Source organism: Dama dama, chromosome 29 (genome assembly GCF_033118175.1).
Source record: "Dama dama isolate Ldn47 chromosome 29, ASM3311817v1, whole genome shotgun sequence".
Lineage (NCBI taxonomy): Eukaryota > Metazoa > Chordata > Mammalia > Artiodactyla > Cervidae > Dama > Dama dama.
In genome coordinates, this window is record NC_083709.1 from 67980738 (window position 1) to 68184091 (window position 203354).

The following is a 203354-nucleotide window of genomic DNA, read 5'->3' on the forward strand; positions in this document are numbered from 1 at the left end:
CTCTGAGGGGTAAGGGTCCCACGTGGGGCCTCGGTTTCACAGAGACTGTGTTCCAACATGGGGCACTTCTCTGGGTCTCACCCTCCAACGCGCTCTCCCGTCCCTGTCATCCTCCCTGGGTCCTGCAAGCCAGCCTCCACCTGAGCCTGCGGACTGCGCTCGCCAGACGGAGCCGGGCGAAGTGGGAGGGCTGACGGAGGCCCAGGTGGCCAGGAGGGGCTGTGCCGGCAGTGGGAGGGTGCTGGGGGTCTGCATGGGAACTAAAGCTGGTGCGCAGCTGGAGCAGGAGACAGCAGGCCACGTGTCTGAAGAGCCGGCAGCACAGAGGCTAAAGGGCACAGGCTCTGAGGTCTGGCTGCCGGGCCCAGCCCCCAGCTCTGCCTCTTCCAAGGGTGTTACCTCAGGCTGACATGTCCCTTCTCCAAGCCTCAGTTTCTCTGTCTACAATACAGGGCTCACAAGCTAACAAAGCGCCAGGCATGGAGCCAGGCGCAAAGATGGCATGTGATAAAAGCCAGCTATTATCACCGTGCAGAGCAGAGTCCTCTGGGGCAGGGGAGTGCTGAGCCCTCAGCTCAGTGAGGCCTGGCTGCTCTCTATTTCTCAACAAGAACTGTTTCTGGACTTCACACCAAGTTCCACAAGATGTATCTGAACCACAAAAGGAGGGAATGTCCCATGATCCCATTCAGTAATCCTTGGACAATGTTACATTCTCCAGCAGTGATCTCCCTTGAGAGCTTGTCCCAGAACTTAACTCCCTTCAACCTGTCTAGTTCTTCCCTAGGGCTAACCTAACTTTTTCTTGCTGCGATTGAAGTCTATTTTCTCTTACTGTTTCCTTTCTGTAGGAAAACACTAGCTCTCTAGAGATGCAGAGCCACTGCCAAGGTTCCCCTCAAAAGTCATATAAAACAGCTGTGAAATCACCCTGGCCTTGGCATTTTTTCAGGCAGGGTGATTCTGGCCCCTTGTCCCGTTGTTAGTTAAAAGACAATCAAAGACTGAGCACTAATATATGCCAAGCACTGAGGCAGGAAGTGGGCTGAGCTACAGAGACATCTATGGCCAAGGCCTACCCCCTGAAGATCTGTGGCTACACTGGTGAGGGGAAACAGAGGCTGAAATGAACATCTTACTCCAAGAATAAACATCTATGAAACGTGAAGGGTCTGGAAATGAACAATTCTTCTGGGTCTGTAGAACAGCAGTGGAAGACCTCATCAGTCCTGAAATGTTCTAGGTCTAATTAGCAAGCAGCCTTTCAAGCTTCCAGGAAGACAGTACAATGTAATTTCAAAAGCGCTTCGGCTCAAAGGCCTGGATTTGAGGTCTAACCTAATTATCCGCTTGAGAAAGTTACTCACCATCTCTGAGCCTCAGTGTCCCTCATCAGCAAAATGGGGACACATCTCCTGTGTCCACCACAAGTTTGCTGTGAGACCACTGATGCAAGGTCACCTATATTATGATGACAGGTTTTGAACCCTAGTTCTGTCCCTTACGACATCTGAGACCCTTGCTGAGGCTCCGTTTGCTTGTCCATAAAGCCGGCTGACACTACCCATCTTAATCGTGCTGTAAGGACATGCCTGGCACCCAGTAAGTGCGTCATAAATGACCGGTGGCTTAAAGATCATTACGAACCTGACAGACAATCTGGTTGTTACTGGTAGAATAGTGGTGGTGTAGTTTTTGTTGACAAGGTACAGAATCCATGCACTGGAATCACCAGTTTCTAAGCAATGTAAAAGCTGCAGACTGTTCTGCCAGGAGCTACCAACAAGCTACCGTGTTTGTCTCTGAAAACAACTGCTCTGTTCCTAGAAGGACTATGTTGTTCTGCTATTTCCCGACTCTCTCCAGTCACTCTTGGCAAAAGCCAGACCTTCCTTGACCCTCCCCAGAATGGGGCTAATGTGCTGAAGGTCACTGGCTTGCAGAGCGTCCCCTCTTTGGCCATCTCTCTGGGAATGCTGCCTGTTACCATGCGGTATGCTCCTAGAACCTGGCTTTCCCTCCCAGCTGCTGTACCTGTGGCCCCAGTTGGTCTAGCTTGGAATAGAAGACGTACAAGGCAATTTTGACCTCCAGGGAGGGAACAAAGCAGAATGTTGATCTTTACTGATCCCCATGCCTCCTTCTCAACTGGTGTAGAACTCAGAGGACTGTGTTATAGGAATGATGACTGAACTCTCAGTTCCAACAAAAAAAGGGTTACAAACCCGCCGAGAAGAGGCCAAGACTCAGGGTCAGGCTGGGAGAGGCTGTCCGGTCAGAGGCGGACACCCACCTTAAACATGAAGGGCGAGAACCAGGCCGGCATGAAGACGAGGTTGCAGAGGCGCGTGGTGGAGCACTGCTGGTCAATGCTGGCCAGCAGGGCCACTTCGCCCAGCTTCCCGTGGCCTACAATCTCCACGGGCACCTTCAGGATGATTTCACCCTGCTCTTCATGCAGACCTGGGAACAGCAGGATGCGGTCAAACAGGCTGGACATGGCCAGGGCACTGCCGAGGCTGTGAAACTCGTGGCCTGGCCCGACACTCAGGGTCCGGCGCGTCCTCCTCCGGCGAAACAGAGAGAAGCAGACAGAGGTCTCCAAGATGGCGGCGTTCTTGGTCCAGGTCTTGGAGGCAAGGTAATGCTGCTTGAAGGCCTCCCTCCAAGACTCGGGCTCCACATCGGGCTGGTTGGGCCAGTTGGGGTGGCGGCACTCAGCACAGCCCAGATACAGCTGCCGCCAGCGAGTCCTGTCGAGACTGAGGATCAGTTCACGCCAGGCCCTGCACACCAGGCTGCAGCGGCCCAGGTCGGGCAGGGGCAGGTAGGCCAGGATCATGCGCCACAGCTCCAGGGGGAGGCCGCCAGCCTCCATGGTCACCTGGGACACAGACACAGAACAAAAGAGCTTTTTGTCTACCCTGCTCACGGTCCCCTTTCTTAAAATATCCCCTGACACCACAGAAATACAAAGGATCGTAAAAGGCTACTACACGCAACTATGCCAATAAAATGGAAAACCTAGAAAAAATGGACAAATTCATAGATAGGAACAATCTTCCAAGCCTGAACCAGGAAGAAATAGAAAAATATAAAAACAGACCAATCACAAGTACTGAAATTGAAACCATGATTAATAAACTTCCAACAAACAAAAGTCCAGGACCAGATGGCTCCACAGGTGAATATTAACAAACATCTAGAGAAGAGTTAACACCTGTCCTTCTGAAACTATTCCAAAAAATGGCAGAGGAAGGAATACTTCCAAAATCATTCTATGGGGCCACCATCACTCTGATACCAAAACCAGACAAAGATACCAAACAAAAGAAGAAAAGAAAACTACAAGGCAATATCACTGATGAACATAGATGCAAAAATCTTTAACAAAATACTAGCAAACTGAATCCAACAACATATTAAAAGGACCATACACCATGACCAAGTGGGATTTATCCCAGGGATGCAAAGACTTTTCAAAAAATGCAAAACAATCAGTGTGATACACCACATGAAAAAAATTGAAGGATAAAAACCATATGATCGGGCTTCCCTGGTGGCTCAGCTGGTGGGGAGTCTGCCTGCAATGCGGGAGACCTGGGTTCGGTCCCTGGGTTAGGAAGATCTGCTGGAGAGGGGAGGGGCTACCCACTCCAGTGTTCTGGCCTGGAGACTTCCATGGACTGTGTAGTCCATGGGGTTGCAAAGAGTTGGACACGACTGAGCGACTTTCACATACATTCACAGCAACCAATGAAAGCCCATGTGCAGCAACAAGAACTCCGTGTAACCAAAACATAACAAATTAAAAAATTAAAAAAAAAAAAACAACCATATGATCATCTCAAAAGATACAGAAAAAGCTTCTGACAAAATTCAACACCCATTTGTGATTTAAAAAAAAAATCCTCTTCAAAAAGTGGGCACAGAGGGAATATACCTCTACATAACAAAGGCCATATATGATAAACCCAAAGCTAACATTGTCCTCAACAGTGGAAAGTTGAAAGCATTTCCTCTAAGATCAGAAACAAGACAAGGATGTCCACTCTTGCCACTTTTATTCAACACAGTTCTAGCCACAGCAATCACAGAAGAAAAATAAAAGGAATCCAAATCGGAAGGGAAGTAAAACTATCATTGTTTGCAGATGCATGATATTATACTTACAAAATACTAAAGATGCTACCAGAAAAATACTAGAGTTAATCAATGAATTTGGTAAAGTTGCAGGACACAGAAATCTCTTGTATTTCTATACACTCACAACAAAAGATCAGAAAGAGAAATTAAGGAAACAGTTTGATTTACCATTGCATCAGAAAGAATAAAATACCTATTAATAAACTTACCTAAGGAGGCAAAGGGGCTTCCCTCGTGGCTCAGACAGTAAAGAATCTGCCTGCAGTGCACGAGACTTGGGTTTGATCCCTGGGTTGGGAAGATCCCCTGGAGAAGGAAATGGCAACCCACTCCAGTATTCTTGCCTAGAGAATCCCATGGACAGAGGAGCCTGGTGGGCTACAGTCCATGGGATTGCAAGAGTTGAACCTGACTGAACAACTAACTTTTAATTTTATATGCAGAGTACATCATGAGAAATGCTGGGCTGGATGAAGCACAAGCTGAAATCAAGATTGCCAGGAGCAATATCAATAACCTCAGATATGCATATGACACCACCCTTATGGCAGAAAGTGAAGAAGAACTAAAGAGCCTCTTGATGAAAGTGAAAGTGAAAGAGGATAGTGAGCTCGGAAAACTAAGATCATGGTATCCGGTCCCATCACTTCATGGAAAATAGATGGGGAAACAATGGAAACAGTGACAGACTTTATTTTTTCTGGGTTCCAAAATCACTGCAGATGGTGACTGCAACCATGAAATTAAAAGACACTTACTCCTTGGAAGCAAAGTTATGACCAATCTAGACAGCATATTAAAAAGCAGAGACATTACTTTACCAACAAAGGTCCATCTAGTCAAGGCTATGGTTTTTCCAGTGGTCATGTATGGATGTGAGAGTTGGACTGTAAAGAAAGCTGAGCGCTGAAGAATTGATGCTTTTGAGCTGTGGTGTTGGAGAAGACTCTTGAGAGTCCCTTGGACTGCAAGGAGATCCAACCAGTCCATCCTAAAGGAGATCAGTCCTGAGTGTTCATTGGAAGAACTGATGTTGAAGCTGAAACTCCAATACTTTGGCCACCTGATGCAAAGATGCTGACTCATTTGAAAAGACCCTGATTCTGGGAAAGATTGAAGGTGGGAGGAGAAAGGGATGACAGAGGATGAGATGATTGGATGGCATCACCGACTCAATGGACATGAGTTTGAGTAAACTCCGGGAATTGGTGATGGACAGGCGTGCTGCAGTACATGGAGTTGCAAAGAGTCAGACACGACTGAGTGACTGAACTGAACTGAACTGAGCAACTAACACATACGGACATACACACAGGAGGCAGAAGACCTGTGCTCTGAAAACTATATGATCCTGATGAAAGAAACTGAAGATGACACAAACAGATGAAAAGATATACCACATTCTTGAATCAGAACAATCAATACTGTCAAAATGACTATACTACCTAAGGCAATCTACAGATTCAATGCAATACCTGTCAAATGGCATTTTCCATAGAACTAGAACAAGGATTTTTTAAAATTTTCATGGAAACATAAAAGACTCCAAATAGCCAAAGCAATCCTGTGAAAGCAAAATGGGTCTGGAGGAATCAGGTGCCTTGATTTCAGACTATACTACAAAGCTACACTAATCAAAATAGTATGGTAATGGCACCCACAAAAAGAAGAAGTATAAATCAATAAATCAAACAGGACAGAAAGCCCAGAAATGAACCTACGCACCTATGGTCAATTAATCTAAGTCAAAGGAGGCAAGGATATATAAGGGAGAAAAGGCAGTCTCCTCAATAAGTGGTGCTAGGAAAACTAGACAGCTATATGTAGAAGAATGAAATCTGAACATTCTCTAACACCATACACAAACTCAAAATGGATCAGACATCTAAATGGAAGACCAGCTACTATAAAATTTTTAAGAGGAAAACACAGAACACTCTTTGATGTAAATCACAGCAGTATCTTTTTGGATCCACCTCCTAGAGTCATGAAAATAAAAACAAAAATAGACAAATGGGACCTAATTAAACATAAAAGCTTTTGCACAGCAAAGGAAACCATAAACAAAATGAAAAAAAAAAAAAACTCAAATAATAGAAGAAAATATTTGCCAGCGAGGTGATCAACATGGGATTAATCTCCAAAACACACGAATAGCTCATGCATTTCAGTATCAAAAAAACAAAGAACCCAATCAAAAATGGGCAAAGACTTTTCTCCAAAGAGAACATACAGATAGCCAAGAGGCACACGAGAATATGCTCAACATCGTTAATTGATTAATGTTAACATTGTTAATACCAGAGCAATGCAAATCAAAACCACAGTGCAGTATTACCTCACACCAGTCAGAATGGCCAATGACCATCATCAAAAAGTCAACAAACAATAAATGCCAGACAGGGTGTGCATAAAAGGAACCCCTCCTACACTGTTGGTAGGAACATAAATTGGTACAACCACTAAGGAGAACAGTATAGAAGTTCCTAAAAAAAAAAACTAAAAATAGAGCTACCATATGATCCAGCAATCCCACTCCTGGGTGTATATCCATAGCAAACTGTATTTTGAAGAAATACATGCACCCCAATGTTCATTGCAGCTGATAAGTCTCCCTTCAGGAGCTCTCTGAGCTCAGAGAGGATTTCCTTTCACGCAAATGGCACATTTGCTGTTGTTCCATTTGGCACTATTTACTATATCTTTACAACATTAACCCATGGGGATCCATGCAGCAACAGGGATTTCTATAACCAGGTAACACTTAAAAAAATATATATTCCCACAAGATCATCTCAATATACACAGAAAAAGCATTTTATAAAATCCAACATCTATTCATAATAAAAAATCTCACTAAAGTAGGTATAGAAGGACTATATCTCAGCATAGTAAAAGTTATTAATATTTATGGTAAACCCACAGCCAACAAATAAACAGTAAAAAGTTGAACAGTAAAAAGCTGAAAGCCTTCCCACTAAACTCAGGAATAAAACAAGGATACCCACTCTCACCACTTCTATTCAACATTGGTTAGAATCCCTAGGCACAGAAATCAGACAACAAAGAAAATAAAAGGTATCCAAATTGGAAAAAAGGTAAAACTGTCACTATTTGCAGATGACAAGATACTCTCTCTATACAAAATCTCCACATAAAAACTATTAGAATAAATGAATTTAGCAAGGTAGCAGGATATAAGATTAACATAGGGAAATCTGTTGCATTTCTTTACACTAACAATGAAATATCAGAAACAGAAAGTAACAACCCTATTTAAAACCATGTCAAAAGCAAACAAAAAACAACTTAGGGATAAACTTAACCAAGGAAGTGAAAGACTGACATGTTGGAAGCTATCCTACACTGATAAAGGAAAGTGAAGATGATTCAAAGAGAAGAAAAACTATCCAATGCTCTTGGGCTGGAAGAATGAATACTATTAAAATGGCCATACAACTCAAAGCAATCTACAGGTTCAATGCAATCCTTATCAAAATACCTGTGAAAAATTATATTTTTCACAGAACTAGAACAAATAATCCTAAAATTTATATGGAGCCACAAAAGATCCAAAATTGTCAAAGCAATTCTAAGTGAGTGCCAATTCTGAGGAAAAAAGAACAAAGTTGAAAGTATAACCCTTCCAGACTTCAGACTATATTACAAAGATACAGCAATCAAAACAGTACAGCACTGGCACAAAAACAGCCATATAGACCAATGGAACAGACTTGAGAGCCCAGAAACAAACTCACACACCTACAGTCAAATTAATTTATGACAAAGAAGCCAAGAATATAAAATGGGAAAAGACAGTCTCTTCAACAAGTGATGTGAGGAAAGATGGACAGTAACATGTCAGTCAATGAAACTAGAGCACTCCCTCATACTACATACAAAAATAAACTCAAAATGGTTTAAAGACCTAAAGATAAGACATGACACCACAAAACTTCCACAAGAGAACACAGGCAGAACATTCTCTGACATAAATCGTAGCAAAGTTTTCTTAGATTAGTCTCGCAAGGGAAAAGAAATAAAAGCAAAATCTAAGTTTTGCACAACAAAGGAAACTGTCAACAAAGTGAAAAGACAATCTACAAAAGGAGAAAATATGTGCAAACGATCTCACTGACAAGGGGTTAATGCCCAAAATACACAAACAACTCATACAACTCAACATTAAAATGAAAAAAAAAAACCTCAAAAAACTACCCAATCAAAAAATGGACAAAAGACCTAAATAGACATCTCTCCAAAGAAGACATGTAGATGGTCAACAGGCACATGAAAAGATGCTCAACATTGCTAATTATTAGAGAAATGCACACCAAAACCACAATGATGTTATCATGTCACACAGTCAGAATGGCCATCATCAAAAACTCTACAAATAAAGAATGCTGGAGAGGGTGTGGAAAAAACAGAATCTTCCTACGCTGTTGGTCGGAATGTAAATTGGTGCAGCCACTATGGAAAACAGCATATGGGTTCCTTAAAAAACTAAAATAGAGCTACCATATGATCCTGCAATCCCACTCCTGGGTATATATCTAGAGGAAACTTTCATTTGAAAAGATGCATGCACCCCAATGTTCATAGCAGCATTATTTACATTAGTCAAGATAAGGAAGCATTCCAAGTGCCCATCAACACATGACTGGCTTAAGATGTGGTGTATATGGAAAATTCTTGGCCATTACTACTTCCCTGGTAAGGAATCTGCCTGCAGTGCAGGAGACCCAGGTTCAGTACCTGAGTTGGGAAGATCCCCTGGAGAAGGGAATGGCTATCCTCTCCAGTATTCTTGCCTGGAAAATTCCATGGAGAGAGGAGCCTGACAGGCTATAGTCCATGGGGTTGCAAAGAGTTAGACATAACTGATTAACTATGCAATATTACTCAGCCATCTGCAGCCAGATGGATGGACCTAGAGAATATCATACTTAGTGAAGCAAGTCACACAGAGACAAATATATGATACCACTTACATGTGGAATCTACAAAATAATACAAGTAAAAATATACACACAAAACAGAAATAGACTCACATAGAAAACAAATTTATGGTTACCAAAGGGCAGGGTTGGGGGGAGTAACTTAGGAGCATGGGATTAATAAACTATCAATACTATACATAAAGTGGGCTTCCCAGGTGGTGCTAGTGGTAAAGAACCAGCCTGCCAATATGGAAGACTAAGAGACATGGGTTTGATCCCTGGGTTGGGAAGATCCTCTGGAGGAGGGCATGACAACCCTCTCCAGTATTCTTGCCTGGAGAATCCCCATGGACAGAGGAGCCTGGCAGGCTAGGTCCATAGGGTCACAAAGAGTCGGACACAACTGAAGTGACTTAGCACTCAGCACTCTTACATAAAGTACACATATATATAGCAGACAAATATATATATATGTCTATATATATACTATATATACTATAGTATATATATGTCTATATATATAGTAGACAAATATAGCACAGAGAACTATATTCAGTATCTTACAGCAACATAATGGAAAATAATCTAAAAAATAAATAACTAAATCACTCTGTACACCTGAAACTAACACAATATTGTAAACCGACTCTATTTCAATTTTAAGAAAAGGATACACGTTTTGCCCCCTCCCCCTTTTCTTTGTCATTGGGGCTTCTGAGCCACGGAATTAAAAGTAACAAATGTTCCCCAGGGCTTGTGCCTTAAAGAACTGACAACAGTGCGAATCTGTTTAGACAGGAGGGAGCAGGTCCTGAGGCAGGGTTCAAACTGTTCCTTTTTAAATCTGTTCCCAAGAGTGTGAGAACTCCAGGTTTCTGTGAGGTTCCTACCTAACCACACTGGAGGGATCCGCATGCCTCTGGGCCACCTGAGTGTCCCCAGACTCAGTGGGGAAGGCAGGGGCCATTCCCTTGGGAGATGAATCCTACGGAACCTGGCTCTCAACAAGTAGACTCTATCCCTTCCTAGCCCCTTGAGGCAAATCCTTTAACATCTGTGAGCTTGTTTCCTTATCTGTAAACAGGCTTGCGATGGCTATCTTGCTATCCTTCATGAGGATTTTGAGAATTTCCAAAGGAAAATAAATCATTTATTCAACAAATATTCATCAATTGTCTAATCTTGTGCTAGGCACTGTTCCAAGTACTGACAACCAGTAAACAAGACCTTCAGGGACAGAAAGTACATTTAAAAAAATAATAACATAAAGGCTGCAAAGACAAATAAAGCAGGCTAAGGGGTGTACATGTGTGCGCCCACGTCAAGGAAGGTCTCCGATGAAGTGACATTTGAACAGAGACCGGAGTGCCATCTAAAGCTATGGCGTGAGATCACCAGAGACGGTGAAGGTGACCAACGCCTCGCCAGCCTAACATCTAAATGGCATGAAGTGGAAAAGGACTTGATAGAGGAGAGACTGGGAGCGAACACCCTGAGAAAACCATACAGAATTCTGGTCAACATAAGGCGCCGGAATTGAGGCACTGCTGTGCCGTCCAGGCTGCCACTGCTTCCAAGAGGGTGGCGGCTGTGCATTTAGATCACTGCATATCACGACGGGTCAGCGAGCTGGGGTCAGGAGTAAAACCTCCAGTGGCATCTCTGCAGCTCACTAATGCTCTTGGGAGAGTGCAGTGTGGGGTGGGAGGAAGTACCGAGTCACAGCATAGGGACACCCCGTGCGAGGAGCGAGGCAACACATGCAGACGCAGGGTGGCCAGGGGACGCGGCATCTGAACACCGGCTGTAGAGCAGTTCACTGCAGCCAGTTAGACATTCTCTGCCCTCAAGGAGCTTATCGTTTTATTTAAGGCTTCAGTGTGCTGCCTGTCTCCCCTGAGTAAAATGTAAGCTGCTTTGTAAGATGCCTAGAACCATGCCTGGCCCACAGTGGGTGCTTAATAAACACTTACTGAATGAATGAATGATCACCATCATCAGTTATCTGGTGTACAGTATTAGAACAGCCTCAGCTATAGAACCCATACTTTGAGACAGATCCTTGTGGAATTAAAAAAAAAAAAGTACATAAAACCCAAGTATGTGGTCAACACTTGCTATGTATAAGACTGTGGTGAGCACTGTGACAGTCAGAAATAATATAAAGACCTCACCCTCAAGTCTGGCAGGAGACGAAGATAACACTACCACCAGCTTCCCCCACCCCCCAAAAACCACAGTACAAGGAAAAAAGTGCTCAGAGCCATAAAAGAGGGAAAGTCTGTGTGTAAAGAATAAAAATGTGACCCCTAGCTGGGGGAATCGGCCAGTCATAAGAGCAGGCAACAAAAACAGCAGGAGCTACTGTTTACTTAGCATGACTGTCTGAAGGGCACACCATTAAGCACGCTTCAGGCATTATTTCCTTTTATTCTCTCAGCGTCTCTTCAAAAGCCTTACAACTCAGAATGTTGTTTCTATGACCTATAAGAACTGGTTAGAAATGCCAACGCTTGGGCACCATTCCATAACTATTGGATCAGAATTGGCATTTTAACAATTTTACAGGGAATTCGTATGTACTGCATGTTTAAGAAGCACTGATTTAAAACTATTATTGTCTTTAAAGAAACTATGCGAGACAACTTAGGTGACAAATGGCTTACCCCAAATCACTCTGCTAGAGAGGCACAGAGCCCCCTTTTGAAGCCAGACCTTACCCCAGTGTTTGGGTTTTTAATCATTAAGTCTCATGGAAGAGCTGACGTCGGAGATACGAGGTGATGTTGGGGCATCCAGAGAAAAGATGAATGGGGACTGTGGACAGAGGAGAGGGTCAGCCAAGGCCCCAGGCAGGAAATGTCGGCCGGGCTTCCCTGGTGGCTCAGACAGTGAAGAATCTGCCTGCAATGTGGGAGACCTAGCTTTGATCCTTGGATTGGGAAGATCATCTGGAGGAGGGCATGGCAATCCACTCCAGGTTTCTTGCCTGGAGAATCCCATGGACAGAGGAGCCTGGTGGGCTATGTAGTCCATCAGGTCTCAAAGAATCAGACATGACTGAGCAACTAATCACAGCACAGAGGATACAGGAAGAAACTCGGTCTGGCTGAAGCTCCGGGAATCTAAAGGGGTCAGGGAGAAAGATCAGCTGGTTCAGGTAATGCAGAGTTTTTGTTCACTTGAGGGCAGTAAGGAGCTGCCGTGAGTCCCAGCACAGATGGCCCTACCCATCCTGAGAAGAGTCAGACAAAAAGGACCCAACCACCTTCTAGTTGGGGTCTGCCTCTCCCTCACTGGACAGCCTTGAGGGTGGGACTAAACAACCCTGCCTTCCTGTCCCGTGTTTGTACAATGAAGAAAACGCACTTACTTCCTACCTAGAGGAGGCCACATCAGTATATCAAAGTGGCAGGAATTTTGCTTTTAACAAAAAAGCAGGGGAAAAAAGCCAAGACAGTTCAGGATTCTAGTATTTCAAAGGAAAAATGAAGAGATTTTCCTCCCCTGTTCTGAAGCATACTAAATACAAACTGTATTAGTTAAGGAGCCATAATAGGTTAATGACTTTAGACTTTTCTTCAAATCAAGTACATTTCCTAGAGCTTTGTTGATCTTAGTTTGAAAGTACACAGAGATTAAAATACAGAGAACCACCAAAGAGCTCCCAACACATACCTACACTTACACATGTACACACTCTGTTGGAAAATGAAACAAAGCTTAAAACTTTGAAGATGACAGATCTCATTTGGGCTTTTTATCATTTCTTCAAACCTCAGTACTCTTCAGCCTGAGAAACAACCAACTGTTTCTTACTTTCTGCTTTGAAAATTTGATGACACAGACAAGAATTCTGTGTTCTGGTGCATTTACAGGGCTGAGTGCGGCTGGGAGCTATAAGGACCCGCTTTCTCTCCTTCAATGCACTGCCATTTATTCTCACCTAGGAGAGTGCACTGGGTCAGGGAAACCCAAAATCTGGATTTGAATAGGATTCTAGTTCACCAGGTGATCTTGAGGGGGCCGGGAAAGGTTGAGGCTTATTAAACCCCAGGTGCTTTTTATATGTCATCTCAGTAAGCACTTCTAACACCCGAGAGGTGGTGGTCCTCTCATACCCGATTCCAGGAATAAAGGTTATCCCATCTTTTATTCAGCAAGCAGTACAGCCATTCCCAGCCTGGACTGAGTCCAAAGCCCCTGCCTCCTAGTTTCCTTTCTGAGGTTCTGGGATTCCTAACTTGTGCCATGATGGTAAAAGACCTTCTAACCTCATCATTACACAAAACTCACAGATCATGAAATAAGCATGAATTTACTCCTGCAAATATTATGTACTAGAGTATCACACAGTGTCTGAGCAGGACTCAGTTAGGAAGCCTGGGCCAAAGATTTAGGACCTCAAGCCAGTATTTGTGAGAATCAAGGCACCTGTGCCCAGCAGCAGGCCTCTGGCCAGCAGGCGGAGGAATGAACACAGACCTTCAACTGACCCCAACCAACCCAGATGTTTTGGCGGCAGCCCTCTGGCCTCCCAGGCGGCTTGGTCTGCGGAGGAGACAGATCTTATGTTTCTTTCTCACCACCTCATCACCTCCTGCCTCTCACTTGGCCACATACAGCTTCCCAGAAATTTCTCTTCAATCACTCTCAGCTTGAGACAATTCCACACCAAGTGATTATTATTTTACACCTGAGATCACATGTTCAGTGGAGTCCGAACATCTGGGTCTCAGCTTCCTCATCTATTAAAGTGGGGCGGGGGGAATAATAAAACCCTCGGGAGTTGTTGCGAGAATACAATGAGACAATGAATGGAAATCACTGAACATTGCGCCTGACACATAGTAAACACACAATATATAGGGATGAATTGCCTCTCTGCTACTGACTCTTTCCTTTCTCTAAATTCCTTTCTCTTTCTGTACTGCCTTTGAATCAACCCTCCAACATCTTAGAAAAACAAATCATAGTAAGTGATGGTTTTCTGTAGTGAGATAAGATACAGGGACAGCAGAGACGGAGTGGCGGTCATGGTCGCCCTTCCTGGCCTACAAAGCAGACAGGCCCACCAGGCGAAGCGGCGGGTGCAGAGGATTCTTACTGCAACGGAGCTACCTGATGTCACTTGATGGCAAAGAGAATGAGGTTTCTTTTCAGGACAGCATCACTGAGAAAGAGCACAGGCAGCAATAGAAATCCACCCATGCCGGCACTGACCCTAAGTTCTGAGTGTCTGTTCTAGTGAGTCTCTTGACTCCAAGAGCTAACAACAGAGAGCTTATCACAAGGGTTTATGTGACATTTGGGGGATGGATTTTAAAGGAAACACAAGAATAGAAACAGAGTAGGTCTGGGTTTCCCAGAGTCTAGAATGGTCTGGACCAATGGCAGCCCCAAGGCCCACAGCACCTGGAGTGTGGGTCTTCACTCTTCACATGACTCTGCCCCTCTTCAAGGATCTCCTCTGGTTTGGAGTCTACAAAACATTTCTCTCCTTCATTACTTCTGCTTCGTTCTAAGATCAGCTAGCCAGGGCTCCTCAAAGGCTGGACTCCACCTCATGGCTTCTCTCTCTATGCCATTTCAGCTTCAATTTCTGTAGCTAAGTGTCCTTCTGAATCCTCAGTTTAAATGTCTAAGAGAACACACATCTTGTTTTACACTGGGTCACATCACAGGTCCACGGTGAGGCCAGCAATTGGCTGCTCTTGGATCTAATGTCCATCTCTGGTTCAGTAAGTTTTGAGCAGGGTGTAGGGGTAGAGCAAGATTTTATGGTAGAAACACAGCTGTCTGGGGCTGCCACTCCATGAACAGGAGATATGGATGTAGAAGTTTCTCTTAGGGCTGTGGGAATGGCAAGCACCACAGCTGACATGTTGAAAACATCTATACACACTAGAGCCCCACACGTCTGCTGTCAACCACCGAGATGTCCTCAACCAACAACGCCAAGGTGCCCAGAGTGAGTAAGGAATTGTTGACCAGCCCCCTCCTTCCTTGTCAGTGGGCTCGTAAATAGTGATGTCCTCCCACTCTGTTCTTGTAAAGATTAAACGCGTTAATTCCAAATGCAACCTCTCTCACCCTCTTGAGTCTCTGTGTCTGTCCGTCAGCCCTTGCTCAGTACAGTGGACTGTGGCAGCTGTAATTCCGTCTGCCCGGCACACGTTCCCTCTTCACAATTTGTATTTACTGTTGGTTGTTCTGGGTCTTCGTTGCTGCACACGGGCTTTCCCTAGTTGCGGCAGGTGGGGCTACTCTCTGTGGCGGCTTCTCGTTGCAGAGCGCGGGCTCTGAGCGCACACGCTTCGGCAGCTGTGGTGCCTGGGCTGAGCTGGCCCTCAGGATGTAGGATCTTCCTGGACCAGGGATCGAACCTGTGTCCCCTCCACAGGCAGGCGGATTCTTAACCACTGGACTACTAGGGAAGTCTGCACCTTCCTTCTTGTGGTTTTTTTTAAGAAGAACCCCCACTCCCACTTCATTTAGTCCTGAGTCCAGGGGCTGTCATGCAAAGTGCTTCAGCCCTTCATCACAGAGGATGGATCCCTGGCCCAAAGTAGATGATCAGAATAAACCATCCCCCCTTGCCAGGCATGGGGACAACTCAGATGAGTCCATCTGAGGAACGAAGCCAAACTAAGACAAACAAGGTTAAGTGACTATGAGAGATAGAGAAAGCACCCTAAGAATATTTTTGGGCCCCTGGATCCAGCTAGGCAGTTTTATAAGCCAAGAGAGTTTCTTTTTAGAGTTAAGAGTGAAAAAAAAAAAAAATAAAGTTAAGAGTGCCTAAACTGGTCACTTGCAACGAAGAGAGTCCTGACAGGTACAAACAGAGTTTTCTCAAGGAAATTCTTTGCTCTCTGACTTTTCTCTTCCCTTATCTCACTTGTTCCATCTCCCGGTCCTGAAATGACTCTAATCAAAGCTGATACACTGTATTATAACAAGTTTACCGTTAAGCGGCAAAGGAAAAGACAGTTCAAGTGGCCTAAGGTCTTGTACCATCCAAAAGAAGAGTAGAGATATTTATCATTTCCATAATTTGTCAACTTTAATTAAATTAAAATTTCAAGGGTAACCACTAAAAGAAGAGCAAGAAGAGCATAATGTCCAAACTAGAAAGAAGGGGGGAAAAGCAGTGATTAAAAATAACCTCCCCAAAAGGAAAAAGAGAGCTAAAATAAAAGGAGAACTAGCAGGACAAACACACAGTGAAAGCATAAAATATGACGACAAACTTAAACATAAATACATCTGTGGCTGTATTAAATGAATACGGAGTAAACGTTCCAGTTAAGAGACAAAAATTATAAAAAACCAAAACCCAACTATATGCTATTTATAACAGGCATCCTTAAAACACCCAGAAACAGAAAGGGTGAAACAAAAAGGACAGGAAAAGATATACCTCGCATAAATTAACCAAAAAAGATGGTATAGCTATACTGGCATCAGATAAAATAGAGTTTAAGGCTAAAAAAGCTTCTTTACTTGAAATAAAAAAGGGCAACTTCATAAACGATAAAAGGTTAGTACACCAGGAAGTATAACAACTCCATATGTGTGTGCACTTGATAATTGGGCTCAAAGATATAAACGCCAAAAATTAAAAGGTAAAACAGACAATTTCATTATCATAGTTGTATATTTTAACACATTTCTCAATAATAGCTAAGATAAGCAAAAAAATCAGTAAGGATCAAGATTTGAAAATAATTAATAAACCTGATCTAATGGCATTACACAGAACTATTACAGACAATCCAATAATTAAAGAATACAAATTATTTTCAAGCACACACATAACACTTATAAAAACTCAAAACAGAGCCCTAACAGAAATTTCAACAAATTTAAAAGATTAAGATTATACAGAACAAGCTCACTGACTACAATCAATTAATAAAAGATGACTAATAAATAACTAATAATTAACTAATAAATAAATAACTAATAATTAAAAGATAATAACTAATAAATAATTAATAAAAGATATCCTTGGAAGTGAAGAAAACATTTCTAAGATACCTATGAGTCAAAAGGGCAATCACAAAAAAAAAAAAAAAAAAAAAGGGGCAATCACAGTGGGAACTAGAAAGTGTTTGGAAATAAATGATTAAAATACTACACATCAAAACTCATGAGCTCTGGCTAAACAGTATTTGGAGAAAAATGCTTAACCTTAAATGTAAAGAATAAAAATAAAAAGTAAAGAACTTAATGAACTAAGCATCCATTTCAAAAAGTTAGAGGAAAAATAAAAAAATATACAAGAAAAGTAAAACTCTTTTTAAATAAAAGCAGAACTTCATGGAATAGAAAACCCAACCATGGAGAAAACCAATGAAGACAAAAGTTGGTTCTTCAAAACGAACCTCTAGCCCAGGTTGGATGCATGAGACAAGTGCTCAGGGCTGCTGCACTGGGAAGACCCAGAGGGATGGGATGGAAAGGGAGGTGGGGGGGGGGGGGGGGGATTGGGATGGGGAACACATGTAAATCCATGGCTAATTCATGTCAATGTATGGCAAAAACCACTACAATATTGTAAAGTAATTAGACTCCAACTAATAAAAATAAATGGGGGAAAAAAAAAAGAAAAGGAACCTCTACTGAAGCTCAAGAAGAAAAAAGAGAAGGCGTAAGAATGAAATCAGATGGAAAGAAGGTATTGCTACAGATGTTGCAGACATGAAAAGGGAAAGGAAATATTACAAACTTTATATAAATAAATTTGAAACTTTAAAAGGGACAAACTCCTGAAAACTATTACTTAAGAAAACTATTAAACTATTCTTTAAGAAGAAATTGAAAAACTTGTCCTAGAAACACTAAAAACATTGACTCTGTAGTTAAAAATAACATAACAAAATAAACTCGCAGACCCAGGTCGCTCTGTCAGAGTTCTCTCTTACCTTCAGGGGACAAAGGAGGGAAACTAATACGGATGTTGGAAGTGGAAGATTACGGGCATGATTTGATCTTTGGACCAACGGTAGTGGCAGGGATTGTAGCTTGTCCCACTAACCTTATACTTGTGAGTTTCCCCAGAAACTGTGACTGACCAGAATCCTGGAGAGGCTGTACCTGGATGGAGTGACACTGATGTAGAAGGCAAAGGTTTGACTATAGGCAATACCACTGGTGCCCCACCCAGATCCTCTTTGCTGCCTAGGGCACCCATCCCCCAGACAGAAGTGTCAGCCGCTAACAACACACTGATGTCTCTTCTCCAGAAAACTGCCACCTCACCTAGTTATCCTTCTCTTCCTCTCCTCCCTCCATCCTGCTTCCCTCATCCTCCTTTTCCTGACCACTTCTTCCAATGCATCGTTTGAGTGTTAATCCCCACGGAGGTCCTGCTTCAACAGAATAGGGTCTAAGATAAGCAGCTAGGAGGATAAAGAGAGTCACAGAGCAGGAGAAGGCACTTTTAAAACATATAACTGAGAAGGACCCACTACCCAAAATTTATACAGAACTCGGATAAATCAATAAGAAAAGCTGAAAAACAGGCAAAAGACTGAATAGGCAGCAAACAACAGATGCCATCTGATTAACCAATAAAAAAGTGCTCATCAGTAGTAACCAAGGAAAGAGAATTAAAACCACAGAGATATCAATAAAAATCACCTACAAGAATAGTTTAAAATTTTTAAATTGACAATACCAAGTCATTGCAAGGATGTGAAAAAACAGGAACTGTTATATATTGCTGGTAGCAAAGTAAATTGGTACAATCACTTGGAAAACCGTTTGGCATCATCTAGCAAAGAAATTCTACTTCAGCATATATAACCTAAAGAAACTCATTCACAGGACTTCCCTGGCTATCCAGTAGTTGGGACTCTGATTTCACTGTAGGGGGCGCGGGTTTGATCCCTGGTTAGGGAACTAAGATGCCACATGCTAAGCAGCACGGTCAAAAATTTTTAAATAAAATAAAATGGTTAAATGGTGAATTAAAAAAATAAATACAGAAAAAATTAAGAAACTCATTCACCTACACAATAGAAAATGTCTAAGGATGTTCATGGCGGCACTGTTCTTTGCATTTAGAAACTATAAGATAAGATACTTGTAAATACAAGGATGAATAACACTACTGTGACACATTCATATCATGAAACACTGCTAGCAATGAAAATGAGTACAATCATCACATGGATTCAGCTCACAAACAAGCTGAGCAAAAGAAGCAAACACAAAAAGCCCACAATATGATTCTACATGCATAAAGTTAGAAACCTAGTAAAAAAAGTAACTATCTCTGAGAATGCAAACATAGGTGACAAAACTACAAAGAAAAGCAAAGAAATGATTATCACAAAAGTCAACATAGTTTCTTCCAAGGAGGCGGTTTTGATTTGGAAGGGGGTGCTATGGGCTACTGGCAATGTTTATTTCTTGACATAGGTGGTAGTTACATGTGTATTTTCCTTAGAACTGTTAAACTATACATTTATGGATTTTACCCACATCCATTCTTGTTGTATTTCTCTCTCTCTTTTTAGGCTGTGCCTGAGACATGCAGGATCTTAGTCCCCCCGCCAAGGATTGAACCCGTGCCCCCTGCAGTGGAAGCATGGAGTCTTGACCACTGGACTTCCTGTGTCACATAGTTTTAAAAGTTTAAAACAAAGACAATAAAATAAACATACTGATTACTGTTTGACTCTTACCTATGAAAAGCGAGATGAGTGGGCACCCAAAGTCCTGGAGGAGCTATCTGGTTGAAGGTTGGCATTCCTGAGTATTCTTGGTAGGCAAAATCCTGGAGAGGAATAAGAGTGATTTGCCAAAAAGCCACGGGTTAGGGTTAGGATGAGAAAGGATTCAGCTCCCAAACCCTGAGAAAAGTTTTGAAAATACATAACTCTACTGGGTGGTCTGAGGTGACCCCGACCGAGGCTGCCTCTATGTGCTTCCCAAATAGGGGAGCGTGGGGGAACCCAGCTTAGTGACAAGCTCCACACATGGCCCAGAGTTTGGCCCTTTGGGAGAATGGCTAAGCACAGCGGCATAAATTTAAAAAGCTCCAACCTTGGAATCCAAGCACGGGATCAGCTGGCAGGGCCGTGGTCCAAGAAGGGCAGTGAGCAGCAGTGGACACACTTCCTTAGATGGCGCAGGACAGCTGTTCAACAGTAATACGACACAGCTGTGTCAGAAACCACGTGGGCAGACTATTCAGGCTACTGTCCTCTCCCGTCTGGACAGTAAGACTGACTTCTCTGGACTGTCTGAGCCCCCAGGGGGCTTGCAAGTGGGAGACTTCGTAATTCTCACTAATGGGGGCATTAAGAGACTCGGGAGATTATTCGGAAAAATAAAGAAATATGGGGCTGCTTAGAACCCAACTGGTTTTGAAATGAGATATATGGTTGAACATCCAAAATGAAAGATAAAATCTTAACCAAATGAGTCTGCTTATCTACTTTTATCTACCTTTATGAACATATCATCATATGTACAGGTAGGAACTAATACATCCCTAGGCTAAAAGAAAGACTAACGAGAGAAATAAGGAAACATTTCAAAGAAAGCCCATGATAGGTGACTTAAGAGAAGGTTCATTCATTAAGGTAAGCTGAAAGGACAAAATGCTTTTTGTACTATTATTATTATGTTACTGACACACGCAGAAGGAACTTGTTTCTTTTACATCTTCCTTGAAAAGCATCTCAGTATACATCCTCTTGGTTGCCCAGGACGCCATCCTTATCACCTCTCACTTGCTCCCAATCTCCATCTTTATCAGAGCCCCACTGATTTGCCCCTTCAGATTATCCCTCTAAAGATTCTGAGATACCTAAACCAGGGTCTATACGTGGTGTTGTTCTGTTTTTTTTTTTTTTTTTTTTCTGTTTCTACTTATTACCACTCCTCTTGGCCCTGTCACTGGTAGATGTTTGTTAAAGCAAAGAAGGAAAGAGGCTGGGAGGGAGCAAAGGATATTATGGCTGCACTGCAGCTGAAAAAAAGAGAGAACCACCATCAGAAAACAAACCGCGGGGAACTGGGGCTACCTGACCACATATCAGTTAACAGCTACTTGTGCTATCAGAAAAACACAATTCAGCTGATAACCATGGAAACCAAAATGCAGGCACCGTGGTGAGGGTGGCTCTTTTCAGAAATCTAAAAACAATAAGAGGCCTGCCTGAAACCAGAAAAAAAAATCCAAGCACTGCGCGGGCCCGAGGAGATCCTTTACTAAAAGGCCTGACAAAGCAGCGTTTTCTCCAGTCTCTAAAAGCTCACCAGGCTTCAACAAGGGCCCTGGGACCGCTGGGGCTGATCATGAAACTATTCAGGCCTCTCTCTGTGCATCGGTCCCTTGGGGCCAGCTGCTATGAGGAAGGCTCACTGGGACCTATTGTTATTTTAAAATGTACTAAGAACTGGCAGAGGAATATGTATGTGTGTATTTCTTCTCCAGATCCTATTAGGTACACAAGCACACAATAAGTGCTCCATATTTGCTTGTTGAATAAATGAAGAAATCAGGTCCAAATTCAGGGAAAGTACAGCATCTGGTAAACAGGGTGCGTTCTTTCCACCACCCAGGGCCAACATCCTGTCGGGTCCTGAGAAAATCAAAGTCCTGTCCTCAGTTCTGGGGCCAGTTTCTCCCTTTGGCCAAGGAGACACCAGAGTAGATGGTTTCCCAGGCATCTTCCAGCTCTGACAGCCAATCACTGTATTGTGATTTTTTTTGGTGGCAGCACACGCCTGGCACTTCTCCTTCCCCTCAGAGGGAATCTGATCCCCATCTGCTCCAATACATTAGTGTTCCCATCCTGACTGACTCACTTGGTAGAAACAACAGGTTCACATGCCAACTGCAAATGAGACGGCAAAGGGGGCCCAGGCAGAAATGGGGAAAGAACTCCACTTGGCCCCGTTGGTAGGAAATCACTACAGCACTCTTTTTAGGAATATATACACAGAAACGGAAGTGTGATGGTTCTAAACGTGCCTCACCTGAATGCCTCCCTAGTTTACTAATGTAATACTTGTACTAGTAGCAAATTATTGAGCATTTCTGTGCTGGACACGGTGCTAAGCCCTGTTAGACTTAAACCTCACAACAACCTCATGAGCTAATTACTGCTGTTTTCTTCTTCTAACAGATGGGGTTCTATCCGGCTCGAGGTCGCACGGTAAGTGGCAGAGCTATATGAACCCAGGTGTAACCGACACCCCGAGCTCTGGCTCTTCAAATGGCTTTTCCACCTGTCCTTCACTGTAGTCCTGTGAGCGAGGCAGGGCAGGGGTGATCCCCTTTACTTTCAAGATGGAGAAACCAGTCTCGGGAGAGGCTTTGCGATTTGCACAAAACAGAGAAAACATAAAATGTGCCCCTCGAACACTCGCTCCTGCGTTCCGAGATGAGGGTTCTCTTCCCATCTTCCGCTTCGACTTCACTCACAGACTCGCACAACCTCCAGGCTGAAGGCAAACGCAGAGATCCACCTTCCCGGCCGCGTTTCACAAGAGGGGAAACCAAGGCACAGACGTTCTCCGGTGCAGCTGAGCCTCCAGGTGCCCGCAGAGCGCGGGGCCGCGGGCGGCCTGAGGGCAGCCCTCCCGGGGCAGCCGGGGCCAAGTGGTCAGACTCCTCGGCCGGCAGCCTCGCGAAGCGCCCGAGGTCCCCGGGAGGCAGCCCCAGGGCGCCCGAGCCCCCTCCCCCGGGCCGCCCCCCGCTCCGGGGCCAGGGCATCCCGGGGTCGCGGGCTGTCTCCCCCTTACCTCGCCGGGAGCTGTCCGGGGCGCGAGCCCACAGCACCGCGGGCCTCGGGCGCCGGGGCCGCAGCCACCTGAGCGGCGAGGACCGCGGCGCGCGGCCAGGGGCGGGCGCGCCTCGAGCCCCGCCTGGGGGCGGTATTTGCGGGGCCTGGGCGGGGCGGGCGCCGTCACGTGGCGCGCGGGGCGGGGATGCCGGGAGCGGCGGGCGCGGCCGGGCTGGGCTTCCGGACCACCGCGGCGGGGAGGAACCCGGAGTCTCCGCAGGGAGGGTGGGGAAAGGGAGACGTGAGCGGGGCGGCTGAGGCTTCAGGCGCTACGAAGTCCAGCTCGCGGAAGGACGGTTAAGGCTGGTACTGCATGGCCCCGCTGCAGCAGAAATAGGGTCGGTGGGTGGAAATTGCAGGCAGACGAGTGGGGTCATCACTATGAAGAAGATTCTCCCAGTCACCAGTTACCTACCGCTGTAATGGGCTGTTCCGGGAGGTAATGAGCGACTTTGTAGGTGTGCACAGAGGGGCTGGTTCATTCATTCTACGAACTGACCGCTGGCTATGGTCCAAACAATATGCTGGGAGTGTATATTAAATAATTTTATGTTTACACACTACCGGTCACAGAGTGTTCGTTGTTGCTGCTGCTGCTGCTATGGGCACAGACGTGAACAAAGCTGATGTGGCTTCTATCTTCCTTAAGTTAATTTCTGAGTGGAGAAGGTAGACATTAATCAGATACCATTGAAATAATTTGTAGTAAGTGCGTGGAAAGAACCCAGATTTAAAACTCGGGGGCAAGGGAGGGAGGTCAGGAGTTAGCCAGACGGAAGAGAGGCTGGTAAAGCCTGTGTGAAAGCTCTTGGGTGGGGTAGGGCAGAGGAGAGAAGATTGCCCTTTGGGTAAATGGAAGATGTCCAGTTTGTCTGAAGCTTATTGTGTTGACAGAGAACAGTGTAAGTGAAATTAAAGCCGGGTAGGGATCAGATCACGGAACTTTTAGTAAGTAACAATAAGGATTTTAAAATTTTATGTAAAAGGAAGGCAAAGAAGGGGTGAAGGATATGGGTGGTTTAAGACCCCCCCCCCCTCCCTTTTTTGAAGTATGATAAGAGTCGTGGGGAAGATCCCTTGAAAAAGGAAATGGCAACCCACTCCTATTTTCTTGCCTGGAAAATTCTGTGGACATAGGAGCCTGGCAGGCTGCAGTCCATGGGTTCACAAAGAGTCAGACCAAACCTTTAAAAAAAAAAAAAAGTATGCCAGCTACTATGTGGAGAATAGACAAAAGTAAGAGTGGAAGCATGGAGATTGGTTAAAACTTGAACTGGAGTGATGGTAGTGAAGATGGAAATAGATTCAAAGGACTTTTTTGAGGTAGTCAGCCTCAGGGCTTCATGGGGGAAACTGGGGGGATTCCCCAGTCTTTTAACTTAACGTGACTGGGACCATGAAAATGCTGTTTTGTGAACTACTATCAGTATCAGTTAGGTTGCTCAGTTGTGTCTGACATTTTGCGACCCCATGAACCATAGCACGCCAGGCCTCCCTGTTCATCACCAACTCCTGGAGTCCACCCAAACCCATGTCCATTGAGTTGGTGATGCCATCCAACCATCTCATCCTCTGTCGTCCCCTTCTCCTTCCCTCAATCTTTCCCAGCATCACAGTCTTTTCAAATGAGTCAGCTCTTTGCATCACGTGGCCAAAATATTGGAGTTTCAGCTGTAGCATCAGTCCTTACAGTGAATATTCAGGACTGATCTCCTTTAGGATGGACTGGTTTGATCTCCTTGCAATCCAAGGGACTCTCAAGAGTCTTCTCCAACACTACAGTTCAAAAGCATCAATTCTTCAGCACTTAGCTTTCCTTATAGTCCAACTCTCACATCCATACACAACCACTGGAAAAACCATACCCTTGACTAGACGGACCTTTGTTGACAAAGTAATGTCTCTGCTTTTTAATATGCTATCTGGATTGGTCATAACTTTCCTTCCAAGGAGCAGGCGTCTTTTAATTTCATGGCTGCAATCACCATCTGCAGTGATTTTGGAGCCCAGAAAAATAAAGTCAGCCACTGTTTCCCCATCTATTTGCCATGAAGTGATGGGACTGGATGCCGTGATCTTAGTTTTCTGAATATTGAGCTTTAAGCCAACTTTTTCACTCTCCTCTTTCACTTTCATCAAGAGGCTCTTTGGTTCTTCTTCACTTTCTGCCATAAGGGTGGTGTCATCTGCATATCTGAGGTTATTGATATTTCTCCTGGCAATCTTGATTCCAGCTTGTGATTCCTCCAGCCCAGCGTTTCTCATGATGTACTCTGCATATAAGTTAAATAAGCAGGGTGACAATATACAGCCTTGAAATACTCCTTTTCCTATTTGGAACCAGTCTGTTGTTCCATGTCCAGTTCTAACTGTTGCTTGCTGACCTGCATACAGGTTTCTCAAGAGGCAGGTCAGGTGGTCTGGTATTCCCATCTCTTGAAGAATTTTCCATAGTTTACTGTGATCCACACAGTCAAAGGCTTTGGCATAGTCAATAAAGCAGAAATAGATGTTTTTCTGGAACTCTAGCTTTTTCGGCGATCCAGCGGATGTTGGCAATTTGACCTCTGGTTCCATTGCCTTTTCTAAAACCAGCTTGAACATCTGGAAGTTCATGGTTCACGTATTGCTGAAGCCTGGCTTAGAGAATTTTAAGCATGACTAGCGTGTGAGATGAGTGCAATTGTGTGGTAGGGTGAGCATTCTTTGGCATTACCTTTCTTTGGGATTGGAATGAAAACTGACCTTTTCCAGTCTTGTGGCCGCCGCTGAGTTTTCCAAATTTGCTGGCATATTGAGTGCAGCACTTTCACAGCATCATCTTTTAGGATTTGAAATAGCTCAGCTGGAATTCCATCACCTCCACTAGCTTTGTTCATAGTGATGCTTCCTAAAGTCCACTTGACTTCACATTCCAGGATCCAGGAACTATTATCAGGGGAACATATTGGGGGGAGGGGGGATTGTCAAGAACTCAATGTTGGACTTGTTAAATTTTAAATGCCTGTGTGTCAGCCAAATGGAGATCAAAAGATACTTTGATACAGACCTCTGGATTTTGCAAGAAAATGTCAACTATAGAAATCTAACCTAAAGAACCTTGAAGACCTATGAGACCTTCTAGAACACTAAAAAAAGATGCTTTCATCATAGGGCACTGGAATGCCAAAGCAGAAAGTCAAGAGATACCTGGAGTAACAGGCAGATTTGGCCTTGGAGTACAAAATGAGCCATGGAAAAGGCTAATAGAGTTTTGCCAAGAGAACGCATTGGTCACAGCAAATCCCCTCTTCCAACAACACAAGGGACAACTCTACACATGGACATGACCAGATGGTCAACACCGAAATCAGATTGATTATATTCCTTGCAGCCGAAGATGGAGAAGCTCTATACAGTCAGCAAAAACAAGACCAGGAGCTGCCTGTGGCTCACATCATGAACTCCTTATTGCAAAATTCAGACTTAAATTGAAGAGAGTAGGGAAAACCACTAGACCATTCAGGTCTGACCTAAGTCAAATCCCTTACGATTATACAGTAGAAGTGACAAATAGATTCAAGGGATTACATCTGATAGACAGAGTGGCTGAAGAACTATGGACAGAGGTTCATGACATTTTATAGGAGGCAGTGATCAAGACCATCCCCAAGGAAAAAAAATGCAAAAAGGCAAAATGGTTGTCTGAGGAGACCTTACAAATATCTGAGACAAGAAAAAAAAGAAAAGGCAGAGGAGAAAAAGAAAGATATATCCATCTGAATGCAGAGTTCCAAAGAATAGCAAGGAGAGAGAAGACAGCTTTCCTAAGTAATCAGTGCAAAGAAACAGAGGAAAACAAATGGGAAAGACTAGAGATCTCTTCAAGAAAATTAGAGATACCAAGGGAACATTTTATGCAAAGATGGGCACAATAAAGGACAGAAATGATATGATTCTAACAGAAGCAGGAGATATTAAGAAGAGGTGGCAAGAATACACAGAAGAACTATACAAAAAAGATCTTCATGACCCAGATAACCACGATGGTGTGATCACTCACCTAGAGCCAGACTTTCTGGAGTGGGAGGTTAAATGGGCTTTAGGAAGCACGACTACAACCAAAGCTAGTGGAGGTGGTGGAATTCCAGCTGATCTATTTCAAATCCTAAAAGATGGCACTGTGTAAGTGCTGCACTCAATATGCCAGCAAATTTGGAAAACTCAGCAGTGGGCACAGGACTGGAAAACGTCAGTTTTCATTCCAATCCCAAAGAAAGGTAATGCCAAAGAATGCTTACCCTACCACACAATTGCACTCATGTCACACGCTAGTCATGCTTAAAATTCTCCAAGCCAGGCTTCAGCAATACGTGAACCGTGAACTTCCAGATGTTCAAGCTGGTTTTAGAAAAGGCAATGGAACCAGAGATCAAATTGCCAAGATCTGTTGGATCATGGAGAGAGCAAGAGAATTCCAGGAAAACATCTATTTCTGCTTTATTGACTATGCCAAAGCCTTTGGATCACAACAAACTGTGGGAAATTCTTCAAGAGATAGGAATACCAGGCCACCTGACTTGCCTCCTGAGAAATCTGTATGCAGCTCCAGAAGCAAGAGTTAGAAACAGACATGGAACAATGGACTGGCTCCAAATTGGGAAAGGAGTACGTCAAGGCTGTATGTTATCACCTGCTTATTTAACTTATATGCAGAGTACATCATGCAAAATGCAGGGCTGAATGAAGCACAAGCTGGAATCAAGATGCCAGGGGAAATATCGATACCACCCTAATGGCAGAAAGCAAAGATGAAGTAAAGAGCCTCTTGATGAAGTTGAAAGAGGAGAGTGAAAAAGCTGACTTAAAACTCAAAATTCAAGAAACTAAGATCATGGCATCCGGTTCCATCACTTCATGGCAAATAGATGGGGAAACAATGGAAACAGTGACAGACTTTTATTTTTGGGGGCTCCAAAATCACTGCAGATCGTGACCACAGCCATCAAATTAAAAGAGACTTGCTCCTTGGAAGAAAAGCTACAACCAACCTAGACAGCATATTAAAAAGCAGAGATGTTACTTTGCCAACAAAGGTCTGTCTATTTAAAGCTATGGTTTTTCCAGTAGTCATGTATGGATGTGAGAGTTGGGCCATACCGAAAGCTGAGCACCAAAGAATTGATGCTTTTGAGCTGTGGTGTTGGAGAACTCTTGAGAGTCTGTTGGACTGCAAGGAGATCAAACCAGTCCATCTTAAAGGAGATCAGTCCTGGGTGTTCATTGGAAGGACTCATGCTGAAGCTCCAATACTTTGGCCACCTGATGAGAAGAGCTGAGTCTTTGGGAAAGACCCTGATGCTGGGAAAGATTGAGGGCAGGAGGAGAAGGGGATGACAGAGGATGAAATGGTTGGATGGCATCCCCGACTCAAAGGACATGAGTTTGAGCAAGCTCTGGGAGTTGGTGATGGACAGGGAAGCCGGTGATGCTGCAGTGCATGGGGTCACAATGAGTTGGACACAACTGAGCAACTGATCTGAACTGAACCTAAGAATGCTGTGAAAAATAAATCATTGCACCATCCTGAGGTTTGAAACAGCTGACTCTAGTGATTCCACTGACATATCTCAGTCCTTAGTTTATACAATGTATTCTCTAAAAATATATTCCATCTATTAGTACCATATGATGAATTGTTATTATTACAGATTCTCGGTGAGGCCTGTGTAACCATGCAGCTTTTCTTTTATAAATGGAAAGAAAAACATAAAAACACACGCACCCCAAGCCTACGGCCAACAATTTATTTTAAGCAAAGACAAAGTTGTACACACTCAGTTCAGTTCAGTTCAGTTCACTCAGTCGCGTCCGACTGTTTGGGACCCCATGAATCGCAGCACGCCAGGCCTCCCTGTCCATCACCAACTCCTGGAGTTTACTCAAACTCATGTCCATCGAGTCGGTGATGCCGTCCAGCCATCTCATCCTGTGTTGTCCCCTTACACTAGCTAGATACAAATAGCAGACCACTCTGACTTAGGTCCGATCAGAAAAGGGGAGGTTCAGACTACATCACACTACAATGGGCATGATGATTTATCTCATTATCTTTGGGCAAAGCTATAACATGTTTAATCCTTTGAAGGGTGTCCCATTGTGTGAAACTGGCAGTCTCGATGTCTGTCAAAAAGCAATCGAAAGCCTGAGTTTCTGGATTTGTGCCAGCCAACATTACTGTTTTGGCATTTCTATGAAACAGTTAAGCCTTTCAAAGGAATGCAACAGCTTTCTACAAGAGCATGCTGTCTCTCTCATTAGTGGTACAAACATCTCTTGCCGCATGGAAATTTTGTTTTTAAATATAAGTGCTTAAATACAAAAGCATCATTTGTAAACTGCAGTTGAGTCCCCTCTTCTTTCTGCCCTCACCTCATCTGTGCCTGCCTCCGTCCCACCACCTGATGTGTGTTGATTTTTCTCCTACGTTAGATTAGAAGGGACCTGCGCATCTTTGCGTTCTGGCACATAGGTGGCATTTATTGTAAAATGAGTAAGTATACCCACAGCATCTCCTTAATCATGTGAACATGATTTCCCTTGTGTTACAGAAAAGTGAGGCTCAGAGTGATTTGTCCAGGGTCCACATAGTAGACATCTGTCATTCCTTTTTGGCTGTCCAGTATCTGAACTCGTGCCTACATTGGGGATTTACCCATCCTATGAACTTGCTGGCAATCAGAGCATGCCTTTCACTACAGAAGCTGAAATTGGTTTTGTTTTTTTTTTTCTTTACTTTTCCACGTGACCCTGGCGCTATAAATTAAATATTCCTTGGACTTGGAATCAGAGATACAACAAAGTTGTATTTTGGAGTAATTCTCTACGGCAACCATGGCAAGTGCAGCAAGATGTTTTCTGAGCGGTGCTGGCTGCCGTGATAGTCCAGGGAACTGGGGCTTGTTAGGAAGCGGCGGCATCTGATCCGCAGCAGAGGTGGTGTCCTCACTGCTCCAGTTGCGTGGAGTGACAAAGGGGGATGTTCCAGTTGCCTAGTCTCCAGGCCTCCTGGTGATGCTACATATAATCCTTTTATAATGAATTACTTTTCTCCTTACACCTACCCAAACTGGATTTTGGTGTTTGCACGTTAAAAAATCTGACTCATAGAGTCACATAATAGCAGAACTGAGGACTTTGAACTGATTCTAGTGTTCCTTCCTAACATAAACCTGTACTCTTCAACAGCCCACATTTTCTACATTACATTTTGACGTCTCTGGATCACCCTTTATTCACCAAATTTATCTTTTAATGTCAGGGGGTTGTTGAATATTTGTTGCACAGTGAGGCAGCTGCCAAGGGAACAGTTTCAAATGTAGCAGCATCCCTGTACGGTTGTTCATGTAATATTAAAATTTGTATTCTTATCCTTTATAGGCCTAAGTGGAAAATGAAAGTACTACTCATGTGAGTGAGAAACAGGTGAAAATAATCAGAAGTGCTTAGAGCAGATCTTTAAGTTTAGCAGAATGCTTATTAGACTATAAGTCAGCTGTGTGTTTCTGAAGACCATTTAAGAACCTTTTAACTGAAAATATTTCATAAGGTACTTTGTTTAAAAGAGTGTGTAAGTGGTTGTGTAATGTTTTTACATCTCAGCAACAAGTCGATTCAGCTTTTAGATGTGTGATTTCTATGTGTTTTGCACAAAAGCAGGCAAATGGCACCACCTAAGCCTAGCTCTAATACTGAGTACACACAAGTAGCAACTGTTCACGTCTCCTGGGTGACGTCTATAATAGAGTAGGGAAGAGTCTTGGTGTTTTATTTATAATTTATTACTGTAGCCTTTAAAAAATAGGTTACTGAGCCTTTCTTGTGTTGCGTAACTTGGAATTGCAGTATATATACTAGCCAGCAGATGTCAGGATGGGATCTTTTTCTTAAGACTAAAGTATGAAAACAGGATAAACAACAGGAGTTCCTAAAACAATCAAAGGTCTTCTAGCTCTTCAGTGCTCAATCCCCTTCAGTCACACTTAACAGTCTTCCTTAACACATATACTTTGGCATTTTTTCGACCCCTCCTCCCCCCCCCCCCCCCAACACTTTTACGTGGACAGTTCCTATTCATCCAAATCAGTGACTTCCACAGGGAACCCTCCCTGAATCTTCCCCAACCCAAGAGGCCAGGGCTCCTTTATTCCATCTTCTCACAGCCATGTTAGTTTACTCTCATAGCAGTTTACATAATGACTTAATTATTGATGGATTTAGGTAATATCCAACTCCCCTGCTATTTTGTAAGCCTCTTAAGGATTGGTACAATGACTGAAATCTTCCCTTCTGTATCCGTCACCTACCACAGTGCCTGGTCCTCTGTAGTCACTGAATAAATAAATATCTGTGAATGTGAACACCTCCACCAAGGAGACTGGGGATATTTTTTGGAGGCCTAGACAATAGGCAGTGTCTGAAAGCCACTGGTTGCTTTAAAGAATAGATTTCCTAAGCTCCATCCACAGCAGTTCTGATTCAGTAGGTCTTTGTTTAAAAGCTGCTTGTGTGGTTTGCAGCCTGCTTTGGAAAAGCCCTCTGCAAATGGTGCCCGACACTGCCAGTGTTCTTTTCCCTATCATCCTTGAACCTCTCCTTTGGCAAGAGGCATCTGTGTATGAAAAGTGGCCCTAGTATGCATTCTTTGATTCCCAAGTACCTGACACCTAGCATCCACTGACTCTTAAAATTTTATGTGAAAAAAAATCAGTTACCCATAAACATGAAGACATATTTATCGTAAGAGTCCTTTTCCTACCAAGAAATGAGTATTACAAATTTGCTATTTTAGTATCTTATTTACATATGGAATTGGAGGAAGGAAGGAAGTGATAATCTGAGTCTACAGTATCTAGCACAGTTTCTAGCTTCCCCCCTGTGCCATCCCCCCACCCCGCCCCAAGTTCTTCCTCTGCTATTCACTGTAAACTCAGGAAAGGTGAAATTACTCAGAGTGGTCTAAGTTTGATATGCTTAAGAAAACAGGCTGAGGAAAATTTAGCTCAGACGGTAAAGTGTCTGCCTATAATGCGGGAGACCCAGTTTCGATCCCTGGGTCGGGAAGATCCCCTGGAGAAGGAAATGGCAACCCACTCCAGTAGTCTTGCCTGGAAAATCCCATGGACTGAGGTTTCTAGTAGGCTACAGTCCATGGGGTCGCAAATAGTCGGACATGACTTCACTTTCACTTTCTGTCAGATCTGGAATAAATAAGCACCTTGCAACTTAAGGAACAATAAAGTAAAAAATACAAATTCTTTTTATGGTGATGAACTTCTAAACAGCAGAATGCTTGCTAACAACAGTGAGGGTTTGGTTAGAGGAAAAAGTAGATGTTAAATTAAATGCCCTTCTCTTCAGCTTCTTAAACAGCATCACTGTTTCACTAAGCTAACAACAATATTTTACTAAGAATGATTTTCTCAAGATTTAATAGGTTTAAGGTTTAACTTACACTTTTATTTTTATGTTCAATAAAGAATCCATGTCTTACACTTGTGACCAATGAAAACAATGGTTATTACAAAAATTGAGTGAAATTCTATAATTGATGTGAAGGTTCAATAGTAAGCTTATTAAATTTTATTCAAAAGTATACCAAAAATATATAGCTGCTGAGTTTTACTAATGATGGTAAGATGAGCAATTCATTAGATCATTTCCTGGTTCTAATTTTCATCTAGCACATTTCTAAACATTTTTTTTGCAATATCTTTATTATTTCAAGTAATTTATATATTCTTTTTCTTCTGTCAGCTCAGATAGTCAGAGACAATGCTATTTGAATTTGGGGAAGAAGAGCATCACGTACGTTCCCACTGCTATATCACACCCAGCAGGGGTCTTCATTATGTTTCCACTGTCCCATAAAAAGTAGTCTTCAGTCTCTTGGTATCACAAACATATGTGCACTTAGCTACTTTCTTCCCTCCTAAATAAACATACAAACTGGGGGAAAGGAAACTATAGTAGGTCCACCGTGGTCCTTGTCAGATGACTATATATACCTTAGACTAAGTTATAGTAGGTCCACTGTGGTCCTTGTCAGATGACTGTATATACCTTAGCTGTGAAACCAGCAAGCTGACCCAATGGAACCAGCTTGAAAGGTCAGGTTAGTGATACACGTCTCTTTGAAAAACAAAATTAAGGAATTCTGTTTTTTAGAACAGGGACTTTTTTCTCCACTGAAAGGAAAGGAAAGGTATTCTGGGCCAAAAGATCAGATAGGAAAACCAAGAGTCAGTGCAGAATCTCTACTGTAAATACAGAGGACTGATGAGCGAAGCCTGGGACACCACCAGTGTCAGAGGTTAGAGATGAAAAACCAGCAAAAGAATCTGAGGAAGGATGGGTGAGTGGAACAGAAACGGTGGATAAGAGGAAAATCAAGAAGGTCTGCAAGGTGGTTAAAATAGTAAGGAAGTGTGTTGAATGCTGCTGAAAGGGCAAGACAGGTTAGTTAACCTTGACAAGAGCAGTTTCAAAAGATTGGTAGGGATGCAAACCTAAGTGGAATGGGTTCAGGAGATAACAGGAGGAAGGAATGAAAATAGAAACAGCCTTCTTGAAGCATTTAACTGAGAGCAGAGAAATGGGATGGAAGACGGAGAGGGGTGAGGATTCAAGAGGAATTATGGTGGGTGCTGTGCCAAACCACCCAGATTTCACCTTTGGACGCAGGAACTCAATCCGCCAGCAGCTACGAGGGTTGGCTACAGACGCCACACAGCTGCATCCCCCTTAGGAGATGCCTTCAGCTGAAGGAAGCTGCCTGCAGACAGTACACCGGCCCAGCATCCCCTGTGTGGTGGCTAGGCAATGCAAGGGCAGAAAGGCCCCGCCCTCTGGCCTTGCTCAGGATTTCTCTGAAGGGCCATTTAGCATCAGATACCTGTGGGTGACTGCAGCCATGAAATTAAAAGACGCTTACTCCTTGGAAGGAAAGTTATGACCAACCTAGATAGTATGTTGAAAGGCAGAGACATTGCTTCGCCAACAAAGGTCCGTCTGGTCAAGGCTATGGTTTTTCCAGTGGTCATGTATGGATGTGAGAGTTGGACTGTGAAGAAAGCTGAGTGCCGAAAAATTGATGCTTTTGAACTATGGTGTTGGAGAAGACTCTTGAGAGTCAATTTGGACTGCAAGGAGATCCAACCAGTCCATCCTGAAGGAGATAAGTCCTGGGTGTTCACTGGAAGGACTGATGCTGAAGCTGACACTCCAATACTTTGGCCACCTCATGCGAAGAATTGACTCGTTGGAAAAGACCCTGATGCTGGGAGGGATTGGGGGTAGGAGGAGAAGATGACAGAGGATGAGATGGCTGGATGGCATCACCGACTCGATGGGCATGGGTTTGAGTAAACTCCGGAGTTTGTGATGGACAGGGAGGCCCGGCGTGCTGCGATTCATGGGGTCGGACACGACTGAGCGACTGAACTGAACTGAATCTGTGGGACTGACTAAAGCTGCTTTCTCAACCAGGGCGACTATTCTGGCTTGCCCAGCACTGAGGTTTCCGGCTAAACTGGGATAGTCCTGCATGGTTGATCACCCTATTTGCATCTGCACCACAGTTCAACTTCTCCTCCCGCCCAGACTTGTTTCACTTGCTCTCGAAAGTGTTTCCCGGTCCCCCCAAATACTCCCCCTAAAACCTCCTGTACAAAATCTCAGCATCTCCTCCAGGGGAACAAATTTGCAACAGGGCTTTTTTTTAAAAGTCAGAGGAAATCACAGCCCTTCTGAATCCTACAGGGAATGATCCAACAAAAGGGAGGGAGAATTGATGGGTCACGATTGTTGGGTAGCTGATGTAGGTGGGATTGAGGAGTTTGGCCTTAAATAGGAGAGGGCTTTCCAACGGAATCTTCCTGACCTAGGTATCAAACCTATTTTAAAGGTGTATGCAAGAATGATTCCAACACTGGCTAGTGGAGCGAGTTGAGGCATGAAGGTGGTGAAGCAGAGACGAGGTGGCAGGATGAAAAGATCATGAGAGGGTCTAGTGGGGCTGAGCTGTTTGTATTGGGAGGAAAGAAGTCACATCTAAATCTAGGCTATGGCTGTGGGGTTGAGTGATTAAGGAAGGCTGGGGTCTGAAAATGACTTTGCAGAGAAAGCAGATCTTGGCAGGAGGAAACTTTCAACTTTTCCCCACCAAATCTAAACCTTCATTACAAGTAGTAGGCAGAATGCCCCCACCCCAAAATGACTATTGTCCTAACCTCCAAACCTGTTAATATGTATCTCATATGGCAAGAGGGGGTTTGGAGATGTGATTAAGGATTCAAGGAAGATTCCCTAATTTGTAGTTTAAGCAGCTATGTTGATGGAGCTGTTTACTGAATTTAAGCAAAAAATTTCCAGTGAAAAGTAATGGGTCCAGTTTTGGACCTGCCAAGCTGAAAATACCTGAGATGGAGATGCTAGGTGGGCAGATGGATAGCCAAACACGGCCAACAGTTCAACTTGAAATAAACATTGGGACTTTTTTCAAGATACATGGTAATTAAAGCCATGGTCACAGCTGATAAAGTTTATAAATAAAAGATAATCCAGGACCAGAAAGTACTTCAAGCCTGATCAGTGAATAAAATTCTGCCAAAGGTGGTGGAACAGATAAAGGATCTACCCTAGATCTGAAGAGGATGAGGCCACAGTAACAGGAAATGAGGAAGGAGTGCTATAAATGCATTGGTTTGCTATTGCTGCTCTAATAAATTATTCAAACTTACAACAACACAAATTACCTTACGGTTGTGAAGGTCAGAAGTTTGAAACAGGTCTTGAGGGGTTAAAGTCAAGGTGTCCGCAGCCCTGCGGTCCTTCTGGAGGTTCTAGGGGAAAATCTGTGCCCCACCCTTCCCAGCTTCTGGATCACAGAGGCGGCCCACATTCCTTGGCATGTGGCCGTATCATTCCAACCTCTGCTTCTGTTGCAACATCTTCTCTGACTCAGCTTTCTTTCTCCCTCTTATAAAACCCATGTAATGACACTGGGTCTACCCAGATAATTTAAGATACTCCCTGCACCTCCAGAGTCTTCCCTGAATTCTTTCTTTCCCCTACACTGCTGCTGCTGCTGCTAAGTCACTTCAGTCGTGGGCGACTCTGTGTGACCCCATAGGTGGCAGCCCACCAGGCTCCCCCGTCCCTGGGATTCTCCAGGCAAGAACACTGGAGTGGGTTGCCATTTCCTTCTCCAATGCATGAAAGTGAAAAGTGAAAGTGAAGTTGCTCAGTCATGTCCGACTCTTAGCGACCCCATGGACTGCAGCCCACCAGGCTCCTCCGTCCATGGGATTCTCCAGGCAACAGTACTGGAGTGGGGTGCCACTGCCGTCTCCTTCCCCTACACTACATTCCTCTGAATCAACATGTACTGGCCTGCTCATTCCATCCTCTTTGACCTTCCCTTCAAATCTAAGCCCCCCATTGCGTCTAGGTTTAAGTAAGCAATTTTGAACTCCTCTTGATCAATATGATTTGAACACCTTAATCAATTCCTACCTGGCTCCCCCTTCTCTACACTTTCCCCATAAGATAACTATAGTTTTTCCCTCAAATCTGAATCAGCAGCAAGGTGAGGTCCTTCAGATATCCATTTGTGTGGCATCCTTTGATGAATTATAGACCCCAAAATGGCAGTCTCATGATTGTCTATTCCCAGCTTCTAGCACAAGAGCGTGACATATAATAGAAACTGTAACTGATAAATATTTGCAAGAGAACAAGCATCTCACTTTAATATAATAAAACAGTTCTGTAATGTTGGAGGCTGTTTCACACTTTGCCAGATTCTGCCCTGTACTTTAGAGCAGGTGTCCCGTAAACCAAATTCAGCTTGTCCCAAATAAGCCCTTTTTCCAGGAAAAACTTAAGACAAAACAGCACCCCTCATGACACTGAACACTGAACAATTTAAATACATGGCAAAAAGTTTAGCTGATTTAGTGTGATAAGTTCAGAAAACTAAGCCTAGGAAAATCAAAAGGATATGCAGGAAAAGGCAACAACAGTGTCTGGAGTCCTAATGAAATCACACTAATAAGTACACAGAAAGGAAGCAGAAATGAGATGTGTGAGAGACGGAGGTGAGGACAGGAAAGAGACATAGTCCTCACATGCAGGAGAAGTCAGCAGGCAATGTCTAAAACAGAAAAATCATAAAGTAACAACATAATTGTTATTTATAGACAGGAAGTAAACTCAAGGTAATTCTTGAAAAAGAGGTGAATGTCATGGTATCTGGGAGGAAAGTTAAGGACTCTCCCCTTCTCCCAACAAACCTGGAGAATTGCCTGACTTTAAAAATACAGCATTTTCCCCTTTGGTGGTTTTACATATTCTCAGGCTCAAGTAGTAATGCTGCCTTTCATAAAGCCTTCTTAAGAATAGAACCATGTTGTTTTATCAGGACAAGCAAATTCTCCAGTCCCAAACAGGAGGAACTCAATTTAATGTGGTTTGTAATAGTCTCAATGTTACAGTCGTCTCACCAGTGATTGTTCATTTGCAGCAAAAATGTGGGTTAAAGAAAAATAAAATAAGAAAAATAAAAGCCCTATTTTTCTTATTAAAAATATGACATGTTTGTGTGCTGGTTTCCATGAAACAATAACTAATGGAGAGGAATTCTTCAACAAATATACTCCAAACAGAAGTAAAAAGGTACACAGAAATGACTCACAAGACAGGGCCATTGCAGACATAATTCCCTTATAATTCATACTTGCTAGAAAATGGAGTTTGACATCATGATGTACAATTACACCAACATTCATCGAGGCTGATATCACAGGTATAAGGGAACACTAGAACCGTAAAACGTCTCTTCATACTTGCCAAAAAGTTTTAGCTATAAAGGTCAGTTACCAGAGCCAAAATTGTTCTTAACAAGCAGAATTTTTATGTCCATTCAGTCGAAGAGTCTCTTCCATCTTTCTGGGCCTATTCACTTGCAGATAGGAGAAGAAACTGCAGCCAGGTTCTTCACACCATGCATTCACACGTGACACCCACTCTTCATATGCTGTCCAATTTCTTTAAGATAAAAGGAGCTGAAAGGAAAACAAACCCAGAATCTGTTCATCACAAGTTACATTATGGAATTACAGGACTGGGAGATAAATTTCACAGTTCAACACATTTTTCAAACAAATGATGGCTAAGCCTTGGCCTCTGCGCCCAGCAAAAGCTAACTGCTGTCTTTCAAGGGAGCCCATCCCACCATCGTGCAGCTACAACTATTATAAAGTTCACTCTTACACTATATAAAATCTTCTCTTCACGTAGTTCTCCTCTTAGGACATAAAGAAGAAATCTAATCCTCCTTCAAATGACAAGTTTTTACTTTGTGATGTAACTGTCAAAGGAACAAAACTCTGACAGTCCTATTTCAGTTATTATGAGTAGGGTGGTGTAGATAAAAATGTCTAGCAAACAAGGAAGTGCTGTCACAGGGATCTAAAGAAGTGATATTATTGTCTTGTGTAACAGTGCTATGGCCAAAATAAGCATGGGAAAAGATGCTCAGCATCATCAATCATTAGAGAAATGCAAAACAAAACTACAGGGACATACCAGTTCACACCCAAGAGGATGGCTACTGTCAAAAAACTTGGCAAGGATGTGGAAAAATGGTACTCTTGTACCCTGCTGCTGAGAGTGTAAAAATGGTATTGCTGCTATGGAACACAGTATAGTGGTTCCTGAAAAAAAAAAAAGATGGTGGGGTGCTGCCAGCAGCTGGGAGGGGCAGGGAATGGGGAATTACTGTTTAACAGCTATACAGTTCAGTTTTACAAAAGAAAACGTGTTCTGGAGATGGTGGTGATGATTACACAATATTATTAATGTATTTAATACATTAAATACTTAAAAAAAAACCTATTTCTTATCAGAAAAAAATAACAGTCATCAAAAGAATGGATAAAGTGTGGTATATCCATACAATGGAATATTATTTGGCAGTAAAAAGGAAATAGTGACACATGCTACAATATGGGCAAACCTTGAAAACATTATGCTAGACATGGTCACATACTGTACAGTTCCATTTATAAAAGATATCTGAAATAGGGAAACCTCTGAAGACAAAGAGTCCCTTAGTGGTTGCCAGGGGCTAGAGAAGGGGGAAAATGAGAGAATGACAGCTAATGGGCATGGTGTTTCTTTCAGAAGGGAAGAAAATGTTTTAAAATAGATTGTGGTGATGGCTGCACAACTCTTGACTATACAAAGAACCAATGAACTGTATACTTTAAATGGGTTAAGTGAATAACATGCAAATTATATCTCAATTTAAAAAGTGGTAAGGATCAGTATTCTGTTTTGTTTTGAAACTGATTCATCTCAAAGACAAAGGTCCCTGAAAAGCAGCCAATGTTTCACTGGCAACTAAGTCAACCAAAAAAAGGTAGGAGGAGGAAATTAGTCAAGTTGAGAGTTGCAAGCTGTTGAAGGAACAAGAGGACTTGGTAGTTTCCGTTTTCCAAGGGCTCCCTCTCCTGGGGAAGCAGAGTGACACCACAGACAGTCACAGGGACACGGGAAGAGAGACCCGACCTCAAGAACTCTGGCCTTAGGCCCAACAGGAGCCTTACACAGGATGACCGTCATTTATGGTATGGCCTTCATTTATCAGAATCACCTCTGCCTCTCTATCCAGACCTACCAACAACATAGAACAAGGAACAATGAAAAGGAAAACTGAACTGGAAATCGAGCAACAGGGGCAATGCACTTCTAAAATTCCTATCAGTAAAACTAGAGCACTGATCTAGAAAACTGTGTCTAGCTCTAGTACTGTGTGCCTATAATTCTACTACTTGGCGTTAAGTCCCCTCTGAACGTGCAGTTCTCATTTACAAAGAGGATATACAGAGACTCGGGCCAAGATCAGCCAATGCAAATAGTTTCTACCAAACGTAAAAAAAAAAAAAAAAAAAATGCTCAGGAATTACCATTAACCCTATCGATCCTTTCTTCTCCTTAAAAAAAAAGAAAAGAAAAAGTAATTACCTACTTCACCCTCTGTACAAATAAAAGGAACAAAATCTTCTGGATTTCAGCGGTCAGCACTAATGGAAACTTGGCAGTCAGTTAAGAACTCTGGATTCTAGGTCAAGATCATTCACTGAATCGCTGAATGACCTTGAGCCAGCTATTGCTCCACTCTAGACACCAGTTTTTCTGTTTGCAAAACGAGGGGTTGCTCCTGGGGATAAAGTTAGTTTTGTTGTTTAGTCGCCAAGTCGCATCCGACTCTGCGACCCCATATACTTTAGCTCTCTGTCCATGTGAGTTCCCAGGCAAGAATACCGGAGTGGGTTCCCATTTCCTTCTCCAGGGGATCTTCCCGATCCCAGGGATCGCACCCGCAAACCTTAAGAGGTTCTTTCAACTCAATCGTCCTTAAGACGAGGAGGGGCTGAGTGATTAACCTCAGGGTCCGGCTCGCCGCGTGCACTCGGTACCCGACGCTGACCCGCCAATCCGAAGCCTTGCCCGCCCGCGCCCGCCGCCCTCAACGTGCACAGCCCTTGCTCCCCGCAACCGCTGAGCTCTGGCTCCAAGGCCCCCACAGGGCCGGTGGGACCCGAGCCGGGAGGGCAGGGGGCGGCGAGCGCCCTGCGAGTCTCGCGGCCACAGCCTGGGAGGGTACTTACTGACTCGCAACAGGGCCACGTAGATGAGGAAGTTCCGTATGGAGGAGATCACATCCTCGCGCATCTTCCGTTTCATCTCCTCCGGGTCCAGCTTCGGCGCAAGGCCCTCGATCCGGAACATCTCAGCTCTCGCTAACGGCTTCCAGCTGCCACCCTCTCGACTCTTCTCCGCAGCCTCCCGGCGCCCGGAATTCGGCCCAACCCCATTTCCTGTTCCCGCCCCTCATTTTCACGCGTGGCGACGAGAGCCTGCGAAGGACAAACTTTCTCCTTAAATTGAGCTGTTCTGAAGGAGGACGGCCTGAAGAGGGTGCTCGCCGTCTTAGCGACGCAGGACTTGTGTTCTCCCAGGGCTTTTGTTTAACAACCTCTGCCCTGAGCCCTGTGCGCGTAGCTGCAGGGAGCCCGTTAGAAGGGGAGGTTTGCATAGGTACCATCATAAATAATAATCGTTAACACTTACGGATACTCATACAGTGCAATCCCATGAATTCGATGTTATAATCTTCATTTCCTAGATGAGAAAACTGAAGCACTGAGATCTTTAAAACAACAGCTTGCCCAAATTTGTTTTAAAATATCTCGGAGCGGGGAACGTGTTGGGGAAGAAAGGTGAACGGATATTAGCAAACTACTGAAAATTACTTAAGCTGGTGATGGTGTATCACTTTAGTTAATCCTGGTCTTCTATTTTGAGTATTTTTGAACTTTTTAATGATAAAAGATAAAGATGGTGAAACTTGCTCAAGATTACACAACTAGTAAGTTGCTGAGCAGAGTTTTATACCTAGTTAGACTGATAAGATCCCAGACACAGAGTGTTCAACATTTTTCATATTATTGTTGTCTTCTCATTTCTGGAGTTAACCGATCATCAAATTATAGTATTGGTCCAACACTATACTTTGACAATACTATCAAAGTATAGTATTGGACCAATAATACCTTATATATGAATCAAGTTTAGATCTGTTCAACATCTTACATTTTTACAGATTTACGGGAGAGGCTTAGAAACCACGACTTTAAAGTCGGTCTGCGATGGGCAGAGGCAAGGTTCTAACGCAAATAATTATAATGTCAAGTTGAATTCTCTTTCCCGTGAACCCTGTTGTTCCTCTGTTAGTCTTATTAGACATTAGCGCCTGCTTAGATGGGCATCTCTGGAGCCAGAAGGAAGGAATTTAATGCAACCAGATTTCCTGTCGAAGAATCATCAAACGGTTGTTAGAAGGCTGCTGCCCCAAATTATGCACGCCGACCAGTCATATATATAATTCTTAGACATGAACCAGATGACTGAACTGATGAACTCAAAAGCAGAACGCTCCTTCTTCAGTGTGCTATGCACTTTGCATAGTGACAGTGGATTTTAGATGAATTAGAGCAAGAATTTAACTATGGGAGGAACTGATAACTCTTAAGTGTTGCTGACCACCTTCCTGATGGACAGAATGGGTCAAGAAAGGGAACTCATCTGCCTATTCAGGCTTTAGTAACTTCTTGCATCTATAATTCATGCAGTGGAAGAGCAGAGACAGCTCTGAAATGGGAGGGGCTGACTCCCGAGGAAGAGCTCCACCTAACCTTTGAGAGCGTTTAGAAAGCCTGCAGTGATGCTCGAAAGTAGCAGGGGCTGTGGAAAGAGCTTGAACCGGAAGACTGGAGACACAGCCTTCAGATCGGCACTACGGTATCTAGCGTGTGAGGCGGGACAAGTCTCTGTTCCACCGCAGCCGTGTTTCTTCAGTTATAAAGAGAGGAGACATGATTCAATTCTCTTGAGAGTCCCTTTCGCTTCTAACAGTCTGTGCATTTGAATTCTAATTGTATCATCTAGGGCGTTCTGGTCTGGAGGGTATGGACATCGAAATATTATCAGATGTGGTGAGATATCAGAATGTGTGTGTTTTCCATGGTAGGAAGAATGTAGCATCCCACATCCATCTGAATAGTGAGGCAAAACGGATTGGAAAGGGGTGAGTTCTTAAGTGATTCCAGTAACTTGGGTCTCTAATGCTGACTGAATTTAGATAAACAGTTCTCATATGGAACTACCCGTTTTTTTCTTTGTTAAGATGCTCTTGAGTAACTTCCCTGGATTCATAGGGAACCAAAGAGGGGAGAAATTAATAGAAAATCATACTTCTTGCTGAGAAAGAACAGATGGTTAGCATTTGCATTTTGTTCATCCAATGTTTACTTGATGATATGGTAATTTGTGGCTGATCTGTTAAAGGACAGTGTTACTCTCGTAACAATTCTCTTCCAAAGGTCTAGTGCTTGCCTTGTTGTAGAGAGACAGGAAAGTAGTGGGTGGAAATATGACGTAGCTGTGTCTTGGGGTGAGGAATTGGTTCTGGTCGCAGGCTAGAAGGTGAACTGTTCCTGTCTCAGAAATGTTCATCCTGATTAACTCTCTTCCCCTTGCATGGTTCCTCTAGTTGTAATGGAGGAAACAGTAAAAGAGGTTTGGCTATTTGTCTTTTCTCTTCATGGTTTTTATTTTTTCGCTTTTTTGTTTGTTATGTTAGTGGTGGTATTGTCCAGTTATGGTTGGTGTAGGTGAGGTAAATTGAGAGACCATGCTTCAGGAAGTTAATACTGGAATTAGCTGTTTCACATCTTGGACCCCTCATTTTGTTCCTCACTGAAATGATGAGGGACTTGGGTCAAATCTTTAAAGTCACTTGCAGTTCTAAAATGCTGAAATTCTGTGTCTGTCTTTCCTGTTCTTCCTTTATAATCTTGCATTAAAGGCTAAAAGCAGAGAATTCCCTGTACTTCGCCACAGAAGGCAAAAGTAAAAAGTATGCACACGTAATTTAATATTGATATTGTATTATTTAGTCTGATCAAATGGTAGTTGATGTCACAACCTGTCTTGTTTTTCATTTCCATCCCAGGAGGGCTTTAAGAGCTGTTTCCTTTGCCTCAACTTCCCAGATGGTACTGTACACAAGCATTCACTGTGTACAGACTACCCAAAAATAATTAACCGTTTCAATGTCTATCACTGGGGAGGAATTTGTATTTGCAAAGTCAGAGACTGCGAGGTGACTCATGATTGGGGAATAATTCCAGCATATAATCACAGGAACTTTGTGGCTTCTGATTTATAGGGGATGTGTAGTTTTCACGTATTGAACCTACAGCCCCTTCAGGTGAGAAAACAGGTCCAGAGAGAAGCTAGTTAGAGGCAGAGCCAGCTGGGGCTGGGGTAGGAGTCTGTGCCCTCAGCTTGCCAGTTTTCTCAGTGTACCTTGCAGCTTTTGATATTTTGTGGATATTCTCATTGATAATCCTCCACTCAGGGGTGTGGATTGTAAGAATGGGTTGTTGTTGAACCCATTTTGGAAAGGGCAGGCTGAGGGGAGCCCTTCTTTCCATGTTTCTACGTGCATCACCAGTAATTAATCTAGGCTGTGTTATTATCTAGCTCCAAACTTCTCCTTCCTCTTTTCTTCAGGAGATGAACCTGGTTTGGTGTTCCCCAAATAAACTTGACTTTGAAGCCCACTCAGGACCCATGATGAATGAAACAAAGGTCAGCACGAGGAAAGGCCATTTGGGCCCCCTGCTCTGTGACAAAGCTAGCCAGAGTCCTCCCCCATCAGATGGGGTGACACTTCTGGGAGTTACTGCCCAGCTAGAGGCATCTTTAGAAAGAGAGGCCTTCTGAGCCTCAAAAGATGAGTAGAATTTTGATAACCTTCATCTCACTAGCATTTATTTTCTATGATATCCTGCGTGTATGTGTGTGCTCAGCCGCTCAGGACCCCCTGGACTACAGCCTGCCAGGATCCTCTGTCCATGGGATTCTCCAGGCAAGAATACTGGAGTGGCTTGCCATTTCCTCCTCCAGGGGATCTTCCTGACCCAGGGATCAAACCCATGTCTCCGGAGGCTCCTACATTGGCAGCAGGATTCTTGACCATTGAGCCCCCTGGGTACCCCATAATGCCCTGTTCTCTATCTAACTTTTATGACTTTGTTCTCCGGACTTTGTTGATCTCTTTCCAAGTAGACTGTAAGCACCTCAAGTACAAACAACATGTCCTTTAAGCCTCTAAACAATTCACAACAGGTATTTATACATGGTGAAAACTCAGCAGTGACGCCTTGAGTGATTGAATGCTAACCTAGAATTTAAAAATTGGTAGCTTTGTACATTAGGTTGAAAGGAAACTGTCCACAAAAATTTACCCAAAATTCCACATATTTTTATAGTTATTAATTTCTCATTGTTTTAGTATAACTTGTTTTTCTTTGGCTACATAAAAATTATTTAAATAATTTTAGAGTATCATTGACAAAGTTAAAGAATGAATATAAGATTTACTTGCTTTATTTTTAGCAATAGAAATATTAAACCCATATGACAAATTTGATAAATTTTTTTCCATAAAAGTACATTTATTATAAAATTTACAAAATACAGAATTAGAGAAGAAAAAAAAGTAACAGTCCCCCATGACTCAACAACCACTATGGATATTGGTGATAATCCTTTCAGGATTTGTTCTTCTATCATATACATATAGAATTCTCTCTGTCTCTATACATATGTGTGTGTGTGTGTGTGTGTGTGTATAATTTTGTGGTATTCTTTATATGCTGCTGCTGCTGCTAAGTCACTTCAGTCGTGTCTGACTCTGTGAGACCCCGTAGACGGCAGCCCCCCAGGCTCCGCCATCCCTGGGATTCTCCAGGCAAAAACACTGGAGTGGGTTGCCATTGCCTTCTCTGATTCTCTATATGAATGTACCATAATTTATGTAATTAACCTCTACCTTTGAGCATTTAGATTACTTTGATATTTTCCCTATAAATATTACTCTGAGAAACATTCTTGTAATAATCTTTGTGGACCCTTAACATGTTTTGATCATTATAATTGTTACCTTAAACTCAGAGTTCTCAACTTCTCTCAGTGACCCTTCCCACCATTTTTTTTTCCTAAGGAATAAAAGCACTCTCTGGCCAAGAGTATAGGTGTCAGATTTCCAGATCTCTGGGAATTACAAACAAGAGATGGGAAATTTTGTTTGTTTTCAGAAGAGGTTTTCCTCCTTCTGCTGTAAATTCTTATTATTTAGCAGCAGGAGAGGTAAAATATACTCCAGGGTTTACTTTACATTGACATTATTTAGAGCACATAATAATTACCAGCCATCTCCTTGGCAGAGGCTAGATGATTGATTTTGCCCCTACTCCCACCTCACCCCCATCACGCAAAACACACATAGTATATGTTGTAGGAATGTGCTTATACACAGCTGGATATAGTTTCTTGCCTGTTAGTAAAAATGTAGAACCTGTTGTATGATAAGTGCTGATTTAATATTTATCAAGTGAAAGAAAGAGCTAGAAGGAAAAAAGAATCTCTTATTGATTCATTGACAGCACATCCACTTTTGTTAGACTTGCCTTCATCCCACGTCAGGAGACCTTTGCAAAAGCTGGAAATGAGCTCCTTACTTTTAATGCCCATAGGAAAAAAAGGACGAGGCTACCGGTATGAATTCTCCACACCCTGTCCCCGGCATTTTCCAGATGACACACCTGCCTGATCAAAGCGAACAAGTAGATGCCCACAAGCATAGTTTCTCATCTTGGAAAACATAAAGCTTCCTAAAGGTAGGAATATACTTCGTTCTGCTGCTGCTGCTGCTAAGTCGCTTCAGTCGTGTCTGACTCTGTGAGACCCCACAGACGGCAGCCTACTAGGCTCCTCCATCCCTGGGATTCTCCAGGCAAGAACACTGGAGTGGGTTGCCATTGCCTTCTCCAAATATTTCGCTCTAGCATATCAAATTTGAATAGCTATATGTTGTTTGTACACATTGTGAGTGAAGGAAGTGCTGATAAAGTCCAGGCCTTAATCTGTGACTTGTTTAGTCACTCAATCATTCTGACTCTTTGCGACCCCATGGACGGCAGCACCCCAGGCTTCCCTGTCCTTCACCATCTCCTGGAGCTTGCTCAAACTCATGTCCATTGAGCTGGTGATGCCATCCAACCATCTCATCCTCTGTCGTCCCCTTCTCCTGCCTTCAATCTTTACCAGCATCAGGGTCTTTTCCAATGAATCAGTTCTTCGCATCAGGTGTCCAAAGTATTGGAGTTTCAGCTTTAGCATCAGTTCCCTCCAATGAATATTCAAGATTGATTTCCCTTAGGATTGACTGGCTGGATCTCCTGTCCAAGGGACTTTCAAGAGTCTTCTCCAACACCACAGTTCAAAAGCATCAATTCTGTGGCTCTCAGACTTCTTTATGGTCCAACTTTCACATCCATACATGACTACTGCAAAAACCACAGCTTTGACTATACGGACCTTTGTTGACAAAGTAATGTCTCTGTTTTTTTAATACACTGTCTAGGTTTGTCATAGCTTTTCTTCCAAGGAGCAAGTGTCTTAATTTCATGGCTGTAGTCACCGTCTGCAGTGATTTTGAAGCCCAAGAAAATAAAGTTTGTCACTATTCCCATTGTTTTCCCATCTATTTGCCATGAAGTGATGGGACTGGATGCCATGATCTTTGTTTTTGAATGTTGAGTTTTAAGCCAGCTTTTTCACTCTCCTCTTTCACCTTCATCAAGAGGCTCTTTAGTTCTTCTTTGCTTTCTGCCATAAGGGTGGTGTCATCTGCATATCTGAGGTTATTGATATTTCTCCCAGCAATCTTGATTCCAGCTTGTGCTTCATCCAGCCTGGAATTTCGCATGGTATACTCTGCATGTAAGTTAAGTAATCAGGGAGACAATATACAGCCTTGACCTACTCCTTTCCCAATTGGAATCAGTCTGTTGTTTCATGTCTCGTTCTAACTGTTGTTTCTTGACAGGTTTCAGATTTCACAGGAGGCACGTAAGGTAGTCTAGTATTCCCATTTCTTTAAGAATTTTCCACAGTTTGTTGTGATCCACACAGTCAAAGGCTTTAGCATAGTCAGTGAAGCAGAAGTAGATATTTTTCTGGAATTCTTTTGCTTTTTCTGTGATCCAGTGGATGTTGGCAATTTGATCTCTAGTTCCTCTGCCTTCTCTAATTCCATCTTGAACATCTGGAAGTTCTCAGTTCACGTACTATTGAAGCCTAGCATGGAGACTTTTGAGCATTACTTTCCTAGTGTGTGAAATGAGTATGATTATGTGGTAGTTTGAATATTCTTTGGCATTGCCCTTCTTTGAGATTGGAATGAAAACTGATCTTTTCCAGTCCTGTGGCCACTGCTGAGTTTTCCAAATTTGCTGACATAATGAGTCTAGCACTTTCACAGCATCATCTTTCAGGATTTGAAATAACTCACCTGAAATTCCATCAGCTCCACTAACTTTGTTTGTAGTGATGCTTCTGAAGGCCCACTTGACTTTACACTCCAAGATGTCTGGCTCTAGGTGAGTGAGCACACCATCGTAGTTATCTGGGTCATTAAGATCTTTTTCATATAGTTCTGTGTATTCTTGCCACCTCTTTTTAATATCTTCTACTTCTGTTAGGTCCATACTGTTTCTATCCTTTATTGTGCCCATCTCTGCATAAAATCTTCCCTTAGTATCTCTAATTTTCTTGAAGAGATCTCTAGTCTTTCCCATTCTATTATTTTCCTCTATTTCTTTGCACTGATCACTGAGGAAGGCTTTCTTATCTCTCCTTGCTATTCTTTGGAACGCTGCATTCAGATGGGTATATATTTCCTTTTCTCTTTTGCCTTTAGTTTGAGCAAACTCCAAGAAATTGTGAAGGACAAGGAAGCCTGGCATACTGCAGTCTGTGGGGTTGCAAAGACTTGGACACAACTTGGAAACTGAACAATGACAACAAAAGATGAAATGTAAGATCTGAAACCATAAAACTTCTAGAAGAAAACACAGGTGTTATACTCTTTAGCCTTGATCTGGGTTAATATTTTTTGGACATGTCCTCTCAGGTGAAGGAAATAAAAACAAAAATAAACAATTGGGACTACATCAAACTAAAAAGCTTTTGCACAGTGAAGGAAATTACCAACAAATGAAAAGGTCATGTACTGAATGGGAGAGGATATTTGCAAACAATATCGCTGATAAGGGGTTCATATAGAAAATGGTCAAAGAACTCATGCAATTCAACATCCCTTCCACCCAAAAAAACTCAACCTAATTAAAAAATGGGCAGACAATCTGAATAGACATATTTCCAAAAAAGACATGCTGATGACCAACAGGTACATGAGAAGATGCTCAACATCACTAATCATCAGGGAAATGAAAATCAAGACAACGAGACATCACCTCACACCTGTAAGAATGGCTATTATCAAAAAGACAACAAATAACAAGTGTTGGTAAGGGTGTGGAGGAAAGAAACCCATGTGCACTGTCGCTGGGGACAAAAAATTGGCAGAGCCACTGTGGAAAACAGTGTGGAGGGTCCTCAGAAAATTAAACATGGGACTACCATACAAGCCAGTGATTTCACTTTTGGGTGAAAAACATGAAAACACTCATTAGAAAAGATATATACACTGCCATGTTCATTACAGCATTATTTATGATAGCTGAGATACACAAGTATCCTCAGGGCCCATTGATAGATGAATGGATAGAGAAGAAGTGGTATAAATAAATATACAGTGTAATATTACTCAGCCATAAAAAGAATGAAATCTTGCCATTTCCAGCAACATGGATGGACCTAGAGGGTATTAAGTAAAGTGAAATCAGAAAGAAGGAAAAAGACAAATACCACATGGTTTCACTTATAAGTAAAATTTAAAACAAACAATAAAATAAAACAGAAACAGGGTCATAGACACTGAGAACAAATTGATGATTGTTGACGAGGAGGGGGTTTGGGAGAGAAGAGAAATAGGTAAGGGAGATTAAGAGATACAGAATTCTTGTGAAATAAATGTGTCACATGTATAAAATGTACAGTGTGGGAAATATAGTCAATAGTTATATAATATCTTTTGGCATAGAGACCACATATCACAGTGATCATTCTGAAATGTACAGAAATATTGAATCACTATTTTGTGTAACAGGAATTTATATAATCTTGTAGGTCAACTATACTTCAAAAATAAACTCATAGGAAAGGAGATAGGGTTTGTGGTTACCAGAGATGGGGTGTGGGGGTGGGGTAATTGAAAGCATTCAAAAAGTACAAACTTCCAATTATAAGATAAATAAGTTCTAGGGATGTGATATACAACATGATAAATACAACACTGCTATATGTTATATATGAAAATTGTCAAGAGAGTAAATCCTAAGAATTGTCATCACAATGAAAAAAATGTTTTTTTCTATTTCTTTAATTTTGTATCTACATGAGATGGCGAATGTTCACTAAATTTATTTTAACAAGTTCATGATGTATGCAAGTCAAATTAGTAAACTGTTTGACTGAAGCATATATAGTGCTTTATGTCAATTATATTATAGTAAAATTGGAAGAACTAAATTAAAAACAAATAAAATTAAAAATTAAGAAAAGCCTTCACTAACTCTCCTGTGCTGGCTTAGCTGAGTGTCTACATGACCTGTTCCTACTCCTGTGAGAATGTCAAAGCTCTGAGCACAATCTCTTGCCATTGTGTATGTGCTCTTCTCCGTCCTTTAAAAAGGATAGCCGTCATGTCTTACCCATTTTAAATCTCATAGTACCTAGCAGATGGGAACTGTTCAGTAAGTGTCTCCTAGGTAAATGCTTGTTGTTAAATAAGTTGATTTTGAGGAATGGTATCAAAGCTTTTGTTGTCGGGTAACCTGAAATTGTAAGCCTAGAAAAGACTTAGAAGTCTGAGACATTATAAATGACTCATAGGCTCTGCTTCCTTCTCAACCTGATGGACTCGGAAGACATGCAATGACTGATACACATGAACGTCACATGCATCCCTGCACAGTGTGTATTTCCAAGTCACATGACACTCATTCCTCTGCAGGGAAAGAGCCCCGGGCCAGCTGAGCTAGGTTCGTGCACTGTGAGTGAGCCTTCCAGGCTGCTGGCACACCTCAAGAGGGTGTGGATTTTGTGTCAAGCGTAGGAAAGCCAACTAGGGCAGAGAGTATGAGAACCAGTTGGAAGCAGGATGACACCCCAGCGAGATGAATCTCCTGTTCAGCAGTTCTAGTCTCAACTCTTTCATTCATGAGCTGTGTGATCTCGAACAAGTGTCTTCCTTTTTGTAGGCTCCAGTGTCCCTGTTTGTAAAATGAGGGCTTGGATTGGCTGGTCTCTAAAGTCCCTTCCAGGATTGATGCTCTGGGATTCTGTGAAGTGTGAAGACTGCAGACATCAGGGGAAGGAAGCAGGTAAGTGTGTATTAGGAGCATGTGGCAACCAGCCCATCTGTTCCAGGCCTTCAGCAAAAGGGAGCCAAGCTAGTATACAGATTTGCTTTAAGTCACCCTAGAAGTGGAGACATCTGAGGCACGATGGCTCACCATTGCGTCTTAAGGATCTAACTCAGATCTGTCAGAAGGAAGCATTTCCAAGGATTGGAGTGGGGGGAGGAGGGGCAGAGCTGTGTTAGTTTTCACTTCATAATAAAATGATCACATTTGGGACAAAGTTTTACGTTTTTTAGCCAGTAGTTTTGATTAATTTTTTGGCAGTGAAATTATCCCAAAAGTGAGTGTTGGAAATGATGTGAAGAGTACCGCCTGGGACTTAGCTGTGGGAGGCACGGCAGCAATCAGTGTTTGAGACCCCGTGGGCTGCAGCCCAGCAGGCCCCTCCATCTGTGGGAGTCTCCAGGCAGGAATACTGGAGTGGGCTGCCAGTCCCTTCTCCGGAAGTGTTTTTGAATGGAACTGTTAAGTGGGTGAATTGAGGTTTTTTTTTTTTTTTTTTCAGTCTCAGGCTATGAACCATCAAGTCATAGAAACTCATAGAAACTTGTCTTAGCCAAGTGAAAAAAATCCAGTTTCTTCTGGAGTCTTAAATGGGTGGTAGTGCCTTTGATAATTAAATGAAAGATTCCTTGAGAAGCATAAAGAAAAGTATATACATATGTATATATATATATATATGCCTAATTGAATAAATACTTCATAACCAACTCTTACGAGGTCTAGTACGCTGGTCTAGTGTTTAGTACACTGGTGTCAGAATCTCCGAGAGGTGTATGGAAACTCCCACCTTTGTTCCTGGAGTAACCGGAGGTTCGTAGGCACGAGGTGAGGTGTGCTCAGGAAGCCAACCTTCTGGCTCAGGATAACTCCTTTCAAGTCTGGCCCTTCCTTTGTGTTGACCAAGAGTTTCCTCATCTTCTTAGAAAAATGCCTGTGTAATGACTCGGGTTCAGAAGGATGGATGCATAATCTCTTAATTCCTGAGGGTGTTTGGGTTTGAATCCTAGGGGTCAAAGCCCAAGACAAGTGCTGGTGTGGCCAAGTCCCGTTTTTGGCCCTCAGGATTAAGTTGAGCCCGGAGCAAAGTGGAGCCTCTCCTGAGGGGACCAGCCAGATGTAGAGAGAATGAAAGGAAATGGACCTCCAGGAAGAGGAGCCAAAACACAGAAATAGTAATAGTTAAATTCACTGACTGTTTACTCTGCGCCAAGCAGGATCCCAGATCACAATGATCATAATCAGAATTACACTATTAATAGTTCTCACACCAGCCCTCTGAGGCAGCCTCTTTTATTCCATTTTCTAAATGGAAAACTCAGGTGCAGAGGGGTTAAATCGTCACCCAAGTAGAGGCGGGTGGTGATTGTAGAGCCGGGAGACAGACCCAGGTGGGGCTGTAGGATCCTTGCTGTTTACCCCCATGACCTGCTGCATCCGTAACCTTTCAAGGTCACATACACCTCTCACCATGTATCTCCTGCATCCAGCCTGGGGCTGGGGAAGTAATGGGCTTTGCGGAGTGTTCATGAACTGAATGGAACCTGACAGACCCAGCCTGTGCCCACCTGGACTCTGCGGGAGGCTCTGTGTGACTCGGCGCAATACTTGAGAGGAGCAGAATGCTAGCCGGTCCCTGGGGGCTGACAGCTGAGGCCCAGTCCGACCAGCAGATGTGGGATCATGTGCAGGGTTCCCTCTTACTGCACAGACATGGGGAGGAAAACCATGGGTATAGAAGAGTCCAGAGCTGGGGGGTGTGAGGGAGCAGCCTTCTGGTTCCATAGCTTGAACTGAGAACCCTCTGCACCAGCCCCTGCACTCAGCACTGGCCACTGTGGACAGAGTTGGACTGTCCATATTCCACGCCCCAGAGGAGCTCTATGCTAGTATTGGGAAGGGCTCCCTATCTGATGGGACCCAGGAAATTACCTTAGGACCCCTGTCCTGCTTTGCAGGGCCAGAGAAGACTAATTTGCAATCCCATTGTCTTTCTTACAGAGTTTTAAAACTCAGCTCATTCCCACTAACTGGATTCAGGAGATGGGTTATGTAACTTTCAGGCCTCTGGATGAACTTTCTGGATCAAGAATGTAGGGCTAAGATGGTGGCAAGGCCAGGTAGACAGAACTTGGAAAAGGGCTCTGCAATTAAAATGGCTAGAGAGATGGTTGGATAAGAGAAAGGAGGAAAAGAAAGATAGCTGTTCACGTGTTCATAAAACACTGCTGCTGGTTCTAAATCGCTTCAGTCGTGTCTGACTCTTTGCAACCTTATGGACTGTAGCTCGCCAGGCACCTCTGTCCATGAGATTCTCCAGGCAAGAATACTGGAGTAGGTTGCCATTTCCTCCTCCAGGGTATCTTCCTTTCCCAGGGATCAAACCCACATCTCTTAAGTCTCCTGCATTGGCAGGCAGGTTCTTTACTACTAGCGCCACCTGGGAAGCCCCACGTGAAGCCCCCCCATTGAAGTATAAACACTAGGACCTATTTACCCAGTAGGAAGGAGAGGACATTGAGTCTGTGTGTTAATTATGGAACCGTCTTTTGGGTCAAGTGTCTCAAGTGATGAAGCAATTTTGGCAGACTAGGGACTCATTTGGTGATGAGTGATGAAGGTGATGTCTGTCTGGTTTGCCTGGATAGTCGCAGTTTATGCTTGTCATACTGCTGACATTATTTATTTATATTGCCTTGTTTCACTCTAAAAAGTATCCTGGTTTGGATGGTAAATTTTATGGTCATGCTGTCCAAGGAACAAAAAACACCTGCATTTTTTTGGGGGGGCTTGAGTTCTGCATTTTAAGATCAAACAGACTGAAGTATAAACATCTCTTGCTAGATAGCCTTTTCCTCTCTTACCATCACGCCTGAATATGGTCAAAATTCGGTCCTTTCCCCCCTTAGCCTGGCTGGAAAATGTAAAACTAAAATTTACTCTAAAAATTAATAGAACCTCTCCCCACTTCCCGAAGTCTCTTTAGAAATAGAAAAACATGGGCAAGGTACAAATTCATTCAGCTTTTGCCATGTATCTCTTTGACTAGCTTCAGTTAGACTTATCAGTTCTCAAATCTTTTAGTGCTCCTCCACTTACAGTTCTGGGGCCCACCGCAGACAGAGGCTAGAGTAGGGTGCTGCTAGGCAACCACAGATGTGGAGGGGTCCTGTCAGCCTCTCACATGTCCTGCTGTTCTATAGGACCCTAGTCCTTGAGGTGTCATCTCCTGACACCTCGGGGAAGGGAGGGAGGAGAGTTATTTTCTCATGTGGAGCCACCCCTGGAGATCTGCTTGAAGCATAGTCACTGTGACTGCAGCAATTATTAGAAACTAGCAGAAGAATCAAGGGAAAGGAATGAAACTGGTGGTGTGTCATGAAATGTAATTGAGCATTGCCCTGATTATTAGCATCCCTTCACTCAGTTCATGTGGTCTCGTTTACAGATGGGAGAAAACAAGGGTTTGGGGAAGGAGCCTCTCGTGTGTGTCCTTCGCGCTCTCTCCCCTCGCTGGGACGTCTACCCTTGCCTGTGTTTTTGTGCTACTGTTGCTAAAGCCGTCAATCAATACCCGTGACTGTACCTGACCTTAGTCATCTATCTGTTACAGAAGCACTTTTGGACCGTTTGAGTGGCTTCATCACCTCATCCTTTTGGGTACAGTTGGAGATTAGGAGGAGTAGTAATAGACAATTATTGAGCATTAGGCCTGTCATAGATGTTGAAGGGAATTACAGGGTCAAGAAATTACAGTCAAAATTCAAAGGGATGCAAAAAAGAAGGAGATATCGTTTAGGTTTTGATGCTAGAAGCTCATTGTTTCAAAGATCTACAAGTATGTAATTAAACCATGCCAGCTCTTGTTTTCACCTTCTCAACGTGAATCAGCTAAAAAAAAAAAAAAATCACTGAATAATAAGAGACAGCGAACGTGTGCTTCTTCATGGAGAATACCCTGAGGAATCTAGCTGTTTCAGGGAGACATTGGTTGTGGGTTTTGTGAATCAGCTTTAAGAGGAGCTGGATGAGCTTGTGACTGGCAATAATATCGGTAGCTCCTGAAGTCGAGATGGGGTAGTCAGTCAGTTCTCATGCTTTCTTCATGTCACATTCATATCACAGGGGACACAGATGGGTTGGAAATGTTTCCCTGCAGGGTCTTTGCTGATTCTCAGTTTCCTCCGATAAACTGGCTCATTCTTCACATCAAATTCTCTTTAAAATAAAGTGAACTCTGGGTTGATGAAACAACACACTGATTATTTAAGAATTGTGACATAACCTACCTGTGAAGATTACTGAATGAGTGCAGAAGTCTTCCAAATTTTAAACTCTGGGGGACAGAAACCAATCCCAAACCACTGCCATTGCAGAAAACCTTGTTTTCCTTTGCAAACCATGCCTGAGAACTGTCGCTAATAACGACTTATCAACCTTAAAAGCAACCACACTCCTAACTTTGTAGTAATGATAGAAGTACTGAAAGTATTTAAGTTTTAACAAAAACAATAGTTAAAATGTATCAAGGGCATATTGTGTAGCAGATCCTGCCCTGAGAGCTTTACATGCATTGTCTTGTTTAATCCTCCCAATAAAAAGTGTTCTTATGTAGGCATTATTGTATTATTATCCTAATTTTGCAGATGAATATTATTACAACCCAACCTCTCTCCAGACATCATCTGTCTACTCAGCATCTTTGTTTGGATATTGAATAAGCATCTCAAGTTTAAAGTCCAAAACTTGGCTGCTAATATTCCCTTTCTCTTTCCCCTTCTTCCAGCATACCTGCATGCCTTCAGTGTTCCTCATCACAGGTAATGGCAACTCTAGCCTTCAAGTTGCTCAGGCCAAAAATCTTGGCGTGGTCTTTGACTCCTCTCTTCTCACTCACATCCCACATCCCATGTGGTTAGACGATCCTGACGCTGTACCTTCAAAGCGTGTCCGAATCTGACTGCTTCCCACTCTTCCACTGCTACTACCTGGCTCCAACTGCTATCCTCTCTCACCTGAATGACTGCAGTGATCTCCAAGTCTATGCCCTCACCCTGTTCAAGTCTATTCTCTTCATGGAGGCCAGACTGCCTCTCCTAAAAGGCAAGTTCGAAAACCTCTAGTGGTTACTCCTCTGACTCAGAGTAGAAATCAAAGCCCTTCCAAAGGCTGCAAAGCCTCAGTCAGGGCTAACTTCTTTTCTGATCTTCACCTTGAGTTCACCGACCCTGAGTTTTTTGCAATGTCTTGTGCATATATAAATCTGTGCATTCTTCTGGGAGAACCGATCTAGTGGTTACCAGATTCTTGAAAGACTCAGCACCTCCCCAAAGCTTAAGAACCACTGCTTGGAGGAAACCTCATACTTGAAAATCCAATTTAAGGAAAGCATTTATTCAGATTATAAAATGTTTTGAAAAGGATTCTTGATTTGATAAAAGGAATCACTGAAAATGTCTTGTGCATTTACAATACAAATGAAATCAATATGTTTAATCATTTTACTAGACTCTTTGTGACCCAAGTGTATCAGTTCTAAGAGGATTCAGAGTGTATCTGACTATAGTAAAATCTATGTGTAACAGATAGATGTTTAAGCCTTAGCTAACAGTTCTCTTATTCCCGTTAATATCAAACCTATATGCACAGTGTGGGGGCTGTTATATGTAAAGTGTTGTATTTGGAAATATTTTTGCCATATTTCAGTTCACAGAGCCTCATGTGAAGCTGGGCACAGACGAATGATGTCTATCTTCTATATACTCTTCCTGCCTTTACCCCTTATGCTAGAATTTGAATCGTTTCACAGATCAGCAAATTGTAAAACGAGGTTGGAGCCAAAGTGATTCTCTTGAACAGGGAGAGAGACTAGCAGTGTTTTCAGGTGGATCCGCCTGGATATGGGCTCTTGAGTCACTGAGACCCCAGAACTCAATCGTTCTCTGCATCTTGACCATTTGTAGACCAGAAACCCTGGCATATGCCAGGGGTGTTGTGTGGATTAACCAGTAAACCATAATCAGTTATGAAGTAAACGTTAATTATTGTTTTCATGGTGAGTTCTGGTCTGGGTTCCTGACCTGGAGAGAGGACCTGCTTGCACAGTAGCCTCTGTTGGAGTTGAGAGCACCCTCCAAAACCATGAGGGATGTATCCCCCTTTGCCATATGTTGGGAGCACGCCAGAGAGTTGTGGAGCACTTGATTTTGCGCTGGAGACGTGTCTTGTGTGTGACTACGGGGAACCCGGTCCCTGTCTCCAGCACAAGAAGGGCTGCTGTCGGGCAGAGGATTTGTTCTTCTTGGGCCCAGCGGGCAAAACCAGGACCAGTGGGGAGGCAGATGTTAGCCCAAGAGTGGGAAGAACTTCAACAATTGGAGCAGTTCAACGGTGGAACCAATGCCTGAAAAGGCAGGGAGTTTTTCCCAGCCATGGAAAAGTTTAAGGAAAGGCTAGATAACTTATTTTCAAATAACTTACTGATTTATTACCTACCCTATGTAGGACATTATGCTGAGTGCTGGAGGAGCCCAGATGTGAACTAGACAAATACTGTGCTCTTAGCGCAGATGTTAAGAGGGAAGATAAAATCCGTCCATCCATCCATCAATCCGGTGAATCTACAGCGGTCCCTCAGTATTCATGGGAGATTAGTTTCAGGACCTCTGCCCTCCCCACAGATACCAAAACCCCAGAATGCTCAAGTTCCTTCTGTAAGAGAACTTTCAGATACAGAGGGCCAGGTGTATACTGAGGTATCATAGCACTGGGTGCTATACTGAACTGAATAAAACAAAGAGTGTGTGTGTCTCACAGCTGGTAGATGAGTTTGACAATAACTAAAGTATGAAGTTAACGTCCGTCTTTGAGAACGAAACTAGGAAAAGTTAACATGAAACGAAAATCAACTGGCTCGTGGCAATGTAATTTTAACTGAAAAAATTTAAACAAAACAAATCATAACATACTTTGGCAACTGTGTTGACAGCGTGAAGGGAGTGGTCTGTCTGGAGCTAGAGGACAGGGAGTTAAAGGGAAAGTGTTTGTGAATTTGTTCCTAGCATGATCTGAACACGGGATCATGGACCAAGGACTGAGAACATCAGGCTAGCGCAGCTCCGTGACACTGGCCGTTGAGAGCGTATCACTCGTACTCTTTCCAAGGAGATCTCTTCTCCTGGCTGACTCCTGCTTATCTTCAGGTTTTAACATAAATGTGACTTTCCTGGAAAAGCCTCATCTGTACTCTCACAGTCCTGAGTAATATTGCTCCTATGTGGCACTTATTCCAGCTGTAATTTATTCACTGTTCCTTGGCATCTCTCTTCCCCACTAGACCATGAGAGTAGAAGCCCTGTCCGTCTTATTCACCCCTGTATCCCATTGCCTGGCACATAGAGGCACTCAGTAAATACTTGTCAAATGGCTGGATAAATAAATGAAAGATGGAATAAATCTGATTTCCCAGGAAGATTTTTTTCCTATAAGGGAAGAATTTTCTGAGCAGAGAGATAACTTTTATTTCTGGAACTCTTAGAGACCTCACTTACAGCAGGATTCTAACATAAGATAGAAATGTGAGTGGACAGGAAATGAGGTATGGGACTTCAGAGATGGAATAGCAATGGTAGAAGCGGTTTAATGTAAGAGAGGGTACCTGACCTGAGTACCGAATCAAAGATGGGATTTGGCAAGTGGAACTGAGAAGTAGATGGAAAAAGATTATTCTAGCTAGAGATAGACAGCATGAGCAAAGATACCCAGTTTGGAATTCAGAGTGTATGTAGAGGAGTGATGGAGCATAACATGGGGAACGCAGGCTGGGATCCCACTGAGGCAGGCAGGATAAAGGGTGTAAACTTATTCATCTCTTGGCAGGCTTTGCCACAGAGGGGACCCCTGCTTTGCATGGGTGTCAGTTCCTTTTGTAGCGTTTCAAAAGATATGACGTGGACAAGGACTGGGTGACTTCAGGAGCAGGCCAGCTATCTGTCTCCCTAAATGTCCTCCCAGTAGGGTGTAACTATCAGGGATCTCATGGAGTTCAGGTTCTTTCCCTTTATCTGTCAGGCTCAAAAATCTGTTTCTCCATACTCAAAGGTGGATCACAGCTCACAAGGCTACCCTATATAACCAGGATGTTAATTTAGTAATTCATAGGGAAAACTAGCATTGCTACAGGTATCATATAGTCAAGTCCTAAAATGTTCCAGCCCTGTAAGCAGATCACATAAGAGGTCATATATAATTAGGTGTTAGTTTGTTAACTCACAAGAAATACATTCCCCAGGGATGCCCAAGTCCAGTAGCTAGGTAGTCATTTCATGTCGGTAGATTTAGATGGGAAGCCAAACTACAATCAGTTGCTTGATAAACTTGGAATTTAGAACAAGGGAAACTCATTAGAAGAATGTTTCAAATGAACTTATTTACAAAATAGAAACACACTCACAGACTTAGAGAATGCATTTATGGTTACAGGGGTTGGGGGAAGGGTAGGAGGGGAGGGATAGATTGAGAGTTTGGGGTTGACATGCACACATCGCTGTGTTTAATACAGATATAACCAACAGGACCTACTATATAACACAGGGAACACTGCTTAGTATTCTGTAATAAACTAAATGGGAAAAGAATTTGAAGAAGAATAGATACATGCCTATGTGTAACTGAATAACAGAATGTTGTTAATCAACTATTTGTTGTTTAGTTGCTAAATTGTGTCCAACTCTTTTGCAACCCCATGGACTGTAGCCCACCAGACTCCTCTGTCCATGGGATTTCTCCAGGTAAGAATACTGGAGTGGGTTACCATTTCCTTCTCCAGGGGAATCTTCCTGAACCAGGGATCAAACCCTGGTCTCCTGTGCTCCAATATAAAATCAAAATTAAAAGAATGTTTCCAGACATCTGACCTCTGTAACAGGCAGGTGCTTGTCGCCAGAATTACCTGGGTCGCCTTTTTAACCAGAACCCCTCTTCTCTGGACGGCATTAGATGGACAATGCCAAAATTTGCTTCTCTCACCCCCTCTCCTTGCATTCGTATGGCTGGTCAACCTCCCTTCTGACTGATGCTTGCCTTTTCCAGCTATGTTAACACTTTCAATTCGATTTCATCAAGTTTTCCTGGTCTGAGAACCATTTTTTTTCTTTAGAGTGATTTAGCAAATCTCTCCTATAATTGATGTTGTGTTGATGTCCCAGTTTAATTCTCAGAGGACAATCTTATTTCTAATTCTTTCAGGATCACTCACTGTTGGCCCTAGTACTGACAACACTTTCCAGCCTCGAGATTCTAGGGCAACCAAAGCCTCCAAAGGTTTGGAACAATCTTATTTAACATTGTGAGATTGTTACAAACTATATGAAGCCTCAGTGATAATAACCATTTCCATTCCACTCATGTGCTTTTTTGCAATCAAAACACAGGCTCCTCTCTTTTATCATTCTAAGATGAAATTCTTTACCTCTTGAGGTAAAGAGGGCAGGGACTGAGTTGCTCATGGTCACATAATTAAAAAGAGACAGAAACAGAGCTCAAATCCCAGGCCACTTTCTAGTATATCCCACTCCTTGATCATGTAACGGAAGAGTTTTCTTTTAAATTCCATTTACGTTGAAAGGAAAAATCAAATTACACTAATGTTTAATTTATCTAACTGAAGATCATGCAGAGGAGTCAAGTCAATTCTCCATCATGAGTGATGGAGAATTCTCGTATCAGGACCAGGGCTTGATTAGCAGTAGATATGAAAATCCCATCCCTAGCTCAAGGAGGCAGAACTATGAGATTAGACAGACCCCTGAGGTCACCGCTGGCAGGAGCAGTAGGAACAAAGACCAGATCACAGACCGGAAGGCCCTTGGGTGAGCCCAGAGCTGGGAAAAGGGGGCTGGTATTCCTGAGGGATGTTGCCTCTGCGCCCCAGGGAAGATTGGGTGAATGGTGCCTCTTAGCCTTTCTGGAATCAAAACACTCTTTCATTGCTGGAAATAGGATACATTCACACTCTTTGAGTCTTTGCCCCAGACTTTATACAACCCACCTCCTTTGTGATAATGACCATTAATGAGTGGGGATATGAAGGTCAGGGCTAGGGACATTATTTTGCTCCTAACAAGGGTGAAGATTGTATTGCCTCCAACCTAAACTCAGGAAACTGTAAGCCTTAGACGTTAAGTAACTTGAGCAAGGTCACTTAACTAATACATATTGGAAATGGTTTCTAAGGTAGGTTGGTTTGGATGTAAAACGCAAACTTTCCCATTGTGACGTGCTGACCCTCAATACATTCATGTCTTTGAATGAGATCTTACAATTCAGGCCTCTTTTGTCCTCCAGGCCTGCAGGTCAGAGTGATGAGAACAAAAGACAGGAGAAAGGCAGGAAAGTGTTGCCATCAGTCCGTGCTAGAGCCATATCATCTGGGTTCAAGTTCTACCATCTGCCAGGTGCAGGACCAGGGGCAAGCCTCACCCTCTCTCTGCCTATTTCCTCACTTCTAAAACGGGGATAATAATAGTACTCACTTTAAAAAATGGTAGTACTCACTTCACAGGATTGTTGTGAGAATCGAATACCTTAATATAACTACAGTGCTTAGAAAAGGCCTTCCCTGGCGGCTCAGATGGTAAAGAATCTGCCCGTGCTTAGAAAAGTATCTGGCACATAGTACATGCTCAATAAAATTAGCCAGTAATATCTTGATTAAATTGAGGTCTTGACCTCAATCCAGTCCGACCCCTTCAGTGGCTTTGGGAGACACTGCAGGCTCATTAATTCCATAATTCTAAACTCAACATTCAGAAAACTGAGATCATGGCATCTGGTCCCGTCACTTCATGGCAAATAGATGGGGAAACAGAGGAAAAAGTGACAGGCTTTATTTTGGGGGCTCCAAAATCACTGCAGATGGTGACTGCAGCCATGAAATTAAAAGGTGCTTGCTCCTTGGAAGAAAAGTTATGACCAACCTAGATAGCATATTAAAAAGCAGAGACATTGCTTTGCCAACAAAGGTTCATCTTGTCAAAGCTATGGTTTTCCCAATAGTCATGTATAGATGTGAAAGTGGACTATAAAGAAAGCTGGGTGCCGAAGAATTGGTGGTTTTGAACTGTGGTGTTGGAGAAGAATCTTGAGAGTCCCTTGAACTGCAAGCAGATCCAACCAGTCCATCCAAAAGGAAATCAGTCCTGAATATTCATTGGAAGGACTGATGCTAAAGCTGAAACCCCAATACTTTGGCCACCTGATTTGAAGAACTGACTCATTGGAAAAGACCCTGATGCTGGGAAAGATTGAAGGTGGGAGGAGAAGGGGACGACCGAGGATGAGATGGTTGGATGGCATCACCAACTCAATGGACATGAGTTTGCATATACTCCAGGAATTGTTGATAAACAGGGAGGCCTGGCATGCTACAGTTGATGGGGTCGCAAAGAATTGGACACAACCGAGTGCCTGAGCTGAACTAAAGCCACCTGTTGGGGTAGGTTGCTTTCTAGGTGGGTCATTTGAGCTATTTTAATGGAGCATCTTAACCATTTTAACACATCCCTACTGATGTAAATACTAGACGTCATCTAGAATTCTAGGGCCACACCATGGGTAGTCCCTACAGTTTGCCTCTATTGTACCCTCTGCCCCCCTCTCCTAGAAATGCTTGTCCAAAGTGACTGATCCATTTACTGGAGATTTGCCCTGATTTGGGTGCCTGCCGGTGGCTAGCACTCCCTAGAGGGCCCATTCCTTGCATGCTTTGTAGCTTAGCAGGCTCCTGCATCTTCTCAGCTGGTGAGATTCCAGATGCCTAAGCTGGCAGGAAGGGTGAGGCCGCCCCAGTTGATTCCAGGAAGGGAATCAGCTCTGTCCACACAGACAACTGCAGGCCAATTAAAATGGTGCATAAGCTAATTAAGGACTGAATGAGGTGCCACTTCCCTGAGGTGCCACATACGTGCCAGATAATGACAGCCTTGAGCAAGAACCTCCTATGACTTGAAACTGAATGGCTTAGGTGACAAGATTAAAGCAAATAGGACCACAGACTGCAAGATATAACTTCATGCTTTCACATGGAATCTTTAATACCGTTCAATTTCATGAATATTTATGAAATGTGAACAGGGCAGGACACAGTGCTAGACATTACGGGAACACACGTGTGTGACAGTCAGTCCCTGACTCAAGGTGTCAGCTCTCCATCCCTACTCCCACACGCCATCGGAACCCACAGTTCCTCTCACACGGACCATTGTAACCTCTCTTAACTGGTCTCCCCACCTCCTGTGTTTCCTCAGCCACAATCCACACAAACAAACTTTGGTCTCATAACTCTTCACTCAAAATGGTTCCCGTTGCCTACACATTAAGTGCAAATATCTTGCCAATGTTAAAGACCCCACAGATTGGTCCAAATTAACCTTTCCAGGTTTTTCTCTAACGACACTGCCCTCCTCCGTGTCAGCCTTACTGGTCTATTACGGTTTCCTCAAACATGCGGTCTTCATCTTCTCCCCATCTTCCTGCTTTCCCAGATCTGTTACAAGGCACAACATGCCTTCCCCTTGCATCTCTGACCAGGGAGATCTTGCCTCTGGGCTTCAGGGCTCATCTCCTGTGCCACTTCTCTGAAGCACTGTCTGATGCTGGCCGCCTCTCGTGGGACGTCCGCGATCCCCGTTATCCTCTGTTGTACTTGGTTTATCCTGCTCTCATGCCTGAGTTTTCTTCCAGCAAGTCTCCTGAGGAACTGGTCCTGGGATTGGCTTTGCTATTTTCCTCTCGCACAGCTTAGCGAGCGTGGTACTCATGTGGAGTGAATTATACTGAATGGTAGGGGGCAGATAAACCCAGCCCAAAGTGACTATTGTCAGCCAAAATGATACAGGGTTCTATGCTAGAGCTCCAAAGTGGAATAGAATTCCAAGTAGGAAAGACCGGGAAAGGTTGCATTTTTTCATGTAAACCTTCCCTGATTTCTCCTCCTCTTGTGACATGTGTCCTTCTTGTATCCCCACCCCCCTCCCCACCAACCACTGTGGTATTCACAACCTGGTATTTTAATTGTTCCCTTATATTAATATATCTGATTTAGGCTTCCCTGGTGGCTTAACGGTAAAGAATATGCCTGCCAATGCAGGTGATGCAGGTTCAATCCCTGGGTTGGGAAGATCCCCTGGAGAAGGGAATGGCAACCCACTCCAGTGTTCTTGCCTGGTGAATCTCATGGACAGAGGAGCCTGGCAGGCTATGGGGTCACAAAGAGTCAGACATGACTTAGTGACTAAACAACAACAACAAATATGTCTGATTTATCTCCTGGACTAGAAAATCCTTGAGGGCAGAGACCAAACTTTAGTCCCTGTTACATTTTTGTACCAAGCCCAGTGCTTGGCACATAGTAGGTGCTCAGCAATTATTTGTAGGAGGAGGAAAAAGAGGGTGGGAGAGAGGGAAGGGAGAGTTTATTCATGTAGAGATGGAAAAAGGTGAACACTATAAAGAAATTGAATCCAAAGAGGTATAGTCATAAGTGGGGCTCTGCTAAATTGTCTTGGTGGAATAGCTTGATGTAATGAAAGTGCTCACTTCTTACATACTGCTTTTTGTAGGTGCTAACTGGCACTGAGTAAGTAAGAAAAAACCCAACTCAGTATTCCCAGATCCTTTTGTCCCCCTCTTCCTCCCATGTCCTGGAGTTAGCACGGTGATCCTTTCCTCAATACAAGATAATTAGGAGGCAGTTGGCAGCCTCAATCCATTCCTCCTTCATTACAGACAATCGTTGTGATTGCTGGAGCTTCCACCAACACAAAGACCCTTCAAATGGCCACTTAAGTTAACTCTTAAAAAAAAAACAACAACAAAGGCTTCCAGATGAGGCCGAAATTCTTTTTCCCTTGCTTCTACATAAAAGGCAAAATTAGGAGTGGAAGGGATTCCCAGGAGGCTCAGTGCATAGAGAATCTGCCTGCTGTGCAGGAGATTCAGGTTCAATTCTTGGGTTGGGAAGATCCCTGGAGGAGGACTTAGCAACCCACTCCAGTATTCTTGCCTGGAGAACCCCATGGACAGAGGAGCCTGGTAAACTACAGTCCATGGGGTCCCAAAGAGTAGGACACAACTGAAGCGACTTAGCATGCACCCATTCTCTTTTACCGGCCTGCAGTCAGAGGGCCACAGCATAGCAGAAGGAGCAGTGACTCTGGCTTTGCCCAGGCATGCCTGGCAGTTTCACCACTTACAAAGCACACGACTTAAGCCCCTTAATCACTGAAGCTTATTTCCCTCATCTGTAAAATGGGAATAAATACTATCTTCTTCACGGGACTGTTGTGAGAATTAAGTAACACGTACCTTGGTCCAGCACCCAGCATAGAGCAAGTCCTGTGTAAATGGTTAGCTATGGGTCATCATTAATTAGAGTATTGGGTTGACCAAAATGCTTGTTTGGGTTTTTCCAGTAGATGGTACGGAAATACCCAACTGAACTTTTTGGCCGACCCAATATTTGGGGTAAGGATTCAAGGGCTTAATGTTGTAGACAGCTGTTATCAATACATATTTCAGAAATCCTGTTAGTTGCTCCAGTTGTCTGGTGGGAGAGTTTTAGAGCCCTTGGTATTCCTTTCACTCCCTGTTTTTATTTTATCCCATTCCTGGGCCTGTATTTATATGCTACAGAAAGTACGGCACACTTATGTGGTTCCTTTAGCAATCATTAAATTCATTCCTGACCCCAGTTTATCCTCATCTTGTTTCCTGCTACCTCAGGCCCTACCCAGGCCTGCAGAGGATGAAACCTTCTCACCAGGGGCCCAATCAAGCAGGCCCTTTATGCCCACTTTTCCTCTCCTCCTCTCTTTCTCCAGGAGGGGTCAGAAACCCCATTTAGGAAGACAGGAGTATAACAAGAAGGAAAGAGAAGATTTAAATTCTGGTTTCCCACCCATTGAAAGCCCCCTGAATGAGATTAGAAGTTTCTGTTACTATTCCATGGATGTGGATATTTTAATTTACTGAATTGAAGTGGTTATTAACTGTGACTTAAAGCCAGGACTTGTGGCTACTTAGGAGTGGCCACTAAAACCTAGGGTCACGCTTAAATTTACATCTAGTGGCAGAGGAAGAGCAGGATAAAGCTCTTTCTTTTCTATAACATTTAAAAAAGTGCATGTTTGCAAGAATTTTGCAAAAACTTTGCAACTTGAACTTTGAAGAGCTCCAATCCAAATAGACAACATTCTAGACTTTGGGTTAGAAAAGTTATTCTGCTTTTAAGAAATTCTGACTTCCAATATTTTCATTATTGTAGTTTTTAAATTATTCTCAGTTTCCTTATCTATTTTGGTACAGAAAGTGAAAACATTTTCTCATGTGTATCTATAATGATAGCTGGAAATTTGTGGGAAGGAAGGCAGAGAAAAGTGACAGATTCATCATCGTAACTCTTGATAGCAGGAAGGTGGAAAAGAGAATCAATAAGGAGAGAAAGAAGCAGTGAACAGGAGAGTCTACACTGGGGTAGACCTTTGACAGTCGTTTGCTGGACACGTGAATGAATTGTAACTTCAGAGCATTATACTGAAAGTTCCCAGAGAGAGGTAAGACATAATAGCTATCAGATACCCAAAGCTGTGAGACAGACCACCCCGGAGAACCTACCAAAATTTTTTAGCAGAAAAATGGTTACATGACTCTTGCACTATTACCCCATCAAGGGTCCAGAGATGCCACACTCTTGGAAGCTTTTGAAGAGGATTTCCTTGGAGGAAGCGATGAGTGTAAGTGCCACTTGTGGCCCCAGGGCTTAAGGGATGGGGGTATGCACCTCATCTCACTGCAACAAGATCAATCAGAGCGTGAGCTGTGTCTCCTGCAGTTATGGGCCCTGGGGACTGGGTCTGACTTCTTTCCCTAATTTACAGGAAAAGAGCAGGACTGGCTGATGCTTTGGCAGCAAATCAAAGGAGGTTGATGCTGCTCCCAGATTCGCCAACACTCCTAGAATTGGTTCAGGCAAAGAATGTTCCAAGGAGTGGATAGAGACAGTATGGGAGACAACTTAGATCTGCTTAGAGGGAGTTCGAAGAGGCCCCAGATGAGGAGAAGTTGGGTGAGGCCTGCAGCATTTTCTAGAAACTCCTGCCTGAATAGAATGTTTTTGCTCAGGTTAAGGGACCCTCTCAAGTGAGAAACCACCAGGGCTGGGGAAGGGAGGAGATCTTTGAGGAACTTGAAATAATATTATATAGGAGAAAATCAGTTTCAGACAACTGCCAGGCCTGCAGAGGATGAAACCTTCTCACCAGGGGCCCAATCAAGCAGGCCCTTTATGCCCACTTTTCCTCTCCTCCTCTCTTTCTCCAGGAGGGGTCAGAAACCCCATTTAGGAAGACAGGAGTATAACAAGAAGGAAAGAGAAGATTTAAATTCTGGTTTCCCACCCATTGAAAGCCCCCTGAATGAGATTAGAAGTTTCTGTTACTATTCCATGGATGTGGATATTTTAATTTACTGAATTGAAATGGTTATTAACTGTGACTTAAAGCCAGGACTTGTGGCTACTTAGGAGTGGCCACTAAAACCTAGGGTCATGCTTAAATTTACATCTAGTGGCAGAGGAAGCTCTGTCCCCATTCCACCCCTGCTAAGTTTAAAGGGTGGTGGAAGATTTAAAATAGTGTTTTTGTTATATTCGCTGAATTTTGATTGTTCCACATACTGGCTACAGAATGAATAAATGAACAGATTAAAAATGAATGAAAGAGTGTTGTTTATATTAGGATGCACTACGATTCAAACGTAGGGCTTTTTATTTTTTAATTTTTTAAAAGGCATTTTTGATGTGGACCATTTTAAAAGTCTTTATTGAATTTGCTACAGTATTGCTTCTGTTTTTACGTTTTTGATGTTTTGGCCATGAGGCATGTGGGATCTTAGCTTCCCAAGCAGGGATCGAACCAGCACCCCCTGCATTGGAAGGCGAAGTCTTAACCACTGGAGAGCCAGGGAAATCCTAGGGTTTTTTAAAACTTGAATTCTTGTGACATTTTATCATCTCCAAAGATGTGTGTGGTTATAGGTAGACACTACTGTTGGCTGTTGGCTATACTAAGGTCCTGTATTGAAATTAGCACCACCCTACCTGTTTCCTGTTACCTCAAAAGCTGTAGCAAGTGAAGTGGATCACCAATGTTTGTTAAGTCCCTCACCTCCTTTTACTCTCTGATTGTGTTCATTTACTGCTGAAAACCTTAGCTAGCTCTTCTGCTGAGAAGGTGCTCAGAATACGTTCACACTCAGGCATAGAAGAGTCAAGATCTGGCTACATGCTTATTTCCAGGGACATTTTTGCTTTAATTTTGAAATGCCCGAGTTCAAAGAAGTGATGCCTTCATGGTAGGTTTGGGGCATTTGCAGCAGGCAAATGTGGACGGAGGTTTCTTTGGCTGTGGCTCCCTAGCTTCCTGGGAACCTGGTTTCTGGGCATATGGGCAGCTGCCCAGGTGCATACCCGTTCTCCAGCTTAACTTGTCTGAGATGGTAAATGGGAAAGTGTGTCGTAAACTATAACATACCCTGCAAATGTGAGCCAGCATTATCATGATTCTTTAATAGCTTCAACTACTTACAAGAGACTTGTAAGCTCTTCTTAAAAGGTCATTTAACCCACAAGATGCTTTTGCTGTCCTCACAAAATTATCTCCTTTTGGCAGGAATTTTGTGAGCATCCCAAAGGGCCTGGGACAACTCTCCTCCCTCATGACAGGCATGGTTCTGAAAACCAAAGACTTAGCCCCTTGTGGGGCATTTTTCCTTTCTTCTTGTCTGTGTCCACCTGTCTGGAAACATTTCTGCTTCTGATGCTAGCACTCCCATCTTGCAGCTGAGGCAAAACCTCCTGCCTGGCTGAGCTTCTTTTTGTGTTAGAAATGATAAGGAACAGCTGTCCTCGGATTGATGCCATCACCCCTGTTATGATTCAGCCTTTCAGCTTGTGGCAGCAATTGCGTGTTAGATGAATGTCTTTCTAAATTCAATCACCCCAAAATAAATACATTGCAGTAGCCTCATTAAACAAAATTGGATGCATGGAGAGGATGGGGCTGACTGATAGGAAATGAGAAAGAAGTAGAATATTTCAAAATTGCACGCATTCAATTGCCCTTCAGAAACCTCTTCTAGGACCTTGTTCAGCTTTAGAACACTTAAGTTTTGTTTTTTGTTTTAAAGATGCTTATGTATGTGGTACCACTTTCCGAAAGGAGATCTTTTTTTAAAATAGCATATGATAAAATAATGTATATATCCATATTAAGAGACTATCATATAAAATAGGCACCGATGTTTGGCAGAAACCAACAAAATTCCGTAAAGCAATCATCCTTCAATTAAAAATAAATTTAAAAAATAAAACAGGCAAATGTGCAGATGTTTTTATATACAGCATCTTATATAGCATATTTAGCATACCTTAGGCAGCTCGTTCAGTGATCATTCAAATATTTTAAAGTTTAGCCTCGAGTTTGCCCAGAATGTGTTAAATTGAATCCATTCATGTGTTCATCCATCCAACATGTACTTGCTGAGACCTACTGTGTGCTATGTCTTGTCTTTGTTAGTGGACCACCAGGTACTAGACAGTCTCTGCTGGGAAAGCTGCTTAGAGTAGGGTGTGGGATCGGATAGCAACCCATAACAACATTGAAAGATTCAACATGCTAAGTGCCATAAGAAAGATGCAGAAAGACCCATGGGGGTTTAGAAGACGAAGTGGCTGTTTATTAAGAAACAGAAAATCTTCAGGCCGAAGGCAGTGTTTGGGCTGACCTTGAAGTCTCTGAACAGTTTTAAAATCGAGCGTTTTTTTCAGAAAGAGAAAAACAAATATCCTATTAACATATATATATATATATATATATATATATGGGGGGTGGAAATGGTACAGATGAACCTATTTGCAGGGCAGGAATAGAGATATAGACGTAGAGAACAGACATGTGAACGCAAGTGGGGGAGGGGAGGGAGGGATGAATTGGGAGAGTGAGGTTAACATATATACACTACCATGTGAGAAATAGATAGCTAGTGGGAAGCTGCTGTATAGCACAGGGACCTCAGCTTGGTGGTCTGTGATGAACTAGATGGGTGGGATGGGGGCTGGGGTAGGAGGCAGGCTCAAGAGGGAGGGGAAATGTGCACATACATCGCTGATTCACTTTGCTGTACAGGAGAAGCAAACACAACATTGTAAAGCAATTATACTCCAATAAAACATTGTAAAAAATAAATTAAAAAATTGAGGCCTTCCCTTCGAGGCTAAGGGAACGGTGCAGACAAAAATGAAGATCATACATTTGGGTGAGGGGTTGGAGCCTGGAGGGTATAGACTCACAGGGGAGAGTACCGAGTGCTGGGCTAGAGGGTTTAAACCTTTTGCCGTAGACACTTGGGAACCACAGTAGGAATGATATGATCAGACTTGTGCACAGGGAAATTTAATCCAGTCGCAGGCTCTGGTTAGCATTGACTGGAGGTGGGAGGCTTTAGAGACCATCGCAAAAGTTCGGACCAGGAATAAAGAGGAGCCCAAGGTAGGATGATGGCAAATAAGCACTGGAGACACAAACATTAATTATTAAAAAGGAAAAATCGATGAGTTTGTGACTGTGGATGTTTTAGGCTCAGTCTGTTCCTCTGGGCATTAGATTTATTTGTACAGGTTAGGGCTATGCGGGAGAGAGGTTTGTAGCATTCAGGGTCCTGGGGGAAACTGAGTCGAGATTTTAATGACAGCCCTACTCGCAGAGGGGTGAGTGGGGTTAAGGGAACCAGCAAGAGATGGTGAGGCACCCAGAGATTAGCACGAGTGGGAAGCTTTAGCACACCTCCGGAGCAAGGGGAAGAAACAGTATTCCCAGTGTCCAGTGAGAGCTGGAGCCGTGGAGGTGCTGTGGTCTAGGAGAGAAAAGCAAGAGAGTGGAAAAGAAATACCCTCGCCTCTCTCTCCATTACTGCCGTTTGAGCTGCTGGTTCCTTTCATTGGCCAAACTCAGCTGAAAAGGTGTCGAGGTAATGCAGTTACAGGGGTGGGCCTCTCAGGGCACAGAGCAGGGGAAAGATGGGCAGAAATAATGATGGGGAGAGAGTAGGGAGAACAAATGGAGAATAACCAAGATACAGTGCCAAATTGTGCTGAATGTGAGGTGCTGTTTAGTGTCCTGGAGATTCTTGAATCCTACAGATTTCAGACAGAGGGGTTTCACCATGAATCCTGATTCTAATAAAATCATCACTACACTCCTGAAAATAAAAGCAAGTAATCAAATATACATAATGAAAGGTGAGAGCCAGGCTTAGGCGCATAATTTAACTATTGAGTCTCAGTTTATCTGTAGAACAATGACAATTCCTCCTGAGCCTACTCTGTAAGGTGATTATGAAAATAAAGTGAGATGAAGGTTGTAAAAGTGTCTTTTATTTTAAGAAAATATTTCTTTATTTATGGCTGTGTTGGGTCTCAGCTGTAGCACTCTGGCTTCTCTCTAGTCGTGGACGTGACACATTAGCTGCTCTGCAGCATGTGGGATCTTAGTTCCCAGACCAGGCATAGAACCCACATCCCCCGAATTGGAAGGTGGATTCTTAACCACTGGACCACCAGGGACATCCTGGCAAAGTGTTTTTAAAATTAACTTTTTTGCAAGCTTCCCTGGTGGCTCAGGGGTAAAGAAGCCACCTGTAACTGCAAGAGACGCGAGTTCGATACCTGTTCTGGGACGATCCCACGTGCCGCGGAGCAGCTAAGCCCGTGTCACAGCTGTTGAGCCTGTGCTCTGGAGCCGGGGAACCACAGGTGTTGGAGCCTGTGAGCGCTAGAGCTCATGCTTCGCAACCAGAGAAGCTAGTGCAGGAAGAAGCCCGCACATGGCAACAAAGAGTAGCAAGCATACCCTCTCCACAACTAGAGAGATGCCCGCGCAACAGTGAGACCCAACACAGCCAAAAAGAAATGAATTTTTAAAATTATTAAAAAATTAATTTGGGGCATAAATCATTTGCAAGATGTGAAGGGTTTTTCTTATCACCTGGATCATCCCGTTTTCGCTTTGGTGCTCTCCACCCTACCAGCACCGTGCCTGGCCCCGGGGGCTGCTGCTCTATCCACATTTACAGCATTGAATTAACTTGAATTCTGAACACATTTCTCCTTTCTCCCATGATTCCTGCACAATCTCTTTCAATCAGCTTGTGCTACTGTGGGACTTTTCACCTTTTTCAATATATTCTATCCCTGTAATAGGCTGTCAAGAAAAAATGAAGACCGCCCAAAGTTAAAATGATCAGAAAATATTTGACTTCATCAAGGCAAAGCTCCTTCCTGTGTTCTTAGAGTAAGATATTGTGAATAACTTTTGACCAAGGATCCCAGGTTCTGGACTTAGGATTCCTTCTCTGAATTTACTAGTCTCCTTTCGCAGCCTAAAACTGCTGCACACACTGCGATCTGGAGGAGGTACAGTTGGAAAGATGAAAAGCCCTTCAAAGCAGCATGAAATCTCTGAACCCCATGTGTGAAATGACTCAGTGCTTGGGCCGTAATTGCTTTTCTCAATCTGGCCCTCAGGGACAGGCCCTCGATGAGATGTTAGGCTGGTTCCATCTCCAGTACTTGTGATTTTGCCTTCAGAGCTCTGATTTTGCTGAAGTCTGTACAATGAAATGCAGGTAGGGAGCTCCCTGCCGGGAAGTCATTTGAGGAAAGGCCTGTGACTGCTGGCCCTGCGAGGGTAGGGAGACTCCCGCGCTCTCGGGAGTGTTCCCCTCCGCTGGTTCCCTGAAACGTCAGCACCAGTAACCTCTCCTGAACTCTGGGAACCTCTGAATATTTAGGGGGTCTCCTGGCCACAGACCTGTCCCAGGGCCTGTTGATATCCTTGCTTCCAGAGCTGAAGGACCTGGAGAAAATGTGGAAGTCGCGAAAAGAACTGCAAGTGTGGAGCATGAAGATGAGACAGCTGGGGCGGGAGACTTGAAGTGGCTTTCACCCTGCAGCCATCTCTGGCAGTGAGGGGGCTGTCCTCTCCAAAGCGGACACCCCTCTTGTGCCCACAGCTTTGCCCCTCCACGCCCAGGATTCTCCAGCCCCACGAAACTGGCTGTGTGAACGGAGCTACTCAAAATGTGGTCCATCCATCGCACCATCAGCGTCAACTTGGAGCTTGTTAAAAATGCAAATTCCAGGCCTCACTGCAGACTTATTGAATCAGAATCCCTGGGGGAAAGGGCCCCCAGGGATTCTGTGTTTCAGCAGGGACTCTAGAGGTTTTGTGTGTACTTTAAAGTTTGAGAAGCACTGGTTGAGGGTGTAGAGGTTGCTTTGCCCAAGAGTGTGAAGATCTTGAAGGTAAAATCATATGCAGTGAGGTGATTGTGTTTGCCTTCATTCCCTTTAGCATAACAGAGATTCAGACCAAATTGGGGTTTTGTTTTTTTTTTTTTTTTGGTCACAGTCAGTTCTTTCAGGCCATCTTTGCTATTCCAATTTTCCTTACATGTGCCTGAAATTGTTTATTTCAGCTCTGATGGTCCCAAAGAGGTAAATTCTTTTACTTTCCACTCTTTCAACCCCAGTTTGAAACTACGATCTCACAGTCTTCTGAATTCCAGCCTGATCCCTCTATCTCAAACCCCCGAGTTTCAGAATTTCCCTGGTCTTTCTCCTTCCCTCCCGGCTTAAGAGCTGCTTTAGATCCCTGAGACTCTTTGCTCCCCCTCTTTTAAGGTGTTCTTTTTTGACTTCTACCTTCTTCAATTTCTAAAATAATAACTGTCCTCACAAAATTTTATTTCTTACTCTTTATATCGGTGGCATCTCCCCACATCACTTCCCATGAGAGTTTTAAGATTCACGGTCCTCTCCTTTCATCCTCAGTCATCATTTCCATTGTAAACAACCTGTTTGACTTCATGCCTTCCCCCAGAGTGGGTGACTTCTAAATCTCTCTAGTTTGGAATGCTGAGGGGTGGAGGATATATACTCAAGTACATGAGGTTGCCAAATTTTCTTTGGGAAAATATATAGCCTATCCTGGCTACAAAGTAATGAAAGTAATGGGAAGAATGGGAGGGTACTAAGAGTTATCAGCAGGGCCCAACCAGGCTTGAGCTCAACTCAGTTCAACAAACATTTATTGAGAGCCTAAACAATGAACAGGATGTATATTATTAGGTACTCAGGAATAGGACCGTGATATACGGCACAGTTAAAAGCAGGAGAAGGCTCAGACAAAAGGGAAAACCCAATGCTGGTAGATCCTAATTACTGATGAGGCTTGCTCCTCTCCACAGAGTAGACACCGAAAAATCTTGGTCAAATGAAGAAAATTTTAAGACTGACCTGCCTTTGACTATACGTGTCTTTTCCTCTGTTGCTGTGCATTTGGGTTTCACAGAGCGGTTTTTGTAGGGCATTATGTTGCAAGACTGTGTGTACCATTCCTGCCAGTCCTGTTACCATTCTGCCTCTGTGATAATGGACGGGGCAGCAGCGGGATGAAGTTTTACTGGAAAATGTGAAGGAGACACTTGGAATCTAGACAAAAAGAGAACTTGTAAACATATTAGTCTTTGGGGAAATCTTACTGCAAATTGCTCTGAAGAATACAGAGAGAATAAAAAGGACAGAGAAAAAGAGTCAGGAAGGAGAAATGAAGTTTTAAAAGCAAACAGAAATAATAGCTTAGATTGGATGTATTTGTTGTACTCATCAACATAATGACACGCATCTCACTTGATTATTGGCAATTATATTAAAAATTTAAATATAGATTTTGTAGATACAAAGTGCTTATCAGACCCTTTAACTCTCTGGATTGGCAACTCATGTAACTATGTGAGGGGAAGTCACATGGCACGCAGGTAAAGAAGAGGAGTCGCTGCGGTTCGGGCCTGGCTTTGCCATGATACAGGGTGTGATCTTCAGCAGACCCCTTCCCTTCCCAGTGCTCCAGTTTCCGTCCTGAGTAGTTTTGACCAGGCCAGTAGTTCTAAATGTGTGGTCCCTAAACCATCGACAGTGGCATCATCAGAAAACTTGCTGGAAATGCCAGTTCCTGCTGCAGCAGACACTCTGGGGTGGGGCCCAGCTGTATCGTTTAACAAGGCTTCCAGCTGATTCAAGTCTGAGACCCACTGGACTAGTCGTTCTGTGTTTCTGTAAATGAAGTAAGCCTGGGCAAAGCAGATTTAGACCATCTAGGCAGATGTCAGCGCCCCAGGCCAAGACATAGCTGCTGGGTCGTGGAGTGTCGTGGGAGGCCGTGGGGGGTCATGGGGGTCGTGGGGGGTCATGGGGGCTGTTCTCAGTCACAGCCCTGCCATTCTGCCTCTCCAGTACCAGATGGCCCAATCGTAGGCACACTGAGTGTGTGCCCAGGGCATTAGCAAAGCACTTACCAATGTTATTTTTGTTTAGAAAAAATTCAAAACCTCAGTTTTCCAAAAAAAAAAAAAAAACTGTTAAAGTACATAGACCTCATAGGAAAAAAATCAGAACATTGTTAGGCCTCTTTATATTTAGTTTGTTACTTAGTGCTTTTATGTTTGAAATTCTCAAGGCAGAGATGGGGACATGGAAGGCTCTCAATGTAGCCATTTCAAAATTGAGGGTATTTAAAGTTCTCCATCCTGCCTTGCCTTTCTCCTTATTTTTCCTTAAGGCTTGCAGTTAAGTAACTTACTATACTTCACAGACTTTTAAAAAGTGTATCTTTTTACTTCTGAGATTGGGATGTGTCTTACAATTCATGGTGCCTTTGATCCAATGAAATATAGTATATTGTTGGCACTGTTGATGTTCCTTAGAAGCCATTCTATGTCAAGCTTTCCCCCCTATCCTGTTCTGAAGTCTAAAACTCTCTTAAAACCCCGTGTCTGGAATTAGAGTTCCTGGGCAGCGTGTGCCACGGTTCAGGCATTTGGACGCACTCCAACAGAAGGTACCCAGGCAGTTCTTGATAAAGCTCCCACGACCGTGGTGGCCTCTAGGTGATTCAGGGCTGGGTGAGCAGCTTCCTCTGGGCAGCTTGACTGATTATAATGATCAATCCAGAAGGACAGTTGTTCTGGAAGACACTGTAGTGGGTAGAAAAGGCCTTGACACACAGCCAGCCCTCAAAGAGCTCTCATACTACTGGACGCAACATGAATGTCCACAAACAATAATAATGTCATAGGCTAAATGACATAATAGAGGCAAATATAAACTTCCATGGAAGCGAAAAATTTAGTCTGTCTGGGTTTCAGTTCAGTTCAGTCGTTCAGTCGTGTCCAACTCTTTGTGACCCCATGAATCGCAGCACGCCAGGCCTCCCTATCCATTTGGGTTTACTGGGTGTGAATTCACAGAAGGGGTGATACTGTTTGGGTCTTCAAGAAGAGTGGGAGATGGCTAAATGGAAAAGGAAGGCAGAACAGCATGTTCAAAGCACTTGGGTATGTGGACAATGGTAATTTTTATGGTATGTAAATTATAGCACAATAAAGCTGTTGACAAAAAAATTTTAAAGGAAAGTGCTTAGAGCCTAAAGTGTACCTTGAGAAATGACAAGAAAATCTTTGTGACCAGCAGAGAAGGTGCTTATGTCAGCGGTAAAAGATGAGGAAGTCATTTTGTTGTAATGAGATTGTAAAGTTTTATTTGTTTTATTAAGAAATTGAAGTGGCCAGAAATTTAGGAGGGAGTGTTGAGTAGAAAACAGAGATTTGGAAGTCGGCAGAATGGTCTGTGAAAATGTGGGATTTGTTGCTATGGGGCAGGAAAAGCTGCTGCTATTTAGCACTAAATGTAACTCTTTCTTGGTGGTCTGGGCACAAAGAAATGGGTGGTGAATTAGATAGCTTTCATTACTGATAAAGGGAACTATGTCAGTTTTTCAAAAGAGACAAATTGTTTTCCTAGTGCTCAACTCTGAGGAATTTCTGGAGTTCATCTTAGCGTCAGGGTCTTTAAACAACACAGTTTAAACTAATGTCATGGATTGTGCTTTTCTGTTTTTTGCTGTTGTTGAGCAACCATTGAGCATCGTTGGGTTACCATGTTGTGTTATTTTCTGCTGTGCAGCAAAGTGAATCAGTGACACGTGTACATATGTTCCCTCTTTTTTGGATTCCCTTCCCATTTAGGTCACCACGGGGCCCTGAGTAGAGTTCCCAGCGCAATACAGTTGGTTCTCATTTATATGAACACTCGAGACCTTGAGGATGGCAACTATGTCGCGCCTCTCTGTAATTCCAGAAGTCAGGGCTCGGGAGTGTTCGTGGAATGACTGAGTGACTGTCAGAGGCAGTGGGAGACCTGGTGCTCAGAACCCTCTGCTTTCTGGAGAGGAGACTGACCCAAAGCCTAGCAACTGGGGCTAGCACTTAGGGCCCGTAGGGCAGGCAGCATCATGGTCATCGTGAAGGAGAGAGGATTCCCAGGACTCACCTGGGGTTCTGGATTAAGTTCAGCTGCATGTAACAGACAATCCAAAATAACAGTGGCATTAACACATAATGGGGCTTCCCTGGTAACTTAGCAGTAAAGAAGCTGCCTGCCAATGCGGGAGACACAAGTTCAATCCCTGGGGTCGGGAAGATCCCCGGGAGAAGAAAATGGCAACCCACTCCAGTATTCTTGCCTGGGAATTCCCATGGACAGAGGGGCCTGGAGGGCTACAGTTCATGGGGTCGGGAAGAGTTGGACATGACCGAGCACGCATGCACTGGCATTAACAGATAATGAATTCATTTTCTCTCCTGTATTTTCACAAAATGATCTCACTTATGTGTTCAGCAACCAGAGAGAAAAACAGACTATTACTCCTCTTATGCCTCTTTCTTGACACTAGCCCTACCCAAAGGTAGCAACTGTCTTGGCCTCTAACACACATGAATTTGCTTTTTTTCTGGTTTTGAACTTTGTTAAATGAAATCATTAGTATGTACTATTTTTGTCTGGCTTCTGTTTTAACCTCTTTTATTGTAAAATCGTACATAGCTACAGAAAACAACATACAGCTATGTAGTTCAATGAGTTCTTATGACCTAGGCCAAGAAACAGAACACCTCAAGCCAGCTCAGGGACCCCACCCTGTGCCCTTCTACAGTCTGAACTCCACTCCTCCATAAATAATCACTCTCCTGATTTTAGAATGACAGTGTCCTGTACTTCCTGTAGCTTTATCACCTGACTCTCCATCCCTAGACGCTATATTTTTAGTCTTGCCCATTTGATTATGTCATTTAAATCTTTTAGTCTACCAGCTTCCCTTCGATTCCTTTTTTATTTTCCCCTAACAATTCATCTGTTGAATAACCTAGATCATTTGACCCACTGAGTTTTCCACAGCCTAGGTTTGCTTATCATACTCATGGTGCAGTTCAGTATATTCCCTGTCCTTTGCATTTCCTGCAAAACTGCAGCTGAATCCAGGAGCTCTGCAGACTTGGGTTCATTCCCATTGGCAAGACCCTCAGTGGTGCAGGATTCTTTCATCAGTTGTGACTTCTAGTGTGATGTCTGCAGCTGTGGGTGCCAAATGCGAAGATCTACTAATTCACTGGAAGGTGCAAAATGATGATTGCTCTAACTCCATCATTTCTTTTTCACTTATAGTTTGGGATATTTTTGATAAAGAGATGTTTCCCTTCACTGACTATTTTGTTACATAGAGAGCCAGCTAGCTCATGAAAGCTGATTGTACACATCTCTTCCCAACCCCGTGTTCACCTATGTTACATGACTAGCTTGAAATTGGCTATGGTATTATTTACACTATGGAAATCAGCAGATGATGCAAATCAGGGCTTCCTCCCCACCTCTGCCAGAAGGCTAGTAGTTAAACTTTTACCAGCATTTAACTGTACCATTCATATAGGAAAGGCAGGGTAAACACTTCTTCCTTTTTATTTACTCCAGCATCACCCAAAGGTGACCAAATAGGTTTTTTTAAAAAAAACATATCATTAGAATTCATGGACTTAAATATGTTGGATGAGTTTCAACATAGTCATTTTATTACTCTCATTGAGGCTCAGAGTATCCCATCTTGGGCCAGAGTGTCGGTATGATAGTTCAGTTTCCAGCAGCAACTTAGGCTTGTGATATTTTCAAGTTTATCGCCACAGTTTCACTATTTGCTTGCCATTGATCCCACCTGTTTTATATTCTTTTTCCTATTCTTTGTTTTATTTTGGGTTGATCAACTGTTTTTTGTTGTTCCATGTTTTCCCTCTTTGAATTTCTTAATTATATGTTCTTTCTCTTTAGTGGCTACCCTAGAGATTATAATATATAACCTCGACTTCTTATAGACCCAGATTTCTTTTATCTTGTTTTTTTTTTTTTCCCCACAGTCTTTAGCATAGGTTTCCATCTTCAAGATCACCTCATGGTCCCAATGGCTGCTAGAGTGCCAGCTATCACATCCACTTCCCAGGAAAATGGGAAGGAGAAAGGGAGACCGGCAAAAGGGAGCATGGCACTAAAAAACTTTTCTAGGACAATCTTCCCATGACTTCTTAAATCCTAATGGGCACCTTTATCTAAGGCATAGGCTAGGAGATATAAGGTTTTGGTTAGGCACAATACCCAGAACTCTACTACTAAGGAGGAAGCACAGAATGGATACTGAGTAGTTTCTGCCTTACTTTCTCTCTTTAGACCTCTTTTGAAAAACGCAGGCAGTTGGACTAGACAACATCTAAGGCAATTTAAGAGTTCCAAATATAGTCAAAGAAACTGTTATCTCTCTGCCTTCTTAATAATTTAAAGACAAACCAGCAAACTTCTGTCCTTAATGAAAATTCTGTTATCTTTCTGACCCTTTCTGAAACACATATTTGTGTGTTGAAGAAAATCATTGTTGAAATCTAGTAGAAAAGTGAGCAATTGAACAAACCTCTCCATCTGGCTTTAGGAAAGAACAATGTTCTGCACCTTCTCTCTCCATCTCTCATAATGATCTGGGTTTTGCCATCCAAAAATCTGAAGCAAGAGATTCTTTTAATAATTTGGATAGAGATTATTAGTGTTGTTCAAGTGTTTCAGGAGTGCAGCAGTAGTAGAGTAATACAATAATTTGTCTGTGGGCGGGGATGGATGGGGTAGCTACAGGCACACAGAATTAGAGACTGGGAGCCTTAGGGCTTAATAGGACCTCAGTTTTCCTTGTAAGAGAAGGAAGTAGAGTCAAGGATTCCTGTGAACTCAGGCTTGAGTACAGGTGGATGCAGATCAAGTCGCTCCCCTTTACGGATAACACTGTGCGGGGTCTACCAACACCACAGGTGAAGGGACCCCATTTTGCTCTCATTGATTGAAAAGTCGGGCATTACTGCCTTGCCAGCGTGTAAGAGCCCAGCCCCTACTCTCAGAGCGTTGCTCTTAGCGCCTGAGCTTGAGGCCCAGGAGGCAAGGTGTGGCCTTCCCTATGTGCCCCATCAAGGAACGGGCTCTGGGGAACAGAGAAGCCTGACCTAACTCCTCAAGTCTTCCATCCATTGATTCCACCTCCTCCCACTGGTTGTGACTCTGCCCTGTGAAACTCGGTTTGTTTTGTGAGCTTCCACGGAGTTGAAAACAGCCATCATCTTCCCTCATATTTCTGATGTTTCCCCTCTGACTGAGATAATGCCTTTTCATAACAGAGGACATCTGCTGATATTCACTGCAGATTGAAACAGACTCTGCAGGGCTTGATATAAAGCTGTCACTTTACATGCCTCCTAGGAGCGCATCCTCACGAATGGAGGGTGCAAATGTTGCAGCTGTCCTTGCAGAAGCTGAAGGCCCATGGGAGAGGAGCCCCCACACTTCTGAGGGTTTGCTGGAGAGGCTCCCTTTGCTGATTTGGGTCCAGAATTGCAAGCTGCAGGGAAGTTTGTGAGTAATCTAAAAGTACTCACTGTATTCTGTGAGGGTGGCACATCATGAGACAAGCAGAAACTTTCATCTGTTTTTCCTGATAATGGTGAGAAGCTAGACCCAACCATCCACTGACTGGTTCCTCCAGAGACTGCAGTCTGTGAAATATCTGATCCCAGACTGGGACTCAGCCCACGCTTGGGATACAAAGACAACCTTCCCATCAGTGACTCATAGAGTATCAGAGCTTGGAAGTAACCCCAGGGTTCATCTGGGTGCTCTCCAGATGAGAAAATGATGCATTGTTTCATCCGCGGTTGTTCCGTATGCCAGCTGCTCTAACCAGTTATATAGACCAAATAGCCCGTTCTTTCCCCTTCTCTAGAGAGTTGTTTCCCATGGAAAAGAAACTCATCACCTTGGCTGACGGAGACGCCCTCAAGATATCCAGGACCTGTTTCAAGATCCAGGGCAAGTGAGGCTAGAGTTAGAGACTGATTGAGGAAGATAATGCAGCATTCCAACTCCCAGCCCAGGGCCAGGCCTATGCCTCTTGCCTCCTAGCTTGGTCTAACATGCATACAGTGAAATAGGAAGAATGCTTCCTTGCTTTTTTAGAACAATATAAAGCAATTATTTTGATTACTACAGGGAGCACTCACTACTAAACATGTGAATTCATTTTTCTGTAACACTGATATTCCATACCAGGGTCTTTTTAGGCTCAATTAGTCTCATGGAAGGTAACGGAGGGCAATTGAAGTCCATATTTTTAAATATACGAGCAGTTATTTAGACACCTTTTGTTTGTTTCCCACTGCTGCTCCATGGGAGAATATATATAAATTCTCTATATATATATTTATATAAAATTTATATATATAAATATATGTAAAAGCACAGTATTAATAATAAAAATGTTGCCTGATGAACTTAAGTTCTGACAGCAATAATATTAGGCAGGCACTTGGTACAACTCCTCTGAAATATGAACAATACTTAAATAGGACCCAAGACCACAAACTTAAACTAATAACTATTGATTAAATGTTCATAGATGCATGAAAAAGCATTTAAGGTGTGTGTACTCAGTCGTGTCTGGCCCTGCGACCCCATGGATGGTAGCCTATCGGGCTTCTCCGTCCATGGGATTCTCCAGGCAAGAATACTGGAGTGGGTTGCCATTTCCTCCTGCAAGGGATCTTCCAGATCTGGGGATCAAACCCATATCTCCTGTGTCTCCTGCATAGGCAGCTGCATTCTTTACCACTAGCATCACCTGGGAAGCCCATGAAAACACATTTAAGTTTCACTTATAATCAAATAAAGTGAAAGTGAAAGTTACTCAGTCGTGTCTGACTCTGTGACCCCATGGACTATCCAGTCCATGGAATTCTCTAGGTCAGAATACTGGAGTGGGTAGCCTTTCCCTTCTCCAGGGAATCTTCTCAACCCAGGGGTCGAACCAAGGTCTCCCACATTGCAGGCGGATTCTTTACCAGTTGAGCCACAAGGGAAACCCAATCAATGCAAGTACACTTTTAAAAGTGATGGGGTATCCATTTTGTAATCTCCAAAATTATCGGCCTGCTACATTGTGTGAAGAGCAGAGCCTGATTTCAGATAATGTTCTTTCCAAGAAACCCTGGGACCTGAGGGAGTCCAAAGATGGAGAATAGTTTGAGGAAGGCCCTCTCGTAAAGCAAACAGTCTGGGCCTCTAGGGGAGCTGGACCAGGGAAGTGAAGGCTCAGAGTGTCCAGATAGCTCAGAAGAGACTCGACGGAGAGGGGTAATGACTCTAATGACAGAATCTGAGTCAACAGGCCAGAACCCACAGAGGCAAGATTCAACTCAGCAGAGACACTCCCCTATTTTTAAACACATGTTTGAGCCTTTTTTGTTGGTTAGGTCATATTTGCCGTAGTAAAGCTTTTACAAACTACAAAGTGAGATACAGTGAAAAGGGACTTGTCTTCCTGTGTCTGCATTTCAGTCACTCAGTCCCCTCCCTAGGAATTGCACATATATTCTCCCATAAATAGTCTATGTATATATAAGCATGTCATAAGCAGATGATACGGATTATTCTACAGTCTTTTTTCATTCAAAACTAAGATGATTCTCTATCAGTCCATACGGTGCTACCAACTTATTTTTTCCTTATTTTTTAATGAATGCATGGAAGTTTTTGTATGACTGTATTGTAATTTATTAAGCTCTCCTCTGAGCATTTAGGATGTCTCCAATCTTTGGCCATTATATAATACACTGCAGTGAATATCTTTGTATGTGTGGAACACATATGTAAATATACCTATAGAATTAGTTCCTAAAATTGGAATTCCTGAGTTAAAAGATTTTTTTCAGTACTAAAACTTAAAAATATTTAATACCATTATACAGTTCAAAATTCATAAGATTCAAAGGGTATATAAAGTTTAACTTTCATTTCTGTCTTCAGCCTTCTAGTTTTATTCCCTGAGTTAACCAGTGTTATCAATTTCATATCTATTCTTTAAGAACCATTTCCTTCCTTTTTTGTTTACATATGGTACCACATTATATTCATGGTTCTGTGCCTTGCTTTTAAAAAATTAATATATCATGAAAACCATTCTCAGTGGTACAAAAGAGCTTTTTTTTTTTTTTTTTTTTTACTGTTACACACTATTCCATTAAATGGATGTGCCATAACTCACCTGTCCTTTAATGATGGACATTTAGGTTGTTTAAAATGTTTTGATGTATACTTAAAATTTTTCATAGATATTGCCAAATTGTCCTTCACAGAAACTGTATGAATTTATACTTCTACCAGGGTTTCCCTGGTAGCTCAGCGATAAAGAATCTGCCTGCAATGCAGGAGACCTGGGTTCAATCCCTGGCTGGAGAAGATCCCCTGAAGGAAGGCATGGCAACCCACTCCAGTATTCTTACCTGGAGAATCCCCATGGACAGAGGAGCCTAGTGGGCTACAGTCCATGGGGTCGCACAGAGTCAGACACGACAGAAGCGACTAAGCAGCTGCGTCAGCATCATTCTTCCACCAATAATATATGAATTGTTTCTCCATATTTCAACAACACAGTATATTATGAAAAATTTTGGTCTTTGACATTATGATAGGTAATGCATGACATTTCAGTGTTACCTTTATTTGAATTTCTCTTGTGAGTGAGGTTGAGTATTTCTATCAATGTTAGGGTCATTCATAATGCTTTATCATAAATTATCTATGCCCATCTTTTGCTTATTTTTCTACTGGGTAGTTGGTCTTTTTATTATTGATTTTTAGAAAAAAATATATAACAAGGATATTATCCCCGTGTTTGGCACATGTATTACAGATATTTTTCCTAATTTTTCATTTATCTTTTGAATATGCTTATAGGGTTTCCCCTTCCCCTCTTATACAAGATTTTTTATTTTTGTATAATAATATCTATTCATCTTCTCTTTAATGGTCACAATCTTTCCCGTATTTTCTTCTAGTGCTTTTATGGTTTCATCATTTAAACATTTGATTCATTTGGATTTTATCTAGGAATAAAGAGTAAGATATAGGAAGCAAGATAGAGTTTCAGTTCTTTTATTTTTTCAGATAATCATATATTTTATGTAAATTTTTGAGTGTCAAGACCATGTCTGACGCCTCTCTCTGTGCTCCATAATGTCTCTCACTAATAATGACGAGCACTTACGCAGACCAGGATGTCTGTGTATTCTTGTGCTGAATGACTCCCGGGCCCTTGCACTTCCCCAGGACACTACTTCCCCTCACCTAGCACACTCAAAGGCTCCCAGTCAGTGCTAATTGAATAAACGAATACATTTGCATATACTGAGTTTGGGCCGCATCTGATTCAGGTGAGCAATTCACAAAGTCCAGTCAGGTGAAGTCAATACTTCTGCATGGTGTGGGGCTATTACGTTGGACTGTGCTTTAGCTCTGCCACTTATCTCTGACCTCCAAGCAAATAGTTTAAATGTTGTGAGCTTCTGTTTTCCTTGTCTATGAAATGGAATAACAATACGTAGCTTAGAGGAGTACTGTGAGAATCAAATGAGATACTGCCTGCATAAGGGGTCTGAAGGACATCAAGGTGGTGTGCTTTAAGGGATTATGGTTCAAGCAAGGGTAGTGCAGATACCATCAATGACACGCCCCTATCATGCATCTTTTCCTGGTAGGACTGAAAGAAGAGGGGGAAGGGGAACAGAGGACAGAGTTATGGGGAAGGCAGGGCTATCAGTAGCTATTTCTGTTCCCCAAGTGTTCATTCTCTGAGCACAGACTCAAATTCCCTCTGGAGCCATACTAATGGTCACATTAGTATCAGTTGACAAAGTACCACATGCTTCTGAAATGTTCTCCCATTAAGTTCCATGGGAAATAGCAGGAATTCATGGTCCATTATAGGAAATCTGCCATGGCTTCGGCCTCTATTAAAACACACTCCTAGATTTCCTAGGCTCTGGGATGTCAGGTCGTGCCCCCAGCTACATGATGATGCATAAGACAGAAAATCTGTGAAGTCAGGTTATCCTGTCAACTCTAGGCTCATAAAGTCATGTTTTATTTTTGAAAAAAATGAATGTTTTAATAAATATTATTAATTATTATTTTGTGGATTATTTTGTGAATGCTCTCGCTGTTGGATTTCAAGCTAATTAGCATGTATAGCAGTCATTATTCAGAGTTCAGATTATGAAAATAGACCATATCTTCAGTGTCATTAACAAGTACACAGTTTTTCATAATTCACCACCTTAAATTTATGATACCTTCAGCATTCCTTTGCAAAAAGTATTGTCTCTTTTTGTATCAAAAAACCTTCATCAAAAAGGCAAAAAGAAAAAAGACAGACACAAGCTCCACAGCAGACAAAGTATTCGGATTTGGGAGTTTCAAAGTGCATAATAATAGCTGCCTTTATTAAATGTCTACAACACCCCTGATCATATGCTACGTACTTTGTCCTTATTATTTAATTTAGTCCTCACAACACCCTTCAAGGTCAGCATTATCTCCTTGCTATGATGAGAAAAACTGAAAGGTTACATTAGTTGTCCAAGGACACAAAACTCACAAGGGACAGAAGGTGGAATTCAAGCCTCATCTGACTCCAGCACACATCCTTCCCAGAACCTCCCAGAGACTCAAAGCAGATTGAAACACAATGTTGCAGTACACAGTACATAGTAACAAAATGCGAATAAAGCCTTGTTTTTAAGAAAATCTAAATCACCCATCTCTCTCCCTACCCTGGACTAACAATGGAAGAGAGTGCCTCCAAGACTCTCCCCTGTGCCTGGAGCATGCACCCTTTCCAGAATTTAGGTTTTAAAGGAGTGTTTTAACCGAGGGCCTCACTGGTGACTCAGCTGGTAAAGAATCTGCCTGTAATGCAGGAGACCCTGGTTTGATCCCTGGGTCAGGAAGATCCTCTGGAGGAGGGCATGGCAACCCACTCTAGTATTCTTGCCTGAAGAATTCCGTGGACAGAGGAGCCTGGCAGGCTACAGTCCAGGGGGTCACAAAGAGTTGGCCGCTACTGAGCCCCTTCAGTCAGGTTCGCTCTGCCTTTACCTGTCCTTCCACATTGGGCTCTGTTTAATAGGTTTTGCATTGAATGAAGGATTCCACTGTCTCCCCTCTGCCAAAGATAAAAAAAGCTGATGTAGCCCGATTCTCTCTTTTATAGATAAGGCACTCAGACCCAGAGCAGCTTTGACCAAAATTATCCAGAAAGGTGGGACAGGTCCCTTTCTCTTTAAGGTTTTAATTGCTGAGTTCCTGCCGAAAAACTATTCGGGTGACAAAGACAATCGTCATGGGAAATAGGTTCCAAGAGCCTTTCTAGTTTGTTGACTGAATAGAGAATGGTCACTGACCCAGATTTAAATTCTGTCTACATTGCCTACTAGCTGGATTTTGAGCAAGTTACTTAACCTTGCTGAGTCTCTTCATCTGCAAAACAGACACCCTAATATCTGCTTATTGGAGCTTTGTGATTGATTAATATTATATTTAAAACACCTTGCATATCATAGGTTTTCTGACCTTCAGGACCTTCTCATAGGCTGTTGTCTCTGCCTACGAGCTCTATCTTCTCTCTCCTCCCCCTGGTAGCTAACTTGTACTTATTCTTTAGATTCTCTCATTAAACTCCTTGGGTTTGAATCTAAGCTCTGCCACATACTAATTAAGTGACCTTGGAAAAGTTAACTTTAGTTTTCTCATCTACAAAATAAAGGTACTAATTAATAATACAAATCTTGTAGAATTATGTTAAAATGAGATAACATGACTTGCTTAGAACTGTGACTAACAAGTATTAGGTCTCAATAAATTTTAACAGTTTTGTAGGGTCCACAGAATAATTTTGGAGGGCTCTCTTTCCTTCATAAATAAGCTATTCACATTGTCTAGAAGCTTATGACATTTATACTTTATTCTTGGAGTTCAGAAAATTTACCAGGACATGCAAAATCCATTCTGTCAATCTCTGTTAACTGATGTGTTTTAGACAACTTACTTCTAAGGTAATTATTGAAATGTAAAGACTTAAGTCTGACATTTTATTATTTCTTTCCTGTTTAGTCCCCATTTTCATTTATTTTTCTTCTTTCTGCCTCCCTGTGAATTATCGGGCATTTTAAAAAAATAATTTTATTTAGTTATTTCTTCATTTATTTTTGGCTGTGCTGGGTCTTCGTCGCTGCTCAGGCTTTTTTTTTCCTCTACTAGTGGCAAGTGGGGATCACTCTCTACTTGCAGTGCGCTGGCGTCTCATTGCCGTGGTTTCTCTTGTGGAGCACAGGCTCTAGAGCCTGTAGGTTTCAGTAGCTGTGGCACACGGGCTCAGTAGCTGCAGCTTCTGGGCTCTAGAACACAGGTTCAATAGCTGTGGTGCATGGGCTAGTTGCCCCATGGCATGTGGGATCCTCTGAGATCAGGGATCGAACCTGTGTCTCCTGCACTGGCAGGCAAATTCTTTACCACTAAGCCACCAAGGAGGCCCTACTTGGGCATTTTTATGATTTTCAATTTGATTTATCGGTAGATTTTGTTTTTTAGTATAGTTTTGTATAGATTGTGGTTGTTGATTATTAATATTATTAATATTAATATAACTGCAAAGAGATCCAACAGTTCATCCAAAGGAGATCAGTCCTGGGTGTTCATTGGAAGGCATGATGCTGAAGCTGAAACTCCAATACTTCGGCCACCTGATGTGAAGAGTTGACTCATTGGAAAAGACCCTGATGCTGGGAGGGATTGGGGGCAGGAGGAGAAGGGGACGATAGAGGATGAGATGGCTGGATGGCATCACTGAATCAACGGACATGAGTCTGAGTAAACTCTGGGAGTTGGTGATGGACAGGGAGGCCTGGTGTGCTGCGATTCATGGGGTCACAAAGAGTCGGACATGACTGAGTGACTGAACTGAACTGATCTGAATACATACCTAATATGTCAGCAAATTTGGAAAACTCAGCAGTGGCTGCAGGACTGGAAAAGGTCAGTTTTCATTCTAATCCCAAAGAAAGGCAATATCAAAGAGTGCTCAAACTACCACACAATTGCACTCATCTCACAGGCAAGTAAAGTTATGCTCCAAATTCTCCAAGTCAGGCTTAAGCAATACGTGAACCATAAACTTCCAGATGTTCAAGCTGGTTTTAGAAAAGGCAGAGGAACCAGAGATCAAATTGCAAACATCCGCTGGATCATCGAAAAAGCAAGAGAGTTCCAGAAAAACATCTATTTCTGCTTTATTGACTATGCCAAAGCCTTTGACTGTGTGGATCACAATAAGCTGTGGAAAATTCTTCAAGAGGTGGGAATACCAGACCACCTGACCTGCCTCTTGAGAAACCAAATGCAAGTCAGGAAGCAACAGTTAGAACTGGCCATGGAACAACAGACTGGTTCCAAACAGGAAAAGGAGTATTTCAAGGCTGTATATTGTCACCCTGCTTATTTAACTTCCATGCAGAGTACATCATGAGAAATGCTGGGCTGGAAGAGACACAAGCTGGAATCAAGATTGCCGGGAGAAATATCAATAACTGTGATATGCAGATGACATCACCCTTATGGCAGAGAGTGAAGAATAACTAAAGAGCCTCTTGATGAAAGTGAAAGAGGAGAGTGAAAAAGTTGTCTTAAAGCTCAAGATTCAGAAAACTAAGATCATGGCATCGAGTCCCATCACTTCATGGCAAATAGATGAGGAAACAGTGGAAACAATGGCTGACTTTATTTTTGGGGACTCCAAAATCACTGCAGATGGTGATTGCAGCCATGGAATTAAAAGACGCTTACTCCATGGAAGGAAAGTTGTGACCAACCTAGACAGCATACTAAAAAGCAGAGACATTACTTTGCCAACAAAGGTCCATCTAGTCAAGGCTATGGTTTTTCCAGTGGTCATGTACGGATGTGAGAGTTGGACTATAAAGAAAGCTGAGCGCTGAAGAATTGATGCTTTTGAACTGTGGTGTTGGAGAAGACTCTTGAGAGTCCCTTGGACTGCAAGGAGATCCATCCAGTCTTCTTAAAGGAGATCAGTCCTGAATATTCATTGGAAAGACTGATGTTGAAGCTAAAACTCCAATACTTTGGCCACCTGATGCGGAGAGCTGACTCATTTGAAAAGACTCTGATGCTGGGAAAGATTGAGGGCAGGAGGAGAAGGGGATGACAGAGGATGAGATGGCTGGATGGCATCACTGACTCGATGGACATGAGTTTGGGTGGACTCCGGGAGTTGGTGATGGACAGGGAGGCCTGGCATGCTGCGGTTCATGAGGTCGCAAAGAGTTGAACACAACTGAGTGACTGAACTGAGCTCATACACAGCCAACTTGTCACAGTCTATTGGTGTTGACATTTTACCACTTCAAGTAAAATGTGCCTTTAGGTCCCTTTGATTAACCTCTCTCCCAATATGTGAAAGTGAAAGTCGTTCATTTGTGTCTGACTCTGTGCAACTCCAGGCCAAAATACTGGAGTATACTGTTCCCTTCTCTAGGAACAGTATCCCTTCCCAACCCAGGGATTGAACCCAGGTCTCCCGCATTGCAGGCAGATTCCTTACTAGCTGAACCACCAGGGAAGCCTCCTCTCCCAATATAATTGTCTTAAATATTACATCTATATATACTGAGGACATCTGGCAATATTATACTTTTTGCTCCCACCAAATATAAATCTAAAAACTTGAGGAAAGCAATAATCTATTATGTTAACCAATATTTTTGCCTTTTCTGTTATTCTTTCTTCATTGCTCATATTCCTAGCTTTCTTCTTTTATCATTTCCTTTCTGTTTGAAAAATTTCCTATAGTCATTCTTTTAGGTGAATCTATTGTTCACGAGTTATATTGCTTTTTCATCTTAGTTTTTCACCTTCATTCCCGAAGGATTTTTTTTTAAACTGAATACAGAATTCTGAGTTGATAGCCGTTTTCATTCGGCACTTGAAAAACATTTCAGCACTTCCTTCTAGTCTTCATGATTCCAAATGAGAATTCTGTTATCATTTGAATTGGTATTCCTCTCTAAGTCACGTGTCATTTCTCTCCACTGTCAAAACTCTTTTTTGTCTTCAGTTTTTAGGAGTATAATTACAATGCCTGATAATTATTGAACTGTTAGGACTTAAGTCTGTCTGTGGATTTCTTTAAGATTTTTTGAGTTTATCCCTTCTGGAGTTTGTACAGCTTCTTTAAGCTTAAGCCTTTTGCCAATTTGGGGAATTCTCAGAGATTGTTTCTTTAACTATTTTTTTAGTCCCTCCCTCCCCTTCTCTCTCTCTCCTTTCCTGGGACTATGATGATATGAATTTTAGTTTAACTTTGTTCTTTTATGCCCCCCCTCCCCCCCACAGGCTGTTTCACTCTGTTGTTCAGCTTGGTTAAATTCTATTAATCTGCCCCCAAACCACTGAATTTTATCCTCTGTTATCCCTGCTTTGCTATTTAGCCTATCCAGTGAGTTTTTCACTCCTTTTATTTTCCGGTAATATATTATTTAGTTTTTTTAAAATAACATCTATTTTTTTGCTGATAATTTCTATAGTTTCACTTGTTTCAATAGAATTCAGAAGTACTTGTTTAAGAATTTTTATGATGGCCGCTTTAAAATCATTGTCAGATAATTCCAAATCTGTAGTTTCTCCATTTTGGCATCTGTTGATTGTCTTTTTCTCACTCAAGGTGGAATTTTTCTGATTTTGGTGTGACGAATGATTTTTAAAAATTGTACTTTGGACGTTTTAGGTATTGTGTTCTAGATTCTGCATCTTATTTGCATCTTCTGTTTTAGCAAGCTGACACTGTGCTGGGGGGGAAAGGGAACACTGCCTCCTTACCCAGGGGCAGGGGCGGAAGTCCAAGTTCCCCACTTCGCCTCTACTGACCAGAGGTGGGAGAAGAGGAATCTTGTGTGTCATTTTTTCCTGGGGTGTTTGTCTGAAACGGGTTGGTGTTATCACAAAAGCTTCTTTTTTTTTTTTTTAATATTTGTATACTTGGCTGTGCCAGCTCTTACTTGTGGCATGGCGGATCTTCGATGCAGCACGTGGGGTCTTTAGCTGTGCCACGTGGGACCTGGTTTCCTGACCAGGGATCGAACCTGGGCACCCCTGCATTGGGAGCGTGGGGCCTTAGCCACGGACCACCAGGGACGTTGCCAGGCTTCTCTCTTGTTAGACTGCTCTTCCCCATTCCTTCGACAACGAAGGTCAGACTTTCCTTGAGGCTCTTTTTGTCTGTCCCTACTGGCAAGGGGACGACAGAGGATGAGATGGCTGGATGGCATCACCGACTCGATGGACATGCGTTTGAGTAAACTCCGGGAGTTTGTGATGGACAGGAGGCCTGCTGCGATTCACGGGGTCACAAAGAGTAGGACACGACTGAGCGACTGAACTGAACTGAACTGAACTGGCATTTCTTAGCTGTGGGCTTCTGTAGTACTCAGTCTGGGATGTATAGGAGGCAAAAGGAACATCGAGGGAATTCATTGTCATGTTGTTCATTGAGTCCTGAGGTCCCTGGCTGGTCTGCCTTCTCTGTCATTCAGAGTTTTCTTACGTTTGTTTTACACGTTAGGGGTTTAGGAGGAACAGGGAGAAATGTATCACCTCCATCTTGTCCAGAACTGCAATTCCTAGGTGTGTAATTTGAATTACTACTGTGTACCATTTAATGAGTCTTTTCTGCCTGAAAATTCCATTTTCTGAAATTATATATTGTAAAATTCTCCTATTACTTCTTTGGCTGTTGCATTGTTCTTTTCTTATTTTTGCTCTATTTGGTACTCCTGTTATTTGCATGACTCCTAGATACTTCATCCACTTTTTTTTTTTTTTAATATTTCCCTCATGTTTCCATTTCTTTGTATTTTGGGATGGGTTCTGTGGGATTGTTCTCCCTTTTAATCTTTCAGACCATTAAATCAATTTTCAGTGGTGTTCATTCTATTCTTTGCGTCCACAATTGAAATGTTCAAATTTGAATTTTGTTTTACTTCCCCAAACCATTTTTACTTATTCTTATCACTATTCCCCCAATCTCTATTTAAATCCTCTGAAAAATCTTATTTTCAAAGTTTATTTTGTCTTTCTCTGAATATGAGTCCTCTCTTTTAGTTATCTACCTTGGTCTTTTTCCTGTAAGTGACTGAGCCCCCTAACTCAGGTCTGTGAACTGGTACCTCCTGTCGGATCAGCAATGACATTAGATTAGAAATAAAGTGCACAATAAATGTAATGTGCTTGAATCATCCCCAAACATTCCCCCCTATTCCTGGTCCATGGAAAAACTGTCTTCCACAAAATCAATCCCTGGTTCCAAAAAGGTTGAGGACTACTGCCTTAACTGATCTCTGATCTGCCCTGGCTACTCATATCAGCTCCTGGGCAGGTCAGGCTCTTGTGGCCTCTTGGGTCACAACAGCTGAACAATTGTGAACAGGAAGAAAGGTTGCTATTTCTCCAGTGACCTGGTGGTAAACAAGGCTGGTCGGCTGCTCCACCAGGCTGAGGTGATGTGGGAGATATTCCTGGAATCTTCAGACACTCCCAGTATGAATGGGGCAGGATTAGGCTTCTGTTAATGTGTAAGTTGTTTGCCACACAAGGTTACCTGGTTGAGAGAATATTAGGAACTAAAATCCACTTGCTGAGCTGTTTGCCCTGGTGTGGAGCTACATCCGCCTGAAAGAAGGAAACATTACTTCCTCATTTGCACAAAAGCGTCTGAAGGTGATGCCTTTTTGTAACCCACATGAAGATGCTGTATATGCTAGAGGTGGCCCTGGGAGGGGTAGTTTGACCTACTTGTGACATTCCCCTCTAGGGAAGCAAGCCCCAGTAGAATTCACTCAGGGCTTTGTGCAGGAAGTGGGCAAAGACTGTTCTTTCTCACTGCTAAGGGGTCCCATTCAGTTGGGCCCAGCTGGGCCCCTCAGGAAGCTTTAGAATTGGAAGCCTTCGCTGCAGGTGTGCTAGAGAAGCAGGTACCCCCCAGGCTCCTGGGCCTTGGTCCTCCCTGCAGTTTTAAAAAGTGTGGCAGAGGCACCATCCTTCTCCAGTCCTGCACTGGCTCAGTCTCCCAGGGATATGTGAGGTCTGCTTTAGGCCCCAGCTCCAGGTCCTAGCATCGTACCCTCTATTCAACATATGTCTCACAGTTTGAGTCACTTCTGCAGAGAGCTGGTTGAGAGAGAGAGTGTCAGCTGTAGGCTACAAGCCCCCATCTTTAGAGAATTCCCTTGGATAGTCACCCTAAAATTATTTAGGAAATTTTCCCATATTGCAATTCTATTGCCGTCATCTCCCTGTCCCACCCCCACCCCGGATAGAGATATATTACCTAGAAAAACCTGAACTCAAATCCCATTTACCGGGTCTGTGACCTCATACACATCATTTGACTTCTCTAAGTTTGTCTTAGTTTCTTTGTAAAAGGAGGGTCATAATGTTTGTCTTCCATAATTCAAGGAGCTATTGAAAGAATAAAACGAGATGATTGCTCTAATGCTTTATAAACTGTAAAGTACAATGAAAAGGTAAAGGGGATGAAGAAACGGGTGATGGTGACATCCGTCCCTGGGGCCGTGGGAAGCAGGGCAGGGGTGTGAGGCCATAGTCTCCCAGTAGAATCAGAGCAGGATCAAGCCTGTGGGAATTGCAGCAGACATGATTGGCAAGACCAAAGTAGGGTCAGCCCAGACACTGGCCACAACCTCAAGGACATGCCTTCTTCTTAGGAGCTGACCTTCCAAAAGCTGAAGCACTAGAGGAGAAGAGAATTTTTAAAAGAGATTAAAAAGGAAAGAGTGAAGATGCTAAAACTACTCATATATTTTCAAAGCTGTCCCTCAGAACACTGAAAGATTTATCATCTAAAGAATGAGAGAAAAACATCTGACAGGAGATATAAAGATCTTGAATATATAGTTTTTAATTGTGATAACCATTCCCTGTGTAAACATCCCATCTTTTTTTCTCTGTTTCCAACCAAGTCATTAAGTCTATCGAATTACAACAGATTAGAATACCAGTTTTATCAAGGAACAGAAAATATGATTAGGAACAAGAAAATAAATTTAAGCAGGCAAGGCTTATATGAGAGCTAAGGTTTTCCACACTCCCTGACCCTTCCCCAAGAAGGGAAAATAGATCATCTTTGGGAGAATGACTATGATAGGTGATCATGTAAGGTTTGGAAAGTACTGGGAGACTGATCTGTCTTTGCTAACACACAGACAATGGACATTCTAGCCTAACTTTCTATTCTTGATATTTTACAATGAACTGGACAATTCATCTTTAAGATGTGAGCAGTGAATGTCTGCCTCTGTGTCCAAGAATTTTGGAAGCAAGAACATGTTGTTATTATGCCATTGTTTTTCTCTGTAGGGCAAGAATTTACTTGTCCTCAAGAGGTAATATAATCCACATGATAAGCACCCAGTTTCTTCTGCAGACAACAGCAGAACCTCTCTTTCGACTTAATAATATTTAACTTCCTTAAACTCAAAGGATCATTTGGTTTAGGGCTCAAGAGTCATTGTTTGTCACAAGGTATCATTCCCTCCTTTTACAGAAGAGCCCAGAGAGGTAGTGTGACTCTCTTATAGCCACGTGGCAGGTTTAAGTACAGAACTAGGTTCTAGACCTGCAGGGCACAGCTTTTCTATAAGCAGCTGACCACAAACGCTGGTATGGACGTTCCTGATGGTCCTGCTGCAGTATCCCAACTGTCCATGAGTCTTGGCTCAGTAAAATCTCAGTGACACTATCTTCATTGTAGTTCACTGTTAACTAGAGCTTGAATATTAAAAACATGTCACCAGTTTATGTAGTGTAATAATACTGTCCTAACCAAGCCATTCCATTACCTATCCAGTCTGGATTTACGTTTGAATCACTACACTTCAAAAGGCATGAGTTGCTAGGAGGGCACTCAACAATGCTGAATGAATGACCACTTAGAGGCTCATTAAGGAACTACGTCATTTTAGATCTAAAAGAGACTTTGCAGGTCATTATGTCTACTGCTCCTTTCTTCTGCAGCCTGAAGAGTGAGGGCATTTGAGCAAGTGGCAGAACAGAGCTAGAACTCCCCCTCTTTTTTCTATTTCCCAGACCAGCTTTCTTTTCTCCACCTGTACTGCTTTTCATTAATTTGATACAAAGACATTAAAATAGTCAGTTTACTTGTCTGGTATATAAAAGTAGTGTTTCTAACTCATTTAAATGTGTTTTTAACTCATTTAAAAACACTACTCCATACAAAATGACAGGGCCAGGTTGTTTTCTCCTTAATCCTGTGGAATTTGGTCATCCTGATAAAGAGCAGAAATTTATCCTATATCACTGCAGGCAGTGAAGCTGAAACTTGAAGCAGTAAACGATTCTATTTGGGGAACAAGAGATATAAAGTCAGGAAGAGTTAGGCATTCTAAGAAGGAAATTGTATAGGAAAGCCTACTATGAAGTCAGTTTTCCAAAGTATTTGAATGCAAAGGAGATTAATATAGATAAGGGGAAGGTATGGGCTCTTAACAGATGACAAACGGCATATTCATGCCACAGAGAAAGCAAACTTTTAGCTGAAATGGTACTTATGGGAAATAAATTCAAACCTCAGATGCTTTAGTCAGGAAGTCTCATTAGGATGCTACACAACTTCTTATTATGGATTATTACATAGTGTCACTAAAAAAAGAAGAGACGTCTGAGAGGGACAAGGCACGACCAAATAGCAATTTGAGAAATTTCAGTCTTGCCATGAAAGTGAAAGTGAAAGTCGCTCAGTGGTGTCCAACTCTTTGCAACACCATGGACTATAGACTCCAGGCCAGAATACTGGAGTGGGTAGCCTTTCCCTTCTCTAGGGGACCTTCCCAACCCAGGGATCGAACCCAGATCTCCCGCATTGCAGGCAGATTCTTTACCAACTGAGCTATCAGGGAAGCCTTGCCTTGCCACAGCTTGCTCTAGAATAATGTTGGATCATTAAATGTTACCCTCTCACCAAAATTGACCTCAGAATGACAAAAACAGAGAGAAAACAGAGCTGTCACTATTGAAATTACAGCTTTTAGGGTAAAACTCCCCTGAGAATCTAATATGTATTTTATTCACTGATTTATTCATTCACTCCACAAGTATCTGTGGAGTTCTAGGAAGACAAACACTTTCCTGGTGGCTCAGTTGGTAAAGAATCTGCCTGCAATGCAGGTGACCGGGGTTCAATCCCTGGGTTGGGAAGATCCCCTGGAGAAGGGAATGGCAACCCACTCCAAATATCCTTGCCTGGAGAATGTGTGGACAGAGGAGCCTGGGGTCTACAGTCCACGAGGTCACAGAGTCAGACACAACTGAGTGACTAAATCACCACCAACCACCATCAGGAAGACAAAAAGAAGATAGTGTCTTTTTCTAGGAGGTCTCAAGAAGACAGACATGTAAATGAACCATTGTGGTGAGGTGTGCCTGGTACTTATCTGAAGAATAAACCAAGCACTTTTTGTTGCTCATTCAGCAAGTGTGTCCAACTCTTCACAACCCCATAGACTGAAGCATGCCAACCTTCCCTGTCCCTCACCATCTCCCAGAGTTTGCCGAAGTTCATGTTCATTGAATTGGTGATGCCATCCAGCCATCTCATCCTCTGTCACCCTCTTCTCTTTTTGCCCTCAATCTTCCCCAGCATCAGGGTCTTTTCCAATGAGTCAGCTGTTTGCATCAGGGAGCCAAAGTATTGGAGCTTCAGCTCTAGCATTAGTCCTTGCAAGGAGTATTCGAGGTTGGTTTCCTTTAAGATTGGCTGGTTTGATCTTGCTGTCCAAGGGACTCTCAAGAGTCTTTTTTAGCACCATAGTTCAAAAGCATCAATTCTTTGACACTCAGCCTTCTTTATGGTCCAACTCTCACATCTGTACATGACTACTGGAAAGACCATAGCCTTGACTATACAGACCTTTGTTGGCAATGTGATGTCTTTGCTCTTTAACACACTGTCTAGGTTGGTCATAGCTTTTCTGCCAAGGAGCAAACCAAGCACAGCCCAGGCACAAACAAGGGACTGGGGGGACCTCAGAGAAGAGAAGGTATTTTGTATCAGGATTTAAAGGAGGAAGAAAGTTTGGAGGGCTGTGGTAAACCCGGGGAAGTAGGGAAGACTCCCCAGTGAGGCAGTAGCTTGTGCAAAGTATTTCACAGTATGGGATGTAGAATCCTGGGTGAATCCCAGTGCAGCTACTTTAAAGCTGTGGAATCATAGCTAAGTGATGTTCCTTCTTGGAGCTTCAGTTTCCTTCACTGTAAAAGGAGCATAGTAATCCTCACTGCCTGTACTGATTATAAGCATGACTAACAGTGCTAGCTACTGTTTCATCTCTAGTAACTCTTTAGAACATGCCTAGGTTGCAGGTATTCTTATTAAGTTCCCCTCTGCAGAGGAAGAAACCTAGACTGAGAGCTTATGGAATTTTCCCAGCATGACACAGGATAACACGTGGCTTCTTTGGGATTTGAACTCAGGCGGTTTGGCTTGAGACTGTCGGTTTTAACACTGGGTTTTATGCCTTTTATTACATGAGATATTGTGTGTAAAGCACTCAACCCAGTGTCTGACATAGAGTAATAAATTAATAAGTTATAGCTGTTTTTACTCTTGTAAAATATGATTGCCCTAGGAACATGAGGTCTTTGGGTGAGGTGGAGATGGGGCTGCAGCAGTAATGGGTTGGATCGCTGGGGACTTCATGCCATGCTAAAGAGTTAGAGCTTTATCACCAGGCCAAGAAGGAAAAATGGAGGTATCTTCAGCAGGAGAGGGACATCAGATCTATGGTTTAGAAAGGTCACTGGCAAAGCAACCTAGATGCCCATCAGCAGATGAATGGATAAGGAAGCTGTGGTACATATACACCATGGAATATTACTCAGCCATTAAAAAGAATTCATTTGAACCAGTCCTAATGAGATGGATGAAGCTGGAGCCCCTTATACAGAGTGAAGTAAGCCAGAAAGATAAAGAACATTACAGCATACTAACACATATATATGGAATTTAGAAAGATGGTAACGACAACCCTATATGCAAAACAGAAAAAGAGCCACAGAAATACAGAACAGACTTTTGAACTCTGTGGGAGAATGTGAGGGTGGGATATTTCAAAAGAACAGCATGTATACTATCTATGGTGAAACAGATCACCAGCCCAGGTGGGATGCATGAGACAAGTGCTCCAGCCTGGTGCACTGGGAAGACCCGGGGGAATCGGGTGGAGAGGGAGGTGGGAGGGGGGATCGGGATGGGGAATACGTGTAAATCCATGGCTGATTCATATCAATGTATGACAAAACCCAAAAAAATAAAAAATAAAAAAAAATAAAATATTGCAAACCCTTTACAAGAAAAAAAAAAAAAAAGAAAGAAAGAAAGGTCACTGGCAGCATGTGGCAGCACTTGGTGAAGCTGCTTCACTAAGAAATGATGAGGCTCCAACTAAGGTGAGGGCAGCAGGATAAACAGATGATGTGTATGAGAGCTGTTATGGAGATGGAGTTAACTGGACTTAGCGGCCAGTAGGATATGAGGGCCAGGAAGATGGAAGAATCTAGAATGTTCCTTTGGTTTCTGGCTTAAGTCCCACCACCAGTTGAGACATGGAGCGATGCAGTACGGGAAAGATGTGAATTTGGTTTTGGCTCTGTTGAGACTTGGGTGCCTGAGGGGCATTCAGGAGCTGCAGCAGCCAGTTCTGTCTCTGGGTTTGGAGCGCAGAAGATCTCAGTCTAAGAAGAGAATTGCAGTGGATGGAACTTCTCAGAGAAGGTGAAGAGAGAATAGGGACCAAGAGGGGACACAAGCAACCTTGGTATTTAAGCAACGGGCAGACCAGGAAGGCTGAAGGGGGATGAGGGATCAGAATGGCAGTGGGAACTCAGGGTTCAAAGGTGAAATTGTTTATACAGATATACCTAAAGCACCTGAAGATGCAGACACTTCTGGTATAGGCAGCTAGGACATTGAGAGGAACAGGACAAAATCCATAGGCAAAATTTGTACTCACTGGACAAGACGTTTGAGTTTTTATTTTCCTTCTTGACAAGTGACCTCTTCTTTCTTTAATCTACATTAGGGAGAGTAATTTGGTTATTTTTATCTACAACACATAATGTTAAAGCTTAAACTTTAGAGATAATTGTAGATTCACACTCAGTTATAAGTAATAATATAGAGAGGTACAAATTTAACTTTTTAGCAGCTGACTTTATTTCCACCATGGCTTCAAAATTTTCCATTTTTGTCCACTTTCCCTAATGGTGCTGATGGTGGGGGCAGAACTCTGTACATTCTAACTAGTGTGGAGATGGGCCAGGGAAGGAGGCCCCAAGGAGTGAAGGGCTAACTTCACTCCTGGGGTACTAAGAGAAGAGGGAGTTTGGGGCGGAGGTACCTAGGACACATTTTAAAGATGGAGCCTCTCAGGAGAGAGTTTTAGGATAGAAGCCTGGATTTGGGAATGAACCATGAGAGGGGGTCGGTGCTGAAATGCCTTTCTTCATCCAGGCCAGGTGGGCTGCAGGTCCAGCTACTGCAACGCTGCTGGGTGTTTTTGGGTGTGTGTGGTGGGGGTGAAGGACACACTTTCAAATTTATATTTGTGCTCCATTCCACCACCAAAATGATCTAACATGCCAACGTGATGCCCCTTCTAACATGCCAACCTAACACGCCCCTTCTAACATGCCCCTTCCCTACTCAAAACTCCCAGCATGGTCCCTGCTGACTTTGCTGCTTCAGCCCTGGGCTCCTAACCCCTCCCCACTGGGCTCTCTCTAACCCTAGGCTCTTTGTTCCTATGGTTTATGTCTAGAAGGCTCTCTCCACATTGGTACTTTTCACTGGCAGCCCCCTTGGCCTTTCAGGTTTCTTTTTGGAGGGCATCTTCTCCAGGAGGCGGCCTTCCTTCAGGCAGTGCAGGCTGCCTGCCCCCTGGGCCCCCGAGGATCACACTCTGGTTACAGGAACTGCACTGTGTTAGCAGTCTGCCAGGCAGTACATTCTGATGAGAGTAGGAACTGCGTTTTATTCGAGGCTGAATCTCCGGTGTCTAACACAGTACAGGGACCTAGTAGGTGCTGAGTAGGTATTTCCGCAAGAAAGAGTTCTGCGTGTCCATCCTGCAAATGGGTAGGATGGATAGGGGAGCGGTAGGACTGGAGCCGGTGGAGTGGGTGGGCCAGGGGATCAGAAGGGGGCTGAATGCAGAGTCCTGAGGGCACCCCAACATTTTAGGGCTTTAGGTTTGAGGAGCCCTCAGGAAGACTAGGAAGGAGTGGCTAGAGAGATCAGAGGAACCGAGCCAACTCCCCAGAGACCGAGGAGTTTGCAGAGGAAGGGGAGGTGGTCCATAGTGCCAAGTGTGGACCCACCCTTCTCCCTCCCCTCAGCCCGAGGGCGCGTGTGTGTGTGTGTGTGCGCGCGCGTGTCTGTGGTGGTGGTGTGGGGCACAGTCGGGATCATCTGTGTCCCTAGAGTCCCGCGTAGCTGGAGCTCTTCAAAAGGCCTTGGAATGAGAGCCTGGGGAAAGGAGGAGTGAGGAGCGGACCGTGACTCTTCTGGGCTCTAGTCTGGCTGCGCCGCCGCCGGTCCGGGTGAGCCTGGGAGCCCCTTCCTCTCCCGGCCTCAGTCTCCCCGTGGGTACCCGGCGGACGCTGCGCGCCCAGGCAGGAGCTGGCCGAGGCCCGCGGAGGCAGGGCCCGGGTGGGAGCGGGACCGCCCACTGCGGCGGGCCGGGACCTCCGGGGCCCGCGGAGGCGGCGCGCAGGGCTCCTCCTCCCCCGGGGCGGGGGTCGCGGCGCCGGCAGCTGGCAGCCCCGCAGCTGCAGCCTCAGCACCTGCCGCGGCCAGACGGCGCGGGCGGGCGCGGCCCGGCCGTGCGCCCCCCCACTCCGGCTGCAGCCGCGGCGCGGGAGGCGGAGCCCGAGCCGATCCCGAGCCGAGCCGCCGGCCGAGCCTTGCCCGCGTCCGTGCAGCCGCCGGGCGGGGCCGCCCCTGGCAGAGAGCGTCAGCCCGTCAGGTCCGCGTCCGCGCGGGCGGCGCTTCCTTGCAGGTAAGGGCGAGGTCCCGGCGCCGCAAAGTTTTGGGGGGGGCACTGCTGGTCCCTACGCCCCGGGCCTTCGCCTCCGGGAGCTACAGACTGCCTGCCCCCGCGGCTTCCTCCGCGCCGCCCTCCGCCGTGCGCTCCGCTTGCACCACCGGCCCCTGGTGACCCGCGCCCGCCTCCAGTCCTAGAGCCCCGACTCCCGGCGTGGGGCGCGCGTCCCGGTCTCGCTCAGGGCCTGCGGTGGTTAAATCTTTACACAGTATCAATGTATTGCTTAAGTTTTCGAGCTCTGCATGACATAATGCAAAAGAGCGGCAAACCGGGCGACCTGGGTTCAAGTGCGGCCACGGCCAGCGGCCAACTTTCTGAGTGACCTCAGACCAACCCGCCCTCCCCGATCTCTACGGCCACACCTGGACCGGGAGGGGTTCGCCAGGGCCGATCACCTGAAGCGTCCTGCTTTATGCCACTTTGTGAGTCGCGGGGCACCCCTGAGTGTCTCAGCTCCACAGCTCCTTGGGGGTGTAGAGACATGTTGGGACCTTACAGAAGTCAACTCAGGGGTCAAGTTGCTAACCTGCAGCAGCTCTGGCTGAGCTTTAGGAGGAGTGTTGAGTCAGCCTTTGGAAATAGCGGATGCTCCCAGGGCGGGGAGTCGGGGCCCTGGTTCCTGGTGGTTGCTCTGCCATCCACTGACTATGTGACCTTGGGCAAGTACCCCCTACCAGTTTTGCCACCTATAAAAAGGTGGGGGCGGGTGTTGAGTGCTCTAGCTGATCGTTGAGATCCTTCGGCTGTAAACCTGCCGAAGTGAAATCTCCCGGTCTCTGTATTTGGGGAGGGACTATTTCACCAGGAATCCACGCAGCACTTGCAAATGGGAGTTTAGAAAATAAAGGAGACATTGGCAGTTTGTTTCGAGTCCTGAAATAGACATGGTAAGGACTGGTGAATGGTCACCTTTCCCTCTTCAGAGCTTTGGACCATCATAAAATATTTAACGGCATAATGATTTGTTTTCAAAGTGGCTTATAGATCAGGAAGCATTTCTATTTGTGAGTCGGTTATTTTAGTAAAAACCTCAAATAGTTGTGTGGGGAAAAAATAATGCACTGATCTAAGGGTCCTAACATAGAGCCCAGCATCTCCTAGTTTCTAGTCTAAAGCCACAGCCTCAGATGTTTTCCAATCAAGACAATTTAAAATCACTTATAGACCAGATATCCTTTGGTGGATGTTCAGCATAGCTGTGATTGGAGAGGCCAACAGTTAGGCAAGTGCATATTTTCCAGGACAGGTGAATTCTGGTGCATCCACGGCAGAACAAACTCAAGGTGGTTAACTGTGGCATCCTAGCCGTTGAACTTTGTCCTTTGCCCAGCCCCTTACCAACGCCTCCCGCCCCCCACCTCCTGCTTGTGCTGCAATTAGTGACTCCCCAGTGTGTGGGTGAGATCCATTACTATGAAAGGATTCTTATGGAAGTGATTTTATTATTTGATTTCCTTCCTAGACTTCCCGGTTTTAAGTTTCAAGCTTTATGAAATCAGAGGACTAATGAGAGTGTGTTTTGAGACTGGAGCAGGAAAATGGCAGAATTGTGGCACATAAATCATAAATTTGCCTTTCCTGGACAATACTCTGTAATTGAAGCTAATTTGTTCAGAGCCTTTGATCTCTCGGATGCCTTCCAGTGCCACCAGTCTTTCCCCTCTTCATTTTTCAGAGGTTTAGCAAGAACTTTCTCAACTCATTCAGGAGGAAACAAAGGGGTAAAATGCTGATGGGCTCTACCCTCAAGGAGCTGAGATTTTAGTGAGGAATAAAGAGAAATACCACAGGGCGTTCTGGGAGCTAAACCCTGGGACCTCTGGGAATGCCACAAGGAGTAAATTCCAAGTGGGGAGACGGGACTTGTGCACCATGGGAAGTGGAAGGAAGAAGAGGATTCAACAGGCGGTGAAAAGTGGAAAGACCACTTTAGATCACAGAAGTGGAATGAGCAGAAGCACACACAGGAAAGCACCGGGCCCAGATGAAGATTAGCAAGTCTGGTGGACGCACACGAGAGGGCAGAACGCCTCGGAGCAGAGGCTCTGACCCTGGGCTGGAGTCCACACTGGTTTGGGAACATTGGACCTCTGAGCCTCACTTTTCTCCTTTGTCAAAGGGGAATAGTCATAATTCCAGACTCACAGGGTTAAATGAGGTCTTGTGTGTAAAAGTGTCTAACAGAGTGTGCATACAATGAGTGTTTGATAAGTTAGTTCCTTTTAATAGCAGATTCATAGGCAAGCTCCCTCAATGTTGGAGTATGTAAATAGTACTTTTGTTTTAGCAATCATATGGTGTGAGAGGGCTTCCCTAATAGCTCAGTTGGTAAAGAATCCGCCTGCAATGCGGGAGACCTGGGTTCGTTCTGTGGGTTGCGAAGATGCCTTGGAGAAGGGAAAAGCTACCCATTCCAGTATTCTGGCCTGGCGAATTCCATGAACCGTATAGTCCATGGGGTTGCAAAGAGTTGGACATGCCTGAGTGACTTTCACTTTTCATTGTGTTAGAACCTCTCCACCAGGACGGAGTTCCTATGACAGTGTGATTTGTTTTCAAGATGCCTCCGGATTCAAGGCGTGGGTGCTTTTTGTTCTTTGGAGGTTGCTCGGACCATAACTGACATCAGTAGTGGCCAGTGACCTGTGAGTACTGCTCAGTGGCGGAAGGCTACAGAGGGGTAAATTGGAAGGTGGACTCTCTGCCTCCCACAAGCTTATCATTAGTTCTCAAGGACCCGGGTCTGGGGGACCTGACGGTCAGACACAGTTATGAATAGATCAGCCTTGTCCATATATCCTGGGAACTGGGGCCTGCTCTCATCTGCCCAGTGTAGGGAGGGGTATTTGTAGTAGCCAAGGAAGAAGAAGAGGACAGGGGGTAAAGGACTGCATTGCAATACCTGGGTAGCACCATGTAGCATCCAAAATACTATCCTTCATTTGCTCATTCAACGGTTATTCATAGAACACCTACTCTGTGCCAGAGAATTATTCTAGGTGCCCCGGGAATACACTGGAACAAAAGGCAAGATCCCTGCATTCCTGGAGTGTATATTCTGGTTGGACAAAGATAATAAACCAACAAATATATAAATAAGATAATTGCAGGTGGTGCTACGGGCTGGGAGGGAAAGAAGCAGGGTAATGTGCGAGCAGGTGGGTAGTGGAGTGCTCCGTCTGAGGGTGGGCAGGCAAGGCCCGTCCGAGCCATGGAGAGGCAGCGAGAGAGGGGGCCATTCATGCCTGAAACAGAGAGGCAGCCCTGCTCTGGAAGAGGTGGGGTCACTTTGTGTAGAAGCCTGCAGACCCTGGGGCCACACCGCCTGGAGTCCTGGCCCCCCGACAACTAAGTATATTCCACAGTCAGGTTATATAGTCTTCTGGGTTTCTTCGTCTGTAAACTGGGGGTAATAATCCTACTCGACAGGGTTGCTTTGAGGATCACATGTGTTGCTGTATTATAATAGAGCCAGGGAATGCGGCAAGCTTCGAGGCAGAGAGAACAGCCGGTGCAAAGGCTGGAGGTCTAAAGGAGCTTGGTGGGTTCTAGGCCTAGATGGGCTGTCTGGACAGATGTCATCCTCACCGTTATCAAGGAGACTCTGGAGCAGGTTGTCTGCCCCCTGAATGCAAAACTATGTTTTCGGAGTTTTGGAAAGACGAACATCCAGCCACCCTCTCACCTTCAGGACTGGGCCCCGGGGGTGTGGTGAGCTGCGGCTACTGCTTTGGGATGTTTCACTGTAGACCCAGATCTTCAGGCAAGGTGGGAGCTGGTCTGAGAGAACTGGCCTTCGAGCATCCACGAGTCAGTCTGCTTTGGTGGACACAGTTCAAGTTCATTAAAGTTATTGACAGTTCACTTAAAAAAAAAAAAAAAAAACCCTCGTCTCTGCATCCCTCCCCTGTCGGCTCCTCCTTTCCTCTCTGTCCCTCTTTCACTTCTCCTCTCCCTTATCTCCTCTCTCTCGCTGCAACTCTGAAGAATAGTGCCCATGGAGGTACCCAGGGCACCCCCATAGATGCACCCAGGGGAAGCTTGATTGGGGCTGAGCCCATGGTGGCACCGAAGCTAGCCTTGCCTGCCCGCTGTGGGACCCCTGATGGCCAGCATCCCCCTCCCCCTCCAAGCCGGGAGCCACACAGCAGGGGAGGATGGTCACCTGGGACCTATCTGTTCCCCTGATCCCTCCATCCTTAAATCTGATCACTCATCAAGTCCTGTCATTTTTACTTCTAAAGTCTCTCCCAAACACGTCCTCCTCCTTCCGCTCTCTCTCTGAGTGTCAGGCTTGTTTCTCCTAACATGTGGTCCAGAGGCCTTCAGTGGGTCCCTTGTAGATGGAGGAGGAAGTCTAGGGACCTCAGCTTGGCAAACACAATGGGCTGTCTTCATCCTGCCTCAGTCCCTCTCCTCCTTCACCCTGTCCTCCATGCATAATCCCTCCCCCGCCCCCCACCCCAGGGCTAGGGCTTTGCCCATCCATCCATGTGGCCCCTCTGCCTAGCATTCACCTCAGCCCTGGTGGTCTTGCCCTCGCCTGAAGGCCCAGCTCAAATCTGATTTGTCCTGGGAATTGTCTTCCTTGTCCCCTTGTCCCAGGCAGGGTCTTCATCTTCACCTGACCTCCCACCTCTGCAGTTAGTACCTCTTATGAAGCAGCATCACTGTCAACCGTGAAAGATTCTGTGTGTGGCCACTTGTGTGTTTGGCCATGGCCTTGAGAAGTCCCTGGGAGGGTGGGCATAACCCCCCTCTTACCTCTACCCCACAGCCCTTCCCACAGAGCCCAGCCCTAGTGATGACTTTGCCATACTGGAGTGACAGGAACTGGTGATTTTATGAGTTCTGAAATGGTTTGAGTTGGGCCAGAAACATGATGTTAATTAATGCACAGGGGCATTAATTATGTCACAGCTAAATTCCCTTGTGACATTGAGATGCCTCGAAATGTGGGCCCTTCATTTGACGAAGACTTGATGTAATCTCAGAGATGAGTCTGAGTTTTGAGTTTAGCTTATTCAGTATGGCCTATTTTTTTTTTACATGGGCCTCCCTGGTGGTTTAGTGGTAAAGAATCTACCTGCAATGCAGGAGATGCAGGTTCAATCCCTAAGTTGGGAAGATCCCCTGGAGAAGGAAATGGCAACCTGCTCCAGCTTTCTTGCCTGGGAAATCCCACGGACAGAGGAGCCTGGCAGGCTCTGGTCTACGGGGTCACAAGTGCACAAGCGTCAAATACAGCTCAGTGACTAAACAACCCATTTTAATAAATATGGTATGTAAAATTTGAAATTTCAAGTTAGACAGACTTGGTAATAGTTGTTCATATTGTAGAAGGATCCCGCCCTATACCCAAAGAGTTGATGTGGGAAGCTTTCAAATACCAAGCATGCCTGTGTACTTAACACCAATCAGTATATAAAATTCTGATTTATGCACAGCTGTTGTAGCTGTACTTCTATGATAGTCCAAGATACACACCAGACTTACCACACTTCATGGAAGCAGACTTACCTGCTTCATGGAAGCAGGGTAAAGCAGTCTTACATTTATTTTGGTAAATACAGATTATATTATGCAACTCTGCAAACGTAAGGATTTTTTACAAAGTTAACTATCTGCTTGAAGGACCATGGGCAGCCTGATTTAGTGCCTGGCTGATCGATTTGAGGGCAGTAGCCAGTTATGTTCACTAAAGTGAAACAACATTTTCAGGGACCCACTTGATGTTTGGAGGCCTTTTTGCCAGTGGTTAGAAATGGTTCGGGCTTCCAGTCATTTCACAAACTGGCTGCTAAATGATGTGTGTACTTAACACTGGTTCTTATGAAAAAAAAAAAAAAAAAGGAAAAACTCTAATTACAGGCTAGAAATGGTATGGTGGTAAATCTAAAAGTATGAAAGTGTGTTCTTTTGACCTCTCTTGAGGAATGATTGGAGAAGCTCAGCCTTTTCAGCAAAAGGGTAACATGGCAAACTGTCAAAATTCTGGACAGAAAGAGCTTCAGAGGAATTCACCCGGATGCAACAGTGCTCAGTTCTCTGAGACTGAGACTTAAGAGAAGACAGATGTGCAGGCAGATGTGAAATGGTGAACTTCCTGTTCTCTGAGTATCCAGAATGTAGGGTCTGGGCTAGAACTTGTAACAACCAGTGGTAACAATGCCAGCTGCTGTCCCCGCCGAGTTACCTCTCTGAGGCTAACCTGTGAGCATCGTGTGAGCGTCGACACGGTTAAACTTCTGAGTTACTGCTTTATTGTTCAGTTTATTCCACATGTAGGATTCAGAAGGATGCAAGAGGAAAAGCGGTTGTCAAAATAAAGATGAGGGTGCCATTTATTTGTTCTTATGAAAGTAATTCAGTTAGTAGCTGGAGTCTGTATTCTCTCTGGTTTTTCCTGGAGAAGGACATCAAGCCCAGGCTGTCCAGGGCTCCTCTGGGACTGGTGCATGTGCTGTTGGCCCCTGGCCAGCTTACAGGTGATGTCTGTTCAGAAGTATATATTTTTCCTCTTCCTTCCTCCTTGGGGATGAGGGACATTTTGAATATAGAAACAGGAAGAACTGATTGTTTTCTTTTCGGAGCTCATTCTTGGGTAGCAGCAGTACGCGGTGCTTCACAAAAGCTGTGTAGTAAGTTTTAGTGAGAGTGTTCCCAGTCTGTATGCCGAAAACCTAGATTCACACAGGATATTTTAGCCACAAGGCACAGACCTTCAAACAAAGTTGCCAACCCTGGAGAAGATCAAGTGTAGCCTTTGTTTGGGGCAGGAATTTGCCCAGCGCACCCAGCCTCTGGCGGACCTGCCTGTCCCTGAGGCATTCCGAGACCCGGCTCTTCTCAGGCAACGGCTGCCCCATTGGCCTTGATTCTGCTCTTTGAAGTCCTGTACAAAAATCCGTTTCTTCTTTCCCATGACAGCCTTTTTAGCCATTTGGACATTCAGAGACAGGGATCAGTTCCCAGAGTCTTTACTTCTTTAGTCAGAATGCCCCCGATTTTTCCAGTCCCCTGGAAGGGACAGAGCTGAGGCCTGGACGCAGCTGAGCAGGTGGGGTCCGGGAGCCTCACTCCTGAGTCTGTCCTTGTGTTAACACGGCCCGTGGCCCAGGCGGGCTCCCTGTGCGCCCCTGCTGGTTTTCAGTCACTCAGTCGTGTCCGACTCTTGGTGACGGCATGGACTGCCACATGCCGGGCCTCCCTGTCCTTCACTGTCTCTTGGAGTTTGCTCAGACTCATGTCCATTGATTCCATGATGCAATCCAACCATCTCATCCTCTGCTGTCCCCTTATCCTTCTGCCTTCAATCTTTCCCAGCATCAGGGTCTTTTCAAATGAGTCAGCTGTTTGCATCAGGTGGCCAAAGTATTGGAGTTTCAGCTTCAGCATCTGTCCTTCCAATGAGTATGCAGGGTTGATTTCCTTTAGGATTGACTGGTTTGATCTCCTTGCTGTCCAGGGGACTCTCAAGAGTCTTTTCCAGCACCACAGTTCAAACGCATCAATTCTTCGGTGCTCTGCCTTCCTTATGGTCCACCTCTCACATCAGTACATGACTACTGGAAAAACCATAGCTTTGACTAGATGGACCTTTGTCACCAAAATGATGTCCTGCTTTTTAATACTCTGTCTAGGTTTGTCATACCTTTTCTTCCAAGGAGAAAATGTCTTTAATTTCATGGCTGCAGTCACAGTCCACAGTGATTTTGGAGCCCAAGAAAATAAAGTCTTTCACTGTTTCCATTTTTTCCCCCATCTATTTGCCATGAAGTGATGGGACCAGATGCCATGATCTTAGTTTCCTGGATGTTGAGTTTTAAGCCAGCTTTTTCACTCTCCTCTTTCACTTTCATCCTGAGGCTCTTTATCCTCTTTCCTTTCTGCCATAAGGGTGGTGTCATCTGCTTATCTGAGGTTATTGATACTTCACACAGCAATCTTGCTTTCAGCTTGCGCTTCATCCAGCCCAGCATTTTGCATGATGTGCTCTGCATGTAGTGTGCTATCAGCTGCTGCTTCTGGGCTTTACATGGGCCGCGGGGACTGCATGCACGTTGGTGTCACAGAGCCCAGGCGGGCCATGGAGGAGTGTCCCTGATCAGCGGCTGACACAGAGCGGCTCTGGGTGAGCCTGCCCCGTCTGTCTGGGACTCAGATCCCTCATCAGTCCCATGACTCCGTTACTTCTCTCTGGCTGCCGTGACAGATCCCCATAACTTTGACTTAAGACAACAGGAATCTATTCTCTCAACAGTTCTGGAGACCAGAAGTCTGAAATCAGGGTGTCAGCAGGGCCACACTCTCTCTGGAGGCCCTAAGGAACCATTCTTTCTCTGCCTCTCCCAACTCCTGGTAGCTGCTGGCACTTACTGAGTTGTGGCTGCTTCACTCCAGTTTCTGCTTCCTTAGTCACATGGTCTGCTTCTCTTCCATCCGTCAGATCTCCCTTTGCCTCACTCTTGTAGGGACGTGCATGCATGCTAAGTCGTTTCAGTCTTGTCTGATTCTTTGCGATCCTGTAGACTGTGGCCCACTAGTCTCCTCTGTCTGTGGGATTCTCCAGGCAAGAATACTGGAGTGGGTTGCCATGCCCTCCTCCGGGGGATCTTTGCAACTCAGGGATCGAACTCATCTCTCTTATGTCTCCTGTATTGGCAGGCAGTTCTTTACCACTAGCGCCACCTGGAAAGCCTGATAGATTAAAGGCCAACCTGAATAATCCATGATAAGACCCTTAACTTAATTACATCTGCAATGACCCTGTTTCCAAGTCATTTTCAGTTTCCTGGGATTAAGGCGTGAAGATTTTTTTTTTTAGTGGGCCTTTGTCTACTTTTTTGCAACTCTACTTTTCCTACTTATGTGACTATCTTTTTTCTTCTTCTTCTTCCCTTTTTTTTTTTTTTTTTTTTCATTTTTAAGCTGTATTTTATAGATGAAGGAACTAAGTGTCAGGGAAATTGCCTAAGCTAAGACCTCTCAGCTAATACAAGGTGGAGCTGGGGTCAAATTCAGTTCTCCTGACACCTCTCATGACTGTTTCTCTCTCAATTATGTTTGGACCCAGCTCTCCAGGTCAGCCTTGGTTCTTCGTTCTGCATGCTTCGTGTGTCTTCCTTCAGCATCGTGGCTGCTACTCTGAGGGTGCTGAGCCTGCTCTAAGCCACCCCACCATAGATGTAGGAGGGGCTCAGGGATTAGGCTGCCAGGGAAAATGCAGGTGTTTCTGGTCCACCTGTCATCTTCAGGCATGCTCTGGCTGGTTAGGGGGAGTTTTTATCGATGGGAAGAATAAGCTGTGTCTATTAAAATATTCATTACCAGGTCTTAGACTGAGGGGAGATCCCACAATGAACATGCTCTGGGTAGAAAAGGGACATGAAGAGGAAGACTTAATGTCCTTGAATTTCCCCTCTAATTTAGTCCAAGATTGACTGACTGAACTCGAGGGAAATTATTTATATTCTCACTGCCCAAGTTCATGTCTCTTTCCATCAGTGATGAGGCAATGCTGCTTTGCAGCGCTGAACGCACATTGCAGTGTGATCTTCTTGCCCTTCGGCTAGCTGAAGTTCACAGTCCTGTAAGTGGGGTCTCCCATCTGCTGCTGGCTAATGAGCTCTCCAAATGCAACGCACAGTAAAATATGCTGCCCTGCCCCCCAAAAGTGCATGCACCACTTCGTTCGCACTTGACATTCCAGAGTGCCAGAGAGGCCTAGGGCAAGCGGGAGTGTTGGGTCTGCTGAGGCAGGTGGTGGAGCTGAGAGGACGCAGAGGGAAGGGAGCGGCTGGGAGGACCTGGCACCGAGCAGCGCCAGGCTCTCTGCTTGTGGCCGTCACTGCTGCTCTGGGGTCACGGCTCACACCTGCCCAGAGTGGCCTCCTGGACCGCTGCTCCACTCAGCTCCGGATGCTTTGTTCAGAAATGCGTGTGCGGTGGTGGGGCCGGGAGGGCTGGGGAGGAGAGAGGAGACAGGTGAGTCAGAGGGCTCCTGCCCAGCCTGCAGGAAGTCGGTGTGGGGCAAAGTGCTGCGTGTTACAGAGGCTAGCAGGAGCCCAGCAGAGGGCTGGCCATGCCTCGGGTGATGGCTGGGAAGGCTTTGAGGAGGGACTGGCGTTTGAACTGAGCCCTCAGGGGAAAGGCAGATAGAGCGGTCCACCCAAAGGTGCCCTCAGTTGTGTCCCCACCAGGGCCCTAGATTTCCCCCTTCCTGGTCATCCCACTGGACGTGACCTGGAAAAACCTCAGGTCTGAGAGGGACCTTCAGTTCAGTTCCGTTCAGTCGCTCAGTCGTGTCTGACTCTTTGCGACCCCATGAATTGCAGCACGCCAGGCCTCCCTGTCCATCACCAACTCCCGGAGTTTACCCAGACTCATGTCCATTCAGTCGGTGATGCCATCCAACCATCTCAATGTCTAGTAAAGCAGATATTCCACTTTACAGCTTGGATACCTAAGGGCAGAACAGGGGGAGAACTTCAGAGATTTCTACTCAATGTATTTGCTGGGTGTAAAGAACATCAGTTTCCCATTTTGACAAGACTTGTTTGATGTAGCCGCTGGGAAATATCCCCACATCAAAGTGTCCTGTACTGTCTGGGAAGTCTCTTTCAGGCTAGGAGAGCCCTCCTCCCCCACTCTGCCGTCCCTCCCGGCTAACACTCCCTGGGTCCTGTGGTCATGGGGTGTTTCCCTGTAACCTGCCCCACTTGACTGTGAGCTTTTGCCGGGTAAGGACAAGCCTGGTTCAATCTAAAGCCAACAAGAGGCCTGGTCCTGGGCAGAGGCTCGGCACCCAGTGTTGACTGATGAAACCGAGGGCTGTGGTTGGGGTGACGCCCTGCTTGCATCTGGCTCCCAGCTGCCGCACTGCTTTTAACTCATCAGTGGTATCCTCTACGTCGAGGGCAAATACGGGCCTCTTGTTTCTCTGTCTTGTACCTGTTTCTGCAGTGGGTCTAGCCTGTCAGCCAAGTGCTCGTGAAGGGTGGTGCCTGCTCTCTGCCTTTCCAGAGAGTGGGGAGGCTGCGGACCTAACATTCAGCATCTGGAGCTGCTGCCTGTCACCTTGAGATACGGCCAAGGCCACCTATGACCTCACGCAGTACCAAGCACCAGGGCTTTGGCCTCAGTCAGACCCAGGTTTACTAGCTGTGTGAACTGAGACACAGAATTTCCTTGTTTGTTTAATTGATTATCTGTGAGTGTTAAACTTATAGAAAACACAGGGAGGACAGGATTGCTGTTTTCCACCTGTGTGTGGTTAAGTATTCAATAAGAGTCAATTTCCTTTTTATATTATCTGAAGGACTGTCATGGAGAAGAAAGATAAAGCTTGTTCTCTGTGTTAGAGGCAGTCCAAAACCAAAGTTAGTTATCCCCCAATTTGTCATCCTTTCCAAGTTCCATCAAACCCCTCAGCCTCCTAATTGCTAAAGCATTGCTAACATCTTTGATTTCTTTCTCTCTTCCACCTGCTAATTACCACCAGCTCTCTGTGTATTTGGAGAAGCTGCTTCCCATGTCTGAGCCTCTGTTTCCTATATGTCTCTGTTAGTCGCTGAGTCGTGTCCGACTCTTTGCAATCCTGTGGACTGTAGACCGCCAGACTCCTCTGTCCTTGGAATTCTTCAGGCAGGAATACTGGAGTGGGTTGCCATTCCCTTCTTCTGGGAATCTTCCTGACCCAGGAATCATACCTGGTCTGCATTGCAGGTGGATTCTTTACTGAAATACGAGGGAAACCCATATGTGGACTAGATGATTTCTAAGGTCCTTTCCAGTCCTCCAGTGCCACACAGCCATGGACTTTGAGGAGATACCCAACGTCCAAGGGTAGAGAAGCCCAGGCAAGATGGTAGGAATTGTGAGGTTGCATTTAGAATCAAACCCCATACCTGCCAGAGGCACTCAGGGGGCTCAAATAAACCTGTATGCACCAGGACCCACAGACCCCACAGAGACTGAGACAGAACTGTGTCTGAGTGTCTCCTGCAGAGGTCCGGGGGAGCAGTGGCCTGCTCCAGGGGCAGGGACTCTGGGTGCAGCAGACCTGAGTATGGCATAAGCCCTCTTGGAGGAGGTCACCATTAACCCCACCATACAGCTACCAGGACTTACACAGGACTGGGGGAACAGACCCTTGGAGGGCACAAACAGGACCCAGGAGAAAGGAGCAGTGACCCCACAAGAGACTGACCCAGACCTACCTGTGAGTGTCCAGGAGTCTCAGGCGGAGGTGTGGGTCGGCGGTGGCCTGCTGCAGGGTCGGGGCACTGAGGGTAGCAGTGTGTGCATGGGATCTTTTGAAGGACAAAACCATTATCTTCATTACCTCCACCATAGTTTGGCCTCAAGTCAAACAACAGAGAGGGAACACAGCCCTGCCCATCAACAGAAAATTGGATTAAAGATTTACTGAGCATGGCCCTGAGCATGGGCCCAACCCATCAGAACAAGAAGTTTCCCCCTCAGTCAGTCTCTCCCATCAGGAAGTTTCCATAATCCTCTTATGGTTCTCCATCAGAGGGCAGACAGAATGAAAACCACAATCACAGAAAACTAACCAACCTGATCACATGGACCACAGCCTTGTCTAACTCAATGAAACTATGAGCCATGCCGTGAGGGCCACCCAAGACGGACGGGTCATGGTGGAGAGTTCCGACAAAACGTGGTCCACTGGAGAAGGGAATGGCAAACCACTTCAGTATTCTTGCCTTGAGAACCCCATAAACAGTATGAAAAGGCAAAATGATAGGACACTGAAAGAGGAACTCCCCAGGTCAATAGGTGCCCAGTATGCTGCTGGAGATCAGTGGAGAAATAACTCCAGAAAGAATGAAGAGATGGAGAACACCCAGTTGTGGTGATGTGACTGATGATGGAAGTAAAGTCTGATGCTGTAAAGAGCAATATTGCATAGGAACCTGGAATGTTAGATCCATGAATCAAGGCCAGTTGGAAGTGGTCAAACAGGAGATGGCAAGAGTGAACATCAACATTTTAGGAATCAGTGAACTGAAATGCACTGGAGTGGGTGAATTTAACTCAGATGACCATTATATCTACTACTGTGGCCAAGAATCCCATAGAAGAAATGGAGCAGCCATCATAGTCAACAAGAGTCTGAAATCCAGTACTTGGATGCAATCTCAAAAATGACAGAATGATCTCTGTTCATTTTCAAGGCAAACCATTCAGTATCACAGTAATCCAAGTCCATGCCCCAACCAGTAATGCTGAAGAAGCTGAAGTTGAATGGTTCTATGAAGACCTACAAGACCTTCTAGAACTAACACCCAAAAAAGGTGTCCTTTTCATCATAGGGGACTGGAATGCAAAAGTAGGAAGTCAAGAGCTACCTGGAGCAACAGGCAAATTTGGCCTTGGAATGCAAAACGAAGCAGATCAAAGGCTAACAGAGTTTTGCCAAGAGGACACACTGGTCGTAGCAAACACCCTCTTCCAGCAACCCAAGAGAAGACTCTACACATGGACATCACCAGATGGTCAACACCAAAATCAGATTGATTATATTCTTTGCAGCCAAAGATGGAGAAGCTCTATACAGTCAGCAAAAACAAGACTGGGAGCTGACTGTGGCTCAGGTCATGAACTCCTTATTGCCAAATTCACACTTAAATTGAAGAAAGTAGGGAAAACCACTAGACCATCCAGGTATGACCTAATCAAATCCCTTATGATTATACAGTAGAAGTGACAAATAGATTCAAGGGATTAGATCTGACAGACAGAGCGCCTGAAGAACTATGGACAGAGGTTCATGACATTGTACAGGAGGCAGTGATCAAGACCATCCCAAAGAAAAAGAAATGCAAAAAGGCAAAGTGGTTGTCTGAGGAGGCCTTACAAATAGCTGTGAAAAGGAGAGATGTGAAAGGCAAAGGTGAAAAGGAAAGATATACCCATTTGAATGCAGAGTTCCAAAGAATAGCAAGGAGAGATAAGAAAGCCTTCCTCAGTGATCAGTGCAAAGAAATAGAGGAAAACAATAGAGTGGGAAAGACTAGAGATCTCTTCAAGAAAATTAGAGATACCAAGGGAACATTTCATGCAAAGATGGGCTCAATAAAGGACAGAAATGGTATGGACCTAACAGAAGCAGAAGATATTAAGAAGAGGTGGCAAAAAAAATAGAACTATACAAAAAAGATCTTCATGACCTAGATAACCACGGTGGTGTGATCACTCACCTAGAGCAAGACATCCTGGAATGTGAAGTCAAGTGGGCCTCAGGAAGCATCACTACGAACAAAGCTAGTGGAGGTGATGGAATTCCAGTTGAGCTATTTCAAATCCTGAAAGATGATGCTGTGAAAGTGCTGCACTCAATATGCCAGCAAATTTGGAAAACTCAGCAGTGGCCACAGGACTGGAAAAGGTCAGTTTTCATTCCAATCCCAAAGAAAGGCAATGCCAAAGAATGCTCAAACTACCACACAATCGCACTCATCTCACACGCTAGTAAAGTAATGCTCAAAATTTTCCAAGCTAGGCTTCAACAGTATGTGAACCATGAACTTCCAGATGTTCAAGCTGGTTTTAGAAAAGGTAGAGGAACCAGAGATCAGATTGCCAACATCCGGTGGATCATCAAAAAAGCAAGAGAGTTCCAGAAAAACATCTACTGCTTCATTGACTACACCAAAGTCTTTGACTGTGTGGATCACAGTAAACTATAGAAAATTCTTCAAGAGGTAGGAATACCTGACCACCTGACCTGCCTCCTGAGAAATCTGTATGCAGGTCAAGAAGCAACAGTTAGAACTGCACATGGAACAACAGACTGGTTCCAAATAGGAAAAGGAGTATGTCAAGGCTGTATATTGTCACCTTGCTTATTTAACTTATATGCAGAGTACATCATGAGAAATGCTGGACTGGATGAAGCACAAGCTGAAATCAAGATTACAGGGAGAAATATCAATAACTTCAGATATGCAGATGACACAACCCTTATGGCAGAAAGCAAAGAAGAACTAAAGAGCCTCTTGATGAAAGTGATAGAGGAGAGTGAAAAAGTTGGCTTAAAGCTCAGTGTTCAGAAAACTAAGATCATGGCATCCAGTCCCATCACTTCATGGCAAATAGATGGGGAAACAGTGGAAACAGTGTCAGACTTTATTTATTTGGGCTCCAAAATCACTGAAGATGGTGATTGCAGCCATGAAATTAAAAGATGCTTACTCCTTGGGAGGAAAGTTATGACCAACCTAGATAGCATATTGAAAAGCAGAGACATTACTTTGCCAACAAAGGTCCGTCTGGTCAAGGCTATGGTTTTTCCAGTGGTCATGTATGGATGTGAGTGTTGGACTATAAAGAAAGCTGAGCACCGAAAAATTGATGCTTTTGAACTGTGGTGGTGGAGAAACTCTTGAGAGTCCCTTGGACTGCAAGGAGATCCAAGCAGTCCATCCTAAAGGAGATCAGTCCTGGGTGTTTATTGGAGGGGCTGATGTTGAAGCTGAAACTCCAGTACTTTGGCCACCTGATGCGAAGAGTTGACTCATTGGAAAAGACCCTGATGCTGGGAGGGATTGGGGGCTGGAGGAGAAGGGGACGACAGAGGATGAGATGGCTGGATGGCATCACTGACTCGATGGACATGAGTTTGAGTAAGCTGCAAAGGTTGGTGATAGACAGGGAAGTCTGACGTGCTGCAGTCCATGGGGTCACAAAGAGTCGAACTTGACTGAGTGACTGAACTGAACTGAACTTCCAACCCTAGCATGACATTTGTTTCTATGACATTGATGGATCATCTACCATGTGGAGGGTGATGTTCCAGGCCTCAGGGCACACAGGGATTAAAAAACAGTCATCCGGCTTTAGAGGTCACGGCCCACTGTGGGGACAGACAGGCAAAGCGGTGCAATGAATGCTGTCGTAGGAGATGAATCCAGAGCTCGGGGGGATCCAAACCAGAAGAGAAAGAGACCAGCCACTTGAGGGACATACGGCAAAGAGCCCATATGTCCTTCAAGTGGCTGGTCTCTGAAGGAAATGGCAACCCACTCCAGTGTTCTTGCCTGGAGAATCCCAGGGATGGGGGAGCCTGGTGGGCTGCCGTCTATGGGGTCGCACAGAGTCGGACACGACTGAAGCGACTTAGCAGCAGCAGCAGCCCTTGGGGAAGAATTATCTAGGAATGTTGCCTGCTTGGATGATGAAGACTGGTTCCTCCCAGGTCGCCTTAGGATTTTAACTGTGTACTGGAATTATCAGTCTGGAATATCTCAGCAGAGATGGCAGGTAGTGGAGGCCTTCTCTTCTCTCTTTTCTTCTTGCCTCCCTGCAAAGAAAAAAAATCCAAACCTCCAACCTACACTGACCTTTATGCACAGAAGTTTCTAGGATATACGGCATAGTTTAACAAGTACCATTTGTATGACTGAGAAACGCCTAGGTCAATGCAGAATTACAGGTCTAAAGAGAATTAATCCGTCTTTTGCCGTAATTGTGTTCAGAAGCTAATTTTCACAGTTTCCATTTTCCCAGCCATCTGGATGATAGTTAGATGCATACATGTGCACTCTCGTCCCTTTCCTTGTATTTATTCTGCCCAATTCAATTTGGTTACATTCTATAAGCATTTACCAATTATAAGTTAAGCCCCATGTTGAGAGGCTGTGGGTACAAGAGAATATATTACCATCCACTGGGGGTTGCTGAGGTGATTGGTGTGAGGCCAGGATTCCTGCCCCAAGAAGAGAGGTGTACAGAGATGGATCGTGTGGATGGGTCTCAAGAAGGGCTTTGGAGGAGTCTGTCTGCAGGGCAGGGAGTCCAAGCAGAGTTGAGATGCAGGGGAGAGCGCAGTTCAGCAGGTGAATTCAGCAGCAGCTAACTTTTCAGAATCGTTCTCAGCCCCTCATTCACATGCCTTGTTAATGAAAATATTCTTTCAGCACCTGACTCTTTAGCATGCCTCAGGGCCTTTGTTCATGCTATGCCCTTTGCCGAGCCTGCTCTTTCCCCTTCACCTGCCAATGAAACTATGAGTTATCTCTCAGTTCAAGTGTACTTCTGCTTTTTGGGCCTCATTGACTTCCCTTCTCCTGGCTTCTTATAGTGTTTCATTTATATTAATACTTCAGTGCCTGGAGCATTACAGACCCCCAAGAGATGGCAGGTGAATAGATGGCTGAGTGAATAAATGTCTGATTATGGGGTTTTTAGTCTGATGTACTTCAAGAACTGTGAAATGTTTGTTGAGAAAGGAGTGAAGGGCACCAAGGTGAAAATGTGGGTGGCAGGTGTGGAGCAGGGAGACCCTGGGGCCGCCCTTGGACGTGGGGTGGCAGAAATACCTTTTGGAGAGGGGATTGGACTTTGGCTTTCTGATGAATAGAAGCACACAGTAAAAAAAAAAGAGAGAGAAAAGAAAAAACCTCTGCAAAAATACTGTAGACATAAAACATTTGGAGAAAAGTCTGCCTCCAGAGTATTCAAAGGACTACAGATAAAAGCAGCAACACCCCCTTTATAAATCTACTAAATTAAGGATCAGTGAGCAACTGGAGGAAGTAGCTCTGATACTGCCAGGAAGAGAGCCTGGGATAACCTTTCTGGAGGCCTTCTGCCTGCATCTAAAGCCTTACAAACTTACGCGGGCTTTCATCCAGCTGTGCCACTCCTGGGAATTTATCCTAAGAGAATAACTGGAGCCATATCATGCAAAGATATTTATCTCAACATTATTTGTAATACAGATATTGACAAGATAAACCAAATGTCCAGCACTAGAGGATTGGCTTTACAAGTGGCACTCCTCTCTATAGGGCATAAAAAATAATACTGTAGAACAATAAAGAGACATACACATGTATATAGCATATTGTTCTAAGCAGAAAATCAGAGTATAAACCAGTATGTACAGTAAGTTCCCAATTATGTCGAAAATGTACATTTTCACACAAAAAGGCTGGAAGGGTAATTTGCAACTTGTAGATTACAGTGGGGGCTTCCCTGGGACCTCAGCTGGTAAAGAATCTGCCTGAAATGCAGGAGACCCTGGTTTGATTCCTGGGTCGGGAAGTTCCCCTAGAGAAAGGATAGGCTACCAACTCCAGTATTCTTGGGCTTCCATGCTGACTCAGATGGTAAAGAACGTGCCGGCAAAACAGGAGACCTGGATTCAATGCCTGGGTTCGGAAGATCCCCTGGGGTAGGTTTTGGCAACCCAGTCCAGTATTCTTGCCTGGAGAATCCCATGGACAGAGGAGTCTGGTAGGCTAAAGTCCATGGGGTCACAGAGTCAGACAAAACTAAGTGACTAAGCATAGCACAGATGACAGTGGATAATTTTTATTCTTTCCAAATAAGAAAAAGTTTAAAATTTTCTACCAGACACAGGTATCACTTTAATTATCAAAAGGGGGGAAAATGAATGTTATTTAAGAAAAAGAGAGAAGCTTTTGGAGAGCATTGTTCAAACTTCAGTGGGTTGAAAGCAAGCTGGGCACATCGTTTATCTTGCAAATTCCTGACAGGTAGTGTCTTCATAAGGGAGAGTGGTCTTAGGTCCATTTGTGGGAGTGTATTTATAGAAGTGAGAGCTTTGGGGGAAGGAAATAGATTGATTTTTTTTTCCCCTTGAACTTTTTAAATTGTTGTTTCCACTCCATTTGTAATTGAGCCCAGGCAGCTATTCTTATTTCTTCCTTTCTGGACACTGCATGAGATCTAAAAATGTTAACTGGCTTCGGATGTGGGTTTTGCTTAAAATGATCCCCCTTGAAGTCTCCACTAGACTTTCTCTCATGCTTAAAAGGGGGGGTCCCAAGAAAAGCTGCCTTTTGCATGTATTTTGCCCCCTCATCCTTGGGTAACCCTGGATATCCCCAATAACTAAGTTGGGAACCACCTTTGCCTTACTGTGATCTGGGCGCCATCAGCCATGAGTCAGGCACTCAGGAGGAGGTACCTGTGCTGGGTGCTGTTTGTTAGGAAGGTTTATTTAGAGGCCAATCTGGCATCACCTTATCCTGTGGACGTAACATTAGTCTGCAGAAAAGGAGATCAGAGCTGGGTAGAGTCTCTTTAAATATTAATTGGAGTGATGCCTTTTGCCACACATCTCCAAAGAGCTTTGAGCATTTCACAGACATTACCTCATCATTAATTTTCATGGTGTTCTTGAGTGAGAAGCTGATGGTAGGTACTATGGTCTCCATTTGGGGCAGAATATATAGCATATATTTTGTTTATTTATTTATTTATTTTGGCCATGCTACATGGCATGCAGGATCTTAATTCCCTGACCAGGAATCGAACCCATGCCCCCTGCAGTGGAAGCCCTGCTGGGGAAGTCCCAAGCATATATTTTAAATAGTTAAAATGTCCAGCACTAGACAAACTTTTAAGTGCTAATTAGGAGTTGTCCTAACTAGATATCAGCTGATTAAAAAAAAAAAATAGAAGTTTTTGTTTGTTTGTTTGTTTGTTTTTGGTGTCTCCGTTCACTGTTATCCTGCTTCTTCCATGGATTAAATTGCCTTCACTGCTGTTTGTTTCACCTACGTTTATTGAGTGCCTGCCGCGAGCAAGGTACAGTGCTGAATACTGTGGCTAGCAGTGAAATTTAACCTCCTTAATCCCACACTGAAGGCCTTTGATGAGATGGCTTATACCTGCCTGTGTACCCCGAAGGCCTCAGCCCTACTTCACATGCCCTCTGTGCCTCACATCCCTCTTGCCGAGCTGGTCTTCAGGATAGCCCTGTGCCCAGCCTCTCCCTTCTTCTCCAGCCACTGTCCCAGTGCTCCTCTGGCCACCCTGCAGGTCTCATCCCCCAGCCTTTCACAGTCTGGTCACCTCCTCCACTGGACCTGCCCTGATATCATCCTACCGCATCCACAGCTGTGGGTCATCTCCCACCATCAAACCCAGGCCTCTACCAGCCTCTTTGTTGCGATCCTTACTAATTTTTGCTTTGTCTTTTAGTGATTTATGCACACTCTTGATGACATGTCAAAATTCCTAACTGCAGGGAGAGTCCATTTCATCTTTCTATCTCTCTCTGTGACTTGTTCATGTTAGATGTGCAAGTCTTTGTTGTATAATGGAATGAAATGGGTGTAATTTCAGGCCAGAGTTCACCAGTTTGGACAGGGCCCTGCAGGGTACAGAAGACAGAGATCATTGACAGAACCCTGCCTGGCCTGACCTCTCCTTTGATCCTAATCACCAAGGGCCCTCGCTGCCTACAGGCCTGTTCTGTCCTCTTGTTACACTCACACCCTTTTTCAGCTAATACGTGTATATTAAAAATCATTCCTCTCTCATGGCCTTCTAGGAAGACACAGGAAGAGAGACAGTTGGAGTGGTTTTAAAAAGGTTACCTCTGTGCTTATTTCTTTCTTGACATCTGTTGTGCAGATCATTCACACTGCCTGGGACCCTAGAACTTCAAAGGTCTTCATCCAGAGCATCTCTGTTCATGAGCTGGCATGGGGGCTGGTATCATCCCGTGCTCCACCTGTAGCAGGCTGTTGAGGCTGGGCAGGTTATTTAATCTTCCCATGGCGTCATTTCCCCATCTGTTAAGGGGGGATAATGTGCTTGAGGGTGACCTCCCTCCCTGGGACGCTGTGAGGCTTATCGACTTAATGCTGTTGCTATTAACTTGAACGGAAGATGGCTGGGCAGAAACAGTGAGAGACCAGGCACAGAGTAAATTCTCCAGCCGTCAGATGGATGCCTCATGAGACCTCAGACATCACCTTCTGTGTTGCCCTTGGCACAGAGGAGGCCAGTGAGCTATTCAAGAACCTCTAGGATTTCCTCTCTCAGCCAGCTCAAGTGGCTGAGGTCTTGAGAATGGCATCTGGAGGGCTTCTGGGCTTGCTGAGCTGAAAGGAGAGAGGCCAGACTCATGTTGAGGGCATAGCTGCAGCTGCCCAGTATCAGCAGATATGTGGGACCCAAGCCACAAAGACCATCCAGCTTTGCCCACATGGCCCGGCGATCAGTTTTTCTCAGGCTCATTGAGGAACTCTGGGAAGGTTATTTGATATTCACATTCTTGTGGCCACAATCTTTGGAATGTGGCCTTTTATCTTTAAAAATAGCTGTGTGCTGAGAGGCCCAGGTGCAGTGTCCTGGGATGGGAGGGAGGTGTCAGCATTGGGAAGAGGGGCAGATTTCTTTCCTTGGAGGACTCCCTTTCACTCTGCTGGACTGGTGAGTTGATGTTTTCTCATTCTATAACCTATTCTGTTTTCTCTAGACTGTTCTCAGAAAAGGAACGGTGGTTTTTGGTTTTTTTTTTTTAATTGTAGTATCTTTGTTGTATATTCTTAATCCATTTTTGTGGCATATTTGTTCTTGAGCATTTATTATACACGGAACCTGTTTAAGTAAAAGTTCTTTCAGTTCTCATGATTGCAATTTATTTGTTATACGTTCTGAAATTTGGTAATTATTTCACATGTTTTGTGTTTTGAAACTGCAGTGTCTTTAACCATTTTATACAAAAGGCAGACACGGCTCAGACAGTAAAGAATCTGCCTGCAATGTGGGAGAACTGGGTTTGATCCCTGGGTTGGGAAGATCACCTGGAGAAGGGAAGGACAACCCACTCCAGTATTCTTGCCTGGAGAATTCCATGGACAGGGCAGCCTGGTGGGCTACAGTCCATGGGGTCACCAAGAGTCAGAAATGATTGAGTGACTAACACTTAATCTTTTTATATATAGATGGGATAATCATTAAATGCTTTTGGGACTGAATTGCCAACAGGTTTTCAAAATTGTGAAATCATAGAATGTAAGACCTGATGCTGGAGATTTAGAGGTTGAATATCTGTTTCACATGGTTCAGTGATGTCCTGAGATGGTAATGAGTGATCGTTGGTTACACAGCTAAATAGTGACAGAGTCAGGACTTGAACCCAGGGCTTCTGACTTGCTTCTCCAAAACTCTCGGAGAGTCTACCTTGTAGAATTTACCTTCTGAACTACACATGATAAGGAAAAAAGAAAATCACAGTCCAATTTAATTTTGTGTGTTTTAATCTAATTAAAGATGAATTTTCTAGCTTTAGGAATGCCTGTGCCTGTACCACAGCAAACCCTCCTCTATTAAACCCTTGGACTCATTTTCCAGACTGCATGGGTGATCCTTAGGGTGTGGTCCCTATCAATGTTACCAGGAGCTTGTTAGAAATGCAAAATCCCAGCCCCACCCCAGACTACAGATGCAGAAGCTCTGGGGGCGGGGCCCATTTGTCTTTTAAGGAGCCCTCCAAGTGATCCCCGCTCAGTTCAGTCAGTCCTGTGCGCCTCTTTGTGACCCCAGGGACTGCAGCACGTCAGATTCCCCTGACCATCACCAGCGTTTGGAGCTTACTCAAACTCATCCATAGAGTCAGTGATACCATCCATCCATCTCATCCTCTGTCGTCCCCTTCTCCTCCTGCCTTCAATCATTCCCAGCATCAGGGTCTTTTCAAATGAGTCAGCTCTTCACATCAGGTGGCCAAAGTATTGGAGTTTCAGCTTCAGCATCAGTCCTTCCAATGAACACCCAGGACTGATCTCCTTTAGGATGGACTGCTTGGATCTCCTTGCAGTCCAAGGGACTCTCAAGAGTCTTCTCCAACACCACAGTTCAAAAGCATCAATTCTTCAGTGCTCAGCTTACTTTGTAGTCCAACTCTCATATCCATACATGACTACTGGAAAAACCATACCCTTGAGTAGACAGACCGTTGTTGGTAAAGTAATGTCTCTGCTTTTTAATATGCTGTCTAGGTTGGTCATAACATTTCCTCCAAGGAGCAAGCCTCTTAATTTCATGGCTGTAGTCACCATGCAGTGATTTTGGAGCTGCAAAAAATAAAGTCTGTCACTGTTTCCACTGTTTCCCCATCTATTTGCCATGAAGTGATAGAACAGATGCCATGATCTTAGTTTCCTGAATGTTGAGTTTTAAGCCAACTTTTTCACTCTCCTCTTTCACTTTCATCAAGAGGCTCTTTAGATCTTCTTTGCTTTCTGCCATAAGGGTGGTATCATCTGCATATCTGAGGTTATCAATATTTTTCCCTGCAATCTTGATTCCAGCTTGTGCTTCATCCAGTCCAGCATTTCTCATGATGTACTCTGCATATAAGTTAAATAAGCAGGGTGACAATATACGGCCTTGACATACTCCTTTTCCTATTTGGAACCAGTCTGTTGTTCCATGTGCAGTTCTAACATTGCCTCTTGACCTGCATAGAGATTTCTCAAGAGGCAGGTCAGATGGTCTGGTATTCCCATCCCTTGAAGAATTTTCCACAGTTTGTTGTGATCCACACAGTTAAAGGCGTTGGTGTAGTCAATAAAGCAGAAGTAGATGTTTTTCTGGAACTCTCTTGCTTTTTTGATGATCCAACAGATGTTGGCAATCTGATCTCTGGTTCCTCTGCCTTTTCTAAATCCAGCTTGAACATCTAAAGCCAGCTTGAAGTTCAATTTTGAGCATGATTTTGCTAGCGCGTGAGATGAGTGCAATTGGGTGGTAGTTTGAGCCTTCTGTGGCATTGCCTTTCTTGGGATTGGAATGAAAATTGACCTTTTCCAGTCCTGTGCCCACTGCTGAGTTTTCCATATTTGCTGGCATATTGAGTACAGCACTTTCACAGCATCATCTTTTAGGATTTGAAATAGCTCAACTGGAATTCCATCACCTTCACTAGCTTTGTTCATACTGAAGCATCCTAAGGCCCACTTGACTTCGAATGCCAGGATGTCTTGCTCTAGGTGAGTGATCACACCATCATGATTATCTGGGTCGTGAAGATCTCTTTTGTACAGTTCTTCTCTGTATTCTTGCCACCTCTTCTTAGTATCTTCTGCTTCTGTTAGGTCCATACCATTTCTGTCCTTTATTGAGCCCATCTTTGCGTGAAATGTTCCCTTGGTATCTCTAATTTTCTTCAAGAGATTTCTAGTCTTTCCCACTCTATTGTTTTCCTCTATTTCTTTGCACTGATCACTGAGGAAGGCTTTCTTATCTCTCCTTGCTATTCTTTGGAACTCTGCATTCAAATGGGTATATCTTTCCTTTTCTCCTTTGCCTTTCACATCTCTCCTTTTCACAGCTATTTGTAAGGCCTCCTCAGACAACCACTTTGCCTTTTTGCATTTCTTTTTCTTTGGGATGGTCTTGATCACTGCCTCCTGTACAATGTCATGAACCTCTGTCCATAGTTCTTCAGGCGCTCTGTCTGTCAGATCTAATCCCTTGAATCTATTTGTCACTTCTACTGTATAATCATAAGGGATTTGATTAGGTCATACCTGGATGGTCTAGTGGTTTTCCCTACTTTCTTCAATTTAAGTGTGAATTTGGCAATAAGGAGTTCATGACCTGAGCCACAGTCAGCTCCCAGTCTTGTTTTTGCTGACTGTATAGAGCTTCTCCATCTTTGGCTGCAAAGAATATAATCAATCTGATTTTGGTATTGACCATCTGGTGATGTCCATATGTAGAGTCTTTTCATGTGTTGTTGGAAGAGGGTGTTTGCTACGACCAGTGTGTCCTCTTGGCAAAACTCTGTTAGCCTTTGATCTGCTTCGTTTTGTACTCCAAGGCCAAATTTGCCTGTTACTCCAGGTAGCTCTTGACTTCCTACTTTTGCATTCCAGTCCCCTATGATGAAAAGGGCATCTTTATTGGGTGTTAGTTCTAGAAGGTCTTGTAGGTCTTCATAGAACCATTCAACTTCAGCTTCTGCAGCATTACTGGTTGGGGCATGGACTTGGATTACTGTGATACTGAATGGTTTGCCTTGAAAACGAACAGAGATCATTCTGTCGTTTTTGAGATTGCATCCAAGTACTGCATTTCAGACTTTTGTTGACTATGATGGCTGCTCCATTTCTTCTAAGAGTTTCTTGGCCACAGTAGTAGATATAATGGTCATCTGAGTTAAATTCACCCACTCCAGTGCATTTCAGTTCGCTGATTCCTAAAATGTTGATGTTCACTCTTGCCATCTCCTGTTTGACCACTTCCAACTGGCCTTGATTCATGGATCTAACATTCCAGGTTCCTATGCAATACTGCTCTTTACAGCATTGGAGTTTACTTCCATCACCAGTCACATCCACAACTGGATGTTGCTTTTGCTTTGACTCTGTCTCTTCATCCTGCCTGACTTATTTCTCCACTGGTCTCCAGCAGCATATCAGGCACCTACTGACCTGGGGAGTTCATCTTTCAGTGTCCTATCTTTTTGCCTTTTCATACTGTTCATGGGGTTCTCAAGGCAAGAATACTGAAGTGGTTTGCCATTCCCTTCTCCAGTGGACCACGTTTTGTCGGAACTCTCCACCATGACCCATCCGTCTTGGGTGGCCCTTACGGCATGGCTCATAGTTTCATTGAGTTAGACAAGGCTGTGGTCCATGTGATCAGGTTGGTTAGTTTTCTGTGATTGTGGTTTTCATTCTGTCTGCCCTCTGATGGAGAACCATAAGAGGATTATGGAAACTTTCTGATGGGAGAGACTGACTGAGGGGTAAACTTCTTGTTCTGATGGGTTGGGCCCATGCTCAGGGCCATGCTCAATAAATCTTTAATCCAATTTTCTGTTGATGGGCGGGGCTGTGTTCCCTCTCTGTTGTTTGACTTGGGGCCAAACTATGGTGGAGGTGATGAAGACAATGGTTTCCTCCTTCATAAGGTCCCATGCAGGCACTGCTACCCTCAGTGCCCCCAGCTCTTCCACAGGCCACCGCCGACCCACACCTCCGCCTGAGACTCCTGGACACTCCCGGGCAAGTCTGGGTCAGTCAGTCTCTTGTGGGGTCACTGCTCCTTTCTCTGGGTCCTGGTTTGTTTGTGCCCATACTCAATAAAGTAAGATAACCTTTGCCTGGCAAGTCTAAAACCGTATCCTACCCCTACCACCCCTCCCATGTTTGACAGTCAGTGTAGTGACACACTCTGGCTCTTTTGTTGATTTTGACTTTGTTCACTGAAGAAGGAGCTTCTCTGTTGCCAGTTTTTAATAATAACTCCCTTTCTTCACTCTTTCTCCCATCATCACAAAGCATACATGCAATCTAGCAGAGGAGTGAAATATTTGTGGCAAATAATGAAAGTAAAGAGAGGATAACAATGAAAACAGTTTTGTAGACAGCAAAATGTTCCAACCAGTGAGGTATATTTCTGAAATTTTAAGACTTGCTACCTTTCTAAGGACAGAGAAAATTAGACTACCACTGACCGTATTGCGCTATGTTTTGTTTCATTTTTCAAAAATTTGTTCATTCAACAGACATTTTAGTACCTTATATTTTCATGGCATATGTTAAGCGTGAGGGGAAAATGTATTTGAGTTTATAGTTTATCAGGAGGTAGAGACTAAGTTCAGAAATGACCATAATATAAGCTGTGCATGCGTGCTAAGTCACATCAGTCAGACATGGCTCTTTGCAACCCTCTGACTGTAGCCCTCCAGGCTCCTCTGTCCCTGCGATTCTCTGGGCAAGAATAATGGAATGGGTTGCCATGCCCTCCTCTAAGGGGTCTTCCCTACCCAGAGATCGAACCTGAGTCTCTTACGTCTTAAGCCAGCCATTGACAAATATATTAGAATCATCTCCAGTGAAAGGGTTATAGAGGCCTAGAGGTGACAGAGAGGATGTGTTCCAGAAGAGGACATCATGGAATACTTCATGGAAGAGAGAGCATTTGAGTGAGTCTTAAAAGGAGGCAGGCTTTTGACATGGAGAGTTTGGAGATGCATAAAGAACGTTCTGGGGCTTCCCTGGTGGCTCAATGGTAAAGAACCCACCTACCACTGCAGGAGACCCCGGTTTGATTCCTAAGTCAGGAAGATCCCCTGGAGAAGGAAATGGCAACCCACTCCAGTATTCTTGCCTGGAAAATCTCATGGACAGATGAGACTGATGGGGCTACAATCCATGGCGTTGCTGAAGAGTCAGACCGACTTAGTGACTGAACAACAACAAAAGAACGTTCTAGGCAGAGGTGGAAAAAAAGGCCTGGCGGGGATCTCCGTGCATTTGTCTGAATCAGGGGTCATTTGAAGGTTAGTTAGTGTTAGTTGCTCAGCTGTGTCTGACTCTTTGCGACTCTATGGACTGTAGCCCACCAGGCTCCTCCGTCCGTGGGATTCTCCAGTCAAGAATACTGGAGTGGGTTGCCATTTCCTTCTCCAGGGGATCTTCCTGACCCAGGGATCAAACCCAGCTCTCCTGCATTGCAGGAAGATTCTGTACTGTCTGAATCACTAGGGAAGCCCTACTTGAAGGTGATTAGCGGGAAATGCGGAGAAGGCAGTGGCACCCACTCCAGTACTCTTACCTGGGAAATCCCATGGATGGAGGAGCCTGGTGGGCTGCAGTTACGGGGTCGCTAAGAGTCAGACATGACTGAGCGACTTCACTTTCATTTTTCACTTTCATGCATTGGAGAAGGAAATGGCAACCCACTCCAGTGTTCTTGCCTGGAGAATCCCAGGGACGGGGGAGCCTGGTGGGCTGCCGTCTGTGGGGTCACACAGGGTCGGACACGACTGAAGCGACTTGGCAGCAGCAGCAGCAGCATGAAATGAGGCTACACAAGTAGGTCAGTTCCTAAAGGAGGAGGATCTTCAAACACCCTCTTAGGAGTTTGTTCTTTATCCTTAAGGCAATGGGAGCCATTGAAGGGTTTTGAATGAGGGCTAGGCATGACTAGAGCTGTGCTTTTAGTAAGGCTGATCTGCTGTTAGTGTGTGATGTAGCCTGAAGTATGTGGGAGTGAGTAGGTGAGACTTCTGTTTTTATTCTGTAACTGTTTTGCAGCAGTATGTTGATACATTGGAAAAATCATCTCAATGTTTATTTAGGAAGTAATTGGTTTTTCTTATGCGGATCATTGGATTTTTGAAATAAGCTCCCACAGCCTAGATTATTGTCCAAGGAAACACAGCTCTAATTTTATAATGAGGAATCTGCAAGAAAATAGAAATTGCTTAACAGAATGGCTTTATAGAAAACTTTCAGAGCTCCTTCCTTCTTTGTTTTCTCTCCTGACATTTTCTTTTAAGCAAAAAGTATTTGTATTCATTTTACTCAGTAATGACCTGGTAATGCCAGGTCACATAGAATCTATAAATATTGAATTCCTAAAACATGAATCTTTCTTTTCTTTTTAAGATTTTTTTTTTGATATGACCATTTTTTTAAAGTCTTTATTGAATTTGTTACTGTATTGTTTCTGTGTTATGCTTTGGTTTTTTGGTGTGAGGCATGTAGGATCTTTTTTCCCCAACCAGTGGTCGAACCGACACCCCCTGCACTGGAAGGTGACATTTTAGCCACTGGACAGCCAGGGAAGTCCCTTCTGCTGCTTCTTACTCAGCCTCCAAGGCAGTTTTCCCTCTCACTTGTGGCCTTATTTTGTTAACACACCTGAGTAAAATTCATTTTCCAAGGATCTGCCTTATTCCAATGGTGGCTCTAGTGGGAATAGTGGTAGGAAACCTGAATATCATAAATTTTTTAATGTGTTGTTACTTCAACTGTTTGTAGTATTGAGAAGACCCTGTTCATTGTTGAGTTTTTTTTTTCAGCAGGGCTGTTTTCGTAGGGTTTGGCTTTGACTTGTTAGCACTAGGCTTTCCTGGTGGCTCAGCTGGTAAAGAATCTGCCTGCAGTGTGGGAGACCTGGGTTTGATCACTGGGTTGGGAAGATCCTCTGGAGAAGGGAACAGCTACCCACTCCAGTATTAGTCCATGGGGTCTCAAAGAGTTGGACAGGACTGAGTGACCTTTAAATAGCATCATTGGTTTTAGTCATTCAACCAGTGTTTACTGATTATCAGTTAGGCATTGAAGAAACACAATGACTTGCACAACCCCAGTCATGCTGACTTGGAGCTTATACTCCGGCAGGGGATATATAAACACACAGTTCTGAGAGAGGGAAACTAGGGATGCATGGAAGCACCCAACCCAGAGTTGGAGGTCAGAAAAAACTTAACAATTAGGATATAAACCAAGAGCTAAAAATCAACTAGGGTAAACCAGTGGTTTCCTGAGACTAAGAAGGCATTGTTGAGGGGAAAATGGGAGAGTGATGGCTAGTGGGTATGGGATTCCTTTCTGGGATGATAAAAACATGGTGAAGTTCATTGTGGTAATGGTTGCACAACTCCATAAACATACGCAAACTACTCACTTGTACACTTCAAGTAGGTGAACTTTATGGTATGTGAATTACATCTCAATAAAGCTGTTTTAAAAAAAGATCAATCAGACAAGCCAGGCGTGGGAAAGGGATATCTGGCAATGAAATGGCAAGTGCAAAGTCTCAGCAGCAAGAGCGAAAATGGAAGAGATTTGGTAGGGCTGGATTCCCTGGGAGATGGAGAGCAGTGAGACAGAGGGAAGACTCTCCAGTGGACGCCAGGGTCCTGTGCTTGGGAAGCTGGGGTAGTGGGGGGCTTAACGGTGCCCATGATGTCCATGCCACAGAGGTGCCCCAGTGTGGGCTGGTTAGGGTCTGTCACATGGGAGTAGTTCAGACCTCTGAGCTCTCTGCCCGTGAAAATCATGGAATCAGGGGTGGCAGGGGCCTTAGAGTCCTTCTAGGTCTAGAGGTAGAATTGGAGGTCCTAGAAGAAGGGGCTTGCTAAAGATCGCACAGGGGCAGTGCAGGGGCAGATGAGGTGTGCCCCTGCTGACACTCAGGCTGGCTGCGTTTGTTTGCCACGTTGCCAGTCCCAGAGCTTTGTTTCTCTGCTCAGAGGTTGTCCGTCTGATGCTAAAACGAGGTATCATTGTACAAACACAATAATAATTGGGATGCAAATAAAAACAGAAGACATTTACAGCCTAAACCCACCATCCGTCAGATCAAACTTGATGTTTGGCGTCTCCTGCCTACCACTGCCCAACATCAATGTTACAGCTGTGCCCGGAACACAGATGTGGCTTTATAGCCCAGAGTTTACACTTTACGTGAAAACAGTTGCTTTTCCTGAAATGTTATATGGCTCCTGGTTATCATTTCTTAAGGATTCAAAAAAGAGGGTGTGCTGTAACTTACTTACTCTCTGTTGTCAGGTGTTTTGTTTTTCTTCCTTGGAGATATTGTCTCATTGAGCATCTTTGTTGCACAGCCTTTTCCTTCTTCCCTTGAGCAAAACTCCCAGCCAGGAGAGTCTCTCTGTCCTTTTAAAGTGAACTGGCCCAACTGGACACTTTTCTGAACTGAGGTCAGGGACGGAAGGCAGAATGCTCAATCAGGGCTGAGTTTCCGTGTTTCTGGGCCCTACTGTCCTCACTGATCTCTGACTCCAGTTGGCATCTGCTCACAGTTGTCGGCATTGCTCCTAATGGCTGCCATCTCTGAACAGCTGACCTGATTCTCTGAATCGTTGGCTATAAACTGGGCAGTTCTACAGGATGGAGAGGAGGTTTCTGGGCAGAATGCTTAATCAGGGCTTAATTAAGATGGCCAGAGTGGCTCGTTGGCTTGAACCCTTGCACAGGGTCGTGATTGGCAGGTGACACCTGGCGTTCTTGGCTGTCTGATGGCCACCAGCCGTCCCCAGGCCCCATGCAGAGATGAGCGAGTCACATGCTGCCACACTGGTTGGTAGGAGCCCTTTCACAGACTCCCTGGAGCATTTTAGACATCGCTTTCTCATGGGCCCCACGCTCTGCCTCACGTTGGTTAGGAGTTATTTATGTAGGTATCGAATCCTCCTGATAACACAACAAACTCTCGAAGGGCAGGTGCCGTGTCTGGCTAACCTTGATCTCCTCTCCCACACCCAGCACAGGGAACAGTACAAAGAGGGTGCTTGATATGAATTGAATGGAAAGCATTGATTTTTGGACCAGATCCCTCCACTTGAGATAGTTGCAGGGACTAGACTTGAGAAAGGCAGGGACTGGGAGCCTACAAGCCCATGGCCCGTGCTAAGTCTATAGGAAGGGTGAAGACTTTTTGAGAAGACCTCAAGATCTCTCTGGGCAGGACATAGCCTGATGTCACAGGTCACGGGGCAGGAGCTCTGAAGAGCATGCCTTGCACCCAGCTTTGGGAGCCAGTCTCCATTTCTTGTGCTGTGGTTGTGGTTGTTATTGTTCTTTTAGCATGGTAGATTTGGAATCTCGCTTTCTTTCCCTGGATGCAAACACATGGAGGCAAATCTCAGTCCACCTGGGTGGCAAGCTGCTTCATTTGAGTCACTCTGGGGTGCTCGGTCTGAATTTCCCAAGCACTGTACTTGCTGTGGATTTTGCTTTTGGTGCCTGTGGTATCAAACATGCCAGAAGCTATTGAAATTAGTTGGCAGGTAATGACAGTTGATGACTCATTTGATCATAAAAAAACAAATCTTGCCTTTGAGTTTACATTCTACAGTTCTGTTGAATTATACCCAAATGGTGGTAAAGAGAATTTTTCTTAACAGGTTCGGAACATTTGTAATAACCAACAAGTCTATGAAGACAAAAAGAACTTCACGTTGAATGTCAGGGTGGTACTAAAAGCTGGAGGATCTTACGGTCTCTGAGAGAGAAAGTCCCTAATGAGCTTCTGGTCTAGCACCTGGATACTTTGTGCACCTGAGTAGCAGCAGGTAGCCCCAGGGAAAATGTGTTATCATGAAGGCCCCAGGCATCAAGCCTTTGGCCCCTTTTCAAGATGGACTTTTGGCTGTCTTGTATTTGAAATGGTTGGTCACATATTCTTTAATGTATGTGTGGCAAAATACACAGAACGTAGACTTTACCTTTAAAACATCATTTTCAAACGCACAGTTCAGTGGCGTTAAGTATATTCACAGTATTGTGCTATCATTACTGCCATCTAGTTCCTGGATTTTTTCATCTCAGAAGGAGACCATCAAACAAACCTACCCTCTTCCCTCCTTCCGAGTCCCTATAATATATAGTATAATTAGATAACTGGATTATCTCATTTACTGTGAGGCAGGTGAAGTCAACCCACTTTCACTGATGCAGGTTCAGGAAGGTTAAGGTACTTGTTGAAAGATGCACAAGTGAGTGAGCGCTGGGCTGGAACCCAGGTCGCGTCCAGGCCTGTGCACTTGACATGAGAAGCTGCTGGGGAAGAGCCGTGAGCCCAGCAGCCCCGGCAAAGCACAGAGGGAGGGAATGAAGACGTGCCCGCCGCATGAACTCTCCACGCGCCGGAGACTGCTTTGAGAACTGCAGAGGACAGTGCGAAACCTCTGCAAACTGTGCCCGTGTGTCTCCAGCAGATCACTGCTGCCAATCTGCCGTGAGTTACAATTGCATGTTTATAGCTCCGATTCCCCCCAGTGAATTACAAACTCCATGAGGATGAGGGTGAGAACTGTGCTCGCTTGTCTCAGGGTCCCCCTCAGCCTGTGTCCTGGCACACGGCTGATCAGTGAGTATTTCCTGAGTGAGTGTGTGGGTGTGCGCCTTGACTTGGAGAGGAGGAAAGGGAAACAGGTGCCAAGATGATGTCTGTCCAGGTATGTCATAGCCAAGGGCTTTGACGAGGATTGAAAAGGAAGAGAAGAGCTCTCTGGCCTTCTGGAGATGTGGATGGGAGAACCCGTAATGGGAGAAGCTTTGGCCTGACCCCTGACTTCCAGCTCCATAGCTCTGATAGACTAATCTAATTCTTTTTTCTCTCCCTAGCACTTAGCAGTTTTTAACATGCTTAATTCATTTCCTTTATTATGTTTGTCATTCCCTGTCTAGTGAGAGCTTCCATGAGAAAGTAAGCTTCATCAGAGTCGTCAGTTTTGTCTACTTTGCTAGACAGACTCCTCTTTCCCCAAGCCCCTCGACCTAAGCCAACACTGATTCCTTTCTGTCACTGTAGATTTGCCCCTTCTGGGCTCTCATGAATGGAATCATATAACACGTATGTCCGTGGCGACTGTCCCCTTTCCCTGAGCGCAGGGTTTCAAGGCACATCCATGCTCGCCTCTTTACAGGCAGGAGAGTTGAAACCCAGAGAGGGAACGTGCGTGACCTGGGTCCTGAGTCCTGCTGGTACGGCGGATTGCAGGTGTTCTGTCTCCCTGCCCAGTGTGGACTGACAGGCTTGGCAGCCACAGCCGATTCAGCAGTGCCATTTTGCCGTCTACCTTCGGGGCTGACTTCAGGGCCCCTGCAAGCACAGCCAGGGTGAGATGAGGCCTTGAAGACAGTATTATTGTTAGTGGCAGCTTTTCCCCGCGCTCTTTGCAGGGCTCACTGTCCGCAAAGTAGACGCCTTGTGTGACCAGTTTCCATCCTCCTGGGGTCCCTGGGCCCTCAGATCACTAGCAAGGGAAAGGTTCAGCCCCACATGCTGACTGCTCTGCTGCCCCCCTGTCGCTCCCAGGGCCATGCCGAGGCCATCTGCACTGGGCTAGATAAGAGGCTGTGCCCTTCCTGAGAGACGTCTAATCCTGTTAGGCAGATGTGAAATCTGGGTGGCATGGTGATGCCTTGCCCCTGTGTTTCCCAAAGGTTTGTTATTGTACCCTGTGGCACCCAGGGTGGTTTCAGGTGATTCAGGAACAAACATTTTTCAGTAAATAGTTGTATATTTACTTTAATATGTACCAAGAAAAAACCCCGTCTCTATCAACAGTATGGTCAGACATGTGACTTAATGAATATTATCATTAATATTTAGGCTGAAGGTAAAGTAGGAGACGCTGTACCATAGAATCTTTCTTTAGGCAGATGGCATGTCACAGGCATAGTAGTCTGGCTGACTTGCTCCCCCTACCTTTCTCACTTTCTCAGAACTGTCGTTTTTCTGATAAAGCACCATCTTCATCTGAATTTCTTTTAGAAAATGAAGGCAGCCCGTTTTCTGTCACTCATCTACGATCACTGTAATGAAACAAGGTGATCTCAAATAATTAACCAGAAATGTAAATATGCATTTCCCTAAAATATTTGCAATTAATTTTTTCTTTTGGCTTAGAACTTCAGGAAATAAAATTGCTTATTGTTCTAGTGAGTCTAGCAGACTTACAGATATAGAGATATAACTATGGATATAACTACGAACTAGTATTTACCAGTGGGGAGAGTGGGAAGAGGGAGGGACAATATAGGAGGGGGGGGGGGGGAAGGGTTATTTTGGGATTATATGAAATCATGTGTGTGAAACGTTCAAAAATTGTAAAGCACTATCAGTTCAGTTCAGTCGCTCAGTCGTGTCCAACTCTTTGCGACCCCATGAATAGCAGCACACCAGGCCTCCCTGTCCATCACCAACTCCTGGAATCTACCCAAACCCATGTCCATCAAATCGGTGATGCCATCCAGCCATCTCATCCTCTGTCATCCCCTTCTCCTCCTGCCCCCAATCCCTCCCAGCATCAGCGTCTTTTCCAATGAGTCAACTCTTCACATGAGGGGGCCGAAGTATTGGAGTTTCAGCTTCAACATCAGTCCTTCCAATGAACACCCAGGACTGATCTCCTTTAGGATGGACTGCTTGGATCTCCTTGCATGCAAGGGACTCTCAAGAGTCTTCTCCAACACCACACTTCAAAAGCATCAATTCTTCAGCGCTCAGCTTTCTTCTAACTCTCACATCCATATATGACCACTGGAAAAACCATAGCCTTGACTAGACAGACCTCTGTTGGCAAAGTAATGTCTCTGCTTTTAAATATGCTATCTAGGTTGGTCATAACTTTCCTTCCAAGGAGTAAGCATCTTTTAATTTCATGGCTGCAATCACCATCTGCAGTGATTTTGGATCCCCAAAAAATAAAGTCTGACACTGTTTCCCCTGTTTCCCCATCTATTTGCCATGAAGTGATGGGACCAGATGCCATGATCTTAGTTTTATGAATGTTGAGCTTTAAGCCAACTTTTTCACTCTCCTCTTTCACTTTCATCAAGAGGCTCTTTAGTTCCTCTTCACTTTCTCCCATAAGGGTGGTGTCATCTGTATATCTGAGGTTATTGATATTTCTCCCAGCAATCTTGATTCCAGCTTGTGCTTCTTCCAGTCCAGCATTTCTCATGATGTACTCTGCATGTAAGTTAAATAAGCAGGGTGACAATATACAGCCTTGACGTACTCCTTTTCCTATTTGGAACCAGTCTGTTGTTCCATGTCCAGTTCTAACTGTTGCTTCCTGACCTGCATTACAGTAAAGCACTATAGAATTATTCAAAAAATCTTTCAATTTTTTGGAAAAAGAATTAAAGCTGCTTACCATTCTAGTGTTCTGAGCTCACCATAGCATTTCTGACATCTGTAACCTGCCGTTATTAATTCAGCAAATGTCGGTTGAGCTCAAGGCATTCTGCTGGACCCTGCAAGGATTGTGAAGAAACAGGACACCTTTCTGCTCCTCTCAAGGAGTTTACAATCTGGAGGGCAAAACGAAACAAACAAACAAGCTCTGAATCCACATGAAGTTTGGAAACACAAGATGAGAGCGTAGACAAGGAGGTCAGGTGCTGGAAAGAGAGGGTAAGCCACAGCACAACCGCTCTGCAATGGGAGGCGGCAGTTCGTGGTAGACGGGTAAGCAGGAGCCCACCCTGGACGTGGTGGAGCTCCAGCTGAGTTTTGAAGGTTAGATAGGATTTGGGTTAAGTCTCAGAGGGTGAGGAGATCATGAACAGACGCACAGGCGCGGCCACCTAGGGCTGTTGTGAGGGCCAGCTAAGCATTGGAAGAGAGAATTACAGGATTGGAGGAGGATGAGGCCTTGGGTTCCCTCGGTCATTTGGAGGAAGTTCTTTACCCTTTACAAGACTCAGCTTCCTTGTCCTTAAAATGCAATTATGGAATTCCACCACACAGGGCTGTCATGAGAAGTCAGTGACACGCTATACATTATATATTTATGTTTGTTCCCTTCCTTTTCCAAATGTGTCAGGTGGGAAGTTGAGTTGGACATCTGGGTAGAGGTTGGATATTAGGGATGGGAAGCCTTGGAGGGCTTGAGGACGGAACTGATGAGGTCTAAAACATAATTTTAGAACTGGCAGATTCTTAGAGGAGTAGTTCAGTGCTTATAAAAGAAATAACCAGAAGTTTGGTGACTTGTGGAATTTCAGGCCTAATTAGAGTCAAAGTCGGGAAGAGAATCCAGGTTTCCTTACTTTTAGCTCAGTGCTCTCTTCAGATTCCCTAGCTTTTATCTAGAGGACTGTTAAAATGCACATTCTTGGGCCCTACTGTAGGGCAACTGAATTAGAAACTCTGGGGCCCTACAATTGGTGTTTTAATTAGCCCCCTAGATGCTTGTAATGCTTTTCGGGAACCAGGGTTCTGGATTTTACTAAGAAAGAATGGGGGGAGGATATGAGGAAAGACAGGTTCCTTATTGGAGTTGGATATTACTTACCATCAAGGGAAAGGGGGCAGAAGGGTTAAGCTCAGTGCCAGAGAGAAACTTCCTTTAAAATGTACAATTCAGTGGTTTTTAGTGTATTTGCAAGGTTATGCTACCGTCACCACTGTCTAATTCCAGAATATTTATCACTCCCAAAAACACGTCTTATCCATTAGCAGTCAATCCTCATTTCCCCTTTCCCACAGGCCCTGGCAACCACTGATCAATGCTCTGTTTCTATGGATTTGTACGTTCTGCACATTTGGTATAAATAGAATCATACAATATGTGGCCTTTTGTGTCTGATTGCTTCTACTTTGTGTAATGTTTTCAAGTTTCATCCATGTTGCAGCACCTATCAGGACTTCATTTCTTTTTTATGGCAGAGATGAACTTCTTTTTTAATATTTATTTACTTATTTAGCAGTGCTGGGTCTTAGTTGCAGCATGCAGGATCTTCGATATTTGGTGCATTTTGTGGGATCTTTAGTTGTTTCCTGTGAACTCTCAGTTGAAGCATGTGGGATCTAGTTCCCTGACTAGGGATGGAACTCAGGCTCCCTGCATTGAGAGCATTGAGTCTTAGCCATTGGACCACCAGGGAAGTCCCAGAGATGAACTTCTCATTGTTCAAACTTTTGTTGCAGATTTGGTTATATAACTGAGCTTTACACTACCTCAAAAAAAAAAGAGGTTTCCCTTGGACACATGTGTGTAGACCTTTGTAGTTTTCAAAGAATTGTCGCAGCATACTGGAATGTAAACCTTTAACCAACCCTGGAGCGTAACCATGCAGGAATCATCACAGTTGTTCTTCCAGACGAGAAGACAAGGTGGAGAGGGAAGAGTTTGTGCTTGCCCGTGTACTGTTATGCCCGCACACTAAAGTACAAGTTGGAATTTGGGGGGTTGACAGGCAGGGCAGGTGGACCAGGCAGAGGAAATGGCGTCTACAGAGGCATCACGGTGTGAGAAATCAGGCATGACAGTGTTTAGGGAACAGGGGTAATTCAGTTCTGATGGAGTGTGCAGTGTAAGGGAGATGACAGACAGGTAGGCACGGGCCCGACCACAGAAGGCTTTGACTGCCACTCCAAGGCTGGGAGGAAGGCAGTGGGAGAGAATAGTTGAGTCCAGCTCCTGAGACCAGCAAGCTAATCTGATTTGGAATTTCATTTCTGCCACTTCCTTGCTGTGTACTAAAAGGCCGAATTGCCTCTTCATGCCTCAATTTCCTTTTTGTAAGTGAGGATTGTAATAAGCATTAAATAGGGTAACACGTATAGATTGCTTAGCCCAGTGTCTAGCACATAGTAAATGGTAGTGTGTTAATGTACTTGTGTTATTAATATTATTGTAATTCTGGAGCTCAGACTTATCCTAAAGATGAAGGGAAACCATTAAAGGATTTTAAAAATAAAAGTGACATAATTAGAATTAGATTATATCCTTTTGGCAGCCACATGGAGGATAGACTGATATAGGGTAAGTCTAGAAGCATAGAGACGGGCTAGATTATCATAGTATTTCAGATAGGATCAAAGTTTGAGCAACGGCTATAGTACTAAGAAAGGAGAGTTGGTGAGAGATGAAGGTAATTGGAGGGCTTCCCAGGTGGTGCTAATGGTAAAGAACCACGTGCCAATGAAGAAGCTGTAAGAGAGGTGGGTTCAGTCCCTGGTTTGGGAAGATCCCCTGGAGGAGGGCATGGCAACCCACTCCAGTATTCTTGCCTGGAGAATCCCACGGACAAAGAGCCTGGCTGACTGCGGTCCATAGGGTCACAAAGAGTCGGATATGACTAAAGCAACTTAGCACACACACACATGCGCAAAGGTAATTGGGACAAAGTCAATAGAACTTGGTGACTTGCTCAAACTGGGGCATGGAGCAAGGGGAAAGAGTCAAGAATGATTTTGACTTGGGCAATTAGAAAATTAAATAGTGGTCTCCTTCAATAAAATGTTCCACCCTAGAGGAGAGGATTTGAGGAGTGGAGCAATGAAAGACAGTGAATTCTATTTTAGATATAACTGGCCCAAGTGCTTGTGGGACATCTTGGTAGAGATCCTAAAGAAGCAGTTGATTCTTTAAGCAGCTGAAACTGGGAGAGTAAATGACATCACCCATGGAGAGTGTTATGTGGTAGTTTTAGCATTCTTTGGCATTGCCTTTCTTTAGGATTGGAATGAACACTGACCTTTTCCAGTCCAGTGGCCACTGCTGAGTTTTCCAAATTTGCTGGCATATTGAGTGCAGCGCTTTCACAGCATCATCTTTCAGGATTTGAAACAGCTCAACTGGAATTCCATCACCTTCACTAGCTTTGTTCATACTGATGCTTCCTAAGGCCCACTTGACTTCACATTCCAGGATGTCTGGCTCTAGATGAGTGATTATACCATCGTGATTATCTGGGTCGTGAAGATCTTTTTTGTACAGTTCTTCTCTGTATTCTTGCCACCTCTTCTTAATATCTTCTGCTTCTGTTAGGTCCATACCATTTCTGTCCTTTACTGAGCCCATCTTTGCATGAAATGTTCCCTTGGTATCTCTGATTTTCTTGAAGAGATCTGTAGTCTTTCCCTTCTATTGTTTTCCTCTATTTCTTTGCATTGATCGCTGAGGAAGGGTTTTTTTTTTAATCTCTCCTGGCTATTCTTTGGAACTCTGCATTCGAATGGGTATATCTTTCCTTTTCTCCTTTGCTTTTCACTTCTCTTCTTTTCACAGCTATTTGTAAGGCCTCCTCAGACAGCCATTTTGCTTTTTTGCATTTCTTTTTCTTGGGGAAGATCTTGATCCTTGTCTCCTGTACAATGTCACGAACCTTTGTCCATAGTTCACCAGGCACTCTATCAGATCTAGTCCCTAAATCTATTTCTCACTTTCGCTGTATAATCATAAGGGACTTGATTTAGTCATACCTGAATGGTATAGTGGTTTTCCCTACTGTCTTCAATTTAAGTCTGAATTTGGCAACAAGGAGTTCATGATCTGAGCCACAGTCGGCTCCTGGTCTTATTTTTGCTGACTGTATAGAGCTTCTCCATCTTTGGCTGCAAAGAATATAATCAATCTGATTTTGGTGTTGGCCACCTGGTGATGTCCATGTGTAGAGTCTTCTCTTGTGTTGTTGGAAAAGGGTGTTTGCTATGACCAGTGCAATCTCTTGGCAAAACTCTATTAGCCTCAAACTACAGCACAATTGCATTCATTTCACATGCTAGTAAAGTAATGCTCAAAATTCTCTAAGCTGGGCTTCAGCAGTACGTGAACCATGAGCTTCCAGATGTTCAAGCTGGTTTAGAAAAGGCAGAGGAACCAGAGATCAAATTGCCAATATCTACTGGATCATCGAAAAAGGCAGAGAGTTCCAGAAAAACATCTATTTCTGCTTTATTGACTGTGTCAAAGCCTTTGACTGTGTGGATCACAATAAACTGTGGAAAATTCTTCAAGGGATGGGAATACCAGACCACCTGACCTGCCTCTTGAGAAACCTGTATGCAGGTCAGGAAGCAACAGTTAGAACTGCACATGGAACAACAGACTGGTTCCAAATCGGAAAAGGAGTATTTCAAGGCTGTATATTGTCACCCTGCTTATTTAACTTATATGCAGAGTACATCATGAGAAATGCTGGACTGGATGAAGCACAAGCTGAAATCAAGATTGCTGGGAGAAATATCAATAACCTCAGATATGCAGAGGATACCACCTTTATGGCAGAAAGTGAAGAAGAACTAAAGAGCCTCTTGATGAAAGTGAAAGAGGAGAGTGAAAAAGTTGTCTTAAAGCTCAAGATTCAGAAAACTAAGATCATGGCATCGAGTCCCATCACTTCATGGCAAATAGATGGGGAAACAGTGGAAACAGTGTCAGACTTTATTTTTTGGGGCTCCAAAATCACTGCAGATGGTGATTGCAGCCATGAAATTAAAAGACGCTTACTCCATGGAAGGAAAGTTATGACCAACCTAGACAGCACATTTAAAAGCAGAGACATTACTTTGCCAACAAAGGTCCGTCTGGTCAAGGCTATGGTTTTTCCAGTGGTCATGTGTGAGAGTTGGACTGTGAGGAAAGCTGAGCGCCGAAAAATTGATGCTTTTGAACTGTGGTGTTGGAGAAGACTCTTGAGAGTCCCTTGGACTGCAAGGAGATCCAAGCAGTCCATCCTAAAGGAGATCAGTCCTGGGTGTTCATTGAAAGGACTGATGCTGAAGCTGAAACTCCTGTACTTTGGCCACCTCATGCGAAGAGCTGACCCATTGGAAAAGACCCTGATGCTGGGAGGGATTGGGGGCGGGAGGAGAAGGGGACGACAGAGGATGAGATGGCTGGATGGCATCACCAACTCGATGGACATGAATTTGAGTAAACTCCGGGAGTTGGTGATGGACAGGGAGGCCTGGCGTGCTCTGATTCATGGGGTCGCAAAGAGTTGGACACGACTGAAAGACTGAACTGAACTGAACTGAGTGGTTTTTTTTTCCCTAATGTTTATTTGTCTTTGCTCATTTCTCATTTTGTTCATAATAACTTGTACCAGTAGTTTACTGTTTTTTTGTCAGTCTTTAAGAACCCACATTATTTTGTCTTTATTAAGTGACTCTTTGTTCTTCCAGTTTATTTCTGCTTTATTTTAATTTTGTTCATTCAGTCATTCAGCAAACATTTTTTCAGCCTATGTGACAGGTCCTGAGAGAGAATTAAAAGGGATAAGGCATGTTCTTTATGCTCAAGTTTCTGACCGTAGTAATAAGAGAAGTAGTGAAAGAAAAAAAAAAGCCACTAAGCGGACGAAAGACCTTCACTAGTAGGTTAAAAAAAAAATCACAGAATGACTCCCAGGGATATCTTTCAAGAACAGAGCCTCAAACATCACTTGTAAAGCTTTTCCATTCCCCAAAGTGAAATAATGAACTGAGTCTATGTTTATACCTAAATAATATGCCACAAAATATATGAGCTTAATCTTTTCTTTTTCAAATGATCATATTTTTTTTAACTCCTTTAAAACAGATTTTAATGGTGATTCTTTAATCTCTGACACTTAAGAACTTGAGCTGATGTGTAAGGAATCTTCGTTGAGGCATGTATCTGAGAGCTGCTTCTTGTGTTCTTTATATTTGAAATGTATTTTCCAGCTCAAGAAATTTACCTTTAGCTCTTTTTTTTAATTACAATTTTGTGCATTCCTTTTCTCCTTTCTCTACTAGCTCCTATTATTTGTAAGCTGAATATCCTCAACCTGATTCTAGCTCTGACAGTTTCACTTGAATTACTATCTAAAGTTCAATTTAGTGTAAGTGATTTTTAGCTCTTCACTTTGTCTTCTATCCATCGCTGCCTCTGATGTTTTTCATTTCTCATTAGCAGTTAATGGTTTCCTGAAGTTCTTTATTATCACCTCTTATATCCCGTTTGAAGGGTGTATATCCTTAATTGTTTGCTTTATAAGATGATTATCACCCTAGTGTATTTGGTCTTTTCCATTTGCAAAATATTTTGAAAGAGTTTGTCTCTTCACAGTGCTTTGTTCCAGACAACCAGAAGTGTGTTCCATTTGGGGATTCATGTTCTTTAAGAGATTTTGCGAAGCTGGTGTGTGCCCATAGGAGAACGATCTAAAGTCATCCTGTTGTGTGAAGACCTTTTGAATGAACTGAGGATGTTTGGTCTGGGACAGAAGGGGCAAGATTGCTCTGTTCAAGTTCAGAGAGACCGATGTATAGAAGAGGGAGCTGATTTATTCTGGTTGGTGTGCTGGTGTGGGGTGTGGAATTCAGCTTTATGTAAAGCAATTTTCTGGCAATAAGATAGTTCTTATTTATTAACAATAAATGACAGAACAATTAGAGGCTGGATGACTTCTTAGCAACGGGACTGTAGAGAAGATTCAAATGTTTGGAAATTATCTGGGCTCTTATTTTCTTCTATTAGCTCAGCATTCCCAAGGCAAGTGTTAAAACCATTAGCAGGTCATTTTCTTGACTTTAAACTTTCCTGCTCAGGCTTTGCTGAGTCAGGGAGCACTTTTGATGGCTTGGTTGATGTCATTTGTTTGGTCTTTGGGGATCCCTAGATGAAGGCATGTGCCTATCCACAGTCCAGATATATACTGCAAATTAATTACTTTAATTAGAGCCATATATGTTTATAGGAATCAATTAGCTAGACTATATTTGGCAGCATCTGTAACAGTCTCCTGTAAGTTACCACTGCAGTCGGATGACCTTTGAAAGAAATGGAACATCATTATGGATGAGTCTGAGATCCTTGGCCACTCTGCGGTCATTTGGAGATTGAAACAACATAGTGGTCAGAGGTTTTGTAACTTCCAGAACTGTGGTGACTTCAGGAGTTCCAGCTACCCCCCCCCCTCCCCGCCCCGCAAGGGGATGTGGGTCTTTGAATTCTGAGACAGAACATGACAAATATCATCTTGTATGCTTTTTAGATCTAGTAGAGACCTCAAGTTCCATGGATGGAAGCTACTGCAGAAGTCATCTGGTCCCTGTGCTCTATTGTAAGGTCCCTTCTGTAATCCAAGAAGAGTTATTTATTTAGCCTCTGCTTGATTGCCTTCAGTGACCTGGATCTTGCTAACTCTTGAGAAAACCCATTCCATCCTTGGATCACTAAGAGCACTAGAGAGTTCTAACCTCAGTCTGAGCTGGAGCCTCCCTCTCTGTGGCATTCTCCCATTAATCTTGACTCTGCACCCCAGAAACATATGGCATATGTCTCTTCTACCTGGTGGCCTTTGGGGCATTAGTGAACCATGATCATACAGGCCACCTCCAGATCTTTGTTGAATAAACATTCTCTAATTTTTTAAAGAAACAATGAAAACAGTGACAACTTTATTTTCTTGGGCTCCAAAATCACTGCAGATGGTGACTGCAGCCATGAAATTATGACACTTGCTCCTTGGAAGAAAAGCTATGACAAAACTAGACAGCATATTAAAAATCAGAGATATTAATTTGCCAACAAAGATCCGTCTAGTCAAAGCTATGGTTTTTCCAGTAGTCAAGTATGGATGTGAGAGTTGGACCATAAAGAAGGCTGAGCACCAAAGAATTGATGTTTTTGAACTGTGGTGTTGGAGAAGACTCTTGAGAATCCCTTGGACTGCAAGGAAATCCAGCCAGTCCATCCTAAAGGATATTCATTGTCCTGAATATTCATTGGAAGGACTGATGCTGAAACTGAAGCTCCAGTACTTTGGCCACCTGATGCAAACAGCCAACTCTTTGAAAAAGACCCTGATGTTGGGAAAGATTGAAGGCAGGAGGAGAAGGGGACGACAGAGGATGAGGTGGTTGGATGGCATCACTGACTCCATGCATGTGAGTTTGAGCAAGTTCTGGGAGATAGCGATGGACAGAAAAGCCTGGCGTGCTGCAGTCCATGCGGTCACAAAGAGTCGGACATGACTGAGGAACTGAACAACAACCATTTTTTAGTGAATCTTCACATGACTTGGTTTTAAGTCTCCTTAGCATCCCAGACCCCTAGGAAAGGTGCTGAAAGTGTGATGTTCGGACATAAGGCAAACCGAATTAACATCCATATCCTAGAATTACTAGCTGACTCATTCCTGTTAAGGGCGTGGTTGAGGCAATTGATACTTGAAAGCAATATCCAGTGGACCTACTGGCTGTTTATTTTTGGATCCTTTGTGATTAGTCTTTGTGTTGTCAGGACACTGGAACCTCCATTCTTGACCCTCCTTGGCAGGTCTCACAGAAATATGATGTGGTTTAGTGTCCTTGGCAAAATGACATTAAATAATCCTTAGTATGACAGTGCTTTTGCCGTAACAGGAAGGCAGACATTCTAGTAGAAAGATAAGGAGAAAACAAAAATAAGAAAGTAACAAAAAAGAAACATCAGTGGCCATAGTGCATAAAAAATGTTCAGATATACAAGTAATCAGGTAACTTCAAATCAAAACTATAATGCATTCTAATCTGGATATATATCTATAGTGTATTCACCAATTTAAATATGGAAGATGCAGACACTGAGTATAGCATGATTCTATTTTTGTGGCCTAAATATTTTAATATATGTAATGTAGGTGTCTATAAGTTTAGGGCAAAGTTAGAGGGAATACCCACCAAATTGTTTTTTATTTTGTTTTATTTTTAAATTTTTTTCCCATTTATTTATTTATTTTTTTTATGTAATGAGCTATTTTGTATTGTTACCATCAATATTTCTTTTTTTTTTTTTTTTAATTTTTTGTGGGTTTTGTCATACATTGATATGAATCAGCCATAGAGTTACACGTATTCCCCATCCTGATCCCCCCTCCCACCTCCCTCTCCACCCGATTCCTCTGGGTCTTCCCAGTGCACCAGGCCCGAGCACTTGTCTCATGCATCCCACCTGGGCTGGTGATCTGTTTCACCATAGATAGTATACATGCTGTTCTTTCCAAACATCCCACCCTCACCTTCTCCCACAGAGTTCAAAAGTCTGTTCTGTACTTCTGTGTCTCTTTTTCTGTTTTGCATATAGGGTTATCGTTACCATCTTTCTAAATTCCATATATATGTGTTAGTATGCTGTAATGTTCTTTATCTTTCTGGCTTACTTCACTCTGTATAAGGGGCTCCAGTTTCATCCATCTCATTAGGACTGGTTCAAATGAATTCTTTTTAACGGCTGAATAATATTCCATGGTGTATATGTACCACAGCTTCCTTATCCATTCATCTGCTGATGGGCGTCTAGGTTGCTTCCATGTCCTGGCTATTATAAACAGTGCTGCGATGAACATTGGGGTGCACGTGTCTCTTTCAGATCTGGTTTCCTCAGTGTGTATGCCCAGAAGTGGGATTGCTGGGTCATATGGCAGTTCTATTTCCAGTTTTTTAAGAAATCTCCCATTTATTTTTATTAGTTGGAGGCTACTTACTTTACAATATTGTAGTGGTTTTTGCCATACATTGACGTGAATCAGCCATGGATTTACATGTGTTCCCCATCCCGATCCCCCCTCCCACCTCCTTCCCCATCCCATCCCTCTGGGTCTTCCCAGTGCACCAGCCATGAGCACTTGTCTCATGCATCCAACCTGGACTGGCAATCTGTTTCACACTTGATAATATACGTGTTTCGATGCTGTTCTCTCAGATCATCCCCCCCTCACCTTCTCCCATAGAGTCCAAAAGTCTGTTCTATACATCTGTGTCTCTTTTTCTGTCTTGCATATAGGGTTATCGTTACCATCTTTCTAAATTCCATATATATGCGTTAGTATACTATATTGGTGTTTATCTTTCTGGCTTACTTCACTCTGTATAATGTGCCCCAGTTTCATCCATCTCATTAGAACTGATTCAGATGTATTCTTTTTAATGGCTGAGTAATATTCCATGGTGTATATGTACCACAGCTTTCTTATCCATTCGTCTGCTGATGGGCATCTAGGTTGCTTCCATGTCCTGGCTATTATAAACAGTGCTGCGATGAACATTAGGGTGCACGTGTCTCTTTCAGATCTGGTTTCCTCAGTGTGTATGCCCAGAAGTGGGATTGCTGGGTCATATGGCAGTTCTATTTCCAGTTTTTTAAGGAATCTCCACACTGTTCTCCATAGCGGCTGTACGAGTTTGCATTCCCACCAACAGTGTAAGAGGGTTCCCTTTTCTCCCCACCAAATTGTTAACAGTGATAATCTCTAGGATGTTTGAAGAAAGATACTCAATTTACATAATTTTTAATGTTATTGAATTATATGTGACATTTACTTTTGTTTTCTATATTTCTCAAGGAATATATTTAAATTAAAAATTAGATGCTACTTTCCATCCCATTAGCAAATATTTAAAGCATAGTATCTAATATTATATGAGAATGTGGATTTTGTTTACTTATATCTGGTGTATTTTTCAAAATAGAAGCATTTAAATCATAGGCACTATTTTCTGTCCTGTTAGCAAGTATTTTTCAAAAGTATTCAATATTTACACAGGTCAGTCCTGGCTGGTGTGCAAATTGGTAGCTTCTTGGAAGCAATTTGATGTTATACATCCAAATTCTTAAAAATGAACATATGCTTAAATCCAGTAATTCTATATCTAGGAATTATCCCAAGAAAATACCTGGGAAGTAGCCATTTACCATGAATAAGGATATTCATTACAAAGCTTTTCTAATAGTGAAAAATTGGAAATAGCACAAATATCTGATGATAGACTTACTGAATAGATTATGATATGAGCAAAGAAAATAATACTGTGTAGCAATTTAAAATGATTTAAATGCTTAAATACTAATATGGAATGATGTTCATGAAATATTAAGTGGGAAATATATAATATCTCATTTTAATAAAAATATATAGCATGTATAAATGTAGAAAAAGAATGAAAATAAACAATTGATAACTCTGGGAGTTAGGACTACAGGAGATTTTGTTTTTATATTTTTCTATGTGTTTATTATAAGTATATATATACTTTTAAAATTAAATAATTAAAAGTAGTTAAATAGTTTTAAAAAATAGTATTAAGGGCTTATAATGGAAAACAGCACTCTCCACTCCACTCCTCCTCAGCCTCCAATTTCTTATTTCAGAAGCAACCTCTTTCTACTCTTCTGTTTCCTCTGCTTTATTCTTCCATACATATGCTACTGCTGCTGCTGCTGCTAAGTCTCATCAGTCGTGGGCGACTCTGTGCGACCCCATAGACAGCAGCCCACCAGGCTCCCCCGTCCCTGGGATTCTCCAGGCAAGAACGCTGGAGTGGGTTGCCATTTCCTTCTCCAATGCATGAAGGTGAAAAGTGAAAGTGAAGTCGCTCAGTTGTGTCCGACTCTTCGCAACCCCATGGACTGTATGCTTAAATTACTTCCCTAGTTTATTAACTTTATAGATTATCTAATTATTATCACAGATGAGAATTTAGCTCTTTTACCACTGTACTAGCTTTCCTTTACTATAGCCTCCCAATATCATCGTGTCACTAATTTTGAGAAATCATTTTTCAGTGTTTATATTATTATAGAAATGTAAATATTATTCAATACTGAGCCAAGTAGTGAGCTCTAATTTTGTTTCCTTTCTTATACAACTTTTTTAGATTTCATAATTCCCTGTTTTTGATTTGTTTAGTTTTCCATGTACTTACTGCTAATACTTTTCACACTTTCCAACAGCATCTCAGTGAGATTTTCTGCAGAAATACATTAGATAATCTACCCATTCTTATTTCTTTTCCTTAAGACCAGTATCTTCATGTACCAGTCTGTATAGGTTTCTCTCTAGGTCTTATGACAGGCATCACCATAGTACATCCATTGATGGTCCTCCTGAGTGCTGCCTTAGCTTATTCTCTGTATTTTATCCCTAACTTCTTGGATCCCATTTCTTCTTTTCTTCCTTGTTTTGCTGGAATAAATCCTCTAGTAGCAACCTGAGAAAGTGTATATAAGAAGTAAATTTTTATAGACCTGAACATTTTTGAGATTTTTCCAGTGGTCATGTATGGATGTGAGAGTTGGACCATAAAGAAAGCTGAGGGCCAAAAAATTGATGCTTTTGAACTGTGGTGTTGGAGAAGACTCTTGAGAGTCCCTTGGACTGCAAGGAGATCCAGCCAGTCCATCCTAAAGGAGATCAGTCCTGGGTGTTCATTGGAAGGACTGACGCTGAAGCTGAAATGCCAATACTTTGGCCACCTGATGCGAAGAGCTGACTCATTTGAAAAGACCCTGATGTTGGGAGAGATTGAAGGTGGGAGAAGAAGGGGATGACAAAGGGTGAGATGGTTGGATGGCATCACTGACTCACTGGATATGAGTTTGAGTAAACTCCAGGAGTTGGTGATGGATAGGGAGTCCTGGCATGCTGCAGTCCATGGGGTCCCAAAGAGTTGGACACAACTGAATGACTTAACTGAACTGAACTGAATGTTTTTTAATGTCTCTGCTATTTGATTGGTAGAATGGGTGAATTTAACTCATTGGACGACCATTTTATATACTACTGTGGCCAGGAATCCCTTAGAAGAAATGGAGTAGCCATCATAGTCAACAAAAGAGTCTGAAATGCAGTGCTTGGATGCAATCTCCAAAACAACAGAATTATCTCTGTTCATTTCCAAGACAAACCATTCAATATCACAGTAATCCAAGTCTATGCTCTGACCAGTAATGCTGAAGAAGCTGAAGTTGAATGGTTCTGTGAAGACTTACAAGACCTTCTAGAACTAACACCCCAAAAAAATGTCCTTTTCATTATAGGGGACTGGAATGCAAAAGTAGGAAGTCAAGAAACACCTGGAGTAACAGGCATATTTGGCCTTGGAGTACAGAATGAAGCAGGGCAAAGGCTAATAGAGTTTTGCCAAGAGAACGCATTGGTCATAGCAAACACCCTCTTCCAACAACTCAAGAGAAGACTCTACACATGGACATTACCAGGTGGCCAACACCGAAATCAGATTGATTATATTCTTTGCAGCCAAAGATGGAGAAGCTCTGTACAGTCAGCAAAAACAAGACCGGGAGCTGACTGTGGCTCAGATCATGAATTCCTTATTGCCAAATTCAGACTTAAATTGAAGAGAGTAGGGAAAACCACTAGATCATTCAGGTATGACCTAAATCAAATCCCTTATGATTATATACAGTGGAAGTGAGAAATAGATTCAAGGGACTAGATCTGTTAAACAGAGTGTGTGATGAACAATGGACAGAGGTTTGTGACATTGTACAGGAGACAGGGATCAAGATCTTCCCCAAGAAAAAGAAATGCAAAAAAGCAAAATGGCTGTCTGAGGAGGCCTTACAAATAGCTGTGAAAAGAAGAAGAGAAGTGAAAAGCAAAGGAGAAAAGGAAAGATATACCCATTTGAATGCAGAGTCCCAAAGAATAGCAAGGAAAGATAAGAAAGCCTTCCTCAGTGATCAATGCAAAGAAATAGAGGAAAACAATAGAGTGGGAAAGACTAGAAATCTCTTCAAGAAAATCAGAGATATCAAGGGAACATTTCACGCAAAGATGGGCTCAATAAAGGATAGAAATGGTATGGACCTAACAGAAGCAGAAGATATTAAGAAGAGGTGGCAAGAATACCTAGAAGAACTGTACAAAAAAGATCTTCATGACCCAGATAATCACGATGGTGTGATCACTCACCTAGAACCAGACATCCTGGAATGTGAAGTCAAGTGGGCCTTAGGAAGCATCAGTATGAACAAAGCTAGTGGTGGTGATGGAATTCCAGTTGAGCTATTTCAAATGTTCAAAGATGATGCTCAAAGATGATGCTGTGAAAGTGCTGCACTCAATATGTCAGCAAATTTGGAAAACTCAGCAGTGGCCACTGGACTGGAAAAGGTCAGTGTTCATTCCAGTCCCTAAGAAAGGCAATGCCAAAGAATGCTCAAACTACCACACAATTACACTCATCTCATATGCTAGTAAAGTCATGCTCAAAATTCTCCAAGCCAGGCTTTAATAGTACGTGAACCGTGAACTTCCAGATGTTCAAGCTGGTTTTAGAAAAGGCAGAGGTACCAGAGATCAAATAGCTAACATCCACTGGATCATCGAAAAAGCAAGAAAGTTACAGAGAAACATCTCTTTCTGCTTTGTTGACTATGCCAAAGCCTTTGACTGTGTGGATCACTATAAACTGTGGAAAATTCTTCAAGAGATGGGAATACCAGACCACCTGACCTGCCTCTTGAAAACCTATATGCAGGTCAGGAAGCAACAGTTAGAACTGGACATAGAACAGCAGACTGGTTCCAAATAGGAAAAGGAGTACGTCAAAGCTGTATATTGTCACCCTGCTTATTTAACTTATATGCAGAGTACATCATGAGAAACGCTGGGCTGGAAGAGGCACAAGCTGGAATCAAGATTGCCAGGAGAAATATCAATAACCTCAGATATGCAGATGACACCACCCTTGTGGCGGAAAGTGAAGAAGAACTAAAGAGCCTCTTGATGAAAGTGAAAGAGGAGAGTGAAAAAGTTGGCTTAAAGCTCAAGATTCAGAAAACTAAGATCATGGCATCCAGTCCCATCACTTCATGGTAAATAGATAGGGAAACAGTAGAAAGAGTGTCAGACTTTTTTGGGGGGGGACTCCAAAATCACTGCAGATGGTGACTGCAGCCATGAAATTAAAAGACGCTTACTCCTTGGAAGGAAAGTTATGACCAACCTAGACAGCATATTAAAAAGCAGAGACATTACTTTATCCACAAAGGTCCGTCTAGTCAAGGCCATGGTTTTTCCAGTGGTCATGTATGGATGTGAGAGTTGGACTATAAAGAAAGCTGAGCACTGAAGAATTGATGCTTTTGAACTGTGGTGTTGGAGAAGACTCTTGAGAGTCCCTTGGACTGCAAGGAGATCCAACCAGTCCATCCTAAAGGAGATCAGTCTTGGGTGTTCTTTGGAAGGACTGATGTTGAAGTTGAAATTCCAATACTTTGGCCACCTGATGTGAAGAGCTGACTCATTGGAAAAGACCCTGATGCTGGGAGGGATTGAGGGCAGGAGGAGAAGGGGACGACAGAGGATGAGATGGTTGGATGGCATCACCAACTCAATGGAGATGGGTGTGGGTGGACAGGGAGGTGTGGCGTGCTGCGGTTCGTGAGGTCGCAAAGAGTTGGACACGACTGAGCGACTGAACTGAACTGATTATATAGTTCTGTAATCTATAGAATCAATAGTCTATAATTCAACCTGGAGATTGAAAATTATTTTCCTTCAGAGAGTTGAAGGTGTGGCTCCAATGCCTTCAGGCCTCTGTTGTTCCTGAGGAGTCTAATGCCGTTTTTATTCTCAGCTTTTTGTATGTGATCCATTTTTTTTCTCCCAAAGCTTTGAAGATATTCTGCTTCTCGTTTCTGAAATTTCACAATGTTATTTCTCAATGTGGGTATTTTTTCATTAATTATGCTGGGTAATTAGTAAACATTCTTAATCTGGAAACAAGCTTCTAAGGGAAATGTTATTGACTTATTTAACAATTTCCTTTACTTTCTCCTTACAGAACTCATGTTGGATGAATTTTGGATGTCCTGGATTGTTAACCATATATATCTATTTTTTTCTTTTTACCCTGTTTTTGTCTTGTGGTTACTTTTTCTATATTTCATTGACTACATTTCTCAACTTTTTAATTGAATTTTTATTCCAGCTATTTTATTTTCAGTTTCCAGATTTATGTTCTCTGATTATTCTTTTTCAAAGAAAATTCTCTTCTTGTTTCATGGATATCACGTCTTATCTTTTTGAGGATCTGAATTGTAGATTGACATTTTTTCTTCTGTTTCCTGCATTGTGTCTGTTTCTTTGAGTTCTGTTTGTTTTGATCTTTTTAAAATAGTATAGGCTTCCTCAAATATCCATTCATGTGTAAGAGTGAAGCATTAAAAGCAATTGGATGGGGCCGGTCATCGGCAATATGTGTGCATGGTCTTGGCATTGAGATTATCAGAAAGTAAAAAGAGATCTGAGATGTTTTGGGGGAAAACCCAGAATGATTAGAAGCTTCGTAGGATGGATGGATGGGGCCCACTGACAGGACACTGACAGATTTCAAGCCTGGGTGATCCGGCAGCAAGTTACCAGAAGCATTGCTATCTAAAGGTCTTTTTCTGGTGCTCTGTAGTTCTCCAGAAAAAGATCTCTAGTCTCTTACTTGGATGTAAATTCTTAGCTGCCTGGATTCTGGGAACTGGGCAAAGGAGTTCTTGTCATTGAGCAAGAAGAATTTTTCTTAATCCTTCTATTTCATTCCTATATCCTGTGCTGTGCCTGGTCGCCACAAATCTGCAGCCTCTCGTGTTTGATTCTCTAAAGACCAAGGCTTTTGCCCCAGAAGGCTAGGGAAGGGATGGTTGTCTAGGCAGGTGGTAGTGGGATGGGGCCTGTGAATATAGTTGCCACGTTATACAGACATCTTTCATGTTTTCAGCCCTATCCTTCATCCCTGCTTCCTCCCGTACCTGCTGCCTCTAATTCCTGAGCCATCAAATGGCGATCGGCTCATTTTCCGTCAGAATCTCTCTCTGCAAGCACATTGGTTTCTGGTTCCTTTGCTCTGCGGTTATATCTCCTCCCAACTGCTTACCTTCCAGACACCATCAACATTGCTCCTCTGTGGTCTTCTCTACTCCATGGGTTTATTTCCTTTACTGTAATTTGTAAGGTTCAGAAAAGAGAAGAGATTAAGACATTGTTTCAACTCACCATGCTTAACCGGAAATCTTCTCTCACTTTTATGATTTTGAAAAGTGAGCTGCGTAGAACTGAAGATAGTATTCAGGTCTGCTGTCCCCATAGAAAAAAAGCTAGACTGACACATCCCTTGATGCAAATGGAATTTATTTTTGGTTGCAGTCTATGTTTTATACCCATTAATTTGTATTTGGCTGCCATTTGATGAAAAACATTGTTTCTGTGTTTCGAAAGTGATGAGTTTGGGTGTCCTGCTTTCATTTTTATATGAAAACAGTTAGTGCACTCCTAGTATAGATTCCATTATTATTCTGTAGATTACTGATGATTCTAGTTGCTAATATTTTATTTGGGATTATTTACTTTGATAATTGTAAGGGACATGGTATTTCTACCTTATTGCAGTATGTTTATCAGAATTGGTATCAATGTTATAATGACTGTTTAAAAAATTTTGGAAGCTTTCATTTTCTTTTATGGCCTAGAATAACTGGCATAGCATTGGGGGAAATAAACTAAGCTGGCTAAAAGCAATGTGACATCCTAGATTGGATCCTAGAACAGAAAAGACGCATAAATGGAAAAGCTGATGAAATCTGAATAAAATCTACAGTCTAGCTAATATTAGTGTACCAATGTTAATTGCTTAGTGTTGACAAAGTTACAATGATTATGTAAGATGCTAACATTAGGGAAAGCTGAATGAAGGGTGTAATGGAACCCTCTGTATTATCTTTGCAGTCTTTGTGTTCATCTAAAATTATTCCAAAATTTAAAGTTTATATTTAAAGTAAAACAACAAAAAAATCATAAGGGTGAGCTAAGTCTTATAAATTTGTGAGAGTTCACCTTTGAACCTATTTGCCTGGAATTTTTTTGAGTGTAGCTCTTTAACAACTTTCTCTTCTATGGTAATTGTCTTTTAGACATCTGTCTCTTCTAGGGTCATCTTATATCATTTATATTTCCCTTGAAAACCATCTATGTTATTAAGTTTTTTAAAGGTTTTTATGTATTGTTTAGCAACATAATCTCTTGTAATGTTTTAGAATTTTTTTCTGTATCCATGGTTATTTCCCAGTGTCATATATTATTTTGTGTGGGTATTTATTGGATTATGAAATTAACTTGATGAGTTGAGACAGTATTTTAAGAAGTAAAATAGAAAATTATATATTGTTTTAGGAAACTTTAATTTCAAGCATATATGCTGTTTTTCTTGGTAACTTGATAATATCTACCAAAGCACAAATGCATGTAAATTTTGACCTCGCAATTCAAAACCAAATATATAGTTGCATATGTACAGAAATGATACTTGTACAACATAACTCATTGCAATATTACTTACAACAGAGAGATTGGCAATAACCCAAATGTCTATCAAGGGAAGACTACTTCTTAAATTATAGTACATTCATACAGTGTAATACTCAGAGGCTGTCAAAAGGAATGAGGAGGCATTCTTTGTATTAATGTGAAAAGATACTGAGGAAGAAAGCTTGGTGCAAAACAATGTGTGTGGTGTACTATCCTTTGTGTTAAGAAGAGGATACCTGAAATCTATATTTGTATTTGCTTGTACAGGCATACAGAAACTCTGGAAAGACATATATCTCAAGTGGGAAAGCAGTGATTATGTATCAGTATGGGAACTGAGTGGATGGGCTTAGGGAAGAGGAGAGGGGATACCTTTCACTGTATATCTTTTTTAATTTTTATGGTAAGAACACACTTAACAGGAGATCTACCCTCTTAACAAAATTTTAAGTGCACAACACAGTAACTGTATATCTGTTTCTTTTTTTAAATCTTGAGTTTGAATTATACAAATTCAGAATTGCCTATTCAAAAGTTAGATATAAAATGCTAAGCAAAAAAATATAAAAAAACAAAAAACAGCCCTCAGACGAGTGGGCACAACGTGATTAAAATGCTTCCATCTCCACGTAGTTCCTGATGCGGTCAGAAGCAAGTGGTGCGGTCTAGGGATGCAGAGCTGAGGTGGGAGGGCAGGTCAGACGGAAGGTATGTCTCTGACAGTGGGTCACAGTCACAGTCTGAGAAGGCTTGCTTACATTTCCCAGGCCTTATCTTTAACCACTGAAGAAATGAAGGCGATCTCTTTGGCTTTATCACAAGACTGCATTACAGGGCTGTGGGCTCTTCAGGGCAGGGGGCTGCTGAAGTTCTTCACTCTGTGGACACTGAGCCCCTCTGTGTGTTCATTTCAGATACAAAGAAAGCCCTGGTTATTTGATCAGCATGTCTTAAAATTGGCAAATATAGGAAGCATCACGGTGATCTGTTAAGAATCCTCTTCCAAGCATTTTGGTTAGCTTCTTAAGAAAACTCTTCTTCTTTTTAGGTAAATGGAAGAGCTGGAGGCCAGCTTATTCCAGACACGGAAAGCCCAGAGAATAGAACAAATGGTGGCAAGATGGCTCCGGCGCTCCCGGGACAGCTCGGCCCGGTAAGGCTCCTGGGCTGGCGGAGATTTCTGTCTGGGAGGGTTCAGTGTTCCCGCGGGAGGAGGTTTTGCAGTCTTGGCAGCGCCTGGGGATCACTGTCTCCGGCTTGCTTTGTTCTTACATCCTGTGACGGGAGAAGTGTAAATGGGTCAGCAGTTTTGCTGGAGTGCCTTTCTCTTGGTCCCTTTCCAGTTCCTCCCCTCTGCATCCTTCAGCAGGCACTCAGAGACATAGAGTCCCTCACCCCAAACTCATGCCCACATTTATAGGGACACACATTCACACACAGACAGACGTATGCACACTCGCACCCACATACTTGCACCCATGTGCCTATACGCTCTGAAACACACACTCACACACAGAGTTTTGAACACACACTCACACATGTTCACTGCTTCTGTCTGTCGCACACACACCCCTTGTCTTAGTACTTGATATCAGGCAATCTGCTGTTTATACTCTTTCCCCGTCTTTGTTTCCAGCAGCTGTTCCTTCCTTGCAGTCCCTATTTCATTCTAAACAAAATGAAATGAAATCAAATACAGATCTGATTTGACTGCTACAAGAGAACTTAAAATATGTTCTGTTTCAAAGCGCTCATTTTCCATCTCAGACTTCCTGTCTGGCCCTGACATGGAGATGAAATATCATGTGTCAGGTGTTTCTGATACACATATTCTTCCAAAGGAACTGGGAACAGCTGTCCTGTTGCCAAGCGGTACACTTGCTCAGAGCTGCGCTTCCCTGTGTCCACGTGCTCGGGTCCTCACACACTGCAATAGGATAAGGTTGGGAGGACAGACGAAAACCTGAGGTTCAGGAGTATCTCGTTTACAGCCGTCCCACCCGCTCTGCTCTGAAATGATTGCTGGGTCGTCATCTTCTGTAGGATGGGTTCAAACATGTTTGGTTAGATGTTCAAGGCTCCCTACGATCGACCCACAATCCATTACAGCTGTTTGTCTTATGCCTCTGCTTCGTTCACATCATCCACCAGCTGAAATGACCTACTCGCTGTTCCCCTACCCAAGCACCCAGCCTCCCCTTCCACCACCTAGACCTGGGTTCCTGTGCCACATCTCTTCCTCCCATTTTCATGTGTCTAGACCCCACTCACAGTTCAGGGTCTGGCTGAAATGCTGGGTCTTCCATGAAGTGCTCCACAGTCCACAGCCAGAATCAATCTCTCCCAAGGGGTCCCACAGTATTTGGTTTGTAGCATCCGCATTGTGCTTCTCCAGGTGTGTTCAGCTTAAACTTGAGCACATCCCTTTTGTTTCTTCTGAGCTTCTATACAAGCTCAGTGAAGGGCAGGGAAAGTATCAGCCTCACCTCATAGCCCAGACTGAGTTCCAGGAGATTGCAAGGAGTCAGGTAGTGCTTGGTGAATGAATGGGAAAACTCCTAGGTACATTGTTTTCTGAAGTGGGTTCTGCAAAACCTAGTTGTGTGTGATGTTCTCTACTAAAAAACATTCCATGGCCAAATATGTTTAGGAAGCGATGCAACCTATATCTAATTCCTACCCACCCACTCTTGGTAATTCATAGTGCGTTTTGGCACATTAAAGGCTCTGAGAAGTCCTGCAGAAAAAGACTTGTGTAACTTTGACTTGACCTTGCCTGAATATTTGACCATGTAACTCTCTAATATCTAGTTTCTCTCACAGAATGTAAATAAAGGGCAACATCTAGAAAAATTTTTTTTCTCATTTATTTTGAGATGTGTTTCACATAACATAATATTTACCCATTTAAAAATGTGCAGATTTATTTAGTGTATATACAGTATATATTCAGTGTATATATAGAATTTTGCAACAATCACCACAGTCTAATTTTAGAATACTTTTGATACCCTCAAAAGAAACCCCAAAAGAAACCCCATACCCATTAACAGTCATTCCCTATTTGCCCCTCCCCCAGCTCTAGACAACCACTCATCTACTTTCTGTTTCTATAGATTTGTCTGTCCTGGATATTTCCTGTGAATAGAATCATACAATATATTGTCTTTGTGACTGCCTTCTTTCACTTAGTGTAATGTGTTTGAGGTTCATCCATGTTCTAATATGCCTCAGCATGCATTCCTTTTATTTAAAACCTTTTTATTTTGTATTGGAGTATAGTGGATTAACAATGTTTTAGTAGTGTCAGATGGATAGCGAAGCAACTCAGCCATACATATACATACATGTATCCATTCTCCCCCAAAACCCTTCCCACCTAGGCTGCCCCATAGCGTTGAGTAGAGTTCCCTGTCCTACACAGTAGGTCCTTGGTCCTTGTTAGTTATCCATCTTAAATATAGCAGTGTGTACCTGTCCATCCCAAATGCCCTAACTATCTGTTCCCCCATCCTCCCCTCCCCACTGCCGCTGCAACCGGAAGTTCATTCTCTTAAGTCTGTGCGTCTTTTTATGTTTTATAAATAAGTTCATTTGTATCATGTTTTTTTAGATTCCTCATATAAAGGATGTCACATGCTGTTTCTACTTCTCTGTCTAACTTGCTTCACTCAGTATGACAATTCTTGTTGTTGTTCATTTGCTCAGTTGTAACCAACTCTGTGACCCCATGGCCTCCCTGTCCTTCACTGTCTCCTGGAGCTTGCTCAAACTCATGTCCATTGAGTCCGTGATGCCATCTAACCAGCTTGTCCTCTGTCGCCCCCTTCTCCTGCCTTCAAACTTTCCCATCATCAGGGTCTTTTCTCATGACAATTTTAAGGTCCACATCCATATTGCTGCAAATGACATTATTTCATTCTTTTTGATGGCTGAGTAATATTTGATTGTAAATATGTACTGCCTCTCCTTTATCCATTCCTCTGTTAATGAACATTTAGGTTGCTTCCATATCTTGACTGTTTTAAATAGCACTTGCATTCCTTTTTATTGCCAAATAATATTCTATTATGGTATATTTTCTTTGTCCATCAGTTAATGTGCACTTGAGTTGTTTCCACTTGGGAGCTATTGTGAATAATGCTGCTATAAACATTTTTTATTTGAACAGATGTTTTCATTTCTCTTGGGTTTATACTTGGATTAGAATAGCTGGGTCATATAGCAGCTTGATGTTGAACCTTTGGAGGAACTGCCAGGCTGTTTTCCAAAGCACTTCCACCAGCAGGATATGAGGTTTCCAATGTCTGCACACCTTTGGCAACACTTATTATCTGCTGTTTTTTATTATAAACATCCTAGTGGGTGTGAAGTGGTATCTCATTATGGTTTTGATCTGTATTTTCCTGATAGCTCATGATGTTGAGCATCTCCCCATGAATTTAGTAGGAAGTTTGTTTTCCAAGTGCTTTAGAGAGAGAAGAAAAAGAGGGAATGATTCCTGGACGTGTCCATGGAAGGCATTATTTCTGTGTTTCTAGGATAAATCACATGTAGTCTTATTGAAATTGTTTCTCATCTCTAATCCTGCAACCTTAATTCAAGCTGGGTCCTTCTGTCTTTAGATTAGTTGAAAATGGTCAAGAATTGAAAAGCATGATTTGTTTTCCTGGAGTAGAGTAAATGGTACCACCTTCCACAGAATTGCTTAACCGAGAGACCTGTGAGTCATGCTGAATTTTCCTCTCTCTTGTACCCTGTATCTAGCCCATTAGCAACTTCTGTCAGTTCATCCTCAAACCTATCTCCACTCTGTCCAGCTCTCTGTCCCCGGAGGGCATTGCCATAGTCACTCACTCCTTCTCTTCTCCACCCTGAAGCCATAGTGAGCTTTTCAAAATACACGCTGCTCCTGTCCCCCAGGCTCGCTCCTGGCTCCTCCCCATCCCAAACCTTTCAGTGGCCGCCTGCCATCATCCCATAGCCTACAAGCCCCTTTACAATCTGTTCCTGGGTTCATGTCTTCATCTTGTTCCTCCCACTTCCTTGCCACACTTTATAACAATATATCCATTTGTTTACTTGTTCTTTGCCTAACCCCCCACCTGTTTAATATATGACTCTTCTCCCCCAACCCTCCTGCCACATATAAGACCAAAGACCATAACTGTCTTATCTAAAAAGTATCTTCAGCCCTAGAAGAATGCATACATAGCATGTAGTAGATATTCAATAAATGTTTATTGATTAAGGGCTTTCACAGTCAGGGACTATATTACTTATTTTTATTTATTTAAAATATATCTAAATTTTGCATTGTTTCTTCTTCCAAATGGAATTTTTGATGATTAACAGTTTTAGAACACATAAAAACTTTTAAATAAAGACTGGAAATTCTGTAGATAGATTGCAAGCCAATTAGAAGTAGGATTTAGCATTTGAGTATTAACACTGGCTCTGCATTTCCTGATAGCCAGGTCAAGAAATGAAAAAAATAGATTGAAGTGTTTTTTATAGTCCAGAGAAAAGGAAACAGAAATTAATCTCAGTCATACGTTTACATCCATCTTTTAACAATCTTGCTATCTTTTCAGACCTTTAAAAGCTTCTACTCATTTCAGCTGGATGTACTTACTTAATTATAATTGCCATTTTTTCCCCATAAAGTTAAGTTTTATCTCCAACACTAATTGAACTGTCTAGGAAGAAATTAGTCAAAAATAACAATTTCCATTTCCAAATATTATTAAACAAATTGATAATTTTTATGAACCTGGGTAATGTTAGAGCTTTATAAGGCATCTTAAAATGGGTTTTTTTCTGGGGAAGAGTGTCAACTTCCAAAGTTACTTTGATTTCTTCAATTTTAAATTAGTGGACAGTCCCTAGTCAAATTCAGATAGTGGCACTCAGTTTGAATGTCTATGTGTGCATGCAAGCTTAGTGATACCAATAATTGTAGAAATGCAAAATTACTCAGATGTTATTAAGATGACTGCTATTTTACCACTTAATTTTACATTCCAATATAAAAATAACATTTACAGTATCAGTGCTCTTTTAGAAATAGCTAACCCCCCCAAATAGTCTCTGTGACATGTTTTGAATTTCTGTAAAAATAGTGTAATACAAACCACTTAATAAAAGCTGTAACATAGTGACATTGCGTTATAAACTAATTTTTAACCATTTTGCTTTGAACTAAATTGTCATCTTTACTGCTTCTTATAACTAGGGGGGGTGATAAAATGAGATGAGAAGGACATGTTATAGAATACTTTTTTTGCTTAATTATACCTTTTTTTGGTCTCCTACAATTTTTGATTTTTATATAGTTAAATGATAATCTCTTGATGATTTCTTTGATTGTTTCAAAGCTTAGAAAATCCTTATCCAATAATTAATTAATTAATTTTCAATTTGATAGTTTAAGATATTTTATATTTAAGTTTTTACTTTGGTGTTTATTTTAGTATAGACTGTGAAATAAAGATCTAGCTTGGTTTTTTCCAAAATAAGTAGTGTTTGCATCACCATTAACTGTGAGTAACCTTTCCTTCACTGACTTATGGTCTCATTTTATCATATATGAAATTCCTGTGTCTGTGGGCGAAAACTTGTATCTCTTCCTAGGCTAGCTATTCTGTTTAATTGATCTAACCGCCTTCTTTCACACACCTGTATTAAAACTATTTATATTTATTGTCTGTTAAACTAGACTTTTATTCTCTTCATTTGCCATTTTATATTCTTATCTGCCTTTTCCATGTGAACTTTAGAATAATTTTATTGTATTATTAAAACAATTTTGTGTAAGAATGACTGGATTCTCATATGTGTAATCTAGAAATGTTGGTTTTATAGATCAAGACTTAAAACAATCTAAGGCGTTTGATGAATTTCATGCTTTCTTCTTGGTGCTCGGTTTTCTAAACCTCAAGGCTTAGAAAGATTTCTTTCAGTTTATATTTAATCTTAATATCAGTGTGTGTTAGTATTAATCTAATGTGCGCACATGTGTGTTTAATGAATACACATATGCACACACTCACACATATACACACAGGCATATGTATTCACAAATGTGCACACGTGCATCATGGCATCTTTGTGTCAGAAGTCTTGGCTATTGGTTTTTCCCTCCTTCTAAATTTGCTCTTGTTCATTATAACCATCGTCTGTTTACTAGTTATAGGAATGGTATTTTTTACCTTTCTAATACTCCTAGTGGTGTAGAAAGACCATTTCAGGTACGTTTTTTATTGCTATTGACCATGGACAAAAGGGAAAGATTTTAAGAGAACAGGTTAGAAAGTTCCTGTGCTGCATCCGTGGGGTCACCCTTGTCTTCTGAACTCCTTTTTAAAGTAGCAGTGGAATACTTCCTCCTCCTCTCAGCTGTAAGCTTTTGCCCTATAGCACTGTACACACAATATATACATTCAGTGGTCTCTAGAAACTATCACAGCCACAAGCCTAGTCCCGTGATTATGACTACAAGATAAATTTCTTTCTGGAACAGGCCACTCCTTCTATTTCTTCTTTCTTTGAATAAACTTTAGATTAAAAATCCAGTTTATACCAGACGTTCACTTTTAAAATCACTCAAGCTGAACATAATACAGTGTTTAAACATAGATTCAAAATAGTTTCTCCACATCCTGCTGGAAGTCAGAGGTGAATTCTTTGTTGTTACAAGATAGAGGCAAAATATATTTCACAGCCTATCAAGAGAGCAGATAAAAAGCCAGAGAATATTTGAAGCCTAATCTGTCTCCATCTGGTATTTTCTCTTTTTCTCAGTGTTATTGATCAGCTCAATATGAACTTATGACCCATAAAATATAGAATGAGTCTACCCGAGACTATTTTCATGATGAATTTAACATGTTTTTTCCAGTTCTACCTTAGAATCCAGTTATCTGACAAGATTTCTATTAGTGCCGCCAAGTCTTATGCTGTTCCGATGTAAAACCACAGGAATGATCCCAGATTTATGATTTAAAACCATTACAAAGGCGGCAGACAGAGGGTTTTGGATTGTCAGCGCTTAGTTTGATATTTATAAGATTCTTCAGAGGAGGAAATTTTGCTGCAGAGATCATTTCCTTCAGTTCCCTGTCGAACATTTTTTTTGAGGAGATACTATGGCTTCGTCCTGTTTTTAAGCAATCCCTTTCCAAACAAAAGCCTAGATGTGGCCTTCAGGGAATATGTCAAATCCAGACTCTGGGCCAAAGCTCCTGACGCTGTCCAGAGATTAGTCAGCACAGCGGGGCCTCGTTTGTCTACCATTGTTGGGGAGCACACCCTTCCAAATGGAAAAGTCAGATAAATAGACTACGCACTTGAAAAGCATCCATATGAATTCTGTTCTAACCATGTGGAAAGGTTTGTATTTTTCTCTTGTCCTCTAAACATTTATTAAGCCTTACTCTATGCCTAGCGTTGAATTCGGCACATGGGGGCAAGAAAGACATAGTTGTACTATATGAGCTATTGTCTAGAAAGGACAGGAGACTTCACACGGGTCATTACAAATATGACGTGTGTTTAAAAAAGTGAGGTACAGACTTTGTGTACAGGTTCAGCAGAGGGAGAGGGATATTTCTGCCAGAAACAGAAGATTGAGCAGGAGCTGTGCAGGTGAAGTGTACGTAGGGTGTTTTGAGAGCTGTGGCAAGGGCTGGGCGATATTCTAGCCGGAAGGAAGACCTTGTGTGTTTGAGGAACTCCAAGGGGACTTGTCTGGCTAGAACAAAGATATTGAGGGAGTGAATGGCTTGGTTGTAGAGACTTCAGTGGCAAGCAGGGGCTGTATTATGCCATACTAAGGTTTTCAGAGTAAGTCCTTCAGTCAGGACAGACATATGAGCAGGATTGCATTTATTAATATAATATCAATCTAGTTGCTGGATGGAGAATCATTTAGGTGAGACAAGAATGAAAAGTGGGGAGGGACTTCCCTGGTGGTCTAGTGGCTAAGACCCTATGCTTGCAATTCAGGGGGCCTGGATTCAATCACCGATCAAGGAACTAGATCGCACATGCTGCAATTCAGAGTTTGCATGCCACAACTAAATGATTCTGCATGCCGCAACTAAGACTTGGAACAGCCAAATAAATAAATATATTTTTTTAATAGAGCACAAAAAGTGGGGAGACCAGCTAGGAGACACTTAGAGAAATCTGTCTGTAGGACAGGTGACAAGGTTCCTGAAATAGAATGGTGGTCATGGAGATAGAGAGAAATGGGCATCTTTAGAGAGTTTTGAAGTCATGACTGATGGGATACTAGGGGTGAGAGCAGGGTAAAGTCAAAGATTACTCCCAGGAGTATGTCTTGAGCAACTGATCACTGTTCTCCAGATACATTCATTGAGCTCTGGGATATGGAGAAGATGGGTCCTGATTAGGACTCATTGTCAAAAGGCAGAGCTGTATATCAAATTAAGCAAACTTACAGGACAAATGACAAACATTGAAGTCTGTCATATTCAAATTTACTGCTATTTATTAATGTTATATATACATTTCCACCTTTACTAATCATATTAGGTGTACTATTTTGTATCATACTCTCTGTATTCAGTATTTTGCTCATATATTCACCTAATAAACAGAGATGCTTTCTATGGGCAAAGTTCTTCACTTGGTACAGTGAGAAATACAGAGGTGGATAAAAAATGGTTCCTGAATTCTGAGAATTTGCAGTCTATGCGGGGTGATGATATATGGAATCAAATAGCTCTCACTGACAGTTGAGGTGCTCAAGGCTAGAAGGGCTCAGAGATGAGTGAACTTATGTCTAGCTAGGGAATCAGAGGAGGATCTTTGGAAGAGGTAGCATTTGAGCTGGATTTTGATTGGCCTTACAGTTTCCTGTGAGGCAGCTGCATGAACTGAAGCCCAGATGTAAAACTGGTGCAGCGGGTAAGGTTAGGCTGGAGTGAAGGCCTGGGAAGGAGAGTGGGCGGAGAATGTTGGCTGGGACCTGAGACTTAAAGACGAAAGACCAAGAGGATAAGGCTGAGGAGTTTAACTTTTATCCTGCAGTGATGGGGAGTTGTAAGGGCAGAATAATCCACACAAGGGCGTTTGGGCAGTTTAGAAGATGCTGTGGAAGAATATTTTCTAAGCTATGTTTCCATGTATGTCTAAGCTTCACAGGCTTGTGGTCCTTCATTGTTGTAGAGTCTTGGGGCAATTCCTTACTATGCTTGATTTATCTCTTCTCTGTTGGGTGGTTTCAATTTTTTCAACTATTCTAAATAAAGCTATGGTAACTATTTTTGAATACTCAATTGCCAGGGTGTTTTGAGCTCATACTCTGTTCTAGGGCTTTATGATACAAGGGAATGTTTGTCTTCTAGGAACTCATAGTCTAGTGCAGACAGTGATTTTTATTTTGGGGGGATGCATATTACTTTGAGGAATGTTATTCAGAATGGTAACAGAAGGTCAAAGAAAATGATCAAGTTTTAAATTCATATTATAATTTCCCTGATGACTTTACAAAGAGAGTAAGCAGCCAATTTATATGGTCACCCTTAAATCCCAGGGCCCACACATGTTGGACTTCATTATGTTTATTCCTGTGTGGTGCTTTAGTGACATGTAATAGTTCTCTGTAGTCCATTCAGTTGTTCTTCTTTAATCACCAGAGTTGTACATTTTCTGTTATTTACCAGCTTTATTTCTTCATGTGCGAGTTTTCCACTCAGTTACTTTGAGGATGTGAAGTCTGGGTATTTACTGCATGTTTTTATGTCCATTCTGCATATATTTTTATTGTAAGCTTTTTCCCTCCAGGATTTTACAAGTTGATTCACTTATTTCCAACAGCTCTATCTATATGTTGCATACCATGCAATTCACTCACTTAAAATGTACAGCTCACTGATTTTTAGTGTTTTCACAGGGATGTAAGACCACCACAACAATAAGTTTTGGAAAATTTCATCACCCCAGCAGGAAACTCTGAATGTATTAGCAGTCACTCTCTATTTCCTTTCTAAACCCTCATTCCCCAGCCCTAGGCTATCACTAATCTACTTTCTGTCGCTATAGATTTATCTATTCTGGACATAGCACATGAATGGAATCATACAATATGTGGTCTTTTGTGACTGACTTCTTTCATTTAGTGCGATGTGTTCAAGGTTTATCCATGTTATAGTACATATCAGTATTTCATTCCTTTGTATTTCTGAATAATACTCTGCTATAGAATATTGTTTTTGTCATTAGTTGAGGTACAGTTAGATTCCACTTTGTTCCACTTTGGAGGTTCCACTTTGGAGCTATTATAAGTAATGTTGTTATGAACACTTGCGTGCAAATTTTGTGTGGGCATATGCTTTTCAGTTTTCTTGGATGTATGCCTAGGAGTGGAATTGCTGGGTCATTCAGTGTTTAGTCTGTTAAGAAATTGCAAGATTATATGAGGGTTTCGTTTTTCTCCACATCTTAGTCAGCACTTGATCTATTTTTTTGATTATAGCCATTCTAGTGGGTGTGAAGTGGTATGTCACTGTGGTTTTGATTTGTATTTCCATAACCACTAATGATCTTTTCATATCCTTATTGACTGTCCATTTACTTTGGTGAAATGTCTATTCACATCCTTCACCCAATTTTTATTTGGGTTATTTGTCTTTTTTGTTTAACTGTATTATAAAAATTCTTTATATAGTCTAGGTACCAGGTCCTTATCTGACTCTTTGCAACCCCGTGGGCTGTAGCCCGCCAGGCTTCCCATGGAATTCTCCAGGTGAGAATACTGGAGCGGGTAGTCATTTCCTTCTCTAGCCGATCTTCCCAACCCAGGGATTGAAGCCAAGTCTCCTGCATCCCAGGCAGTTTCTTTTATAATCTGAGCTACCAGGGAAGTCCCATTAGATATGTGGTTTGCAAATATTTTCTCCTATTTTGGGCATTGGCTTTTCACTTTTTCAGTAGTGTCCTTTGAAGTACAAAATTTTCAACTATGAAGTTCAGTTTATTTATGTTTTCATTTGTTGCTTGTGCTTTCAGCGTCATATCTAAAATGACACCAAAGTCACAAAGGTATATTCTTATATTTTCTACTAAGAGTTGTATAATTTTAGCTCTCATATTTAGATCTGTGATCCGTTTTGCGTTAATTTTTGTGTATAAGAAGAAGTTAAAAGCTTTTTTTCACTTAAATTTCTCTTTGTGCTTTTCTTTGTAGTTATCCAATTTTTTATTTCTTTGTGTTTATGTATTGGTTATTGAAATTTCACATTCAAACCATCCCCCTTATATCTTATGCCTATCTTTAATTCTCCAATCCTTAGAAATGTGTCTCCTCACCAGAGCTGGCACAAAGGGTCCACATTTATTTCCAGTTTTTGTAATTCTCTCTCTTGACCTTTTTGAAATTTAATACTCTGTATAAAGCTTAGTACCACAGTGTGGTGATTTTGTCACCATGTTGAACTATTTCTGGCTAGCCACATAATATTTTAAAAGACTTTCTGGAATTTCTATTCACCTTCACTGGTAAAGACCATGCCATGCAGTTTTGATCATTGCTGCCCTCCGATAGGAGCATGAAAGTAGACTAGCTCACTGCCTGGTACGTAGGTAGTGCTCAATGGATGTTGCGAGTGATTATGGTTGTTGCTGTTACTGGTACTCTTACTGTCATCGATTTGTTGGATTTTTTTTTTTTGTAATCTGGAAGGATTTTGAACCAGTGTTCCATCAAGTTTATATTTTCATTCAGTACTTACGTTCATTTTTGAATCTGTAATCTTCCCAACCAGGAATCCAGGAATCCAGCATCACTATTACTTGTGTCTTCTCTTATTACATCAACTTTTTAAGAAAACCTAGCTCCTGATACACTTTCAGCTATTCTGTCTTTAATGGATTGTAGGATGCGTTTTGTGGCTGTGTTTTATGTATTTTTCCTGCAACTCCACTAAACTTGTTTTTTAAGTACTAGCAATTCTTTTTGTGGATCATTTTCTCAGTGTAGATTGTCATCTGTTTGGAGGAAAAAAAAAAAGCTATGCTTATTATTCCCCTTATCATTTTTCCTTCTCCAAAAACTATTCCAGGCATTTCTCCTGCCACTCAAATAGGAGTAGTGTCTAGGGTGTCCTTCCTGTTGCTTTTTCAAAGGAACACAAATGTTGATTTTTGTTTTTCAGTGTACTATATTATTTATTTTATTTAGAGAGGCCCTTTCAAAGCTTTAAGTTCTTCTTTTTAAATCAGGACTACCTATGGTTTTATTCAGTATAAATTATCAGAGGTTTCTGTCTCTTCTCTCTTGTTAGGTCTGGCTTCTAATCCTTCTCAGTACTACCCATGTGCTTGCCTAGGAGAAATCCTTTCTTTGTTCCTAAGGGAGCTCCTTTATGGGTAATGTGCATAACATGGCTTTGTGCTTTGGACTTGTCACATGCATATTTTTTGAGGCAGTTTTAAAAAATATATTTCCTGGTCCTTGTTGAAACTTGAGATTATTATAAATGACAGAGAGGTGCTTTTCAGATAGTGAGGTCCTATTGCATTAGGTAGAGTTCCTGACAGTGTTTGGTAAATGGATGAGAATAAATGAAAAACCTTAACTGCAGAGCCCCAAGGAAGCTGTTACTCCTCCACATTTCTGTTGTGTATAATGACAATGAACACCTTATCTCTTACTATATGATCTTCCTCAGAAAGAACCACTGACCCTTAGAAGTCAAAAGCCATTTGCCACAAATGAAAAATAGCTCATAAATTCACTTTGTGGTATTGAGCGATAGAAGATACAACTTTCAACTTATCTGCTTTTAGATATGCTGAAAACACACATATTTTTAACAATTAATACAGAGGGAGTTTGTGCTCTGTGGGATTTTATATTGGAAAAAAAAGAAAAAAATCATCAAAGAAACAATTCACCTATAAAAATGAGTCATCATCAGACATCCAAACTGAGCAACTGCTTGCTCCTATTCACAGTCCGTGTTTTTCCTCTTTTGTACTTCTGCTGAAGCAGTGCCCCCTGCCTGGGTTGCCTGTCCGTCCATCCATCCATCCATCCATCCATCCATGGATCCATCAATCTATCCATCCATGCATCCATCCACTCAGCAGCAGTTACTGAATATCTTCCTTATGCCAGGATTTGGGCTGGGTAGATATACCCTCGAAATCTCTCATCTCTTCCAGGTAGCAAATGCTTGCCTGCTTCCTCCTCCTCTACCCCCCAGAGTTAACACTTCCCGCCTCTTCTCTGCACACCCACAGCCCTTTGTGACTCGTCTTCCAGAGCATGGTGCTGTGTCCTGCTGTTTTATTTACTGCGGTTTGTGTGTGTCTCTCTCTCGAGGGAAGAGCTAGTGTCCACTCAGCTCTGCAGATTCCTCCTCCAGGGTGTTTGGGGCTGACCTGGCTTGTGCCACCCACTAGATTCCCCTCGCTGTCTCTTACACACTCCTTCTCTTCCAGGGCTAAAGTTGCCACAGCTGACGGGCCCCCCGGGATCCCAACCCAGACCGTCATCCCTGTGAAACACACAGTAAAAATAGACAAAGACACCCTCCTCCAGGACTATGGATTTCACGTTTCCGAGAGCCTTCCCCTCACGGTGGTGTCCGTCACAGCAGGTAGGGGCTGATTGGGAAACAAGAAAGACTTGGGCTGTTTGTGGGGGATTATCCCTGGCTCTCTTCCCGTATCTCTGTGCTGTAACATAATGCAGAAAATGCTACCCCAGGAAGTTAGAAAGGGCACATCTCATTTTGACCCAATTCTGTCCGGGGCTTTGCACCTTCCTATGGCACAGGGAAGGTGAGCCCCCGTGCGCTTGCTGACCTGCATCGCAGGTCCGCTGGCCTCGGCTGAGGCTTTGCCCATCTGTGGCCCCCTGGCCAGTCTCCGAAACAGTGACAGTTTGGGAATCAGCAGGCCCTCCTCTCTGAACCCTGCATGCTCTGAGCTGGGGAGAGTTTCTGGTCAGACAGTAATAGAAATTATTGATTTGTTTTCACTTGAGTCTCTGTAAAATATAGGCTGTATCAGGGGAAGAGGAGCAGGCTGGGAATGTCTCGAGTCTGTCTTCATTCTTCAGTTATGTGTTGATGTGAGATCTGGGACCAGTTAAAATCTATTAATCTGAACTTACACACACACACCTACCAGATTTCTTTAGAGATGAATGTAGTAGATTTGTTGGCTGGCTCTGTTGATGCAGGGGATTTCTTCTGCTAGGCCTCTTTCCTTGGACAGCCTCTTAACACCCCTTGAAGGTGATGGATGGTAGGTATATTATCCAAGATTTGTAAACAGGGAAACTGAGATTCCTGTGAGCCCAAGTCTGGCTAGGGGTGGGGGTGAGCCGGTGCCCCGGAGACCGGATCAGGCTGCCATTCAGCTGAGTGACTATGACACGTTGGGTCTGGGCCCTCCTGGCATGAGCACCAGGTATTTTCTTTTCTTTCCAACAGGGGGCTCTGCTCACGGTAAACTTTTCCCCGGTGATCAGATCCTCCAGATGAATGACGAGCCTGCCGAAGACCTTTCCTGTGAAGGAGCAGTCAACATTCTGAGGTACTAAATTGTCTTCCATCATCCAGAGAGTCGCACAGATTATTACAGAGCAAGAATGAGTGACAGAGAGGGCATAGCTGATCCTTTGTGATTTAAGTAAGGTCCAGGCTCCTTTAAAGCAGCAACAATAGCCTTGTTTTAGAATTCCATCTCGGTTCCTCTCTGCTCCCTTTCACCTGCCTATAAATGGGATTAGGAGGCACAGGTCCTACATTCATCAGCCCCCTGCAAGGCCCAAAACACTGTGCTGGGTGCTGCGGGGAATGTAATTATGAATAATACATAGGCCCTACCCCTTAAGTTGGAGAAGGAAATGGCAACCCACTCCAGTACTCTTGCCTGGAAAATCCCATGAACGGAGGAGCCTGGTAGGCGATGGTCCATGGGGTCGCAAAGAGTCAGACACGACTGAGCAACTTCACTCACCCCTTAGTTAGTTAGTTAGTCAGTTCAGTCGCTCAGTTGTGTCCGACTCTTTGCGGCCCCATGAATCACAGCACGCCAGGCCTCCCTGTCCATCACCAACTCCTGGAGTTCACTCAGATTCATGCCCATTGAGTCGGTGATGCCATCCAGCCATCTTATTCTCTGTCGTCGCCTTCTGCCCCAATCCCTCCCAGCATCAGGGTCTTTTCAACTCTTTGCATGAGGTGGCCAAAGTATTGGAGTTTCAGCATCAGTCCCTCCAATGAACCCCTAGGATGTATAATATAGCGTTGTTAAAGACTCCCTGAAGAAGGAAATGGCTCCCCACTCCAATATTCTTGCTTGGAGAATTCCGTGGACAGAGGAGCCTCATGGGCTACAGTCTGTGGGGGTCACAAAGAGTCGGACATGACTAAGCAACTAATACTTTTATCCCTTATGGATGTGCAGGGCTATTGTAACATATGGCAAAGATTGGACTAAATCGATACTAAATCTACTTGTTGTTCTTTAACACTTTTAACATCTCTTCCTAAATCTCCTTGCTGTAGCCTGCTTGATATGTATGTGGTTCCATTGATATGGTACCCACCACCTTTGACCTGGTGTCATGGTGATTTTTGTGAATGCCTCACTTTCTGCCTTGGCTGTGATCACCTTGAGACCAGGCATAGAGCAGGTGCTCAATGAAACAAGTGAATGTGGTCGGCACTGACAGCTTAAGTTTTAAGACAGAGGAAATCAGTAATAGGAGTGAGGAGGCCTGACAGACGTTCTACAGGTCGATGCAGGCTTTGTCTTTTAAAACTTCCACCCAACTCTGTTTGAATGACTTTAGTATAAATAAAGGGAAGTGAGAAATAGAGCAAAGCCACCTTGAAGATGCTTCAAGTTTGTACTTGAGTTTGTGCCTTTTGGTGAGTGCTGGTTTTCCTTTCTGAGGGCCTGTCATGTGCAGCACACGCTGAGTCACAGGCAGTAACAGCAAAGTCAGAGAAAGAAAGTGAAAATGCGGATATGCAGTCTCTGCCCTCAGGAAGCCAAAAGTCTCACTGTGGAGAAACACACACAGTGTACGATTTACAGAGATCCCATCCAAGCATAGAAAATAGGATTGCCAGGCTCAGGTGAGTGGGTGAGGCGGCCAGGAAAAGGATTTGATGATTTCAGTTTTAAAAATGAAATATGGTTATGGAAATTGTGAAGTTTGCTTTCTCAATTATTGGGTGATTTTTCTCAAAGAGTTTCTCAATTCCAGCAAATGGGTTTCACATCTTCAGTGCCACTAATATCTCTGCCAAGTGAGATCGAAGTCTGACTAAAACAGTAGACTAGAATTTGGGTGTTTAGGTAACATTGAACTCAGGTCGGTTCACTGGGCAAGGAACCCTGTTGGGGAAGGGACTCCACTCCCCGATACTTGGGCTCATAGTGCAGATACAAGTCATGTAAACCCCACTGAGATGGAGGGTAGACAGGGCATCCGGAGAAGCCGGGGAGGACTTCCCTGCTGGTCCAGTGGTTGAAAGTCCGCCTTGCGATGTAGGGGACATGAATTTGATGCCTGATCAGGGGAGATCCCGTGTGTCACAGAGTGGCTAAGCCCACTCTGAGCCTGCGCACTAGATCCTTTGTGCCACAACTACTGAAGCCTGCGTGCCTAGAGCCCGTTCTCAGCAACAAGAGCAGTCATTGCAGTGAGAAGCCCACGCGTGCAGCTGGAGAGTATTCCTCTCCCGCCGCAACTAGAGCAGCCCGTGTGCAGCGGTGAAGATCCAGCATAGCCAGAAATGATAAATGAGTTAGTTAATTAATTTAAAACAGAGAGCGAAACAGGGGGAAGGGGTCGTAAACGCTGGAGATTCCTCCAACTTGTGAGGATGTTGTGGTTCGACAAAACATGGAAGAGCCCAGAAGTATTTCAGCTGGCCAAATGCTACCTTAAATGCTGGGCAGAATTTGTGCCTCAGAGATGGAGGTGAGGGGCAGACGAGCAAAGTGATCAGGAGGAGCCCCTGGCTGGGGGTGCTGAGTGCTTCAGTTTGTCTAAGGCGCCGGAGGCCGAGACAAAGTTCTGACCAGTGAGGGCCAGGGGATGATGCAGGGTCTTGGTGCTGACACAGCAGTTTATTCTCCTCCTGGCAGGAGGAGCCACCGAAGGCGGCTGAGCAGGGATGTGACCCCACGTTTGCTTGCCCCTGCACTCTCGGCCACAGGCCTTGCGTGGGAGTGCCTGGACTGCTTACGTTTGCAGCATCGTCCCAGGGTCAGTGCCATTTACAGAAGGAAAACAACCTAGCAAACAGAAAACCAGCAAAACCTCTCATTCCTCCAATTCTCCACAAGGCCAAACTCTCCTTTTGAGAGCTCCTGGGCGTTGGTTTGCTGTTGGAAAAGACCTGTTCTTACAGAAAATGGGGAAGAGGCAGTCTCCAGACCCTTGGAAACCTTGGGTTGAGTTTATCTGTTTGAGGCAGTAACACATGGCAGAAACAGGCCTCAGTGTTCATATTGCAAGAAATCAAATGTATTTGTTTTGCAGACTGCTTTTCTATGTAGCAATGACAAAGGAAAAGAAAAACTTGAATCAGTTTTTCAGTTCTATCCTCAAAAAAGTTGAAGTTTGGTGCTTATCTAGTTGATTTGATCACCTTTGGAACCTAAGAGATTATAACAAAACAAAAATGTCTACTATTTGATTACATGATTGTGCTCATTACACTGACTTTGTTCGCTCAAACACTATAAACTGATTGGCTTTAATCTGGTAAGTGTTATCCACATTCTTTTATTCTGTTTCATGGATATTTAGCCAAGTTTTCTGAAATAGCAACCCAAGTTATCTGTGTTATTGCTGTTTTCTCTTCAAAAATATTTTGGACATAAACCTAGCTCGTGGTCATAGCAACTAGATGAGTCTTCCATCATATAGACTAAATGAAGGCGAAGTGACTTCATTTAGTGGCTGTAGGTATAGACAAGATGGTAGAGACAAGTATCTGAAGACTTTCTTAAGGTCGCAGTGGCATTTGGGACAACTTAAGTTCCTTCACAGATCACTGCTTTCTCGATGTCCTTCTCAATTTTGCTGAGGCAAGAGAAGCTGCTTTGTAATTCTACCAGTCTCTTTGACACCCCCAACCCCACACATGCACCCTCATGTATCACCCAGGACAATGACACTTTTTTTGTTTATTCTTTTTTTTCCAGGGAAGCTGGAGATTCTCTTTCAATCACGGTTGTTCGCTGCACATCGGTAAAGCTCTTTCTATGTCTTGTGTGTTAGTTACACCCTTCTTGGCCCCAAGACCCTGTACCACCAGCAGAATATCCCTCAGAGAAGAAACAGGGAAGGCAAAGGGCATCAGAGAAGCTGTCAGGCAGTCACTGTTGCTTGAAGACCACATACGTGCTCGTATTACGGAGAACTCGTATGTGGGTCCAGGCTTCGAAAGCTCATGGTCTAGCGAAGGAGACAGACCTGTGATTATGCAGGTGACAAGGGTACCAAGCTCAGAGTCTCAAGACAAGTCTGAGTGGCATCACTGTGGAGAGGTCCCTTAGTTTCAGTTATGACTTTTGTAAAACAGAGACGAGGACAATAACTGCCTTATCTATCTGATGGGTGCTATGAGGACCCAGTGAGCTGCTGGATGGGAACGTGTTCTGTCAGCCACAAGGCAAGGCCCAGGACAAGGCCCAGATGCTGCACAGGGCAGCAAGAGCGATCCTAAACCACCACACGTCTAAGAGCCTTCTGTGTAGTGGAGGAAAAAGTGCATCGTCAACTTGTAAGGGAACATTACCAAGGAGGAGAGGTTGACAGAAAATTCTTATTCTGAGACTTTAGTGCATCCTTCTTAGCCTTTGGTCACTAATGGACAAAAAAATATAAATAGGGGCATAGAATTTTAATAATGCATTTAATAATCTAATCTAATTGATCCCATATTGGGCTACCCCAAAAGCTAAATTTCTCAAATAAGCAATTGTATAAGTGTCTTCTATAGAATACAATAAAGCACAAATTGATAACTATCAAAAACTTAACACCACCCAGTTGTTTGGAATAAAATTGCAATTTCCTAAGTAAAGATGGAATCAAATGGAAAATTAAAAATTATCATTATAGACTAGCTAGAAAATAATTAAAATTTAGAGCTCTACTTCTTAGAACATATTATATATAGTTGAGCTATACTCAGAGTAAGATTTGTAACCTTAAAAGTGATTTCATTATTTAACAAGAAAAAAGAAAACAGGTCAGGAAAATACTCAGTGCCGGAGGCATAAAGAAAGACCAATGAAATAAGCATAAAGCTGATTAAAGAAAATGATAAAAATTTAAATCTAAATGATGGTTTGGAAAACAGAAAAATTAAAAAGCTGATAAATCCAAGGGCAAGTTCTTTACAGGAAAAAGTAAAAAAATTGAAGAACTTGAAGGAAGAGAACTATGTGGGCCTTATGTGAAGGAAACTAGAGTAATACTGAAGGAAATAAAATGTTTTCTTTAATAAAAGAGGAGATATATGTTATATTCCTTGATAGGAAGACTATTAATACATCAGATTTTCTCATATTAATGTATATGCTTAAAGCAAATTCAAACCCCCTGTGGGAATTTTATTTGGATTTTGACAATGTATGTCAAGGTGAGACTTATCAAGAAAATCTTTTTTTTGAAAAGAATAATGAGGATGGCCTTGAGGTACAAGATTTTAAAACTAATATAGCTGCAATAATTAAAACAGTATGATATTGATGAAATGTTGGTTATATCAATCTAATCAAATAGAAAGTCCAAGAATAGATACTAGTATAAGAATTTGGTATATGATAAATGTGGCAGTCCAAATCAATGGGAGGAAAGATGATCATTCAAGATATTGTACTGGGACATTTCTTTAGGTATTTGGAAAAAATAAGTCTAATCCCACACCATTTGGTGTTAAAAATTTAAGTATAGAAAACAAATCATAGAAATGTCAACAATATGGATGGGCATCTATCTGGTCATAAGTTGCAGAAGGAATTCCTAAGCACATAGGGAGCGGGAGGAAGTACAGTAGAACAGACAGCTGTTTGATTTTGTGCAAAGAAATTGTTGTCTCTTCTCCTTATTTAGCAAGTGTTATCTTTTTTGTTTGTTTCTTAGAAATAGAACAGGAAAAAAACTCACCTAAATAGAACTAGGAAGTTTGCCATAAATATGACAGACCAAGTGTTTTACACACACATAAATGGAGATTCTTCTATTCTAAATAGAAGAATTTATCTATGGAATAATGTGAAACCAATACAGAAAAAGCAGTATACTGAAAGCTAATTGCTATAAATAGTCATGCAGGTGTTGAGAGATTCTTTTCATCTAGCTGATTATCATCTCAATGGAGAATATTTGAATTTTAATTAGGTAGTTCTTTTCCAAGAAATGAAAGCAAAAGGTAACACTTGTTAAGTAAGGAGAGAGGGAAACAGCATATAGCTGCCTCCTTTTAAAAAATAAAAAGTATAAAGAGAGGAAAATTAGCATGATCCAGTACCATTCCTGAGAGTCCTATGAGGTTCCCCAGAAGAGAGAAGTGTGAATACTGTACTTTGGAGGTCCTGCAGGGAAAGCTGATACCAGCCCAGCTGATGGTCCCAGAGGCCCTGAGAAATGCCCTGAAAATTGTCTAGCTCACTCAGGCCTCTCTTTGGAAGTGATAGGATCATAAGACAAATGCTCATATATATTTTACTTCAACAAGAATGCTCATGTTTGTCTGAGTGGATTCTTAGAATCCTCAAATGATTTGAAATTGATTAGGAATTATAATATCCAAAGTTGGAATATTAATGACTGCTTCTCTAGAACATAGAATTTTATGATCAAAATATATTTTGGTTTAATTGTCTCTATCTGTATTTCTATTAATTATTTATCAATATAATAAGCATTACCTTATTTTAAATCATTTATTATAATATGAATGCTAGTATTTAATGTTTTATTTAATTTGTGCCAAAAGAAAATCCTACAAGGTACATATATTGGTCATCTCCCTTTTACGGATGAGGACATGATGACCTCACACACCCAAGGTCTCACATTCAGAAATCGGTAGAGCTGGGCTTTTTCCAGGTAGTTAAGACTCTGGAACCCATGCTCATTAGCATTATGCTGTTTTTACCCCCTGGTCTAACTCCCTTATTGTGCAGGAAAGAAGACTGAAGGCCAAAGAGGGAAATGTACACACACACACACACAACTGGTTTTCTTCCATAATAATTTGTGTTTGAGGTCGTTCTCAGAACTGTTGAGTAGCCGCAGTTGGGTTAGAATTCAGGTCTCTTTGTTCACAGGCCAGTTCTCTTTGTCTTCATCATACCACAGCCTTGGGCCAATGTGTTAAAGCTTTAGCTTTTCTCAGAAACACAAGACATATGTGGTTGAGATCTCTAAATTTTATGAAAACAGATCTTTAATTGGATAGCATCCTTCACTGTGGTTTTAATTGAGTTCTCAGCAGCTGTCAGAGCTTTTGCTTTTGTTTTTAAGAAATGAGAAGATGTACATGGCCTTTCTGAAAGTCCTGTTCTAGAGTGCGTCCTGTTCATGTTTGGCAGGGAGTCCCCAAGTCCTCCTTCCTGACAGAAGAGAAGCGAGCCCGGCTGAAGACCAACCCCGTGAAGGTGCACTTTGCGGAGGAGGTGCTCGTCAGCGGACACAGCCAGGTGCGGCCCTGGTCGGGGGTGGAAACGACTGCTCACGAAGCAGGCGGGCTGCCTCCTGGCGCTGTCTGCTGGGGATGCTGGAATCCACAGCCCAGAGGGGACAAAGCGGGAGTGTCGTGGGCTCGCCGGAGGCTCTGTGCTCCCTCAGTAAGGGGCCTGCTCACCATGGACAGGGAGAGACGCACTGGGTACCCCTGTGTCTTTCTGAGACTCCGTTCTTCTGGCTTGAGATTTCAACATGTTCCGGTTATTCGCTTCTCATTCCGAATCTGCTGACTTAGTACCCCCTCTGAAGGTGATACATTGATAGTAGAGACGGTGGCAGGGGTTGCTTTTCTAAAAGACCCTATCATCTACTGAATCTCTAATACGTGAATCAAAACATCTTGGGGACATAGTCCTTCATCATCACCATACCCTGCAAGGGGAGGTATTTTAACAAAGAAGAAACAGAAGCTTAAAGAGGTCAAGAGAATTAACTTCTGAGATCATACAGCTAGGAAATACAGGAGAACAGGCCTATGTGACTTTAGTTTTTCGGTTTTCCACTATAATATGCTGTCTAGTCCTTTTTGATATGGAATACCCAGGATTGATGTGATTGAATATGGGGGTTCAGAAGACAAGACTGACCCTAGAAGAATCTGAAATAAAAAGCTATGTTTGGTTTTTTTTTTTTTTAAATCATTGAGGTATAGTTGATATATAAGTTTCAGGTTTCAGCATTGTGACTAACAATTGTTAAAGGTTATATACTGCATTTATAGTTACTATAAAATATTAGCTATATTCCCTGTCCTATACAATATATCTGTAGCTTATTTATTTTATATACAATAGTTTGCACCTCTTAATGCCCGACCCCTACCTTGCCCCTCCCCTCTTCCTTCACCCTATTGGTAACCTGTAGTTTATTCTCTATTTCTGTGAGTCTGTCTCTTTTTGTTATATTCACTAGTTTGTTTTACTTTTTAGATTCTACATATAAGTGATATCATACACTTTCTCTGCCTGACTTAAGGGAACCAACACTTCAAATATTCTTAAATTTGCTAGCCATTAAAGAAATGCAAAGGAAAATATTAAGAACTGCCACTTTATAATTAGTAAATTAGCACAAAAAAGGAAAATATAAGCCCTGATACTGAGAAAGTAGCTGCATTCATGTACTAATTGGTGGCTTTGCAAATTGATTTAATCTTTAGGAGTAGAAAAAAAGTTAATGAATGCCATAAAAATGGCCCAAGGATCACATTCTTATTAATTTAATTCTATAAAATAATTTAAATGCAAAAATCCATGTATTTAAAGACATCTTTTGTACCTATACATATATATATATATATATATCACAGAAATTTTTGAGAAAATGTTAAATGCTTAGGCAGAGAAATGGTTAAAGAAATTCTGATGTTTCGACTCAATAGAATATTTATAAGTCCATTAAAATTATAAACATTAAACTCACATGAAGAAGTATATATGCGTTGAGTAAAAATGCACATAGAATTGTGCATAATCTATTAGTGCAGTTCTCTGAAAGCTATTTACAGGTATAGATAAAAATTGGAAGAAGCCTTAGAGAAAAGTAAATAGTTATGTGGGGATGTTATGAATGGATTTTTTTGTAAATCACAAATAATAAAGTATCAAGGAAAGCAGTCATACTTGGAAAATCCAAAGATTAAGATTTCTAAACGCCTAAAACCAGAGTCAGGAGACGGGAGCAGAGTGAAGGGTTTAGAATCCCGCGTCCCTGATTGCGTGTGAACTGGCCCTGGGTATGAACACACTCCTTTTCTTCCAAAAAAGTACTCTGGCTTTCAAAAAAAAAAAGTTATATAGAGTGATGAATGTGTCTTGCTTAAAAGATACAAATGCCCTTATGTTTAGAAGATACAAAATTCTTAACTGAAAAAGACTGTCAGTTTTCTGAAAAAAGGTGATAAGCTTCTAACCTAGGTGGGCTTCCAGAGATGAGAGCTGGGGGCAGCTGTAGCTCAAATCCTGGAGACTCTAGAATCTCTTACAGGTTCTCGAGGGCACCAGCCACTTCTTTGTCTACAGCTCAATACTCAGAAGTCACTTTTTATGAGAGCCAGCCCTAAGGGTTTCTCCAAACCCAAAGGGAATGATTCCCTTTGCCCTGCTCTGCCTCAGGACTTCTGGCTGGCCTGGGGTCACCAAACACAGACCAGTCCCGGGCTTTCCTCCCTAAAAGCCCTCCAAGAGTGGCAGAACCCCTCAAGGGATCCCATGAATCCAGAGTGATAGTTGGGATGAGTAGAGGCCACTTGGTGTGAAGAGCTGACTCACTGGAAAATACCCTGATGCTGGGAAAGATCGAGGGCAGGAGGAGAAGGAGGTGACAGGGGATGAGATGGTCGGATGGCATCACCAATTCAATGGACATGAGTTTGAGCAAATTCTGGGAAACGGTGAAGGACAGGGGAGCCTGGTGTGCTGCAGTCCACGGGGTCACAAAGAGTCAGACACAGCTGAACAATGGAACAAGAACAAGAGGTGGAAAGCAGCCCTCTGCCCTTTGGTGATGCTTGACTACAGAGAACGCAGCAGGGAAATGTTGAGGGGACTCTCAGGGAGCTTCCTACCCCCCCACTTCACCCAAGCCTACAAGGCACAGTGCGAGAATCTCAGAAAGGCCCATTTGGGGCAGTGGGCATACTTGTCACTTGATTTGCTGTAGATGCAACGAGCAGTGACGTGTCAGCAGATGGTATCGTACATGCCCACACAATGCCATCAGCATGCCCGAAGAGTGGCAGGGCTCACTCTTCACCTTCCTCCCTCCTGTCAAACAGTTCTTGTGGCTGGCCCTGGAACAAATCCTGTATCTGTGTGGCATAGGCCTCATCCCTTGCAGAAATCTCCGAATGTCAAGAGTCAACCTACAATGTGGTGAGGAGGTTGGGGAGAATCCTGCTCTCCACACCAAGGCAGGGCCAGGGAAACAGGCTCTGTCACACCCAGGAACAGGAAGGGAGAGTTTTGACACTGCTCTTGTGTTTTCCAGGGTAATTCTCTGCTGTGTATGCCCAACGTGCTCAAGTTGTACCTGGAGAATGGACAGACCAAAGCTTTCAAGTTTGAGGCACACACGACTGTGAAGGTATTCCGAGTAAACTTGAATCTCTTTCTGGTGAGAATTTGCTGGCTCCCAGGAACCCCGGGCATCTTGCCGGCAGCTGCCTCGGCGATCTCACAATCCCATGGTCTGAGCACCTGCAGTTGGCCAAGCACTGTGTCATCTCAGTTCATTGCACAAACACCCAGCAAGCTGGTATTTTAATCACCCTCTTGCAGGGGAGGGAATCAGGGTCCAGAGAGATGATGTACCCAGTACAACTCATTAGCCTTCCCCATTAACCACTGGGATTTCCTGCCTCTTGAATGGGGCTCCACCTGCTTCCTGAAAGGCCAGAGTCACTAAAAACCCAGGCAAAGTATCAGGGCAGGTCCAGGCCCCTGGGAATTCTGTTCTGGATGGAAGTCAGTTTGAATTAGATTTAATTAGGTTCCCCCAAAGGAGACACTCTGAGGCAGGTGCTACAGAGAGAGGTAGAAAGTGGTCTCTGTCCCCCTAGCTTGCAGTCTAGTTGAGGGAAAATGGACCTCCAAGGAGCTCCTAACAGTCCAGGGCAGGATGAAGGAAGGGCTGTAAAGAGAGGCCCGAGGGGCGTGCTTCGCACACAAGAGAAGGAGCACTCTGTGTCCTCCCGTCGGGATGTCAGAGAAGGCTTTGCCGAGAAGCTGGACCTGAGCTGGGCTTTGAAGGTTGACTAAGAATTCATCAAGGCCAGGTGGGGGCACAGCTGTAGAGGGGTCAGGGGATTTCCGTCAGGCTGAAGAAGTCCCATGAACAAGGCAGAGAGCCAGTAAGACAGGCATTGCCTGGGAGGTGGTAAACCATCCCATGGGACTGGAGCAGAGACCGTTTCCTTGTAGGAAGAGTGGGAGAGGGTGCAGACGGGCTGCAGGGATGGCCTTGAATGGCAGGCAGTGGAACTGGGATTTTATCCATAGACGATAAGGGATAGCACTATAGTTTTTCAACAAGGGAGCAAATAGTGTTAGAGGCAGGCTTCAGGGGAGAAACAGACAAAGGAGTTGTTCAAACGTTAGAAACCGTGTGGGAGCCAACGCTGAGCCCAGCTCCTCTGTTATTAGAGGAAGAGCAGGTTCAGGTGGGTGAGTACACCTCTAGGTACTGAACAAGATGCACACACACACACACACACTGCACACACACTCGTGTGCACACATGCAAACATAATGCACGCATACCACCAGTGTTCCCCTGACACCTTCCTATGGCAATTCCTATTGTTGTTCAGTCGCTCAGTCGTGTCTGACAGTTTGCAACCCCATGGACTGCAGCACGCCAGGCTTTCCTGTCCATCACCAACTCCCGGAGCTTGCTCAAACTCCACGTCCATTGCGTCAGTGATGCCATCCAACCATCTCATGCTCTGTCATTCCCTTCTCCTCCTGCCCTCATTCTTTCCCAGCATCAGGGTCTTTTCAAATGAGTCAACTCTTCACATCAGGTGGCCAAAGCATTGGAGTTTCAGCTTCAGCATCAGTCCTTCTGATGAATATTCAGGACTGATTTCCTTTAGGATTGACTGGTTGGATCTCCTTGCAGTCCAAGGGACTCTCAAGAGTCTTCTCTAACACCACAGTTCAAAGGCATCAATTCTTTGGCGCTCAGCTTTCTTTATGGTCCAACTCTCACACACGTACATGACTACATGGCTTTGTTTATATGGGCCTTTGTCAGCAAAGTAATGTCTGCTTTTTAATATGCTGTCTAGGTTTGTGATAGCTTCTCTTCCAAGGAGCAAGTGCCTTTTAATTTCGTGGCTGCAGTCACCATTTGCAGTAATTTTGGAACCCAAGGAAATTAAGTCTGTCACTGTTTCCATTGTTTCCCTATCTTTTTGCCATGAAGTGATGGGACTGGATGCCATGATCTTTGTTTTTTGAATGGTGAGTTTTAAGTGAGCTTTTTTATTCTCCTCTTTCACTTTCACCAAGAGGCTCTTTAGTTCTCTTCAAGTTTCTGCCATAAGGGTGGTGTCATCTGCATATCTGAGGTTGTTAACATTTCTCCCAGCAATCTTGATTCTAGCTTGTGCTTCGTCCAGCCTGGCATTTCTCCTGGTGTACTCCACTTATAAGTTAAATAAGCAAGGTGACAACATACAGCCTTGTCATATTTCTTTCCCAGTTTTGAACCAGTCCATTGTTCCATGTGCAGTTCTAACTGTTGCTTCATGACCTGCATACAGGTTTCACAGGAGGCAGGTAAGGTGGTCAGGTATTCCCATTTCTTGAAGAATTTTCCACAGTTTGTTGTGATCTACACAGTCAAAGGCTTTAGTGTAGTCAATGAAGCAGAAGTAGATGTTTTTCTGGAATTCTTTTGCTTTTTTGATGATCCAACGGATGTTGGCAATTTGATCTCTGGTTCCTTTGCCTTTTCTAAATCCAGCTGAACATCTGAAAGTTCATGGTTCACGTACTGTTGAAGCCTGGCTTGGAGAATTTTGAGCATTATCTTGCTAGTGTATGAGATGAGTGCAATTGTGTGGTAGTTTGTACATTCTTTGGCATTACCCTTCTTTGGGATTGGAATGAAAACTGATCTTTTCCAGTCCTATGGCCACTGCTGAGTTTTCCATATTTGCTCGCATTTTGAGTGCATACTTTAATAGAGTCATCTTTTAGGATTTGAAGTAGCTCAGCTGGAAGTCCATCACCTCCACTGGCTTTGTTTGTACTGATGCTTCCTAAGGCCACTTGACTTCATACTCCAAGATGTCTGGCTCTAGGTGAGTGATCACACCATCATGGTTATCTGGGTCATGAAGATCTTTTTTGCATAGTTTTTCTATGTATTGTTGCCACCTGTTCTTAATATCTAATGCTTCTGTTAGATCCATGTCATTTCGGTCCTTTATTGTGCACATCTTTGCATGAAATGTTCTCTTGGTATCTCTCATTTTCTCGAAAACATCTCTGGTCTTTCCCATTTTATTGTTTTCCTCTGTTTCTTTGCATTGATTACTTAGGAAGGCTTTTTTAAAATCTCTCCTTGCTATTCTTTGGAACTCTGCCTTCAGATGAGTAGATCTTTCCTTTTTTCCTTTGCCTTTTGCTTCTGTTCTTTTCTCAGCTATTTGGAAGGCCTCCTCAGACAGCCATTTTTTTCTCTTTTGCATTTCTTTTTCTTGTGGATAGTTTTGGCTACCACCTTCTGTACAAAGTCATGAACCTCCATCTATAGTTCTTCCAGCACTCTATCAGATCTAGTCCCTTGAATCTGTCACTTCCACTATATAATTGTAAGGCATTTGATTTAGGTCATACCTTAATGGCAGTTCCTAGGGCTGCCCCAAATGCCCTATTCCGTTCCTACTTCAGCGTGACTGAAGAGAAGCTGGAGAAAGCCTGTCTGGCCCTGGGAAGTTCAAGCCCAGAGGAGGAATAGGAGGGAGGAACAGATTTGTTCAATGTCACTCCTTGTCTGGCATTCCCTGGGCACTTCCTTATTAGCTATCTCACTTAATGCCCCCAGTAACCTTCTAAGGTGACCCACTTTTCAGATGAGAACACCAAGATACCCGAAACTCATTAAAATCAGTTCTTCCAACTTGGTCTGTTGTCTCTGAACCCTGCCCTGGAGCTGACCATGTTGCCATTCAGCATAGAAGTTGTGCAAATGCATTAGACATGGTTTCTACTTCTGTCACCTTTGAGCAGAGTGTGCTGGAATGGGGGGTGCTTTATTCCAGTGCACTGGAATGGGGGAGGGCACTGGAAGGGGAGGGAGTCCTCCTTCAGTGGCCAAAAAGACTTTGAGATGATTCACAATAAAAACACACACCACAGGGGAATTAAAGCCAAGATGACACATGGAGTTGGGAAAATGGGCAAGGACTTAGCTAGTCTAGTACTGGTTAATCTCACTTATCTGTAATAGCCAAATTTTTACAGAGCAAATCTTCTAGCTCTTTGTAACAGAAAAAGAGAGGGGGATATAAGCAAATCGTATGGGTAAAAAAGAGAAAAAACACTGTCAAGTCATCAGCGACTTCTCTTCCTCACTCCCTTACCAAGAGAAGTAAAGTTCTTACATTAGAAAACCTTCTTTCTCTAAATCAAGGAACATAATATGTCATTTAGTGATACTTTTGTGTGCTAGTAAAGCTGTTAATGATACAGAAATAAACTCCCCAGGGTCACTCTCTTAGGGAGCCCAGAGTCTTGGGGTGGGGCTGAGGTGAGGAGATGGGACCTAGGGTTAATTCATGAAGAAACTATGGCAAATGTAGTGTGTTCAGAAGCAGGAAAGTAGGATGTGAAAACGGGGTGCTGTGGGTTCCCAGGAGAGAGAGCTTCCAGCTAGGTAGCAAAGAATGGCCCCCAGGATGTGGTAGCCTATGAGATCAACTTGGAAAGATGGAGAGGAATGGGTCAGGAGTGGTGTGTGAAGACAGATTTCCAGTCATGGGGAATGACACCAGCAAAGACCCAGTGAAGGGAAAGTTTAGCAAGAATATGGGGCTTACAAGCAAAGTGCAACAGAAGCAGCAGCAAAGGATAAAGTGGAACAAATGGGTTGGCACCTGACACTTGAGAACCTCTAATGTTAAGCTGAGGGATCTGGACTTGGGTTAGTGGGCCATGATGGAGGAGGCACTGAACATTCTTGAGCCAGGGAGAGCATGAGCAATACAAGGCTTAGACAAGTTCCTCTAGGTCAAGGGTCAGCAGACTCTTCCTGTAAAGAGCCAGGTAATGAATGCGGTAGGTTTCATGGGCTGGGGGCTTCTGTCATGGTCACTCACCTCTGCCACTGTGGAGAATGTGTGAGGCTGTGTTCCCATGTGACTGTAATTACAAAAACAAGCAATGGGCTGGATTTGGTTTCCAACCTCTGCTCTAGACGTAGGGTGGAGGTCAGACAGGGTAGCAGGGGAGTCCTTAGGACGTGACTCAACAAAGCCAGGAGACGTGTGTGTGCTCAAGCCAGATGGAGAATGGAGAGAGTGGACGGAGCCATGAGAGGGGCTCTCCGTCATGGCCAGCACACAGCAGGCATTGAATTAATGCTGTTGAGTTTCAGAGGCGAATTAACTTTAGGACCTAGTCACTGGTTAGTTATGGGGGGTGATGGAGAAAGCAGGAGGAGGATTCAGAATGGGAAGCCGTGAGGAGCAGGTCGCACCCAATGGTTTGGCCCTTCCTAATTCTAAAATTCTAGCAGGATGTGTATGATGAGTCCATGATGACTGTTTATTCATTGAATGGAAGTCTATTGAGCATCACTGAATACCAAGCTTTGCGGATACAATGGAGTACAAGACAAGTTCTGGGGGAGTCTAGCGTCTAGCAGGTAAATCACAATAAGCAGGAAAACAGATGTCAGCAGCTACCAGGCAGTGGACACCTGTCATCTAAAGGCTATGTATGGGGATAGCTATTTAATGCACACAACAGCCCCCGAGAGGGATGTGACTATTGTGACCATTTTAGAGATGAAACCACCGAGGCATGGAGACAGTAAGCATGTTATCCAGGGACACAAGCTAGTGAGTAGAAGTCTAGGTCTAGAGCCCATTCACTTCACTGTACTATTACTGAAGAACAGTGCTGTCATCGAAGAAGATCTCACAGTGATGAAGAAAATCAGCAGGACCCCGGGATGGAGAATAACAGGGACAGTCGCATTTAGATACAGAGACCGAGGTGGCCTTGGGATGAGTGCAGGAAGAGTGTGCCAGGCAGAGGAAACAGCACTGAGAATGCCCCGAGGCAGCAAAGGCCTTGTGATGCCAAGGGGCCCCTGTAGTGAATGAGTGGAGTGTGGCAAGGCAGCTCTGGTGGCCCAGTATCAGTTCTCGTCTCACCTCATCAGCCCCTCTAAATGGGCATCGTTATCCTCTGTTTCACAGGAAGAAACAGGTTCAGAAGCATCAGACTGATTTCCCTCAGTGGCATAGAGGGCAGGTGGTGGGGTTATGTCTGGTAAGCAATTGACAGTGCAGACTCCAGAGATAGGATGGATCTGGAGACCTTGAAGAGGGGTGTAAGGCCCCAAGGGATAGCTTCAGCCTCCCAAGTAAAGCCAGAGAGGGTGGCCATACAAGGGTGGGGGGCTGGAGCCCTGAGGGGAAGAGAGCAGTGGGCACAGGGCCCTGAAGGGGTGATGAGGAGTCCCACGTGTGGCCCATCAAGATTAGCCTCCTGTATTGGCAGTGGACCCAGCCAGCACGGGCCTTTCTCTCCCTGGCAGCACGGAGGAGCAGAGGGGAGGCCAGGGGAGTTCTCCCCGCTCTGTGCCTGAATGTGAGGGCCGGCCACTCCTCGGTGACCCCTGTGCCTCTGTGCCCGCAGGACATCATCCTCACGGTGAAGGAGAAGCTGTCGATCCGAAGCACAGAGTACTTCGCGCTGGTCCTGGAGGAGCAGTACAATGTCTCACGGCTACACCTGCTGCATGAGGAGGAGCTCATCCAGCAGGTACCACCTGGCTCTGCTCCCCGTGGGGCGATCTGGGCGGGGTGAGCTGCATGCCTCGGCCACAGCCTTCGGGTACGGGGTGCAGCGCATCTGCAGGTTTGATGTGCTTTCTTGTGCTCAGACAGCACAGAGCTCACTCAGCCTGGTTTGTGAACACAGTTAGGCAGGCCTCCGTTTTGCAGACGAGGAGAAAGAGGCTTAGAGAGGTAAAGGTAATTTACCCAAGGTAACGCAACCACTAGACCCCATCTTTTGCTTCCAGCTCTGATGACCTTCCTCTGAACCTCCCACCTTTGAGATGTCAGAGAAGCGTCTGTTGCCAGGTCTCAGCCCTTTCTGTGAGATTTGTCCTGAGCAGGACAGGGCTAACATAGTCAGTCGATCTGTACCACTCAGTCTTTTAGTCATGCAGTGATTTGTTATAACAGCTTTTAAAAGCCAAACACAGGTCAGTTCCATAAATTCTTGTTGAGTGTGTACTACTATAAAGATGAGTAGGATTTCAGTAATTGGAAAAGGAAAGGGGGCTTTTTTAAGGAGAGGAGCAGCATGAACAAGGCCTGAGCTTGTGGAAGCCGCTCCGAGTGCTCCTCATTGCAGATGAATCCCTACTGTGGTCACTCATTTCCTAACATTGCTGCTTACAAACTTTAAAAAAATCACTTCTGTTCCATTAGCACTGGAAAAAGAAATCAAGTTAAACCGCTGAGATAGCTGAAGTGAAAAAAAAGTAAGGTGCAGGGTATATTTATTGTATATACCCATGTAATGTATTGTATACTATTATTTGTGGGAAATAAAGGAATGTACATTCATAGGAGCATAAATACACAGAGACTGTCTCTGGAAGGGTATATAAGAAACCAGATGCAGAGATTTCTTCTGGAAAGGGGAACAGGTTGATGGGGTCAGTGGGAAACAGTTCTTTTGAACTTTTTACGTCTTATACCCATGGGAAAGTCAATCAAGGGCAAAGGTCTGTGCTGACTTGGGAAGAACTAAAACCGAAATCTCTAGGGACTACCTTTCATTGTCTTTTTTAATTTAAGTTGTTTTGTGGAATAGTGGAGAACAAGAACAGAAGATGAACCGTGTCTCCCTTATGCACTGCAGGTGGTGGAAAGGGAGGAGTCACATGACTGCCGCTGCCTCTTCCGGGTTTGTTTCGTCCCCAGGGACCCCCTGGACCTCCTGAAAGAAGACCCTGTGGCCTTCGAATACCTCTATCTGCAGGTGACCTGGGCTGCCCTTCCTAAATAACAGTGGTTTTTCTCAAAGATGGCACATTGGGTTATTTTGAACATGAGCTCAAGGCAATTAAGCAACTCCCCAGTAGGGATTATCTTGCTCTGGGGGAGAGTAGGCCTGATTATCCCTTAGAATTCCATTTTATGGCACTGAGTTGCTATGTTAGGCGATTTGCAATATATTAATGAACTTAAAGCTTAGTCCTCAGTGTAGATTTACATTTTCTAACATCATTTAGGATCTTTAGAGTTACAGTTTTTACTGACAAAAGGGGCAACCAAGGTCACACAGGCAAGAATTGGCAGAGCCAGGTCTCCAAGTTGCCTTTCCCCCGAGAGCACTAGGAACCCAATCCGTGTTCTTGTTTCCCAGTGTCTCTGATCTCATCTCTCCCAGAGCTGCAGCGATGTGCTCCAGGAGCGCTTTGCGGTTGAAATGAAGTGCAGCTCGGCGCTCCGGCTGGCAGCCCTGCACATCCAGGAGCGGATGTACGCGTGTGCACAGCCGCAGAAGATCTCTTTGAAGTACATAGAGTGAGTGGCAGGGGACTTCGGTGTCCCGCCAGCAGCAGCTGTGTTGCATTTATCACTTGGCTGGCCCTGGGCCAGGACGGCCAGAATCCACAAGAAGCTGACACTCACCCACCTCCCCATCTGTCCATTGTCTTCCCTTCATTTCCCTCTGCACCCTCTCCAGCACAGCCTGGCTTCCCCCGAGGTCAGAACCCGGATGCTCCCTCTGGGGCCCAAGCCAGCTCCAGATGGAATGACACAGGATCCCTTTGTAAATTCCCAGTTCCTGGGAGGATATCTCAGGAAATCAGTTGACAACTTCAGCATCAAGCTCTTCTGCAAGCAGGAATGCCTTGGAAGTTCATTTGTGGTGAACGAAATCCTGTTGTAGAGCAGTTTCAAGTCCTGAGGCTCTGACACCTCCAGATTCTTAGCTTAAAATATCACTTTGCTCTGGGTGGTATCACCCAGATTTGCTCATCTCCTCACCAAATCTCAGCTGTGTCTTGCCTGCTGATGAATTATATTTAAAAATTTTTTTTAAATCCTTAGCCTTCCCCTTGATATCCTAGGTGAAATCTCTAGAGAGTGGGACCTGAGAGTCTGTATTTTTAACTCGTTTGTTGGGTGGGGTGGTGGGAAATTAGGCTGGCATCATCCTCAAGCATGGCCTCAGGGATTCACATGTTTTGTGTGTTGCCCCCTGAGACTGTGCTGGACATGTGTAAGGAGTAATGGGCTCCTTGAATGATCATGGGGTTTAATTCCAGAACGATTCATTTTTGTGGTTTGTATGTATGTTTGTATAAATAAATAGGTAGCTAGATATCACACATATACAGTCTTTATATTTACATATACTCCACAAGACCAGCCAGATATCTTCTGCTGAGAAAGAAGCTCATAATTACAGTATTCTTGGAACAATAACCACTGAATCAAATATAATTACGTTCTTCATTAGAGTCAAGTTCGCTGTAGACATGAGCCTCCTTGTCTCCAATGTCTCATGGCAGGAAGGATTGGGGAATCGAGAACTTTATATCTCCAACTTTACTACGAAACATGAAAGGAAAAGACATCAAGAAAGCCATCAGCTTCCACATGAAGAGGAACCAGAACTTGCTGGAACCCCGACAGAAGGTAATTTAGCCACAGCCTCTGCCAACCACGCGCTGACTCTTGTGAAACCTCAGGGAGAGAATTTTCAACATTGCCTGCATTTTAGGCAAATGAATAGCTCTGACTTCAACAGTCTTTTTTTGTTTTCTTTTTTTTTTTCACCCTTATTTAAGCAACTTATTTCTGCCGCCCAGCTGCGTTTAAATTACCTACAGATCCTTGGGGAACTCAAGACGTACGGTGGGAAAATCTTTAATGCTACTTTAATGGTATGTATTAAAGCACTTCTTATAAGGGATGCAAGAGAGCCTCTGAACATCAATGTATCTTTTAGTCTAAAATCCCTGAGGACTGTCATGGACTAGAATTTGTTTGGGAAAGTGAACATTATGACGTCAGGGAGTGTCTATCATGCCATTGCTTGACACCAGCCCTCTGACAGATGCTGGGGGAGGCAGAGCTGAATGAGACACAGTTCCCATCCTCAAACGATGCAACGAGGCACCAAACAGGGCAGAGCAAAGCCATGAGAGGCACAGGACCATTACTGGGAAGTCAAAGACAGAGACCACCACTGCCAGCTTCGGGTTGAATGGGGAAGGAGAAGGGATTAAGGAAAAGCAAGAAGATTGCATTGGGCCAGATTTCAGAGGAAAGGCATTCTGAGGGCAAGATACTGTGATCAGTTTACCCTGGAGCTTTGGGTATATGAAGGTGAAGAGGAAAAAAGGGAAATCATGAAGAAAAGATAAGAATGTTAGACTGGAGGCTGGGGCCCTGATCATTCAGGAGGGAAGAAGTGAGGAGTGGACCTGAGAAGGGAAAGCAAGAAAAAGAGTCCTCTGCTCTGTTACCCGTTCCCCGCTTGGTCTGCTTTTTTAGAGCCTAGGCCTGGAGCTCTGTGCTCTGGTGCAGTCGGTGATGTGGGATGTGGCTTAAGGGAATTCTGCCCCCACCACTCAGCCCCAGAACCCTCAAGCACAAAGCCAGACAATTTACCAATTAGAGATTTAAAATAATAATAATAGCAAAGCTCCTTTCAGTGGATTTGGTGTGCTTCTTAGTCATTTACAGTGATGGGTTAATTTAATTAGGCTGCTGACCTAACAGTGTAGATGGAAAAAGAGAATTGATGTTTTGAAAGAAAGGAAGTGCATCTGATCGTTTGGGGAAGAGAAAAATTGGTCCTGTCTTTGTACAAGTCGTGGACTAAATGGTGGAGGAGACAGTAGATTACAGAAAGGAAACTTGAAGGTATAAGAAAAACTACCCACTTTTCTCTAGGGCTAATCCTGCCCTCTGCCAACTTTCTGGTTCCTGTCTCCAACTCCTCTTTACCTTTCATGTCTAAGGAAAGACCTGGGAGTGGGAGAAGAAACCAATTACTTTGAGCTGGCTCAGGGTGCTTGCTGGTCACTGGAGGTACAGACATAGACATACACAGACTCTGTTGTCAGGGACCTTAATGGAATATGCAACTCAAATATGAATAATAACAGTAAGAAGTCTGAGCTTAGAAGTCCTAGAAATCTTAGTCCTAGACTAATCCCATGCTGTCCGAGGACAGAGGACGTGGTGTGGAATCAACAGAGAAAAGGACTGTTCTGGTGTGAGGAGCAAATCAGGTGGCGTTTTCAATGGGCAGTAGGTGTTGGTGGAAGGTTCTAAAAAAGGGTGGGTTTTCAGTAGGTAATGATAACAAGGGTGAAAGGTCGGGGCATGCCCCAGAAGTGCCGCAAGGCAAATTCCAGAGGCTGTTTAAACTTCCGGAGACCGACCCCCTGTAGCCTGGTCCAATCAGGTACCAACACGGAGCCCTTGGACACTAACCGCCGCTGTAGCCTGCGCTTTCTTCCTTATATGAAAAGACCTGGCTTAAACGCCGGCCCTGGCTATAAAACCCCTCCCCACCCCCTCATACCTCGCAGACTCACTTTGTCTCCTCACTCACCCGCCCCCGGGAGTTCTGCCCGAGAGCGACCGCTCAATAAAGGCCTTCATCAACGGTCCTTAGAGGTGGCTTTTTCCTCCTGCGGCGTTTTCTAACAAAGGGATTCCAAGTGGAGGGCACAATGTGAATTTAGGCACATAGGTGTGAAAGTATATGGTTGTGTTTATGGAACAGGTAAAAGTCCCGTGGTTGGATCCTCTATTGTGAAGAGTATTATGGGAGATAAATTTATACTGAGTTTATCTGTAAAGGGGGCCCAGGTTAGGCTATCACCTAACTTGGTCATCTAGAGGAGTGGTGGTGAGGGGTTTGCAGAGAGAGGTATCATGTCCTACGTGTATAATGTATTTTCCCTAGCTTGTGAATGGAAACCAATTCCCCTTCCTGCCCTCTGCAGTTACAGGACAGAGAATCCTACATTGCCCTTCTGGTTGGAGCCAAGTATGGCATTAGCCAAATTATCAATAGCAAACTCAACATCATGTCCACGTTGGCAGAGTTTGCCAACATCAGCCGTGTAGAGCTGACGGAAGAGTCTGAGAAAGTGAGCGTGGTCAAAGTGTATCTTCAGGATGTCAAGGTAATGCATGGGGAAGGAAGTTTGAATCCAGCTTCTGGAATCTGGGGCTAAATTACTCGAGGGTAGTTTATGTGAGTTTGGATATTAACAGAGTCTCCTGTCCAACATTTTCTTAAGAGATGGAATTGTCCATCCTGTCCCATCAAAGGGAAAGTAATGAACAGGGTCCATTTTCCTGGGGAAGGTCCTAAAAGGTTTTTTTTTTCTATAAACTGAGCTTGACTGTGTACTTTCCTGACAGGTTCAGCAACCTAGATGGGAGCATCAGAGGGTATTATCACGTACATTAGACCAGAATGGCTGCCCAAGATTTGGGGTGATAGCAATTAAAATAGATCAGTGGCATAGATTACTTCCTGTACCTCTCTGGAAGGTCCTACGTCTATCCTGCTTCCTTTGACTTAATCCCAACGTGCTCAGGACTGATGCTTCATTCTTCTTATCCCCCTCTCCTTCCTTCTCTACTCGATGCTGCTCCTTTTTCTTTTCTAGGTCAGGTCTTGGAGAGGCCCCATGGCATGAATGAGCAGGGTGGGGTGGTTGGGATGAGGGGCTGGGGTTGGGATAGAAGGACAGGAGACACTGTGGAGACTGGATGGGAGGAAACCACTGCATGTGTGAGTGCTTGTGTGGCTGTGTGTGTGCATGCTCATTCAGATCTTGTAGGTGAGAACAGGTATATTGTCAGGACACCAGGGGGCCTGTCTATGGACCGTGGCTGGATTTACCTGAAATCTCTCATGGGCCCCGCATGGCCCGGTTGCCCTTTCTATCGCTTGCTGCCAGCCTTCAGACTTTGTATCCCTTGTTGCCAGCCTTAGCCCTTTATGCGCCTAAGAGCCTCTTTACCTTCAAAGGTTCTGACTTTGCTGCTGGAATCCAACAGTGCAAAAGACCTAGCCTGCCTGATTGCTGGGTACTACAGGCTGTTTGTCGACCCGGTGACCTCCATTTTCCTCTGGCCGGGAAACAAACAGCATGTGCACCGGGTGTCTGCTGAAGAAGGTGAGGTGTCTGAGGCTTGGACCCAGTGAGGACAGGCCCACTTCACTGCCTTGTAGGTCAAGGCAGCCTGAAAAGGGGATGGTGCATTGAGTGGAACTGAGGCTTCCACTCAAGGGGATGAGAGCTGTTTCTCCATTCATTTCTTGGTAAACACCTGATCTGTCCAAAATCCTAAATAGGATTTCTTTGTACCTGAGAGTCCCATAAAGCCAGGGAAGGCTGTAGAAGGTCTCTGATTCCCTGTAGTCTTACCTAAAATCATCTCTAAGATCCACAGTATTTTACCTTTGACAGTAAAACAAGGTGTTACTTATTTGTTTAGAAAGTATAGCTGACCTAACTTCTCATCTCATGGCTCTTTTGCTTCTCTTGAATTATAATAAACATTCTCTGCCTTACATGTTTATAAGAACAGGGTGCATGGAGATAGGAGGTAAAAATCATATGACATAAGGAATGAAGTAGGGGAGGCCAGATTAGGTGAACGTTTTCCTAGTTTCCACCAGGCTTTTGCTTCAGCACTATTGATGCAGCATTCTTCCCAGTGGTTTGCTGATAAATGTTTAACAACTGTCTCTGCAGGGGAAGAAAGAAAATGAAACAGAACCCTGATTTGAAGCAGTTGCCTAAACATTGGCAATGGCATAAACACTCCCACCGTGTCAGCTATACTTTCTAAACAAATAAGTGACATCTTGTTTTACTGTCAAAGATAACATTTCAAGCCCCTGACATGCTGACACTGAATGTGGAGGTGGGGAGAGGTGCTCCGCAGCGCACCATCATATGGCATTTCCTCCATGTGGATAAGACAGGCATAAGTAATCTCAGAGGTTGGCTGATAGGAAACTGAGAATTCAGAAGGGAAGAGTTTCCTGTACCTATTCCCTTTAACACAGCTTATTAACAAGGGATGATGCCTCTGAGATGGCACCCCGTGGAGCCATGCTATTGTGGAGGTCTGGTGGGGTGGTCACAGGAGGCCTATTTCAACCTGTTTGAAATAGGTTATGACGAACATGGTGAAGTTACCCAGGCAGAAAGGGGAGGAGTGATCCTCTGAAGCAGAGGGACACAATGGAGGCGTGAAGGCTGAGAAGCTCTCTGTGGTCGCTAGAGCATGGGGAAGGCTTCAGTGAGCGACCAGGCTGCTGAGGGTCACCCTGTGAGAGCCCCCAACCTCAGTAGGAGAGCTTAGGTCCTTCCCTGTAGGCAAGAGAAACCGTCCGAGGTTTAAATACAATGTGATGTGATCAGAGAGAAGTGGGGGTTTTTGTTTGTTTGGGGTTTTTTTTGGCTGTGGTGTGTGGCATGCAGTATCTCAGTTCCCTGACCAGGGATCAGCCGGTGCCCCCTGCAGTGGAAGCAGGGAGCGCTACCCACTGGACTGCCAGGGAAGTCCCCAGAGAGAAGCCTGAGAACAGATCGCACCTGGAGGTTTATGGTGCATGAGCAATTTGAGACCTGGCTCAACGCCCCCCAACCCTCTCACCATGAATCCTTCCAAGTACCAGCAGTGGGCCACTTTTCACTTTTCTAAAAGCTCTGTAGCACCAGTGGGTCGCTAGGCCAGGCTTCAGAATGATGCCAGCCTAGCAGCCTCAGGACCCCCATAAAGTTAGTAAAAAATACAGATTCTAAGGGTCCACTCCCTAGATATTAGACTCAATACATCAGGGTGAGATCCAAGGATATGTTGTTGTTGTTTTTCTAATATGATTCCCTGCCTGATTTTGATACCCAGTCAGGACAGAGCTGAGATTTTTAGGAGGGTGTAGCAAACCACATAAATACCCAGCTGTTTCCATAAACAGATAGATCTCCTTGGAGGTGGAGGTAATCCTGTCTCTTTAGGTGGCTCAGATAGATGTGGGGAAGGAGACATGACCCTTGTGTGGAGAACGTGGAAATTTGGAGTTCTGTGGATCCCGTGTCAGTCAGCGTAGCCTGGTCCAGGCCTGTCACCCGCTGGACCTCTGTTCTCTCTACAAAATAAGAGGGCAGGCAGAGTGGGGGCGGGTGGACACGTGAGCATCTGCCAGTCCCCTAATCCTGTCACATCACTCTTGTGTCAGGCTACGAGTCCAGGGCCTGCAGTGACTCCGAGGAGTCGTCCGAAGTGGACTGCGTGCTGGAGCCCCTCTCCGACGGACGCCTGCAGAAGCTGGGCCCCTGCAGACCGCTTACAGAGGAAGAGCAGCCTCCTGGGGACAGCTCCGTGCCTGCCGTGGCTGCGAAGGGCCCAAGCACTTGCGGGGCCAGCAGCACAACAGACAGTGCCGAATCCGAGGCGTCCGACTCGGCCAACACTGAGAGCCGCGGCTGCAGGACCAGCGGCTCCAGTGAGTCCATGGACGCCCTGGAGGAGGATGACCTGGACGCCTGCTCCTCCAGCAGGTCCAGCTTCTTCCACCTGGGCTTGCCGGGCTTCCCGGAGAGTCTTGATTCAGACAGCCAGGAGGAGAGAAGCAGGGTTGAAACCAGTGGCTTCCTCTGTCTCCTGGACCTGGCCCAGAGAGCCAACCCTCAGAGCCAGAAGACAGAGTTTTCTGAGAGTCCTGCTCCTGGGGCCTTCAGCTGGGGGCCGGAACTGAATGCGCTCAGGCTGGACCCTCGGCTCTATGAGGGCAGCCGGATTGACTACTACAGCCTGTGTGCCAATGTCTCCCCCGCCAGCCACGGGAGCGGTAGCTCTGACAGCACAGCTGCCCGGCAGGGTGGGGGCACAGCAGCCCTGGGCCAGCGGGGAGGGTCTGAGGCCCTGTCCAGCTCCGCGCTGCAAGCCCTGGCCCCAGGCCTGCCACTGGCCTTGGAGGATGGCAGTTCCGACGAGGAATACTATGATGCAGCTGACAAGCTCACACCCCCAGACGCCCTCTCCGGTGAGCCCTCCCCGGCAGGTCTGTGGATGTGCAGGCAGCTCCTCAGTCCCCAGGGAGGGCCGTGTGCAAGCCTGAGGGCAAAACATTTGGGTAAAGCATGGGTGCGCGTTATCTTTTGAGGTGGGCATCCCAACTTCAAGTAAGGGCTACTGAGGAGGTTCAGAGAACTGTGGACAGGCAGAGATGAGTGGCATTAATTCCACAGTGGGAATCAGGGGAGGCTTCCCAGAAGAGGCAGCAAATGGGCCAGGCCTTGTGAGATGGACAGAATTCACAGAGAAAGAAAAGGTTTGATATGAGCACCCAGCAGAGGGAAGCAGCTGCGCTATTGTTGACCTGGAAGCTTGAGGCCTTAAAACAAAAAGAACCTAACTGGCAGGCCACTGGAGGTCCTTAAGGGACTCAGACATAGGTGGGAAGATCAGATTCCTCATTCTTTCCTCCACAAAGAGTTTGGGGTGTCTTTCCTCATAGAATGACTTCCTAAGCTGACCTGAGGTCCTTGCAGACCATTTACACACTCACACATATACTCTGTCTCCCTCCCTCCCTCTCTCTCACTGCACTCTGAAGGAAAACAAGATTGGAAAGTGGCACCCAGACATCAGGAGTGACCCACGAGGGGTGGGGAGCTGCGTCCTCTCCTGCGTGCCAGCCCCTTCCTGCTGCCCCCTGGGCTCCGGTGGTCCCCACTGCCCAGGGGGGAAAGGCCAGCTCCTTGGCAGCCCCTGTGAGGTTTCTCGAGGCCCTCTGTGACATGGCCTCGGTGTGTCTCTCTTCTTCCCTTGAGCCCTGTCCCTGCATTCCTGCCACACGGACCTCCTTGCCAGTTTTAAAAGTGCCCAGTTCTTTCCTACCTCCAGCCTTTGTACATGCCGCTCCGTCCACCTGAAACGCTCCTTACCCTCATCTTTGGCTGCTGCCCTTCTCTCTCTCAGGCCCCACCTGGAAATGCACTTCCTCTGGGGATATTAACCAGACCGCCAGGACGAGGTCTCCCCACCGACGTCACACACCCTGGGTGCTTCCTGCCTGTAGCTGCATATTTATTTGTGTGATCTTTGTATGGATATTTCTCTCCTTCACTAAAGCGAAAGCTTCTGTGATTCGGCAACTGTGCATTTGACACTCACCTCTGTGTCCTGCCACAGAGTTCCTGGCAGTTGCGGCTAGATGGACGAACGAATGCACTCCCCACCATCTACCCCGATCTCACTAACTGACTAGTAGAAACCCACGGCCAGGTTCTGCACTGCTCCCCAGAGAACACAGTCAGCTGCCATCCCTGCCTCCAGTCGTGTCCCGCTAGGCCAGCCATTGTGCTGGGGACACGATGGGGGTGAGACAGACCATCAGTCAAGGCCTTCCTTGTGGGAGTCCAGTCAGGGAGATAAGGTCCACATCGGACACTTCCTCTTTCATGGAGAGCCAGTGAGGTGCTGGGGAGACAGCCCAGACCTGGGACTCACGGGCCCGGGGTCTGCTTGGGCCGCTGACTCACTGTGAGAACCTCTCCCTTTTTTAAGCTTCAGAAACACCCTTGACCAGTGGCTGAGGGGGCCTAGAGCAGAGCAGCAGTTTCAAAAGGTGTCTGGGCATCAAAATCACCCAAAGGGGCCTGAGTCAAATACTATAAACTCCTAGACCCAGCCTCAGAGATTCTGATTTAGGAGGTGTGAGGAGCAGCGTAGGATTTGATGAGGCTTTTAATAAGGTTCAGCCAGGTTGGAAAAAAACAGTCCAAATATAAGAGCCCTTTGATTCTCAGGCACTAGTCTGTGATCCTAATTCCTTCTGGCAGGTTCCCAGGACTTCTTCATAGAAGTGTTTCTTCTTTCAGAAAGATCCATCTTGGTATGCACAAGATCCCTCATGCCTGCGACTGAGAGTCGCAGTCACTTTTTGTCAAAAGAAAGCTCCTTCAGAACGCTCACCCTGTAGTGACGATCGTAACAGTGATGGCGTGGGCTTCCTTTAGTGAACACCAGCTAGGCACAGGCTTGTGCTAGGAGCCTGATAGGGACTAAGTCATCTATCCAGCATAGCAGTGTTGACGGACATCACTGGTACTGCCTGACTTGGGTTAATGAGAGAAAGTGACAGTGTTGGAAGGATGTCAGATAGCTTAGAGAATTGCCAGCTGAGGTGAAGCCCTGGTTCTGACATAGGCAGAGGCCAGACCAGGAGGCTAGGCAGCAGGATTCCTCACTGTATTGTTAGGATACCGTGGCTGCAGAGAATGGGTTGTACTGTTGTTGTTGTTTATTTTTTTCTATCAATGTGTTTGAGTTTGAAATTTTAGGAAATTTTGTGACTGACTTTCTAGCTCATACCTCTGACCACTTGGCTGATACGGATAGGGCTCCTTCATTAATAGTTTCAGCAGCCTATAATGGTTGGAGAGATGTCATCCCCTGAAAGGAAGTTGACCAAAAGACAAGGCACGGGATGTTGGGCAACCCAGGATCAAAACACAGGTACCACGGTGCTCACCCCCATCGTTCAGAAGAGGAAACTGAGGAGCTCAAGGTTTAACATGCCCCAGGTCACATGGTCCAGCCGGGATTCAGACCCAGGCCATCCTGCGTCCTGAGCCCGAGACCTACACGTCTCTTTGTTTTTCTGCTTTTCATTTCTTTTTCCTTTCTTGATTCTCAGGGCTCAGAGCTGCTTCCACTGTAGAAACCAGTGCCACAGGATCACAGAATGAAGCCAGCCGCTGCAGCCCTGAGGTCAGCCTGAATCCTGGGCCAGACGGCAGACAGCCAAGCAGAAGGGGAGGGGCGAAGAAGTATGCCAAGACCCTGAGGAAAAGACGGTCCTTCCTGCAGACCGACTACACCTGTCAGGTCTCGTTTCCCCTGGCGCCGTCAGCTTCCTTGGAGAGCGTGGACGACGTGTGCTACTATGACCGGGAGCCCTGCCTGGCCCTCACTGCGCCCTCCCCAACTGTGTCCTCTCTGCAAGACGTGCAGGGTGAGCCCGGCGTCCTGGAGACCAAGGCCCTGGGGCTGCTGACTCCCCTGAGGGAGACCAAGAGCAAAAACCCAGCCTCCCGGGTCATGGAGATGGAGCCAGAGACCATGGAAACCAAATCTGTCATCGACTCTCGAGTGTCATCTATTTCTGCCATTCGCCTCCGGATTGACCCTAACCATAAAGAGAATTCTGGGATTGCCCCTCTGACCTCCAGTGTCGCCAGTTCCCCAGCAAACACCCCTCACGGTCTCAACCCAGGCTCATCTGGCCCAGATACCGCTCAGGCAGGGCTTCCCCAGACCTCATCTCCGTTTCAAGACTTGAATGGCAGTGGCCCCCGAGAACTCACCGTGGGGCTTGGGAACAGTGCCTCCTCCCTCTCCAGTGCTGATGTGAACCCAGACAGCGTCTGCCTGACCGCCAGCCCGGGGCCACATACTCTTGCTCAAGGAGACACCCTGGAGCTGGGAGGAGTTCAGTTGGAAATAGGATTGGGATCTCTGTTTATAAATGATATGCCAGAAACTGCCCCCCAGGACACAGAGCCTTTGTTGTCTTCTCCAGACGGACCTAAAAGTGATGAGTGCGGCATAAATTCGGAAGACACGATGGCGTCTTTGCCTGCAGAGGAGGGGCAAGGACAACTATCTCTGGAATACAGTAGAGAAGTTACAAACAGAAACGACACCAGCTCATTTCGTGATGAGTCTGGGAAGGATCCAGGTGACCCCAAGGTGGATGGGTTGGATGTTCTTCCTCAGACTCCTGGTGTCAGTGCTCCAGCTGGTGGCATGGCAGCCTCCCTCTTCTTGGAGACTCCTATTACAGGGACTGAGCAGACCCCACCAAGTTCCCCTACAGAACCCCAAGGACAAAGCAGAGAAATTCTGGGTCAAGCCTGCCAGGCCCAAGAACAAAAACTATTGGCAGAGTTGGATTTTAATACAGATTTCTTGCTTAGGGACCAGACCATTCCATCAGCCTTCTCTCTAGAGGAGGTCAAGGCAGAGCCACCTAATCACGTGACAGGGGAAGACACCACCCCTGGGGACATTCCCCAGGGCGTCTCTTTGGATCCAGGGCCTTCTCTGCCAGAGCCACTACCGTGTCCCCATGAGGAGCCTCACTTAGAAGGTTCAAACCGTTTTTCGGTGCCAGAAAGCAAAGGCAAGAGGCCTAGCATCTGCCTTCCTGCTGAGAAGTCTTTTCTGTGCTTTGCCCCAGAGAGCTATCCTAAAGGTTCTGCCAGTCTCAGGACAGCCCCGTCTTTGGGGTTTGCAGGTGTGAATGAGACAGGGGCCCCCAGGATGGGCATGGAGCAGTGCAGCTGCCAGTTTTCCTATGCCACGTGCTTCCGGGGCCTGCAGCCAGAGACAGAGGAGGAAGGCAGAGACTCGGAAGCAGGTCCCACAGCCCCCCTTACCTCGCCGCCCTCTGCAGGAAGCCAGCTGAGCCTGCCCTGGAGGCCTGCCCGGGCCCACAGCTGCAGTGCCGAGCTCCCATCGAGGAACAGCCACATCTGGCCGGAGTACTGCTCCAGGGCGCTCAGACAGCTGAGAGCTGCCCCCGCCAGCATCCCTGAGGGCTTCATCCAACTCATGGAGAGCTTGCTGGAATTACAGGGCATTTTAGAAGCTTCCTGGGGGAATGGGAATAAACACCCCCCCGAGAAGTGCACCTGGCACTTTGCTGAAAGCCGGAGCCGCCTCTGCATGGGCTCCCAAAAGCTCCTGTCGAGCTGTCAGCACGTGATCAGGATGGACCAGACGCCGGAGGAGATGCAGAGCGCTGTGCGGGACACCTTCCAGCACCTGGTCCAGCTGGCCGGCCTGTGCCTGCAGCTCACAGACTGCCGCCGCTGCTCCGGCCACCGCAGGGAGGCGGCCGGGAACCTGAGGGATGTGGTGCACACCTACCACGAGTTTGTGGAGGCCGCTCGGCTGACCTGTGAGCGAGGCTACGGCGACCTGAGCGTGAAACTCTTGGCCCGTCAGTGCACGGCCCTCACGGCCGCCGTGTTCTGTTTGACCCAGAAGTTCCGGGCCTCCACCGCCCTGTGAGCAGGCCAGGCGCCCCGGCCCCCTGCTCTGCCCCGGACATTTCCCTCCCTGCCCCTCTCAAGTGTTTACTATTGACAGTATTCAAATAAACTACTGCTTAATCTTTGCCTGAATTCTACGGAGTGATGACAAGTTTGGGTCAACAGCATTCACTCATATTCGTTGCACAAACATTAACTAGATACCTCCCCTAGTCAGGGCGTGTACTAGGATCTTATTCATAAAGATGAGGAAGACAAGTCCCTGCCCCTGGCCAGGATGCTCACGGCCCCTCTGGGTGGGTGCAGATAAGCAGATTGCCATCAGTAATGTGTGTACCCTAGGAGGCGCATACTCTGCGAGTGTGGAAGCTAGAAGTCACATTCTGCCCCAAGAAGTCAGGGATAGGGGAGGAAGGTGGAGTCGCTGAAAAATCGTTTTCACCTCTCCCAGCACACTGATTTGGCAGGAACCTCTGCAAGTAGGAGTGAGTACCTGTGGTATGTGATAGATTCCACCTTCACAAGTTAGGGTTTGCAGCACCTCTGCCTGGAGGCCTGGCATTCTTGGTGGCCTCACGGCAATGAGCACAGGTTGCCACCAGGTGGCAGTAAGCACCTTGGTTACATGGCCCCCGCAGCCAGGAGTGCTCCGTGCTTTACCTGAAGCAGACTGTACCCTCTATCCCATTTAGGGCTTCCCTGATAGCTCAACTGGTAAAGAATCTGCCTCCCATGCCTGGATCAGGAAGATCTGCTGGAGAAGGGGTAGGCTACCCTCTCCAGTATTCTTGGGACTCCCTGTGGCGCAGCTGGTAAAGAATCTGCCTGCAATGCAGGAGACCTGGGTTTCATCCCTGGGTTGGGAAGATCCCCTGGAGAAGGAAAAGGCTCTCCACTCCATTATGGCCTGAAGAATTCCATGGACTGTATGGTCCATAGGGTTGCAAAGAGTCAGACACGACTGAGCAACTTTCACTTCACTTAGGTCACTTCTATCCATTTTAAATAGCTAAAAAGGCAAATATTAAAATCCTGAACTAGATTTGCCCTTTAAAGACCAATATTAGAGCAAAAGAAATATATCCAGTACCTTTCTCACTAATTCCAGTTGAGCCAGTTAATCCCTATTAATCTTGGTGGGACCTTGATTGGACATGGCTACCTAACTTCTCAGTGCTTTGGTTTTCTCTTCTGAATATTGGAGAGATTAATAGTGTCTGCTTTGCATGGCAGAAACTAGTAAATGCTCAATAAAAGTTAGTAATCAT

At 43.9% G+C, this 203354-nt stretch overlaps 3 protein-coding genes across 3 annotated transcripts in view; 1 reads left to right on the top strand and 2 right to left on the bottom strand.

Annotated features, from left to right (window-relative positions):
• FBXO10 (F-box protein 10) overlaps positions 1-22933 on the bottom strand; it is a 46167-nt gene extending 23234 nt beyond the window's left edge. Inside the window, exons 1-3 of the mRNA XM_061132974.1 lie at positions 22860-22933; positions 19787-19878; positions 2294-2884 (exon numbers count right to left, since the gene is read on the bottom strand). Coding sequence (XP_060988957.1) covers positions 2294-2878 — 585 coding nt within the window. The 5' untranslated portion in view covers positions 2879-2884; positions 19787-19878; positions 22860-22933. The remainder of the gene's footprint in view (positions 1-2293; positions 2885-19786; positions 19879-22859) is intronic.
• Positions 22934-36661: 13728 nt separating this feature from the next.
• TOMM5 (translocase of outer mitochondrial membrane 5) lies at positions 36662-40821 on the bottom strand. The gene is made up of 2 exons (XM_061132114.1): positions 40615-40821; positions 36662-38004 (listed from the first exon to the last, which is right to left on the bottom strand). The coding sequence occupies exons 1-2, from the start codon at positions 40733-40735 to the stop codon at positions 37970-37972; spliced, it is 156 nt and encodes a 51-aa protein (XP_060988097.1). The 5' UTR covers positions 40736-40821; the 3' UTR covers positions 36662-37969.
• Positions 40822-46117: 5296 nt separating this feature from the next.
• On the top strand, positions 46118-202144 carry FRMPD1 (FERM and PDZ domain containing 1). The gene is made up of 17 exons (XM_061132341.1): positions 46118-46254; positions 50803-50925; positions 156547-156651; positions 169971-170128; positions 170969-171071; positions 174708-174753; positions 178110-178217; positions 181252-181347; positions 187641-187766; positions 188880-188999; positions 189411-189547; positions 190543-190669; positions 190822-190917; positions 192997-193179; positions 194037-194184; positions 196260-197066; positions 199725-202144. Exons 3-17 carry the CDS (start codon positions 156551-156553, stop codon positions 202103-202105), a joined length of 4737 nt encoding a protein of 1578 aa, XP_060988324.1. The 5' UTR covers positions 46118-46254; positions 50803-50925; positions 156547-156550; the 3' UTR covers positions 202106-202144.
• Positions 202145-203354: the final 1210 nt, after the last annotated feature.

Bases quoted from the DNA above. Each gene is read 5' to 3' on its own strand.
- TOMM5 (XM_061132114.1), bottom strand. From the start codon at position 40,735: ATGTTCCGGATCGAGGGCCTTGCGCCGAAGCTGGACCCGGAGGAGATG. The intron at 38,005-40,614 runs GTAAGTACCCTC...TTTTCCTTTCAG, and splicing joins CGTGGCCCTGTTGCGAGTCA to CTCCTTTTATCTTAAAGAAA.
- FRMPD1 (XM_061132341.1), top strand. From the start codon at position 156,551: ATGGAAGAGCTGGAGGCCAGCTTATTCCAGACACGGAAAGCCCAGAGA. The intron at 187,767-188,879 runs GTACCACCTGGC...TATGCACTGCAG, and splicing joins AGGAGGAGCTCATCCAGCAG to GTGGTGGAAAGGGAGGAGTC. The intron at 189,548-190,542 runs GTGAGTGGCAGG...GTCTCATGGCAG, and splicing joins ATCTCTTTGAAGTACATAGA to GAAGGATTGGGGAATCGAGA.